The 205,532-nt window shown below is 37.4% G+C and overlaps 3 protein-coding genes, 1 long non-coding RNA gene and 2 pseudogenes across 6 annotated transcripts; 3 read left to right on the top strand and 3 right to left on the bottom strand.

Moving 5' to 3' along the window:
- Positions 1 to 5,697: 5,697 nt before the first annotated feature.
- Positions 5,698 to 7,762, top strand: LOC113917266 (annotated as a pseudogene).
- Positions 7,763 to 8,879: 1,117 nt separating this feature from the next.
- SLC35A3 (solute carrier family 35 member A3) lies at positions 8,880 to 64,498 on the bottom strand. 3 transcript variants are annotated; one of them, XM_027584695.2, is made up of 9 exons: positions 63,548 to 63,752; positions 35,806 to 36,010; positions 30,345 to 30,499; positions 30,145 to 30,267; positions 27,408 to 27,579; positions 21,045 to 21,163; positions 19,357 to 19,490; positions 15,143 to 15,194; positions 12,931 to 13,015 (listed from the first exon to the last, which is right to left on the bottom strand). In XM_027584695.2, exons 1-8 carry the CDS (start codon positions 63,746 to 63,748, stop codon positions 15,185 to 15,187), a joined length of 1,119 nt encoding a protein of 372 aa, XP_027440496.1. In that variant the 5' UTR covers positions 63,749 to 63,752; the 3' UTR covers positions 12,931 to 13,015; positions 15,143 to 15,184. The 3 variants fall into 3 exon arrangements, with proteins under 3 accessions (XP_027440408.1, XP_027440578.1, XP_027440496.1); XM_027584607.2 differs by lacking the exon at positions 15,143 to 15,194 and having other exon boundaries at positions 8,880 to 13,015; positions 63,548 to 63,749; XM_027584777.2 differs by lacking the exons at positions 15,143 to 15,194; positions 63,548 to 63,752 and adding an exon at positions 64,051 to 64,498 and having other exon boundaries at positions 12,071 to 13,015.
- LOC113917094 lies at positions 59,801 to 59,929 on the top strand (annotated as a pseudogene).
- A 10,352-nt stretch (positions 64,499 to 74,850) lies between the features above and the next one.
- On the top strand, positions 74,851 to 122,266 carry LOC113917338. Its single transcript, XR_003518213.1, has 3 exons — positions 74,851 to 74,972; positions 106,837 to 106,936; positions 122,166 to 122,266. It is a non-coding gene; the product is annotated as an uncharacterized LOC113917338 (long non-coding RNA).
- Positions 86,648 to 87,271, bottom strand: LOC113917201 (ubiquitin-conjugating enzyme E2 E3-like). The gene has a single exon (XM_035726993.1). The coding sequence runs from the start codon at positions 87,269 to 87,271 to the stop codon at positions 86,648 to 86,650; it is 624 nt and encodes a 207-aa protein (XP_035582886.1).
- AGL (amylo-alpha-1, 6-glucosidase, 4-alpha-glucanotransferase) lies at positions 94,558 to 171,853 on the bottom strand. Its single transcript, XM_027584480.2, has 34 exons — positions 171,519 to 171,853; positions 170,819 to 170,968; positions 157,008 to 157,218; positions 156,300 to 156,466; positions 155,261 to 155,464; positions 147,586 to 147,767; positions 147,308 to 147,419; positions 143,878 to 144,004; positions 143,430 to 143,532; positions 143,248 to 143,345; positions 142,453 to 142,592; positions 141,023 to 141,210; positions 139,364 to 139,487; positions 138,406 to 138,569; positions 137,508 to 137,609; positions 137,240 to 137,395; positions 136,993 to 137,143; positions 134,069 to 134,193; positions 133,869 to 133,981; positions 133,624 to 133,758; positions 132,218 to 132,348; positions 129,341 to 129,477; positions 128,782 to 128,915; positions 127,520 to 127,695; positions 124,296 to 124,398; positions 120,910 to 121,135; positions 119,605 to 119,716; positions 112,038 to 112,173; positions 110,289 to 110,401; positions 109,063 to 109,274; positions 107,815 to 107,912; positions 105,985 to 106,072; positions 105,740 to 105,873; positions 94,558 to 97,103 (listed from the first exon to the last, which is right to left on the bottom strand). Exons 2-34 carry the CDS (start codon positions 170,898 to 170,900, stop codon positions 96,986 to 96,988), a joined length of 4,602 nt encoding a protein of 1,533 aa, XP_027440281.2. The 5' UTR covers positions 170,901 to 170,968; positions 171,519 to 171,853; the 3' UTR covers positions 94,558 to 96,985.
- Positions 171,854 to 205,532: the final 33,679 nt, after the last annotated feature.

Raw genomic sequence — 205,532 nt, 5'->3', positions numbered from 1 at the left:
GAAGAAATGGAAGTTTCTAAGAGTTACCTGCTCGTGGAAATACGGCTGATAAATGGTTGCCCTGGAAATCTGACCAGGCCTCCTCAACTATTAGCGCTATCTCCAACGGTGTTCTAAGCAAGACGGGAATCGAAAGGAACAGTTGAAATCGTTTTCCAGAAATAGTGGGTAAGGATAAACTGATTTTTCAGAAACAGTGTTTTGTCTTCGTGCCCAGCCCCTACTCCTACCCACCCCCGGCTCCTCGGCTCAACTGGAGCATGGTTTCCAGCAGCTCCCTAGTCCCGGAACCTTTTATTTCCTGCCAATAAAAACGTACATAACCTATGTTAGACTTTGTAACCAACTACTTGTTTTACCGTATTGCTTAAAAATCAGCTTAATGGGGGTAAAATTCTAGAAATGACAGTTGACACAAGTGAAATACAGCTACAGATTACAGTATCACAATATTAAGTCTGATTGTTTTAACTGTACTGTTAGATAAGAGACTATCCCTTTTCTTAATACACTGAAGTCAAGGAGTGAAGGGATGTGATACACGCTACCTGCTTTCAAATAGGAGATAACATGTTTGTAAATGTGAGGAGGGGGTGAGAGTGACAAAAAGGCAAGTTGTTAAAAATAGTGTTTTTGAGTATGGGGATTTTTAAGATATGTTTACCAATTCAGTGATATACTTTGGAAGAGATGGGGTCTAATTCTCCCCTTCAGTGTGGGACTGGGCTGAGTGACTCTTTTCTGTCTAATAGGATATAGCAGAACTGACAGCACTGACTTCAGCGGGTAGGTCATAAAAGGCATGGCATCTTCCTGCTAGGTCTTTTTCATTCATTCTGGGCTCAAGTCTGGGGAAGCCAGCTGCCATGTTATGACACTCAAGCAGCCTATACCCAGGTCTAGGTGTCCAGGAACTGAAGCCTCCTACCAACAGCTATGTGAGTAGTCTTGGAAGCAGATCCTCCAGTACTGGTTAAACCTTTAGGTGACTACAACCCCTGCCGACATCCTGACTCCAATTTCAGGAAATCCTGAGCTAGGGCCACCTAGATTAGCCACTCTGGGTTCCCTGACTCTCAGAAACTGTAAGATAAAAAGTACTTATTTTAAGCCACTAAGTTTTGGGGTAATTTATAATATAGCTGTAGATAGCTAATACACAGGGTAAAGGGAATGTGTTCTTTGTACTATTGTTGCAACTTTTTTTTTTTTTTTTAAAGTAGGCTCCACACTGGGCTCAAACTCAAGACCCTAATATCAAGACCTGAACTGAAATCAAGAGTTGGGGCCCCTAACCAGCTGAGCCACCCAGGCACCCCTATTGTTGCAACTTTTATGTAAGTTTGAGATTATTTCAAAATAAAATATTAAAAAATAAGTTTGAATTTTCTGTTCCTTCTATTTCTATATAGAAGAACATTTGACTAGAAATGGAAAACAAAGGCAATTTACCTTGATGGATAGTTGAAGTTACATTTTCCCATCAATAAGTAAACTCATCATTTGTTTATTATTATTATTTTTTTTAATAGGCTCCACATCCAAGGTGGGGCTTGAACTCAAGATCAGGTGTGGCATGGTCTACGGACTGAGCCCTCATCATCTGTTTAAAAATATTCTATTACTGAAACATTTAATTGAGCCCCAACATGAAGCTCCTTAGAGAAAGTCATGACAAGATTTCATAACTAAATTCCCAGGAGTTTGTTTTGGATGGACATAGAGGGCTGGTTAAGATCATTTATTGTGGGGGGCACCTGGGTGGCTTGGTCCATTAAGCATCTGCCTTCGGCTCAGGTCATGATCCCAGGGTCCTGGGATCGAGCCCCACATCGGGCTCCCTGCTCAGCGGGAAACCTGCTTCTCCCTCTCCCTCTCCCCCTGCTTGTGATCCCTCTCTTGCTGTCTCTCTGTCAAAAATAAATAAATCTTAAAAAAATGATCATTTATTATGTGGTTACTCTGACTTTTCATAGCCCCTCAGAATGATACTTCATCGAGCTATACCAATTTTACCATCCTACAGAACTGATTATTATTCAAAAAATATTTTTGAGTACCTATGTTTGTCAATGGTTTACTAGACACTGAGGATACACTCATACATGAAGCTTAATTATACTGGGGGACAAAATTATGAAACAAACACAAAAGGAAGATAATTGCAGACTGTGGCAAGTGCTGTTGGAAATAATAGAGAGAAATTTAACACATTGAATGTCCAGAATGTCCCAGGCTTTGTGCTAGAAGAGCTGTAATAGTAAACAAGAGAGATCAGTCCTGTTCTAACAAACCTGTTGTGTATGTATTTGTGGCTTTTATATGATTTGGGGTTGTGAAGATGCACCAACTTTACATTAAGTGGTTAGTATGTCAGGATTCTTCGGTTACAGTCAACAAACTAACATTGGCCAGCATAAGCAAAAGGTAATGATTCTGAAGGATATTGGGAGTCCCCCATAATGATGAGAAGGCCAGAAATCAGGCTTGAAAACAAGTAAGAACCAAGGTGGAAAGTTTGTAAGAACACTTCATGAGGCACCTTGGGAAGTACAGGGATCCCTTAGAAGAGCAAGTGGCTGAAGCTCAATATTCCTAAAGAAACTAAGATTGTATCACAGAATCCAAGCCTCAAAATGCACCATTTATTAAAGAAACTGCACTTCACTATATTAACAGAAGAGGGCTTTCTTTAACTATAAAACTGAGTCACCCATATCCCTTCACCCCTCCCTTCCATAGAACTACCTTTCCTTGCTGATCCAGGAAAACCCAGAACATCTTATCGGGACAGAAAAAGCTTCCAAAAACCCGTACAAGGCAACTATTAAAACAGAAAGCCTTTCAATTAAAAGAAAGTACTACCCTCTAGGAAATATGAAGCAGAGGAACTACATACAACACTCTAATATGAATTAAATATCATTAAATATACAACCACAGATGTGAAAGGATGCAACATATACAAGGTTTAAAACCCAGTAGGAAGATGTGAGAGTTGATCAAACTCAGGCAATATACTGAAAAAATAAAATCATCTAAAAAATGTATACTAGGGGCGCCTGGGTGGCTCAATTGTTAAGCATCTGCCTTCGGCTCAGGTCATGGTCCCAGGGTCCTGGGATCGAGCCCTGCATCGGGCTCCCTGCTTGGCGGGAAGCCTACTTCTCCCTCTCCCACTTCCCCTGCTTGTGTTCCCTCTCTCGCTGTGTCTCTCTCTGTCAAATAAATAAATCTTTAAAAAAAAATAAATGTATACTATATTACAGGGTTCCTAAGAAAGACATAATGAAGGTAAGAAACATGGAGGAGAAGCATAAATCAGTTATGAGAACAAGAAAAGAAAGAAAAAGGGTCAGAGAGAAGATGACGTCGAAAAATTATCTGGGCCTCCAGACAAAAGCCAACAACAAACAAAATTAACATTTCCCAAAAAGAAAAATATCAAGTGGTGCCAGAATGACAATAAAACCAAGCAACACAATGGTGGAGCAACATTGTCCAAAAAATTCAAGAAATTTTGAGTCAAGGATTTTATATCTAGTCAAGCTGTACTTAAAAGTATCTAGATTCTAGGGGCACCTGCGTGGCTCAGTCCATGAAGCATCTGCCTTTGACTCAGGTCGTTATCTCAGGGTCCTAGGATCAGGCTCCCTGCTTCACTCTCACTCTGCTCCAACCCCCAACTTGTGTTCCCTTTCTCCCTCTCTGTCAAAAAAAAAAAAAAAAAAAAAAAATTAAAGTGTCTAGATTCTAGAAAAAATTTTCAATATTGCCAGAACTTGAGGAACAGTGTCCTTAGAAACTTTCCTTATATACTTTACTGGAAGAGCTCTATCCAGCCATTAGTTGATTGGGAAGGATTCAGCTAAAGTACTAGTGGAGGGTATTAAGTATATTTAAAATATATTTAATTTCTAACAAAAGCAGGCACTACAGTGAGAAAATAGTGTGTAAATGTTATATATGCTCTAATCAAATAGAAGTAAGGGAACTAAAAAATATGAAAATTAGAGGAAGGAGTAGAATAAGTTCATTGGTTGTCACGGCAATTAGATGGGAATCAGCATTTAAATATGACAAGCTAAATAGAAGCCTAGACAAGCAAAAACGGGGGCTCTAAGAGCATTATATAAAATGTTAACAGTATAAACGTAACCACTAGAACATACAAAGCTTTCTAAACATAAGAAAATTTAAAAGCAGAGAACACACTCCAAAGGGAAAAGAAACAATAAATATAGCAATATACATGACTGTTTCTTTTTCAAAAAGAAACACAGGAAATACAAACTAGAAGCTATTGAAAATACTACCTTTGGGGGTGGTCAAGAATGGGGTGGAAGGATAGCCACGACAGCTAGACTTCTCTGAGTATACTATAAATAGCTTTAACTTTGAACCATGTAAATCCTTTACATACTCAAAAACAGAATAAAAATCTTACATACTCAAAAACAATAAAAATCTTAAAGAAAAAAAAAACATCAAAAACCCGATGCGGGGCTGGATCCCAGGACCCTGGGATCATGACCTGAGCCGAAGGCAGATGCTTAACGACTGAGCCACCCAGGCACCCCTTAAAATTAAAAAATTTTAAATCACCATTTTGCACCTCAGTGTAATGTAATAAATGATTCAGCTAAGAATCATCAATTGATGCTAAAGTTATTGAAGGCTGTTAGAAAAAGAATATTCCCATGGTGCCAAAACATTGCCTTAGAGATTACTAATTACTAAGCAGGAAAAAAAAAATTACCTTTACAATGGGAAGATCTCGTAGTCAACACCTTGACCAAATGATTATCGTCTTCAATAGTGAGATAACCTAGAATTATGTGTTTTCAGTATGGTAAAATATAAAATCTACAAGATCACCTATGAAATATTCTTTACGAAAACATTTAAGCTGAAGCTAATCAAACCTACAGACTCCACTTCCAGTTCAATGGAAATACAAAGAATAAAGGGAACAAGTCAAAGGATACAGACAGATCAAGGATAGGAGCAAAGTGATTTAGATTCTTTAAAAAGTCACATCATGGGGGGAAAAAAACCAAGGGGATGAAGGGAGGGATCTTCTAAACTAGCAAGAGAATCAAATACTGGGGCGCCTGGGTGGCTCAGTCGTTAAGCGTCTGCCTTCGGCTCAGGTCATGATCCCAGGGTCCTGGGATCGAGCCCCACATCGGGCTCCCTGCTCAGCAGGGAGCCTGCTTCTCCCTCTCCCACTCCCCCTGCTTGTGTTCCCTCTCTCGCTGTGTCTCTCTCTGTCAAATAAATCAATAAAATCTTAAAAAAAAAAAGACAATCAAATACAAAGTATGAACCTCAACTGCATCCTGGTTCAAAAACAAAAAAAAATGTAAAGTCATTTTTAAGACAATTGGAAGTATCTGAATATGAACTTAGATGATAACAATCAAGATAATTTAAATTCCCTTAAGTATGATAAATGGTATTGAGTTAAATAGGAAAATGTCCTTATTTTTAGGATATGCATGAAGTATTTAGGAATAAAGTGTCCTGATAAAGCTAGTATGGCAAAATGTGACGTTGTATTTAGGTGAAGAGTAAATAAGTATACCATTCTTTCAACTTTTATGTATGTTTAAATTTTTTCAAAATGAAAAGCTGAAGAAATTTAAACTGAAAAAAGAGTCTTTAGCAATGATTACTTTGTGAATGCATGGAGATAACACATGAATTTTTCAAACCTAATCTGGCAAAATCTGTCATAGCATGATTGAAGCCATTAAAATGACAATTAATATTATAAAAATAAAATATTCAAAACAAAAACAAACCTGCCCTATAAAGTAAATGAAGACAAATAACATTAAGTAATGGAATTTTGGAGCATTATGCACATAATATCCAAAGTGGACTTCAGCTTTTAAAACTCTAAAATTCACAGCAATATTTTCAAAGTCATAAATTGAAACATGGACTCATCTCCTGTCATGATTTTCTATAACTCTCTATCACCCAACAAATATAACTCTACTTTGGCTATAATATTTAGAAAACCTATTGAAGGAGCTTGCATATATTAGAAAAAGCTCTTAGTATCACAATTTTTAATTGCTGTATTTACTACCCACACAGAATAGCACACAATAAAACTTTAGCCTGAAGGAGAAAATGTAAACCCTCAATTATTAGAAATCATGCTTTTTACATGCAGTGTCAATTAAGAGAACAAACACATAAAAACAAGCACATTCACAGATTTTGTTAAAAATACAGAAGTCTAATTTAGCAAATTTAAACCCCTTAAATACTTTACATTTCAAGCACATTTTAACAAGAGAGTATTTTCAGATGATTTCTCCCAAACACTATAACAATGTCCATTGTTCTTTTAAATCTTCAGTGAGGTCTACTTAAAAAAGGATGAAAGTGTATTTCTCTGATAGACTATTTCCAAAGGAATAATATGTTGTTTGTTTTAAAGAAGTTATTTTTATATATTAGAAATCCTAAGCAAATAAATGTAAATGAACTCATAAATGAAAAATTGGTTAGATCCAATGGAGGGCTGATGCTTAACCCTAGCAAAGGATTACTAGAAATGTGGACCTATCAACAGTGAAGCCCTACTGTCAAGCCAAAGGAACAACTGGTATCAATCAGTTTTATTCTGTTAACTTTTTCTTATAATAGTGATGATTAATGGTAATTTAAAATCAGCTTAAAATTGACTTGGTGCGGAAGTGACTGAACTGCCAGGAGGGGCCTGAGTGTGCCTGAAGGACCCAAGATTATCTAAAGGCACAGGGAAAATGGTGGAAAATTCATCACCACCACTGCCAGAGAGAGTGATTTATGGCTTGTTCTTTACTTAAGCTCTCATTTTGGCTTCATAGTATATATCTTGTGGGCTTTTATTCCTGAATCTTCGCTAAATTCCTTAGGCTTAACCTATTGGTCTCAAAAATATTGGGCGGTTGCACTGCCCACCTACCTTGTCATTACTATAGTAACTGGTTATGTACCCTTATTTGGAATAAACATGAATACTTCATTCAACTCCATCCATACAATCATAGATAACTATGCTAAAAATCAAGAGCAGAAGACATACTAAGAAAAGGCCATACCAGCATTAAGAGATACTCCTATTAGTGAAGTAAACCAAATGTTCTTTCTTACAGTCAAAGAACTTTATGCCAAAAACTGAATTCTATATAGACTAAAACCAAGCATTTATTATGTTTTTGACGTTAATAATTTTGACCATAACTATTTTGACTATCTCTTATTTATACCCAGTACTGGAATGTCATCAAAAAAAGCAAGTTGAACTTCTTCTAAATTCTATTAATATATAAATGTTCTCAAATATTAGTTATTAATGGACAGAATAAAATACTGTATTACCATTAAGACTTTTAAAAAAATAAGTATCAGTTAAAGCAAGAAGTCCCTCCAGAGAGACATTCATGTTGTAATTTTCAAATGGCAAAATATAAAATAATAAATAAGCTCAAATTGTATATTAATATACAGTATAATTTATTGTTCTTAAAAAATAGCTCAGCATTCATAAAGTCATTTAATATCAGAACTGAAAACTAAATGAATACTGTATGTGCGACTTAGCACTGCATCTGATTATAAACGTTTTTCTACCCTCAAGTCATACGTTCAAAATCATTTGACAACACTTCTGAAATTAAAATCATAAAGTGTAAAAGTCATTGCTTGTGTCATCCTCATCAATTCAGAAGAATGTGTATAGACACAAATGGTCACTGTGTAATAAGGAATTTGGCTTTACCCAAAGAAAGTTCTGGCCTACATCTTTAGGACCTCATACCTGATAATTTATGCTAACAAGCTGACTCAGGATGAACCCCTGTAACTTGATGTCAGCCAGTTTTCCAGGGAGGGGCAGGGCTGGAGAGTTCAACCCTGTGGGCAAAGAATCAATCATGCCAAATAATAAAGCTTCAATAAAAAGTTGGACACCAAAGCATGAGTGAGCTTTCCTGATTGGCAATATTGTGTGTATACTGTGGCCAGGAATAAGTAACACTGTCCAGGACCCCACAGGGAGTAGACAAATGGAAAGGACAACTGGAATATGAACCCCTCCTAGATTCTACCCTATATGCCTCTCCTTCGGCTGGTTCAAATTTGCATCCTTTCTTGGTAATAAATGTGATTGTGAGTGTAATAGCTTTCAGTAAGTTCTGTCTTTCTAGTGAATTATTGAACCTGAAGGTAAATTTGGGAAACGCATGAACTTGCAGTCACCAAGACACTCTCTACTATAGTAGAATTTCATATCTTTGGCGTTTGAAGCCAAGTTATTTACTCTTTGCTATTTTTTTTTCTGGAACATATATGTAATAATCAATCCTGCTTTGAAGGAATTCAGAACTTTTAAGAACCGTAAGAAAGACCATTTACTAATGCTGGTCACTATATGACTCTGTTGAATGGTAGTAATTATAAGATTTGAATTATGAGGTGTATTTGCATAGCACTGAGATTCAAGGATTGTGACATACTTCCAACAAAAGAAGTATTCCAATTCCGAAAAGATGAAAAGATTTTCAGTTAATTCTTTTCACAAGAAGAAACCAAAGTATCCATTTTTAAAATGCTGATATTCTTAAATAAATAAATAAAATGCTGATAGTCTTTAGTGATCTTTTAAAACAAAGCATTTTGTACAAGGTTATTTCACTAATAGAGGTGGAAATGAAATCCTTTATATTGCTTATCATTTGATTTCTATGCACTGAACTGATAGTCATGATAGAAGCAATTATATTCAACGATTTATGAAGAAAATATATACCAATTACTGTAATTACTTAACCTTGAGGCTAGCAAAGAGATAATTTATTTAAAACAAGAACAAAAAAATTAGGCTATTATCACACAGAGCGGTTCTAACTAGTTTAAGTAAAACCCAGTCTTCCATGCTAGAGCATAGGCTAGAAAAAAGGAAGGAAGATCACACATGATAAAGGTAACTAGAGAGATATGGAAAGGATCAGGGAGTCATTCCGATGTACGGTAAGGAGTCTAATTCAGTTAAGTCAAACACGGATGAAAAGGGAAACAAGGAAATATAGGAAGAAATTTATATGGTTAATTACGAAAATCTTTTTCATTAATCTACTCAATAGATAACTGGGTACCAAAAAATGACAAAGAGAAATTGATCCATTAAAAAGCCATTTAACAAAAGAAGAATTTATACATTCCTCTAAATTATGTCCATAAAAAATTTAAATATACAAATCACATTCCCAAACTCAAAGGATTTCTAAACAAATGAAATACATAAACATATAAACAAATTCAGAATTCAAATCATTAAAAAAATATTTTAAAAATCACAGTAAATTATATCTCATAATAAGAAATAAAACAACCAAATGACAGCTATATACATTTGTTGAAGTTTCAAAAGCTCAATGATGGAGCAATGGTGCATAATTTATTTAAATAAGTACTGTTTACTAATGTTTATATAATATACCTATTTTAATATTCTGTTAGATAATGGATTTAAAGAGCAAATGTTGAAACATCCAAAAAATTGAATTATATTATTCGTAAAACGTCAATTTCCCCATGTGTCCAAAGTAGTGAATTACAGTAATATCCTCCAGAAAAGTCAGGTATTTGGTAAAGCAAGGCACGTAGGACCAGATTTTGATAAAGGTGCTTTTTCTTTGGTCCTGTAATTACTTTAAATATGCTACATATCTGGGAGATTCTTAAGATGACTTTCAATATAGCATAAATAATTTATAAACCTTTTCTTATGTAAAGCATACATCCACATGTAATTAAATAACAATGAAAGTGTAAATAAAATAAGTGATGCTAAACCCTATTTTTAAAAACAAAACTCAGTTGAATGACTATACAATGACATTTTAAAAGTCCAATAATTTGATATGTAGGAAAAGTGTATCAATTCTTAAGAATAATCAATATTACTCAGTCTACTGGGCACAAAGTCAATTAGTTTCTTTTCAGATTCTTGTCTCCTTAGAATCTAGTTTTAATATTAAACTACCTTTCCTTCTATGAAATTGTGACATTCAATATAAGTTGATGTAAACATTTAAGTTTTGCATCTCTAAACTACAGTTTCTGCCATAAAGGTAGCCTACAACTCCCCTAAAAACACTTGCTAAAGAAGTGGTGATATTACTGTGTTGAAACATCTACATATTGAATTTCAAACTTTTCTTCCCAAATACCATATTCTTATTTATTTTTTATTATTTTATTTTTTTTATTTATTTTTTAATAGAACTATCAACTGGCACTTTTCTCCCATGAATTAGGGCATTTTTATAATGAACAAAGTAGTTGAGAGATAACAAGTAAACTTTAAAAAGTAAGAATTTAAATAATCAAGAAGTCATCATTATATAAGATTGATACAATAAGGCTTTTGGAGGTCATCAAAACACACACCACACAGACATATGAAAATGGCATTATCTGTATAAATGACATGATCTAGGATACAGGCCCCCCTTCTCAAATACGATTCTTTCTCTATGAATTAAAAATTATAAGCTACACAACCCAATCTCTAATAACATCTTTAAGCCTACTAGAAAAGCAAAGTATAAATTAAGCTTGTCTAATAAAAGTTTGGTTTGAAAATATGCTTTAGACTACTTTGTCCTTTCTCACAACTCTTGATTATATTTTTATAAACTTTAGTGGGAATCTTAAAATTGTGTTATTTTGGACACCAGAAAATATATTATGGTAACTAACATGTCTTGATATCCAATATTTGCTTTCATCATTTTTTGAAGGGACACTCAGCCCGAAATAACAATTAGTTGTAAATGTACACTGATTTAATACATACTAGTACCTAACTAGTACTTCCATGTGGGCTGAACATAAATCTTTATATGTACTCTTGAATTCTTTGCATTTGTAGGGCTTAGATTTCACTCAGCAGTAGATAATAAGATGTCTGAATGCTGTTACAATCTAAAAACACCACGCTCAGAATGTGGTAAAGTTATTAAACAAATACTCTAAAAGATGGTCACTGAAAATCATAGGGCTAAATCAATCAGGCTTCCAGAATGTTTAGTTAGTTCCAATTTGGAATCACCAGCAAACTGATTTAAGATATTTTGTAATTTTAATCACTTTTAAACTCAGAATGGAACAGATTAGGCCTGTGTCCTGCAGAGACATGGTTTGCATAAGTAAAGGAACACAGCCAGTCCTAATAAGCCAAAAGTACCCAAAAGTTTGTAACACAGAATTTTTGAGCCAAATTCTATTTAACAAAATCCATTATAACTCTATAAAAATATTTATTTTTTTTACAGTTTTTATACTGTTAGATTGGGAAACTTTTAAAAATATATAAAGCATGAATGAAAAAATAAAGTAAAATACTTCTTATACATAATAGGTAATTCTATCTATAGTCAATAATTAAATTAAATCCATACTCCAATTTTAGAAAGTATTCTTGCCCAACAATTCACTTTACCATTTTTGCTATATTTTCTCTCCCCCTTGAGCCAATTTATTAAATAACTCATGTAATTTACAACCTCAACTCCAGTGCTAATCAAAATGGAAAAGAAACCACTATCTTAAATCTAAGTGGTGGCTCCTTCCCAGCAGCTTTTACAGGGCCACAGAAAGGGAGCTCAGAATTCGCTACCTCTCCCAGACATGTGACCAGAGTATTCCTGGGATGGTGGGTTTATGAGAGGCCAAAAAGTTCTGAGCAGCCTTGAGTTTACAGCTACAGTGCCATTTAAAATAATATAATATCATGGCAATCCGGAATGTCTCTAAGAAAGGTCATTTTGGTCTCAATTAGTTGAAATCTATACTATTATTATTTTGGTTGTTGTTTTTAACAGTTGTAGATTAAAGGAAGTTTTTACAGATCAATGACCAAAATGTTCATTTAAAAACATTTTAGTTGTGTACAGAATATGCTTTGATAGTTCAAAATTCTCCAAGTGGAGATATTAGACAATAATAATTATTTTAAATTATTAAATGACTAATCCTTTTAAATTCATTTTGAAATTTTAATGGAAACTACCACATATAGAAGTTTAATTTAAAGAAATATTAAGGATTTATCTGATTTACAGAAAAGAAATACAATTAGAAGATTAAGGACAAAACTCCATTAGTGCAATAGTCTCTGGCTACTATCTAGCCCAGGAGCAACTGGATTGCTTTCAGCAGTTTCAAAGCACGAAAAGATCTTAAAATGTAGATGGAGAAATAGATGTGTGTATTTCCCTACACTAAATTTAAATACGAATTTTATTCTCTCACAAATTAGACCCAGGATGTAACTTTATCGATTTTTATGTAGTTGAACAAATGACATTTAGCAATCCTTTCTTTAGTTATCTTTTGTATAAATATAAAAATCTCAGATACATGAAAATGTTTTTCAAATCATACTTCTATTTCTTCACAGCTTTATAGGCAATTATAATTATAATTTTCAAACTTTGAATATTCCATGTGATTTGATATTTCTGTACAGAAAAAGATAAAAAAAATTTAATAAGATTAAATAGATAATTTGCAAAAATTGGTATCTGACACTTGTGGGCTCTTGCAAAGAGTGCATAGGGCATTTCTGCAGCAATCAAAAGGTCAAATCTTTTTAAACCCAGATTTCAAGTTTTCTCCAATAATTAATCCAATCCCTGGAAATAGTTCCAAGCTTTGATTTCTAGATGTAATTGGTATTTCGTTAACATATACACATATTTTTTATCCTTAAACTTTTATATTTTCAAACCATTTGAACAATATGAGATTCAGCATGATGATGTCTTCTTAGAATCTGTAGAAGTCCTCTATGCAAGATTAATGTTGACATTCCTAGTGCACCATTGTGAAAAACCAGTTAAAGATAGTATACGACTATGCTTTAGTAGGATTGCCTGTAGGTTTGGGATCATAACCATATAGGAAAGTAGCTGTTATTACAAGGATGGCTCCAAGGAAAAAGACACTAAATAGATGAAGAAAAAATGAAAAAGAGACAATCAGATTAAAAGCAAAACAACTTCTATTTCTTCTCTTATAAAAACAATTATAACTTGGGAAAAAATGTTCCAGTAATACAGCTAACAAATACTACATTCTAGGTATTCAAGCCAAGTGTTTTACATGCATCTCATTTCGTTCTTATAACCACCATATGAAGTATTAGTATTACCCTCATTTTTTTATATACGAGGAAACTGAGGGCTAGAGAGTTTAAGTAACTTGCTTAAAGTCCTACAACTTTAAGAGGAAGACAAGATTCAAAGCTAGGTATGTTTGACTCTAGAGCCCGTACTTTCATCCACTGCACTGTATTGTCTCCCAAAGCAAAGATGTTTTAAATGTATTTCCCCTTAATATGTCTTTTGCCTGCAATACACTGAATAATAAAAGATCTCAACTTAAGGGGCGCCTGGGTATCTACATCGTTAAGCATCTGCCTTCGGCTCAGGTCATGATCCCAGGGTCCTGGGATCGAGCCCTGAATCGGGCTCCCTGCTCCGTGGGAAGCCCGCTTCTCCCTCTCCCACTCCCCCTGCTTGTGTTCCCTCTCTCACTTTGTCTCTATCAAATAAATAAATAAAATCTTAAAAAAAAAGATCTCAACTTTTAAATATTTGAAAATATAAATGGAAAATGGCATTCTTTTGAGACCAAAGTTTTTTTTTTTTTTTTTTTAGTAAAAGTTCAGTTTAAAATCCAAGGTAGTAATAGGCAAAACTCGGGACCAATTTCATAGGATGCTTTACAAAATGAAATTCAATTAAATGCAGGAAGACTTGGTTTAGTCTTTATTTTATCTATCCAGGGATATAATATACCTTATTGTAAACTGGAAACGAATTTAAACTGGTACTGGAACTTAAAGTGGACATAAAGTGAATACCAATCTTAACTTTTAAGACGTATATTCTCCAAAGTACTATTACAGGGACATGAGTTAGTCTTGGTTTTAAAGCTTCTATTAACAGTTCAAAGTCACTCCCATGAGCTTTACAACAATAAACATTTGTTCTGTAAAGGAAAAAGATCACAACCCTTATTATAACATAGAGGGCCCTTCCTAATGTGGTCCCTCTGACCTCATCTCCCATATTCCATCCACCCAATCTATAATTCAGCCACTCCATTCAGTGAACGCAGTGTGCCTTTCAGGACAGTGTCCTTGTGGATGCTACTCCCTCTGCTTGCAATGCCTTTTCTCCCAAGAAAATTGATTATTCATAACTCAGGTCTAATGTCTCCAAGACTCATTCCCCTAGGCAGAGGTACTCCATGATCACATTTATTAAACCATATTAAATGATGCATTATTGACACGTCTGCACCCCTGCTTAACCACGTGCTCCTCATTTATCATTATACCCCAAGTGCCTAGGATATAGAGGGAGCTCAATAATTATCTGCTGTGATAAATATCTAGTGTTGGTTTTATGTAAATGGGCAACTTTTCAAAAGCCTTGGATGCAGGTACACATGTAAGTTTATGATAACATAAAACTTCCTACAATACCTCTTGAAGAAAATTACCACATAGGAATATTTCATAATTATTTAGGCTTTGGATAAGCTTCTGACTGAAAACTTTCTTTGTCAGGCATTCTGACCTTTGCCTAGCTTTCTGGACCTCTGGAATTACAGAGAATCACGAGCTCAACTGAAAAGTTGTCTGATCCAATTTTCTACCCACTGCAGGAATCTATTCTATGAAATTTCTTTTTCTTTCTTTCTTTCTTTCTTTCTTTCCTTCCTTCCTTTCTCTCTCTCTCTCTCTCTCTCTGTCTCTCTTTCTCTTTCTTTCTTTTTCTTTCTTTCTCTCTTTCTCTCTCTCTCTCTCTTTCTCTCTTTCTCTTTCTTTCTTTTTTTTAAGATTTTACTTATTTATTTGATGGAGAGAGACACAGCAAGAGAGGGAACACAAGCAGAGGGAGTGGGAGAGGGAGAAGCAGGCTTCCCACCGAGCAGGGAGCCTGATGAGGGGCTTGATCCCAGGACCCTGGGATCATGACCTGAGCCGAAGGCAGACACTTAATGACTGAGCCACCCAGGCACCCCAATTCTATGAAATTTCTAACAGAATCTACTAGAATACCTAATAATGTCAGGAAACCTCCACTTGTCAAGACAGCTATTTTTAGATGGTTCTGAAAGAAAAAATTTTGTTGGGAAAAAACTATCAGAATACAATGACTGTTTCAAGGATTTGAGCACCTGATTTCCAACAGAATTGTATATATACTTCATTGATGCACTGATCATAAAATTCTCATTTATTCACATGTCTACCTCTCTAATCACTGTGACCTCCTTGAGGAGAGGAAATCCTATCTCATTCATACATTCCTGTTTGTCCAGGATCTGGCAGAATGAAAGGAAGACACACAGTGAATTTTTGATGGAAGAATGAACAAGCCTAAATGCAAGGATGGTTAATACCAATAAGCAAAATAATCAACACAAGAAAAGTAAGTTAGGAAAGGGAATACTGGTGATATATCAATAGAGATGTTTAGCAGTCAGCTGAAAATAGGGATCTAGAGTGGAAGTGAAGTTGGGACTTATCTTCACAGAGAAGACAAACAAGACATGGCAGTGAATGAGATGAATGAAAGAGTAAGGATTGATAGGGTACTAAAGGAGCAGTCAGAAAGGGAGTACAGGGGAATCACTTCTGAGAAAACAACAAACAAAATAAAACAAAAAACAGTTTTAGGAAGTGAAATGGGGATAACAAAGGAAAATACATTAATACATTTGGAATAGAGGTCACTGGATTTATTGCTTAAGAGATGTTCTTCACAACAATAAGAATACATAAAGATAGAGGGTCTAGTTATACTATAAGAAAAATAATCCATCTCCTTCATGACTCAGTGTCAAAACATTCATTCATTCGTTCATTCAATAATAACAGAATCATTGTCTTTTCTCTTTTTATCTTCATCCCAACATACCTTACACAGTCCCTCAGAAACATGGATTTACATGCAGGTATATATCTTATTGACAAATTACTTCTCTTTTGTCCCTCTACTGATTTACCTTTTCATTTACTTGTTTATTGTTTATTCCCTGCATGATTCAAAGATTTAAAAGTTAACACCCTGAGTCAGCCTTATATGAGATGTTTTTTTTTAAAGGTATGCCTTTTTCAATGTACCCTAAAAATCTACAGTTCCAAAACATCTAAAATAAAGTTCCAAACATACTCAAATAATACACCAGCACATAATTTCCCCATTTAATGAATAGAAGCTAAAGCATCATTAAGATATAGGTCCTAATTGTTAGGCTGGTCTCACTAGCTAAGCAATTCATTCCCATACCAAACTGGAAACAGAAATACTTTAAAATTCATGCCCCAGAGAAATTATGCATTTCAACATGCCTGTCCCAGACCTATTATCCAGGTTGCTAGAAGAATGAAACCATAAATGTTCAATATAGAAATATAAAGAGCATATTATGTTTTGTTGCTGCCACATTCCATCCATAATCTTATCTCACTCTCAATAACACAAATGAATTTTACTAGCTGTATTAAAATTTTAAGATCTTGAACATTCATTCAAACACACAGCGTACCTATTATAGGCCAAACTCTGGCCTTGCTGACTTATAAAATGGTAATAAATCTGAAGAAAGGAGGAAAGAATGTTAGAATGGAGGGGGGGGTGCTCCTTTATTTAGGGAGGTCTCCTGATAAAGTAAATTTGAGCCAAGACCTGAGGATGTGAGGGAGTTTGTCATGTGGAATATATAGGGGATGAGTATTTAAAGATGACTGAAGGGCAAGTCAAAGCCTATGGCAAAGAGGTTATTGTAAATTAAAAAAAAAGAAAGAAATGAAAGAAGGAAGGAAGGAGAGGAAGGAAAGAAGGAGTGAACAAGAGGAAAGTAATATCAGATGAGGACAGAAAGGTAGCTGAGGGCCATATCAAATAGGCCATTAATAATGACAACTTTTAGGTAACATGGAAAGCAAAAGGTTTCTGAGCAGAGTGGTGATACCTAATTTACATTGAAAATAGTCAGTCTGTTTGCTGAATGGAGAACATTATAGGGGTACAGAGCAAGAAAAGAAGCAAGGAGATATATCAAGAGACTATTTCCTTAATGATAAATGAGTATGCCTTGTACCAGGGTGGTAGCAATGGAAGTTATAAGAAATGGTTGACTCTGGAGATATTAAAAAGGAAGAGGCGACAGGCTTTATTTCTACATTAGAATGATGTGTGAGCGAAGGGTAAAGAGAAGTTGATGACCTTACTTCTTACTTCACTCAACAGATAAAGAACTTCCATATATTTTAACTTTCTAAGTCTGTCTACATTCATCTCTACAGACCTTCTCTTAGGTTACTGTGGATGAACTGTTCCTGTTTAAGTCAAGGAGAATTTTGGCATAAGCAACTGGAAGAATGGAGGTCCTGCTATTTACTAAATTGGGAAACCCTTATAAGGATAGGGAATGAATTATGCAGTAGACAGTCAAGTGAAAATATCAAATAGGCAATTAAATATACAAGCCTAGAATTCAAATTAAAATGTGAAAGTTGAAAGAAAGAAAAAGAGAGAGAGAGAGAGAAAGAAAGAAAGGAAGGGAAGGTTATCAGCATATAGATGGTATTTAAAGCCTTGGGAATACAGATCACCCAAGGGAGTGAGTGTAAATAAGAGGTTCAAGGACAGATCCTTCGGAGACTCCAAAGTTTAGAGGTTGAGAAGATGAGGAGGGGAGTGAAGTTAGAGGAAAACCAAGACTAGTAACCCGGAATCCACTAAAATATAATCTCATTACTTGGGGATTATAAATTAGTAATTACAAAAAAATAATAGGACCTTCAATACCAGCTGTAATGGGTATTAATCACACTTCATTCTTCCTGACTCCGTCTCCTCCCCTGGCATCCATGACACCACATATCCAGGGTCTCCTGCCTCACCCATCATTCCTTTTGCAATTCTCTTCCCAACCACTCTTCTTCCTGCCACCACCTAAGAGTTTTCTCATGCATCACATTCTCTACATAAACTATCCTCTTTAAGAATGTTATCTACATGGGGCGCTGGGTGGCTCAGATGGTTAAGCGTCCGCTTTCGGCTCAGGTCATGATCTCGGGGTCTTGGGATCGAGCCCCGCGTCGGGCTCCCTGCTCAGCGGGAAGCCTGCTTCTCTCTCTCCCTCTACTACTCCTCCCTGCTTGTACTCTCTCACTCTGTCGAATAAATAAATAAAATCTTTAAAAAAAAAAAAAAAGAATGTTATCTACTCTCCTGGGTTTACCTATATCAATTCTGCACATAAAAATGCCATTATATGACTTATTTTATGACTTTATATGACTTATGAACTTTTTTATATGACATTTTACTTTGGGAAAAAAGGTTTGGAAAAAATTTTCCAATCTATTGGGAAAATTCTGGCTAGACAAATTTGTATAAAAAACTTTCTAGTGGAAGATTTTCTTTTATGCATTTAGTTTGAAATCTGTTTTAGAAGACAGTTAAATGATAGGAAAGGAAACAGACTGAGGGTTGCTGGAGAGGAGGAGGTGGAGGGATGGGGTAACTGGGTGATGGACATTAAGGAGGGCATGTGATGTAATGAGCACTGGGTATTATATAAGATTGATGAATCATAGGCCTGTACCTCTGAAATCAATAATACATTATATGTTAATTAATTGAATTTAAATTTAAAAATGTTAAAAAAAAAAGATAAAAACAGAGAGGGAGGTGAACCATAGTCTCTTAACCCTAGGAAACAAACTGAGGGTTGCTGGAGGGGAGATGGGTAGGGGATGGGGTAACTGGGTCTAGGGCATTAAGGAGGGTACGTGATTTAATGAGCACTGGGTGTTATATGCAACTGATGAATCACTAAATTCTCCCCCTGGGGGCGCCTAGGTGGCTCAGTCGTTAAGCGTCTGCCTTTGGCTCAGGTCATGATCCCAGGGTCCCAGGATTGAGCCCCGCATCAGGCTCCCTGCTCGATGGGAAGCCTGCTTCTCCCTCTCCCACTCCCCCTGCTTGTGTTCCCTCTCTGGCTGTGTCTCTCTCTGTCAAATGAATAAGTAAAATCTTAAAAAAATAAATAAATAAATTCTCCCCCTGAAACTAATAATACATTATATGTTAACTAAATTGAATTTAAATAATTTTTTAAAAATAAAAAAAAGACCACTAAATGGATTTTTTACTATATTTCCTTGATCCTTCAAAAGTTGTAATAAAACAAAATTTTCATACCAGATCTTATTAAGATTCTTAATAAGAGACAAAGAAAAAGAAAAGAATGTATTACCTGGTTGGCACAAAATCTTGTAGCCAAAAATAGGATATCAGTGTTGATAATATTATGGATAAAGAGGTTGCAAATCCTTTTAAAATATTATCTGCATATTTAATAACAGCAGCTATTACAAGGCCTCCAAGTGCCTGCAAAAGTTTTAAAAAAATTATTTTAAACAAACAAATAAAACTGCTTTTCAAAACAATCTCATTACTCAATGAAGCTCTAAGCTTTTGTTCTATAAATTTAATCCCATTATAATAAGTGATTTTTATTAAATATATCCTATAACCAATACACTTCCAGGTTTTGTTCAACAGCCCTTTTATTTCAAAAGTTACCTGATGAAGTAACTACCAGTGTAATCTGCAGTTTGTTATAATATAGTTTGACTATACTGTGAATAAAACATCTATCCTCAACCAATTTAGTAATTAAACACCACTTGTTCAGACAAATGTGGAAAGACTGGTCACTTGAATCAGTGAAATGTTTTTACTTTTGAGGTAAAAATAAAGTGTAACTTGAAATTTATTTTATCTGGCTTTCTTCCTCCAGCTTGTCACCGTTCAATCTACCTTTTATTACTGTCAGATTACTCTTCCTGAAAAAACTCTGAAAGAACTTTCTACCAAATCCCTCTCAAATTCCAAATTGTGCCTACTTAAATAATGAGGTTTTACCATACTACATAGTTTTGTTTTCTGCCAAACTCTACTTATAAATCCTAAATCTGGATTACCCATGCTAACAGCTTCCACTGTACCTCTTCATATGACAGAAGCTTATTATTACTGAAAGTCACAAACTATGCCCATTGAGCTCACTACAAATTGATGTCCTATTACCTCCTGGCAATGTACGCATTCATCTATTTAGTCCCTGATGAATCCCTCATATCGACCGTACCAAACCTTCTTTATCTTACTCAAGTCCCACAGAAAGAGGGCTTCCCTCTGCTAGGACAAAAGCCATCATACAAACTCTCTTGACTTACCTATCTCTGATTCAAATTTCCTCTGAATTTTCACTTATCCTTGTCTCCTTTTCTCCTACCTTACAAATAGAAGTATCCTTTCTGCTTTCAAAACACAACTATCCTTTGCTATCTTCACCCAACTTCTATAAGAGATCTTGCTTCTTACAGCTTCAAATACCTCTAAAGAAAGGCTTTGTGAGGGCAGTGACTTGTATCTTCACTTTTATATTCTCCAGAGTAATCAAGTATACTTTTGATGATGAAATTATTCAACCCTTGAACAATCTCAAATTATCAACTGAGGTAATTTGACAGGAATATTTTAATATATAACTATAATATATGGCTATAAACTGTTACAGATTTAAATATCTAGATCTGCTTTTGAGCCTTAATGGGCTGATCACAGACTTCCTATACAATAAGAATTATAAAAAAATCCAAAGTTACATTTGCTTTCAGCTTCAACTCTTTTATTCTTAAACTTGATTTTAATGATGTCAAATTTAAATGTCATAAAGTTCATTTATGATCTTTTCAAAGTAAGTTTTCATTATGGCATTAAGACCAGTTCTATTTTAACGTCCCTGAATAAACTAGATATAATGAGAACACCAACAGGAGGGGTCTTTTTCCCTCACATAGTACATTAGGAGCTATGTGATTATCTACATTAAAATAAAGTTTATTAGCATTAAATATAAGACTTTAAATGCTTTACCTGAAGAATAACAACTATCCAAGTCAGTCGGTTATATCCCTGAAAAAATCCATTCTTTGACACCAATTCTCCATCATAAATGTATACACCCATTAATCCAAATATACTCCCAAAGAAACCTAAAAAAAAAAGTAAAGTTTATGTCATGTGTCACTTAGTTTGTCTGGAGGAATATTTTTCCATTGACATTCCAAAAAAATTTTTTTTAAGATTTTATTTATTTGTTTTACAGAGAGAGTGAGAAACAGAGACAGAGCATGAGTAGGGGGAGGAGGAGAAGCAGACTCCCTGCCAAGCAGGGAGCCCCATGTGGGACTCAATCCCAGGACCCTGGGATCATGACCTGAGCTGAAGGCAGACGCTTAACCGACAGAGTCACCCATGCACCCCTCGAAATAATTTTGTATTTAGCTTTTCCTTGTTGATAAAATTTGACTACTTAAAAAATATTTTACTTGGGGGGCACCTGGGTGGCTCAGTCGGTTAAGCATCTGCCTTCAGCTCGAGTCATAATCCTGGGGTCCTGAGGTCCTGAGATGAGCCCTGAATCGGGCTCCCTGCTCAGCGTGGAGTCTGCTTCTCCCTCTTCCCCTGCCCCTCCCCCTTCTTTCTCTCTCTCAAATAATAAATCTATAAAAAAAATAAATAAAATTTAAACAAAAATCTTTTACTTGGATATTTATATAAACCTAACAAAATTATACTTAGTACTATATTATGACAGTAAGACAAAGACAGGAAAATATAGAAAAGAGCAGAGATTACCAACTTTGGAACACTAAAAAATACAATGCTTCGGGCACTGGGGTGGCTCAATCAGTTTAGCAGCCAACTCTTGCTTTCAGCTCAGGTCATGATCTTGCAGTTGTGAGATTGAGCCCCTCAACAGGCTCCGCACTCAGTCCAGAGTTTGCTTCAGATTCTCTCCCTCTCCTTTCCCCTCTTCTCCCCCTGGGCTCTCATACTCTCTCTCTCTCAAATAAATAAATAAAATCTTTAAAAAAATATATATATAGGGTGCCTGGGTGGCTCAGTTGGTTAAGCAACTGCCTTCGGCTCAGGTCATGATCCTGGAGTCCCTGGATCGAGTCCCGCATCAGGCTCCCTGCTCGGCAGGGAGTCTGCTTCTCCCTCTGACCCTCCCCCCTCTCATGTGCTCTCTCTCTCAAATAAATAAAAAATCTTTAAAAATATATATATATAATGCTTACATTACATGACTACATCGCTGTCTCATTCAAATATTTGAAAAATGGTCACTTTCGGCATATTCATTGTCTCATACCTTCCTATTGCTAGCTCTAGACTTTCATATCTACATATTTATATATGTAGATATAAAAGCTCAAGTATGTGGCATAGCATTTTTCCTTATTAAGAAGTTCTGAGGGGCACCTGGGTGGCTCAGTCGGTTAAGTGACTGCCTTCGGCTCAGGTCATGATCCCAGGGTCCTGGGATCGAGCCCCGCATCAGGCTCCCTGCTCAGCAGAGAGCCTGCTTCTCCCTTTCCCTCTGCCTGCCTCTCTGCCTACCTGTGCTCTCTATCTGTCAAATAAATAAATAAAAAATATTTTAAAAAAAGAAGTTCTGAAAGTACATTAAGTAGTATTCAAAAATTGAAAGCTAAGAAATAGGCAACATCAGAAGCTGTCATTACTAAAGTCTCACTGTTAAGGAAAGCCAGTTCAGTGAGAGGAGAAACTGTCTTATTCACTCCTGCATTCCTTAGTTGTACCACAGAGTTTATCACATGACTACTGGATCTACGAGATTTCCAGGAGCAATCATAAGCTATAAAGAAAGAAATGAATGCCTACAAGGGCCACCTGTTAGGAGTAGTTTCTGATAATATTTGTAATCAAAGAGTGCAGGGTGAAGCAACTTTTTTTATAAAGTCATAACTACTTGAAGATTCCATGATGGAAACAAACTAAAAGGGATATGAAATGTTCTTTTAATTTTATTTATGCCAACTCAATCATTTTTAATTAAGTTTTTTATTTTAATTCTAGTACAGTTAACATACAGTGTTATATCGGTTTCAGGTATACATCAATCGTTTTAAGATGTCTAATTTTGAACATACAAACTTACAAAACTAGAAAAATAAAAAATACAAAAAGAAACACTTACGACGGTATCAGTTTTCTATGTTTTAATTGTAAAAAATAACACTTGAGAGGCGCCTGGGTGGCTCAGCTGGTTAAGCAGCTGACTCTTGGTTGTGGCTCAGGTCATGATCTGAGTCATGGGATCAAGCCCCATGTTGGGCTCTGTGCTCTGTGGGCTGTGGGCTCTGTGCTCTGTGTGTAATCTGCTTGAGATTCTCTCCCCCTCACTCTCTGCCCCTCCCCCAACTGGCGCCCTAAATAAATAAATAAATCTTTTAAAAAATAAATAAATAAAAATAACTCTTGATAATACACTTGATCTTAGCCAAAAGGCGAAGAAGCGATTAACTCTTGATAATGATAAAAGGTATATAGTATAGAAGGTTACATACATGTCAGTATGTACAGATCTACTTCATTCTATTGTTGTATAATATCTCATTGTATGGATAATAATATGAAATACATACATAGCATCATGTGCCACAAGTTGTTCTAAGTGCTTTATGTATGTTAACTCACAACAACCCTATTAGGTAGATATTCTTATGCCCATTTCATAGATGAAGAAACTGATACACAGAGAAGTTAAGTAAACGTGTCTGAGTTCACACTGCTGGTAAGTGATGGACTCTGGATGTGAACCCAGGCAGTGTGGCTCTGGACTCCATGATCTTAACCACTGCACTATTTAATCATATCGATAATTTCTTTGAGCAATCTTCTACATGTTTTCTATTTTTTACAATTATAACCAATTCTAAAATAAATAACCTTGAACATCTATCTTTATGCTCTTGTGTAAGTATATCTGTAGGATAAATTCTTATCCAGAAGAATTTTTTCATCAAAACATTTATTTAAAATTTTGTTAAACATTCCTGGGGCACCTGAGTGGCTTAGTCGGTTAAGCGTCTGCCTTCGGCTCGGGTCATGATCCCAGGGTCCTGGGATGGAGCCCCGTATCAGGCTCCCTGCTTGGCTGGGAGCCTGCTTCTCCCTCTCCCTCTGTCCACCCCCTGCTTGTGATCTCTCTCTCTCTCTGACAAATAAGTAAATAAAATCTTTAAAAAAAATAAAAATAAATAAATAAAATTTTGTTAAACATTCCCAATTTGAGATCCAATAAGGTTATATTAATCTACACTCCTGACAATCCTAGATAATAAGAGTTCCTGTTTCTCCACTCTCTGGCTAACACTGGATCTTATCAATTTGCTAATCTTTGACAGTTTGATACTTGACAAATGCGATTAAAATGTTTTAATTTGGGGACACCTGGGTGGCTCAGTTGGTTAAGCGTTTGACGTTGGTTCAGGTCCTGGTATATAATCAGCTCTACGCTCAGCAGGGAATCTGCTTCTCCCTCTCCCTCTGCCCCTACCCCTGCTAGTGCATGCATGTGGGTGTGCACACTCTTGCTCTGTCTCTCTCAAATAAATAAAATCTTTAAAAAATAATGTTTTATTTTCTGTTTTTGTAATCTCAAGTTATCTACAACTAATTTATGTATCCTTTTCGAAACTTTGAGTTAGCTTACCATTCACTAGATTGTGTTATGAGGTCAAATTAAAGAATAAGAAACCCATGATGTACCACAGAATCATGAATTCTGACTTTTCGTTTTTATCTTATAATTCAAGAAAATTTGGGGCAATCACACAATGTTTTAATATTTCATTCTTTCCTGATATTTGCATATTTATATAAATAGCTGACGTTAGTGCTTACTATGCAAGGCACTTTATTCTAAACACTTTACAAGTATTAACTCATTTAATCCTCATAGCAACATATGGAGTTAGTACTATAATTAAGTACATTTTATCAATAAGGAAAGTGAAGCAGAGAAAGATTAAGTAACATCCCTAAGGCCACAAAGGTGGTTAAGTGATGAAATCAGGATTTGAGTTGGTCTGACTACAAAATCAAGTGTTCTTATCCACTATACTAAAGATACACTGTTTCTGAAATGGTGAATTAAGTTGGTTGGTGCTTTTTAAGCCTCTGTACTTGCCTTGGAGACAAACGAACAAAAAGAAGCTAATTTAATCTTTAAAAGTATTTACTTCGAATATTCTCTAAAAAAAAAACAAACCCAACTTGATACATTTCTACAGAGTTTGCACAGAAACTAAAATAAATCCTGTGATAAAAATGAAGGTTTAGTTTGTTATCACATTATTTGAAAACAGCTGGAAAAATGGACTAATCAAATTTGGAAGGTTTGTTTGGGATGGTTTTACTTAAAATATAGGCCATTAGGAGTATAGACATTCACTGTGGAGGGCCTGACTGCTACCAAGGCAGACATGGTATACCTATTAAATTGATGTAGACAGGGCGCCTGGGTGGCTCAGTTGGTTAAGCGACTGCCTTCGGCTCAGGTCATGATCCTGGAGTCCCGGGATCGAGTCCCGCATCGGGCTCCCTGCTCGGCAGGGAGTCTGCTTCTCCCTCTGACCCTCTTCCCTCTCGTGCTTTCTATCTCTCATTCTCTCTCTCTCTCTCTCAAACAAATAAATAAAATCTTAAAAAAAAAAATTGATGTAGACAGAAAAAAATAATGTTTTCAAAGATGAGCTCCAAAATCACAAGGACAGAGGCTTAAGACAAAATAGTTGATTTACAACTGAGCTGTCTCTCACATGCAGTATTTTCCAGAATGAATATATACCAGGAATACTAAATGCTGGAATCTTTGTATGAGGAATTAAAGGCTATAATACTGCATATAAATAGCTTAAATATTTGTTCAGGGGCACCTGGGTGGCTCAGTCAGTTGGTTGTCTGCCTTCAGCTCAGGTCATGATTCTGGGGTCCTGGGATCGAGCCCCAGGGAGTCTGCTTCTCCCTCTCCCTCTGCCCCTCTCCCACCACTCGTTTTCTCTTTCGCTCGCTCTGCTCTCTCTCTCTCTCTCTCTCAAATAAATAAAAAATTTAAAAAAAAATTTGTTCAGGAGCACCTGGGTGGCTCAGTCGTTAAACGTCTGCCTTCGGCTCAGGTCATGATCCCAGGCTCCTGGGATCAAGCCCCGCATCAGGCTCCCTGCTCAGTGGGAAGCCTGCTTCTCCCTCTCCCACTCCCCCTGCTTGTGTTCCTTCTCTCGCTGTGTCTCTCTCTGTCAAATAAATAAATAAAATCTTAAAAAAATAAAAAAAATTTGTTCAAAGGCAATCCTTCAATATGTGAGGTGTGTTTGTTTTAAATTATTTACCTTCAGTCAGAAAAATGACACAGTATTTAAAAGCTAAAACATAACATTTTGAAATAAAAAAGGTATTAAGATTTTAAAACAAAGATGAAAATTGCATCATTTCAAACTTTATCCATTTATGTATCTTTTTTTTTTCTCTTTTTCAGCTTTACTGATGTAAAACTGACAAAACTGCAAGATATTTAAAGAGTACATTGTGGGTATTTGATATACAACATGGTGATAACAGTTAATAACATGTATTATATAACTGAAATGTGCCAAGTATTTTAATCTTCTTTTCCAGGAGGAAAATAGGTCATTTGTAACATCTTGTCCAAGAATTGTAGCAACCAAGAATAAAGTTCCTAAGTCTCCAGATAGTGAGGACCGAAACAGGCCACATACACCCTTATGTCACAGACCTAAAATTCCATTTCTTGAATAAAAGGCATTCATTTAAAATACAATGTTTGAAAGGCGAAAACTCTGCCAGATATTTGAATCCCAATGGCAGATTCTATGGGAGGCTTATTTATTTATTTATTTTTAAATATTTTATTTATTTATTTGAGAGAATGAGATAGAGAGAGAGAGCATGAGAGGGGGGAGGTTCAGGGGGAGAAGCAGACTCCCCGCTGAGCGGGGAGCCCGATGCGGGACTCGATCCCCGGACTCCAGGATCATGACCTAAGCCGAAGGCAGCTGCTCAACCAACTGAGCCACCCAGGCACCCAGAGGCTTATTTATTTAAAGATATATAGTAATCTGGGGTGCCTGGGTGGCTCAGTCGTTGAGCGTCTGCCTTCGGCTCAGGTCATGATCCCAGGGTCCCGGGATCCAGCCCCGCATCGGGCTCCCTGCTCAGCGGGGAGCCTGCTTCTCCTTCTCCCACTCCCCCTGCTTGTGTTCCCTCTCTTGCTGTGTCTCTCTCTGTCAAATAAATAAAATCTTGAAAAAAAAATAAAAGAAAAATAAAGATATATGGTAATCTTTAAAACTAACAATATAATCATTAAAAAAAATATTAGAAAGCACTTAAAACTTATCTTACCAAGCTGAATATTTCTTATCCACACTGATTGTTTGGTTTCTTTTAAGATTTTCTCAAAGTAAACCCCAGCAAAGCCACTTGAAAAACATGCTGTGAGAACTGCCATGAGGCCTACAAACTGAGAACCAGCTGAAAGTTCCTTAGAATCAAGCTCTTGAGAATCTGAAGGCCACTGAACAAAAAGAAAAACAAAACTGGAGTTTAGTCCTTATGATATTTTACAAAGTGCATATTTAGAGCCCACTCTCAGACCTTAAGATAAAAATGTAACCAATACCATCCTTGGGGATTTGCAGAGGAGAGCTTTTGAAAGAAAAACTTAGAATCATTTTATTTTTTTCCCATTGTGATATTACCATTACAACTTACAATTTCAAAAAATTCCCTAAAAAAGAGAAAGAATGAGTAAATGCACAGATGCACAAAACAACTTCTATAAATTGTAGAAGTTCAGAGCGTGAACTGTCGGAGCAGCAAAAATGAGAACAGAGCTGTTGGTAATTATGGAAGGTCCATGTTAACCATTATGGGCTTTATCCTACAGATCAGTGTTCCAGAAATTATCATCTTCATGGTTTTTGTCAAATCTGTGTTCCACCTGAACTATTTATTACTTGATATTTTAATTTAAAACAACTCACTTTTTAAAATGTAATACTTATTTTAACTTATCCTTAGCAATATCTATGAAAATATGGGTTTGAAATGACAGTTAAATTTTTTTAATACCCATTTAAAAATAACTATTAGAAATATTTATTCAAGGGGTGCCTAGGTGGCTCAGTTGGTAGAGCATGCAACTCTTGTTCTCGGGTTTTTGTAAGTTTGAGCCCCACATTTGGTGTAGAGATGACTTAAAAATAAAATCTTAAAAAAAAATGCTTGCATTGTTTAAAAATAAAATATTTATTCAAGATAGACATACCACACTCTGGGGAAAGTGACAGACATACCACACTCTGGATGGCAGGAAACTGACATGATTGGATTTGTTTTTAGATAAACCATAGTGGGGACGCCTGGGTGGCTCAGTCAGTAAGGTGTCTACCTTCAGCTCAGGTCATGATCCCAGGGTCCTGGGATCAAGCCATGTGTGGGGCTCCCTGCTTAGTGGGGAGTCTGCTTCTCCTTCTGCCTGCCACTCCCCCTTCTTGTGCATGCTCTAACAAATAAATAAAATCTTAGATAAACCATAGTGGTGACTACGTGGAGTTTGAGTTTTGAGGGATGTGTAAGAATGAAGTAAAAAAAAAAAATCAGGAGGTAAATGATCATGTGAGAAACAAAAAACACATGAACTGGGGAAGTGATGATAAAGACAGATAAGGACAGAATCAAGAAGCATTAGAAAGCAGAATCAGGGGGCGCCTGGGTGGCTCAGTCAGTTAAACATCTGCCTTCATCTCAGGTCATGATCCTGGGGTCCTGGGATCGAGTCCTGTGTCAGGCTCCCTGCTCAGTCGGGAGCCTACTTTCCCCTCTGCCCCTCCCCCCTGCACGCCCTTTCTCTCTCAAATAAATAAATAAAATCCTAAAAAAAAAACAAAACAGAATCAGCAAAATCTTAGTGACTGATTAGATGCACAGTCATTAAGGAAGAGTTTAGGCCAACTCCCAGGCAGAGTAAATAATGAGGAAAAAATAGAAACAAGAACAGGTTTGGTGGAAGAAAAGGTAAAGTTTTGGATATGCTCAGTTTATAAGGTCTACTGAATAACCAAGCTAAGATGTCCAACAGATTTTTAGATATACAAATCTCAAATTACAGTGATGACATAGACCAAGGAACCATGGACATTTAAGGGTTAATAAAAACCTACAGAATAGATGATGTCTCCAAAAATAAAGACATAATTTAAGGAAAAGAACAAGCCTACCAACAACCCCAATATCAAGTATCAAGGAAGAGGATCCCAAGAAGGAACCCAACAAGGAATCATTAGAAAGATAAGAAAAACCAGGAAAGAATGGTATCAGGGAAGCTGATAGACAATAAGAAGGAAGTGATTAATAATCTCAAATGCTCAGACATCCAGTAAAAATCAGATTTGTTTTATATGCAGTATCTTATTTTCCTAGATTGTTTATCTCTTCATGTCAGATAATTTATTTTTATTTATTTTAATTTTAAAATTTTCTTCCTTCCTTCCTTTCAATCATTCATTTCCTTGTTTAAATTCCAATATAGTTAACATACAGTACTATATTAGTTTCAGGTGTACGATATAGTAATTTAACAATTCCGTATATTACTCAGGGCTCAAGGTAAGTGGACTCTTAATCGCTATCACCTATTTCCCCTATCTCCCCACCTACCTCCTCTCTGGTAACCATCAGTTTGCTCTGTATAGTTAAGAGTCTGTTTTTTGGTTTATCTCTTTTTTTCTTTGTTCGTTTGTTTCTTAAATGCCATATATGAGTAAAATCATATGGTGTGTATATATATATATACAGTAGAATATTACTCAAGCATAAAAAAAGATTGAAATCTTGCCATTTGTAACAACATAGATGGATGTAGAGAGTATAAGCTAAGTGAAATCAGTCAGATTCTTATTTTTTTATCAGTTGCAGCCCCAATATAGTATTGCTCAAAGGAACCTTCAAAAAATATGTCAGTTGTAAGAATAAGCATTTATTTGCTTCAACGATTAATAGAACTATATTCTCCATACACAGTAACTAAAGTTCTGAAACTGTGATAAAAATGAAAGGTATACTTATCTTGAATAGTTACCTGTACAAAAGCAACTCCTGTCATCAAAATTATTAGCGAGAGCCACTGGTACACACCTAATTTTTTACCAAGCATAGACACGGAAAATAATGCTGTTGTAAGAATTTTCAACTGATATGTGACCTGAAAAAGAAAACAGTTAATATTATTGTTTGTTTGTTTGTTTCTTAAAAGAACTACTAGAAATATGTTTTAAGTACCTGATAAGTAGCTGCATCCAGATTTGACAGGGCCACATAGAGTAAATTATTCTGAAGAGTATATATCCCTGATGGAATAGCAAGTTTAAGCGTTTCCATAGGTTTATTAAGTATTTCATCATGTAGTATTCGATTCAGTGTTCTTAGACTACATTCTAGTAAAAACATGAAATGGGAAAAATCATTAAGTAACTCTGAATAATTTACATACACTCTCTCAAGGCCTGTTTTCTCACCCATAAAAAAACAGAAATAGTCCTACATGTTAAGATACCTTTAGGTCTAAAGTATACCTTTAATGATACTAATTTTTCAAAGTTAAATATTATAATATAGCACTTTAAGAAGCATTCTCCTTATATTCTTTCATTAGGGAACACAAGCAAATTGATTATATATGTACACACACACACACACACACACACACACACACACACACACACACACACACACACATATTTATGATAACCAAAAGCTCAGAGCAAGTATTAATTTTTCAGCTGAGTATTCTTACTCTATAGTAGCAACATTAAAAAAACTTGTATTTTGTGCATTCCATTTTATCATCAGCTGAACTTCAAAGGGATCTGTCTCTTCCCCACAGGTCCAGGTCCAGGTCTAAAGCTGCTACAGCAGCTCGGCGATGATATCAGGACCTAAGCTCTCTCTCCATATATACTGGCTTTTTACCTTCATGCTTTTCATCTATTGTCTACATGATTATTGCAAAAAAGTCACCAAATGAGTCCTGCACTTCTGTCTGGTTCCTGTGTTTAGGCAACAAGAAAGAACAGGAGGACACAGTGACCTAGTGGGCATTGCTCTCATAGACCAGGATAATGTTGCAGCTACCCATTACAATAAGGGAGCTGGGAGCTGGGCAATGTAGTTTTTTTCTTTCATATTCTTCATATTAGAAACAACAAAGGGAGAAAGGGGCTGGGAATGGACTTTGAGCTAGCCAACATACAGTATTAGTCACAAAAAGTGTCCAAAGAAGGTTACCAACACATAAACCCAGGGCACTTGGCTGGCTCAGTTGGTGGAACATGTGACTCTCCATCTCATGGTCCTGAGTTCAAGCCCCACATCGGGCATGGAGCCTACTTAAAATAAAAAAAACTAAAAAATAAAAGATACATAAACCCGCAAAGACAGGAGAAATCTAAGGAATTCTACTACTTTGCCAACAATGATACTTCATAGATGATTTTCTCTCCCAACATAAAACGTGAAAAGTTTCATTATGAAAACTTTTTAAAAATGAAAATACTATTTAAAGATTAATATCTGATATTTATCCCTTCCTCACGCTAAAATAATAATAGTAAAATAAGATGTAACTAAAAGTTACGAAAAGATATTTTTCTTAGATTTAGTAGAAAAAAAACCTAAAATATTAGCTCATTTAAACATTTTTAAAATTAGAGGCACCTGGGTGGCTCAGTTGGTGAAGCATCAGCCTTCAGCTCAGTTCATGATCCCAGGGTCCTGAGATCGAGTCCCACATCAGGCTCCCTGCTTGTCCAGGAGCCTGCTTCTCCCTCTCCCTCTGCCTGCAGCTTCCCCTGCTTGTGCTCTCTCACTCTGACAAATAAATAAAATCTTTAAAAATTTTTTAATTATAAATTAAACTTTTAAATAATTAATGCTATCACATATTTTTCTCACCAGCAGTTTAGGGAAGGTCTTGTTCCATGTTCCTTCCAATTCCTGTTATTGTTAGGCTTTTTATTTTCGTCAATCTGAAGGTAGTGAAATTGAGTCTGTGGCTCTAATTTGATTTCTCTGATTGCTAGTTAGGTTGATCTATATTTATATATTTTTATATATTTATATAAACATATTTTAAATATTTGTCTTTTTAAAATCTTTTATTTTTTTAAGATTTTATTTATTTGAGAGAGAGAGAGCACAAGCAGGGGGAGGGGCAGAAGAGAGGGAGAAGCAGGCTCCCTGCTGAGCAGCAAGCCCTCCCTGGGGCTGATCCCAAGACCCCAGGATCATGACCTGAGCTGAAGGCAGATACTTAACCCACTGAGCCATCCAGGTGCCCCACATTTATGTGAATTTTATTCTACCTTACTGGTGACTCAGTCTTCTTTTTTTTAAACCACCAGATCTAGACCATTTTACAGGTGAAATTCTTTTTTTTTTTTAAGATTTATTTATTTATTTACTTTGGGGTTCGGTGTAAGGAGTGGAGGGAGAGGGACAAGCAGACTCCACACTTAGAGCAGAGCCGGATGCTGGGCTTGATTTCACAACCCCTGAGATCATGATCTGAGCCAAAATCAAAAGACGGATGTTTAACCAACTGAGCCACCGAGGCGCCCCTGACTCAGTCTTTTTTTGCTGGTTCTTCTTCTCAATCTGACCTCTAAATGTTAGGAATGCTACAGAGCTTAGTCTTTGGCCTTCTCTTCTCAGTATATACTAAATTACTTCATCCAATCCTTGACTTTAAAGCAATATATAAGATGACAAATCCTTGAGCTCCATATTCATATATCATACTATTTAACATTTCCATTTGAATGCCTTATGGGCATCTCAAATTTAACATGGCCCAAGAGAAACCTTAATTACCCCTTAACTTATCTTCCATATATCATTCACTGCAGTACCCACTCACCCAGTAATTTAACCTAAAAACCTAGGAATTATTTCTCAGACTGGATTCCCCACTTCTTTGACCATCATACACCTAATCTACTAGCAAGTCATGTGAGCTGTAGCTTAAAAAGACATCTTTTTAAGAGATGTTGATTTGTGAACCAAATCAATGCCATCTTGGACAACTCTGCTGATGACCCTTCTGTGATATGAAGCATTCTGGAGCATAGATTTCACCCCCCCCCCACCCAAACACACACACACACACACACACACACACACACACACACACACACACACACACTCTTTCCTTTTGTTTAACCACATCCTTAAGTACACCCTTGGGATATAACATCCATGATCTGTCTTGGAGATATGACTGACGCACACCTTTTCTTAAACATTTTCCTCTTGGGGGCGCCTGGGTGGCTCAGTCGGTAAAGCGTCTGCCTTCGGCTCAGGTCATGATCTCAGGGTCCTGGGATCGAGCCCTGCATCACATCAGGCTCCCTGCTCAGCAGGGTGTCTGCTTCGCCCTCTGCCTCTGCTGCTCCCCCTGCTGGTACACTCTCTCTCTCTCTCTCTCAAATTAATAAAATCTTAAAACAAAACAAAACAAAACATTTTCCTCTTGGATGGTCCCTCAACATGTACTCTCCACCTCTAGGGACTATAAAAGCAGGTCTTAATGGAGGTGGTATTGCAGAGATCTACTCCTCTTGCAGCCACTCACAACACCCTTGTCAAGCTGCATTTGTCAGCCTTTTTCTTTAGTCTCAGAGCTCCTTCAGCTTTGGAAGTTGTTTTGCATATACCTCCCATTCACAACATCTCATAAACCTCATCTCTTCTCTAGCAATGTGATCGAAGACACTATCATCTTCTTGCCTGGACTAGTGCAACAGCTTCCAAACATGACTTTCTGAACCTATCCTTTGCTCTGCTCCTCTGCTGTCAATACGGTTACTGCATTGGTCTTTCCATGTGTAAAATGGGACATATTTTAAACATTTCAATTGTTTCTTTTCATTTTTATGGTGAAATCTGTAGCCTACAAAGCTATCTTACATTGTCTTTTTACTGAATGCCAATTCAATTTCTCTTTGTTCCATTTTCCTCCCAGACCAATATGCTACAGACACACTGGCCACCATGATACTTTCAAAAGTATATCAAATTTACAAACAACTTAATTAAAAAATAGGCAGCAGACTTGAACAGATATTTCTCTAAAGACACACCAATGGTCAATAAGCACATAGAAAGATGCTCAACATCATTAATCATTAGGGAAAATCAAATCAAAACCACAATAAGATAGCACACTACTAGAATTGGCTATACAATTTTTTTTAAATGGAAAATAACAAGTGTTGGTGAGGATGTGCTATAATTTAAAAAAACAAACAAAATAACAAGTGTTGGTGAAGATGTAGAGAAATCTGAATCCTTGGACAGTGCTGGTGGGAATATAAAATGGTGCAGTTGCTGTGGAAAAGTCTGGTGGCTCTTCAAAAAGTCAAACGCGGAATTATCATGTGACCAAGCAATTCCACTCCAAAGTATATACTCAAAACTTATCAAAGCAGGGAGTTAAGCAGAGACATACCTCTATTGCAGTATTATTCAGTGTTCATTACAGCATTATTCACGATAACCAAAAGGTAGAAAAAAACTAAAGTGCCCATGAATACATTAATGACTAAAATGTTATATATACACACACATACATTTACATACAATGAAATATTATTTATTCATAAAAAGGAATAAAGTTCTGATACATGTTACAATGTGGATAAACCTTGAAAACATTAAGTTAAATAAGCCAGACATAGAAGGAGAAACACTGTACGATTCTACTTAGATGGACTATTTAGAAGAGGCCAATTCATAGAGACAGAAAGTAGATTAGAGGTTTCCAAGTGCTGAAGGTAAAGGAGAATGGGAGTTATTGCTTAATGGTTATAGAGTTTCTGTTTGGTGTGATGAAGTTTTAGAAATAGATAGTACTGATGGTTGCACAACACTGTGGATATAATTAATGCCAATGAATTATATGTAAAAATGGTTAAGTTTATACAATTTATGATATACGTGTATGTGTAAAAGTATATTTTACTACAACTTCAAACAATTAATAATGTAAAATACCCAAAAAACACAGAATTGTACACTTCAAAATCTGACTTGTATGGTACATGAATTATATCTCAATAAAACTGTTCAAAAAAAACTATATCAAATTAGTCACTGCTGGACTAATCAATGCAGCAAATAAAATAAAAAGCATTGACTTTAATTATGACTTCTCTAAATTTCTAAAAGTTATAGATTATAGAATTACTCTTAATCTCAATTATAAATGCAAGAAACTACATTTCACAGTTCTAGCATTAGCCAGAAGACATGAATCATGATATAGATCAGAATAAAATATGTTTGTTACTAGACTAAAACCATCCTAAGAAAATGAAAACTATAGGGGGCACCTGGGTGGTTTAGCCGGTTATGCAGCTGCCTTTGGCTCAGGTCATGATCTCAAGGTCCTGGGATCAAAACCCACATGGGGCTCCCTGCTCAAGGAGGAGTCTGCTTCCTCTCCCTCTGCCCCTCCCTATCCCCGCTTGTGCATATGCACTCACACTCTCTCTCTCAAATATATAAAATCTTAAAAAAAAGAAAATGAAGAATATTGAAATGTTTTTAGTACTCCATTAGATAATAAAGCAATAGTGTTTAAATATGTAGTTACCAATATACATTTATGTATGTATCATATGTAAATAACACAAAAACAATCGAAAAAATTGCAATGACTTAAACAGAAAACCAAAAAACTTACTGCTGTCTTTGTAGACTAATAAAATGCAGGCCATTATTTTCAAAAGTTCAGCAACAACCACTGCTGTAGAAGATAGATAACGAGGTCCCTCCTCTTTTAAAGTCCTAGAATAACGCATCGTTAGAACCAAACTGGTAGTCTGAAAGACTAAAATTCCCAAGGAAAGGTATTTTAGGTTGGCAGACATTGTTTTATCTTCATTTGCCTGAAAAATAAATAAGCAGGGCAAATAAAATTAGAAAACACAGAAACATATTAAAAATCAGTATGAGACTTCTCATTCCAGACAAGATAGTTAAGTGCATTCCACCCTTTTCTTCCTGCTAATTACAACTATAAACCCTGGACTAGAGAAAAAAGCTAACTACTATAAGACTCTGGAAGTTGAACAAAATAAGACAAACTGGCTAGAGACCCCAGATCCTGAGTGATAACCCAATAGTAAATTCCTTGGAGACTTCTGCCACCTATGTATCTCAGCCTGGCTGCCATAACAATTCACAACCTGGAACCACAACAAGTGGAAAGCAACAACAAACAGAAGTCCTGCGAAAAACCCATTGTCTCCAACCAAAGGAATAGGAAGACAGCAGCTCTGCAGAATGGAGCCCTACTAACTGGATGCTATGTAATGTGTGGAACAGAGACTCGCTGACCATCTCCACCCTGCATTAATGAGGGCGGAGACAGTGGCCCTCTTCCCTACCACCCGGGGCGACAGCTACAAAGACTGTTGAGGCTGAGGCCTATGAACCACTCCGGCCCTAAGCAAGGTGACTGTGAGCAAAGAGGCAGCACCCTCCCTCCATACTAATAAAGAAGATTTAAGTAGGAACCAAGGTCTCATAATACCCAAAATGTCCTCGATACAATCCAAAAGGAGTATATTCCTCACACCAAAAAACAACAACAACAAAACCCAGGCAAAATCTCAACTAGGATGAGAAAGGACAATCAACAAACAACAATACAGAGTTGACACAGATGTCGGAATTACCAGAATTTTAACTTTTTGTTGTTTTTGTTTTTTGTTGTTCTTGTTTTTTCAAGGGAGAGGTGGGAAGGAGCAGAGGAAAAGGGAAGGAGAATCTTAAACAGTCTCCATGTCCAGTGTGGGGCTTGATCTCACAACCCTGAGATCCTGACATGAACTGAAATCAAGAGTTGGATGCTTGGGCGCCTGGGTGGCTCAGTTGGTTAAGCCACTGCCTTCGGCTCAGGTCATGATCCTGGAGTCCCGGGATCGAGTCCCGCATCGGGCTCCCTGCTGAGCAGGGAGTCTGCTTCTCCCTCTGACCCTCCCCCCACTCATGTGCTTTCTCTCTCTCATTCTTTCTCTCAAATAAATAAATAAAATCTTAAAAAAAAAAAAAAAAGAGTTGGATGCTTAACCCACTGAGCCACCCAGGCACCCCACTGACCTCCAAACAAGAATTTATTTATTTTTTAATTTTATTTATTTAAGAGAGAGAGAGCACGAGCAGAGGGGAAGGGCAGAGGCAGAAGCAGACTCCCCACTAAGCAGGGAGCCCAACGTGGGGCTCAATTCCCAGGACCCTGGGATCATGACCTGAGCTGAAGGCAGACGCTTAACCGACTAAGCCACCCAGGTGCCCCCAGACAAGAATTTAAAAGAAGCTACTGTAACAATGCATGAACAACAAGCAATTATAAACACTCCTGAAATAATTTTAGATTCACATAGAATAAAAATAGTACAAGAGTTCTTGTGTACTCTTCACCCAGCTTTCCCCAAAGGTAAGAGTTGCAAAGTTCCTATATTTTCCCTAAAGTAATTCAGAATTGACTCTAAGAAGCTCACTTTAAATATGAAGATACAAATACGTTAAAAAGTAAAAGAATGGAAAAAGATATGCCATGAGAGCAATAACTATGAGAAAGCTGGAGAGGCCAAATTAATATCAGGAAAAATAAATTATATAAGAATTATTTCTAGAATAAAGGACACTTCATAATGATAAAAGTCAATACATCGGTAAGATATAACCAGTATAGATGAATATTGTGCTTAATAACTAGCTTCAAAATACATGAAGCAAAACCTAACAGAATTAAAAGGAAAAAGCAAGTAAATCCATAAGTTATAATGTGAGATTTTAACCCACTTTTCTCAGTAATTACAAGAATATACACACATATACACCAAACCCCCCAGTATGAATACAGAAGATCTGAACAACACTATCAACCGCTATAACTGTCAAAAACAGGGAGATGCTCCACTAAGAGCCTATTTCAAGGAAGGACTTAATGCAGTGTGTGTGGTCAATTAACTGCCTTTCCACCCAAGGTCACATCCTTTGCTTCCAACTGATCTAAAGATTCAATTCAATCTCAAGCAAAATCCCTACATGCTTTTTTGGTAGAAACTGATAAGCTGACTTTAAAATTTATATGGAAATACAAAGGACATAGAAAACCAAAACAATTTTGAAAAGGAAAAACAGTGTTAAGTAAGTTAAACTCCCGGGGCACCTGGGCGGCTCAGTCGTTAAGCGTCTGCCTTCGGCTCAGCAAGATCCCAGAGTCCTGGGGTCGAGCCCCGCATCGGGCTCCCTGCTTAGCGGGAAGCCTGCTTCTCCCTCTCCCACTCCCCCTGCTTGTGTTCCCTCTCTCACTGTCTCTCTCTGTCAAATAAATAAAATCTTAAAAAAAAATAAGTTAAACTCTTGAGGGGTGGCTGGGTGGCTCAGTGGTTAAGTGTCTGACTCTTGATTTCGGCTCAGGTCATGATCTCAGGGTCGTGAGACGGAGCCGGCTTTGGGCTCCAAGCTCAGTGGGAGTCTACTTGAGATTCTCTTTCTCCTGCTGCCTCTGCCCCTACAGCCCCGCTCATGTGCAGGCATGCTCTCCCTCTCTCTCAAATAATAAACCTCTAAAAAAAAAAAAAAAGTTAAACTCCTGAAATTCCATACTTACTATAAAGCTCTAGTAATTAAAACTGCTACTGACATAGGACAGAAGCATAGATCAATGGAACAGAAGACAGTCCAGAAGTAAATCCATTCATATTTGGTCAAATGACTTTGACAATGGTAACAAAAAAATAATTCTAGAACAAGACATCTGCAATTTTTTTAAGTGAACCTCTACCCTTATCTACCTCACACCAAATATTTAACTAGAAAAGGATCACAGATCTGTCATAAAAGCTAAAGCTATAAATATTCAGGAAGAAAACAGGAGAAAAATATAGTCATGTAGGGATAGGCAAAGATTTCTCTTTTGTATTTTAAAGATTTATTTATTGGGGTGCCTGGGTGGCTCATTCATTTAAACCTCCAACTCTTGGTTTCAGCTCAGGTCATGATCTCAGGGTAGTGAGGATGAGCCCCACGTGGGGCTCTGCTTGAGATTCTCTCTCTCCATCTCCTTTTTGAGATTCTTTCTCCATCTCCTTCTGCCCCTTCCCCCATTCTCTCTCTCTCTCAAATAAATGAAACTTATTTATTTGACAGAGAGAGAGAGCACAAGGAGGGAGAGGGACAGAGGGAGATGGAAAGGAGAGAAGCAGACTCCAGGCTCAACCTCAGTACCCTGAGATTATGACCTGAGCTGAAACCAAGAGTCAAAAGCTTAACCGACTGAGCCACCCAGAAGGGACATGCAAAGATTTCTTAGACAGGATACATAAACCTCAAACCATAAAAGAAAAATATGGATAAATTGGATATCATCAAAATTTAAAACTGTTCATCCCAAGATACTATAAAAATAATAAAAGGCAAACCACATCAGGGGAGAAAATATTCTCAATACGTGTATCTGACAATGGCTTTGTATCCAGAATATATATAGAACTCTTACAACATAATAAATACAGGACAATCCATGAGTAAAAGATCTCAATAGACATTTCACCAAAAAAGACAAACGAATAGCTAATAGGCACATGAAAAGACATAACATCATAGTCATTAGAGATACAAATTAAAACCACAATGAGATACCATTATATACCTATTAGAATGGCTAAAATTGTAAAAATTGATGCTACCAAGCGATGGAGAAGATTTTGAGCAAATAGAGCTCTTAACATTGTTAGTGGGAATATTAAGTGATACAATCCCTTTAAGTAACAGTTTGATAGTTTATTTTAAAAAATAATAATAATCTTTTCATATAACCTAAAAATTCTACTCTTAGGTGTATACCCAAAAGATCTGAAAGCATTTATCCATAATACTTGTGTATGATTATTCATGGAAGTTTTATTTGTAACAGCCAGAAACTGGAAATAACCCAAACGCCCATTAACAGGTAAATTACTAAACATACAGTGGTACATCCTTATGATGGAATACTACTTAGCAATAAAAAGAAATGAAATGCTGATACATGTTAAAACATCAATGCAAACATTTTGCAACAGCAAAAAAGTTCACAGACAAAACAGTATATACTATATGATCCATTAATATGAAATTCTAAAAAGGGCAAAAGTAATTTGCAATAATGCAAATTTATGGTTGACTGTGGCCAGGGGTTGAGGTTGGGGATTGACTGCAAAGGGATAGCAAGAAATTTTTGGTGGTGATGGAAATATTCTGTATCTTGATTATGTGATGGTTATACAATTGTATTCACTTATTGTAACTCACTGAACTAAACATATAAAATGGGTACATCTTATTGTGTGTAAACTACAGCTTAACAAAGTTGATTAAAGATAGAGGACATACTAAGCAGTAGCATTCCTCAGCAGGCTTTCCTCATAGCTTTGATTCTGGCTGCAATTTCTTTGGATTAATACCAATGGTGTTCTGTTAGTCTGTTCTTCAGCCCAACTCTATCCTTTCCATGATTCCATCTTCCATCCTAAGTTTTGTTAATATGGACCCTCTTTATTGTATATCTCTTTATAGCTCTCACAACCAAGCCACCATTTACAGTTTTAGATATATGATCCTCTATCTTCCCTTACCTCATAATTATTAAAATAGCATGTAATATATTCAAACATTTAACAGTCATTATTTGGTGCCTATACTAGACCAAGTACCATGGTTACAGTGACAGCCTATCCTTGAAGGCACAAAGTCTAGCTCATTAAATTTAGCAATTCTCTGACTGAATATGCTCCAAAATCAAACAATGTAACACCATCAATATGAGGATAAAATTTTTAGTGACGAAAAAGAATGATTGAAAAAAATTACCTTAAGTACTTCATCTGAATTTCAGAGAGAAAATCTGAATAATATATGTCTTTTTTGTCACACATAAAGGATCAAGCTTAGAGGAAAGAATACATCGATTTATGTATCAACCATCTCACTTTTGTAAATCTGCATTAGCAAGAGTCCTAATGTGAAATAAAATTACAGCATTTTAGAGGTAGAAGATGCTTTAGAAATCATCTAGTATAAATATCTTCATTTTTAAATGAAGAAAATAGGGGCGCCTGGGTGGCCCAGTCGTTAAGTGTCTGCCTTCGGCTCAGGTCATGATCTCAGGGTCCTGGGATCGAGCCTCTCACATCGGGCTCCCTGCTCAGCGGGGAGCCTGCTTCTCCCTCTCCCTCTGCTGCTCCCCCTGCTTGTGCTCTCTCTGTGTCTGTCTCCGTCAAATAAATAAATATATAATCTTTAAAAAAATAAAAGAAAATGAAGAAAATAGTAAACAGAGAAGTTAGATTACTTGTTCAAGGTCATTTAACTAACTAATTGGAAATATATAGTTAAATATCAGATTCGCTAGCTCTCACGACACGCTACTGTAGAATTCCAGAGGACATCCTGGTAGCCATTATCTCTGTATGGAAGGAGAGCAAGTTGCCAGCAATCTACATTTGGCATAGGCACCTGATTCTCCTGGAAAATCTATTCAAGGAAGTCTTTTGTTTATTCTGTACAGCTAAGACCATAATGTACCTGTCGTAACAGCAAAGCTCTTTCTTTTCAAATGAAATTTTAAAGGTCAGATTCTAAACCAGGATATACTATTTTTACTATTTTGCTTTTCCATTTCCAAGCATATACAACATCAACACATTCACCGTGATAATTCAATTCTTAATTATTAATACAGTTAACAGTCTCTTACAATGCATTTTTTTAAAGTATGTGAGATAATAGAAAAAATATATATTGGTCTCTGCCCTACCTCCTGACACAGGGATCCTGAAACCCTTGTAATTTCCTAAGTGATAAGAGCACTAGGAGCATCTTTTGTTCTAATATTTGATCTTGGGCCCCCGTTCCTGACACAGGGCTCCTGAAACCCTTGTAATTTCCTGGGTGATCAATTGATCATGCCTCTACGATGAGAATTCCATAAAAATTCCACTAGTATGAGGTTCAGAGAGCTTTCAGGATAACAAGCTATACACACCATGAGAATAACACATCCCAACTCCACAGGGACAGAAGCTCCTGCACTCAGGACCTTCCCGGGCCCTGTGCTTATATAGCTCTTCATCTAATTGTTCATTTGTATCCTTCAGCATATCCATTAATAAACTGGTTTAAGAAAGCGTTTTTCTGAGTTCTATGAGGCATTCTAGGGAATTAATCCAACTTGTGGAGGAGATGGTGGGAACCTCTGATTTGTAGCCAAACTGGACAGAGTTGTGGGTAATTTGGTGACCTACTACTTGCAACTGGATCTTAAATAGGGTGGGAGCATTCTTATAGGACTGAGTCCCTAATCCGTGGGATCTGACACTATCTGAAGGTATATAGTGTCCTAATTGAGTTAAATTGTAGGATACCCAGCTGATGTCACAGAGAATTGCTTGGTGTGAGGAAACCATACCTTCTCCCCAACATTTGGTGACCTAAAATGTTAGAAGTGAAGTGTTCTGTATAAGGAGTAAAGGAGACACACAGGAAGAAAGAACTGGATTGTTTTTCTAATATAAAGTTGAAAAGTAAAATATATACAAACAAATGATCATTTGTACAGATCAACTGTAAAGAATTACAATTTAATTCACAATTCTGCCTAAGGAAAGTAAAAATATGAGTATTTCTAAGATTATATAAATACATAACTTGGTTTTGGAATATAATACAGGTAAAATTAAATATGTTCATTTAATACAGACCATAAATTCATAGCAAATCCATAAATATGAAATCTATCAAAACAAAGACTATACTCCACTTCTATAATTTATAAGATTAATATTGTTTCTTCATTTTAAAGTATACAATATTTTCTCATTACCATTGAACACAAACTCTAAACAATCTTATGTTTAAGATTGAATTTTAGTCCTCCCTACATTTTCTTCTCTTGCCACCTAATTCCCCCTTTTTTTTATCCTTTCAGGTAGTGCTAATCCTCTAGTTTCCATATTATTCTTTGTTTCATTAAAATTTCCTCTCTAAGAAACTTACAAACCAATAATCAATAAGAAACTGTGTTAAATTCTCTCAAAAATGTAACTTTTTTTCTTTTTTTAAAAGATTTTATTAATTTATTTGACACAGAGAGACACAGCCAGAGAGGGAACACAAGCAGGGGGAGTGGGAGAGGGAGAAGCAGGCTTCCCGCAGAGCAGGGAGCCCGATGCGGGACTCGATCCCAAGACCCTGGGATCATGATCTGAGCTGAAGGCAGACGCTTAACGACTGAGCCACCCAGGTGCCCAAAAAAATGTAGCTTTTTTCGATTTACTACCAAAAGCCTTACAAACCAGTCAACAAATTACTGCCCATGTTTTTTTAAGGTCCCTGGTTACTAAGCTCCCTGAACTCACTTTGGGTTCAGTGAGGCTCTCAGATTTATAGCAGGATCAGAGGAGCAAGGATGCTTAGATATTCCACTTTTACTTAATAGCTAAAACCTGAAAAATGCACTCTTGTTGATTACTAAAGGACACTATTTCATTCTGATGGCTCTTCTTTGTCTTATTCTGTTTTTTAAAAATAGCATTTATTACTTTATTTTAAAAAGCAGTATATTCTTAGAAAAATGCAGAAAACTTATTTTAATTGGTAAAAATTTGAACCATAATCAACTATCCAAAAACATCTAATGATATTTGATATAGATTTTGTCAATAATTTTTATTTCAGTTTTTTGGAAATCCCTAAACCCCAGGACTTTAGTGGCAAAGGTGAAATAAAGTACCTAGACCATTTCATATTTCCACTTAAGAGTTTTCAACAACCTTTTGGGTTTCTTAGTTACACGGAAAACAGAGTCTTGTAATCACAAAGTTCCACCTTTTCCTAATAGATAGATCTTTCTTGAGGGGAAAAAAATGGAATTTTAAAATTCAGTGAAGTACCAAGACCATAACAAACATCCATGATTCCATCACCCAGAACTGATGTCTCAATTTTGTTACATTTGTTTACCTTTCCTTTTGTAAAGGAATAAAATATTACAACTAAAGTCAAAGTCCCCTTTAAGCCACCACTCTAAGTCCTATTCCCTTCCCCTTCCCCAGTAGGAACCTATTACAGGTTTAAAGTATATATTTCTAGTCTATTACCAAATTTTTTCCGTACATATATAATATAATCATAAGCCATAATTACAGTAACATGGCATCAAACTGTATCCATTATTTGGCATTCTCCTTATTCTATTCAGTATTGTTTTGCCATCTATGTTGATATACAGACCTAGCTCATTGCTTTTAACAATTCTAAAGTTCCATCAAATGAGTGAACCTTTTATTTACCGAATCTCCTACTGATAAACATTTAGCATCATTTTCCTTTTAAAAATTTAAAAATTTCTTGGGTTGCCTGGGTGGCTCAGTCAGTTAAGTGTCTGCCTTCAGCTCAGGTCATGATCCCCGGGTCCTGGGATCGAGCCCCACGTTGGGCTTCCTACTTAATGGGGAGTCTGCTTCTGCCTCTCCCCCTCCCCTCTGCTTGTGCTCTCTCTCTCTCTCTAATAAATAAAATCTTAAAAAAAAAAGTAGCTTCCAAAGATTCTTGCTTTACAATGTCAATTCTGAGTCTAAAGGCTTAAATATTTTAAAGGCTTAAAATGTTTAAAAAATATACATTACATGAAGTATATGTATCATTAATGTACACTACTGCTACCCCCTCTACACCCAAATTAATCGGGGTTAGTGAGAAATGAGTTGTGTATAACACATCTAAGTGCATTAGATATGCACTAACTAAATTTTGAAATATTAAAAACATTATATACTAATAATTTTTACTCATCTTTTCAGACACAGATAGGTCCTTGTAGGTAAATCTGTAGTATCAGTCTGGTTACAGACTTGTTCCAATAGCTTATCAAAGTATATGCATAATCTTCAGGACTATATATGAAGCCCATTATTTCTACTGAAACAAGACTATCTGTACTTCACTGATATGTCTCCAGCTACTAAAAGTCCCAAAAGACCAAATGTTTAGTCAATGTTTTTAAACTGTAAGAAAATTTACACAGATTCTTAAAGACTACTAAGTACCTAAGAAATTCTGCATATCACTTTTCCTTCAATTGTAAAAATAAAAGTCTAAATTTCTTAACTTATGGTTTTTAGAGTAAGCTATATTTATATTTTCTAAACACTAGTTCTGAAATATACTCCCTAAGTACAATATAATAATCTACTAAAGGTCAATGACATAGCAGAGTACACATGAAAACACACAAATTATAAAGTGCTAGGCAAATATCAGTTCACATTATATGCTATTCAGAAACAGTTACTGGTAAAAACAGATCTTTTAAGATTTTCCCAAGTAAATGAACAGAAAAAGTAAATAAATACATACAAAAATACTGACCTCAGTTGCAATTTTTTGTCCACTGTCTTCCATGATGCCAAACTTTAAAACTGCAACCTATAACTGTATGCTAAATAATGACAAATAAAATTCATCACAACTGCCTTTACTTCTGACACTGGCATTTATATACCTTCCTTTCAAACTACCTCAGAAGTAGCCACAGCATTTCCTTAAAGTAGCAAAAATATGTCATACTTGAAATCCATTAATAATCTTGTGGAAAATCAAAAAATTTTATTTTTTATAAAAGTGAAAGAAAAATGAGTCAAAGATAATTTATACTATCTGTATAATCAATTGTTTCTATGATAGAAATAATAACTTCCACTAACTTGGTTCACTTTTAAGTGCAAAGCACAATCCTGCTCAGTAACACTTTAATAATCAGCTCTTTACTATCTAAGGTTCCTCTTACATTCTAAGTAAAACAACTTTTCATTGCTTCTCCTTTCCTTTCTTCCTCAATGTGTCAGGTGTCTGTTTACATAAGGCAAATATCACCTGTATGTAAATTACAGTACTGCCAATTTTTAACTTGTTCTTTCACTCCTGCAGAATTTCCATTCTTACATTCAGTTAAATCGATAATACTCAAATATTTCTTCAACTATACAAATATAAAACCTATTTGCATTCTAATCTTTAGATTAAAAATTGTTCAGTATTATTGTACTCTTTATATAATGTTGGTAATTTGGAAAACATAATGATCTAATAAGTATGGCTCTAAGATCCCCTTTGAATGTGTTGTGCTTCAATCTCCCATTTCTCCACCTCTGTGCTATTCTGCTCTACCACTTTCTGCTATGGCCATTTCCTCCACTTACAGCTAAAGGCAGAAGTTAAAGATATTCTTAAAAAAAAAATAAAGCTATTCTAAAAAGAATAGCTTTTATTAATGTAAAAGCCAGGTAGGGTCCACAGGCACTAACCATTAGTAAATGTTCAAGACCAAGGAGACTGGGGGCAGAAGTGAAAAATAAAGGTATCCTACAACTCTCCACAACTTGCCATCAATATTTTTTTTTTAAAGATTTTATTTATTTATTGGACAGAGAGAGACAGCGAGAGCAGGAACACAAGCAGGGGGAGTGGGAGAGGGAGAAGCAGGCTTCCTGCTGAGCAGGGAGCCCGATGTGGGACTCGATCCCAGGACCCTGGGATCATGACCTGAGCCGAAGGCAGACGCTTAACGACTGAGCCACCCAGGAGCCCTGCCATCAATATTTAATACATACGATGCTCAGCCATTAGGTACACAATGATGAACAAGACAAATATAGTCTGTTTCTTCATGAAGTTTATCCTCTAGCTTGGAAGATACATTACTCAAACAACTCAAAAAATAGTATTAAGTATGTAAACTCCCATAACATAGGGTGCAAGAGAAAAATATCATAGGAAAATGATGATATCTTATGTCAACTTAGTTAAACTCAAACATATTTCCCAAAGTCCCTTTCTCTGTATGGTGCGAGGTTAGAACTGGCTAAACACAAAGTCTGCACAAAACTTGGGAGACAGAGGGCACCTGGGTGGCTCAGTGGGTTAAGCGACTGCCTTCGGCTGAGGTCATGATCCTGGAGTCCTGGGATCGAGTCCCGCATCGGGCTCCCTACTTGGCAGGGAGTCTGCTTCGTCCTCTGACCCTCCCCCCTCTCATGTGCTCTCGCTCTCTCATTCTGTCTCTCAAATAAATAAAATCTTAAAAAAAAAAAAAAAAAAAAAACCTGGGAGACAGGGTGACACAAGAGCATTACTCACAAAAAATACTCAGGGTTAAATGTGGTAAAACAGAAACATAATTAGGTTCTAGTTATCCTCACTCTTCCCTGCGCTAGGTCAGCTCTTCCTCACAACTGCTGATGCTACTGCACAAAAGTGGGCTCATGCTCTCCACCAGACTCTTGACTGTGGACAGAAAAAGACAGCTACACAGAGAGGACAGCTTTCTATACACCTTTCCATCAGCTCGATTACATGATCCTGTTCTGGCTTATAGGACATGCCTCGCTCCCTAGATTCCTTTGAAAGCTCTGACTTGTGTACCCACACCAGTGTTTCAGGAGGGCTGCTTTTAGCGACTTTTCAGTAATCCTCCAACACTATTTTTCCCCCAACACTCTCTTTTTAGACCTTTACTTCCCCTGCTTTTCCCATAATTGCGAAAGGTCTTATTCCTACCACAAATCCCTTATTCTATAATAGTGAAGGGTTCTGTTTCTCTATTGAACCCTGATACAGTGTTTGGTACCAAATGTGGTTCTAGGGTAACAGAACCACAATGATAGTAATTTGGAATCAGTTTTCTGATGAGACTAGATTTAAGGCCATTAAGGACCCTATTACCAGTGGTAAAGGAGACAGTTGTAGTTGTTCAGCATGCCAATGCAAAAATTACTTAAACTATCATCTCAAAATACCTATAATCAACATTAGATTTTGGGTGATCAAGTAGTTGCTGCCACAAACATTTTACTGGAAATTGGCATATAATGGTGTTCATTTCTTGCTTCTAAAATAACTAGAAAACTTGGAGAAAGAAAATAATGAACTTGAGACCCTATATTCACAGCCCATGGTCCAGGTAAGGTATCAGAAAGCTTCTATCACAGCCCTAAAACAACTTATCTCTTTTAGCTACAAAGTCAGTATTTCTGAAAAACAAATCCAAAGTCTGATCCTGTCTGGGCTTGAAATAAAAAGCAAACTGAAGGGTGCCTACATGGCTCAGTTGGTTAACTGTCTGCCTTTGGTTCAAGTCATGATCCCGGTGTCCCGGGATTGAGCCCTGCATTGGGCTCCCCGCTCAGCGAAGAGTCTGCTTCTCCCTCTGCCTCTCCTCCTGCTCATGCTCTCTCATATAAATGAATAAAATCTTAAAAAAAAAAAAAAAGCAAATTGAGTTTACAATTTCATAGGGTCCCAGGATCCTATGCTCTACACATTTTTATAATCTCTATATCCTAGCACATGTCCAGACATTACAATATGCCTGAGGATTGTAGTAGGCTGAATAATGGCCCCCAAATTAAGGATCCTGAGATGGGAAAATTACCTTGGATTAGCTAAATGAGCCGTAAACACCAACACAAATGTCCTTATAAAAGACAGAAAAGGAGAACACAAATACTCAAGAGGAGAAGACAGTGTGAAGATGGATCCAGAGAGATTAACATAACAATAAAAAATTAAAAAAAAAAAAGATGGATCCAGAGAGAGATTTGAAGATGCTGGCCTTGCAGACTAGTGATACAGCCACAAACCAAGGAAGACTGGAAACCAGCAGAGGCTGCACGAGAAAAGAATGGACTTTTCCTTAGAGCCTCCAGAGGGAGCATAGGTAGTCCTGCTGACACTATGGTTATCAGCCTAGTGATACTGATTTTGGATTTCTGGCCTCCAGAACTCCGGGAGAATATATTTCTCTTTAATTTAAGCAACCCATCTGGGATAATTTGTTACAGCAGCCACAGGAAATCAATACAAGTATCTGTATTTTTAAAACTTAATTGTTCTCCATTCTATGTCTACTTAGGCAGAAACCATTCCTAGGAGGAAGACAGTTAAAATTAAGTTTTCAGTACTCAAAAGAATTTTTTTTAAAGATTTTATTTATTTATTTGAGAGGGCGAGAATGAGAGAGAGAGAGAGAGAGAGAGAACACATGAGAGGGGGGAGGGTCAGAGGGAGAAGCAGACTCCCTGCTTAGCAGGGAGCCCGATGTGGGACTCGATCCCGGGACTCCAGGATCATGACCTGAGCTGAAGGCAGTCGCTTAACCAACTGAGCCACCCAGGCACCCTCAGTACTCAAAAGAATTAATCAGTTACCAGGAATACTGGCTTACACTGAAGAGTGCATACAACAGTTGCTCTCACACAGCTTAATAAATATTATTTAAAATAAATGCCAGACTCAGTAAAAAAATCAAGGATACCAAATAACTGAGATATTACTCTAGTGATGTTCTGTCATGGAAAATGTAAAGCCCATCCACTTAGTTCACAAAACTAAATGGTTAATAATAACATTTCTAGAGGGAAGGGAAGGACTTGACCAATGTTACAAAGTAATTCTAATGCTTACTTCAGACAACATCAATTTCTTTGCTATTTTAAAGGACATAAAAGGTAAAAGAAAGTACAGATCATCACTATTTTTATTCATGTCTTTGTTTTTATAACCTAAAATGGTAATAGCAGTAATCAGAGTTTATAATCTAGAAAACAATTTCCAATTTTAAATTTTCTGTTCACACTAGACTATTCTCAAATTGACTCCTTTATTTTATAAGATTTTATTTATTCACTTGACAGAGAGAGAGAGAGAGAGCATGTACAAGCAGGAGGAGTGTCAGGCAGAAGGAGAGGGATAAGCAGGCTCCCCACAGAGCAGACAGCCCGACCCAGGACCCTGGGATCATGACCTGAGCTGAAGGGAGACGTTTAACTGGCTGAGCAACCCAGGCACCCCAAATTAAATCCTTTAAACATGACTTATTGCCCAGTTTGAAGTACACTATGTGTGTCAAAACATGCCATCTAAAATATACCTATCTATATGCAGGAAGTCAAACATAATATAATCATTCTATAGGATAGTGTTGTTCCCCAAGTACTAACCTTAATAACAAGGTTCTAGCATTTTTTCAAATGTTTAAGAATTAAAGTATACCAGGATAATTAAAAATAATGTTTAGCTATTTATTTAATTCAGCCTGAAGATAAACCTGAAAGATCAGGGGCTTTAAGATGTTTTTCTTTTTCTTTTTTTTTAAAGATTTTATTTATTTGAAGGAGAGAGAATGAGAGAGAGCACGAGAGGGACGAGGGTCAGAGGGAGAAGCAGACTCCCCGCTGAGCAAGGAGCCCGATGCTGGACTCAATCCCAGGACTCTGGGATCATGACCTGAGCAGAAGGCAGACACTCAATTGACTGAGCCACCCAGGAGTCCCAAGATGTTTTTCTTTGTAGCACTCACAAATGGTAAAAATTTTAGAAAAATGTTAAAATAATTTAACTGAAACTTAATAGAACATATGGAATTAGCTGGTATTTATGAATTTATGGTTTGACACGTTGTCAAGGACAAAAAATTTTTTACTCTAGCTATTAACTGTGCTTGGGTAATTAATGGAAGAATACCACCCTCCCCTAAGGACAAAATTCCACTATTAGAATTCAAATGCTGTGTGGTGGTGGTGGTGGTGGTGGTGGTGGTGGTGGTTTTTAACCAATACCCTTTCTAAACAGGAAATTGCCACCACTCCCAGGTAAACCTACAGTCTTAGGAGTTTATATATACCATGGGTTTAAAACTATTGAGTACATTTCAATTATGCCTGTTCAGTATTTACTGTCCAAGTCGCATGTCACTCTGCCTCCCAACTGATGGGACAGCCTTCAGACTCTCACAACTCCAATCTCCATATAGCTGATACCTTACTAAAATGTTGATCTGATCACATTTCTTCTCTTTTTGTAAAGTTTAACTAACTCCCTGCCAATAGAAGATACAGTTCAAACTCACACAAAACAGTCTCTCACAATCTGGCCCCAACTTAAATTCTCTGCCATAAACTATGACCGGTCTCAAACACTTTTTCTTCATGCATTCTTTGAATAAATATCCCTTTTTAAAAAATACACTTTCCTTGGGACACCTTGGTAGCTGTTGGTTAAACATCCAACTCTTGATCTCAGCTCAGGTCTTGATCTCAGAGTGATGAGTTCAAGCTCCGCACTGGGCTTGGAGCCTACTTTAAAAAAAATTTTTTTAATTATAAATTTTCTTTCCTCTTCTTTATCTATTTCTCATCTTGTATCAAAATACAAATCTACTCTCAGTGAAGTTTTCCTAAGTTTCAAGCAGACTAAAGCCTCCCCTCTACTATATTCCAATATGATTTTATATTTATATTTTGTAATACCACTTATAAATTTTATCAATCTAATTTGTTGACATATATGCATATCTGTGTTTTATTCATCATTGTATTTCCTGCATCTCCTCATGAGGATATGTGTTGAATTTATAAAAGAATAAATAAACTCTACAATATGTAAATTCTCAGAAAGGAAAAATGATCCTTGAAAATTAAGTCTCTCTGTATAATACATAAAAGATACAGGCACCCATGCCAAAACTGGTTCTCATTAAATGTTTCCCAATAATTGTAACTTCACAAGTTAAATTAATAAAAGAACATTTACTGAGCACCTACAGCATATCAGACATTGTGCTAGGTGCTTTATAGGTATTATCCCATTTAATCTGTAAAAGAAGGAATCACTCATTTTACAGATTTAAAAAATCTGTAGGTTCTGAGATATTAAGTATATAATTTGCCTTGCATAACATGTCAGAGCTCAGATATAAAGCAAGATTTCTCTCAGTCAAAGCTATCAATTCATGGCTTATGAATTTTTGCAGTAAGTCTTTTGCATGGTCTTTGCAGTAAAGGCTAAGTGTTTAAAAATGTCTACGTTTTAGATGGACAGTCAACATAGTATATTAGAGTATGCCTTTGGACTCAGACCGCCTAATTTCACTTTCTGTCCCCACCACTTGATAAATAATGCATATTATTTAATCTCCCTGTCCCCCCTTTCCCTCATCTATAATGGGAGGGAGGGAAGGGGGGAAGAGTATGTACCTCACACAATGGTTATGAGGATTAAAAGATATCAGTCAGAAGAAGTGGTTATAATACTACAGTGCTTTATTTGAATATTCACTGAATACCTTTACAAGACTTACTCATGTTAGAAAATGCTACTAGAAATGTTGTTTGTTTTTTAACGATTTTATTTATTTATTATTTGACAGAGAGAGACACAGCAAGAGAGGGAACACAAGCAGGAGGAGTGGGAGAGGGAGAAGCAGGCTTCCTGCGGAGCAGGGAGCCTGATATGGGGCTCAATCCCAGGACCCTGAGATCATGATCTGAGCCCAAGGCAGACGCTTAACGACTGAGCAACCCAGGCGCCCCTAGAAATGTTGTTTAAATGTGGCTTTAAAGAACATATGAATTTTAAAAAAAAAACTTCATATCCAACTTTTACAGAAAAAGTAAGCAGAGCAAATATAATGTTGTATTTAGACACTCTCTTACTGGAATGATCTTTTTTAGCATTTTACCTGTTGTGACCTAAGAGTTTCAACTTCATCTTAACTCTAATTTCTACTGTATTTCCTGATCTAGCATACTTTTTCAACCAAAACACTTATCTCCAGACAGCAACTGGTTCTTTGGTTTTTGAGTGTATCTCCAATATGAATGACAAACTAGTAAGAATTCCAGGCAGCCAATTTAGATAGAGAAGCTGAGTAACATTCAAGCTTATAAAGTAAAAACTCTCATATTTATATACCAAACACTCTCAAAATCTACATAGAAGACATTTAAAAATTCATTAAAAATATATAACCACAGCACTACACTCCTTCATTAAAGCAGACAATTAAGTTGAATGTACTTAGGATTGACTTGCTTTTTAGAGGGTCAACATCTAATGTTTAGCTACCAATTCATATTGATCTGAACTTTAATAATAAATTCATACACATGAATAACGATATTAACTGCTGGTTTAGTGATGTTCAAATGATGGTGTTCAATGACATTATTAACTGCTGGTTTGATTTCAGTTACTGATAGGTCTACAATTTACTATGAATTTTTCTGCAGTTTCATACACACACACACAAATTCCACAGCAGATTAATATCAAATAGAAAGTTCCCTCTCTAAAACTTTCAGGAGAAGGAAAAAGGCTCAAAAGTTATACTTCACAGGGGCACCTGGGTGGCTCAGTCGGTTAAGCGGCTGCCTTCGGCTCAGGTCATGATCCCAGGGTCCTGGGATCGAGCCCCATGTCCGGCTCCCTGCTCAGCAGAGAGCCTGCTTCTCCCTCTCCCTCTGCCTGCCACTCTGCCTACTTGTTTTTTTTTTTTTAAAGATTTTATTTATTTATTTGAGAGAGGGAGAGAATGAGAGATAGAAAGCACGAGAGGGAAGAGCGTCGGAGGGAGAAGCAGACTCCCCGCTGAGCAGGGAGCCCGATGCGGGACTCGATCCCGGGACTCCAGGATCATGACCTGAGCCGAAGGCAGTCGCTTAACCAACTGAGCCACCCAGGCGCCCTCTGCCTACTTGTGCTCTCAAGTTATCTCATCTCTCTGTCAAATAAATAAATAAAATCTTTAAAAAAAAAAAAGTTATACTTCACAGTTACTGAATGATAAGACTGGGCTTTAAGTGAGGTTATTTCAGTTGATTCTAATATGTATCAAGTCATTCATTCATCATATTGAGTTCCTACTATGTGAAAGACACATCTGCGGCTGTCAGTTAAGCATCTGCCTTCAGCTCAGGTCATGATCTCCAGGTCCTGGGATTGAGCCCTGCATCAGGCTCCTTGCTCAATGAGGAGTCCACTTCTTCCTCTCCCTCTGCATCTTGATGCCCCCCCCAACTCGTGCTCTCTCTCTCAAATAAATAAATAAAACCTTAAAAAAAAAAAAGACACATCTAAGGATACAAATTATATCCATATCAAATATAACTGAAGCAGCGTAAAGAGTGTTTGCAGAACCTAGGGCCAGTTATTTGACCTGCATGACATTTAATATTCTCACCTATAAAATGGGGGTGAAAGGAAATAGAATATGCTACCCATAAAATATGCCACTTTAGCATATTGGTTATTTTGAGCTGTAGGTACCTAAAAAACAGCAAATGCAGGGAGGCTTTCCCCAAACCTCCCTGTTCTGCCTAAAAACAAATCCTCTACAAGGAACTCAGTTGTCATAAATCCCCTCCCCAAAGGAGTTTCATCAACCAGGGAGGACTGACTCACTACAGAAGAGAAGATTAACAGTTAACACTATACCCAGACAAACCTTGCCACAAACTATCTTACCTCTTACCTATTCTTCTAAGGGTCCATTCATCTTTCCTAAAAATTGCTTACTTTCCCCTAAGAGGCCTACATCTCCCTTCCCTTTTCCCTCTCAGAATGGTATTTAATCCTGAATTCTAAAGCTACTCCTTTGAGTTACTCATTTTCCCTGAGTGTATACCTTGTATACATAGAGAATATATGTTAATAAGCCTCTGTTTTTCTCTTGTTAATCTGTCTTTTACTATAAGGGTCTTGGCTAGGAACTCAGAAGATCAGAAAGAAAATTATTTTCTTGGGGCGCCTGGGTGGCTCAGTTGTTAAGCGTCTGCCTTCAGCTCAGGTCATGGTCCCAGGGTCCCAGGATCAAGCCCAGCATCGGGCTCCCTGCTCGGCAGGAAGCCTGCTTCTCCCTCTCCCACTCCCCCTGCTTGTGTTCCCTCTCTCACTGCCTCTCTCTCTGTCAAATAAATAAATAAAATATTTTTAAAAAAAGAAAAGAAAATTATTTTCTTCTCCTACAGTTCCTGGTGACAAAGGATGGGATTGCTGAAATACCTACGTAGAACTCACAGATGGGACCCCAGAGCTCACAGATGGGACCCTGGAAGAACTGGCAGAAGCCAGAGATGGGTAAGAATTCTTACCAAATCAGCTCTCCTTGATCTGTCTGTAACGCCCAGTCAGTCAAGAGAACATGGTAAAATTTCATACGGTCCCTTCCTTTCCAAAATCAGATTAGCAGAAGAAAAACATTTGTAAATATTAGTTCTCTGAATTAAGATTCTTGGTAATTTGGTTTTGGGGTACCCGCTGGTTACTGATCCTTGCCTCCCAAAGTGCAGCTACTACTTCCCTATTTGTCTCATTTTGTGCCTTAAATATTTGGCTTGGCTTTCTGCTTGCCTGGGGCATGCAGGTTATTGGTTCTTGGGTGTGCAAGTGGCTCAACCATCAGGTTAGGAGTCATAAGAATATATAAGAGTAAGAAAATATAAGAATACAGAATATAGAACAGGAGCTGGACAGAAATGTGGGTTGCACCCCATTGGAAGCTAGCATCCTACTGACTGTTGCCAGTTGGGGCGTGGGGATGAAATGGGGACATGTTGTCTCTTTCTTTTGGCTATCTTTAGTAGTGGTTCTAGACCTTGGGAGGGCTGCATTTTTTTACCTTCTCTGGGGATGTCTCTTGCATCACGGTTAAGTCATAAAAGGCTTATTGGTTTTGGTTTTGGTTTTGAGTCACTTGATAGGTTTACCTTTGGTTTAAAAAAAAACATTTTTTGGAAAAAAATATTTTTAAAAAGGAGTTCAGTACTGCCAGGAATATTAACTGTTTGTCCCAACTGAAACCTGATAATAAGGTGTCTGAAAGGATTTTTTAAAGGAACTCTGTGGTCAAGTTAGTCTAATTGGAAGCTGGTATTTGGAGAGCTATTTGTTAAGGCCTCTCTGTTCTACTTCATCCTATTCTTCCCATGAGAACTTTTCAGTCCACCGAAGTCCTCTTCCTGAACCCCTGCTGGCTATATGCTCCGCCAACTCTGTCTACCTCCTTCTTATTGGCATGATTTTGCTGAGAATAAGCTGGGCCTGCACTGGTTTCTTTGGGAAACCTAAGATCTTCCCAAACTGGCTCCTCGAAGACCTCTGTCCCTTCCCATTGCTTCTGTTCCTTCTTCCTCCTTTAGCCAACTTCAATCTTCCATTCAGTTCCCTCGAATCCTTCAGGCCCCATCTCCTCCATCCCTCTATCCACCCCTGCAAGACTCCTTCCTTCCCACTTTAGCCCTCAGATGCCTACAGTCACTTGAACTTTAAGCCCCCTATCCTCCATCAGGTGCTCTAAGAGAGTTAGAGACAACTACCCTGATGCTGAAAAGGGAAAGGGAGCTATTTGGATACTGGGCAAATGAACAATCTTAAAAAGTCTTCTCAGGGCACCTGGCTGGCTCAGTCAGAGAAGTGTGTGACTCTTGATCTCAGGGTCATGAGCTCAAGGCCCACATTGGGTGGAGATTACTTAAATAAATAAACTTAGGGGGAAAAAAAGTCTTTTCAACAAATATTAGTAAAAAACTTCAGCCATCTGAACAGGTAACTTTATCTTATTCCATCTGCCAGAAACACAATTTGGATCCAACTGTTCTTTTATATAAACTAGTGAGTTTTCGGGGCGCCTGGGTGGCTCAGTCGTTAAGCGTCTGCCTTCGGCTCAGGTCATGATCTCAGGGTCCTGGGACTGAGCCCCGCATCCGGCTCCCTGCTCTGCGGGAAGCCTGCTTCTCCCTCTCCCACTCCCCCTGCTTGTGTTCCCTCTCTCGCTGTGTCTCTCTCTGTCAAATAAATAAATAAAATCTTAAAAAAGAAAAAACAACAACTAGTGAGTTTTCTATTATTGTACCTGACATATGGCTAAGAATTTAAAAGAAAAGCTGTAAGATCTCATTTCTGTTTGTCTACATGTTTTAGATGTGTGATATTTTTCTACCTCTAGATGGTCTTGCCAAAAGTAGTTTGTAAAAGAGCTCAATTTAAATTATGGAAAAAGGAGTACTATATTAATTTAAAATTCTCTGAGAGGAATACAGAAACTAACACAAATGTTTTTAAGTTCACATGACTCCAGTAATCTTTGGCAAATAAGAATATTGTTGGTTTAGCTGAAACAACAACAATAATAAAAACAAACAAACAAAATGGATATATCCCAAAGTTGTCAGCATTAAATATAATGCAGACATACTGCTTTTCTACCTGGGTTTACGAGTCAAATAAGCACACGTTATCGCTATGTTACAAAATCTGTCAGCAAGAAAAAATAGTAAGCTGCTTAATGTCTCATGAAATTTTCATGAGTAACTGAAACGTATTTGTTTGAATACGTTTATTCAAACAAGTGAATTAAATAAATGTAAAAGTTTAAATGTAAAAAAATTTAAAAATATAAAAATTCATAAATGAACTTTTCAACAATAATTATTTTTTATAGTATGTCTGCTTGAAATAGTTTCCCAAATTTTTTTGGTAACTTATGTCTTTAGAGTTTTGCGAAGTCAAGTTAAATGATGGATATTCAGTGAATAGGTAAAAAAAAGGGGGGGGTTGTAGTGCACGTCCTGAGGTAACCAGAATGTCGGTGTATGAAAACATTCCAAAATTACTTACTTCCTAGTTTTCACTAGAAATAAGGGTTCTAAGAGTTAAGAATTCTAATTAATATATGTAATTAAAATACTAGAAATAAGAGGGGGAACTCTGTATACAAGGAAAGTAAATGTGTTTTGGTATGAAAAACTAGGGGATATGGAGATATGTTTTTGTCAAGGGGAAAAAAAAAAAGAGTAATTTTGTCCTAAAGTAGAATAATTGGTTGTTCCAGAATGAGAAAGAGCAAAATAAAAGACAAAACAAATAGACATAGAAAGCTGGGAAGAGAGAGAGAAATTTATTTTGAGTGGTCAAGTAGCTAAAATTGAATGCATGAATTATAAGGGTTATAAAAACAAGCATTAATATCAAAAGTACATTGATGTAAAACTAGAATTGAGTCTTTTTTTCAAAAAGATTTTATTTATTTATTTGACACAGAGAGAGAGAGAAGCAGAGGGAGAGGGAGAAGCAGACTCCCCGCTGAGCAAGGAGCCTGACACTGGACTCAGTCCCAGGACCCGAGGATCATGACCTCCCTGGAAGGCAGACGCTTAACTGACTGAGTCACCCAGGCGCCCTAGAATTGAGTCTTGTTTCTCCTTAAAGAACAAAGTTTTCAGGGTGCCTGGGTGGCTCAGATGATTGGGCATCTGCCTTCAGCTCAGGTCATGATCCCAGAGTCCTGGGATCGAGCCCCAGATCCGGTTCCTGGCTCGGCAGGGAGCCTGCTTCTCCCTCTCCCTCTGCCTCTCCCCCTGCTCATGGTCTGTCTCTCTCTGTGTCTCGAATGAATAAATAAAATCTTAAAAAAAAAAAAAACAAAGTTTTCTTGGACTATGGATCTACTCTTGATAAGATTGTGAAAGGTTTTCCTTTACCTTTTAAGTAACCTGCTTAGAAAACAAAGATCCTGTGTTTCATCAAAATAACTTCTTCCTGTGCTTCCCATTTTCTTTATCAGGTCTTTGATTACTTAAAAAAACAGAGTCTTCTCTATTAAAAGAGCTAAAGTTATATATATATGTGTATATATATATATATAGGAACTCTATGGTCAAGTTAGTCTAACTGGAAGCTGACATTTATATATCATATATATATATATATATATATATATATATATATATATATATAAAACTATGTAACTTTCAGTATTTGCCTTCAATGTTTTTGTCACCTTAAAGGGATTGTTTCACAGGACCTATGATCCTATTTAATCATGTGTTTTAAACCCTATTAATATGTTTGGCAAAATTCCCCAAAATCAAATCCTAAATGAAGTCTTTTGGACCTGGAACTTTGATTTGTTCCAGAGGGTCCCTGAAACATCTCAAAAGATTTGTTCTCTCTCCTTATTAAAAAAAGAGATGTCAAACTAATGAGGTTTATTTGATATGTCAGATTATATAGAAAGCCTTGCTAAATAAGAAGTGATGTTTAACCTTCTTAGGTTATATTTGTATGGATGGATGTTATTAATGTGTGTTCCAGAAATTGTATAAAATTTCTTAAAATCTGATATAGCTGGTATAATGTCATCAGTCATAATTCCAGTTATCATCTTAAAGTATGTGTCACAGAAATAACCAAATATCCTTGTCAACTGCATTAGAAATGAACTCTCAGATCTTTTTTTTTTTTTTAAAGATTTAATTTATTTATTCATGAGAGAGAGAGAGAGAAGCAGAGGGAGAAGCAGGCTTCCCCACTGAGCAGGGAGCCTGATGCGGGACTTGATCCCAGGAGCCTGGGATCATGACCTGAGCCAAAGGCAGACAGACACTTAACCATCTGAGCCACCCAGGCGCCCATGAACTCTCAGATCTTTAACCATGGCCATTTTAAGTCTTTTGTCATTTACAGTAGTTATTTTTTTATGCTGATGTTTTCATGAAAGCTTTTCCAAGCTGCTATGATCCAAAAATGCTTGTCTTCAAAAAGATTCATGGAAATAATTCTGACAAGTACTCTAGAAAACAGGTTTCTGACAACTTTTTAAGATCATACCATTGAACTAAGAATTTTCAGAATTCCATAGAAAAAAAACTGAAGGATTCATAAAACTACAATCCAAGATCAAGCAAAACAAGAATTAAACGGGACTGAATAAACTGATGAGGATGATTATAATTTCTGAGTTTTTGTTTCAAACACTGCTGGTTCTTTAACATTTTGTTTAAAAGATTTAAGGAAGCTTTGCACAGTGGCAGTATCGTAGCCAATGAGGTTTATCTGAGGCGTGATTATTGCTAATTAAACGATTTAAGGAAGGGGCGCCTGGGTGGCTCAGTCAGTTAAGCATCTGCCTTCAGCTCAGGTCGTGATCTCGGGGTCCTGGGATCGAGCCCCAAGTCAGGCTTCCCGCTCAACCGGGAGCCTGCTTCCTCCTCTTCCCCGCCCCTGCTCCTGCTCTCTCTGTGTCAAATAAATACATAAAATCTTTTTTAAAATTTTGTTTTTAATTAAAGATTAAAGGAAACCTTTTCTCTTAAGCTTTCTTTAACTTACAATTTGGTAAAGGGTACCTTCGTAAACAGAATTGAAACATTTATCTTTTTCTCCTTACCTAATTCCTCCAGAATTCAGAAACCCTTAGTATTTTTAGTTTCATGGCAATGTAGTTATTTGTACAAGTTCAATATGAATCTGTTCTCCCTGTAACAAGACACAACTGGAAATACTGGCTATACTGCCTAAGTTTTGACTGGAATGTCACATTTGAGAAGGATGGGTATAATATCAGATATGACCAGACAACTTTAAGAAACAAAGATTGACTTTATAGAGCCAATAAAGCCCCTCCAAAAAAAACCCAACTGGTATCTTTCAGCGTTCTCAGTCTTAATCAGGGAGGTAAGGAAGGTCAATTCCCGGCAGGCCCAAGAAACCCAGGATCTCTTAGGGACCTCTAGAAGAGAGAAGAGAGGAATTCACCCAAATCTAAAGGTATTGCAGGGGGTTCCTGGGTGGCTCAGTTGGTTAAGCGGCTGCCTTCAGCTGGGATCATGATCCCAGGCTCCTGGGATGGAGCCCCTTATCATTATCAGGCTCTCTGCTTGGCGAGTAGCCTGCTTCTTCCTCTCCCACTCCCACTCCCCCTGCTTGTGTTCCCTCTCTCAGGGTCTCTCTCTCTGTCAAATAAATAAATAAAATCTTGAAAAAAAGAAATTAAAAGTATTGCAGGCAAAGTCTGATGGTGAATCCTCGGCTTGGTTTCCTAGCCTTGAGGAGCTTTTAAAAGTCCACCTGGAGATTCCTTCTCAAAAGTTCCAGCAAGGCAGACTTTAAAAGATCCTATATGGTTAATCACTATTCTTACATAAGTAATCAAACCAAGTTTAATGAAACTAGACTGATTTTATTTATTTTATTTTTTTAAAAGATTTTTATTTTTTTAAAGATTTTATTTATTTATTTGAGAGAGAGAATGAGAGATAGAGAGCACGAGAGGGAAGAGGGTCAGAGGGAGAAGCAGACTCCCTGCTGAGCAGGTAGTCCGATGTGGGACTCCATCCAGGGACTCCAGGATCATGACCTGAGCCGAAGGCAGTCGCTTAACCAACTGAGCCACCCAGGCGCCCAAACTAGACTGATTTTACACACAAGTTAGTCATACTCTGTTTATCTTTGGTAGAAATGGAGATGACTGTAGAGAAAAAAAATTATGTTTCAGTAGCACACTACTGTGGATATCAGATTCTAGACCTGTTATTGTCTTTGGGGTTTTGTTATCTACCGATAAACCGGACTGGATCCTGAATTCCTCTAGTTTCCTCCAATATCTCACTATGACTGTCCAAACTAACATTCCCAACTTTCTCCCACCCTTCCGACTTGGAATCACTAAGAACAAAAACTGCCCTTTTGCTAAAGCCCTGTAAGCTGAAGCTGGACAACTGGATACGAGTTGTGATACAAGTGATTCTGGAGACAAAGATTAATTCTTGTGTGGTGGTGTAACCTTATTTCAGATTTTTATTAATAATCTTATATTTGAATTTGCCTTTCTGGTCCATGTTTGATCCTAGTAATAAATCTTTGAGGTAGTATAAATTCCTCAAATAACCATAATAAAATGCAAATTAACAAATATTATAAAATTATAGGGCTCAGCACACAAGAGGAAAAAAGAGTATTTTGGACTAATGGTAGACTTCAGAAAGCTTTGTAAGGTGTCAACTTCTAGTTATAAATAAAATAAGTCCTAGGGATACTGTATAGCATGGTGACTATAGTTAATAATACCATATTATATATTTGAAGTTGCTAAGAGAGTAGATCTTAAAAGTTCTTATCAGAAAAAAAAAGTAGGGCACCTGGGTGGCTCAGTCGTTAAGCGTCTGCCTTCGGCTCAGGTCATGATCCCAGGGTCCTGGGATCGAGTCCCGCATCGGGCTCCCTGCTCTGCGGGGAGCCTACTTCTCCCTCTCCTACTCCCCCTGCTTGTGTTCCTGCTCTCGCTATCTCTCTGTCAAATAAATAAATAAAATCTTAAAAAAAAAGAAGAAAAAAAGTATATTAACTATGCGTGGTGATGAACTTTAACTAGACTTATTGTGGTGATCATTCTGCAATATATACAAATACCGAAACATTATGTTGTACACGTGAAACTCATATGATGTCATATGTCAATTATATCTTAAGAAATATTTTTAAAAAGAAGGTGCCATTTAAGGCATTAAAGAATAAGTAGAATCGGGGCGCCTGGGTGGCTCAGATGGTTAAACATCTGCCTTTGACTCAGGCCATGATCCCGGGGGTCCTGAGATGGAGCCCCATGTAGGACTCCTTGCTCAGTGGGGAGCCTGCTTCTCCCTCTCCCTCTGCCTGCTGCTCTCCCTGCTTGTGTGCCCTCTCTTGATCTCTCTCTCTCTCCCCCATCTCTGTCTCTGTCAAATAAATAAAATCTTAAAAAAAAAAAAAAACTAAGTAGAATCTCTACAAAGATGGTAAGGAAAATCCTTGTAGAAGAAAGGATGCAAGCAAAGACCAAGGCAGGTAGGCATAAAGCACGTTCAGAAATAACACTTCCAAATAACTACTGCAGTTTAGCTAAAAAAAAAAAAACAAAAACAAAAACAAAAAACCAGGATTATGTGAGATAAAGTTAATTTTAAAAAATGAAAGGGACATATTGATCTGATTGGAGCTATGGAGAGCTGCAATTTTGAAAGGTTTTGAATACCACCCTAAATAATTTTAAATGTATTTTGGATCCAATAGAGGGTCACTGAGTGTTTCTGAGGGAAGAGTAACCAGGGACTGCATAAGCTCTCTAACTCTAAGAAGCAGTATGGAGGGGAGTGACTGGAAGGGGGACAAATTGAGGGAAGCAAGTCCAGTTTGGAAGCCATTGCTATATTGCAAATAAGAGAAGAGAAACACCACATTTAGCACGGATGTAGAGGGAAAGAAAAAGGGGAGAAGTAAACTGAGACGCTGAAAAAGCAGACTCTACTTAGGAGGAAGTGTTAGGTAGGAAATGTTAGGACCATTAACATAAACTTAAAACTCATTCCCTTAAAGGAAACAACCGGAGTTTACCAATGAACCTAAGAGCACCAAGTGAGAAACTGTACCATATTTCATCTTTAACTATCAAAGTTGAATGTTGACTGAAAACCCAAAACTCTGATTCCATTTTCAAATACTGCGTGTAATAAAACATAATAAAAGATTCAGTCTTTCTACTAAAGTAATGAAACGTAGGTGGTTGGCTAAGCAAGGCCCATTTCAACGTTCAATATCATTCTTCATAGTTCATTTGAACCAGCGTTCCTGAAAGGTGGTTAGTTGGTTAAATAAATGCTATTAAAATCCTCCCTTCCTCAACACTCAGAACCCTCCCCCAGCATACACGCGCGCGCGCACACACACCTGTTCTGATAGGAATCTCACCTAGCTTCGGACAGCCCCTGCCCGTGTACTAGCCTTACCAAGGACAGCCCTTCCATCTCTTGAAGTCCCTGCGGCTTCTTGAGCGCAGGGTCCTCGTCTGGTGGATCGGCGCCTACAACAGGGCTACACTCGGAGCGGGAGCTCAAGGGACGCTCCCCGAAGGAACGACGGCCAGCCCGGCCCACCGGCCACCGGGCTCCGCACGCCCCAGGCTCTGAGGCACACAGTGCCGTTTTCATTCGCTTGACACACCCCTTTCCTCGGGCCCTTTTCCTCCTCCACCCAGCACATTCCGCACGTCGTCCCTCGGAGGTACAACGTGTCACTTCATCCCCTCCCACCCGTGCTTAGCTGAACTCCGTCCCCTTCACTCTGACGGACTTTCCCTCAGGCTCCCGCACACCTTTTCCTCCGCCTCCGCCTCCGCCTCCTCCTCCCGGAGCTGCGCCGGACCCCCCAGTAGCCTCTCGCGCTCCGGCCGGCTGCTGCAGCAGCCTGCTGCCCTACGCCCGCCTCCCCCCCCCCGCCCCGCTCCGCTCACCTTCCGCGCAGCTCGACAGGCTGCCTGCACCCCGGGCGGCGCCTCAGCTCCGCCCGGCACCCCAGGCTGTCCAGCCGGCTGGGTCCCCCGCGACCCCTGGACGCGCTGAGCCGCCGGCTCCAGCCGCCTTAGCCGCCGCAAGCCTGGTGCGGCCCAGGCGTTTCCGGGTTCCCGCGGTCCCGTCCCCCAAATGCTCCGGCTTCCGCCTCGGCCCGGGCAACCGCCGTTCCCGGCTCGGCTGTGGCGGCCCCAGCTTGGCGTTTGCCAGCTCTGTCCCGAAGGCGAGGCACCTAGGGGGCTCGGCCGGCAGCCCCCGGTGTAGGCTCCACCGTCGCGTCGCCGCCCGGGGCACTTGCCTCCTGCTAGATGTGTCCGGGGTGGAAGAGTTAGATGGAGTGGCTCCGACCCGGGCTTCTGCGGGGTTGTCCGGTTGTGCAGGGTGCCAGGGCGTCCGACTGCGAAAGGAAAGGCAAGTCCTTTGGGGCAAAGGACCCTCAGAGGGAGTGAAGAGGCGGATCCAGGAAACAAACAACCCCACTGCTAGAAATAGCTGTTACTGTCCCTGAAAACAGCGAGATTAGCCCTGGCGTGGTCTGCCACCCAGGAGTCCAGAAGAAGGCTTGTTGAGTTGGAAATGACCACTTCTCCCATCCTGGCCGAGACCTTGAGTTTGAGGAGAGCCCAAAGCTCTCTTAGTGCTATTAACCAGGAGAGGGGAAGAAACAACAACAGAAAGAAAAAAAAAAAATGGGGCTAGAGGATCCCAGAGTCCTAAGAGACTAACCCCTTCCTGGCTTCATGGATCCCTTACACAATACTACTTTTTTTTTTTTTTAAGATTTTATTTATTTGACAGAGAGAGACACAGCGAGAAAGGGAACACAAGCAGGGGGAGTGGGAGAGGGAGAAGCAGGCTTCCCTTGGAGCAGGGAGCCCGATATGGGGCTCGATCCCTCATGACCTGAGCCACCCAGGCGCCCCACAACACTACCTTTTGAAGGCCTTCTGATATCTTTGTTGGAAACCCTCCAACCACGGCAGTCCATTCTGATGGTGGACAAGCTAAAATTAATGTTCTAGGTCCAGTTTGATCATCAAATTGTAGAGCAGGAATATCCCTTTCCTCTTTTTTTAAGGTTTTATTTATTTATTTGACAGAGGGATAAAGAGAGGGCACAAGTAGGCAGAGCAGCAGGCAGAGGGAGAGGGAGAAGCAGGCTCTCCACTGAGCAGGGAGCCGGATGCGGGGCTCGATGCCAGGACCCGGGGATCATGACCCGAGCCCAAGGCAGCTGCTTAACCAACTAAGCCACCCAGGCGCCCCTATCGCTTTCCTCTTAACACAATGCCTCTGTAAATGAAGCCTACATCTGTTTATATTGCACATGATTAAAACTACCTCCGTAGAGACAGAGCAGGAAAATAAAATTAAACTGTGTTAGAAAAATAACTGGCTTTAAAATTTTCTGTATTATGACCTTGAGAAAATCCCTGGATGTGGAACTTTATATTAGATCTTAATGTTTGTCCAAATATTCTGGAAACAAAATATGGCTGGTACAAAATAGTAATAGCTAGGCACTATTCTAACATATCTATCTATTTATATTTTTTAATTCAAAAAATGGTACTCAGTAAATATGTGTGGTTGTAAGGGGAAAGAGATATAAATGTTTTAAAAATACACCAGCGGAGGTCAATTGGTTAAGCGACTGCCTTCGGCTCAGGTCATGATCCTGGAGTCCCTGGATCAAGTCCCGCATCGGGCTCCCTGCTCAGCAGGGAGTCTGCTTCTCCCTCTGACCCTCCCCCCATCTCATGTGCTTTCTCTCTCATTCTCTCTGTCTCTCAAATAAATAAATAAAATCTTTAAAAAAATAAAATAAAAAATAAAGAAAGACCTTTCAGTTAGCTCAGAAAGCTTTACAATGAGAAAAATGAGAAGTGGAAGCAGTTATAATTATGAAACAGTAACATGTATTTTGACATCTGGGACAGGCATGAAATTGAAAATGACCAAAACTTTATACAAACAAAAGGGATGATGAAAATAGAGGGCCAATTTTTTTTTTAAGGAAATAGAGGGCCAAATATATGAAACCTACAACTGCTGTAAAGTTATACGCCCTAGCACTGATGACCAAAAGAAAGTAATACTTTCATTAGCCTTTCCTGGCTTTACAATTTATATTCATAAACCTACTGAACTGCTTTGAGTTTCCCTGTATATACCATCCATAGGAACTTTTCCTATTTCTCATGCTGTTCACTAAGTGTAGAATATGTTTCCACTGCTCCTGCATATTTTTTATAGCTAGCCCATTCCACTTTTAATTCTCTGCCCAGATGTTATCACAAACTTGAAGCCTTTTCTAGCCTCCTTCCTCCCAGGGGTCTGATCTCCTTCTCTGGTCTCATAGTGTTGTGAGGCACCCTGTGCCTACCTAGATAATTTTACTTCATTGTATTGTGATCTGTTTCATATCAATTCTTTCTAACACTTTCCTTGAGATCAGTGCTATCTCATTTATCTCTGGATCTTCAGCATTTAGCACCCTGGTTAGCACATGGTAGAAACTCAGTACGTATTTCCTGAACTGAGCTGTTGGTAATGATGTCAAAGACAAGACAGACAGTACAAAAGCTTGCCAGGGAAGAATGTGAGCAGAGCCTGAACTGCAAGTCTAGGCACCTAACACATTCAAAGAAGTTAAGTCAGTACCCAACATCTGAAACTCTTCTAATAACATAAATTTAATAAGGATTGTCCCTTTGAGTAGCTTGCCTATATCATCTCATCTAACCTTCAGAACAGCCGTGTAAAGTAGGCATTAGTGTCTGTGTTTTACAGAAAGAGAAACGGAGGCTTAGTGACATTCAATAATTTACTGAAGTTCCCAGACTTACTGAAAGATAAACTGGGATTCAAATCCCAATTTGTCTGCTTTTAAAGTCCATGCTCTAAAACACTACATTTAGCTAACGTATAGAAAGAAAAAATGGCTGTGGCGCCTGGGTGGCTCAGTTGTTAAGTGTCTGTCTTCTGCTCAGGTCATGATCCCAGCGTCCTGGGATGGAGCCCCGCATCAGGCTCCCCGCTCTGCGGGAAGCCTGCTTCTCCCTCTCCCACTCCCCCTGCTTGTGTTTGCTCTCTCACTGTGTCTCTCTCTGGCAATTAAATAAACAAAATCTTAGAAAGGAAGGAAGGAAGGAAGGAAGGAAGGAAGGAAGGAAGGAAGAAAGGAAGAAAGGAAAGAAAGGAAAGAAAGGAAAGAAAAGAAAGAAAGAAAGAAAGAAAGAAAGAAAGAAAGAAAGAAAGAAAGAAAGAAAGAAAGAAAGAAAGAAAGAAAGAAAGAAAAAATGGCATAGGAAAAGAATGAGCCAGAATAGAAAAAATGTGGCAGACAGCAAAAGTGGCAATAGAGTTAAGAAGTGTTAGTGAAGGGACACCAGGGTGGCTCAGTCGGTTAAGTGTCTGCCTTCAGCTCAGGTCATGATCCCGGCATCCTGGGATGGAGTCCCATATCAGGCTCCTTGCTTAGTAGGGAGCCTGCTTTCCCCTCTGCCTCTCTCTCTCCCTCTCTCTGACAAATAAATAAAAATATTAGAAAAAAAAGTGTCAGTGAAGAACAGAGATAGCCATGAAGGAAGGGAGAAAAACAGCAATCTGGGAATACTGGGGTGGAGGACTAGCTTTGGCATCCCTATAATAACAGCTCTGAGAGGCAAAATTTTGGCTACTTGAAGACAGATAAAGTTGAACAACATATGGGCCTGAGGATAGGCAGGGTCAAACAAGACTAAGTATCTCAACAGGACTTGATTAGAGTTGCCAAATAAAATACAGGACATGTCTGTCATTCAGGGCCATAGCACTGAACTGCCAATTTGTGACCTTCCAAAACCTTCTTTCTCTCAGCTTTGGGTCTGGCAATGTTCATTTCATCAGTCTGCATCCTACAATGAGTAGATGAAAAGTGAAAGCCCCAGCAACCTGCAGTAGACCCAGAGCATACACAAGAAATAAATCTTTGTTATTATATTAAGATTATATATTATATTATATTATATTATATTATATTATATTATATTATATTATATTATATTATATTATTAAGATTTCAACAAAACCTAGCATACATTGATTGATACAGATATTGTTGCCCAGAGATGGAGTGTTGCATATGTTAACAAAAACCAGACTTTTGCAACATTGGCTTAGGGGTGAAATAAGCTTATTTTAGAAGCCAGAGGAATGACAATATTTGCTATGCCCTGGAATATTTGATAAAAGTGTCACCTACAATAACTTGTTAGGTAAATAATGAACCTTGCATGCTTATAGCTCTGGAAGAAACTAGAAAACAAATGTTAATAGCATGTGTTGGTTAATGTTGGCGGCGTTTGACAACATACTTCATGAAAGATAAGTACTCAAAAAATAATTGATTAATTTATAAGCAGAAATGGAAAGGAATAGGGGCACCTGGGTGGCTCAGTCATTAAGCGTCTGCCTTCAGCTCAAGTCGTGACCCCAGGTTCCTGGGATCAAGCCCCGCATCGGGCTCCCTGCTCAGCGGGAAGACTGCTTCTCCCTCTCCCACTCCCCCTGCTTGTGTTCTCTCTCTCGCTGTGTCTCTCTCTGTGAAAGAAAGAAAGAAAGAAAGAGAGAGAGAGAGAGAGAGGAAAGAAAGAAAGAAAGAAAGAAAGAAAGAAAGAAAGAAAGAAAGAAAGAAAGAAAGAAAGAAAGAGAAAGAAAAGAAAGAAAGAAAGAAAGAAAGAAAGAAAGAAAGAAAGAAAGAAAGAAAGAAAGAAAGAAAGAAAGAAAGAAAGAAAGAAAGAAAGAAAGAAAGAAAGAAAGAAAGAAAGAAAGAAAGAAAGAAAGAAAGAAAAAGAAAGAAAGAAAGAAAATGGAAAGGAATAAAGAGAACACAAACATTCGGGAACTTGCTGTGTTGGGAGTGGTAAATGTCTTTCATCTCCAACTGGTGAACTATAAAATTGAGTAGGCTTTTTTTTTTTAAAGATTTTATTTACTTATTTGTCAGAGAGAGGGAGAGAGAGAGAGAGAGGAGAGAGCACAAGTAGGGGGAGTGGCAGGTAGAGGGAGAAGCAGGCTCCCCAGGGAGCCCTAGGGAGGACTTGATTCCAGGACCCTGAGATCATGACCTGAGCCAAAGGCAGACACCCAACCAACTGAGCCACCCAGGTGTTCCTTGAGTAGGCTTTTAAACAACAACAACAAAAGCCATCAAAACTAGGCCTATAGTCAAGGATAAAAGTAAGCATATCTCTGTCATACCCATCTTTAAAATTTCTGAATGGATTGGAGTGTCACTCAGTACATCCTTTCAATGGGTGACATGGCTGAGGAAGAAGGGAATAAAGGTGTTGCTCTCCCACTAAACTTGATGGGTACAAAGAACCTAGAATTAAATAGATAAACAAATGGAGATGTGTCAAGAAAAAAACTGTGGGTATGACTATTAGCAAAAGAAACACAGGAATCAAGTAGAAAAGAAGCCAGTTATGTTGAAGAAATAATTGTGCTGCCAAAGCAACCAAGAGCCTGGACAAGACTTAAAATACCTCTTTGGGTGGGAGAGGTGCCTGGGTGGCTCAGTCGGTTAAGCGTCTGACTCTTGATACTGGCTCAGGTCATGATCTCAAGGCCATGAGATGGATCCTGCTTCAGCTCCCCACTCAGGGGGGGGATCTACTTGAGATTCTCTCTTTCTCTCCCTCTGCCCTTCCCCCTGCTCTCTAAAATGAATAAATAAATCTTTAAGAAAAAAAAAAAAAAAACTCTTTGGCCTCCAACCTTCTATAGAAAAGAAATGAGTTCAAAACACTGCTCAGCCTCCAAAGAGTGCATGCTCTCTAAAGACTACTTCAGATACAACCAAGGAAGATATGTCCCGTATGTCAAGGGACATAGAAAACAATGAATTAGACAGCCATTCTTAGCAGAATTAGCACCAATTCAAGAAATATTCCCTATGCCCATAGTGGCAGGACTTCACAACATTCTTGCCATGGACCAGTGTCAGCTCTATATTTCCATTGGCCCTCCTCCCCATCTCTTTTTTTTCTAATAACTCTCTATCCTCCCCACCCTGCCCCCACTCCTAAGGTACTTTCTGTTCTCTATAAATTTGCCTATTCTAGATACTTCAAAAAATGTTATACAATATTTGTCCTTTTTTATTTGGCTTATTTCACTTAGCATGATGTTTTCAAAGGTCATCTATGTTGTAGTATCCATAAGAACTTCATTTCTTTTTATTTTATTTATCCATTCATCCATTAAAAGACATTTGGGTTATTTCTACCTTTTGGCTATTGCGAATAACGCTGATGTGAACATTCATGTACAAGTATCTGAGTCTCTGTTCTCAATTCTTTTGAGTAGATACCTAGCAGTGAAATTGCTGGATCATATGGTAATACTATGTTTAACTTCCCGAGGAACTGACAAACTGTTACCAAAATAGCCGCACCATTTTACATTCTTACCAGCAATGTAGAAGAGTTGCAATTTCTGCACATCCTTATCTCACTTTTTTTCTGTTATTTATTATAGCCATTCTACTAGGTGGGAAGTGGTATCTCATTAGGCTTTGGATTTGCATTTCCCTAATGACTAATGATTTTGAGCATCCTTTCATGTGTTCATTGGACATTTGTATATCTTCTTGGAAGAAATGTCCTTTGCCCATTCTCTCTCTCTTTTTTTTAAGATTTTATTTATTTGTTTGAGATAGAGAGAGAGAGCATAAGTGGGTGCGGGAGGCAGGTAGAGGGGAGAGGGAGAAACAGCCTCCCTCTGAGTAGGGAGCCCGATGAGGGGCTTGATCCCAGGACCCCAGGATCATGACCTGAGATGAAGGCAGACATTTAACTGACTAAGCCACCCAGGAGCCTCAAGGCTACACAGTTTTTAATAAGACTTGTAAGAATGAAATTGCCTGTTAACACAAAAGATACTTACTTTCAAATTAGGTAAATTCTGATTCAAATATGTTTATAGGAATACAGCCTGTGGAACACAAAACTTGTGGAAGTATGTCTCAATAGGTTACACCAACATATCAAAGTTTCTTGAACTATTACAAAAGGTATAGTGTCCAGCTCTGGTTAAATGGCATAAGCGTACTCTACCCTACTTCTTCTTTCAATAAAAACTCTGGAGAGTATATGTAAAGCAACCAACTGAAGACCCTGAAAAATAAATAACAGTGGACAAATATGGGAGGAAATCAATACTCAAAGACCAACAAATAGTGAGTCTCATATTTTTTTCCTTCTATCATTCCTTGGTTTAGTCTCAAGGCATCCCAAATTCTGGAACATTGCAATGGGCACAGCCAAGAGGAAATCTGTCTAATAAGAGGAAGGAGAAGAGGTAGCCCCGAAGAACACAGAGAATGGGGGAAATATCTTGTTTCTATTTTCCTCCTGGCTTTGCAGGGCTCCAGTTCCAAAGCTGCACTCTGTGAGCAGTTGGCCGCATCAGCAGCTGAGCTTCCTGACGTGCCTTGAAGGGAAATCCAGTTGTGGGAGACATCTGACAGCATAGGAAGACCGAAAGCCAGGCATTCTTGGCAGGAGGATCAGGAAAAGGAACACTGGGAGCCAGAGAATGTTGTGGAGATTTTGGATGGGAGAGAGCTCAAGAAGGGAATTTTATAGATTTGTGTTTGAAGTGCTAGGATCACCCTGAGGCACTCATGTGTGAAACTAACCTGACATAGAAGACCAAAGGTTTTGAACACTACTCTATGGTGTAGACCACCACCCAGGCCCCTTTAGCTTCTGAGAAAACACACATAGACCAGATCCAAACAGTACTGCCAGGGTCTGAAAACTGAAATTATATATATATAGGAACCCATGGCCCACCGAAGGCAGGCTAAGACTTTTTGCCTGAACTTAACTGGGACAACTAGCTGCTAAAACAAAACAAAGAAAAACCTAACATTCTTCAGTGGATTTTGACAGGGCTGAGTCATAGCAATTAACATAGCAATTTAACATAACAATTACAACATCCAGGATACAGGGGCATCTGGCTGGTTTAGTCTGTAGAGCACGTGACTCTTGATGTCCGGTTGTTAAGTTTAAGCCTCAGGTTGGGTGTAGAGATTACTTAAAAACAAAATCTTAAAAAAAAAGTAAAATCACAAGTAAGATACCAGTATGTACCTATGAGAATGGTAAACAAACAAACAGAAAATAACTAGTGCTGACAAGGACACAAAGCAGCAAACTATATGTTGTTGGTAGGAATACAATATCATAGAGCTACTCTGGAAAATAGTTTTGCAGTTTCTTATAAAGTTAAACATACGCTTATACAACCCAGCAATCCGGCTCCTAGGTATTTATTTACTCAAGAGAATTGAAAGATTATATTCACACAAAATCCTGTGCATGAATGTTTACAGCAACATGATTCATAATTGCTCAAAACTAGAAATGATCCAAATGTTTTTGAAAGGGTACATCCATATGATGGAATACTGTATGACCCTGTTATATGACATCCAGGAAAAGGCAAAATTATAGGGACCAAGTAGTAGGAACTAGTGGTTGTCAAATGTTAGAGGTGGGGAGAATTTTTTTTGACAGATTTCTTTGGTTTTATTTAAATTCAAGATAGTTAACATATAGTGTATTATTAATTTCCGAGTAGAATTTAGTGATTTATCATTTGCATAGAACACTCAGTGTTCATCACAAATGCCCTCCTTTTATTTTTAATTTTATTTAAATTCAATTAATTAACATATAGTGTATTATTAGTTTCAGAGGTAGTTCAGAAATTCATCAGTTTCATATAACACCCAGTGCTCATTACATTATGTGCCCTCCTTAATGCCCATCACCCAGTTACCCCATCCCCCCACCCCTGTCCCCTCCAGCAACCCTCAGTTTGTTTTCTATAGTTAAGAGTCTCTTATGGTTTGCCTCACTCTCTGTTTTTTTCTTATTTTATTTTTTCCTTCCCTTCACCTATGTTCATCAGTTTTGTTTCTTAAATTCTAATTATGAGTGAAATCATGGTATTTGTCTTTCTCTGACTGACTTATTTCACTTAACACAATATACTAGAGTATATAGTTCCATCCATGTCTTTGAAAATGGTAAGATTTCATTCTTTTTGATGGCTGAATAATATTCAGTTGTATATATGAACCACATCTTCTTTATCCATTTATCCATTGATAGATACTTGGGCCCTTTCCATAGTTTGACTATGGTGGACATTGGTGCTATAAACATTGGGGCACATGTGCCCCTTCGATTCACTATTTTTGTACCCTTTGGATAAATACCTAGTAGTGTATTTGCTTGGTCCTAGGGTTGTTCTATTTTTAACTTTTTGAGGAAACTCCATACTGTTTTTCAGAGTGGCTGTACCAATTTTCATTTGGGTGGGGAGAAATTTTGACTACAAAGGAGTGGCATAAGGAAATTTTGAGGGAAGCTGGAGTTGGTCTGTGTCCTAATTGCAATGGTAATTACACAAATCTATACATTTGTTAAAATGAACAGAAGAGAACACCTTTTTTTTAAGGAATGAGTTTTATTGTCTCTTTATTTCCCACAATAGTCACCTCCAACCTTCACAAATCTCTACCTCCCCCCTCTGTCAACCCTTCCCTTCACACACACACCTGAAAGAGAAAACTGAAGTTATTAGAGAACTTTCTCAGCACCTTTGTCAGCTTCTTGCACTACCCCTGTGGTAAGCAGAATTCTAAGAGGGCCCCCATGATCTCCACCCCTGGTGTCATGCCCATGATTAGGTTATGTTATATAGCAACAACATCAAACTTTACTTAAACCTGGAAAATAGTGATGCTTAAGAAATCCCCCAACCTTCTGTTTTCCAAAATTCCTTTACCCTTTTATGTTCTGAGAAATAGTTTCCCATAGAGAACCACTTTTTCCGACTTAAATAAGATATGCTGTCCAACTTGTTCATGGTTCTCTTAAGACTCACAGATGTCTCCATTGTTTATCTCTAACAAGCCCCTTTTTACATGAACCTGATGATGTGGGCAGACTCAGAACATCTAATTTCCATTCTCTGTCTCATGGTTGATTAGCTGAGATTAGAAGTATTTGTCTGCCTGAAACTAGCTGTCCACAGAGAAAAACATTTTCTGTTCAGTTAAGCAAGTGAGACCTCCCCCTGCTTGCAAAACAACTCCAACTATAAAGCACTCCATGTGCTACTTGTTTAAACTTAAATAACCAAAATACCATAGCCTGGGTGGCTTATAAACAAGAGAAATTTATTACTCACAGTTCTGGAGGCTGGGAAGTACAAGGTCAAAGAGCTGGCAGATTTGGTGTCTTTTGAGAGCCTGCTTTTTGATTCATAGATTGCAGCTTCTAGCTCTATCCTCATGTGGCAAGTCTTTTTTTAAGAGTCTTTTTTGGTAAGAGCCCTCATCCCATGCATGTGGACTCAATTCTCATGACCTAAGCACCTTCCAAAGGCCCCACCTCAATATCATCACATTGGACATTAGGATTTCAACATATGAATTTGGGGGGGGGTGACACAAACATTCAGGGATAGCACCTCTCTGTGAAACTTTAAGCCAAAACCACCTCCTCAGATACTCTGATCTTTGGATCTTCAAGGTTCTTCCTAATAGTCTCCCTCATTTTATTTTCCTTGAATAAAATCAATATCCTTACCTGTCCAGTGTTTGATTTCGATGGGGGTGGTGCAATGAATCAGATAGGATTGGGCCTCACCTTCAATCCCTCTTTGCTCCACCCAGGCAAGGAGGACTCCTCAAGCCATTTGTGATCACTCCACTCTTGACCGGCAGTCCAGGGATCCGACAGCAAGTCCAACTCTTGGTCCCGTGTTGCAGACCCCTGTCCTTCAGGGTGGCACAGTAAGGATTTGATGTGTATTCTTTTTGAATACTGACTTGATTTCTGGTGCAGGCTACTTTTGGTTTTATGGTCTGATCTTTTGATGAGCTCTATAAGTGATTTAAATGATTTATGGAAATCTCACCTCTGTGGGTGAAAAATAGCAGAGAATCTGGTTTATTACACTTTTCCGTATCTATTTTGTCTATTTTAAACTCAAATCAGTTAAGGATTTGTGCCCAATGGGAACAGAACCCCTCTTTTTCATGAGCCAGTGAGTTTTGTCTTTCTGCTTAGCTGAAATACAAAAATGGATGCATTTAAAAAAATTTTTTATTTATTTATTTGAGAGAGAGAGAGCATGTGCATGAGCAGGGTGAGGGGCAGAAGGAATCTCAAGCACACTCTGTGCCCAGCATGGAACCAGACATGGGGCCCAATATGGGGGGTCTGACAGGGGCCAGCCCCAGGACCCTGGGATCATGACTTGAGCCCAAATCAAGAGTTGGATGCCCAACCAGGTGAGCCACCCAGTTGCCCCTGGATGCAATTTTTATTTTTAATTTTTTTTTAAATTTTAACTTTTTAAATTTTTTAAAGAGTTTTTATTTATTTATTTTGACAGAGAGACATCGAGAGAGGGAACACAAGCAGAGGGAGTGGGAGAGGGAAGCAGGCTTCCTGCCGAGCAGGAAGCCTCACGCGGGGCTCCATCCCAGGACCCTGGGACCATGACCTGAGCCTAAGGCAGACGCCCAACAACTGAGTCACCCAGGTGCCCCTGGATGCAATTTTTAAATTGAAACTACAACCTCTCTATTTGGGTCTGTATGTATATTTATGTGTCTGTGAGTGTGTAATATTTTCTTTCCTTCATGGTATTACCAAATTAGATTATAAAATTCCTAAGAAGAGTGCTTTTTGGATTGATTTAGAGGTAAGTAAGCCTTATATAATTTTTAGAATTCCCAGAAATTAAGGAAATTGATCCTTTAATAATTTCAATGTAGTATATACTAACTCAAATGGTTTAAAAATTCGAGTTCAGGGGCGCCTGGGTGGCTCAGTTGGTTAAGTGACTGACTTTGGCTCAGGTCATGATCCTGGAGTCCCGGGATCAAGTCACGCATCAGGCTCTCTGCTCGGCGGGGAGTCTGCTTCACCCTCTGACCCTCTTCCATCTCGTGCTCTCTATCTCTCATTCTCTCTCTCTCAAATAAATAAGTAAAAAAAATCTTTAAAAAAAAATTCGAGTTCATATTACTTAGGTAAATTTTTGGCAAATGAGACTAGTATAGTATTGTTGCTTTAATAAAAACACCTATATCTTTTGAGTTGTTAGCATTGAGTATAAGACAAGCATATACTTTTATTCTAATTGGGTATGCTTTTCCTAGACTTGTGCAGGTTTACTGATCAAATAAGCTAGCATTATATCTGTTAGATGTTTAAGACCATAAAAAATGCTAATTGTGTTTAACCAAATAGAGTCACCATTCTGAGACACTTTATTTCAACAGTATTAAGGTTTGTAGTATGTCAGCTTGAAAATAATTTCCAAGATCTTTAGGTAACTTAAACTCTTGGACTGATGCTAAATTGAGATAATGGATATTCATTAGATGCCTAGATCATTTCTAAGTAGGATAGGATACTGAAACATTCATTGCAAAGCATAATTTTTAGCTTATGTGATTTTTATGTACTTTTTGCCTCTCATTTTTATATGACACAGAGAGGCCATATATTTGGATCTGCTAATGAGTGTGTTCATTTTTGCAGCTTTGGGATGTGTATGGCTATAAAAGGTTATGAGATGGATATTCATAAGCTCTGTTGGGCCTGTTAAAAATGCTAATGTATTCCAGTCAAAATTATCTAACCTCTTTGTTTTCTCTGTAAAATAGAAGTGACTGTGGTTTAAAGTTATAATCAATATATGTGAATGAGTCTGTTCAGCAATAGTGACAGAGAAGAACAACTTTGTAGGTAAGGCTTGCAGGATGGGTTTTTGTTAAGCAAAAAGAGAGTAGTTTTGTGCCAACGTAATATGACTGTACCATAATGAGAAGGAAGAAAGTGTAGGAAAAAATCTGAATGAATATAGAAAGTTGTAGAAGGTTCTCTGAAAGGAAGTTTTAATTGTGGTGGTCAAACCTGGATAAAGCTTAACAGCTTTATTTACAAGATTATCAGGGGCACCTGGGTGGCTCAGTCGATTGGGTGTCTGACTTCAGCTTAGGTCGTGATCTCAGGGTCCTGGGACCGAGCCCCGAGTTGAGCCCATGTGGAGTGCAGTGTCGCAGGGAGTCTGCTTCTCCCTCTGCCCCTTCCCCTGCTTGTGCTGTCTCTGTCTCTCTCAAACAAATAAATAAAATCTTAAAAAAAAGATCATCTAAGAGTTTTGGTAACAAATATACTGATGTAAAACTAGAAGTTGGTTTTCTGTGTTGAAATGACAGTCTTCTTGTATTATTTGCCTGATTTATTTAGTAAGAGATTGTAAGAGATTTTTCTTTACTTTCTGAGTACTTTGCCTATATAACAAAGATTCTATATCTTATTAGAATTTTTTCCTCTGTTGTATGTTGATTTTAACATGTTCTTAATTATTTAAGAGAACAGGGTGCCTGAGTGGCTCAGTCAGTTAAGCGGCTGCCTTCAGCTTAGGTCATGATCCCAGGGTCCTGGAATCGAATTCCGCATCGGGCTCCCTGCACAGCGGGAAGACTGCTTCTCCCCTGCTTCCCTCTCTGTCTCTCTCTGTCTCTCTGTCTCTCATGAATAAATAAATAAAATATTTTTTAAAAAATTATTTAAGAACAAAGTCCTCCCACTTTTGAAAGTGCTAGGGTTTGTTACAATCATAATTATCTCCTGTGGATATTTTAAAAAATCTTTTATTGCCCTTTTGGTTAGATAGGTAGCCAAGCATTTCCCAGTAATGTATGATCCTATTTAAACAAGTGTTAAAAGCTCCTGACAACTTTTGATATTTTTGCCTTCCCAACATCAAATCCTTTTTTTTTTAAGATTTTTGTTTATTTATTTGTCAGAGAGAGAGCACAGCAGGGGGAGTGGCAGGCAGAGCAGGAAGAGGGAGAAGCAGATTCCCCAGTGAGCAGGGAGCCCTATGCGGGACTCCATCCCAGGACCCTGGAATCATGACCTGAGCCGAAGGCAGCCACTTAACGACTGAGCCACCCAGGTGCCCCTGGTCCAGAAGTTTTAATCTGGGGATTCATATCACTTACCTATGGAGTTTTATGATTATATAAATGTTTAGGACTTACTGCATTCTTACTATATTTCTTTACTTGACAAACTTGATATATTCTTGGTATATACTAATTATATACTTGGTATGTATAGTCTAACTATATACTTGGTTATAGGGTGTCTCAGGATTATTATGTTAAATCTGAAGAATTTTTTTCTCCATAAAGATTATTTTCATTCATTTTCCTAAAGTAAATGTAATACTCACTTTTTTTAAGGTTATTTATTTATTTTTTAGGTAATCTCTATATCCAATATGGGGCTTAAACTCATGACCCTGAGATCAAGAGTCCTATGCTCTTCCAACTGAGCCAGCCAGGTGCCCCACACTGTTCTTGAAAATGAAATTAATCATCATGCTTATAGATATTTTGTCTAAACGGTTTTTGTTTTTTTATTTTTATTTTTTCAGATTTTATTTATTTATTTGACAGAGTGATAGAGCACAAAGAGGGGGAGCAGGAGAAGGAGATGGAGAAGCAGCCTCCCCACTGAGCAAGGAGCCCGATGCGGAGCTCGATCCTAGACCCTGGAACCATGACCTGAGCTGAAAGCAGACACTAAACTGATTGAGCCCCCCCAACCCCGACACCCCGAAACCTTTTTTGGGTTGACTTTATGTTGTTTTGCGTGTCACAGAAACAACCTTCTTTGCCAGTTTCATTATTCTTATAACGAGCTCGTCAGATCTTTTCCTTCTGAAAACTATCAGTAATAAGTTAACTGTAGCCATTTATAATCTTTTGTTATCTATCTATGATGTAGGAAACAAAGGCAGAAGAAAAATGATTAAATTTCCTTACTACCTTCAGCCCACTAATGAGTCCTTGAAACAGGCAGAATGACATTCCTCTAGGGACTCAGCTGCCTGGATGTTGATACTTTGCTAAGGGCAAAAGGTAATCTTAGCTTAACATTATCCAGACCCAGGATCCTGTAAGTTGTCTCTAACATATAAAAATTCCTTTGGAAACTTCCTTTATCTCTACCCGCTAAGATACATGTTGGGGGCGCCTGGGTGACTCAGGTCGTGATCCCAGGATCCTGGGATAGAGCCCCGCATCGGGCTCCCTGCTCAGCGGGAAGCCTGCTTCTCCCTCTCCCACTCCCCCTGCTTGTACTTTCTCTCTCTGCCTCTCTCTGTCAAATAAATAAATTAATTAAATCTTAAAAAAAAGATACATATTGGTAATCATCCTCTAAGCATATACACCTGAAGGGTCTCATGACTAAGGGTTTACTAAACAATAATAAATGACCTTTCCCAACAATAGCTAGCCCCCTCAGGATCCTGGAAACCTTGTTTCCAAAATACCTAGGAGGCTTTCATCATCCCTAACCCTCTCCCAACTGGAAAGTATATAATGGGCCACTCAGGACCCCAGTGCAACTCTTCCTGCCCACGGGTCCTGTCCCCATGCTTTAATAAGACCACTTTTTGCACTAATGATGTCTCAAGAATACTTCATTGGCCGTCAGCTTCGAACCCTAACGTCTTTCCTACATCAATCTATAGATAGTTTTTTGTTTTGCTCTGATGCTTCCCATGCCACGGGCCAGAGTGCATCACCAAAGATGGACAGTCTCAGAGCTCTCTGCCCAGGTACTCTTGGGACAGGCTTCTAATGGGTTTGCTTAAACATGAGTCCATACCAGTGGGTTGAGTTAGGATTTCCAGAACTCCAGCCCAGAAACAGGGGCGTTCCTGAGACTGTTAACCCAAGATGGAGGGGTACAAGAATTAATTATATGGGACTGAATAAACTAATGAAGGGTAATTGTGGGTTTTGTTTGGATTATTGTTGATATTAATGTTATATTTTCTGGGTATAATGAACCCTTTTCTCTTTCCTCTTAAGCTATCTGTAACTCAAAATAACTTAGTAAACCCTGCTTTTGTAAACAGAAACATTCATCTTTTTCTCCCTGCCTGACCCCTCCAGAATTTGAAAACTCTTTTTATGTATCCTTATTTTCATGACAATATAGTATTTGCACAATTTCAATAAGACTTTGTCCTCTTCGTTAATAGGACTTAATGGAAAACATTGGTGATGCAACCAAGGCCTTGTCTGGAATGTCCTATTTGAGAATAATGCACATTTAATCAGCTATGACCCCTTTTAAGGAACTATGGTTAATTTTATGACACTAATGCTTAAAAAGCATGCTTAGGAAAACTAGACTGGTATTACAGGGTGAGTAATGAATGTCACTTCCTTGCAGGCTTAGGAACATTAGGATATTTTAGGGATTCTGAGACGTTTACCTGAATTTACAGTTACCACAGATGAAATCTGATGGTGAGTTCTTGGCTTGGCTCAAGAGGCTTTTATTTATTTTTTTAAAAGATTTTAAAAAATTTTTATTTATTTATTTTTGAGAGAGGGAGGGAGAGAGAGCCCAAGGAGCAGGGGGAGGGGCAGAGGGAGAGCTGGAGAAGCAGACTCCCCACTGAGCAGGAAGCCCCATGTGGGACTCTATCCCAAGACCCTGGGATCATGACCTGAGCCGAAGGCAGATGCTTAACTGACTGAGCCATCCAGGTGCCCCTCTTTGTGATTATCTTTGATTAAAAGGAGAGTGACTGTAGAGAGAAATTTTGTGTCAGTGGAAAACTATAGCACACACTTCCAACTCTAATCCCGAGTTAGCAATAGTTGGAGTTATCCGACTCTAGCCCTGTTCATTGTCTTTACACTGTTGGCACACTTTGTAAACTGCAGGTAATTGATAGATATGAAGATTGTCTTCTCTGGTGGAGATTTAAACGAATTCTCTCTGCTTATGGAAAAACGATTTTGGGTACCTACCTGCAATTTGGATTGGATGGATCCTGTTTGCACAGAGATGATTAACTTACCAGACTTCCTTCAATATCTGGCTAAAACTCTCTAAACAAAGTTTTCAAAATTTTATGCCTCCGGCCTGACTCAGTGTATTCAAAACTAAAACCTGACCGCCCATACCCCTTTTGTGTGCTGCAAAGGCCTTTCCCTCCAGGATCCGAAGAAGCCCTATGAGCTGAAGCCCAAGTGACTTCCTTTAAACCTTGAAGGGCTCAAGGGCTTATCACCATAATAGACCATGTAGGGTTGCATTTTTCCCTGGACAAGCCACTGTCTGGGCCAATAAGGAAGCTTGGCAAGATACTGAGTTATGCCTGCCCTTACATGAGAGGTTATCAAAACTGTGGACAACATCATCACGATTATCAACACCTTAGGAACTCACTAAGTGGTGCTCCACCAACTTCTCAGAATCCACTGGACTGGTCTACCCTTGGGTCTAACTCCTGAGGCTATTTACTTTAGTACAGACTTTCACATTAATGTTTCCTTTTTCATTCCAGGCATTCCTCTTTTAAAAGATATCTGAGGTCCAGGACTTTAAAACAACTGACCTTTTCCATGACCTCTCCATTGATGGTTCAACTGATTTTATAGAAACAGTACCAAATAGAGATTTTAAGAGATCATTTCTTGGATGCTACTTGGCTCCACTTAGTAATTTCTTCACACTTCTGAGTTGTTGAGCAAAAACTGATATTCATTCATCTCGAACAAAAGACTGAATTTCACCTGAGCCTTGTGCCCTTAGAGAACAGCAAAGAGTTTAGACCACCCTTCCTCCCTCACACCAATCTTTGGTGTTCCAGGAAAGGGCTATGGCAAAGAAATACCCTTTTCCATATGACTTAGATAAGACTCACTGTCCATACTTTCTCAAGACCCCTATAAGACTTGAGTACAACTCGATTCTTTATCTGTGACAAGGCCAAATTCATACCTTTCCCTTTTTTTTTCATGAACCTGCTGAGAAAGCCAAACTAGACCTTCCTATCTCTTGTTGTCTCATGCTTGATTAGCTGAGATTTGAATTGTTTTCCCCTGAAACTAGCTGTGCTGGTGAATTTCAGGTGTCACCCTGACTGGGGCTGAAATGCTCAGATAGCTGGTCAAACATTTCTGTTTATCTGTGAGAGTGGTTCCAGAAAAATCAGCGTTTGAACTGGTGAACTGAGTAAAACAGTGGGTGGGCTGGGTCGGTGGGAGTCACCTAGTCCTTTGAAGGCACAATAGAACGAAAAGGAGAAGGAAGAGTGAATTAGCTCTCTGCTTGAGTTGAGAGATCCAGCTCCTTCTCTCCTCAGACCTCCGCAACTCCTGATTCTCACAGGCTTTTGGACTCAGGTCAGTTTTTACATCATCTCCTTGGTTCGAAAATCTTTGGACTCAGACTGAATTATATCACCAGCTTTCCTGGTTCTTCAGATTTGCCGATGGCAGACCGTGGGTCTTCTTGGCCTCCAGAACTGTGTGAGCCAATTCCTTTTTTTTTTTTTAAGATTTTATTTACTTGACAGAGAGAGCGAGAGAGCACAAACAGGGGGAGCAGCAGAGGGAGATAGAGAAGCAGGCTCCCTGCTGAGTAGGGAGCCCGATGCTGATGCTGCGGGGCTCCATCCCAGGACCCTGGGATCATGACCTGAGCCGAAGGCAGACGCTTAACGACTGAGCCACTCAGGCGCCCCGGTGTGAGCCAATTCCTATAATGAACCGCCTCTTACCCTCTTATTTCTCTCTCTTTCTCCCTCCCTCTCTCTCTCTCTATATATATATATATGTATGTGGTATTGGTTCTGTTTTTCTGGAGAGCACTGAATAATACACTAGCGCTCACAGGGAAATAAAATATCCCGTTCAGCTATCCGACTGAGACTTTCCCTGATTGCAAGACAAGTTTAACCATAAATCACTCCATCTACAACTTGTTTACTCTTCTTTATTAAACTCTAAGGCAGGGGCGCCTGGGTGGCTCAGTCTGTTAAGTGTCTGCCTTCGACTCAGGTTCTAATCTTAGGGTCCTGGGATCGAGCCTCGAATCCGGCTCCCTACTCAGCGGGTAGCCTGCTTCTTCTGCTGCTCCCTCTGCCTGTGCTCTCTCTCTCTCTGTCAAATAAATAAATAAAATCTTAAAAAAAAAAAAAGAAAAACTCTAAAGGCAAAACCACCTGCTGAAATACTCTGATCTTTGGATCTGGAATGCTCTCTCTATTGCAATAGCCTGAATAACATTAATGTCCTTCCCTGTCCAGTTTTTGTCTTTGACAATAGCAAAAGAGATTTTGTAGATATATTTAGGGTCTCTAATCAGTTGATGTTAAGACAGGGAGATTATTGGGGCACCTGAGTGGCTCAGTCAGTGGAGCATCTGACTCTTGATCTCAGGTCTTTATCTCAGGGTCATGAGTTCAAGCCCCATGTTGGGCATGGAGGCTACTTAAAAAAAAGAAAAAAAAAAAAAAGACAGGGAGATTATCCTTGGTGGGCCTAACCTAATCAGGGGAGACCTTGAAAAGCAGAACATTTTCTCTGGCCAGTCACAGAAGGGGAGATCAGAGAGATGCTCCATCTGGTCTGCAAGAAAGCAAGTATCTCATGTCACAAACTGCCTATGGGTCCCATATGGCATGGAACCGCAGGAGGCCTCTAGTTGCTGAGAGTAGCTCCAGCTGATACCCAGCCAGAGAGTGGGGACTTCAGGCCTTCAACTGCTAGGAACTGAATTGTGCCGACAAAGTGATAGTCTTGGAAAAGTTCCTCAAGCCCCAGATGAGAACTGCAATCTTGCTGACACCGTAATATCACCCTGGAGGCTGACCAGAGATCCAAACCACATCATGTCGGACTTCTGACCTACAGAATTGTGAGCGAATAAATGTGTGTTGTTTTAAGCTGCTACATTTGTGGTAATTTATTACATAGCAATAGAAAACAAATACAACCCCTTATAAACCGCTCTTCATCTTCACCGATCTGCCCCTTTTTTCCTTTCTCTGTGGTTAGTACCTCTATGCTACAATCGCTTCCCTTTCTGCACCCTCAATGTCAGACATCTTGCTCTATGATTGCTTATGTTGTTACTCTTTCTCTATGGTTCATTCCCCTCAACATATAAATATGCTTAAATCTCTCCTGTAAAAAAAAAAAATCCCTCATTTGACCTTATCCTATACTGATCTCTTCTTTTTTTGTTTTTTTTTAAGACTTCATTTATTTGAGAGAGAGAGCATGAGTGGGTGGCAGAGGAGAGGGAGAAGCAGGCTCCCTTCTGAGCAGGGAGCCCGACGCGGGGCTCGATCCTAGAACCCCGGGATCATGACCTGAGCCAAAGGCAGAGGCTTAACTGACTGAGCCACCCAGGAGCCCCTGATCTCTTCCCTTAGCTATCAACTCTTTGAAAGAATAGTAATCTACACTAAATGTTTCTACTTCCTTATTTCTTATTTACCACTTAGTGACCTCAATTTTGTTAAATTCAGTAGATGCTTATCACATTTGGTCTCTCTTTAAAAAAATTTGTTTTAAAGATTTTATTTATTTATTCATGAGAGACAGACAGAGAGAGAGAGACAGGCAGAGGGAGAAGCAGGATCCCCAAGGAGAAGGGAGCCCAATGCAGGACCTGAGCCGAAGGCAGACATGTAACGACTGAGCCACCCAGGCACCCCTTTTTTCTTTTTTTAATAAAGATTTTATTTATTTATTACAGAGAGAGAGAGAGAGTGAGCACAAGCAGGGGGAGTGGCAGGCAGAGGGAGAAGCAGGCTCCCCACTGAGCAGGGAGCCCAATGAAGGGCTGGATCCCATTACCCTGGGATCATGATCTGAGTCGAAGGCAGACGCTTAACCGACTGAGCCATCCAGTCGTCCTCTCTTCTTTTTCCTTTTGTGGGGGGCGGGGTTGGGTCTCAAGCAGGGGCCCAGAAGCCGTCCGCTGAGTCAGCTCCAGGCTCAGAACATGGCCTTGCCCAGGGTCCTTCAGGTGGACAGGCAGTTGGAAACCCACCCCAGGGAGCTTGTGCTGTCGAGCCTGGGCCAGTGCAGGCTGAATCAGGCTGGTTCTGGGGCTGAGGTGTCCACCGGCCTTTCTCCTCTACACCTCTCACTCTTTTGCCGAGACCCCCTCCTTTCCGAGCCCCCAGGCAGCTCAGTGTGGGCATACCGGGGGAACGCAGGTGGGATGGATGCAAGAGATTATTAGTCTAAACCTGCACTAGCCAATATGAGCCACTACTCGTATGCCGCTATTTAGATTAACCTTAAATCAAATTAGAAATCCACTCTCCTTAGTTACCCTAGCCACACTGCAAGGGCTCAACGGCCCCTCGTAGCTGGTGGCTCTCATTGGACAGCACAGTCTAGGGCATGTCCATCCCTGCTGAGAGTTCTTTTCCCTTATTTCTCTGATGGTTCCTTTGCTCCTTCTCAGTCGCCTTTATGGGGGTTCTCTTCCACCCACCCACTCCGTGTCTTAACAGTGATAGCTCAGGTTTTTAGGGGTTTTGCACTCCCTTGCGACTGCAAGCTCTGCAGAAAGCTCTGCACCTCACACACATTTGTGCCTGCATGCCCCCCTGCACACACATACCTCCACCCTTGGTTTTGCTGGCATTCATTTCTCATGAACAAGTTCAATTCACTGGCTGCTGCCATGGATGCTAAGTGATCTCCTTCCTGCTCATGCTCTCAATTGTACGTTAACCTCGCAGGGTGGCTGTCCGGGCTCTGCAAACACCACACGCTCTTCCAGTGCTGCTACTGGCTGTCAGCAGGTAGAAACAGAATCCGGGAGCTCCAGGTCCTCCACCTCCTCTTGGTTTTTTTTTTAATGCCTTCAGGAGCATGTTTATTGTGTTTGAGATGATACATCAGGTGCTCTCTGAGCTACAAAGGACAAAAGGAAATCCTCTCATTACAAACCGACAAAAGTAAAAGGTAAAACATTTTTCACGACAGCATGAACCACATACTCAAAAATAGATCTGGGTTTAATACAAATGACATAATTCCTAGTCATCTATGGCTACTTTTATAACTTCATACAGATAATGATTTAGGCTAAAATGCACTATAATATTTGGTAGACTTCAGGACCAGTATACTTAGTAGATCACAAAATACATTTTGGGGGCACCTGGGTGGCTCAGTCGTTAAGTGTCTGCCTTCGGCTCAGGTAATGATCCCAGGGTTGTGGGATCGAGCCCCGCATCGGGCTCCCTACTCCACGGGAAGCCTGCTTCTCCCTCTCCCACTCCCCTTGCTTGTGTTCCCTCTCTCACTGTGTCTCTCTCTGTCAAATAAATAAATAAAATCTTTAAAAAAATACATTTTGATATCCCAAAGAAGCAAGACCTGCAAGTAGGCATTTTAAACATAACTAATCTACAGCTACAAAGTTCTACTCTTGATAGCATTTACCTTTTTGGGGAGCCTCCCAGTCTCCAAAGGATAAAAAAGAGAGAGTAGAATCAGTATAACATACACAAAGTCAGTATTGTAAAGGCTATAAAGATTTGCAGCACAGTGAGAAGGGGCTTTCTGCTCCTTCACATGCATACAAATTCTGTGAATTATGTGGCGTATCTCTTGGTCCACTGTCTGGCTATCCTGTCATGTTCTGCTCTGTTGGTCAAATATTGAGTGACTATGCTTCCAACCAGAGGATTCGCAGGGTTGCAATCTGTCAAAAGAGAACAAATCGACAGCAAAACCTTTGAAATAGTCAAAGCAGGACTACAGTTGTCTTTAAAGATGTCCAGACAGATGACTCCCTGACTGTTGATGTTGCAGTGATAGATTCTGGTGTGAAGAGTAATCTCTGGTGGCTTAAATGGATAATCAGATGAAAAAGTAATATCCAGAAAAAACACACCACCTTTATATACAGAACCTGGTGGACCAAGTATAGTGGATCTCCATTCATAGATGTTATCTCCTTTAGGCCCAGCACTGCAGTTAGGAGGAGGATTGAGAGTTATTTCAGCTAGCTCCTTCTGAATTCTTTTAGCACTAGTGGATAACTTAGCAGTGGTTTTGCTTAGGAGTTTGGTGTTTTTCTTCTGCTGGGTGGCAGAAGGTTTTCTTTCTTCCTGTTCTTCAGGCTCTGGAGCGGCTGAGTGTCGCTGGTCTGCATCTGAACTACCACTGCTGGTGCTGGGGCTCTCATCAACGGACTTTTGCCTATCTCTGGACATCTTGGTGAAGTAATTTATTGGAAAACTCAGCCGCCCGCCCCGCCTGCTCCCGCGCCGCTAGGGTGTAGGGGAGGGAGAGAGAGAAAAAAAAAAACTTTCTTAAGGAAATAGAGGCAGCTGGGGCGGGGAGGGGGCGAGGGGGAGGGAAAAAAAAAAAAAAGCCGAGGAGATTCTGGCCAGGAAGCGTGGAACATTGAAGGTCGGACCGGATTGTGCAGTGCCGCCTCCCGCGGAGGGTGGAGCCGCCCAGCGCCTTCGGAAAAAGCGGGAGGGGGGCGTAGGAGCTCGGCTGGGAGAGGGTCACGGGAGACCCCCGCTTGGTTGTTTTTAATTTTTAATTAATTACTTAATTTGTTTTTTGTTTTTTTAAATATTTTATTTATTTGACAGAGAGAGACACAGCGAGAGAGGGAACACGGGCAGGGGGAGTGGGAGGGGGAGAGGCAGGCTCCCCGCTGAGCGGGGAGCCCGATGGGGCTTGATCCCAGGACCCTGAGATCATGACCTGAGCCAAAGGCAGATGCTTAACGACTGAGCCACCCAGGCACCCCATACGGTTTGTTCCCCTACACTGGTTTGTGGAGCATTTTGAGTAGCCCTGGTCTGTGGAGAGAAGGAAGGCCAAGGTGCAAATGTTGTCTGCCATCTTTTTTTTTAATTCATTTTTTTATTGTGTTGTTAGTCGCCATACAGTACATCATTAGTTTTTGATGTAGTGTTCCATGATTCATTGTTTGCATATAACACCCAGTGCTCATTACAACACATGCCCTCCTTAATATCCATCACCCGGCTACCCCCTTCCCCCACTCCCTCCCCTCTAGAACCCTCAGTTTGTTTCTCCGAGTCCATAGTCTCTCATGGTTCATCTCTCCCTCCGATCTCCCCCCCTTCAGTTTCCCTTCCTTCTCCTAATGTCCTCCGTGCTATTCCTTATGTTCTACAAATAAGTGAAACCATATGATAATTGACTTTCTCTGCTTGACTTATTTCACTTAGCATAATCTCCTCCAGCCCCATCCATGTCGATGCAAATGGTGGGTATTCATCCTTTCTGATGGCTGAGTAATATTCCATTGTATATATGGACCACATCTTCTTTATCCATTCATCTATTGAAGGGCACCTCAGCTCCTTCCACAGTTTGGCTATTGCGGACACTGCTGCTATGAATATTGGGGTGCATGTGCCCCTTCTTTTCACTACATCTGTATGTTTGGGGTAAATACCCAGTGTTGTCTGCCATCTGTATCCTGGTTACTGTTTCCCAGGATTTATTTTTTCTTCCAGCTTCTGGTGACCTGGGAAAATGATTACCATCTTTCCTTCATTTGAACTCTTGGCTCTGTGTGTGTGTGCCAGACTTTCTACTTTCTGAATTATTTTTTGACCATAAACATTCCTTGAAGTCTCCTCTCTTTAGTTGATTGCTCCTTGGTAATGTTAACATCTCCTCCAGAGAGTGTGAGAGGTATTTTGCAGGGAGTTAAACTGAATTGTCAGCCTTTTTTATAGCAGCACTTGCTAGAAGTTAGGGTTAAACACGAGTTTGGACGTGACTTATGAATTTCATTTCCCTTTAAAAAATATTACTGTATACTTGATTTGAAGGAACATCCTTCAGAGCAAGACTCAGTTGACAGAAATAGTTACCTAAGCAGGTAACAGATGTTGGGTGGGTGGGCACTGGACCCTACATCACCCTTTTCATCGGCTTTCCAAAGGTTCTCTTTCCTTTCCCAATTTTCTCCAACCCTTTATTGTGTAGATCAGCTTAGCCTCCAGAGCTTCTCTTTTTTCCACTTCCTGGATTTTGAATCATAATGAGCTGAGACCCCAATTCAGAAGAAATTAGGAGGAGGGAATTGTCTGGATAAGCCAAGCTGTATTCACAATCGTTTTCTTTTACATATGAATTTCTGGGTCATGAATATGAAAGTAATGCTAGACCTGAAGCTTCTTCACTTTTATTATTCAAAAACACTAACCTTGACTAGAAAATAGGACCCTCAAGAGGGATTTGTAATCATTTTGAGGAGAAAACAAACAAATCAACAAAACCCCTTCAAACACATCCAGGATCTTTTTCTTTCCTTCCAATACCAAACAGAAATGGATGGTATCCTAATTCTCCCTTTACAACTTGTTTGAAGAGGTTTAAACATGCCAGTTTTAAGAATGCTTCCAGGAAAGAAAGGACCAAGGTTATGGATCTCTCTTCTTAATAATGAACTGTCATATTTTAAGTATGGTCATGTCTCGTATTTAAAAAAAAAATTCTAGACACTTACTTGTGCCCTGAAAGTCTCTGAGTTTAGTAGGAGAGGCTTCATCCAAAATTGGCTGAGAACAAAATAGGACATGATTGAGTTACGTTGTTAACTACAGGGAAAAGATTAAACTTACAAAAAGTCATCAAGATGCTGAGACATTTTATAGTCTAGAGAAAACAGAGCTTGCCTCTAACCTCTTCAAATACTTTGCAATGAGGAAATGGCTCCGACATCTCTACTGTTTCCTATCCACTCCTCATTATGGGAAATAATTGGAAGGCAATGGGAATCTCATCTTCCTGACCCAAATTGGCTACACAGAAATACCTTACCTCTTAATACTGTAGTAGATATTGTTATCCAAAGAGCCTTTCCGCAAAGTTGTTTCTTGTTTCTCCCATACTATTACTAAAGTGAAATTAAAATCTCTTTACTGGTTGAAAAAAAAAAACAAAACTTCAATTTTCTCATGAATTAAAACTTCAACCTATCTATTGTTAAAATAATATGTATTTAATTTTGGGTTTGGGGCCTCGGTTTCATTTTTCCCCCCAGCTTTATTCTGATATAATTGACATATAACATTGTGTAAGCTTAAGGTGGACAGTGTGATGATTTGCTATACATATATATTGAGAAATGATTATCCCAATAAGGGATTTCTTTTCTATAAAAATGCACTAATGAATTTACTGATAAAGAGATGATACAATTGGAGAAATTACCATGACACTATGAAAGTAAATGTGAAGAATTTGTAATTTCAGAGCTTTCATAATTGGCACTGTCTCTTACTGAGTGATTTGTTGAAAAGTCACCGCATTGCCTTTAGAATCAGTTACCTCCTTTCAGGGGTAATGTCACCAATCGCAATAGGGGAGTGTGATTGGGAGTATTTGGAAAGCCTGATGTAAAGAGTGACAAGGGAGAGCGGAAATAATTACGCTCACTATTGATCCAAAAAGGAAAGCGAAGTTTCATTTATGACAGAAAAAAAGTCCATATCTTATAATTTTATATTAAACTTACTATAAAGTTAGATTTATTATGAACTTTAAAGAAAGGATATATACCCTGATTTCGGCGGGCAAGGGTCCGAGTTAGGGTAAAAGGGGTGGTTGCTCCAGCTGGAGAGAAGTGAGACTTCCCAATGCTATCCGGGTGAGTCGGGTCGGGAGCTGAGCACACACTGCCCTCTGGTGGCGCTTGCTCGAACTTGCCCAGCCTCCGGAGCCGCCCTCAGCAGTCGGCTGCAGTGACGGGCGCAGTTCTGCCTCGTGTACAATATTCCTGGCTCTTCAGTGAGCTTGCAGAATGGCTCTCGGAAGCCCCTCTTTTTAGAGTTAAACATAAGTTTAAGAATCTAACAAAAATTAAAAAAATAAATAAATAAAAAAGGGGGAGGCACCGGGGTAGCTCAGTCGGTTTGGTGTCTGTCTTCAGCTCAGGTCATTAATCTCTGCTCAGTGGGGAGCCTGCTTCTCCCTCTGCCTGCCGCTCCCCCTGCTTGTGCTCTCTCGATGACAAATAAATAAATAAAATTAAAAAAAAACAAAATATAAGTGATTATTGTACACCTCTGCTCACATCTAGGAGATAATGAGCTCACATTAAAAAAATTATACCTGGGAAGTGATAAGAATATTCTTTGTCCATTAGTTGCTACCTTGGTTCCTGATGACCATGAACCAGTTTATCAGCCTTGGATTGCACACCTCTGCACCTCAATCTCACTTAGACCACTGTTATTTGGGTTCTGTTACATGCCATCAAACTTAATCCTGATAAACTATGGGTTACCTTCATGAACATTTACTGCCCTGCAGTGTAGGTATTACCATCATTCTTGTTTTTACAGTTGAAGAAACAGGCTCAGAGAGTAAAGGAATCAGCTTTGGAAAAAGCAAAGTGTCATCGTACCAAGACTGGAGAGAGAAGGGGCCAGATTATAGAGGATCCCAAGTGTCCTCTGAGCAGTGATGGGATAGAAGCCGTGTTCAATAGAGGTTTTCCTCATAGTTCTATGAGGGATGAAGTAAGTTGTGACCAACTAAGAAATCATTTTATTAGTCTAAGGACAAGACAAGAGTGCAAACAGAAAGAGGGGAATAGGTGAGAAGCTAGTCAGGTAAAAGTGAGACTTTGTGATCTATCAAATGTGATGTGGTAGTCAAGATAAATCGTTGTGTGTGTGTGTGTGTGTGTGTGTGTGTGTGTGTGTGTTATGATTATAAGGTGTCTAAGAAGAACTTAGTGCTTAGTTTTGCACTTTCAAAATATGTCAGTTACAATAAATGTTAACAGTAAACATTCGCAGAATGAAGTGCCATATGTTAGTGAACTTCCACAGACATAAATTGCTTCCTTTGGTATTCTCCATGCCTGGGGGTGAATGTTCTTTTTTTATTTGTTTTTTGAATCTTAACTTCTTACCAAAATTCTCATGTAGGAATTTTGATAGCTGGCCATCTTTTAACATTTTTTTTAAAGATTTTATTTATTCATGAGAGAGAGAGCGTGAGCGAGAGAGAGCACAAGCAGGAGGAGGGGCAGAGGGAGAGGGAGAAGCAGTCTCCCTGAGGAGCAGGGAGCTCAATAGGGGCTCTATCCCAGGACCTTCGGAGGATCATGACCTGAGGTGAAGGCAGACAACCAACCAACCCAGGTCCTCCTCTCTTAACCATTCTTATCCTTATTGTCTCTGACTTTTTTCTGCCTCAACTTGATGGAGGACACTTATATTTGCAAATGTATTCAAGTTGTGTAAACTAACCCATGCTTGGTACTTGGGGTCTGAATATTTAGCCGAGAATTAGTTACCTTATTAAGGCAGATGGCTGCAGACGTAGCATTTTGACCAGGTGATATGCTTAGACCCAAGCAGACACAGCATTTTGACCAGGGATTATGCTTAAACCCAAGAAGAACAAGATTTAATGCTTTCTGTAATCAGATGGCAGCTGGTAACAGCCATGCTTGACTTATGGATGGATGATGGCAAGAACTGTGAAGACAAGGACAGAAAACTGCAATTTTGAGATTCTTTGAGAGGGGATTTGTAGTAAAAAGACGGGGTTGAGTCTTGGTTCTGTGATTTATGTGTTGTGTGACTTAGGGCAAGACACTTTAGCAATATTCTTATTTATAAAATGGGTATAAAATATTTAGTATAAAATTGACTATTACATGGTAGGGGCTCATAAATGTTTATTAAGTCTGAATTTTTTATTCCAACTAATTGGCTATTAAGTTGAGCCAAAATGGATCACATACATAATAGCAACCAAAACCGTAAGAATTAGGAAGAATTTCAGCAAGCTAAAAATTGTTTTGAATAAATGGAGACAGCCTATGTTCCTAGATGAGAGTAAATACAGTTAATGTCAGTTCTTATCACATTAACTTACAGTGTGAGTATAAGTAGTAAAAACAGTAAGGGAATACTTTTTGGATATGTAAAAGTACTTAAGAAGAACAAAGAGGGGTATATAAAACAGGATTCCAAAGAAGGAGAGTAGGAGATTGGTAAGAAATAGCTCTAAAAATATTAAAACAAAATATTATAAGTTAAATGAGTAAATAGGCACAAATAACTTCAACAGGATATCCCAGAAATTAAATAATTGAAAAATGGAATCACTATAAGTCATATTCAGTTCATGAGTTTGGAATGTTACAGTTGAGAAAAAACCTAAATAATGTCTCACCTCATTGCTGGATATTGCTATAAAACACAGATATTAAATCAGAAGAAAAAGTTTATTAAATTATTGAATGAGGTTGACTAAATTTTGGAGAGATAGAAGAGATAAACATGAGGAGATGTGATTGAAGAAAAATTAAAAGCTTTTGTAAGTTAAACAAAAAAAACCTCTAACCAAAATAACAAGGCAAACATTAGGGAAAAAATTTGTAGCCAAAATGATATAGTATCAGTATTAATAATTCAAGGCCTGTACAAATGGAAAACACAAACTAAACAACTTGCCTGAGTTCATTATTTTAGCATATTGAGGATCTATATAAATAAGTTTGTCAAGTTTGACAAATTCATTCATAAAAACTTTCGAAGTTTGGATTTCTAGGTAATTACTTTTTATCTGAAGATAGAGATAATTATCTGCAGTAAAAATGAACCAACAGTAATTAAAGGCAAAGACTAAATGGATCAACTTGGTCATTTGATATTATTTTATTCTATATTATAATTAAAAACAAAACAAAACAAAAGTAGAAATGGGGCACCTGGGTGGCTCATTCAGTTAAGCATACAGCTCAGGTCATGATCTCAGAGTCCTGGGATGGAGCCCTGCTTTGGGCCCCAGGCTCAGCGGGGAGTCTACTTGAATTCTCTCTTCCTCTCCCTCTCTTTTGCCCTTACCCCAGCTCACTCACTCTCAAATACATACATCCTCTTAAAAAAAAAAAGACATGTGAAACAATCTTTATGGCCACTTTTGGGAGGCACACATCTACATTATATCCGTTCTGGCCTATAGTATTTGCCTTTAGTAAGTGGATGAAAGGTAAATAAAAAATTCATGGTAGAGTAAAAGGTTTCAAGAAATACCAGGGGGGGAGGGGTGCTGGGTGGCTTGGGTGCCTGGGTGGCTCATTCAGTTAAGCATCCAGCTCAGGTCATGATCTCAGGGTCCTGGAATCAAACCCCACATCAGGTTCCCTGCTCCGTGGGAAGCCTGCTTCTCCCTCTCCCACTCCCCCTGCTTGTGTTCCTTCTCTCTCTGTCAAAAAATAAAATCTTAAAAAAAAAAAAAAAAAGAAATACCAGGGGAGTATATAGTTGCTAACAGATCTAATTATATATCAAAAGTTTATTTTGCTCCTAATTTCAGTATGGCTATTAAATAAATTACCAGTCTAAAATTCTTCCTCTTCTTTTTGCCCTCCCACATCCAGCAAAAAAAATAAGTACCTAAAATAAGCAAGCCCTGAATAAATGGTAGTAGTCAACAGATTAATTGGTAAATAATGGAATGAAATAAAATATGGTCCTTGAGAAAAGATTTTTATTTTCTTGGCACACAGACATAAAAATGACATTTTTTAAACTAGATATAGCAGTTGAAGACATATTGGAAATGGATCACAATTCACTAGGTTATAATGTCCACAGATACGATGACAGGCCTCATGCTTCTTCAACTATCTTTGAAACTTAGCTAATTATCACAGCATTCTGGTTATACTGGCAAACTTACTTCTCTTGTTAAAGAGTAAGATTGATCTGGATTAGTGAAGAACCAAGGCACAGAACCATCATCAAAATGTGATATAATGGTACCTCATCCAACATCACTCAGGAATGAAGCATTTTATTTAAATGTTCTTCAAATGACATTTATCCGTCTAAAGTCTAAAACTGTTATTTTAACTACCTTTAGTGAAATAATGTCTAACATGCCTTCTTAAACTTTAAAATAGACCATGCAGATAATCACAATGTTCTTTCCCTAATATTCCTTATTGGAATATTAACCAATTAATTTTCTAGCACAACATGATATCCTTAAAAATTGCTGAGGTGGGTAATTGCCCTACATCCCAATATGGCTATGTTTTAGAAATTATCAACTTTTTATCTATCTATCTATCTATCTATCTATCTATCTATCTATCTATCTATCCATTCGTCCATCCATCCCATTTAACTATCAGCTATTACTTGATTTCATTAAATACACTGGTTTTCAGTTATTTTTCTTACCACCTTTAATATAAGAAGTTAAGGTACAGCAACATAACTGCAAAAAACCTTTGATGACTAATGGTTCACTCTCTCAAGGAAGGTCATTCCTTGTAACTGCAAAGTTTAGAGAAATTTATACATTGAGCAATGAAGAAGGAAGGGACATTTGGAAACCAATGAGTTTATAGATAGTGATCAGATGACTATCATAACTGTCCTAAAACTTGTAGGATTTAATCTGCTTTAGGTTGGGAAACCAAAAAAGTAAGCTAGTTAAAACTATTTCTAAAGTAGGGTCAGCTTTGAAGAAGGTTGTGCAGGACACAGTAAGTTGCAAGAGCTTTTGAATGTGGGAATTTGACATCTTTAAGTATTCATATGTTTTTGCTACCCAGAAGTTTTAGTTTACTTTTATTTTTATTTCTTAGTCATACTTAAGATGGTTGGGTATGTGACCTTTATGCAAGAAAAGTGTTACTGTACCATTATTTTATTAACTATAAATATACCACTGAAAAATATTAAATAGTAATGAAAGGATCTCTGCAACCATTTTCTTTCAACTAAAAGTATAATGATCTTATTTAAGTGTTTTCTTGAGACAAAAACAGTAAAATGATAAAAAAAATCCATCTAGACAATAAGTATTATTCAAAAATATTAACTCATATCAATGTTAAAAATCTTTTTCCTTTTATGACTTTTCAGAATTGAGGTCATGAAAAACTTTTTAAATGATTCTACTGAATTCAAGATAACTACTAAATTCATATATTTTTATTACATTAAGGTTGTTCTCAATGCTAAGCTTGTCAATGTAGGTTTTAGTTAATAGGAAACTAGCATCTACTATGACCCATCAATATCTTTTACACACAAACTAAAAATAATAAAGTTTTAGAAAAATTAATTTAGCATGTTTTTCTTCAAAGTTCTCATAAGTATGACCAACAATGTGCATTTTGAGAATGTAAACCATCTCACAGTAGGAAATAGGAACTCAAGATTAATTCTACAAAACTGTTTGTAGGAAATAAATTCTTAAATTCTTGTTTTTTTCATACATCCTATGTATGCATAATATAGCAAATTATGGCATTCATTATATTAAAAACATATTAATATATTAGTGAAATAAAAGCACACAGTGAACACCTGTGCTCCATTTCTGAACATAACATTGTAGATAGATACTTCCATGATTCAATATTTAGTTAGCATTTATCGAATGCAGTTTGGAAGGTGCTAGGAATAATACAGTAAAAGGTGAGAACAGTAGTTAACTATAGCATATTCAGTATGTATTATTATTAAAGAAAATATAATACCACAATTTAAAAATACCTTTCCATTTCTTTCATTATTACATTCTCATATTTTGTTTTTACTTATGTACAGTAGATTACATGATTTTTCTTTTTCAAACTCTGGATCAAACTCTTTATTTCTAGGCATTTCAAGAATACTTCCTGAATTCAAAAGAAAAACATCCTATTGGTTATGATAGTTTTTCTTTCTGATTCACATCAAAAGCTACCTGTGTACATTAAAAAAACAAAACAAAACAAAAGAAAGATCAATGCTTTTAAAGTCTTACCTAACTGGGCATCAATATCCTATGAATAAGATTTTTAAAATGACTCAAGCCTGTGCATATAAAACATTTACATTATATTTTGACCTTGCATTCCATAATACAAGTGATTGCATACTTAATACATATCCATGAATCAACTATAAGTCATAGAGTGTTTCAAGAATAGTAGCGATTGACCAGGCTTGTGTTTCACAGCTGAAAGGACAGTATTGGCCATTCTCATTGGTCAGTTCAGGAAGTCCTTTCCAAGGGGATCTTAAAAAAAGAAAAGATATTTTATGAGATATAACACATATCTTATTTGGATTAGCAAAATAGGCAATACATTTGGTGCTTTTCCTTCTAGTATAGAAAACTAATCATATATAGTCATTTGCTACAAAATAAAACAGGATATCCTTACGATCTATGTATAAAGAATTTAGATTGAAATTATTATTTGAGGGGCACCTGGGTGGCTCAGTTGTTTAAGCATCTGCCTTAAATATCTGATCCCAGGGTCCTGGGATTGAGCTCTGCATCTGGCTCCCTGCTCCGCAAGGAGTCTGCTTCTCTTCTCCCTTGGCCCTCCCCCAATTCATGTTCAAGCACGCTATTTCTCTCAAGTAAATAAGTAAAATCTTAAAAGTAAATATTTATTTACTTAAAAGTAAATAAATAAAATCTTAAAAAAAAAAAAAGAACCTAGGAGAGAGGGCTGGGAGAGATCCTTCCCTAGGATCTTCAGAGGGAGCATGGCCCTGCCAACACCTTGATTTAAAATTTCTGGTCTTTATAACTGTGAGACAATAAGAAAATATTTAAACTACTCAGTTTGTAGTGCTCTGTTATGGCAGCTCTAGCAAACTAATATAGTACTGAAGTTAAGAGACAAACTTACAGAACCAGTGACATGCTGCTCATAATTATATGTGGAACTAGAACATGGAACATATCCATACTGGTAAAAGAATTCTTCTTTCCCTTCCTTTCTGAAAAATTCATTCAAGTCATTAGGTGGGACAAAGGTCGGTGATCTGAGTTGGGGAGGAGAGGAAAGAAGGGTAGCAGGGATAGCACAGGGTGGGATGCCACAGGCTGAGGTGTATGAAGAGAGTTCACACCAAGGGTGGGGGTGCCCTAGAACCCAAGTGGTGCAAGGAGGGCATCCACACATAAGTGTGGCCTAGTGTGGGGTTGTCAGGCCCATGAAGGAAGAGGTATACCAAGAGCCAGAAAAGGGTGAGCTGAATCCATTTGGTAGTGATAGCAGAGAATGGGGAGTAGCTTACTCACTGTTGTTAAAGGGAATTACAAATATGATAAGGGAGAAAACAAGATTAAACACTGAGTGGAACTGGTGTGAATGTAGGTTTTCAATATATAGAGATAGATAAATACACAGAGATAGAGATCTGCCTATCTATCTATCTATCTATCTATCTATCTATCTATCTATCTATCATCTATCTATCATCTATCTATCTATCTATCTATCTATCTATCTATCTATCTATCTATCTATCTATCTATCTATCTATCTATATCATTTCCTAGCTCTATCTACTGGAAGGCACAATAACAATTCCTCAAGAGCACGAATACACCAAGTATTTAGCTCTGGGCTTTTATTTTTTTTAATGTATGTATGCATGTACGTATTTATTTTTTTTTAAAGATTTTATTTATTTGACAGAGAGAGAGACAGCGAGAAAGGAAACACAAGCAGAGGGAGTGTGAGAGGGAGAAGCAGGCTTCCCGCGGAGCAGGGAACCTGATGTGGGGCTCGATCCCAGGACTCTGGGATCATGACCTGAGCCGAAGGCAGACGCTTAACGACTGAGCCACCCAGGCACCCTGTATTTAGTTATTTTTAAATAATTTATTTTTTTGGATGCCTGGGTGGCTTGGTTGAGCGGCTGCCTTAGGCTCAGGTCATGATCCCAGGGTCCTGGAATCGAGTCCCGAATTGGGCTCCTTGCTCAGCAGGGAGCCTGCTTCTCCCTCTGCCTCTGCCTGCCACTCCCCCTGCTTGTGCTCTCTCTCTAGCTATCTCTCTGTGTCAAATAAATAAAATTAAAAAAAAAATTATTTTTTTAAAGTAATCTCGACACCAAATGTGGGGCTTAGACTCATAACCCCAAGATCAAGAGTCACATGCTCTATCGATTGAGCCAGCCAAGTGCCCCCGGATCTGGGCTTTTAAATAACATTCTTCACAAACACAAAAAACAAATAAGCTAGTAAACAAACCAGGGATAGAGAATTGCCCACCTAGGCTGGGGCAGGGAAAGTAAAAGATAAGCTTAAAACATTTGACTGGGCCAGAAAGCAAAGGTCTTCCACTTCTGACAAACATGGAACAGCACAGACAATATTCCTCTCCTGCCTAAAACAAAGTTCTGGACAAGGAATATGAAGCAATAATCTTCAAGATACTGGATATTAGGCAACAAAGAACAGTGATCCCTAAGAAATGAGAATAAAATGAAGGAAGCCCTAGGACTACTTACTGCCTGGAGGGAGTTTCCAGGATTTGGCACAGGGAAGGGAACACAGGTAGAGCCTGGCAGATTCCTTAAGTTGAAGAAATGGAACTGACAGTCTAGGAAGAACAAGGCAGCTAGAATTTTCAGGACAGAGTACTAAAAAAGAGAGAACTCTGGAGATATGCAGAGGGTCCCACTCAAGTATTCACCTACCGATCAGTCAACACACAACAGGAAACTAATGAAAGATGGGGAAAGAACCACCTGAAAGAATTAAAGTAGTACCTGATGACATTTAAAAAGGGTCAGGAACAGTGCTTATTTCCACCAGCCAGGTTTGAAAACTTCAGAATTTTAGGGATATGGGATAGAGAACTCAGGTGGGCCATGACTCATTAGTGGAGAATAATTAGCCCTAGACTAAATGCTGCTCTGGCCAGGCCCAACAAAGCTTAAAATCAGGAGTGCCTGGGTGGCTCAGTCAGTTAAGTGTCTGCCTTCGGCTCAGGTCATGATCCCAGGGTCCTGGGATTGAGACCCGCATCAGGCGCCCTGCTCAGCAGAGAGAGGCTCCCTCCTCTCCCTCCCTGCTGCCCCTGCTTGTGTGCCCTCTTAATCTCCCTCTATCAAATAAATAAAATTAAAAAATTAAAAAAAAAACCTTAAAATCAAAACCTGAAAGGATCAAACTGTTCCCAAATAATTTAACTGCATTCCAAAACAAAGTTCGAGAATATTTATAGAAATACAAAAAAAATCTAATACCAAGCAAGGTAAAATTCATAGCTGGCATCCAATAAAACACTAGCAGGTCAAGAGTAGGCTAATACAACCCATAAGAAGAGAATAATCATATGTGAAACCAACCCAGATATAAATTAGCAGACAAAGACATTAAAATAGTTACTGTAACTGTATTCTATATGTTCAAAATATTAAGCAGAGACATGGAAGATAGAAAAAAGACCGAAATCAAACTTCAAGAGATGAAAACTATAATGTATAAAATGAAAAATATACTTAATGGAAATAGTGGCAGATTAGATATAAGGATGAGAGCAGATTTCCTGTCAAAACAAGGTAACACTTCAATGCACTGAAAGAAAAAACTTGTCAACCTTTAATTCTATGCATAACAAAAATATCTTTCAAAAATAAAGGCAAAATAAAAACTTTTCTGACAATTTAAGAGCTTAAAGAATTTATCATGAGCAGGCTTGCACTATAAGACATGACAGAGGAATTTCTTAGGCAAAAGAAAATTGTACCAGATGGAAACAGAGATATTCACAAACAGATCAACACCGGAAATGGCAACTATGTGAGTGGTTATACAAGACTTTTTTCTGTATTATTTAAATACCTTTAAAAAATAACTGATGGCATAAACAAAAAGTAATAACAATGTTGTGGGGGGAATTATAACATATGCAAAGCAAAATAGATGATGATAATAGCACAAAAGCCTGGAAGGGAGGAATAGAACTATACTATTTTAAGATTCTTATACTATACTTGAAGGTAAACTATGATAAATTAAAGATGTATATATAAACCTAAAGCAACCACTTAAAAAAAGTAGCTAATTAGCCAGCAAAGAAGATAAAATGGAATAAATATATTTTGAATAATAAATATCCAGTCCAAAAGCAGAAAAAGAGGAAAAGAATAAACAGAAAAAAATATTTATACTTAACCATATAAATAATCACATTAAGTGTAAATAGCCTAAATTTTCCAAATAAAAGTCAGAGATTATCAAGCTGCACAAAAAAGCAAGACTGCCATTATATGCTGTTATGTACATGTATAAGAAACCTACCCTAAACATAAAGACACAAATAGGTTAAAAGTAAAGGATGAAAAAATATATACTATGGTAACAATCAAAATAAATCTGAAGTGCTTATATTAATATCAAACAAAGTAAATTCTGAAGCAAAGATATACTGCCAGTGATAAAGAAGGTCATTTCATAATGATAAGAGGGTCAATTCATGAAAAGAACAAAATAATCCTAAACACGCATCTAATAATAAGTTTTCAAAATACATGAAGCAAAATCTGATATAGCTACAAGGAGAAAAAGACATCCATAATTATAAGAGGAGATATCAATGCTCTTCTCTAGGTAATTCATAGAACAAGTAGACAGAAACTTGTAAGTACTTTGTACAACACTATCAATCAACTTGACCTAGTTGACATTTATAGAACATTCCACCCAAGGACAGCAGAATACACATTTCCCCCTGCCACTGGAAAACAAATTAGTAACCTAGACAGAACATATTCTGGGCCTTAAAACAAGTATCAATAAGTTTAGAAGGATTAGAGTCATATAAAGTATATTCTCTGACTACAATGGAATTAACTTTGAAAACAGTAACAGAAACACCTCTGGAAAATTCCTCAATATTTGAAAGCTAAATAACACCTTTCTAAATGACTGATGGGTCAAAGAAGAATCAGAGGGGAAAGCAGAAAGTATTTTCAACTGAATGAAAATAAAAACACAACAAGCCAGAATTTGTGGGATACTGTTGATTTAGTATTTAATGGGAAATTTACAGCATTAAGCCCCTTATTAGATAAGAAGAAAGGTCTTTAAGTCAATGACCTCAACTTCTACCTTAAACTAGACAAGGACAAACAAATTAAACCTAAACTAAGCAGAAGAGAATAATAAAGAGCAGGATAGAAATCAATAAAACAAAAACCAGAAAAACAACAGAAAAAATCAATAAAGCAAGAAACTGGTACTTTAAGATCAATAAAATGGATAAACTTTCTAGTCAGGCAGAACAGGGAAAAAAAGAGAATACAACTTATCAATATCAAGAATGAGAATGTTGACATTGCTACAGATTCCATAGATAACAAAAAGAGTAATAATTCACTTAACATAAAACCATTTCTCGAATTGTGACAAGTATTTTTGAACTATCTTTTCATTTAATCTTGGCAGCAAATAATGAGATATTACCATAATACAGAGGAAGAAATGTATTTCAGAGAGGTTAAGTAATTTGCTCAAAGTCACACGTAAAGGAAGTAACAAGGACAAAATCTGAAATCCAATCTGGACCCAAAGCTCACACCCGAAGCTACTGTGTTATCAAAAGTAGCTATTAGGAAATGGTAAGAAATAAAAAAGGAAAGAGTTTGAGAAAAAACTGTGGAAAGTAAGGAATTTGGATGTCATTTTGTATGCAATGGGGAATTACCCAAGGTTTTTAAATATAAGACTAAAATTGTGAGAGTTATATTTCAGCCAAATTAATCTTATTTGAGGTAATATGACAAGATGGAGAAAGGGGAGACTGAAGTATGGAGGCTATTGCCTAGGTCAGAGAAAAGGTTCTGAGTTACAAGTTAGGCAGCGGCAAGAGCAAAGAAGATGGGCTGTTAGAAGGCAGTATACAGCAGAATCTCTTGACGACTATCTGGATGTTCTGGAGAAGTAATGAGGTAAAAAAGCAAAAAGTACCTGGGATGTTTGAGCTTGCAGAGCATGCATAATGGTAACACCATAACAGCAGTGGGAAGAAAATTGTGTATGTGGGAGATGAGTGATGGCAGGAAGACCTCCAAGGTAAGAAGTGTATTAGACAGCTGAAAAGTAATAGTGGAGCTTATAAGAGAATTCAAAATTTGCTAAAGAATGAAGACATGAGATGAAATATAACAGGAGAAAATGTAGATTAAAAAAAAAAAGGAAGATTAAGGACCGATTTTTGGAGAGTGAACATAGGTGCCAGGAAGAAAAGCCAGAAAAGCAGTAAACTGAGACAACAGTGTAGTAGTTAAGAGCACAGCCTGTGGAGCAGGCTGCTTGGAGTTTAGTAACAGCTTAGTAACAGCTCTAGCAGATGACTTGCCATTTGACTTTGTAGAAATTACTTAACTTTCTTAGCTTAATTTATAAAATGGAGATAACTAATCATAGCTCAAAGCTGAGTTAGTGTCTTGTCCATATGACATGTACTAACATATCCATCCTCAAAACAACCCCAGTACATCCATTATACAGATGAGGAATCAGGCCCAGAGAAGTCAAGTGACCTGCCCCCGGTGACATTCCTAGAGAGTGGAGAAGTGAATAATAACAATAATAGGATAATCATAATAATAGCTATTTTATATAGTTTTTTTTTTTTTTTTGGACTAAATGAGTAATGTCATATAAACGCATTTAGAACCATGCCTGGAACACAGTAAGAACTCAATAAATATTACTTCCTATTATTATAATTGTTACTAGCATGAGGTAAACAAGGGAAACCTAATACTGTGGATGGCATAAAGTTTTTTATGAAAAGAAGAAAGCAACAATATCAAATACTATAGGCAGGTCAAAGAAGAGAACCGAAAGGAAGTCATGGGATCTGGGAACAAGAAAGGATCTTGTTGAAGGGGTGCCTGCATGGCTCAGTCGGTTAAGCATCTAACTCTTGGTTTTGGTTCAGGTCAAGATATCAGGGATGTGAGATTGAGCCCTGCCTCGAGTTCAGTGTGGAGTCTGCTTGTCCCTCCCTCCACCCCCCACCCACCCCTCCTCTACCTAAAATAAATAAAATCTTAAAAAGAAAAGAAAAAAGAAAGGATCTTGTTGAGTTGGCTTCACCAGAGTGGTGAGGGCAAAACAAAAGCCAGACCGTGGGTGGTAATGACTAAGGTGGTCAGAAAGCAAAAGGAATGAGGCTATTCCTATAGGAAGTGTGCTGAGAAGAAAACAGAACAACAGGACACAGCTAGAGGTACGAACAGTATGAACGGACTTTATTTTAGGATGTGCTGACAAATTTCTTTCTAGCTTAAGAAGGAAGAATCAAGTGGAATACCAAGAAAGGATAATTAGTAGAGCAAAGTCGAGGAACAGGTGGGAGGGATGGGATCACAGGTAAAGTGGAACAGTGATTCCTGCGGTGCAAGATGTTCTTACTTCTCATGGACAAAAGAAATAAAGAAAATAAATGCAAACAATGATAAATACTGTGGAGCAATAAAGGATAGAATATAAGAATGTTCACATCATACACAATCAGACTCAGTTTCTAGATGAGGTACAAGAACTATGGCAGGGTTGGGTTTTCTGTGACTACATTCAAGCAAATAAAAACAAATTTTGAAAAAAACCCCACAATATTCATGGTGATAGATGGAAGCCCTTCCTGTTCATACAATAAAGGAGATAAAATTTATGCTGTTTATGCATAATTATTCTGAGCAATAAGCTGTACATATACAGGCATACCTTGTTTTACTGTGCTTTGCTTTACTGCACTTCTCAGACACTGCGTTTTTTTACAAACTGAAGGTTTGTGGCAACCCAGTGTCAAGCAAGTCTATTATAGGCACCGTTTTTCCAACAGCATTTGCTCACTTTGTGTAACATCTTGGTATTTCTCACAATTTTTCAAACTTCATTATTTTATTTGTTATGGTGATCTGTGGTCAGTGATTATGACTTGCTGAAAGCTCGGATGCTTTTTAGCAATAAGATACTTTTTAATTAAGGTATGTACATTGGTTTTTTTAGATACAATGCTATTGCATATTAAATAGACTACTGTATGATGTAAATGTAATTTTGACATGAACTGGGAAACCAAATAATTTATTTGATTTGCTTTATTGTGATTTTTGCTTTATTGAAGTGGTCTGGACCTGAACCCACACTATCTCCAAGGCATGCCTATATTTAGGTTTAATCTAGAATTTGGGAAATTTATATCATCTTATAAAGACACATAATTCTGACACTATCTCTAATAATTATGACAAAGGAGGTGACAAATGGGTTTGAAATATAGTCAAAAGACCAACCCTGATATTTTAATTATAATAAAGCATTTCTGAAAACTATTTATCGATATATCTTTATTTATAATTTATTTTTAAAGTATTCTAAATTAAAAAAATGAACATACAGTATTATATTAGTTTCAGCTATACAATATAATGATCCAGCAATTCTATACATTATTCAGTGCTTATTAAGGTAAGTGTATTTCTAATCCTTTTCATCTATTTCAGTCATCCTTCCCCCCCCATCTCCCCTCTGGCAACCACATATGTCTTTAAATCAATTAACTCAAAAGGACCGACCTGAGTACTTTTAGTTTTTATATTTATTCTGTTTTGGCCATACCCCAAAATATCCACTGTATTTAAAAAATTAGACTATTCCACATGTATAAATCATGCAATATTAAGTCTTCAAATAACAACCTAAAGTAATTAAAGAAAGGTGAAAATTGTATCATTGAACTTGTCATGTTAAATAAGAGTAAAGCTTTCAAATTTCACTGGGATACCTAGAGTATACAGAAATGAATTTTAAGGAGCTGTTATTTACCTAATACCTAATAAACTGATTAAACACTAGTTCTGGAAATTACACGCCCCCTGACGACTTACCTCTCAAGATGAACGTAATGTCGGGAAAGAATGTTTTTAACCAAAAATACAGTCTTGGCATTAGCCTCTGGACCCATCAATTTGGAAAAATATAATTTCGCACGAAGAAAATACCCAACGGGCCACAGCCACTCCTAAAAAAAGATGATTTAAAGGTAAAGAAAAAAAAGAGCTTTGAATACCTATAAAGTTATTTGAAAAATAACTTCAACTGAAAACTCTGAAAAGAGAAATGAAGTTCTTACAGGTCCTTGGTGATAATTGAAACCTTTAGCAAGATTGTAGTTGTCATTGTCTAAGGCATTGTCATAAATTCCACAGTAAACCATATCACTGCAAAATGATTGAAATTTAGGTTAGAAAAAGATCAGACATTACATAAGAAGCATTAGAAAGATTTTTCAATAGCAAAAGTAAGAGAAATAATCCAATTATTTTGTCTTCCAAATCTATAAGCTCATCATCTATCTAACCTCAAATTAGCATATACTGGGTTCAGGATACTTTGTTTTTTTTTTTTTACAACCCATCTTAAAAATTAATTAGTGAATTCACTCATTTATAAGTAAGCTCTACGCCCAATGTGGGGCTTGAACTCATGACCCTGAGATCAAGAGTCACATGCTCTACTGACTGTGCCAGCCAGGCACCTCCAGAATACTTTTAACAATGTATTAGGGAATGATTAACAAATAGTTACTGGCTAATAAAAAAAAAAAGTCAAGTATTCAGGTATCTTGCCTTCAAGGAGTGAGTCTGACACTAAATATTGGTTAAAGTCAACTATTTCACTAAGCTTCTAAGATACTGATGATGACTAAAATATACACAAAATAATTTGAATTAGTAAACATTAAAGATATAGTTTTATTAATTATTACATATTATAAAGGTTGTTTTTTAAACTTCTCCATGAAGTTATTTTAAAATTAAGTAAAATTGGTACTTATCAGATTACAAATAGCAACGAAATAGACATAGAAAATTTATACACACTTATAAACTAAAACTATTACAAACTTATTGTAATGGATAATACAAGACAGTTATCTATACTCAGTTTAATTAAATTATTACTTTTCTTTTTTTTCTTTTAGTGAGAGAATTTGCTACATGAGTAAGCTTTAACTGTGGGTTTTAGTTTTGACCAGTGGTTCCTAACACCTCTGAAAATGTGGAGAACACCTCAGAATGCAGGTAAGTATACACACAAAAAGGCTGCATCTTAAGATTGAAATAAGTACACAGTAAATTGGGAAAATTCTACAAAGGTGAGGATACTATATAGAAAAGGGGTTCTGTCATACATTGATATAGAAAGCAAACTAATGTTGGGCTGGGGCATCAAGCTTTAAAGGAAAACAGCAGAAGACAGGAACATCATTAGAAACTCAAGAAAAAACAAAAGTTGGAAAAGAAAAATATAAAATGGCATAAACATAATCATAAAATAAAAACAAAGTCAGTTATTGGTTTAAATAAAAACAGTCGGGTAATAATATAGAAAGGATGGAAATGGTTGGTGGTAAGGTGAGGAGAGAGTTACATCTTCATCTGTCATCACAGGAAGTAACCAAATAATGTCTAATATTAAAAAAAAAAACAACTCAAGAAACAGCTGCACACACATAGTATTTAGAAATATGGAGGGAACTACTAGGAGTTAACAACTTGAAAAAGACTGTCTCTGAAGAGACAGTATGTCTGTACTTCCAATATCCATAATAATCATGTATTTTACAATCAGAAAAAAATAGGCATTAGGAAATATTCATAACATATTAGTTTTATAAGCTTAAAACTTATTATTAAATATAGGACAAGCATTATGAACACATATTTAATGAAGATACAGCTGGTATTTTTAAAAACTCAGTTTGAACGCAATTTTAGAGAGTTTACTGACAAGCAAAAAAATTATGGCTGGTGCAATATAATATCAACAACATTCTTAACACTTATATTTCAACTTACTCTGGGTCAAAAGTTTTCATGCCAAGATTAAATATAATTAAATATAATTATCTTTTAAATACCATATGAACAACATTCTTAATACTTATATTCTAACTTACTCTGGATCCAAAGTTTTCATGCCAAGGGGCCCAAGCAGTTTTTTTTCTGCAATCTCCAGAGCTTTCCATGCTTTTTCTGCAGTAAAGAGCTCAGGGGCCTAATGAATGTCAAAAACGAATATTCAAACTTTTGAAGATCACAAAAGAATTAGTTTTCACCCATAGTGTAACATAAACTAGTCATAAACTTGGAAATGAAACCTGTTTAAAAATACAGTGTGTCAGTATTCATTTTGAGCGCAGATGCCTAACCTGATCTAATGTTAATGGACATGACTTAGAAGCACTGTTCTTGGCCTTAGAAATTAGGAAAGCTGCTAAGAGGTGATTATTTCCTTGTGTCATTTTAAGAAAGCATACGAGCTCCCGAAGGAAGCTGCCACAGCTACAGTGAAGGCAGAGCGCACTTAAACTTTGCTTTTGGGGTCATAGCGAAATACAGAATGACTTGCACTCTAACAGCATGAGTATATTTACTTGTGATATGGAGAAGGAGAGAAAGCACTGATGGCTAAGAACCTGCATTAATTTTAATGGTTAAATGAAATCAAATGCGTACAGAACAGAAGATAACTTTACGTACCTTTGGATTTTTTATCCTAATAATTTATAGTGCCATATTTAGTACTCTTTTCGACAAGGTAGAAACAGCTAAGCAGGCAAGGAAGGGCACATACCTTCTCTATTTTACTGTCCTTATAGTTTATTTTTAGACTAGAGATAAAATAAAGAGAGTCTAGAATTCTTGGCTAGATAGAATGCATTACAGCAACACAATGAAGGAAACAGAATATGAGTTGAAGCTACTCACATTAGTTCACCAGTCTAGATCTTTCCAACTAGTATGTTGAGGTACTGGTCATAGCACAGGAGTGCTGAAATACCCAGGCCTTCAGCTTTCAAGGCAGTGGGGCGGGCCTGGGGCTAACTGAAGCAGTTGGATCTGGCACAACCAACCTAATCCATTTTGCCCAGTGTGCTGTACAAATACCATTATTTTCTATGTGTGCTATCATATGAAAACACTGGGAAGCACTTCATTAGTTGTCATCTATTATTTTCTGTTTTTTGATACCAAAGTTAAGGGTGGTATGCATAATGCTTTATTAATTTAGAAAGACTATATCGAACTAGCTAGTAAACAATATACTTTTTGGCAAGTAAATGAATTTGAAAACAAATGGGAATAAAGAACTAAATATACTCCATCACAACATTTTTGAAATTTGAAAGTAACAATTCACTTACTACAACCATTGCTATGGTAAAATTAGGCCTGAGCTGATAGTCACACCAAGGGCTTGAAGCTCCATAACTATCTTTGTATATGCCACGTTTGTGAACCAGATTAGGATGCTTTTCGTTAGAATCTGAAGGGTCTTCTGACACATGAAATAGCTTTTCGAAGTTATCTTGTATTTTTCTGTTCCATTCATCATATGAAACTGTCACAACCTTTCCTGAAACATGATAAAAGACTTGGCAGTTTTAAGCATTCAAAGAAAGCCATATATTTAGTTACAGCCAAAAAGTAATATTTAGGAAATAAATTATCCACTTCTTGAAAGTGTCAGGGTCTTTTGAAGGACACTAGCCTGAAATTAAAAATTATCTTTCATTGTATTACCAGAAAGGATTAGAATTCCTGATTTTTCTTTGTATCACTCTCACATGTTTGATAAAGTTACGTATAGTATTGTGCACTTGAAATGAGGCTAGTCTGAATTGAGAAGTGCCAGAAGTGTAAAATATATACTGAATTTCAAAGAAAATACTCCTCCCACAAAAGAATGTAAAATAGCTCATGAATAATTTCATGTTGATTACATGAAGAAATAACATTTAGCATATACTGAGTTAATAAAATATATCATAATTTCACCTATTTCTTTTTTTTCCTTAAATTTTTATTGTTATGTTAATCACCATACATCACATCATTAGTTTTTGATGTAGTGTTCCATGATTCATTGTTTGCATATAACACCCAGTGCTCCACGCAGAACGTGCCCTCTTTAATACCCATCACCAGGCTAACCCATTCCCCCACCCCCCTTGCCCTATTTCTTTTTACTTTTTTTAATGTGAGTACTAGAAAATTTAAAATTATATATGTGGCTGAAAAAAATTATTTATGTGGCTCAAATTATATTTCTATCAGACAGCAGAGTTCTAGTAAAAGATGTAAAGATTTTATAAGTGTTCACAAAAATGTAACTTGCTCACAGTCACATTAAGGACAAAAAAAAGCACAAGGCAATAACTATGATGTTTTTCATGTCTTAGTTCAAAGTTGCTGCAAAAATATGGTTAGTAACCAGGTTTGTTACAATTTTATACTAGTAAATTAGTGCTTTTTTCTTTCTTAATTGTAAGGGTTTTCTATTATTAGTTCCTGGAGTCAAATGATTACATAGATTATGAGTATAGACAGTATATTCAAAGTTTCTGTTTAAATAAAATGGACAGCTTACCATGTTTTTTTACTGTGACTTCATGATACGGGAAAATTCTTTTTTTGGATAATTCTAGCAACCAACGGACAGCAGACTTACTCAGGCCCACAATTTCCACAGCAGACCCATCTCTAAAATTAAAATAAATTTTATTCTGTGAGTTGGAGTCATTTAAGCACTACTTAAAGGGCATTCAATAAACAATTTTGATGAACTATATATTATAAAAGCAACTACCTATAAAAAAACCCCTCACTTTACTGAAATGTATACTGCATATATAAGAAACCTCTCCTCTTACTATTTTGCCATTGCTTACCTTCTTAACAATTAAAAACAGTTCTACAGAGTTTAATGGTGATTATGGAGTTAGAGGGGATGGCAGCTGGAAAAGGTAGGAGTAAGGAATCAGAGAAAACTGAAATAGGGTACCAGAGAAAAGAGAGCAAACATGGGATATAGGACTGGAGAAAGCCAGGGAAGATACACATAATAATTTGAAAACCCATTTTTTTTTAAAGATTTTTATTTATTTGACAGAGAGAGAGTGAAAGAGGGAACCCAAGCAGGGGGAGTGGGAGAGGGAGAAGCAGGCTTCCCGTGGAGCAGGGAGCCCGATGCAGGGCTCGATCCCAGGACCCTGGGATCATGACCTGAGCCGAAGGCAGATGCTTAACGACTGAGCCACCCAGGTGCCCCTGAGAGCCCATTTTTAAAGAAAATGAAAGGGAAGTACAAAAGGTCTAATAATGTACCAAAATAAACATGTTTTAAAAAGAAATTTGCAAAGCATGTAACAACAGCTGCGATTAAATGATTTTTTTCACGATTCTGACTGAAGATAGAATTTAGGATAAGAAAATAGTTTCTCACACTTGATACTATTTTTTTTAGTTAATTAATTAATTCTTTTTTTTTTTTAAGTAGGCTCTACACCCAGCGTGGAGCCCAACACAGGGCTTGAACTCAAGACCTTAGCTGACATCAAGAGTCAAATTCTTAACCAACTGAGCCACCCAGGCACTCCTAGACTTGTGATGTAGTATTAAGCATTTGAAACCATAAAAAGAAATGATGAGATAAAAGATAAAAAAATTAGGTGGGAAAAAAGGTTCAGAAATTAAAAGTATTTCATAAAGAACAGGATAATTGGGTATTTTCTATATTTATAAAAGATGGGCATAATGAAATGCTTACAATGAAAACATTCAGGTTAAGAAAAGATCTTAACGACAGGGATAATGAATCATAAAATTTTCCTTTGAGGTGCTTGTAGAGAAGCACCCCATGAGAACTTCCAGAAAAGAACAGCTTTACTTGATTACTTGGTAACAAGAGAGCTGAGTATGTGCATGTTGTGGGAGAGGAAGGAGTGAGTGGAAGAGGAAGGAGGAGGGAAGGAGGAAGATTTTGACTGATTTTTTAAAAAGATTATTTATTTATTTGGGAGAGAGAAAGGGGTGGGGAGAGCGAGCACATACTCGTGTGTGAGCCGGTGGGTGGTGGGGGACAGACAGAATCTCAAGCAGACTCCACATTGAGCACAGGGCCCAGGGTGGGGGCCAAATGCAGGGGTCAATCTCACCACCCATGAGATCATAACCTGAGCCAAAACCAAGAGCTGGACACTTAACTGACTGAACCACCCAGGTATCCCAGATTTTGACGGATTTAATAAGACTTCATGGTTAAGAGAATAAAAGACTCCATAAGTATGTGGTTTTAAAAAGAGTATTATTATATAAGCACTATACAAATAAATTCTACCTTGGAGTGGCTGGGATTCCTCTGTTTCTAGCTCTGTCACTTTCTCCCATTTTATCCATCCACGTGCCACAATTTAAGCGATTTCCTCCATAAACAAATCCTGTTTCTTCGTCAACCCCTGCAGTTATATTAAAGCCTAAAAAAGCAAAATAAAACATATATAAAATCTGAAAGGGATATAAATAAACTAGGACAACTACTCTGGAGAGCAATGTGGTAAAAAAGTTGAAGATGTGCATATTCTACCACATAGTAATTTCATTTCTAGATACATACTTTTGAGAACTCCTTACCCATGTGCATATGAAGATATGTACAAGGATATTCAATGCAACACTGTTTGTATTAGCAAGAAAATAATGCTGAGCAGAGGAGTGAATAAACACTCGTTTATTCATACAGTGGAAAACTCACTATACCATTTAAAATTAATGAACTGGATTTATAATGCATCATAATAGACAAAACCGCAAAACAAAATGATTGAGCAAACAAGTTGCAAAAGGAAATGCATGATAAGATACCTTTTCTTAAAAGTTTAAAATATAGATAATACTAATATATACAACCATGTATGTCTATATGACTATGTAATATAATACTTGATAAAATTCAAAAACATAAAAGTTGTACGTATATATTATAGTGTATTCCATAATATACTGACTACATACTATATAATATACTGAATATATACTACATAATATAAATCATATGTAATTTACACATACTCAAACACAAACTCATAAAGTACAAAAACATACATGGAAAAAAACCCTGATTATAGCACAGTCGTTAATTCTAGAGGGGGAGGGAAGGGAGAGAGATAAAGATGAAGCTTTAGATACATCTGTAATGGTTTATTTCTTTACAAAACAAAAAAGAAAGATCTGAAGAAAATACAACCAAATGTTAAATATCTGTCTAATTTTATTTCTAGGCTTAAAGATGTAATTTATATTATTTTCTCTTACTGAAATGTTTCACAATTAAATCTAAAAACTATAATAATTTAGAGATATCCCAAAAATGTTCTTTTAAATATAAAATCTACTTCTATTTAGTTCTCTAAGTGAAGGATAAAAAAAGTATCAGTGATCTTACCAGTTCAATCATGTATACAATTTGTATGTTACCACTATAAACACAAAATTAACTAAAGGAGGTCTAACTACTGTTTAAAATATAATTTAGAATGTGTAAGAAGGAATTTAAGTTTTTTTAAAAGATTTTATTTATTTGAGAGAGAGAGAGTGAGAGAGAGCACGAGTGGGGGGGGCGGAGAGGGAGAAGCAGGCTACCCGCTGAGCAGGGAGCCCAATGCAGGGCTCAATCCCAGGACCCCAGGATCATGACCTGAGCTGAAGGCAGATGCTTAACTGACTGAGTGACCCAGGCACCCCAGAATTTGAAGTTCTTGAGTCTACATCAAAATTTGCCACTGAGTTAGTCATCTGAAATATCTGAAATAGATCACTTAAAAAGATTATCATTTTACATTAAAAACAATAGTGTTTAAAAAAAAACAAGAGTCCACAATCCTATTACCCTAACAAAACTATTACATTTATGTATTCCTTTCTAGTCTTTTCACATATTTTCATAAATATTTCATATCCAACTATTTTTCATGTATTAGATTCAACACCCATAAGTCCTTAATATTTGTCTTTAATATTTACATTATCTTAATACTATACAAATTATAAAAATTATGATTTGTAGGAATTACAGAATTTTTCATTCAAGTCAATGTAAACATTTCCTGTTAAACATAAGGATTGTTTCGTTCTTTTATGTGATTATAAGCACTGTTATGATCAATATCATGTAATATGACTTTTTTGTGTATTTTAGATTACTTCACAGACTAGAGTCCCAGGAGTGGAATAAATTCATGAACAAAAACATGAATATTTTATATCTCATAAAACATATTTGGATATCTATCAATCAATCTATCTATCTATCTATCTATCTATCTATCTATCTATCTATCTATCTATTTATCATCTATCTATCATCTCCAAGTTGCTTTCCAAGAAGAATGGGTCAATTTACAATGCCATCAGTAGTATCTGAACACATCTCAAAACTAAAAACAGTTATTTGTTACTGTTTGTTATGGATTGAATTGTGTAAACACCCAAATTCATATGCTGAAGTCCTAACCCCAGTACATCAGAAAGTGACCTTATTTGGAGATAGTAATTTAAAAAGTTAATTGCATTAAAATAAGGTCATTAGCCTGGGCTCTAATCCAATTCCACTGGTATCCTTATAAGATGAGGAAATCTGGGCACAGAAGGAAGCTGATGTGACGATATAGGAGAACACCATGTAAACATGAACATGGCCATCTACAAGCCTAGGAGAGGGGCCTAGAAGAGATCTTTCTCTCACAGCCCCAAGGTCGAGTCAAACCTGCCAACACTTTAATTTTGGATTCCTCACCTCCAAAACTGACAGACAATATGTTTCTGTCATTTAAGCCACCCAGTGTGTGGTACTTTGTTATGGCAGTCCCAGCAAACGAATACATTGTTTTTCCTAATAATAAATAGTAGAGTTACAGCACTATGTGCCATGCACTATTCTTTTTTTTTAAAGATTTTATTTATTTTGACAGAGAGAGAGAGACAGCGAGAGAGGGAACACAAGCAGGGGGAGTGGGAGAGGGAGAAGCAGGGCCCCCGCTGTGCAGGGAGCCTGATGTGGGGCTCGATCCCAGGATCCTGGGATCATGACCTGAGCCGAAGGCAGACGCTTAACGACTGAGCCACCCAGGCACCCCGGGCCATGCACTATTCTAAGTGCTTTAACATACATATTTCATTGAATCCTCACATCAACCTTAGGAGGTAGGTGCTTTTATTATCTTTCTTTTACCAAAGTAGACAAGAGAGGCAAAGAGAAGTTAAAACTTATCCAAGGGAACACAGCTAGAAAAGGAGTAGAGGGGAATTTTAAGACAGCAGGTCTGCTTCTAGCATTGGTGCTTTCCTTTATGCTACGCTGTCTCTTACAGTAATTTAGTAGGGAAAAATGGTGACCCACTTTAATTTTAATTTGTTTGAGTACTGGTAAGACTGAATGCTTCTCTCGTGTTTATTAATGTACTATGTATGCATCTCCTTAGGCAAACTACTTTTACCTCCTGTTCCTATTTCCTGTACTGTGAGCTAGGGATAGAAGGACTAGCCTCCAGAAAATGTTTGCAAAGTAATACAGAAAGGCAAGGAAGTTTATAATTTATTTGATATTAAATATATGACAATAATTGGACAATCAATGTTTAGTGGTTTCCCTCTCAGAGATTTAGTGGAGAGCAACAGAAACACACACAAAAAGGTACAAGGTTAAAATAACTATAAAAGGATAGGTTGCTTCAAATACACAAAAAAGTATGAAGAAATCCAATTTTTGTAGTTCCTGATGAAATGGCAAAGTATCCCAGGCTACTGGCTCTCATCCCAAAATCAACCCTGGAGAAACTACAGAAGTAAGTGCGAGGTATTGATTTGAAGAATTCAAATAATTTTTGGGAGAAACTGATGAAAACAAGTGGAATCTGACCAGTCACTCTTGGGTTTTTCATTCTACCTTGGCTTTTAAGGTTGTTGTATTATAAGCTAAGGAGATTGCCTCTTTTCAGTGCTGTATGGAGTAACTAATAATCAAGGGAACATAAGCTTATTGAGAAAAAGAAAACATTAGCTACCAGAGGAGTCTTAAGTACTATAAAAGAGAAAGAAGCTGAACAACATATCCCACATAAAGCAGAATTACTGGAACAGATGGACAATAATATAAAATAAGCAAAATAAATATCCTCAAAGACATAATAATATTCTTGAAGACATTATTAATATAAGAACAAAAAGTCATTAAAAATGACCACGTGGAGATGTTAGGTCTAAAATTTTTAGTAGCTGAAATAAAGAAAACAATAAAGGGACTAAATAGATGCATATGACTGAAGAATGAATTAGTGAGATGGAAGATCAGATTGAAAATCTTCCAGAGGCAGCAGGAATGGGTAAGAAAAAAAGATAAAATATAAGAAAAGAGCTAAAAGCTGTGTGGGTAGAAATAAACAAGAAGGTATCCAAATAATAGTACTCCCAGAAAGCAGAAAAGAGGAGAGGAAATAGCTGAAGAAATAAAATGATAAATATTCCAGAATTAAGATCTCAGGTTGAAAGGGCTCATAAAATGCTAAATGAAACAGCTAAGAAAAGTCAGAATAAAATCCTGAATGAAAACAAAGAGATGGTTCTAAAAGCTTCAAGAAAGAAAGAGTAGATCACCACTAATGGAACAAGATGTAGGTCAACAGACCTCCAACAGAAATATTGGAAGCAAGGCAATGGAATAATATTTTTTTAAAATACTGAAGGAAAAGAACTTGAACTAGAATTTTATGTGAATTATGTCATTTAAATGTGAGAACATAATAAAAAAATTTCCAGTACTTAAAAACACTCTTGAAGATAGTGCTTACATCACAACAATAAAAACAACTATAGCAACTTATAGATCACATACTTTTTTATTGGGCACAGTTCTGAGGTTTCATAAGTAATAAATGAGATTAATTCATTGAATTAACTCAAGTAAATAAATCTTGGAGGATGTTGTAAGAGATATGGAAAGAAAAGATGATGAAAGTACACATTAAAGTTTATTGCTGCCTAGAAAAGGCAATAACCAAAGAAAAGAGAAAGAAAAAGTGAGTCAAAACAATTCATTAAAATAGAGATGGGGCACATGCTAAATTACTTGCTTTGTTAGGGATCAGTCGGGATTTTAATAAGTTAAAGAAACTAACATAGAGATAAGTTATATAGATATAGGTCTTAAGAACAAGAACCATAAGGACAAGATGAAGGGATTAAAATGGAAAGAATTGTTTCTTTTCTATTTGTAAAAGGCAAGCCTACAAAGTTAATAAAAGTAAATGTAAGACATTATCTTTGTGACATGAGGGTGGGGTAGGATTTCTGAAATAAACTATGGTGAAGGACATCATAGACAAGGTTAATTTGGCTTTTAGTGGAAATATAGACTAGTGTAATCATTATGGAAAGAAATTTGGTAGTATTTAATCAAAGAGCATAAGAGTACAGTACATGCAGCTCTGATACAGTAATACTAAGTGAAATAAGCCAAACACAAAGGACAAATACTGTATGATTCCATGTATATGAGGTACATAGTATAGTTAAATGTATAGAGGCAGAAAATAGAATAGTGGTTACTAGGGTTAGGGGAGGAGAGAATGGGAGTTATTGTTTACTGGGTACAGAATTTTAGTGTGGGATGAGGAAAAATTCTGGAGATGGATAGTAATGATGGTTATGCAACAATGTACTTAAAGCCCCTGTGTACTTAAAACAGTTAAAATGATGTATTTTATGGTAAAATGGTAAATATGTGTATTTTGCCTCACACACAAAAAACTTCAATAGTAAAAAAAACCCAATAATCCAATTAAAAAACGGGCAAAAGACACAAACATTTCATCAAAAAGAGATACAGATGATGAATAAGCACATGAACAGATGTTCAATACCGTTAGTCATTAGGGAAATGCAAATTAAAACCACAATGTGTAGTGTACCCAACCACCAGAAGAGCTTTAAAAAAATGATTAACATCAAATGCTCCTGTGAATGTGGAGGAATTGGATCTCCAGTTTACTGGTGGGAATGTAAAATGGTACAACCACTTTGGAAAACAGTTCAGCAGTTTCTTATAAAACAAAATCCATACTTACCATATCACCAAATCACATTCTTGGGCATTTATCCCAGAGAAATAAAAATTTTTGTTCACACAAACACCTGTATATAAATGTTTATATTAGCTTTATTTATTAACCAAAAAATGGAAAAAACCAAAATGTCCTTCAACAGATGAATGTTATGTCATGAAAGAGAATACCACTGAGCCATACAATGGAATAAACTATTGATATATACAACAGCTTGGATGGATCTCAAAGGGAATTATGCTTAGTGAAAGAATCAATCTCAAAAGGTTACATACTATATGATTCCATCTATATATATTCTTAAAATGATAAAACTATAGAGATGCTGAACAGAGTAGTAGTTGCCGGAGACCAGGGATTGTTGGTGTGACTCTAAAGGGGTAGCACAAGGAAGATCTTTGTGGTGATGGAACAGTTCAGTATCTTGATTGTGGTGGTGGTTACATAAAGCTATACATGGGCAAAATTACACAGAACCACACACACATACGTTCACACACAAATGAGTTAATGTAAAAATAGTTAGAACTGAATATGGTCTATAGTCTAGTTAACAGTATTAAACTAATGTCAGTTTCCTGATTTTGATATTGTACTACAGTAAGATATAGATATAATAAGGTAAGATATCCTTACCCTGGGGAAGCTGGATGAAGGCTTCAGGATACTCTTATGTATCATTTTTGCAACTTTTTTTTTTTTTTTTAGTAGGCTCCACACTCAGCCCAGAGCCCAAACTCAACCCTGAAATCAAGACCTGAGCTGAGATCAAGAGTAGGGCACTTAGGGGCGCCTGGGTGGCTCAGTCGTTAAGCGCCTGCCTTCGGCTCAGGTCATGATCCCAGGGTCCTGGGATCGAGCCCCGCATCGGGCTCCCTGCTCTGCAAGAAGTCTGCTTCTCCCTCTCCCGCTCCCCCTGCTTGTGTTCCCTCTCTCACTGTGTCTCTCTCTGTCAAATAAATAAAATCTTTAAAAAAAAAAAAAAAAAAAGAGTAGGGCACTTAACTGACTGAGCCACCCAGGCGACCCATTTTTGCAACTTTCTATCAGTTTCCAATTCTTTCAACATTAAGAAGTTAAAAAAAATCTACATGCACATAAAACAGTATATGTTTTACAGAACATAAATAAATACACAGAAATGCCCTGCATATGTCTTTACATCACTTCTTGTATGTAAAGTCTCTAAAGGGTAATAAAATTATCATTAGCCTTGCATTGGCTGCTGATGATAGTATGCCATAAAAATAGGAATATGATGAAGTTCTAAGAGGTTAGAAAAGTAAATCTATTTTAACTCTGTAGATGAAACTTTTTACAAAAAGAATTTTGTAGGAGTCCAAGTTAAAGAGACAGATTGTAAATGAAATCTTAGTTCTGCCACTTAGTAGCTCTGTGACCTCTCTCAGAGGCAAGCTACTCTGCTTCAGTCATCTTATCAGTACAAATGGGAACAATACAACTCATTCCCAATGTTCTTGGGAGTGTAAATGGGAATAACATGGGTAGATTAGTTAGCATAATGCCTAGCACATAGTAAGCACTTATTTGTTATTATAATTATAAATGCAACCACCAAAATTACCTCTCAAATTGGCTGACAAAATACATAAAATTTTATCTTTCCTCTAGAAACTCAAACTAAACCGGTAAGATCAGGAACTGTGTTAAACTTTCTCATTGTTATAGTATGAAGTTTTACACACAAATAAAATATTTGTCAAATACATGAACAATTACAGGGCTTAATTCCACCTCATCAGTAAATCTTCACTATGTAAAGTTATGTACCTTCATCCTTCATGTTTCGATCTATCTGTGGACCAGCATTCCTTTCTCGGAATTTTATGCCCTGCATGTGTCTTTGCATTACTTCCTGTATTACTTCAAACAATGGTTGATCCTGTTTAAGACATAATGGGTATTATTTGTTAGAAATGACATTTTTCTTACCTTCTCTAAAATCCCACAACTGAGATTTTGTGAAACAAATATTGTCCTTTGGGGAAGAAATGGGGATCAGAGACTGGGGAAAGAAGGAGCTCCTATACACTGAATCGTACAGTCAGCCTTTGGCATACGAATGTTTAACATATTGTAGTTTTGACTATTCATGTCTGTGACATGAAATAGTTTGTAATTTTGCTGACATGTGAAAATGATTCTTGTGAAAATTCTTGTGTATAATTTCTATTAGAGTGAATTATGCAGCTAATAAATGTATCTATCTTAAACAGAGATCTAAACTTTAAACTGGCACCGCTGTTCTTACTCATCCACATATATAGTAATGGGGATAAATTACATACTGAAGTGATACTTTAGGTAAAAACATTTTTTGAGAAATGTTCTTTGAATATTTCATAATAAAAACATCATGGGGACACAGATCTCTGCTAACTCTAAGGTGGTTTAGAAGTCTTCCACAGTCACATACCAAACAAACTATAATGTAAAGGTAGGCAAAAGTACAGTATCATTGTGCATTACTGACTGGGAAGAAAACCACTCAAAATGTTTATTTATTCTGCACTGTTCACAGGATAAACTCTGGACTACCTGGATTGGTGATCAGGCTCTCCACAACCTGGTTCACCCTTTCCCACCTACTCTTACTACCCTGCAGGTACCCTCCACAAAAAGCCAAACTAGACTAAGCAGTATTTCCTAAACTGTGCTTCAATCCACCCTGCACTTTATTTTTCCTTTCACCTCTAAGGTCTTCCCACAACTTCCCTCATCTCTGCTGAAATCCTACTCACCTTTAAGGTTCAGTTTAGGTGAAATTTTAGTTACTTTATGAAGTCCTCCCTGAGAACCACCTACCAGATTATATCTCTCCCTTCTATGCACAGCATTTCCCATACACCTCCCTTTACAATGGCCATATTATGTACATATCATCTCTTCTATCATGTTGCAAGTTCTGTAAGCAAGAAGCAAGTCTTAGCTCTGCAACTGCTCATAGAACTAGCAGGTGCTAAACATATACCAATGCTTGAATTTTTCAGATTTGGATTCTTTATTACATACATTTTTATATTAGAAGCTAAAAGTTATTTTTCAGGAAAAAAATTGTTTGAAGAGGATTTTTACCAGTGTGCCGGCAGACAAAGGAACAGAATCATCTGTAGGATACATTCTGGAAACTGGGCACTTGAGAATGTCTAGGCCATTTGGAACCATTTTACAGTAATCCTGAATACACTGTAGCCACCACCACACAGCATCCCGGCAATTGTATCTGGCATAAGTTCCTTCACCCAGGAGATTAGGAATGAGACCGTGTCTTAGGGTACCAGCAAATGCTAAAATAATATTCCTAAAACAACAGAATTAAATGGATCATTTGACATGAAAACAATCACTTAAAAGATTTAAGTCCCTTTTTGTGACTATTATTTCAGATGAATTTTTTCTCTTGTCCCTATTTTTTGAATTTTCTTGTAGAAAGTGGTCATAATATGAGAGATTAAGCACTGAATTAAAATCTTGAAACCTTAATCCTAGTCTTGGCTTTTTCTCTGACAATCTGTGTGGCTTACCCTCTTTGGGACAGTTTTTCATCTGTGGATTTAGGTATTGGACTGGCTTTTTAGGGTCCCTTCTAGCTCTAGATTCTACTTTTGAAATCTGTGGTATGTCAAAATCTAAGTAAATACGACATGAACTTTATTATTTTAAATACCAAAGCAAATACGTAAGAAAAGGGCAAAAGGTGACCTTGAAAATCATGATTTATTTTCAAAAACTGGTAGAGAACACTTAGTCTTTTAAGTATTATTGTACTATAATATACCAAATGACAACTTCATAAGATGGGATGGCATTTCTAAAAGGGGCATGAAACTAAGACTGGGGTTTAAAACCTCGCATTGCCATCTGTATGATCTAGGAAAAGTCATTTAAAATGTCTAGGCCTCAGTGCTTTTTGGCTAAACCATTTAGAAATTTAATTAATTTTGTATCTCAGTTTAATGCCCATCCCTTAAAAAACAGTGCAATAAAAGCCTTTCTTGTATTCTGCAGTACAAGTGTTAGTATGGATAGTGACACTTCCAATTAATAAAAGGTCAGAATGTGGCAATCAGTTACCATCCAGAACAATGTCATACACTTGAAACTTGAATAGACCTCTGTCCATGAATATCTCTGCAGAAGGAGGAAGGAGAACTCTCTGTGGTACAGATAGCCACGTGCCCACCAAAATGGCTTTCCTACATGCCTCAACCTACTTTTTAGCTGGCTGTGGCCAGATTACTGGATTCTAAGGCAAGAAGGTGAATGGAACTGATGTATGTTAAGTGCATGGAATAGGTGTATTTTCCTCACACTCTTTCCCTCCCTGCCAGCTGAGTGGAGAGTAGTACTCAGAGGCCCTAGAAGATGGTTGATTCTCAAGATGAAGGAGCCTATATCCCTGAATCACTATGTGGAGAGCTGCCTCCTGAACACCCATTTTGGATGAGAAGCAAGAAATAAATTTCATTTGTGAAAAACCATTGAAATGTAAGAATTTATAATTTATAACAGCTAGAAGTACCTTAACAAATACATTATCCTCTCGGAATCATCTAAATCGGGGTTGGCAAACTTTTTCTGCAAAGGACCAGACAGTAAATATTTTAGGCCTTATTGGCCATATATATGGTCCCAGTCATGTATTCTTCTTTTTAAATGACTGTTTAAAATAGTAAAAACTATTCTTTGCTCCCAGGTCATATAAAACAGGTGATAGGCCATATTTCTCTGACCCCTGATCTAGATAGTCATATGTAAAATTAAGAAGCACAAATTGTTGATAGCATATAAAAGTGATAATTGGGAGACCAGATAACAAGGAAAATAATAATAATGATTTTAAAAACTAACATTTATGTAATGCTTAGCATGTGACAGACACTTCTAGACATTCATTTAATCCTCACTAGGGGTGCCTGGCTGACTCAGCTGGTGGAGCATGTGACTCTTGATCTTAGAGTCGTAGGTTTGAGCCCCACGTTGGGTGAAGAGATTACTTAAATAAATAAAATCTTTTAAAAAAAAGATTTTATTTTTTTTATGTGAAAGAGAGAGCACACGCACGCGTGTGAGTGAGCATGAACAGGGGGAGGGGCAGAGGGACAAGAAAACTCCCTGCTGAGCATGAAGCCCTACACAGGGCTTGATCCCAGACACTGAGATCGTGACCTGAGCCAAAGCCAGATGCTTAACGGACTGAGCCACCCAGGCACCCTCAAAAAATAAAATCTTAAAAAGAAATCCTTAGAAAAACCCTGTAAGTACTATCACCATTTTAGAGTACAAAGAGGATAAATAATGTATCAGTTGGTAGTTTGGAACCAGGATTAGAACCTGGCAGTCTGGCCCAAACTCAAGTACTTAACCACTACACTGCGCTGAATCCTGATGTTCCATTTCCTACTTCTTAATCACAGTCATTTAGGAACATTTAAGGAAGAAGCAAACAGCCTTCCAAATTTCTACAGTGTCACAATGGTCTCTTAAGTGAGTAAGAAAAGGTCTTATTATATTGTAATAGGGAAGAATGTAATACATTTCAGATGCCCACTTAGAAATCTTCAATTTAAAAAAGAAATTTTCAATTTTAAAAAGACCAAAACCAGAACTTTTGTCATTTGAAGAGGCAAACTTCAGTTTTTTTGAATGACATCAAAACAAAGTATCACATAACTGCTTTTTCTGCTTAAAGTTTTAACTTGCAGAGCAGTGCTGTCAAATGGTAGCCTTGGGCTGCTGAAGATGACCTGGAGCCCTTGTGGAAACACAGATTTCCATCTGCTACTCTACCCTCTCCAAACCCAGAGGTCCAGCAGAAGGACCAAGAATTTGCATTTCTAGCAAGTTCTAAGGTGATGGTGACACCGCTGATCTGTGGTACTGATCTGTGTTGATTTGAGTGGCACTGCTGTACAGCTTCTCTTTTCTACTGTTGACAATTTCATTCATATTATTGTGACATAAGAAAACATTATTTTAAGACTAAAAGACACAACTGGAGGTTACAAGGCCTCACAACACTTAGAGGAAAACCTGATACTATAATTCTTTCTACAGGACTCAGTCTTCATTATAGAAGGAAAAAAATGACAGAATTCAAATTTTACCTAAAAGTTCATCTGAGTTCTTAAACTTAATTTGGGCATAGAAATTTTACTCTTTAGTGAGTGATGTTAGTAACATGGTTACACATTTTTTATTTTTACTGAGATCAATTAGCAAACGTTGAAGATAATCTGACTCGTAACATGAAGGACTAGAATATAATAACTTCGAAGATATTCACTCCTTTGAAATTCTATGATCTTACTAAATGAACATGTAAAAAAAAAAAAAACAAAACACTTAAGGAAAACATACCTCCCAAATGTTACGAGTAGATGGTAAGAAGGAAAGTTTGAAGAGCATGTGAAAAACATTTAGATATAAACTTGCATCGCAACTTTTTAGAGATCTCTTACCTGGCCTCTAAACAGCGACCAGTAATCAGCAGTAGACCTCTCAGTGCAATAAAAGTATCTCTTCCCCAGCAGCGGAATATACCAGAAGAAAAATGAGGTAAGCCTAACAGAAAACAACAAAGTAATATGTTAATCTTAATAATACACACAAGCCTATGAACTTCATTACTATAGGCCAGTTCCTCTAAGTCAAGGGGACAAGAATGGAGGAGTCTGCAAACCCTCTAAAATTGTCTCCAAAATGTGTGACTATACCTGTCAACATTTCTGTGATGAGGTTCCATATTCTTTTTTTTTTTTTAAGATTTTATTTATTTTTGAGAGAGAGAGAGAGAGAGCACAGAAAGACGGGAGGGGCAGAGGGACAAACAGGCTCTCTGGTGAGTAGGGGGCCAGAGGCAGGGCTCGATCCCAGGGACCAGGACCTGAGCAAAAGGCAGACGCTTAACCGACTGAGACACCCAGGCTCCCAGAGGTTCCATACTCTTATTTTTTTTTTTTAAAGATTTTATTTATTTATTTGACAGAGAGAGAGAGACAGAGAGAGCACAAGCAGGGGGAACAGCAGAGGGAGAGGGAGAAGCAGGCTCCCCACTGAGCAGAGAGTCTGACGTGGTGCTCGATCCCAGGACCCTAGGATCATGACCTGAGCTGAAGGCAGACGCTTAACCAACTGAGCCACCCAGGTGTCCCTCCTTTTTTTCTTTTTATTCTTACTACATTCTTGAGGGAATCTGTGACCTCAAAGTGATTAAGAATCAGGGCTAGAGAGGGATTCTTATCTAAATTGATTAGAAGGCGAGTCTTTAAACATAGATAACTTTCTTTTGATAAATTAAGGGTTGAAATCAGAGATCTAATATTTAACATAGAAACAAACAATATAATATTAATGATATATATATTTTTAGTAACACAAGTGGGAAAGTTTACTAAAGTATAAAGTACACTCTCCAGATATGAGAGTAGACGAGCTCAAGAAAGAGAGACCTGTGCCATATAATACTAATGATATATTTGAAAAGATTCTACCTGCAATTAGAGGCAACAAATTAAATATGAAATGATTATATTAATGATACATAACTGAACATGTTTATTAATGTATCAGTCTAGAGTCTTTAATACCAAATTTTCCATTAACTCAAAACAACTTAAAAGTGTTATAGGGGTGCCTGGGTGGCTCATTCTGTTAAGCATCTGCCTTTGGCTCGGGTCATAATCCTGGGGTCCTGGGATTGGGCCCCGCATCAGACTCCCTACCCAGCAGGGCATCTGTTTCTCCTTCTCCCTCTGCCCCTCCCCCTACTTGTGCTCACACTCTCTCCCTCTCTCTCAAATAAATAAAAAAAAAAAAAGTGTTACAGTTTGTTGGCCAGTTTTTACAAAAGAAAATAAGGATTTCAGGTGCCAAATGACTTGAACATTCTACGTAATTGTAGCCTTTAGGCACGAGATAAAATAGGGTGATTGATGGATAAAATCTAAAATTTTACTTCTAGACTGAGTTTAGTTTCTTATAAAACATGTCAAGAATACACTGTTATCCTTATTTGTACTAAAAACAATAATCAGTAGGAAAGTAAAGGAAATTAGCATTCTACTCAAAAAAGAAATATGCTAAAGCAAAAATATAACACATATTTCAGGAAGGGAAAACTAAGGACTTAAATAAAATGTACACAGTATTCATTCATAACTATCTTCTAAGCATTTAACGCTATCTAACAAAGTATAGAACTGTACTCATATTTGCAGACAGGTTTTGGGGGGTTCATTTTAAAATGAATACCAAGGCCTTTGGTGATAGTAGGACAAAAAAAATTATAATTGTAAACTTGTTAGTGTGGAGGGGCGCCTGGGTGGCTCAGTTGGTTAAGCGACTGCCTTCGGCTCAGGTCATGATCCTGGAGTCCCGGGATCGAGTCCCGCATCGGGCTCCCTGCTCAGCAGGGAGTCTGCTTCTCCCTCTGACCCTCCCCCCTCTCATGTGCTCTCTCTCTCTCTCATTCTCATTCTCTCAAACTTGTTAGTGTGGAATGTACAGAACACTTCCTTGGGATACTGGAAGAAAATATCAAATCTTCTATTTATATTTCTCAATTTATAGTTTCTATTTTTGTTTTATACTGTACCTGATTATAAGTATATTGAGTATCATAACTTCTATCAATATAGCATTTATAATATCAGTATATCAGTATATTTATTTTGGGAGTGCTTAACAATAGCAGTGAATAATCAAAAATGTTGAGATCACTATTTTGTGTAATAGGCTCCAAAGCAGTAGGCTTTAAAACCAAATTCTGCACATCAATTTTTTTTCCACAATGACCTAGTTCAGTTTCATGAGCATCTGTATGGATTCACAGGGGAAATATTAGTAGCAGGAGAAGATGAAATAGTTGAATGAAAATCTAAAACATGATTATGTAATTAAAGCATATAATCATTCTAAATGAAAAGTTAATTTCTTTTTTAGTTGTCAGGTCTTACTAAGTCTTTTTTCTTGGTCTGAGGTAGATGCAAAGTTAAGGGTAAACAGAGTAAATCACATAAATACTATTACTTTCATCCTGCAGTTTGGGAATTTTCAGTTGAGTTTGGAAAGTTCTAAATTCAGTGGCCTTAAATGTTAAGCACTTTCTATAAATAGCTTGAAGTACATTAAAAAGAAAATACAAGCCTGTTCTTAGATTTGTTACTTAATTCAGGTTTTAATACTACTTTCAGGAAAGGATGCCAAAAAATATGGCTGAAAGCATTTGAATGCAGTAAGACATATAATAAAAAAAATATTTAACATTTGTTTTGTGTTTTGTAACTTGTAGAGGATCTTTCCATTATCTCTTGGTAATTTACAAGATTGAGTTAATTTTTTAAATTGGGAAAAAAGTATAATACAAAAAGGTAGTAAAACAAATCTGATAAAAAAATAAAAATGTCAATAGTCGGAAAAAAACAGAAACATGCAGAAGGATTAACCAGCCACAATGAAAAACACACATAAATAAATGCCTGTTGCACAGTATTAATTAAATAATAAGCACAAATATTAGTTCTACAAGTGAATATAAAATTTTACTAAGCAGTCACATAAAATCTTGGATAACATCATGAGTCTTTTTTTAAAAAATAGTGATTTCCCCATAACTTTTCCTCCTTGAATAATACTGACACATTTTAACCTTTTTTTAACATTTAACATTTATGGAATTTCTTACCTGCAGCTAGAGACACACAACACTGCTCCTTTTCTTTTGTGATCTCATTTAGCCTGTACGGTACATCCATAAGTGAAGGTGAAAGAAGTGGCAGAGAAGGGCACTTTCCTACTCCACACATCTGTACTGATCCCAGTGAAAGGTGTTTCACAAAGGTAGACCCATTCTGAACAAAGCTGTAACAAAGTGACTGGGTTTAAAATATTATTTGTAGAACTACAAAAATTTTATTACTTATTTATTTACTTAAAAAGTTTTATTGTGGTAAGAACGCTTAACTTGAAATCTACTCTCTTAACAGATTTCTAACTGTACAAAGCAATAATACTGTTATTTACAGGCACAGTGTTACACAGCAGATCTCTAGAACTTACTCAGCTTGCATAACCATTGTTTCAAAAATTTTTAGCAGTATCATTTTAATTGGTTTCTTTCCTTCAACTAGGCTTTCTACCAGATGTGTAATAATGGTAATACTGGCTGAAAACATTTTCAATTTGGTTAGATTTCAGAGCTGCTTTCATTTCACCCAATATTATGGCTGACTTTAAGTCCAAGGCCTGTTGTGCAACAAATGGAAGGGCTGAAGTTTTGTTCTTTTTTTTTTTTTCCAAAGATTTTATTTATTTATTTGAGAGAGAGAGAGAACATGAGCTGGGTGAGGGGCAGAGGGAGAAGCAGACTCCCTGCCAAACAGGGAACCTGATGCGGGGCTTGATCCTGGGACTCGGGGATCATGACCTGAGCCAAAGGCAGATGCTTAACTGACCGAGCCACCCAGGCACCCCTGAAGTTTTGTTCTTTCTGAAATTATTCCCAAATCAATTTGGTGGCTCTTCAGTGGTACATTCTGATCTGTAATTTCATTTTAGGGAAATTCATCACTAAAGGCAAATTTCATTCATAATAATTGTGGAATAATTTTTCTCTTAATGAAAAATTAGAAAAAGAACTGTGTATTCATATTTTAAAAATTGTATCTGTTAACAAGTCAAGGAATAAATAGAAGCAAATAATATGAAACAATTAAATTTTCCCATGAACATGTGTTTTTAGCTTTACTGAACAGATTTTAATACCTATGTTTGTTTTTGTATGCTCCAGATAAAATGATACATATACATTTACTCTCCACTTACAACTTTTTCAAATCGATGAATCTATGATAATTCCTTATGTTTTGGTCTTTCAAGAGTATATAAACTGACTGCATATAGTTTCTACACAAACATGCCTATTTACTCAAGCTTTGTTGGCTATACCTTGACATCTGCTTCCATGCTATATCCAGAAGAGTGGTGTATGCACCAATTAATATAGCATCGAAGTAACATGGGATAAGATAACGTGGGATCTGCTTCAGGTAGAAGAACATAGCTTGCAACCATTTACCAACCTGTTATAAAAATAATTTTAAAAGTTAATTTGGTGTGTTTATAGGCTAGGTGCATTTTAAGAGGTAAATCCAAGCATGCAGCTCTACTATCTAGTAATCTATCAACCAGATTTCCATTTAGTAGAATGGGAAGATGATGAAGAAGGGAGGAACGTATTTTAGGTTAGAAAACTGTTAATTTTATTTAAAAACTTTATTTATTTATTTGCAGAGAGCAGGAACACCAGCAGGGGGAATGGGAGAGGGAAAGCAGGGGGCCTGATGTGGGGCTCGATCCCAGACCCTGGGATCATGACCTGAGCTGAAGGCAGACGCTTAATGACTAAGCCACCCAGGCGCCCAAAAACTGTTAATTTTATATATACCATAGTAATATAGTTTTTATTGTTTCCTTGTTTTGTGAACTAGAATAGAGTTTTACTTACTTCAGCAATAGTTCCGGATCGTGAAATAAGTCGGTTACTGACATAGTCAATCATCCAATCTCCAGATCTCAAATTATCACAAAAGGGATGCCCCAAGTCATTCTTTGGTCTTATTTCTGCCAAGACGGACATTAATCCTGAAAATTCATAGAAATATCATGCTGTTATTGGCAGAGGCAATTTGTTCCCATAGCCTGGGCTACTGCTGTCTCTAAAGATGTGGGGTGAACACATATAGAGGTAGACAAAAGGACTGCAGAGACCACAGTGGCACTTCCCATGGTTGGAAATAACTGTGGCAACACTGGCTTGACCTGATATACAAAGACATACTGAAGGAGACTACTGTCGCAGGAGCTATGCAGAGCTTTCCAAGATTCCTAACTTCTGAGACTTGTCTTGTTCTACTGAATTTTAATATTATAATATTCAAAGGCAACTAACTGGCATAGTTTCCCTGCCCTAAGGCATTGGGGGGAAAATTGATAAGTCTGTATCTTCTCATGTTGAAAAGTGGCAGAATCATTAATATTCAGGCAATCACAGGACTGGTTTCAGAGAGAGCAAGAGCATCTCTGGTGATAATAATAATAAGGCCTGCTTTGGAAAGGATCTTTGAAATGTAATAAGAGGGATTTGGAACTAAAACTACCAAGGTGAGGTATATGAGCATATCCTTAAGTAATACTCAAACAGAAACATTACAATTTCTATGCATACATAGTAGTTTCTGTTATTTCAATGACAGAACAACAGTACTTCTTTCATTACCCAATAATGTAATAATTTCCACCTTAAAAATATTATATTAATAGCCTCACCAAGTTCATTTTGACTTTATTTATATATTTAGGATTTAATTTTACTGTGTATATAGCATGTCTTGAGAATAAAAAAATAAATATGTAAATTTAAGATGTAGTTCTTTCTCTTAAGAGGCTTACATCCTTCTTTGGGAAACAAAGCTTAAGACATAAAAAAAAAAACTAGGAAACAAGACAGTATAAAATAATGCTCTACTTTTGCTCTAGCATTTTCAGGGGAGGCTAATATAACTCAGTAAACGTAAGTTTCACTTGTTGAATAATGGTGACATGATGAAGCAGCATTTTAGGAAAAGAGATCTGATCAATGGGATAGAATGTTGTGTGGAAGAGGTAACAAGAAGTTGGAAAACTGATTCCTGGATTTTGCAGACAGGACTTAGTCTTTGAATAGGGTGTTAACTACGAAAATAAAAGGATATAGTATACCACAGAGAAAACAGAAAAAAATCCAGGCACAATTACTGATTGAGTACCGAAGATAAAAGGACAGAAGCAACAACACATTCCTGGATTCCAGCATGATTGAATGTGTATTATTATAAGAAGTAGGGAAGAAGAGAAGGGGTATTGTTTAGAGGAGAGAAAGCTGATCAAGTCAAGTCTGACTTAACTGGATGTTGCTATTAAGAGCCTGCTAGAAATATCCAGTGGAATGCTGGAAATACGAAACTGTCAGAGAAAAAGGGGTTGATATAAAGTAAAAAGTAAATCAGGAGAGAGTTAGTGAAGAACTAGAACTTAACTTTAAGAAAGACAAAGGCCAGAAAAGTTCAGAAAAGTGTGGTCTTTTCAGTCAGGGAGCAGAAGGAATTCAACAGCTCAGGGTGAAAATGGAGTAAACAGCTGTCTATGACTGGTAACACACACATTTCTCTATTTCTCACAGCACAAAACATTTTGTGTTGAAAACTAGACTCTTTTAGGAAAAAAATGTCAAAAGTACAAAAGTCTAGAAGAAATTTATTGAGATCAGCTTCTTGTGTACTTGGTTTTGTAGAAAGTACAAAAGCTAAAAAAACAAGAATGCAAAAAAGGCAAACCTTCTTTCTGAAGGTACAATCTACTTAGTGGAGTTTCAAAGCTAACAATTATAAAGTACTAACTATGAACTAAGTGTTATTTAAGTGCTTTACATGTATTAAGTCATTTAATCCTTATAGTAGGTACTATTATTGTTTCCATTTTACAGATGAGAAAACTGGGCCATGGAGAGTTTACTCCAAGGTTATAATGCCAGTGAGTGTAACCCAGGGAGTCTAGAGCCCATTTTTACCACAAGAATAAAGCTTCGCAAAACACTGTACTAATTAATAAAATAAGGCACTATCTTCCAAGTAAGGCAGTGTAGCAAATAAGAGGTATAGTAAATTAATGCAATGGTATCCAGGGGACTAAGATATTACCATGAAAAATAATAGTTAAGGAATACTTTGTGGAAGATGTAAGAATTGAACTCATTCTTAAAGATGGGTTAGGTGGACAAAGAAAATAAGGAGTTGCAAAGGAGGCATAACATGTGGAATACTATATGAACTAGGAACACATGTGTGATAAACCAAATTTCCCAGATAAAAATCCAAGAAAATATTTCCAACCAGATGGGTTAAACTGATAATTAAATATTTAGATCCTATGTCCTGCCTTACAACTACTCTAACTGCATATGTTTTATTGTAAGTTCTCTTTGTAGGATAAAACAAATATGCAATGAGACAAAGTTTCTGATTAGATGAAAAAGGAAGATGAATGTATTATATTTATAACCTAGTCCCACTTGGTCCCAAATAAATTTTCTCATTTAGTTTTCCAAAAAGCCTATGAAAGAGACAGTATTATTCACATTTTATAGAGGCAGAAATTGGGGCACAGAGAAGTTACTTGTTGGAGGTCAATGAATGAGTAGGTGGCAGAGCCACAATTTGAACCCAAGCAGTTGAATTCTGAGCCCATACTTTAATTCTATAAAGAAGATACCAAATGACCCTAAAAAAAAAAAAAAAAAAAAAAAAAAAAAGAACCCAAAAGCTTAACTATCCTTGTATTTGCTTACCTTGAAGCCCTGCATATTTAAGAGATGACCAGTTTGGTATGTCATAACAGCCTCCACCATCTTCTTGTTCTTCTGCTTCACATCGGTAAAGTACCTGATTCAGCTCGGCCAAAGTTAATTTTGAGGCAATGCTAAGAAGTAGAAAATAAAAAGAACTGGTTAAATACAGTAAGATTTCACTTGCTGTCAACAAATAAGAAAATCTGAATCATAACCATAAAATGTCTTAGCAATGTATGTTTTAGTAACTCAGCATTATAATATACATGTAATATATGTTATAAATAATAATTAAAGGATAAAACATGCTAAAAATTCAGTTGGAAAGTAACATTTCTTTCAAGCCAAGAAAATAATCAATTGCCAAATTTTATTACTTAGAAGTATGCTGGAAAAATCTTTTGATTGCTACAACCTTTTTCTCACAAATTTGCTTTTTCAATCTTTCCAGATGGGCTTGGTTTTTTTTCCCTTCTTTATATTCTCCTAAGGAGGACATCAATAACTTTTTATGCTAATTATCTTAAAATCAAAATACTTGTCCAAGGACCAGCAAAGGGATAATCAAAAGTCACAGTTAACCACCTTAGAAATCACATAGTATTTCTCTTCTTTCCCTTCTCTCCTCTCCTAAGGTGGCACTGCCCGTTAGCTGTGTTATTCAAGAAACCAAGATTTTCTTATATAAAGATGCTTCTTGATAACAGTCAGAAGGAGGTGTCTATCAGGGCCTTGGTTTCCCCTTTGTCCAGGTAGCAGTGAGACTGTATAACTGACCATACTTGAATACAATGAAAACCCTACTTTTTTACAATTCTAGCTGTTCAGGTCATTTCATTCTACAGAACTGAACACATAGCCTCTTGAATGTACTTCCTTCTTTCTCTTTTAGTTCTGTCTCAAGTGAGAAAATTATAGTTGGCTGTGCTGAACAAAAACAAAAAATTTAGCTTAGGGGCACCTGGCTGGCTCAGTGCAAAGAACATGTGACTCTTGACCTCAAGAGTCATGAGTTTAGGCCCCAGGTTGCATGTGGAGCCTACTTCAAAAAAATAAATACTTAAAAAAATGATGTGGAAGGAATATAGTGTATGCAACTTAGTCTCGGATAGTTCAGAAAAATTGTGTGCATGTGTGTGTGTATAGAGATGTATGTGTGTGTTTGCCTGTATCTATAGCTACATATAGAGAGTGCATGAGTGTGAGAGAGCACACATGCAAGCACACCTGCAAATGATAAAGCAATAGGACAAAATTTTAACAGATGATGCTGATATGACTATTGGTCCTTGGACCACCATCTGAGTAGCAAGGATACAGAGGAACCTTAAAACTGCTTAAATCAGGCTTGTGGTAACTTATCAATTATTAAAGTGGCACATCTCCATAAACTAAGGCATACTTACAAAGCAAAAGGAATTTTTAATATAGGATCTGAGTTGTCAACAGCAAGGCTCCCAGATTTAAAGTGAGGACTGAACTGTGTCAGATGATTTCGAAGAATTCCAACAGCGACTTGTGCATGTGGATCAAGACTAACTCTGAAAATGTTAATTAAAAAATGGTTACTTTATAGGAATGATTTAGTCAAAATTAACAGAATATGTAATCTATTTTACAAGCAAAGTCAACAGTTTGAACTCCAACATACCTGAATATAATAACACTTCCTGGAGACAAGTTTTCAAATTCTATTTCTTGAATATACTCATTCGGTCCTTTTGTGGCAACTCCAGCTTGTTTAACAATTTTACTTTCACTAAGCTTGAAAAAAATTGTATAAAACCATTCAATCAATAATTCTAATGTCCTTAAGATGTTAAACAGTAGTAAGATGAGAGTCCCAAATACCTGAATATGTTCTCTAATTTCTACTGTGATATTTGGCATTCCATTGATTGAATTCTCATCCTTCTCATAAGGTTTTGTATTTCTCTCAATAGTTCTAGCTTCAAGAACTACTTCTTCAATTTTGCCTAGGAATACATAAAAATTATTAACCAAATTTCATATTAGACCACCTGAAATTAGGAATTGCTAATTCAACTTAATTAACCTTAAAGTTGAATATGAAATATCAGTCTGAGTAGATGATTCTACCCAAGATGCATTTTTCACGCAAATGCTTTTGTTTTTAAAATCATAAATTAACATCTATTTGAAAAAAGATTTTTTTATTGTCTTTATTTTTAAAGATTTTATTTATTTATTCATGAGAGACAGAGAGAGAGAGAGAGAGAGAGAGAGAAAGAGAGAGGGAGGCTGAGGGAGAAGCAGGCTCCCCAAGGGGCAGGGAGCCCGATGCGGGACTCGATCCCAGGACCCTGGGATCATGACCCGAGCCGAAGGCAGACGCTCAACCACCTGAGCCACCCAGGTGCCCCTGATAAAAGATCTTATCAAGTAATAATGGCTTAGCTCTTAGGAACAATATATATATAACCTTCCTAATTTTAAGCAGAGTAAATAAATCACTTGAAAGACTTACAAAAAAAAATGAAAAATTTCAGAAATACAAAAAGTAGGGAAAAATTTTAAAAAGCCAGATCCGATTTTCCAGCTAAGGAAAACATTACAAATGTGTACCCTTTCTTCCCCTTCAGAGGTAACCATTACCTGCAGTTTGGTGTTCATAGATCCTGTGCCTTTTTACTACATACGTCTGTTTCTCAAAACAACATATATTATTTTCCATATTTCCAAGTTTTATTAAAGTGGATTCAAATTATATATATATATAATTTCTGCAACTTGCTTCCTATTAAACAACACTGTATTTTTTAGATTTGTTCACGTTGCTACATAAGCTACAGCTTATTTGTTTCAAATGCCAAATAATATTCCATTGTATGAATATACCAGATATATTGTTGTGCCTGTCTTCTAATGAAACATATGAGAGTTTCTCAGAGATACACCTAGGAGCAGAATTGCTGAGTCAAAGGATAATATAAAACTTGAATTTTATTATTTATTTACAAAGCCATTAATCTGACAATAAGTAACAGTACCTTTTGATCCAGAAATTCTACTTCCTTGAAATAATTACTAAGAAATTGTTCAAAAGAAAAGAATTATTCCTAATGTATATTCACTGTTAAATATACTAAATAATAAATGTTTTTTAAAGATTTTATTTATTTGACAGAGAGACACAGCCAGAGAGGGAACACAAGCAGGGGTAGTGGGTGAGGGAGAAGCAGGCTTCCCAAGGAGCAGGGAGCCCAATGTGGGGCTCGATCCCAGGACCCTGGGATCATGACCTGAGCTGAAGGCAGACGCTTAACGACTGAGCTACCCAGGCGCCCCAAACATACTAAGGAATATTAAAGATGGAATACTAACATAATAAAATATGAAATATTTAACATAATGAAAATCATAATTTTGTGACAAAATGGAAATGTTTTAATAATGACCAATGACCAAAACAAAACCTGAGATATATTGTTCACACTGATTGCAACCATGTGAAATTGTGTATGTACATTAGCAACAATCAGACAAGATTACTGACTATACACTTGCAAGCAGTTAAAAATAACTAATGAACATTTAACCTTAAAACTATTCAGTTGATAATCTTTAAAAACTGGAGTTATACATATTTAATAACTAGCAGCCAAATAGAATATGACGATTTTTATGGGAATCTTCATCCCCTTAATTAATTGCCAGACTTGGACAGTTGCTATATGCACAGAAGAATGTTTTACTATAATATATATAACAATAAGGAAGGAAAGAAAATACACACATCTAGAAAAAAAATCTAGCAATAATAAGGATATGATTTAGGGACGTGTTTTTATTTATTTATTTTAAAGATTTTATTTATTTATTTGGGAGAGAGACAGAGATAATGAGAGAGCATGAGTGGAGAGAAGAGGGAGAAGCAGGCTCCCCACTGAGCAGGGAGCCTGAGACAGGGCTCAATCCCAGGACCATGGGAAATTAATTTGGGGTAACTTACGTTTTTACTACTTGGAACAATTCCTGTTATGGAAATATTCTCAAATATTAACATTTTTTGAGTGGTAAAGTAGCTTTATTTTCCTCTTAATTCATTCCCTATTTTCTACTTTGCATAAAACAAGTATGTATTTCTTTTATACCCAGGAAATATATATGTATATTCATGTGTTTATATATGTGTATACACATGTATATTTGCAGTGTGTCTAAGTGTGGATTTGTGTATGTGCATGTACATACATAAACACATATATAAACCAAGTGGAAAATAGTTTAATATTTAAGGCTTTTCATAATCCATTCTCAATTACCTTCCTAGCCTTCTGTCACTCCACTATTTCAACCAAATAGATATTTTCACTGGTCCCCAAATAGTCTTACTAACACGTATTAATATGAATTTTTTTTTTACGTCTTTCAAGAACTAAAGTTCCGTCTCCCTTGAGAAGCCTTTTCTAAATACTCAGTAATTTCTCTCTTTTGTGAACATATAGCAATTACAATGTCTCCATAGCTCTTTGACAATTATAAAAACACATCCCGGAGTGCCTGGTTGAGTGTCTGCCTTTGGCTCAGGTCGTGATCAGTCTTAATTCTTTCTTTCTTCCTTTCTATAAAGTAAGCTCTACACCCAACATGGGGCTTGAACTCATAACTCTGAGATCAAGAGTCGCATGCTCTACCAACTGAGTCAGCCACGTGCCCTGAGTAGTGCAAAATTTCGAATTCTTTTTCTCAACTACAGCCACACTTGCACTGTGTTAAAATATAATCACAATAACATTTTTAAGTTGCATTACCAGGGATGCACATTTGAGGCACTTCCTTGCTGTAAAATGAAGTCTTAGGATTCCTGAAAGCAGTTCTAGACACAGACACAACAGACTGATGAATGCTGGGTGAATGTCTTGTTACTGCCACTATGTCTTCATCAACCTGATCCACATAAACCTGGGAAAGAGAAAGAGAAAACACGTTAGCACTCAAACTGCAAAGACTTACTCTGAAATTGAACCTTAAAAAACTTACAAAAATTTAGTTTCTTGCCTGAATGAAACCCTTGGCCCCAAGTTCTTGATGAAGTTTATTGATAGCACATCTGGCTGCAATAATTCCACTTTGGAAATTAACTTCACCTGTATTTGATGGCGATGCTCCAGGATTCCACTTAGTATAAAACCGTTCTTCAGAAACCACTGAAATCTGAACAAAGTGAATGTATACGTTTTAATTATAATAAGAACTTTTAGTAAAAATGCTCAAAGTCATTGGCCATGTGGATTAAAAGAAAACAAAAAACAACACAAAGACATACCTGATGAGGTACTAATTCATCATAGCCTTTAGTACTTCCACTAGCACAACATGCCATAGAAACAATCGTGGTACTTGGGAGAGCATCATATTCTGACCTATGCTAGAAAACAATAAAAAAACCCCCAAGGTTTATTTTCTTTCAAATGCAAAGTGCCATCCTATAGCATAATGAAGTAAAAGGATAGTTACATAGTTATACACTGTAAGACATTAATTGGCTTTATTTTTTGACATTAATTTGCTTTAAAACTAACAAAACATTTGAAAACAATGTACCACAATGACACAAATCTAAGACATGATTTTGAAGTATATGGATATTGCCATTAAATATCAGATCAAAACATTATTTATTTTTTCCTTTTCCAAGTATTTATTTATTTATTTATTTATTAAAAGATTTTATTCATTTACTTGACAGAGAGAGAGAGAGCACAAGTAGGGGAGCGGCAGCAGAGGGAGAGGGAGAAGCAGGCTCCCCGCCGAGCAGGGAGTCCGATGTGGGACTCAATCCCAGGACCCTGGAACCATGACCTGAGCCAAAGGCAGACGCTTAACGACTGAGCCACCCAGGCGCCCCCCAAGTTTTTATTTAAATTCCAGTCAGTTAACATAGAGTGTAATATTAGTTTTGGGTGTTGTAGAATTGAGTGATTCATCACTTACATACCACACCCAGTGCTCACCAACAAGTGCCCTCCTTAATCCCCATCCCCCATTTAGCCCATCCCCCACCCACCTCCCTCCATCAATGCTTAAGTTTGTTCTCTTCAGTTGAGTCTGTTTTATTGTTTGCCTCTCTCTTTTTCCCCACTATGTTCATCTGTTATGTTTCTTAAATTCCACATATGAGTTTAGCAAAACAAGTAAATACAAGAAACAGATTAGATGCTTACCATAATAGGACACTCATTATCGTGGGTAATATCCATAAACAGGGCATGTGCAATGGCCGGCATTAATGGCCTCAAACAGGGCTGAACGAAAGACCCCACAGGTTCTCCTCCGTATCTATAAACCAATCTGCCCTCTTCATGGCTATTATACGCACTCATTGCCTCTGCAAAGCATTACAGAATATTTTAACAATCTTCATTGTTATTGTTCTAGAAGAGGTTAGCTTTCTTATCATGACTAAGTTTCCAAAAAAAGACCACATAAAAATTATCAAAAATAAAACTGCTTTAAACATTTAAACAAATGTCTATTAGTTTAAGTGACAAAAAAGTCTTCTCTATAATTGGCCAGAGAAATGGCTCATGTAGGTAAAAGGGAACATATATTGTTTATTAGGATGTTGGTTATATAAGATCTATGGAAAGAAATCTAAGATTATATCATCTATCCAAGTAAGAGATGACACCAGATTTGTATATTTTCAAAAACAAAAAAATGCTTTGTTCATGAGTCATCAATTCATCCTACTGGTCTTTCAATTTATTTATTTATTTATTTAAAAGATTTTATTTATTTATTTGAGAGAGAGAGAGAGAGAGAGCATGAGAGGGGGGAGGGTCAGAGGGAGAAGCAGACTCCCTGCTGAGCAGGTAGTCCGATGTGGGACTTGATCCCGGGACTCCAGGATCATGACCTGAGCCGAAGGCAGTCGCTTAACCAACTGAGCCACCCAGGCGCCCTGGTCTTTCAATTTAAAATGAGATATTTTACCCCAAAGTGGAAATTTTTCCTGATTAAAAACAGACTGAGTTAGAGAAAAGTTTGTGTAGAGTACTTAAAAGAACATTAACTATGTTGAGAACTATTAAACTTTGTATATAATGGTATTAAATGCCTTTTAATCTACTTAAACAAAAACTAAAGTTTTAGATGGGAAATACACTTCAGCAAGCCTACCTCTTATTAGGGAACTAATGCCCAGTCTAGTAACAAAGATATTGTCCAGGTCTTCACTTCCTGTGAACAGTTCAGCTACTACATACAAATTGGGTTGCAGTTTCCTAGCAGCATCCAACATGTACTGCAAAAAGCACAGTCACAAATGTAACACAAAGAGAAAAGCAAGTGGGGGGAAGGAAAGGAGACAAGACTAGGCATGGATTTGACATAGGAAAATGTCATAGAACAAGACAAAATGGAAATCCAAGAAGAATTTCCAAATAAATTTAATTGTGCATATGTAAGAAAACACAAAACACACCAATACACAGGAAACAAGAGAATTTATAAAGAGATTAAAACAGTTAAAAAGATAAGATTTTGCAAAGATAAAAAGACACAAAGAGGAAAAAAAGGAAGAAGAAAAATGTTAGTGTCACATTAAAAAAATGTAAACCATAACACTGTGATTCTGCTAGGCTTTCACCCTGTTTTATGTGGTTTTGTTTTTAATACCTCTAACCAGACTAATAATTTGCAGGCTTTGACTAGGCCATTATTGGTAAATTCCCTGCTGGCGAATCATTTAGCTATTGCAAAGATTAGGTCTGACTATACTAAAGCCAGCTTTTTCTACAAATGGCAATCAATTCTTATTCAGAAATCAAATTTGTTCTGATTTTTTTAACGTAATGTTTGCACAAAGGTTAATAAAAGAATTGAAATTCTATCAGCTAACAAGTAGGGTCCTAGAAAATTTTGTAACTTAAAATCAAGCAAATTGAGTTTTAATTTTCTGTTTTGCCATAATGTTATAATAACCTTAGAATTATATATATATTTTGCTGTTGCTAAGAGCACAATAAGGAAAAACTTCTGCTAGTTTTTGGAGCTAAAAAATGGTCTACCACCTTAACTAATGTTCACTAAATTCTTCCATATCAAGTCAATCTTTCATCATAGGACTTGAAACATATTCATTATAATACTGCCTTAATATAACAAATAGATATTTTCCAGATAAGTATACATTCCCAAAGAACACTAAGTTGTCACTAGGATGCTATCAAAGATCTTATAAACAGGATGAAAAGTGTATTTATAAAGTGGTGTTAGAAGATAATGCTATAAATTTTGGCACTGCCCCGGTTTCTGTAAAAAGCCCAAAGAGGGATAAACAGCCTTTATGTTTACACTTACATTTTTATAAATAATCAATAAAAATGGAATCAACGCTTAAATAATATCATATGTAACAAGTGACTTCAGTGTCTATTACTATATTAAAACCAACCAACCAGAAAATAACAAGACTAAGATAGATATTTGCATATTATTAAAATATTAACCCTTTAAAAGTTAATAAGAAAATATTAGCAATATTTTAATAATATACATGGCAATATGGTTATGTATATATTATCAGAGACAATATGATCTACTTCCCTAAACTGAAATAAAAATATTAACTCGTTAAACATTTTATAGCCCAGTATTCCATAACAATCGCATCAAAAGGTTTTGTTAGAATTGAGAAGTTATGCCCAAGTGTTAAATACTACCACCAAATCAATGCTGGTGTCTAACTAGCAAGAGGAAACATGTACTTGCATATTTTATTTGAGGAAAGCAAGGAAAGAATACTACATTTCTTTGCTTAACGTAGATGAATTGTACCTCGGCTACATGAAGAGGTGTTGAGTGGCAGTTATCAAGACGCACTCCCTGGAAATAAGTTGCAGTTATTTCAGTGTATTTTTTCATGTGTGCCCAGAGAAAAGGACAGTCTTCTGGTTTATTGCCATAGCGTAATTTAACGCTGTCTCCCCAGCAAATAAGTTCTCTCCTTAGATAAACTTCTGAGCCTGTTAAGAAAGGAGGTTGCTTTCAACGGTTCAAGAAATAACACGAAAACATTTACTTCAAGGAAACATTGTTGTTTTTAAATCACATTGACTATTTCTACCACAAACCATATTTTGGTTAAAATTATGTCTAAAATGGTATGGGTATCTAAATCTATAAAGCTTAAAAATTAATATTAATTTATATCTCATATCTATTTTGCTAAAATTCAACCTGGAGTCTCTTAGAAATGTGTACTTAGTGTAAAAAAAAATCAAGTTCCTTCTTTTAAAGGAAATCAGTTATAGTAATATCACAGGCCCTTTGAAGACAGCGTTCTACCAAAAACATTTCTTCTTTAAAGATTTATTTATTTATTTACTTATTTATTTATTTGAGAGAGAGAGATAGAGAGCATGAGCGGGAGAGGGAGAAAGAGAGTCTCAAGCAGACTCCCTGCTGAGTGTGGAGCCTGATGTGGGGCTCAATCCCACAACCATGAGATCATGACCCAAGCCAAAATCAAGAGTTGGATACCTAACCAACTGAGCCACCGAGGTGCCCCTCTGTCCAAAACATTTAAAACCGTGTTTCCACCTCATTACTCATTTTGGCACTAGTTACATTAAATCCACAGCATACAGTAGAATGCCTTTTTTCATTTAGAATGACTAGAAAGGAAAAGGCAGAGATACTTAAACCCAAAGTACATTCTTTAAAAAAAATAGATTTTTGAATTAAATTTAAAGTCATTCAAAAAGACTTCTAAATGTTGAAAAACATATTGATGGGTCCCCAGCAAAATTCTTTCTGGCAAAGAAACAGCTGTAGAAAAATAAAATGCTAGGAGTGAGAGGGGGAACCTCAAATTAGTTTCTAGTGTAACTGCTATTCAAAACCTTAATACTGCTCTGGCTAATGAATGAAAATATCTCTTATGGCAATATAATTGTAATAGCAGTGGTTTTAAATGTATTTTAAAAATGCAATAGATTAAATTTTTAACCATAAAAAATCTTATGCAGAACCATAATATAAAATAGATAAAAGCCATTCTAGTTGAGCGTATAAGGACTAGGAGGGGAAAGGAAAAGATGAATCCCATCCTTCTCTTCTCTCTTGAACTGTATGCACCTCTGTGATAAAATAGTTTAAGAACTATTAGATTAGTGGGGAAAAAAGTCAACGAAACAGTTTATATTTTGAGCTTGCTGTAAACTTTTCTTTCCCTATCCACAGAGAAGTTAACAAAAATGATGTACCAGGTTCAGCAAAGTTTCGAAGGGGATCATCTCCCATTACCCATCCATTATGCGCCATCAGAAAACAAGCTTTATTTGGGTTATGAATCATAGATTCTTCTGCGGAGAGGGTCATTTCTTCAAATGGGTATGTAAAATATCTATGGAGATGCAATTAAATATTAAATCCATATAGAGAGATTCTTTGGAGAGAATTTAAATTAGTCCTATTAAAATTAAACCTCCTCCCTCATAAAGAGAATAAAGATTAGTTTTACACTACAGGAAATAAACTTTGTTATAGGTCAAAAATCTCCAGAAGACTTTCTGAGTAAATCTACTAAGATTTGAGAAATGGAAAGTCAGCATTATCGCATTATCTGGTTAACATTTTAAATAATAAATTTAAAAATCTCATAAAATTACTAAGAAAATCATTGAAGTATTGATGTTACTTTGCAAAAGCTTTTACTACACTTCAGTTGCCTAATCTATGCTGCACATTACCTACAAGATGAGGAGCTAAATGCTGGCTCAATTTATTTAACTTTGGAATTTACTAGTAAGTATGTAGTCCTCCAGAAACATTAATGTAATCATTGTAAATTGATTCATACTGATGATAGCTTCTTTAAGGACTGGCCTAACAAAATTAATTAAATTAACCCTAGTTACCAAATCAAAACTTCTATTTCAATTTAAAAATGTACTGAAGTCACACATTGAAGGAAACACTCAGATTAATTAAAAAAGTTAAATGCAATTTTTAATTTTTAACCTTTAATAAGAAATGAGAAGAAAACAAAAATGGAATACCTGGTAACTAAAGGATGTTTTCTAGTGACAGGTCCTAATTTAGGGCCATGGCCAGCCAGACGTTCATAAAACACATTTCCCAAAAGGCAATTAACTGCCTGGAACACATTAAATTATATAGGTCAGTGAAAACAACAACATTAAGACTCAAAGAAAAACAGCAGTTCAAAAGTAGGTGAAACCTGTTCCTGATGATAGTTCATGAGTTGATGCTTCTCTGAATTTAACTCCTCAATTCTCTTATGGAACCAATTACAGCATTCATCAATTGCAGCTGGGCCCTTGCTAGAGCAAAGAGAACGATACACACTGAATATTTAATGGTTTTAAAATTCTACATTTAAAAATTTTCTAACAAGGGTCATAGAAACTTTATTTATTTGAAACTTTAAACATATTCATCAGGATCTTAATTAATGCTTGAAGATGTTTTTCAACTGTAAAAAATTTTATATACACATATAGGACCATGGTCCACCACACCGAAAAAAGAGGAGAACATCATTCATTTGAACTAGTAGAATTATGGTGAATTACTTTATTTGATTTTTTATTCAGGATTTTACTACTAGCCATAAAGGTTTGTAAGTAATATTATCCTTTATTTCATAGGAAAAATACATAACATACTCATGTGGTATGAAAGTTGCTAGTGCAATGTTCATATCTACAGTACAGCCAAGCCTTTTGTATTCAGGATCCTGAATAATCTTAAGGTGTTCCTTTGGATCAGGTTTGGTTGTTATTTTCCTATTTTCTGAAAGAAAGAAAGATGATATCTTAAGTGCAAATATCCACAAGGAGATTATAACTGTTACTGATAACCAAATTTTTAGTTTACAATTTTTTCACAGAAAAATAACACGTTTTTTTACAAGCATCCTTCCTACCTGCCCCCCCATCTTCCTGCACACCACCTAACACACACACACACACACACACACACACACACACACACACACAGAAGGAGGGGGAGAGAGAGATCGGAAAGAAGAACATTATAGAAGAAAAACACAGGGATTCTTATCAGTTCATGCCCTGCACCACTTTTCTGCCTTAGTCAGCATTCTCTTACTACAATTTTTAGGGCATTAAGATGTTGGTGGTACAATTTTCCTTCTAGGTGTTACCAAATACACTAATATTAGGAGTTCTTTTTCTTCAAACATCATTTTCTATTCAAAAGTCTTATTAACTAATTGACTTTCTTTGCATTCTCTGAAAGAAACACAAAAGCTTGTTTTTATACTTTTTTCCTTTTTACCAAGAAGTATATTCCTTATATAATAATAAAAAATGAAAAAGTAAATAAATGTTTTGTGGAAAGAATTTTCGTCCCTTTTCTGGAGTGCAGACTGCCTCCACTGGGCTTGATTTTATTAATTTTTTATTAATTATTCTTTTTTAAATTTAAAATCAATTAATTGACATATAGTGTATTATTAGTTTCACAGTAGAGTTTAGTGATTCATCAGTTGCATATAACGCCCAGTGCTTATTACATCAAGTACGCTCCTTAATTGGGCTTGCTTTTATATTAACTAATTAATATCTGGCTTATTCTAAAGAGACCTTGGAGTGGCTTATAAAAGCACAAACAAAATAAGATAAAATATAGATTCTTAAAATTTAGTTTCTGAGGTTCATTTGGAAGAGTAAATATATTAAATCTGCCAATGGGGCATCTGAGTTGCTCAGTGGGTTAAGTGTGTCTGCCTTTAGCACAGGTCATGATCCCTGGGTCCTGGGACTGAGCCCTGCATTGGGCTCCCTGCTCTGTAGGGACTCTGCTTCTCCCTCTCCCTCTGCTGCCCTCCCCCCACTGCTCATTCTCTCTCTCAAACAAATAAATAAAATCGTAAAAAAAAAAAGAAGAAAAGAAAAACCTGCCAGGAAGTGTTTGAAAAAAAGAAAAGCTTATACAATTAGTGTAAATGATAAAACAGTCTTTAGTACTGACAGAATGAATAAAAGGTTACTGGAATAGTATACATAACAAATCCACGTACATTTAGTATATGACTACACTATGACGTCTTAATGGTGTACAACAAATCAGTATAAAAGGATGGATTATCAACTCAATACCATTTTTTGATTAAAAATAAATACTTTATATAACACACAAAAATAAATCCCAGGTGTATTGGACATTTATTTATTATTTTTTTAAAAGATTTTATTTATTTATTTGAGAGAGAGAGAATGAGAGATAGAGAGCACGAGAGGGAAGAGGGTCAGAGGCAGAAGCAGACTCCCCGCTGAGCAGGGAGCCCGATGTGGGACTTGATCCCGGGACTCCAGGATCATGACCTGAGCCGAAGGCAGTCGCTTAACCCACTGAGCCACCCAGGCGCCCTATTTATTTATTTTTAAAGATTTATTTATTTATTTGAGAGAGAGAGAGTGTGTGTGTGATGTAGGGAGGGGCAGATGGAGAGGGAGAGAAAGAATCCCAAGCAGACTCCCTGCTGAGCGTGGAGCCTGATGTGGGGCTCGATCCCATGACCCTGAGATTATGACCTGACCCAAAATCAAGAATCAGAGGCTTAATTGACCGAGCTACATGCCCCTTGAACATTTAAATGTAAAAAATAAATAAGATTATTAGAAGAAAACAGAATTTTTTTAAAGAAAACAATGTTGATGGAAGGTTTTTTCTAAGCATGATGTGAAATTGGAAGCCATAAAAACTGACAAATTTGACTACACTGAAAAAAAAAAAAATACCATAGTCAAGAGTTAAGAGATCAATAGCAAACTAGGAGGACATATTTGAGGCCAGTATAATAAGGAATCACCAATATTAATAAGTCAATGTGAAAAAGTCAAACAGCCCAATAGAAAAATAGGGAAAGAACATTAATAGACAATTAATGGAAGATCTATAAATGGCAAAGTAACACGTGAAAATGTACTTCACTAATGAGCAAAGAACTACAAATTAAAATAAGGAATGTTTTGCCTGATTGACAAACATTATAAGGATTAATGGTATCTAATGCTAGTGAGGGTTTAGTTAATGATAATGTAAACTGGTACAATTTGTGTTGAAAAGCAACTGGACATATCTATTGTAAATTTATCACTAAATTTGTATACTCTTTGACCCAGAAATTTTATGTCTAACAATTTATCCTGCAGATTTACTCACATAAGTAAAGATAACACATACAAGGATATATTTTCTATAATACTGCTTATAAGGATATAAGTTCTACAAAAGTAAGGGCTTGCTATGTTCACCACTGAATCCCCATGCCTGGAAGAATGCCTAGTACATACTAGGTGGTTCAAAAGATATGTATTGAATGAATGATGAAAAAACTGGAAATAATCTATCAAAAAGGCTAAAGACTGGCTCGGTAATAGAGCATGTGACTCTTGATCTTGGGTTTGTGAGTTTGAGTCCCACCCTGAGTACAGATTACTTAAAAATAAAATCTTAAAAAAAAAAGGTTAAGGCCACCTGGGTGGCTCAGTCAGTTGAACATCCATCTGACTCTTGATTTCTGCTCGAGTCATGATCTCTGGGTCGTGGGATCAAGCCCCACATTGGGCTCTGCATTCAACAGGGAGTCTGCTTGAGATTCTCTCTCTCTCCCTCTCCCTTTCCCTGTGCCTCTCCCCCCACCCTGATGCTCTCCCCCTCTCTCTTAAAATAAATAAATAAATCTTAAAAAAAAATAAAAACAGGGTATTGCTATCTAGAGGTTAAAAGCTACCTTTGGCAGATGCAGTAATCTGCTCTACTTACCTCTCATTCATGCACTTAACAAACACATATTGAGCTCTACTATATTCTGAGTATTGTGCTAAGAAACCAATAGTAAGAAACAGTCCCCAAGGGAAATAATTATGTTATGTATTATTATGACATGCACTTTAGATATCTCTGCTAATTCTCAGATAGCTTCTAGGACGACAGTTTATAGTAACACAAATATATAATAATAACAGATTTAATAATGTCTTAACCAGAGAAAAGAAGGGTTATCCCTTTAAGAGTAAGAATAAACTTCTTAAAATTGCTAGGAACGTTTTAATGTATATCCTTTACCTTGTGTAAGAAGTCCTCTAAATTGCTCAACTGCTTTGTAAACGTCTACTTGGAAAAATTCCCAGAGTTGAATCTTTGGAAAAATATCCTCCCAAATTATTTTTCGAATGCACTGAAAAATTTCAATAGTTAAAAAAATACACATTTAAAATCTTTTCACTAAATATTATTTATCAAATTTAAGATAGACTCTAAATAATTTTCAACCATACATTTACTTTGTACTTTAGAAATTTTGTTAATCTGTTTTAGTGTGGTAATCCTCTATACATACTGACATTCATTTGATGATCATTTTCAATCAAAGCAGGTACTCCTTTTTCTTTGTATTTCCCTTCTGCAACGTCACAGGATAAACGCCACAGTGCTCTGTCTAAGACCCAGGCAGGTTTTAAGTGTGGAGAATTTACAAGGTTATATGCACTTTCTGGATGTTCCTGGATCCATCTACTATTAGCAGCTTAAATAAAAAGGAAACATAAAGGAATATCTTGTAATTAAAGTGAAGTTAGTATCTATGTTAAGTTTAAAGATGAAACAAAATATCAACATCCACCACTCATTTTCTTATATATTAGACATCAATACTTAAATATTATATTATAGAAACTATATATTATGTATTCATGTTGTATTTTATATTAAATATTTGATATTAATTTAAAATATTTATCATAATTTATGATACTGTAATGTGAAAAACATTTCTTGGTTGTGGTGTCCTGTCATCCACTTCACCATACATTTTTCTTTTCTGTTGTAGGAATTTTTAATTGTTGTAAGATGCAACACTGACTTATTAACACCCCTGTAATGACATGTTTACTATTGTGAGAGTTAAGAAGGGCCTTGTCCTTGGTCCATTTTGACAGTCAACTACAGTTTGGAACATTCCTTCTAAGCCTGAAAAACATCTTTCCTGCAAGCCAGACAGGGCTTCTGCCCAACCTTCAGAACTCAGAATGTCATTTACATCTTTTTTCCTAATCATTTCTTCCTATATTTTTGGGGGGCAGAAGGGGTAGGGAGGTGAGTTTCCTTCCCCTGGATCTTTAAATATGATTGTATCTCCCTAAGGCTACGAACACAAATAAATACATATCCTACTCAAGCACAATTATTTCTCTGACTTCTGTAGTCTATTAGTATCAAGACCAAATGTCTAGAAAATCCAACCTGAATCTGCTGCTTCCACTTTGTCCCCACAGTCTTGTTCCTTTTCCCACTGCGATCTGCTGCAGCGTCTAGCACTCCACTGACATTACTCTAAGCCTCCGAATCATGAGATTTAGTGCTACTTTCTCAACTTTATCTGTTTAACCTCTGTAACGTTTGCCATTACTGATTATTCCTTCATTGATTTATAAAATACTTCTTTGATTTACAAAAGGTATCCTTATTTTGGTGGTTTTTTTATTTTTCCTTCTCTCTTTTGGTCCTTCTCATTTCTGCTAAACCTCTGAGGGAGGTTTGCTACATCTTAGTCCTTCTCTTTCTTTGAACATGTCCTTCCTCATCTCACCCACTCTTCTTAGTACTCACATCTCAAACCAGTCCCAGCTCCAGCCAAGGCCCAGGCACATCTACCCAAGTATTTGATGGGTAGCACTGCCTGAGGACAGCATGTTAACTCAAAATCCATTCATATGTTTGCATCACTCAGAATGTGATCTGTCCCAGGCACTATTCTGGGAGATGGATATTCTGCAGCAAAAGTGAGCAAGGCTCCTGTCCTCATGGAGCTTTTTCATTCTAGAGAGGTGGGTTTGTTTGTTTGTTTGTTTGTTTGTTTTATTTTATTGTGCTTAGATAATTCTGATGGAAGAAAACTCAGTTCTCTCACAGGCAACCTCTTTGTATAGCTAATCTTGAATAGTTAATAAGATACATTATTTTAGTAAGACTGATAAAAGTGAGGTTGAGAAATTGCTAAAAGAAACATACTTAAAGAACAAGGGTGTAGCTTACATCTTATTATGCATTTGTATCAGTAAGTTCAGAATCAGAATCAGAGGAGTTCTGCCAGGTATTCCAAGTATTTACAACATTAAAGAATATTTGTTTTAATTTTTAAGTAAAAAATTAAAGCTATACATATTCTGTTTCATCTTTAAGATAGAGTAACGCCCCTGAATTTATACTGAGGAGCCTGAGTGGTCAATATACATGGAACGAAAAGTAATAACAACTGTTGAATACCTACCATATACCAGTTAAATATATTAATTTATTAATCCTCATGTCCTACCACATTGTGTAGGACATACTATTGTGTTTCTTTAACAGATAAGGAATTGAGGCACAGAGAGATAAGTAACTCAGACAAAGTCACACAGGCAGGAATGAATTTGGGCAAGTTTCTTCAGAACTTGCAGTCTTAACCAGATGAATGTGTTCATGCCTCATTCACTCAGCTGAGCACCATTACAATCCTTACAGAGTTTAAAAATCATGATTATTTTAGTTTCAGTAATTTATTTAGTAAATAATGTAGTATATAATTTATTTATATCTATAATGAACACTTGGATGAAGACAGGATACATAAGAAACAGAGATGTTGTAATAACAGTTAAATTAATAATTCTCCAAATCCAGATCAAGCTGGGTTTTCCCTAGATTCATCATCATAGTTATTAGAATTCAAGATGTAAGAGAAAAATGTAATGATGATTATATCCAGTTTGGATTTTCATTTATTAAGAATACTAAGGCTACCCTAATTTTTTAAATGGTAAAATCCTGAAAGTTTGTTATTTTATTTTTTTGAAATAATCAAGTGTAAAATGAAGGAATTCTAAACATTAGCTAATAAAGTATTTTTTTCTAATTCTACATGAATGAGAAGTCAAACCAAACTACATCTTAATATATATGGATTTCTAAAGTGGTGCAGTGAGGAACTTAGCAGACATTCTCCCCAGCAGAACTGTAATTTAAATAGCAAAAATTATAAAATATAATCATTTAAAGTCTCTGGAAATTGTCCTAAGGGCATTCAACATATGGACAAACATTTATTCAAGAAAATCTAACTCTCGTCAAGAATGGCAAGTGTCTGTGGCATTTGAACTACGATCTGCTCCCTTAACCCTCCCAACCAGCTATGGGTTAATGGAAGCTCTATGCCAGGTAGGCATGGCCAACATGGAGCCTCCCTCTTCCCACCACTCCCAGTCCGGGGTTACAGTTTCATGCTGGGAGAGGCAGGCTGCCTATGTTTCTCACTTCCTCCAGCCCCATTTTGTAGAAGCTCTATTCCAAGTAGGCAGGCAAAGATAATCTCGGCTCCTTTCCTCCACCTAGTCACCACCCCACCTTGTAGGGTGGATGTCCCTTGCAGGGAGGCCAAGAATACTGGGACTCCAATTGCCTCTGAGAGCTGGAGCTTACTTGTAGGGTGAAGATTCCGCATGGGAAGGGCAAATGAGAAGACCAGGGATTGCTACCTCCTGCCTTGAGTGCCCCAGAATGAGATGGTACTTGGAGAAAAGTGGTCTCATCCCCAGCTCTGGAGCAGTGGCACAGGCGTTCTGCTCAGGGAGAAAGGCCATGAGGATAAAGGGCTCTGCTTCAAAGGACTGAATTTGTTTGGAACAGTGAGTGAAGAATTCCATGTGTAAAGGTGTCATTGAAAATAATGAAGACCCTGGTGGGGAGCAGTTAAGAGAATGCTGGTAGTTCCACGATGTAAGAAAAACATCAGAGCAAAACAAACAGAAGCTTAATAGAGAGAACCAGGGAAAGAGAAAGCAGAAGACAGCCTTCCTGGGGCTGCACCCACTCAGAAGCAATTCTAACAGGACATGGGAAAGACTTGAAAACATTCCTCATATCCCATACAGACCCAACAACATAGGATAACTCACTGGCAAAGGGACTTAAACACAACTTCTACCCAAACATGGAGTGAACACTAACTTACTCTGACCCAGGGCGAATCCTAGGAAGCCAGGCTTAAAAATAAAATCACATTCACCTCTGGCAGTCTGGGAGACCATATATATATGCCCAAAGCTGTGTTGTCTCCAAAGCAACCAGAGAGGGAACCTCCAAGCTGCCAATCCTTGATAAATTTTTATCCATCCTTTTACTGTCAACCTGTTTGTATCTTTGTATCTAAAGTGTGTTGCCTGTAGACAGCATATCCTTGGATCTTGTTTTTTCAACTAACTCTGACAGCCTCTGCCTTTCAAGATATAGGCACACCTTGGAAATATTGTGGATTTGGATCCAGACCATTGCAATAAAATGAAAATTGCAACAAAGCAAGTCAAACAAATTTTTTTGGTTTCCTAGTGTATAAAAATGTTATGTCTATACTATTTTGTAGTCTATTAAGTATGCAATAGCATTATATCTAAAAAAGCAATGTACATACCTTAAATAAAAAATACTTTAATGCTAAAAAATGCTAACTATTATCTGAGCTCTCAGCAAGTCATAATCACAAATCACTGACCACCATAACAAATATAATGATGAAAAAGTTTGAATTATGAAAAGTTTGGTAAAAATTACCAAAATGTGACACAGAGACTTGAGGTGAGCAAATGCGTTAGAAAAATGGCATCATTAGACTTGTTTGACGCAGGTTGCCACAAACCTTCAATTTGTAATTAAAAAAAAAAAAGCAAGCAAACAGTAACTGAGAAGGGCAATAAAATGAAGCATAATTAAACAAGGTTTGCATTACTTTAAAAATTCCCTAGATCTCTGGCTTACAAATTTTTTACTATGCTGAGTGTGGCTATCTTTGTTATATTATCTAAAGTACACTGAGCTTTAGGATGTGTAGATTAATTTTTTTAAATCAAATTTTAAAGGTTGGGAAGTTTTCAGCCATTACTTCTTCAAGTGTTTTCTCTGTTCTTTTCTTTCCTCTCCTTCAGGTATTTCCATGATGCATGTTGGTGTGGTTCAAGATGTCCCACCTTTTACTGGAACTCTGTTCATTTTTATCTTCTTTCTTCTGATCTTCAAAATGTATAATCTCTGTTCACTGATCCTTTATTCTGTCAACTCAGATATAGTGCTGAATACCTCTAGTGAATTTTTAATTTTGGTTATTTACTTTTCAGCTCCAGAATTCCCATTTGGTTACTTTTAAAAATTTCCATTTACTGATACTCTTTATTTGATGAGGATATCATCATCATATCCTCCCCTTTACTGCTTATAACCTGGTTTCTTTTAATTCTTTAAATATATTTATAATAGTTGCTTTGAAGTCTATGTTGGCTAAGCATGACATCTAGGACTTATTAAAGGCAATTTCTGTTGCCTGCTTTTTTCTTGTGTATGGGTCACACTTGCTGTTTCTTTGCATTTCTCAATTTTTTGTTGCAAATTGGGCAATTTAGATAACGTACTGTAGCAACTCTGGATATTGAGCCCATTCCTTCCAGGTTTTGTTAGCTGTCTGTTTGTAACTTGGCTAGACTATTTCAGTGAAGTCTATTTCCACTACAGCGTGCAGCCATTGATGTTGCCACTCAGAGGGTGCAGCCATGGCCACGGGCAGTCAGTCTGGGATGACAGTGGTTTTTAGCAGGGTTCTCTTAACTGTCTCCTTCCCTGAACTTTGTTAAACTGCTTGCCTCTGCTGGAATCACACTTAGCTATTACTCTCTTGTGCTATTATTTTTTGATAATAGGCTGGAGCATAAATTACTCCACAATCTGATCCAATTAAATTTGGACTCCTTGGCAGGGATAATCTCTGATGCCAGTCTTTGAGACTTGTCTGACCCCAGGAGGGCTGTTCTTAGCTATCTCTTTCCCTGGTTTTTTCAGTTAAACTACTAGCTAGCCTATGATTTTATATGTTGCTCATGGTGATACCAGCCTCCTCTTGTTTACCACCAAAGTCTCCATTGTTTCTAACAGCGTCCCATGCTATGTACCAAACAAAGTCAATTTCATTCTAACTCTGTTCTGACTGCACATCTCCTCCCCTGCGCAGAACACCTGTGTCACTGCTGCACAGCTGGTTGCAGGAACTGTAACCTCTGCGTTTTTTGGCTTACCTCTCCAGGTATGGAACCTCCACCCCACAAGCAAGCTGGAGCAAGGGCAACTGGGGCCCAGTATTCTTGCCCTGCCATGCATGGGGTAAAGCTTTTCCTCTATGAGTGGGGTTGGACGAAGGAAGGGAGCCCAAGACCTCTCAGCTGTTCTTGCCCAGAAGAGAGTTTCTGCAACAGAGTGCCGGAGTTGGGAGGGGCATGAGAAATGTTGGAAGCCTGACCATTTCAACTGTAGCCCTATAGTGGGAGCTGAGGAGAAAAGGAGCCTTGTGTTCCCAGCTGCCCCTGCCAGGTCATCATTCTGAGCTGGGGCAGGGAGAAGAAGGTCCTGGTTCAAATGTCACAGACTGTCACTACTCTTACTGAGAGTTAGTAGATTTCCTTATGTGCTTCTCCATATGCTGAATCCCCTTAGAACAATTTACAAAGAGTTTAAACAGTTTTTTAAAAAATAATTTTTACCATTTGTTTTGCTGGGTAGAGGGTCTGTGAAGCCCTCACACTGCCAATCTGGAAGTTGACTCCCCCTGGATAGTAACTTTATAATGAAAACCCGTTTCACAGAAAGGACATTATGATTTGTAGCACTTTCCAATTTAAGGCTGAAGCAAAATTTACTTTTTTATATTGCTTAGAATCTCTCAAATGCCTCAGAAATATAGTCTCTCATAGAGACTACTACTGTACCCCAATTTTTTTCTCCCTTTGTTCCTTTAGTAACAGAATTCCCAAGGTTCAGCTGTACATATGGCTGACAGGCCATACTGCAAGACTCCTTTACAGCTAGGTGTACAAGAGAAAAAAATCCTATCTCATAAAATGTGAGAATACACACACACACACACACACACACACACACAACCAGATCATGCCCTTAAAAAGCATGACTTCCCTTCCTCATTTCCAGTGGTAGAAGGTGATACTGAGAACTGGAGCGGCCATATTTGATTAAGAATTGGAAGCAAAGTGTTGGGAGTTAGAGCAGCATGAGCAAGAACCTCCTTCTCTATTGCCACTGAGCTACTATAGTAGTCTGGGGATGTGTATCTCATCTTTTATAAGAAATACAGTTTCAGTCTTACATCACTACATTTTTGTCTCTTTGTTACAGCTGCCTATCCCATATCCTAACTCATATAATGTCATTATGTAGTTTGATAAATTTGATGGGAATGATATTATAGATGTTAAAGTAATTATCAATAATGTCAAATTTTCAAGTAAAGAATACTGAGTTCCTAGATATTAGGAAGTTTTCACTGTGGCTTACAGAGAAGATAATATTTGCAAGGCACACTGGGTTAAATTGAAAGCTGATCATGGCCAGAGGCTTCTCCAGGCCCAGCTGTTCTGACAGGTGATTGGAGCAATCACCTCCCTGAGGATCACCAGTTGGGAAGTTCTTACACATTTAATAGAATTGTATATTGGTGAAGAATCTTGAGATCCAAATGGGTTAACTTTAATAAGCCCTTCTAGTATGTAAGGGGTATAATTTTTAGATTTAACTTTTAAGAGTTTACCAGTAACTTTCTGTTTAAATAACAGTCATTCAGTTTTTTCAAATATATACTATAGTACCAGAGCTGTTGCTATATGGGATTCACATGTTGGTCTGCAAAGTATTAATACTGCAAGTTGAAATATGTGATATGTCTCTTCTATGATCACTCTCTTGTTTTTATAATCATCACATTACTTACATCATCACATTACTTGAAATTACTTACAAGCTGATTTTATCTTCAACCAACACTGTTTTCTTTGAAAGGAAAAAAGTGGTACTATATAAAGTGATTTTTAAATTGAAAGACACCTATGCATCATTTGTGTTTTTAAAATTTATGTTATATAAAATAGCAAGAAATAGAATAATCAGAATATTTTCACCAAAATTAATGGAAGTAGTTAATAAAGCTCATACCAGTATGGTTGTAGACAACATCAGTAATACAAAGAATATTCCATTCCTTTTTCAGTTTTTCCATTAGCTGTCCAACATCATTCCAGGTATACTTTTTATTAGGTCTTGAAAAATCAGGATTTAATTCTAACTGGTTGGCAAGGGAGTAGCACGATCTAGACAGTCCAAGAGTTTGTAATGGGGTAAAATGAATCATGTTGTAACCTGCAACACAAGAAAATAAAGACCAATGTAAGGAAAAAAAACAAACTAAAACTAAGCAAAATACAAGTTTAAACTTAAGTAATTTTAAATAGCAAGGCAACCATGCAACTAGAAAAGGAGTCAAAGACTAGCTGTACCCCAAGTGACTTCAAGCAAGTCTACTTAAATTTTTCAGAATATCAGTGTCCTCATATATAAGACAGATATAATGAGACAATGCATTTGAAAAAATCATTGTACACAGTGCCTAGTTATTATTTGGGGTTCAATTTATATTTGTTGGATATAAATTATATATATGTACTTATGTATATACACAAGTATATCAGCATGTCTTCTTTTACTTTAATGCTCCACTGTACTTGTGTTCTGTTTCAATTATGTCAGTAAACTTATCTCTTTCTTCATATTATATTCAACTTGAAAGTAGAAAATTAATATTATCCATTGCATATACTTTTTGTATATAGGGCAGCACACACCTTCCGTATGGAAGACAGTTACTCAATGTTGAATTAAAGTTATATACAATAATAATACATTTTCCAAAACATTTTAATAGTTTACTACTAATTTTTATATGTGAAAGTAAAAGTCTTGGAGATAATAATGATCTCGTTTTATTATTGGAGTTCCTTAATTTACTGAGTTGAACCATATAATTTGCTATTTTTATAGATTAAAAATGGTTAAGTCTTAACTTTATATGATTCTATTTATATTACTAAATATACTAAGAAACAAAATTAAAAGGAGAATCAAAGCTTTTGAAATCTGTATCACAGAGGATAATTACATTTATTTTAAAAAAGAAAAGAAAGATAGCTGACATTACCTGATTCTTTTGCAACCCTAAGTCTGCTTTCCCATTCATCAAAGGGCCCCAGACATTTGGCTAAAAATGTCTGGAGAGTAACACAGTCCAAGGGTAACACGTGATTATCAGCACCAACATGTAAAATAGGATCCACAACTATGTAACCCCCACCACTTTTCTCATTTCTAAGGAAAAAAACAAAACAAAAACTTTTCAATTAATGATAGAAAAAAAAATCCTCATCTGATAGTCTGACTCTTTAATGGGAAGTTGAATTATCCCACTTAAAAATATATTTCTAAGCACATAAAAGCATTTACAAAGTTGCAATGAAATTCAATGGAAAAGCCTCATTTTATCCTTTTCTAATCTCTACATAATGACATAATACATATAACATCTAATAATGTTGCTTTAAGGAAAAATAAGTGTACTAAAATCTGTCAGTAATAACAAGGGCACTCAAGCAAATAGCATCTTATAATGAAGTTGTATGAAAAGACTTGAATATTCAAGCATTTACTTAAAAAAAATACTTTGAATCTGCAACGAGTCTTACAGTTACTTCCTAGGAACAAAAGAACCATATTCTATTTGTATCTCAAAGAATCCTGTAAAAATTGCACTGTGATGGTTTATATAATAACTTTTTACAAGCTATATAATTTAACTGGATAGAATAAATTAACTCCCCCCCACCCACCACATATAGAACACCTGACTTACCCTTGAAGGAAGTAATACTGAAATGATCCAGCTTGCTGAAGATTAAGTTTACAGTATTTATCAGAATCATCTTCTCTTTCTGTTGGATTTTCCCATTCCAGGGAACGGAATTTTTCTCGATTAAATGTTTCTCCAGGAAATGGGTAATTTGTATACACAGTAACTGCTTTTCCCTGTAAAGTGGGGCCTAACCGGAACTGTAGTTCAAACCCTAAACAAAAAGCACATTTCAATAAACTCATTGTAGGAACTTAAATTACCACATTAAAAAACAGATGTTTTATTTAAAGTATTACATAAACTATGGTTTTTCAACTATGTTTAAAATAACTCCTAGGGATGCCTGTGTGGCTCAGTCAGTTAAGTGTCTGCCGTCGGCTCAGGTCATGATCCTGGGATTCTGGGATTGAGTTCCATATCGGGCTCTCTGCTTCTCCCTCTGCCTGCTGCACTCTCTCTCTCTGACAAATAAATAAAATTTTAAATAAAATAAAATAACTCCTAATAAATAATGCTGGCTTTGGAACTACTCTGCATTCTAATTTAGCTGAATTTTATATTTTAACAAACACTTAACATCATAGAACTGCCTGCTCTGTACTGTCTCTCTCTTCTCCTCCTGGAAACTGATTCCTATTTGCATGGCTACTTTGGAATATGCAAATTCTTTTTTTTTTCTTTAATAATATGTCTTCAAGTTTATTGAGAGTACTTTTAGAAACTAGGATAGCACTAAAGCAAAAGAACAAAATGAAATTTTACTGAACTTGAAATCTTTCTTTCTCTTTAATTTTAATTCCAGTATAACTAATATATAGTGTTATATTATTTCCAGGTGTACAATACAGTGTTCAATAATTCTATACATTACTCAATGTTCATCATGATAAGTGTACTCTTAATCCCTCTCACCTATTTCACCCATCCCCCAACCCTTCTCCCCTCTGGTAACTATTTGTTCTCTACAGTTAAAGTCTGTTTTTTGGTTTATCTTTTTTTCTTTGTTTTGTTTCATAAACGCCACATATGAGTGAAATCATATGGTATTTGTCTTTCTCTGACTTATTTAATTTCGGATTTATTCTCCAGATCCATCCACGTTGTAAATGGCAAAATTTTGTTCTTTTTTGTGGTTAATACCACATCTTCCTTATCAATTCATCTATTGATGGACACTTGGGCTGCTTCCATAAATTGGCTATTGTAAATAATGCTGCAATGAACATATGAGTGCCTATTTTCAAATTAGTGTTTTGATATTCTTTGGGTAAATACGCAGTAGAGGAATTACTGGATCACATGGTAGTTCTATTTCTAATTTTTTGAGGAATCTCCATACTGTCTTCCGCAGTGGCTACACTAGTTTACATTCCCACCAACAGTACACATGGGTTCCTTTTTCTCCAAGATGTGCAAGTTCTTATATTACCCCATTTCCCATGATCCCACAACACTTTCCAACCCCCCAGCCCCCACTTCTGAATTGATTGCCCAGAGGTGGGCATCTAAGTACTTAGAGATGTTTGCTAGTATTTTTCAAACAGCAACAGAAAAAGTGAGTTTCTCTGTGGTGTCAGAGTATGTGATAGTATGTAAAACTTGGGAGGTATCATGGAGCAACTATCTCACCATAAAAAGAAAGCCAGTCTTCCTGAGAGAAGACAACCTCTAGAGAGGCAGTTTTCAGATTTCTAATAGAAGCTCCAGAGGCATTTGAGCCCCTGATGTCTGTTCTTGATGTCTGCTCAAATCCAGCGGTGTGGTAATAGTTAACAAGTGGCTGTGTAAGGCTGGGGTTGGGGGTTGGGAGTGCTGAGCCCTGACTGAGCAGTGTTTGCTGACTTCCTGGGGGAAACAATCTTACTGTGTTCAACCTTAAGCTACCAACGTGATCTCACTGAACATGGAACTGGGAAGAGATATGCACAGTCTGCTCTCGTGAGTCAACACAAGTGATTCCAGCAAACTATTGCCTCTATCCCTATTTCTCATGGTTTAGTATTTAATATTTAAGCCTTTCTCGGAATTCTGAGGGCCAAAACATTCCAGCTTTTACCAAAGTTAGGCTATTTCTACTAAAATATATCCGAGACTTCTATAATGCGTTACAAGTATTTTGCCATGAAAAAAAAATCAACACATTATAGTTATACTTTTACTGTGAAATAAAATTGTGGTTGGTTCACGGCAGATTTTAAATCTTGACTATAATTATTAGAATGTGAAAATTCTGACTATAGTAAAGTCTATTAGAAATATAAGGCATGTAAGAGAATACTTAACATGATGAGCACTGAGTAACATATAGAATTGTTGAATCACTATATGTATACCTGAGACTAATATAAGACTGTATGTTAACTATACTGGAATTAAAATAAAAAACGTAATAAAAAAAGAAATATAACACTTATAAATTTTAATCATGAATGTAATATTTCAATAAAGGGTCATAACCAATGAAGGCAGGAAAATTTAGTTTTGCTGATTATAATCTTTAAGCTTAAGGAAATCTTTTAAAAAATATTTTATTTATTTTTTTGTCAGACAGAGAGCATGCAAGCGCTTAACCGACTGAGCCACCCAGGCATCCCAAGCTTAAGGAAATTTTAAAAATTTATTTATTTTTTTACTATTGAAGCATAGTTGACATACAATGTTGTATTACTTTTGGGTGTATAACATAGTGATTCAACAACTGTACACATCACATAATGCTCGCCACAATAAGTGTAGTCATCATACAATGTTATTACAATATTATTGACTATATTCCCTATGCTGTACTTCTCATCTCTGGGACTTATTTATTGTATAACTGGAAATGTTTACCTCTTAAGAAACTTTTTGAAAAGAAAGAAACATACTAATATCAATACTTTTAATGCTCAATTTATTAAGCATCTAACAAAGTATAGAAAATTATGTAATGAGTGTAGACCATGTATAGGAAACAAAATAGACAATGATCTCTGCCCTTGTGGAACTTGAGTTCTAAAGGGGGGAAGGCAGCCATTAAACAATGAACATGACAAATAAGTAAGAAAAAACACTATGTCAGGGAGGGATAAATGCTATGAGAAAAAAGAAAAATCAGAGCAGTGTAAGGAAAATGGGGGAAAAGAAGAGATGGTGGGGAGATGGTAGCAATTTTATTAATAAGTTGAAAAGCTTGAGAGAAGTGAGGGAGTTAGCCACATGGCTATTCATGGCCATCTATGGAAAGTACTCACCAAGCAAAGGAAACAGAGAGGACTTAGGATGGAAGCATGCCTGGTGGTTCCAGAAATAAGTTCAGTATGTATGGATTGGAATAAACTGGGAGAGAAGTAGTAGGGTATAAGGAAAGAAAGGTAACAGGGAAGTCAGATCATGATTTTGTAGGCCATTGTAAGTATTTTGGCTTCTTCTCTGACTGAAATGAGGAACCAATGAACAGTTTTAAGCAGAGAAGTCACATGACCTAACTTGTGTATTAAATCACTTTGCATGATATATCACTCTGAATATGTCTGCTTCTGGCCATAATGGAGTAACTGCCGTTAGATTTGCCCTCTGCTGAAAAACTAGAAGAAATATATGAGACAACTGTTTTCAGAAATAAGTAGTAAAGGACTGTGATGCCTGAGAGAAGGGTGATTCCTATGAACTCTAGCTTTTAGACTGGGGAAACTTTCTGGGCTGTGACACAGGGAGCAGGAACAGTAGTAGTCTGAGTTGAGAAGACAGAGATTTGAGTTTGGGGAGGGTGAAGAAACTGCAATTTTCAGGGCAGAGTATGGCACAGAAGAAAGCTATGCAAAGAAAGAGCTCTAGAAAATTACCTAGGGTCTTCTTCAATCTGCCTGAATACCGGGCTGACATGGGCAGTATTTGACTCCAGGAGGCTGGGCAAAGAATAACTACTAGGAACTATCAATTGACCAATTCCCAGAGCTCACTCAGGCCTGGGAGACATTACAATTTTCAAGCAGCCAGAGTGAAGAGACGTTTTTGAACACCTGTTGTATTCAAAAGAATCGTGTCTTATGTAGTAGGGTTAACATAGCCCTAGAGTAAAAACTACTATAAACCTATCCTGTCAAAGCTTAAAATAGCCTCAAAAGGATAAGCTGACCCACAGATAATGTGTATGGCTGCTAAAATAAAAGGCATCACTCCCTTAAAGGAAGACAAAAAAATCCAGAGATACAAGAACAGAACATTCACAATGTCCAGCATCCAATAAAAAAACCGCTAAACAGAAAGAGGAGGTGAGAGCGTCAATGACACAGATATCTGGGGTAGGGCACTCCACACAGAGGAAACAGAAGATGTAAAGGACCTCAGACTTCTGCTTCTGGCAAAGATGTAATGAATAACAGGGATTGGATTTACGTTCTTCCTTGAAACTTAAAAGAAACCAGGAAAAACCAGATAAAATTTATGAAATGATAGTTTTTAAGCCTGGACACCAGGCAACTAAGAGACAGAAAATAAGCAATGCGAACCTTAAAACTGCCCCTTCTTACTACCTTGGAAGAATTTCCAGGTTGAGGCAGAAAAAGGAGAACCAGGCAGAGCTCAACTAACTTTCTGAGCTGAGAAGATGGAGCTAAGAATCTGTCGAGACCAAAGCAGCTAGTTTGCAGATGAGAACAGTTAGTGAGGAGGAGAAAGCTGCACAGAGACAGAACTCCAGAGATTTGCAGAAGGTCTCCCTTGAGTATTCAGCAGAATATTGATTAGTGCATGTCTGAGACCAGGAATAGTGGTTGTTCTCACCAGCCAGATTGGAAAAATTCATAATTCATGAGGCAATGGGGAGAAAGTTCAGAGGATCTTGTTTCAGGAGTGGAGAGAAATGAGTCCTAAACCGGGCATAGACTAGACTAGCTTCACAAATCAAAAGTATTAAAATATTTCTAAGTAACTTAACTTCATTCCAAAAACAAAGACAAAAAACATTTATAAGAATCCAAAAATACCCAGCATTCAACAAGGTAAAATTTATGTCTGGCATCCAAATGAAGATTATAAGACATACAAAGAAGCAAGAACACACAACCCTTAACAAGGAAAATAATCACTTAATGAAAACTGACCCAGGAATGACACAGATGTTGAACTAGCAGATAAGGAAGGATTATCATAAGTGTATTCCGTATGTCCAAAGAGTTATTTCAAGACATGGAAAATACTAAAAAACAAAACAGAACAAAAGATCGAAATAAAACTTTTTAAAAATGAAAACTATAAGGTCTGAGATGAAAAATCTGCAACATGGAATTAATGGATGATGAGACATGGCAGAAAAAAAATTAGTGACTTTCAAGACACAGCAATAGAAATACCCAAAATGAAACAAAGAGAGAAAAAAGAATCTAAAAAATTGAAAAAGCATCAGTGATCTGTGGAAAAATTCAAGTGGCCTAATATACAGGTAATTAAAGTCCTCAAAGAAGAGTAAAGAGAGGGGGGATATCAAGTATTTAAAGAAATAATGGGTAGAAGAATCCCCAAATTTGATAAAAACAACAAATTTATAGATCAAAGAAGTTCAATAAATCCCCAGTCACGAAACATGAAGGAAATCACACCAAGAAACATTAAAATCAAATTGCTCAAAACCATTGATAAAGAAAATATCTTACAAGTAGCCAGAGGGGGGAAAATGTCATAGTAAGTTCAGAGGAACAATGATAAGGATGACAGATTTCTCATGGGAAACAATAAAAGCAAGAAGACAGTGGAGCAGTATCTTTAAAGGTACAGTAGATTCTTGGACAATACGGGTTTGAACTGTGCAGGTCCACTTACACATTGTTGTTTTTTTTTTCACAGTACAGTACTGTAAATGTATTTTCTTTTTCCTCATAATTTTTTTTTAAGATTTTATTTATTTTAGAGAGAGAGAGAATGAGCAGTGGGGAGGGGCAGAGGGAGAGGGAGAAGCAGACTCCCCACAGATCAGGGAGCTCTACGTGGGGCTCAATTCTAGGACCTGGAGATCACGACCCCTGCTGAAGCCAGAGGCTAACTGACTGAGCCACCCAGGCGCCCCTCCTTATGATTTTCTTAATAACATTCTCTTTTCTCTAGCTTACTTACTGTTAGATTACAGCATATAATACATATAACAGACAAAATGTGTGTTATCTGTAAGGCTTCTGCTCAACAATAGGCTATTAGGTTAAGTTCTGGGGGAGTCTAAAGTTATACCTGGATTTTTGGCTGCATGGGGAGGGGGGTCAGTGCCCCTAACCTCTGCATTGTTTAAGGGTCAACTGTACTTGAAGATTAAAACTGTCAGCCTAGAATTCCATACTTGGTGAAAATATCTTTCAAAAATAAAGGTGATTTTTCAATGTCAGAGAAAGATGTTACAAAGAAGCAAGGCTGAAGCTACAATGAACCCTACTGTGGTGGATATGAATCAGAGATATCAGTATCTGCTGATATATATATATATATATACACACACATATATGTATACATACTATACATATATATCTGCTAATACACACACACACATATATATATATATATATATATAATGTCAGTGTGATTCAAATCAAATCCTGAAATGCAGAACATGTAGATGTTTCAGTCATGTTTAAAACTGCTCTTTGGTAGCAGTAAATCCCTCCCAATGATATTTGACAGATGGTAAATTCTACATCACAACATTAAATACCAAAGCTATTCTTTGTGAACAGGAGATTGGTAAGCTATTCTTTATGAACAGGAGATTTCAATAAAAGATATTAAAGAGAATGCTGGACTCTTTCAATTTACTGTAATCCAATCAAATACCCCTACCTTTGCCTAGAGAAATACAAATACTCTGTTTTGCATACTGCAGATAATGTGAAGAATGGAAGTTCTAGGCATTCCTTGAAAAAATTATAATTTAGTGATAAGTACTGCTAACCACATTCTTGGATTGTACTAAATTATGAATATAATTTTTTTCCATAGCAAATGGCTTTAGCACGTAAGAAACAAATTATCCAAATGTCATTAACTGCAAAAATTTAGGGACTCACTTCTACTTCTCACATTGTACAGTGAAACTTATAATTTTTTTTCTAAGTAGCTATATACATAAATTTTTCTATACATTATTTGGCATAAATATACTAAGTGTTAATAAGGCTTATGTTTGGCCCAATAATTTCATATACACATATGTTTTCTGAGGAATTAATCAATGATGTAAACATAGAGTATATTCATAACAGCTTCATTTATTATAATTAAATAAACTGACAACAAACTATCTAAAGATTGGGAATGATTAAATAAATTATGGTACAAATTATGGTATTATCCAAGCTAGAATATTATAAGCCATTATAAGTCATGTTATTTAAAGATATTTAATAACATGGCTACTTTTATTCCATTTTGTTCATTTTATGCATCTATAAAGATCTTTTGAAATCCTTTCTGGAAAAAAGCATGGCTGAAATGTGGCAGTAAGCTAGGAGGTGGAATTCACCCACCATTATGCTATATCAGGTTTCAACCTGCTTGGATAGTATAAACCCAATTTTGTTTTGAAACAAAGAGCACAGAACAAAGGCTTTTTATACACTTCCATAATTTTATAATTGGGAAAACATCATTTTAAAGTTAGAGATACAATTATGAAGAGATAGTTTGAGAAATAATTGCCCAAAGATTTAAACACGGAATTTTAAAACTCAGTGACTGAGAACCATAAATATCTACATCTTTACAATAATGATTAAATTTATTATAGAAGAAGTGGTATTATTTTCAACAGGTACAAACATCAGAGATTAGCTGTCTGAGCATATTTAAACAACCTGTCCCCTGTTCAGTTTATACAAATATTGTTTTTAGCATTACCCAAGGATTCAGAGAACTTGTAGTACAAAGGTTAAAACTCATCCAAAATCTCAAAACAGTATTTAGATCAGTGGTATACACTCAGAAAAAAACTGACAAGCATTCTCTAAATATGAATATTTATTTATAGAATACACATGTATGATTTAATAGATTATATAAATTGTAAAACATAAAAATGGGATAGATGTAAATAAAATAAACAATATTTTAAATAACTAATTTATTAATGGATGGAAAAAATCTTTTAGCTCTCACTAAAATTCAGTATTGATAATATCTGTCAGTGACAGCAATGTGATTAAATAAATTTCATTAATTTTAAGTCTTGGTTTAATATTTTATGATAAAGTAATTTAAAGATTCCAACTTCTGTTTATTGATACTTGATTTAGCGGCCTCAGACTTGGAAAAAAAAAACACACAAAGATACCCAAATTCAAATGGAAGAAGCTCTTGGTGGCTGTGTTTACTAATCCATGACATTAATTTTTCAATCCCATTCACCAATTATGTAAAGATTTTTGTTGAAATGTGGTAGTAAAGATATATTTTCCTGCCATCATCAATTGTTTTTATAAGCTAATAAGATGTTCCATATTTATATATTAAACAGATGATTTGAAAACCAACAGAAATCCTTTATTTGGAAGATTTTAAACAGATTAAAAAATTTTGTTATCAATTTTTTAAAGAGGGCAGATATTCATTATATGGCTAAAATCATATGATGGAAGGGTTACTAAAATACATATTCAAAATGTTCTTGCTATAGCAAGGGTCAGCAAACTATATCCAGTCTACTATCTGTTTCTATAAATAAAGTTTTATTGGAACACAGCCATACCCATTCATTTATGTGTTGTTTATGGTTGCTTTCATGATACAATGGCAGAGTTGAGTAGCTGCAACAGAAAGTATATGGCCTGCAAAGTTGAAATATTTGCTATCTGAACCTTTACAGGAAAAATGTGCTCAACTCTGCTCTATACTATCAATTTTCATCAAAAAGCAGTTAACTTTCTCACTCAGGTTTACCTCACAGTTAAATTGTGTTTAGTTTTTCAGAAAAATTTTTTTCAGAAAATATTTTCTAAGAAAGCTACATGTCATTCCTGCAAAGGACAAATTTCAAACAGCAAATACCAAACACTTTCTAACTCATCTTTAAGTTTGACAACCTCTTGAGGTAAAAGAGGCATTTATGGTTATTCTACCTTTTTTGGCAAAGTATTGTACAGACTCTACTATTTAAGATAATATAACTTGTATATGTACTTAACCTAGATTAGCTAAAAATGTAACCCGTGGCAACATACTGCAAGCAAACCAGATATGGTGTGACTGTCAACCCCTTCCAGACCTCCAACCTCCACTCTTTTCTCAGAACATGTCCTTCTTGTTTATAACTCATGTGACACACAAACTGAAAGCATCAATGTCAATTTATGCATTAGCAAAAATGTAACTGCTTTTTTAAAAATCTTTTTAAAAAACTGATTGATTGATTTTTAGTGATCTCTATACCCAACGTGGGGCTCAAACTCACGACTCTGAGATCAAGAGTCGCATGCTCTGACTGAGCCAGCCAGGTGCCCCCAAATTTAATAACTTTTTTAAAAACAAAAACAGATGAAAGAAAAAAGGGAAAAGAAAGGAAAATCCTGTACTTTTTTACTATATTCCAATAGACAGATCAGTGCCTACCCTTAAGGGTACATAGCCACTCTGTAGACCTCTAATACAACTCACGGAAACTAAAATTTTTATATACAGTAAATGAAACATTAGAATGCCTAGAGTATGTCAGATTCCATAATTACTCACTCGGTTTGCTAAAATTAGCTTAGGTCATAGCAGTACATGGTGTGGCTATCTTATTCCTCATAGAACACTAGGAATACTTTACTCAGATTAGCCATTCCCTCCTGCAGGCAACTAGTAAAGTGAGTGCTTAAACTATTAATATAAACTAAATTTTTCCACCTTGTTCCCCTCCACTAAATTTATATAAGCTCCAGATCCTAATCAAGAAACCTTTATAAGTATTTTTTTTAAAGACTTTATTTATTCATTTGATAGAGAGAGACAGGGAGAGAGGGAACACAAGCAGGGGGAGTGGGAGAGGGAGAAGCAGGCTTCCTGCGGAGCTGGGAGCCTGACGCGGGGCTCGATCCCAGGACCCTGGGATCATGACCTGAGCTGAAGGCAGATGCTTAACGACTGAGCAACCCAGGCGCCCCTTTAAATATTTTCTTTTTTTAAAAATTTATTTATTTTTATTCATTTGAGACACAGAGATACAGAGAGAAAGAGAGCATGAGCAGGGGGAGAGGTAGAGGGAGAGGGAGAAGCAGGCTCCCTGCTCTGCGGGGCTCGATCCCAGGACCCTGGGATCATGACCTGAGCCAAAGGCAGATGCTTAATCATCTGAAACACCCAGGAGCCTAAGTATTTTCTTTAAAAAAAAGTGTAAGTTGAAATTTGACCAACCAATATAAAAATGGAAGAATTCCAGGTTTGGGGAAAACTGATTTTTGTTCATTGTTCTGCCACTGAATGAAATAGGAAATATAGAAGGCTATGATTTGGCTAGAAAAAAATAATTATTTGGTCTTGTACTCGTTGAATTAGAAGAATCTATAGAGATACTAGCCTTGAAAATGAGGAGGAATCCTTTCTTAGGGAAAAGTGAAAAGAAAAGAAAAACGAAGAAGGATGTGGTGACCAATTAAATATGAAAGAACCAGGGTGCCTGGGTGGCTCAGATGGTTAAGCGTCTGCCTTCGGCTCAGGTCATGATCCCAGCGTCCTGGGATCGAGTCCCGCATCGGGCTCCCTGCTCTTTGGGAGCCTGCTTCTCCCTCTGCCTCTCTCTCTCTCTCTCTCTCTCTGTCTCTCATGAATAAAAAAAGAGCCAAAACCTGCCAGAGTTTTTCTTCACACCTAATTGGTCGCCAAGTCCTATGAATTTTAAAATATCTCATACTCTATTCCCTTTTTTCTGACTCTGATGTAGTTAAACCCTTATCTTTAAACAGACATATTTTCAAAATAGACTTCTTGAGGACTTCTTGTCTCCAATGTCTCTTCATCTTTCACATTATAATTATCTTCTATAACAATATGATCACCTCATTACTGCACACAAAAAACTGACATGTTCCCATTTTTATCATTTGGTTGAGTTTACTGGTTTTAACTAGAGTTACAGACTGAACCACATCATTCTTATTTTACAAACCCTTCATAGTTCCCTCTTCAACTAGCTTGGCTGATTTTACACTTTTTGCTAGCTTTAACTCATGTTTTAGTAATCAATCAGCAGGGATTCATTGACTGTTGTACATTGTACTAGGTTTATAATACTTGCCCTACCCTCACAGATCTTAAACTCTAGTTGGACACTGTAAGACCAATAAGCTTTTAGAAACTGCTACATTGTTCAGGTCTTAATAGTTCTGTGACTATTGTGTGATGGAAATCAAAGAAAGGAGATAACAAAAAATTAAGGAAAGACCTCAAGGAGGAGGTGGAATTTTAGCTGAAAGTTGAGAGGTAGGAGACACACAGAATGATAGGAAAGGGATTTAATAAATATAGAGGAATCTGACAAAAGTAAAAGTGTCGGGAGAGCTATGAGAAAAGCCAGTGGGGGGCGCCTAGGTGGCTCAGTTGTTAAGCATCTGCCTTCGGCTCAGGTCATGATCCCAGGGTCCTGGGATCGAGCCCCACATCAGGTTCCCTGCTCCGCGGGAAGCCTGCTTCTCCCTCTCACACTCCCCTGCTTGTGTTCCCTCTCTCGAAGTCTCTCACTCTGTCAAATAAATAAATAAAATCTTTAAAAAAAAGGGGAAAAGCCAGTTGGGAGGGAATTAACAGGGGAACTGTAAAGATGTAGGACACTAGTAATGGGGAACAATGAGGTAACAACCTTGGCTAAGGAAGGTGGATTTTATTATAGAATGTCTTGGAAGCCAGCCAGAGGCATTTAAATTTGACTATATATATAAACACCAATTAATGAAAAGGGAAGAGATGGCATAAGATTATCTTTTTTTTGAGATTTTATTTATTTATTGGTCGGAGAGAGAGAGCACGTGCACAAGCAGGGGGAGGGGAAGGCAGAAGGAGAAGCAGGCTCCCCGCTGAGCAAGGAGCCAGATGCGGGGCTCGATCCCTGGACTCTGGGATCATGACCTGGGCAGAAAGCAGCCGCTTAACCGACTGATAGCCACCCAGGCGTCCCAAGAAATTATTCTAGCATACATATTCAGCCATATGAAAGAGAGAGACAGGCAAACAGAGACATTTGGAAAGAAATTATAAGGCTTAAAGAGACTACAGTTAAAGAGAAGAAATTGTCAAAGAAGAGTACAAAGTTTCAAAGGCCTTAAAACTATGAAAATGGAGATATCACTAGAATAAACAGGATGTAAAATGAAGAGTAAAATGAAGAAGGTTTGAGAATGGGGAGGACATGGTTTTGGATATGTTAGACTTAAGCATCTCCAAGTGGAGCTATCCTGAGTCTATTCTATAGTGTCATACCTGGATGAAGTCAAGAAACCAGGGTGAAATAAACAGGTACAGTGATCTATCAATGCCTTATACCCATTTAGTCTTTAAAACCATATATTATTAATTTTGAGCTTCAAAATCCATGAAGGTAGAAGAGCAGAAATTAACATCTTCACTTCACAAATAAATTAATGTTAATAATTCATGTGACTTTCCCAAAGTCAAAAAAAGTTGTTAGCAGCAGAGCCAAGAAAATTCTAGTTTCTTACTCTTGCCATTATACTTCCGGCTTTCAAGAAGCAAGCAAAATTCAAGGCTCTTCTTCCAAAAAGGGCCGTCAGCAGAGAAGCAACAAATGAGGCTATGAGAATGTGTAATTCTTTGAGGGCAGAGGAAGAGAAAAAGAAAGGATTTCTTGCAGATAGACAGAATTAATTAAAATGTGGAAGGAAGAGAGCTCAGCAAGAGACACCACCAAGTTGACAAGAGTACTCAAGAGAGTAGGGAAAAAATCAAAACCAGGAAAGTACAGAGTCAAGAAAGCCAAAAATGGAGTAAGTACTCAGTGATCTTAAATGCCAAAGTTGGAAGAAGGTGATTTGGCATGGAGGTAACACATTTGATGGTTGAATTTTTTTTTTCTTTCAAAAATTTAACTCGAGATATTGGGGGAAAAAATCCTTCAATGTTTACTTTCAACATCTATCTGTTACACTATGCACTTTATATTTCATACATAAATCTTCTACTTCACAAGTTATATTAACATAAATGAGTGTGGAATGTTTTTCAATCTTGAAAAATTATAAAGTCTAAAAAAAAAGCTCAAATATATTTCAACATTACCTGATCAGTTTTTTCACTTTGTATTTGGCAAAAAATAGTTTCAGCTTTATCGTCTCCATATTTGAGGGGCTTTAGAAAAACATAAATAATAGTTTGCTTTTTGCTGTGATCTATTTTACTAAATCAAAGTCCCAGTAAAGGAGAAGAATGAGGGCTGTAAAAAAGCAAAACTAAAAAAAAAAAAACAAAAAAAAAGAAGGAAAACCATATATACACTCCAAGTAAAATTACAGATGAAGTAATTTGCTAAGTTTTTTATAATAATTGTTAATAGAAATAATATGGTCAATGTCTTGATCCTATATACACCTTCTGTCTTAAGTGGAAGTTACCATGGAAAGAAGAGTGAGCTACTTTAGCCTTGTTCTAACATGACAAATAAACATATTTTCAACTTTATAACTAAAATTAACTTTCATTAGTGATATTTTTAGAATACAGCACCATCTTTGCACTGATCAAGTTTAGAAAGGTCCTTGGAAATTGTATTTAAAAGTTTAAAAAAATTAATGACATTTAATTAAAAATTTAAAAGACATAAAGAAAATTTAAAAGACACAGAGCCAACTAAACAACTTGCTACTGACCTTGTTCAAGTCTGAAGAGGGTCTTTTCCAGCTTTTCCATTTCGTTCAGAAGTAAAATTCTAATCTGTTTACTGTGTCCCATTTTGGCTTCTAGAAGACTTGAAATCTTTCAGAAGAATTAAAAGAACTCCAAAATCGAATGAGTTACCCCTATGAAACAAAAAGGAATTAAGATAAAGAAAATAACTATTATCTTAAATTCTTTAAGGCTGACAGCCGCACTTACATGTTCTAAATGTGTTTTAACCCTAGCAGAGCAAAGAGAATGAATTTTATAAATAAGACCTGAGAAGGCAAATTAATAGTTTCCTCCTTTCGAGCACAATAGGACCAAAGCAAAACTATTGTGTTACAGATTCTTAAAATTAAAACAAAAAACAAAACTAAATTATTCTCAGAGAAAAGCAATACGTTTTGGAAAGACTGGATTTGGGCTGGGGGGAAAATTCCCGGTCCCAAGCCAAAAAGCTTTGAAGACTACAAATGGCACTTCTGCTTACAAGAGATCAGTCTGCTCCAAGATTAACAGGTGGGAGAGCTCCCCATTCCCAAATTCGGGTTGGAAGCCACCAATGGGGAGATGAGAACACAGGGAAGCAGTTGTCGCCCCTGGAATAGCTGCTGCAGACATAGGATGTACAGACAGAGCTATAGATAGAACGCATTTCCCAGAGAGGCCAGCGGCATTCCTAGCACTTACACTGAGCAAGTTATACGTGCGGCTTCTGGTACACCGCAGGACCCGCGACTCCGGGGTTGGAGTCGGGGGAGGAGACGTGAAGGAAAGCAAAAGGGGAAAGACAAGCTGCCCAGGCGCAAAAAGCAGCTCCAGACAAGGAGGGCCGGGCGCCGTGAAGGGCAAGGGGCGGGGCGGCGGCAGCGGGGCCAGGGCCAAGGCCGCCGTGTGAATGGCAGAGAGCTTCTCCGTGACTCCGCCTCGCGCTGGTCCCCGAGGAGACCCTCGACCCCCACCCGGCCTCGAGTGCGCACGCCAGCGTGGGAGCTGTCAGGTCCCCTCGCCTACTTCCGGGAGGCTCCGCGCCGGCTCGCCGCGACCACTAGTCTCGCGAGACTGTGGTCAGCGGGGCCGGGCCCGGGAGGCGGCAGAGGCCGGTCGGAGCTGGGAGCTTCTTTTTTTTTTCTCGCCGCTAGGGAGGTGCGAAGTCCGGGTTGTGCACCTCCTCTATCAGCCCGTGAGCTCATATTTGCACATTAGAATGCTGCGGTAGAAGGCTGCCACTAAGTTAAGCTGCACAACAAGGTCGTTTTGTGGAACGGCTGAATGGTGGGAGGCAAGCGACCTGGCTTCTAGTGCTGCTTCTACCACGAGGTGTTTTGTGTCTTTGTTTTGATTTTTAAGAAATTTAAAATATCTATTTATTATTATATTTTTTCATGTGGCTTAAGTTTGCTTGGCCCCAGTTCTCTGAATCTTGATTTCCCCATGTCTAAAATAAGGGGCCTGTGTACAATCTCTGACATTCCATCCTTCGTGTGTCTACCAATTCTAGTCCTAACACGGCACATCTTGAATGCAGAGATGGAACTACTAGGTAGGTGAAGTGTGGCCAGTTTACGAACAATTGAGGGTGCAAATACCACTTGTACAACATCTGGTTGTATCTCATGTACACTGCATAGACCTGAAGGTTGTATGGGGTTAAGGATAAGGAGGGCCCCTGTGGAGATGAGCCCTGGGTGTTATACTCAACTAATGAATAGTTGAACACTACATCAAAAACTAATGATGTACTATATGCTGGCTAATTGAACACAAGTAAAAAATAAGACAGAAGAACACTTGTTTTACAGTATGGGCTCAATAAATATAACTACAATTCCTTAAAAAAAAAAAGGATCTACAGATCTGTACCCCTGAAACAAATAATACATTATATGTTTTTTAAAAAAGGATCTATACTGGCTATTACTGTACATATTTTAGGCCAGAACTTTAGGATGTGGTGCTGTACATATTTTAGGCCAGAACTTTAGGATGTGGTACAGATGCCTATGGAGATTTAATGCCTGGGGAAAAGAAAACCCCTCTTGTAGAGCACTTTGAAGACACCTAAGGATCATGAGAAAACGGATAAAAGATGTGGAGTGTGGTGAAAAATCTTGCTTCCCTTATTGTGGAAATACTGTAGGTCCAAAAACAATAATGGTTTAAAAACTGAAGATCCTGAAATGTTTGTTTCAGTAGATTTCTGAGAATGGCTAGTTGCAAGTGGTCCAAAACTGAGTTTGGGAATCTGTAGTTCACTTATTCATTCAACTAGTATTTATTGAGCACCTAGGATTTGCCAAGCATGGAAGTGAAACAAATTCACTGCCCTCGTGGAACTCCTACATTTTATTTGTGGGAGACAGATAAACAAATTATATAAGCAAATTATATAAGATAATGAAAGGTTGTAAGAAAAAGAAGAGTGAGAAGTGGAAGTGTGGAAGAGTCAGGAGAGGGATGTTTGCAACTGTAAATATAATAGTCAGTAAAGGACTTGCTGGTAAATTGACATTTGATCCCAATCAGAGTAAGAGGAGGGAGGATCTCCAGGGTAGAGGGTTACACACAGAGGTACAGGAGTGGAAAGGCCATGAGGTAGGAGCATATTTGGTGGATTCCAGGAGGCCACCATAACTGAGAAGAGAGTGGTAAGAAATTAGGACAGATAATGGAGTGGGGTTGGCAGCCAGATCTTATAAGGCTTTGTAGGCTATGGCAAGGATTTGGGCTTTTAATCAGGGCAAAAGAGACATTGGAGGATTTTGAACAGAGGAGTGACATAATCTGGTAGACCTTCTAAAAGGATTACTCTGCAACTTTATAGCTGAGACATGCTAGAAGTGTAAAATAGCTAAATAAACTGGAGGGTGTGGTGGGGAAGGAAGCAAGATCAGTTATTTCAGTTAACCAAGAGATACTGGGGTGTCTGTGTGTGTGAGACAGAGAGAGAAAGAGAAAAAAAGAGGGTATAGTAGTAAAGGTGGTAAGAAGTTTTGAATTATGGATCTATTTTGAAAGTAGAGCTTATACTGATGGATAGAAAGGAGTCATGGATGATTCTAAGATTTTTAGCCTGAGCAACCAGAAGATTACTGTCCAATAGAAATATATGGAAAAAAAAAGAAATATGTGCTACATAGGTAAAAAAATCTTTCAAGTAGCATCAAAAAAGTAAAAAGAAACAGGTGAAATTAATTTTAAAGATTTTATTTATTTATTTGACAGAAAGAGACATAGCAAGAGAGCACAAGCAAGGGGAATGAGAAAGGGAGAAGCAGGCTTCCTGCTGAGCAGGGCGCCCGATGCAGGGCTTGATCCCAGGCCCCTGGGATCATGACCTGAGCCGAAGGCACCCCAGGTGAAATTAATTTTAATAATATATTTGATTTAACTCAGTATATCTTGGGGCGCCTGGGTGGCTCAGTCGTTAAGCCTCTGCCTTCGGCTCAGTTCATGATCCCAGGGTCCTGGGATCGAGCCCCGCATCGGGCTCCCTGCTCCTTGGGAAGCCTGCTTCTCCCTCTGCCTGCTGCTCCCCCTGCTTGTGTTCCCTCTCTCGCTGTGTCTCTCTGTCAAATAAATAAATAAAATTTAAAAAAAGTTTAACTCAGTATATCTTAAACATCATTTAAACATGCAATCAATATAAAATGTTATTGATGAGATATTTTAGGTTCTTTTTTCCTGCTAAGTCTTCAAAATTTGGTGTGTATTTTACACTTCTAGCATGTCTCAATTATGATAGATACATTTCAAGCACTCCATAGCTTTGTGGCTAGTGGCTAGTGGCTACCATATGGACAGTGCAGAAGAAGCTACCATTTAATGAGAGAGGAAGGAAAGGGAAGGAGCAGAATTGGAGGATGAAATTCAGGAGTTTGGTTGTAGACTATCAGTAACCAAATGAAGATAACTATTCATTTGTTTGACATGACTGTCAAATATCCAAGTGGAGATACTGAATGATCACTTGTAGCCCTGGCCTCTACAGTAGTGTTTTTCAAATTGTAAGTCATAACCCATTGAGGGTTGTAAAAGTAATTTATTAGTTGCAACCAATGATTTTTATTTTTTAAAGATTTTTATTTATTTCTTTGTCAGAGAGAGAGAGAGAGAGAGAGAGAGAGTGTGTGGCAACGCAAGCCCAAGCAGGGGGAGCAGCAGGCAGAGGGAGAAGCAGGCTCCTTGCTCAGCAGAGGGCCTAATGGTGGGACTTGATCCCAGGACCCTGGGATCACAACCTGAGCCAAAGGCAGACGCTTAACCGACTGAGCTACCCAGGCGTCCCCGCAACCAACGATTTTTAAAATAAAATAGGAAAGAGCTGAATGCACTGTACCTGGTAAGACTATTATTTTAAAAAACTTCTGTTTCTATTATTTTTTGTTGTACTGGGTCATGTAATCCTCCAAGGGGTCATGGTCAGAAATATGTTTGAGAGCCACTGCTCTAGGGTGTATGCTGTAGAAAAGCATAATAATCCATGATTATGAAATGTGCCTGGGTTTTCAACCCAGCTCTGCCCCTAACTCGCTGTGAAGCTTTGGAAAATACTCAACCTTTTTGTGCTTTGGTTTTTACAACTGTAAAATAGGGATAAACATAGAAGCTACTATTAATTTCTTTTATTTTTTTAAGATTTTATTTATTCATTTGACAGAGAGAGAGAGAGAGGGAACACAAGCAGGGGAAATGGAAGAGGGAGAAGCAGGCTTCCTGCAGATCAGGGAGCCCGATGCGGGGCTCGATCCCAGGATCCTGGGATCATGACCTGAGCCGAAGGCAGACTCTTAATAACTGAGCCACCCAGGTGCCCCTAGAAGCTACTATTAATTGCATGGGGACTTAGAACTGTGCCTGAGACGTACTAAGTACTGTGGAAGTACAAATATTAGAGTGGGACCCTAACTGATGTGAAACACAGTTCATGTTCATGTTTGTCCTCAGGCTCTCCTACCCATACCCGCTTCCACTTTTAGTCTGTCCTATGACCCTATCGTTGCACTGCCCTCCTGTTCGTCACTCTTCTCCAGAGCTCCAAAATTAGCCTTTCTTGCTGTCCCTCCACCAGCAAAACTGTCACATTAGTGCCCAATATTTCAGCTAGAAATAAGGAGTAAAACTGACGAAATGAATTCCTTTAGTGGGGAATTATTCTTATACAAATGCTTGAATTTTAAAAGATCTGTCAATCCAAATGATCTTAATTTTGGAAATTTCATATTGTGAAAGAAAGTGAGGAATGTTAAGTAATGAAAACATCATGATTCAATGTGATGTGTCTCCAAGATTACATTTACATTACATTTACAAGCCACATAGTGCCCTTTTAAAAAAGGAAAGTCACACTAGTGTGCTATTTGTGACGTTCTTGGAATGCCAGTGAATTTGCTGTCTAGGGCTACAGTGGTGCCATGTGCTGTCTTCATTTTGGCAAACATTTGTCATGAGCCTGTCCTGTGCATAACAGTGAACTATATATACACAATAATCTCATGCTGGAGTTGTCAGGAGAAGAATCTCCTTGAGGAACATCTGATGGATAATCTCAGCTATTTGGCAGTGACTCTAGTGTTTTCTAAAACATTGATATTAATGTATTTGGGGAGTGGGAGAAGGGCTGTAGTCAGAAGGGTCAGAAAACACTACAGTGTTTCTTAAGGTCTGTGTATGTGTGTGTCTGTTTTTGGAAAGGAAAGGAGTTATTTGGGGGTATTATGTATAGTTCAGTCCCAATCCTGGGATAATTTGGGTCTGAAGTGGACAACTCTGCCTCATTTAGTTTTTAAATCCATCAGCATTTTTTGGTGTATTTTATTTTGTAGCAATAATATACTGACATTGTTAATAATATTATTTTGTAAAATTTGGAATTGTGTTTCCAAAATCTCTTCTAAATTGAACAATTTATTCTGCACTTTTTTGAAATATCCAGATTTAGCCAGTGAAGAGAAGAAGGGGAGATAGGAAAGGAAATAGAGTTGACATCAGACTAGTAGAAGGACCTAATATAATGAGAGAGATATGGAAACCCGAGGAGATTTTTTGAAAAGGGGGTCATACAATATAAAGAAAACGGACTTTTGAAACAAACCAGGGATTAGTTTTAATCTCTCTGAATTACAGTTGGTTCATCTGTAAAATGGAGAGAATAACGCTTCACTTGGAGGATCGTTATGAAGATTAGATGAAATAATGAAAGCATCTATCAAAAATCAGGTTTTTAATAAATGATAGTCTAAAAAGAGAAGGGCTGATGGCTAGTTGTTTTTGCTGGGTGAGGATGGCAGTTAGACAAAGCAGATGACGAAGAGGCTCCCAGAGCATGGGAATCAAAAGACATAATCAAAAGGTATCTTACTCAGTGAAGAGGGAGTATAAAAGTGAATTCATAGAGTGAAGTCAGAGCCCAGGGTTTTAGCCTAAATTATAGAAAACAGAGGAAGGACATTAAGAATGAAGTAAGGTTTAGTTGCTGTGCAATTAATATTTGTTAGAAAAATTATTGAGATGTACATATATAGAGGTAAAGATAGTTGTCTTTTATTTTTATTTTTTATTTATTTTTTTAAAAGAGATTACATACAACGCTTTTTTTTAAGATTTTATTTATTTATTTATCAGAGAGAGAGAGCACAAGCAGGGGAGTGGTAGGCAGAGGGAGAAGCAGGCTCTCCACTGAGCAAGGAGCCCTACGCGGGACTCAATCCCAGGACCCTGGGATGGTGACCTGAGCCTAAGGCAGACACTTAACCGATTGAGCCACAACTGAGCCCTGATGTTTTTATTAAAAAACAAAAAAATAACAGTCAAAACTTGGGCTCTTAGAGCTTGCATAGGAAAAATCATTTAAAAAGTCCTGAGCATCAGGGCACCTGGGTGACTCAGTCGGTTAAGTGTCTCCCTTTGGTTCAGGTCATGATTCCAGGGTCCTGGGATGGAGCCTAGCATGGGCCTCCGTGCTCAGCAGGGGGTCTGCTTCCCCCCGCCTCCCTTCCGCCCCTCCCCTCTCTCTCTCGCTCTCACATAAATAAATAAAGTCTTTAAAAAAAAGTCCTAAGCATTGATATAACAAATAAACCAAAAACAGTGTATGGAATGCTTGGAAACCATGATAGAAGGAAACTTGAGATGGTTTTTTAATGGTGATATTTTCTTTTCTCTAATGATAGGTCTTATAAAATGTTCTTTGGCCCCAAATTTAAAGCTAAATCATTTTACCCTTGCAAATAAATTTAACTTCCTGTTGAAATCCTGACTCCAGAGTTTCCCTGTAGAAAGGTTTAGAGTTGGCAGTCTGGTTGGGGAGAAAGGACAAGAGGAGGGCTTGAGCTGATTTTCTATATTTGTAAGGACTGCTTCAGCTGCATATGACAGAAAAAAACCAAACCAAAACAAAACAAAGTAAGAGTGGCTTAAACAAGAGATAACTTTGTTTATCACATAAAACTTTAGAGGTGAGCAATTCAAAGCTGGTGTGGCAGCTCTGTGAAGTCATCAGGAAGCCAGGCTCTCTCCAGCTCACAGCTTCCTCCCTCTTATTTTGTGGTCCTTGTCATAGTACAAGAAGGCTACCAGAGCTCTAGCTATCACATCCAAGTTCGGGCCACATGATGGAGGAGGAGGAAAAGAAGGATGCACCTCCTCCCTTTAAGTATTCCTGGAAATACCAGACAGCATTTCTGCTTCGATCTCATTCACCAAAACTTGGTCAGCTGCATCTAGGCAGCAGTGAGACTAGTCCAAACCCAGGTTTTGTTATTAAGGAAAGAGAGAATGAATAAGTAGTGTCTGTTACAGTTTGCATGGTACTTTATTTTTTATTCTAATTGTTTTCAAAGTGATACAGTTTGGAGCAGGAGGATGGAAGGCTCAGGGGGAATGTCTCCAAGAAAAAAATTGGGGAGGGGGGCACCTGTCTGGCTCAGTTGGTAGAGTGTGTAACCCTTGATCTCGGGGTTGTGAGTTTTTTTTTTTTTTTAAGATTTTATTTATTCATTTGAGACACAGAGATTCACACAGAGAAAGAGAGTGCCTGAACAGGGGGAGAGGCAGAGAGAGAGGGAGAAGCAGGCTCCCTACTGAGTCAGGAGCCCAATGTGGGGCTTGATTCCAGGACCCTGGGATCATGACCTGAGCAGAAGGCAGACACTTAACCATCTCAGCCACCCAGGCACCCCGTGGTTGTGAGTTTGAGCCCCACATGTGGCGTAGAGATTGCTTAAAAAAAGAAAAGAAAAGGGCAGAGAAAAGAAAAAAGATGGAACTGATTGTTTAGTGTGCTTGGCCACACTGAGAGATGTTTCACAAAAACCTTAGTTTTCTGTCAGAAAACTTGGGGGTGATGAAGCAAACAAACTTGCCAAAAAAATTTAAAAAGTCCAGTTGGAGACTGCAGTTATAGATCTGTCAGCCAAATGAGCTTGCTACAACCAAACTCCAGAACCAGCCAACTTACTCTCCCCATCACAGACGGTTTGGGGAAATCATGCTCCCTGCATGTTTATTCCCCAGAAAGAAGGACAGAGGTGAGCCAAGCTGAAGAGTTATTTTTCCCAAATTTACCAACTAGGTAAATCACTCCCCCTCCCCAGGAGTGGAGTGAGTTAACTAGAGTAAAGAGAAGCCAAAGGTTTTTTTAGGGAAGCTCTTTCTTCAAAAAAATAGAATTAGGGAAAAACATTCATCTTCAGACACTGTGCAAGTCCCTTAACCTCTTTTGTGCTCTACTTCCTAAGCTGTAATTTATTTTTCAAGTATATGTAAAAGTAAAATGTCAGAAATGTTTCAAAAATTAATATATACGCTATAAATAGTTAATAACAGTTAATATTTAATGAACATCGAAGAGGTGCCAGGCACTGTTCTAAGCACATTATGCGTACTAACTCAATTCCCAAAACAACATTATTATTACCCCTAATTTAAAGATATGGAAACTGAATGCCCAAGCTTAAGTAACTTGTTTAAGGTCACATAGCGGTCAAGGGGAGGAATGTGATTTCAACTGCATTCTCAGTGATTCTGTTCAGTAAACTCTAAATCTGAGGGCACTGATGTTATCCCCATGGTGTGGAAATCAATAAAGGTTTTATAAATTGAATTTGGATGTTGCTGACTTTATATATGGCTGTGTCAACAGTGAGTTTGTTTTCTTTTAGGAATATTCTGGCTAATCCAGTAGTCATCTCAGGACAGCTCCTTCAGGAAATCTTTCCCACCTTGCCCTTCCCACCATGGGTCTGGGTTAGGTGTGCCTCCTTCATGTCCTCTACTGTATGATATATGATATCATGTTAAATGAGGACTGTCTTTTTCTTTTTTTTTTTTTAAAGATTTTATTTATTTATTTGACAGAGAGAGACAATGTGAGAGAAGGAATGCAGGGGGTGTGGGAGAAGGAGAAGCAGGCTTTCCGCTGAGTGGGGAGTCCAATGCGGGGCTCGATCCCAGGACTCTGGGATCATGACCTGAGCCGAAGGCAGACGCGCTTAACGCCTGAGCCACCCAGGCACCCCGATGACTGTCTTTTTCTTTTCTCCCTTTCCCACTAGAATTTTTGAGGCAGGGATTGTGTTTTCTGTCTCTGGACGGTAGGGTTGTAAAATTATTTGCACTTCTTAGATAATACTAAGAAAACTATACTTTCTTCTTTCAAAATAATTTAAATAAGCCCTCTATTTTAGAATAGTTTTAGAGTTAAAAAATAGTTGCAAGAGGGTATAGAGAGATCCCCATTTCTTCAAGCCCAGGTTCCCCTATTGTTAACATCTTACAGTAATAGTATGATGTATTTGTTACAATTAGTGAACTGATATTGACACATTATTATAGTCCATAGTTTATTCAGACTTCCTCAGTTTTTACCTACTATCCTTTTTCTATTCTGGGTTCCCATCAGGATACCACATTATTTTATTTTTTTAAAGTTTTATTTATTTTTTAACAGAGAGAGAGACAGTGAGAGAGGGAACACAAGCAGGGAGAGTGGGAGAGGGAGAAGTAGGCTTCCCGCCAAGCAGGGAGCCCAGTGTGGGACTCGATCCCAGGACCCTGGGATCATGACCTGAGCCGAAGGCAGACGCTTAACTGCTGAGCCACCCAGGCGCCCACCACATTACTTTTAGTTGTCATGTTTCCTTAAACTGCTTTTGGCTGTGACAGTTTCTTAGACTTTCCTTTTTTATTTTTATTTAATTAATTAATTTTTAGATTTTTTTATATATTTATTTGAGAGAGAGAGAGAGCATGAGTGGAGGGGAATAGGGGCAGAGGGAGAGGGAGAAGCAGACTCCCCACTGAGCAGGGAGCCCGACGTGGGGCTCGATCCCAGGACCCTGGGATCATGACCTAAGCCGAAGGCAAACGCTTAACCGACTGAACAACCCAGGCGCCCCAGACTTTCCTTTAAAAAAAAAAAAAAGTAGTTTTATTGTTATGTAATTGATATATACCATTGTGTAAGTCCAAGATGTACAGTGTGTTGATTTGATACATTTATATATTGCAAATATGGTTACCACTGTAGAGTTAGCTAACACTCTGCCACATCACATAATTATTTCTTTTTGGGATGAAAACCTTAAGACCTAGTCTCTTAGCAGGACCTAGTCTCTTTGAAGTTTATAACACAGTACTGTTGTCTATAACCACTGTGCTGTACATTAGATCTCCAGGATTTATTTATCTACCGGTTATAAGTTTGTAACCTTAAACAACATCTCCCTAGTTCCCCCACCCCCAGCCCCAATACATACTATATCTTCTTTATCCATTCATCCACTGATGGACACTTAGGTTGTTGCATATATATTTTATTCTTAAAAACTGCTCTCATCTCCTTTACTGCTCCTCAACTGCTAGATAGGCATGGGAAAGCAAAAGTAATTTTAGTCTAGTCTATTTTAAAACTAAATCTAGGGCCACCTGGGTGGCTCAGTCGTTAAGCATCTGCCTTTGGCTCAGGTCATGGTGGGATCGAGCCCCGCATCGGGCTCCCTGCTAAGCGGGAAGCCTGCTTCTTCCTCTCCCACTCCCTCGGCTTGTGTTCCCTCTCTCGCTGTGTCTGTCTGTCAAATAAATATATAAAACAAACAAACAAAAAAAGAACTAAATCTGGTCCAATTATTTAAATAGTCTCTTTAGGGAAGCCTGGGTGGCTCAGTCGTTAAGCGTCTTTCGGCTCAGGTCATGATCCTGGAGTCCTGGGATTGAGCCCCACATTGGGCTCCCTGCTCAGCGGGGAGCCTGCTTCTCCCTCTGCTTCTCTCTCTCTCTCTCTCTCTCTCTGTCATGAATAAATAAATAAAATCTTAAAAAAAAAAGAGTAAAAAAAAAGAAATAACCTCTTTAACTCTGTTTCTATGAAATAATTGTTCTATTGTTTCCATCTCCCCCATTCCTCTCCCTACTTCTAAATTGTGTCTGGCACACAGAATAGGGTCTTACATGAAATCATTGCATTGGAGGAGTTGAGCTCTGTGACCCTGAACTGGGCGTTGTGCAGGGGCTGATGTTACCTAAAGTACATCTGTATAATCCTGTTCCTGGTTAGCCTGTTGACAAAGGCTACCCCTGTCTATAGCTGAGAACTTCCTGGTTATTCTTTCTTGGCTTGGTCAGAGCCTAGAAGCCCTCCCTGCTGCCTCAGACTTCCTTGATGTCCTACTTTCCCTGCAGACCCCTCTGACCATCTGAAGTGTTCTCAGCCTGGTCCAAGGCACAAGACATCCATTTCATAAGACTTTGCTGGAGCCACCTCACCTCTGCCATGATGGATCCATGTAATATGTGCTGGGGATGAAAACTAGGTCCTGTCTGTAATGGATGTCCTTGCTTTACCGTCCTAATCATGCAGGAACTCCCCTTTTTGGACCTCTGCCCTACTTTTTTTTTTTTTTTTTTTTTGCCTAGCATAGCACTCTTCACCCAGAGTTCAAAACAGAGCAGAACAAAAAGTCCTCTATGCATTTGACAAATACTGTACCTATTGTGTGCTAAGCACTGTTCTAGACACTGGAGGTACAGTAATGAACAAAGCAGACATGAATCCTTGACCATCTGGAGTTTATTTTCTAAAAATGCCCTGAACCTCTCTGACTTGTTCCCATTAGGACACATCAAACTGTTTCTCTCACCTCCCTGTGGTCTCATTTTCACAGTTACCAAACCCAGAAGGAATGGATTTCCCTTTTTTTTCCTGCTAGGAGCTACCTCTTTAGTCCCCATCTCTAATATGTTAAATGAGAGATAAAAGAACTTAGAGGGACTCCTGGGTGGCTCAGTCAGTTAAGCGTCTGCCTTCGGCTCAGGTCCTGATCCCAGGGTCCTGGGATCAAGCTCCACATCAGGCTCCTTGCTCAATGGGGAGCCTGCTTCTCCCACTGCCTGCCTCTCCCCCTGCTTGTGCTCTCTCTCTCTGTCTCTGATAAATAAATCTTTAAAAAAGAACTTAGAGAATTTTTCGGCTCAGGTCCTGATCCCAGGGTCCTGGGATCATATTTTGAATGTCAGGTATTTAATATTAGCTTGTCTTTTTCTTTGCATTAATTCTTTAACAATCCAAGTCCCCTACTGAGGCAGATGGGTGTCTTAGGCCTAATGGCAGAAAGTCTTGTATGTTGCAAAGGCAAATGAGAAAGGCACACTGGATCAAATTAATTAATTAATTTTTAATTAATTCAAAATGGATCAAAGACTTAAAATGTAAAACTAAATGACTATAAATATGTATATATATAATCTATAAATATCATTTATAGGGCTATAAACTACAGAACTATAAAAGTCTTAGAAGGAAACATAGGGCAAAAGTCACGATACTGGATTTGGAAATGATTTCTTGGATATGACATAAAATGCATGGACAATAAAAGAAAAAATAAGCATATTGCACTTCATGAAAATTAAAAACTCTTGTGCAAGAAAGGACATAATCAAGAGAATGAAAATTCAGCTCATGGAATGGGAGAAAATCCTTGCATATCCGTATCCAATAAAGGATTAATATACAGAATATATGGGGGAACTCAACAACAAAAAAACAAACAAATCAATTCAAAAATTGGCAAAGGACTTGAATAGACAATTCTTCAAAGAAGATATACAAATGGTCAAGAAGCACATGAAAAGATGTTCAATATCACTAATCATTAGGAAAATGCAAATCAAAACCACTGTGAGATACCACCTCATACCCACAGATGGCTACTGTAAGAAAGAAAGAAAGGCTTTCTACCGTAAGATAATGTAATCTGTGAACAGAGATAATTTTACTTCCTTTTAAATTTGGATGCCCTTTCTTTCTTTTTTTTTTTTTTCATAATTGCTCTGGCTAGGACTCCTAGTACTATATATATATTTTTTTTAAATTTTATTTATTCATTTAAGACACAGAGATACAGAAAGAGAGAGAAAGAGCATGAGCAGGGGGAGCAGCAGAGGGAGAGGGCGAAGCAGGCTCCCCTTGAGTCAGGAGCCCTGTGTGGGGCTCGATTCCAGGACCCTGGGATCAGGACCTGAGCCAAAAGCAGACGCTTAACTATCTGAGCCACCCAGGTGCCCTCTAGTAATATATTTAATAAAAGTGGTGAAAATGGGCACTTTGCCTGTTCTTCATCTTAGAGGAAAAACTTTCAGGCTTTCACCATTGAGCATAATGTTTGCTGTGGATTTTCCCAAACAAAGCTTTTATTTGTTAAGGTAGTTTCTTTATTTTTTTAATTTAATTTAATTTAATTTAAATTCAGTTAATTAACATATAATGTATTATTAGTTTCAGAGGTAGAGTTGAGTGATTCATTAGTCGTATATAACACCCAGTGCTCATTACATCACGTGCCTTCCTTAATGCCCATCACTCAGTTACCCCGTCCCCCAACCCGACTCCCCTCCAGCAACCCTGTTTGTTTCCCATAGTTAAGAGTCTCTTATGGTTTGTCTCCCTCTCTGATTTTGTCTTATTTTACTCTCCCCTCTCTTCCCCTATGATTCCCTGTTTTATTTCTTAAATTCCACATACGAGTGTTGAGTGTTTTTTCATAAAAGGGGGTTAAGTTTTGCCAAATGCTTTTTTCTGCACCTATTGAGATGATATTTTATTTCTTTTTAAAAACATGCATCCCCCCAAAAAAATAAAAACATGCATTTCCATTTCCTCTTGAAATGTCACAGGGTTTGAATTTGTTGTATCTCATATGATAAGCCCATAGCTAGCATGGAGCTAACAATGTTGCATTTAATGTCTTTTCAAAAGTAGTACCCTTCTTATTAATTTTGATTAGGTTTTTCAGTTTTCTCGGACATAAATAGGAGTTTACTTGATAGCTGGTTTTGTGGGTCTTTTGCTCAACTCAAAAGGGTGGAAAACAAACAAACCTCTTAAAGCTTTCAAAAATGGAAGAATACATACATTATCCTGACAATAACAGTTATAGGTCCATCTCTCCTACCAGAGGGGAGAGTGGAAAGTATCTTTTCTCCTAACTCTCAGTGCCTAGAACTGGAGATTGTTACCTGTGGTATATAGCAAACTCTTCATAAAATATCCTGGGAGGGAATCAAAGAACAATGGTGTATCCCTTGCTCTTTCTCCCAGAGAGATTGTGTCAAACTCAGTACTTTCATGTAGTTAATCTACTGTGAAGTATAAGTATGAAAGTATCCAAGTTCTGCAAATAGTGCAAAAGTGAGCAGTCGTGCCATTTGAGTCAGTATTGTTAAACTGAAATATTTAGATTTGGTATTAAGAGAGAACTATACTCTTTTTGTCATATCATTATTGATTGCCTTCTTATTTTAAAGCTATATAGACTCATGTATTATTCAGTTCTCAAAAGTTAAGTTGATAGGCTATCTAAGGGTAGATGGCCCAACAGCAATATAAAGTCAGAGCTGGAAAATAGAGGCACTTTGACTAACCCCTCAAAGTAGGTCTTTATTAAATACAGAGCATCACATTAGTACACTGGGTAAAAAATAAAATTAGGTGAAGTATAATCTATAAGTGATACCTGCTATATAGATTCTCAGTTTGATGACCAACACAAGTGCATTGACCAGAACAGTTGACTGAAGTCATTCACTGCCAATCAAGTAAACTCAGAGGAAAGGTCAACAGTATAAGACAAAGGGCAGTCTATTTTTACTGCCTAAGGGTTTAAAAAAAGCCCTCTTCTCGATTTACAGTGACTGTGGGAATCATTTTCCTGCTTACACAGTGATTAAAGGGGTTGTATATCATGAATGCAGCACAGTGGATAATCAGCAAAACTAAGTTTAAATTAAATTAATCAGCACTTTGGAAAGTTTATTACATGGGCATGGATTACATGTCCTGTTGAGACAAATGATCGCTTCTTTGAAAAATACTAATGAGCTTTCATTTTCTTTTTTTTAAAAAAGTATTTTATTGGGAAGAATTTATTTAGAGATTCAAACATAGTAAAGTTATGTTTTAAAAATATATTCAACAATAATAGTATTTTTGAAGTATAAATATATGTAATGTGTACTAAATTTAGAACAGATTCAGTACGTTAGTCTGAACTGATTTTGCAAATCATGACATATTCATTTAATATATTCTCTTGGCATCTCTTTCTTTCCTTCCTAGGGCTTATTGATTCTTTGATATTTTAAAATAAATTTTTAAAAAGTAATGAAAACTTGAGGTGATTTCTAATTCCTTCATTTTATATCTTAATAGTGATCTTAAAATCAAGATGTCAAACAACATTCTTACGTTCATAATTCTGGACTGTTTAAGAGGCAAGATGACATAAAAGGTGATTTGTAAGCATATTCAAGTTGGAGAAGCGCCAGTCATACCTTTGTGCTTCAAGTTCATGCCTTCCTAACCACCATTTTTAAGGACACTCTACCCTCTACTCTTCTGAAATCTGCAAGCCATCAACTAGCCAATTTAACTGGATGAGCTTGGACCAAAATGGAATTTCTCAGCAATACTGAGAAATACTTAGAGAAATAATGGATGATTTTCTGTGTGAATATTATGGAATCAATGTATACTTTTTATTTGTATTTTTTTTTAAAGATTCATTCATTTATTTGAGAGAAAGAGAGAGAGAGCATGCAGGGGGTGGGGAGAGGGAGAGAGAGTCAGACTGCGCTGAGCATGGAGCTCGACTCAGGGCTTGATCCCATGACCCCAAGACCACGACCTGAGCTGAAACCAGGAATCTGATGCTTAACTGACTGCACCACTCAGGCACCCCTTTTATTTATATTTTAAAAATTTGCTATATTGGAAAATGAATATAGACTCTATGAATAATTTATACTCAGTTTTACCATATGTCGCATCATCTCTGGGTTGATAAAGCTCTTTGGCACTTTATTTAGTATAATATGTGTTGCGTACCTACAAAGCACTGTTGTGCAATATATTGATCTAATTGGTTTATAATATCAAAAATAGAAAAAAATCAAAATTACACAAGTATAGAATTAGTTTTCCTACAAAGAATAAATGAACCACAGAATGTTGTGACAACAAGCTCAGTAGTCAGGTTTTGTTAGCTAGTGCTTAGAGGAGTACTTAAACCTATGCAAGTTAGTTGCATTTTATTTGGTAGCATAACCACAGATAAAGTTGTCTGCTTAATCCCTGAGGTTACTTTAAGAGGCAGAATGTAATGTTACCTGTCACTTCATTACTCTAGGCTTAGAGAATTTGCTTCTAAAAGTAGTTTATTCATCTGCTAAACTAAACTTACAATATCAGTGATAATATTTGCTTATGTAGTACTTTACAGATTTCCAAAGTGTTGCAATATTCAGAATCCCATTTAATCTTCACAGCAATTTTGTGAAGAAGACAAGATAGTTACTAACTCCACATCTCTGTGTTATAGATAGGAAAAATGAGGTCCTGGACTATAAAGTGATTTCAGTAATATAATCTGGCTAGTCAGTGGTGTCTACGTTTTTTTTTGTTTGTTTGTTTCTAAGTGTGGCCACAAGGTATTAGGGGTTACACAGAGACAAAGTAAACAGATTAGTCATACAAGTAATTTGGTGTCTTTTCTTTTCATTTTTGTTTTTTGTAAAATAAAACAGCACAGTTTCAGAACTGGCATGGATCCTATCCAGGCTGGTATAAGTAGGAAAGGATTGAATCAGACTGGGTGAAATATGGTAACAATCATTTCATTAATACTTTTAGTCAAATAACAATATCTTCCTTCTTGGGAATGGAATTGGACCCAGGACATAGAGGACTACAGGGACCAAACATAGTATCAGGGCTCCGGAAGCCATACTGTCTAGGATTCTTGGCCAGGCTCCAGTCTTAGTTGAACAAGTGGAACATAAATCAGGACAGGGTAGCTGCTCAGTCTAAGAGAATGGGGAAACACAATGAGAATTGGGCGAGGAGTTTGGGGAGGAGGCTGCTGCTAATTAACCGGCTGGAGAATGTCACCCCGGAAGTGAAACATAAGGAAAACAGGCTAATGCTAGACCTTTTGACATTTTCCAGGCCTAGTTCTCACTGGCAAGGCTCAGTCTGCTGATGAGGTGTCATTAGTCCTCTCTGCTGGGTGGAGCACAAGTGGGCAGGGGAAAGAAGCGCTGCTCTTTTGGCACTTGAGCACATAGTTCAACTTCTAGGGCATGTGCTTTATCTGAGGGTTACATGAGGTGCTCTGCTCATCAAAGTCCACAGATTTACACCTTGGAAGTTTCCATACATCACCTGTATAAAATGGGTGCCACTGCAATTTTGTAGTAATCCCCATGTGTATTTTCATGGAATGTTGCCAGGTGAGCGTATACTGCTGTATCAGTGCTTCTGGAACTATCTGAAAAATAGCACAGGTATTTATTTTTAAGATTTACTTATTTATTTGAGAGAGAGAGAGAGCAGAGGGAAGGGCAGAGGGAGAGAGAGAGAAATCTTAAGCAGACTCCCTGCTGAGTGGGGGGCTGGACACAGGGCCTGATCTCATGACCCCAAGATCATGACCTGAGCCAAAACCAAGAGTCGGATACATAACCGACTGAGCCACCCAGACACCCCAGCACAAGTATTTTTGTGATAGAGTTATGTTCATAAGTTTGATTAGTATAAAGCAAAAATTAATTCAGTGACTCATAGGTAAAGGGAATAAACCGTTTCCCCATGCCACCAATTTCCTAATCTTGTGATTAGGCCAACACAAAAGGACCTATCTCTGTACATTTCTATGACTGAATGAATATTTGGGGAATTTTTATTTGGGTTTTCTGGATGCTATGTTAAGTTGGGAGTCATTAGTACTTTGCCGTTCAGAGTGTAAGTCCAGGACCAGCAGTGAATTCACATCACTTGGGAGCTTATTAGAAATGCACTATCCCAGGCTGAATACCAGACCAACTATATTAGAGTGTATTTTAACAAGTTCTCCAGGTAATTTGTAAGCACATTCAGGTTTGAGAAGCACCAGTTATGCCTTTGTGTCTTAAGTGCATACTTTGGGCGCCTGGGTGGCTCAGTTGGTTAAGCGACTGCCTTCGGCTCAGGTCATGATCCTGGAGTCCCGGGGTCGAGTCCCGCATCGGGCTCCCTGCTCAGCGGGGAGTCTGCTTCTCCCTCTGACCCTCTTCCCTCTCATGCTCTCTATCTCTCATTCTCTCTCTCTCAAATAAATAAATAAAATCTTTAAGTGCATACTTTCCCAAACCTCCATTATTAACTTTTCTGAAATGTGCAAGCCATCAGGTAGTCAATTCAGTTGGATGCTTTTTAAATTCTAAAACCTGTAACTTTGTGTGCTCTAAGTTGTTCTTCCCTTATTTGTCAGAAAAGGGGGACATTTTTCTTTTGCATTCTTAACATTTTTTACTTCTTTCCTCTTGATTATTTTTGCTTTTGGAGGCAAAGCATCACCTCTGGCTTTCAGGACACATTTTCTCCCTGATCAACCTGAAGATTTTTGTCCATGGCATTTCCCTCAACAACACTGAGGTACTGAGTTTCTGTTTAATGTGGAATTTTATCAGAAAGGTGAGCTGCCATGAATTCCAATATTGTATATTTCTAAGTAGGTTTAGAGTACCTTTAAAAATAAAACTGCCAAAAGAACTACTTGGTGGCTTTCTCTGCCATGTTCAACTTTTTTTTTTTTTTTTGCCTTTTCACCACATTATAGAGTCTTTTATGATCCAATAATTCCACTATTAGGTATTTACCCAGGGAAAGTGAAAACACTAACTCAAAATGCCATATGTACCCCTATGTTTTTTGCAGCATTATTTATAATAGCCAAGACATGGAAGCAACCTAAGTGTCCATCAATAGATGAATGGATAAGGAAAGTGTGGGGGATATCTATATCTATATCATGGAACATTACACAGCTATAAAAAAGTTGAGATCGTGCCATTTGAGACAGCATGGATGGACCTAGAAGGTATTATGCTGAGTGAAATAAGTCAGACTGAAAAAAACAAATACCATATGATTCCACTCATAAATGGAATCTAAAAAATGAATAAACAAAAAACAGAATCAGAACTATAAATACACAGAAAAAACTGATGGTTGCCAGTGGGGAGTTGGGCAAAATCAGTGAAGGCGAGAGGCAGATACAAACCTCCAGTTATGGAATTAGTAGGGAATAAAAAACAGAGCATAAGGAATACAGACAGTGGTATTGTAATAGTGATGCAATGGGACAAATGGTAGGTGTACTTGTGGTGAACATAGCATAATGTAAAAACTTGTTAAATCACTAAGTTGTACACCTGAAACTAGTAACATTGTGTGCCACATATACTCAAAAAAAGAAAGAAAAAGAAAAATCTTGGGCCTGATAAATTTCATCTCTCCCAGTGGTAGCTATATTTTCTGTATCTTAGCTGTAAGTCTACTATTATTTTATCCCAGAACTCTGAACCAATTAAGGAAAATTTTTATTCAGCATTTTCTCCTCTCTGATCTCTTAGCTTTGTTTTCTTTTTCTCCCCATCTTTGTTTTTTTTTTAATTTTTTAAAAGATTTTATTTATTTATTTGACACAGAGAGAGAGAGCACAAGCAGGGGGAGCAGAAGAGGGAGAGGGAGAAGCAGACTCCCTGCCGAGCAGGGAGCCCAATGTGGGGCTCGATCCCAGGACCCTGGGATCACAACCGGAGCCGAAGGCAGACGCTTAACAACTGAGCCACCTAGGCGCCCCTCTCCATCTTTGTTATAAAAGGAAAAAAAAAATCCTCATGAGACATGTTGCCATTTTGAAGTTTAGGTATGTATGTGTATACTATTTTTGTGTGTGTATCGGAAGTCACATTTAGAAATATTCTCTGTAAGTTACACTTAAACCATTTTAGTTGGTAAATGCCAACAACATCATGGTTTGTTTCATAAGACCTCTCTTTACTTTGAAACCATGTCCTCTGTTTCTTCATTTTCTCTAAAAACCACACAGGATGATGAAGAAATAAAGTGAGAAAAGTATGCTGAATTACACATACAACAAACTATGCTAAATATCATTTATTAAATGATATATAGAATTTCATGATACAAGGCGTAGGATCATCTGAAATTGACCCTGACAGCTCAATCCTGGTCACCTGAACCACTGGGCCATTTGGAACCAGGAATACCTTTCAATCAGTGGGAGAAGCCACACTTGAACCCAGTGTTTATAAGGCTATGGTGTTATCTTACCCTCTTGCAAGAACTACAACTTTGTATGGTCTCCACTGTCATTGGATGCTGGGCAGCTAGCATTCACAGTCACTTCCTCTAAATAGATAGCATGCAATCCAGACTGCCTAGCATTTAAGTCGTCTGCTTATGTCTTCTGAGAAGTTTGCTATCATGCTTGCCCTATAAGAAAGAAGAGCAACAGTGGGGAGGGGTCTTTTTCCTGGAATACTGGACTGAGTGTCCTTCAGATGGCCTGGGCCCCTGCATATTTCTTCATGGGAAAAATGGTAGGATCGAAGGACCTGTGACTTTTGTTGCTGATTGCTTGAGTTTTCTCAGTAAAACCTATTTTTTTTTTAACGCTTACAGTATGATATTGTAAAATTTACCCTGAGCTCTGGTGAACCTCAGGTGGCCACCACAAAAGGACCCATCTTGCGCAGCACATCAAAGCTTTGCTCTGCATACCTTGCTTTGGGCAGTTTGTATCTCAGTTTGCATATTTGTATCAGGGATTGAAGTCACTGGTCACGGTCATATTTTGCCTTGGACAAAATGTCCTCCTATTTGTGTCTGTTAACTCGCGCATTTTCTTCTCAGCCATCTATCTCCCTTATTCACATATCTCCCTGCCCAGCTAAGATGCCATGGTGTATTTGTTCAATAATACTTCTGCTAGTTCCCTACACTCCCTTCCCCTTCTGTCTTCTTTGTGGCATCTGCCAAGGCTGCAATCACCGATAAACCAACTGCTTTCTCTACGTCTATGCCTGAGCAGCCAAGTGCTGCTGGAGAGAGTTACACAATAGGGCATGTTGATTTTACAGAAAATTAATTAGAATAACTTCAAACTGTATACCAACCCTGAAATGATTCTCAGTCAGTCTCCCTCCCATTTTCCATAAGGATTATTTCAAGCCTCCTCAAACCTTCCTCTCATCTGCTATGATTATCAGAAGGTGATCTTGACTGTCATTTTATAGAGACGATAGAAGCTGTTAAATGGGAACTCCATCACCTGTCCCATTTCCAGCACGCCCGAACTGCATCTCTAGCCATACTATTCCATTTCCCTTCTGTTACAGTATGGGTATAATTATTTCTCCTCAGGCTAAATCCTCCTCTACTGCTTTTATTTTACCTCCTCTCACCTTCTAAGGTACCTGAAGTTATGGATTATCTTTTCTCTAATCTGAATATTCATACTCTTTCTCAGTTGAAGCTTTTAAAAAGGCTCAAGTTTTTTCCCCGACTAAGAGAAAGAAAGAGATAAAGAGAAGAAAGAAAATCCTCTATTGATGCCTTCATTCTCTTTTAGCTACTGCCCTAGTTCCTCTTTACAGACAAATTTTTGAAAAATTGTCTCTATGTACTATTTCTATTTCTTTCCCACTAGCAATCTCTAAACCATCTTCAAGCTAATTTTGTCCTATATTACTCTACCTCAGGATTTCTTAACCTTGGCATTATTGGCATTTTAGGCTGAATCAGTCCTTTATGTATGTGGTACCATCCTGTATATTTAGGATGTGTAGGTAGCAGCATTCCTGTCTTCATTCACTAGATGCCAGAAGCAGCCTTCTCCCTCCAGCTGTGACAACCAAAAATGTCTTTAGACATCGTCAAATGACTTCTGTGAGGCAAAATTCCCTCTGGTTAGGAATCATTACTCTATCCCCATGGTGCCTGTTAAGGTTACCGATTACTTTCATGATGCTAAATTTCATTTTTTATCTGACTTGAAATCACAGTGGCATCTGACATTGTTAACCTCTCCCTTCCTGAGACAACATTTTCTCTCACCTCCAATGACTTAATATTTTCTTGATTTTCTCAAATTGTTCATTTGTTTCTTTCTCTTTCTTCCTCTCTTTCTCTTTCTTTCTCTCTCTCCCTCCCCCCCCCCTTCTCTCTCTCTTTCTTTAAATCTCCTTTGCAGGTTCATCCTTTGCCCAATGGATAATTAAATGTTGGCATTCTCTTCTTACTCAGCTCTCTTTCTGGGAACTCTCATCCCCATCCAAGGCTTTAGTTTCCATATTTATACTTCTGTTTCCAGCTACAAGGAACTAGCTTCAGTATGGTGAACAGGCCAACCTCCCCACCAACAGCAACGAAAAAGCTGGAGACAATAGTTTATCCATAGCTTGTGAGTCTTATCTCTGTGTGGTAGCCTTGTCCTTTAGAGAAAAAAGGAATCTCCTAGTTTTACCTTTTGAAAGGTAAGAAAATTAGTTCTTTTCTTAAAAAAGATTTTATTTATTTACTTATTTGAGAGAGTGAGAGAGAGAGAGAGAGAAAGGGAGAGAGAGAAAAAAGGGAAGGGGAGAAGCAGAATCTCGCTGAGCAGAGAACCCAACGTGGGGCTCGATCCCAGGACTCCAAGATCACGACCTGAGCCGAAGGCAGGTACTTAACCAACTGAGCCATCCAGGAACCCCAGAACATTAGTTCTTAATGAGAATAATACAGATAAAGATGGAAATGATGTTTCTTAAATTGGCCTAGAAGGGCCTGCATAATCTGCCTCCACCCCTGCCTCTCACCCCTGTACCTTCCCTAACCTCATCCTCCATCACCATCCCTCTTGTATTCCTACTCAAGCAGCTGGCTGTGGTTCAGTCCTTTGCTCAGGCTCCACCACAGGATTCTTTTGCCTAGAATGCTCCTCTTGCTCACCTCTACCTACTTAACTCATCCTTCGGGTCTTACCTCAAGCAGACTTCCTCAGGCAGCCTTCCCTGACGTTCCTGACCAGTGCCAATCCCCCATTATGGAGGCCTTTAATGGTCCCCAAACATCTCCTTATGGCATGGCACAGGAGCAGTTTTCCATCTACTTGTGCGGTTAATGAGGCAGCAGAATACAGTTGAGTGGTTAAGAGCAGGGATTTTGGAGCCAAGAGTTTGCTCATCTTTAAAATGGGGATAGTAATAGAACCTACCTGTAAGGGTTGTTGTGAGTCTTGAATGATTAGTGTATGTACAATGCTTAGAATGGTGCCTGGAAGATAGTAAGCATGTGTAAATGTCTGCCGTAGTTTTAAAAAAATTAATTATCATCTGTCTCTCCCACTATTTTTGCTCATCATTTTTTACTCATTGCCAACACAGTTTATGACACATGGCAAGCATGTGGTAACTGCCAGAGTAATGTATAAATTAAAGTGTGTGGAAAAAGAAATGCTGTATAAATGCAAAGCACATTTGTATAGATGAAAAAATAGAGATTCTGCATTTTGTTTTTAAAATGATTCTACTATAGTCATTCACTGTTTTCATTTGCACAATCTAAGCTAAGAGGAAAATAGGTGATTTCTTAATTTTAGGAGAATTTAAATAATATTTTATGCTGGTTGAGTTCATTATAAAAAAATCACTGAAGTCAGAGTCGTTGAGTTAAAATACTATAAATTTGATGGGGCACCTAGGTGGCTCAGTCAGTTAAACGTCCAATTCTTGATTTTGGCTCAGATCATGATCTCAGGCCCCATATTGGGCTCTGTGAGGAGCGTTGAGTTTCTCTCTCTCTCTCTCTCTCTCTCTCCCTCTGCCCCTCCCCCCACTCACATACACACTCTCTCTCTCTCAAAAAAAAACTAAAAAAAATTATAAATTTGAAATTTATATCCAAATTCAAATTCCTATATTAAATACATAAGAAGTAGATATAACTTTCCATAACAGACAATGAAAACAAACATCTTAGTCTTGGAGGTTAAGGCTTACATAACAATGAATTATTTTAGCTTTTAAATGATCACACAAGATTTCGTAAACAAATTTTCACACTCAATTTTTTTGATGACAAGATATTAAATAAATATAAATCTGACAAGAAAACTTGCTCTGTAAGCATGCAGATGAGATTATGTATTTGGCACAGAGGTCACTGGATTCTTTGAATCATTATGAATTATTAGATTAATAATTTGAGAAATAACCATGTTACATGAACAATGATAATTCAATGCAAAAAATCTAAAGCCATGAAGAGATATTTATAAAGTAGTATATTACCATCTGTAATAGTGAACTCAGGCTGCCATAACAAAATACTACAGATTGGGTGGCTTAAACAACAGAAATATATTTCTCTCAGTTTCTGGAGGCTGGGAAGTCCAAGATCAAGATGCCAACCGATTTTATTCCTGGTGAGAGCTCTTCTCCTGGTTGGTAGGCAGCTACCTCTCAACTGTGTCATCACATGGTAGAGGAGAGAGAGAGAGCTCAGGGCTCTCTTCTTATAATGGTACCAGTCCCATCAGATTAGGGCCCTACCCTTATGACCTCATTTAACTTTTATCACCTCCTCACAGGCCTTATCCCTAGATACAGTCACATTGGGGGTCAGGGCTCAGCATATGAATTTTGAGGGGACATAAACATTTAGTCCATAACTCCATTCAAAAGAAGGAGAGAATATGATTTGGGTGAATATGCCAAAAATCTTTAGAGGAAGAGGCTTTTAGGATTGACTTCACAGAGTTTGGGCTTGCAGAGTTGGAAGGGAAATTATGCCATGATCTAAATATTATATGTGTAAAGCAGAAGGAATATAGGATTTGTGTGGGTCTAGTGAGAATTTGATTGGTCTCCTAGTATGTGAGAGGGAAATGAATGGAAAGTAGGTGAATTTTAAGTCATTGAATAATTCAAATGATGAGATGTGGAGTTTGTACTTTATTTCATGAGCAATAGGAACCCATACTTTTAAAAAGGAGCGATATGATCAGAGCTGTCCTCACAGAATATTAATCTGAGAGAGACTTTTTAAGGAGCTAAAATTGGTAGCTTAGTGCTGGTCTGGTAAGGAGGTTGTATTAATAGTCAGGAAAGAGGTAATGAGAGCCGAATTCATCATAGTGGTATCAGGTACTTACCTATGAGTCAAACATTGACTCTTCCTCAATAAGACAGATTTCTAGTGGGGAAACATACAAATAAACTAATAATTACAATATAGTGGGATAAGGGCTAGGATAAGATTCAATTCACTAGTAATATTTAATAATTCTAAACTTGTATATACCTAATTAAAATACTCAATAATTACAAAGCAAAAATGGATAGAACTACGGGGAGAGGTTGACAAATCCTCAATCACAGTGGAATATTTCAACTCATATCTCAAAATTAATGATAGGCTAAGAAGACAAAATAGTAATAAAGATATAGAAACTTTGAATAATGCCAAGTAACTGTATTGATGTTGGCTCAAATCAGAAAACAGTATAGGCCCAGAGAATAATGTATGCAACAACTAGAGAATATGCCTTGACGTTGTTTCTCCTTTCCGCAAATTCTCTTTCACCATCACAATTTTTCCACTTTTCAAAAGAAAGGAATACCTCTTCTCCATCCCAGATTTCCCATGATGCATCATCTCGGGGCATACACACTTCAGAGGTCCAATACTGGCATCAGAGAATCCTCTCTTAATCATAAACCTTGGGCCCCTGGGTGGCTCAGTTGGTTAAGTGGCTGCCTTTGGCTCAGGTCATGATCCTGGAGTCTTGGGCTGGAGTCCTACATCAGGCTCCCTGCTCGGCGGGGAATCTGCTTCTCCCTCTGACCCTTCCCCATCTTGTGTGTGTTCTTTCTCTCTCTCTCTCAAATAAATAAATAAAATCTTTAAAAAAAATCATAAACCTTCCATAGGTCATTGTCTTTTCCTGTCTTATATGAATGTCTGTTAAGGGTGAGTCATGACATTAGGAAAGCGGTGATTTGACCGGTGTTGGGATATTCCAAATTCAGTAATATGGCACAGTGGGACGGATGACAGTTTTTGTTCAACTGCCTCACCTCTTTCATATTCATATTTTGTCAAATAATGAGTTACTGCTGAGGGAGTCACACACACTAGCTCCGGTGGGTCAGAGAGGCAGGCAGCAAGACCAGGGGTGCTGTGGCCCCCATGCTGTGCCTGTTGCCTGGCCAGTCAGAGGGCTGGCGTTGCCAAGGGCTTCCCCTGGTGAGAAGCGCCTCCTGAGTAAGAAACTGGGAGGAAATGATAGATACGGTTTCACCAATAATTACCAATCATGATTGAAACAGAAAGAAGCTTTTCTTAACTATTAATAATAAAAAGAAAATGTATCAACTATGTTGAAGAAAGGTCTCGGTTTTCTATTTTCCCCAGAGAAAATGATATAAAAAGGCATTGCCATTTGAAGGGGTGATTAAAAGTATCAGCCCAAAACTGTAGAAGAAGTGTTATAGATATATGTTAAGAAGGATATTTTCTGTTCTTCTAGGTCATATGATGTTTGTGGACTTTATTATCCTTTTAAAATTTATAATTTGTTGTGATTTTATTCTTGTATTATAAAAATATTTACTTTTATACCTATTCTTTGAAGTAATAATATTGTATTCTTTTTTTAAAGAGGTCTGCACCTCAAGCTATATTTGAACAAAACCTAAATGCCTCCCCAGACCTGATATTTTTCTCTATCTTTCTCTTTCTGTCTTTTTTCTCTCATCATTGCTTTTCATGTTCTTAAAAGCAGGACCTATACTAATATATATGGGATGTAGAGCAAAGTATTCCAAAAATATCACCTAGGATATAGTGCCCTAAATTTTAGAAAAATGGCTTTATTAAGTTAAGATTAAGTCCTCCCTCTCCAATGTTACTATGTTGTCTCAATTATTAGATGCAAAATAAATACTTAATATATTTTAAGTTTTGCAAACAGAACTTCTCATCTACTTGTGTATAAGAACAAGATTTTTTTTAAGTACGAGAGGTGCAGATAAAAAATAGGAATAGCTAAATCCTGACTTATTCTAGCAATAAAGTAATATTAACCCATGGATAAATAAACCTTCAAACATATTTAAAAATATTAGGTGGTCAACTTAAACATCTGTGGAGGATACACAGCTTTTCACATTACCTTTAAAGGCAAGCAAGCACAAACATTTGGAGACAACTGATCTGGACAAATAACTATGGAAGGCTATATAAATCAATCATGCAACTCCTTGAAGGGAGCCACCATCTATTTTTAACTGTACTGTTGGCAGATTTCAGCAGACAGCTGTCATCAGACGGGGAGAGGCTGCCAGACAGTGTGGAAGGACACTGTGTTGGCCCACTTATTTTCAGTTTGTGAAACCTTCTTTTCAAATCCTAATATTTAGAAGATGCAATTGAGACTAACATTTGTTATAGTTTGGGGTGGAAATAACTCTCATTAGTGCTACATATTAGGTAGCATGGGGATCTACGGGCCTCTACTGACAGCAGTTCTGGTCCATATTCCTTAAGGCCCTCTCTCTTTTTACCTGTCCAGGAATCCTGTGTACTTACTATTATCAGTAATTAGGGGCAAGTGACCATGAGGGTGGATTGATCCAGATCGCTCTGAAGCTGTGTTGTTGACAAGTCCACAGTGGAGGTTGGTTTTCGGTTCAGAATTTTCCCTGGATAACTGGGGTTAAGTCTCCAGCTTCGGGGTGCCCTGGGGGGCTGGAGCAAGCAAGAGCTGACTTTTGAGGATAGGCAATCTCACTTCCCTCGTGTTATTCTTAGAGAAAAAGGGTCCATGCAAACTGACCATCACTCCAGAACCATGGCTCTTTTCATTTCTTCCCCAACCACTTTCCCAGGGTTTAAATCTATCAGATCTCTCCAAGAGAGCAGGTTCAGTATGAATTCTAGAGCCTGCTACTTCATGGACTTTCTGTTGCAGTAAGCCTGGGTCCCTCATATTAGACTTCAGTAACAAAATCTTTGAAATACACACAGTCATGTCTCGTGAGTGCGTATGTGCCCCCAGGTGGGCTGGATTAGGGCATAGACTGCCTCATGGACTAAAGAAAATAATCATCATTTTCCCTTTCTTGGCTCCGTTTTGGGGGCTCAGAGCTCGGCATTGGCTGTTCCTTTATGCTTTTATGATAACTTTATTTCATAAAACTCATAGAGTTTATCTGTGACTGGCTTGAATCCATACAATCCAAGTTCCCTATCTCAGGGAAAAGGCAGTAGGTACAGGTATCCCTTGTTTATCAAAAGTTCACATTATACCACTTTGCTTTTACAGAAGACCTGCATTCATATCTGTTTTTGATAACTGGGAGGAATTCAAAGAGAATTTTTGCTTTTATGAAAGAAAGTGAAAAATGAAAATAGCGTTTGGTGTTTGTTTTGCAGTGAACGGTTATGCAGAGGCAGCATGCCCACCAAGCAGTGAGTGGCCCCCACCGACCTCCTTCCCTGGGAACTTAAGTCAGCATCTCAACGTCAAGCGGCCAGAGCTTTGAACTGTGTGAGCATCTGGGCTTTATCTCGATTTATTTTGCACACTCATTAGCAAGATATGTCCTAAGGTATCAGAAAAGCCTAAGAGAAATTATTTTTGGGTCGGGGAATACTTAAAACATTTTCCACATAAATGAATGGTAATTGCTTCTTTGCTCTATGTCATTCTGGCTTACAAAAGGTTTCATAGGAACACTTGGCTTTTGAATAGCAGAGGAAGCCTGTAGAAGGTCTCAAGTTACCCTAAGCAGAATTTCCCTCCCTATGGCTTTGCTAAGAGGATGAATTCTCACACACCTGTTGTCCAAAGCTGAGGGTGTGTTGGCCTTATAGGTGCATAAGTAAAAGGGGATATTTAATTGACTTTGCAGAACAAAACCAACCATCCCCTCCAAAAAAATTCCAGTTATGTTCTATTCTCTCTTATTCTGGGATCATAGGGTAGTCAAAATAATAATGCTAGTAGTAATAAAACTGAGCTGTAGCAGAGCACTCTCTAATCCACATAAAACTGGAAACACTCTGAAGGGGGAATGAAAGGCTTGAGTTCCACCTGCGTGTTTGGCCTCTCCCTTTTCTTACCAAAGCCCCCTTCCTCCCAGTCATACCCAACTGATGGCAGATTTCTTCTTGAAAGTTTGTAGAGTCGGTTTGAAACATATAATGTATTTATCCGCCCCCCCAAATATGCTGCATCATATTCAACAAACTTATCCTGAAATAATTCCAGCACCTCACCTGTCACCATTTTGTTCCCAAAGACCTCCCTCCTAGAACTCTCTTTCCTCTATTCCCTTCAGGACTGATCACTCTCTAGGCTCCTCATGGGAGTCATGGTCATGGGGGGTAATGGGGATCTTCACCTGCCTAGTCTCCTAGAGGGTTTAAATTCAGTGTGACAGGATTTCTGGTGTAACAAGATGTTAAGTGAGATTTTTTTCCCCCTCTTGTCCCAGAATTATAAAGTACAGTTGTGAGGAGCAGAGACATTTATTTCTCCACATTCCAAAGAGAGCCACCAATAAGCCTCATACCTGCTTTCCAGGGCTTGAAGGAAGACTGGAGAGGTAGAATTTTGTCAAAGACAAAAATCCATCTGAGATAATGGTACATTTGAATGAGCTAGTGACAGTAGAAGTGGTGAGAAGGGGTCAAATCCTGGTTATATTTTGAAGGGAGAGTCAATTGGATTGAATGTGGGAAAGAGAGGAATCAAGCATGACTTCATATTTCTAGACTATTGAAAATTGAAATTGAAAGTGTGAAGTTGTTGTCATTAAATGAAGTGAGAAAAGTTATGGATGAAGCATGTTTGGAGAGGAAGACTGGGAGTTTAGTTTTGGACTTGTTGAATTTGAAATCTATATTTGAAATCCAAGTGGGAATGTCAAAAGAGTGTTGGATATAAGAATCTGGTGTTCAGTGTGGAGGTCAGGGGCACTGCTGTCAACTTGGGAGCCCTGATTTTATAAATGGTGGTAAAATCCATGAGATTGGGTGTGAGCTCCACTGAAATGCAGGTAGAAAAGAGAAAAGGTTCATAATGTCAGCCCTGGGGGCACCGTGACATTGAGAGGTGGGGATTAAAAAACCAAAACAAAACAGGAGAAGGGAACTGAGATGGAACAACCAGGGCAGAGTTTGGTGGAAAAACAGGAGAGCAGGGCATGCTGGATGAGAAGTGAAGGAAGGGTTTCTGGGAGGGGAGTGAGGGAGGTGCTGCTGATGGGTCCACAAGAACGGAGATGTAATTGGTGATCCAATGAACCCAGTTCGTGGGGTTGAGTATCTGATAGGTGGAGGAAGAAAGGAACCAAGGATGCCGGTAAGACAGCCCTTTCAAGGAGGTTTGCCCTAAGAAGGAGCAGAGAAAAGATGTGGTAGCTGGAAGAGGAGTGTGCTGTTAGGACCCGATTCTTTGTTTTTAATATCAGAGGAAGAACAGCGTGTCTATTTACCATCAATGGGACTCAGTGGAGAGATAAAAAGTGATGATGTAGGAGAGAAAAGGGGAATGTATCAGTCTAGATCAGGGCAAAAAGCAGATGGTGGGCACAAGTTGGATAATTTGGAGTTTTAAAAGGGATTATTTATTATACAAAATTATGGTCAGAGAATAAGGAAAACCAAGGGATAGTGCAGTACCCTGGGGTAAGTTACAGATTGGTATTAACACCAATTAGGGGAGGGGGAAAAGTTACCAGAATCCGGAAAAGGGGAGCTGTATAGACAGACCTACGTGTGCCATTTGGTGGATGGACTAAGCCAGCTCATAGAAAGCTGGAAAAATAAATGCCCCTCTCTCCACTTTCCTCCCTCCTGTACATCCCAAGTCCTTTCCTGGGCACCCCCATCCTTCTCACTGGACAGAAAAGTCTGGAAACTGGAGGGCAGGGGAACCTGTTGATTCAGGGCAGACTCTCTGGCAGAAAGTGGGACAAGGGGAGGAAAATGGATCTGAAGGGGCAAACAGAAAATTCTGCACAGGAAGAATGGCAGAATTGAAATGTGACCTTGAGTGAGAGAAGAAGAACCTGCTGTACAAGTGGAGGGATTAGCCATAGAGTGGGAACACCTGTGGTTCATGCTCAGGCTGGGCAAGAAGGCAGAGGGCCAGGGTGCAAATGCTGGTTGTATGATGTGATGGTAGGAGGTTAGAAATGGTCTCTGAACTTGATTGTAAAATCACCTATGGCAGGAATAATTTCCTTTTTGTTATCCTCCCACAGTGATGAGTACAGACTTGTAACAATTGCTCATTGAATAGTTATTATACCCAGATCCTACTCAGAACCTGCAGCAAATGTGTGGTTTCCATGTTGGCAGTGAGTTTAGTATAATATTTGTTTTTTAGCTATATAATCCAAATGAAATTGGGATGACCACTTGAAAGGGAAAAAAAATGTCTTCCAATGGCATTTTTTTATTTAAATAAGAAATTATAGCTGAATATGAACCAGATGCATTTGCTCAACACAATATAATTATTGCAGAAAAATAGTTTGAGTTTGTTATAATCTTGTAAACCAGAGATTCTCAATCCTGGTTGTACTGGTTGGTACCTGAAGGCACTAGAAATTGAGCGGCTGGAGCAAACACGGCAAGCTTAAGAGACATTTGACTAAGTATGGATCCTGTCCTGAGTATGGCTTCCCTTTTTGCTAACTCCAGTGCAATTAGTCACCACGTTCTGGTTCTAGGTTCTGAAATGACTCTTAATCTCTGGGCATCTGACATTTAACCTGTCCCCAAACCAAACCTTCATATTCTCCCTAACACACTGCACTCTCTTCCATCTTCTTACACCTTGAAATAATTCAGGATTCCGTCTCCCATCTGTACACTCAATCCATCCAATTCTGTCAGCTCAACCTTCAAAATACATTGTCATTCAGACCCCATCATTTGTCCTGCTATCATGCTATTCCAGCCCTCTGGATAAATATGAATCATGGATTTCATATATATTATATATAACTGTTAGAATATGTCTTAGAGCAATCATTTAACACCATGAATCATGAATTGTGTTGTTTCCCTGCTCACAAGCCTCCACTGGCTTCCCATCACACCCAGAGTAAAATCCATAGCCCTCACCGGGGCCTACCTCACCGCCCGCCACTTTTCCCCTTTCCCATCGCACTCCAATTTTCCTTGAAAACACCAAGAGTGCTCTCGCTGCTTTCTCATCCTGGAGTAAGCTTTTCTCCATATTTCTGTGTGGCTCATCTTTTCAGTTAACTCACATCTTTGCTCACATTTATTAACCTCCTCAAACGATTGCATGTGACTGTGGTTTGTGTGGCATGTAGTTGGCAGAAGATAATATTAGCATTTATCATTCCTCCAAGATTAGCTAACTATTTGTCATCTCCATGACTGTTCAGGTTTCATAAGGCACTTTCAACTTTCTACCTCTTTGGCTGTTCTTTTAACACAAAGAAATTTCTGTACAGTATGTGTGTAAATATATGAATATGCTTGTGGGCATGTATATATAGCACTATTCTTTCTCCTTAACATCTCTCATTTGTAGAAAATAATATTCCCCATTTTATTTGATACTTTCTTCCCCTGGGATTTCTCAATAGTGTCAGTTCTGAGCTAGACTGGCTTTACATCAGACCAAGTATGATACATTTAATTAATGTTGTGCTGACTCGTTTGGTTGTTAGTACTTGAGAGGAGAAGTCTTTTTAAGTATGTGTTTCAGGACAACTTATTCCTTCTCCCTGAGACCCTTACCACTGTTCTAGGAATTATGGGAAGAATACAGTGAACTGTCTGGGTCCTCACTCTTCAGGGGTAGTGCTTTATTGATAGTGCTTTGAGGGTAGGTGGGTAGAAAGCTACTAGTTACCTTCCTCTCCTTCCAGTGATCAGACAGAAAGGAAAACATGGGTTGTCACTGAGGGAGATAAATGTGCTTTTCTGTACTCTCAGGTGCTCATAATACTTCACATTTCCTGACATCTACTGCCACCGTGTGGGTATTTACAATTACTGAATTCCAAACTTGAGTGTTTCCCTGTTTAAGCCTGGTCCTAAGCTGAAATACACAGAATGTTAAGTTTGTTTTAGTGTCCTTTGGCCTCAGATTGGCTCCTGCATCCCCTCCAGCTTCCCTGTACTCTCAGACTTACAGTTTCCATTATTACTTTTCTCTTCCCTTATGCTGCACTCTGTTAAAGCAGTGCTAAAGTCCTGCTGCTGATACCATAATGACTTTTAATTTTTGATACTGCAGTTTTAGCCAGAGAGATCCCAAGATGGTCTTCAAGGATCTCTGTTTCCTGATATTCATGCCTGTGTATCCCTTTCACCTTGAGTGTGCGTGGGACCCGTGACTAGCTTCTAACCAACAGAATATAGCAGAAGTGATGGGAATGACCCTTCCACAATGACATTACATGGCATTGCAACTTCCATATTGCTAGCAGACTCTCTAGATTGCCTTCTGGGATCGCATGCATGAAACAAGAAGCCATGTTGTGGGGGGCCCAGTGAAAAGGAACTGAGGGAGCAACTACTGGCTGTCAGCAGGCAAGAAACGGAGGCCCCAATCCAACAGGACATAGCCAGTTGAATCCTGCCAACGACCATGTGAACCTGGGAGCAGATGGGCTCTCCAGTGGAGCTTTTGGATGAGATGCTAGCCCTGGCTAACACCTTGATTGCAGCTTCAGGAGAGATCCTGAAGCAGAGGATGAGGTTAAGCTGTGCCCAGATTCTATGAGATAATAAATGTGTGTTGTTTTTAGTTCCTAAATGTGTGGCCATTTTTTTCTGCAGCAATAGCTAATTGACACACAGTTCTTTGGTTTTACTTATGTGACTCCCCTCCTTACAGGATTGCAATATAGGTCTTTAGAGACCATTTCTTGGAAATAAATGTAATTGACAAACACCATTCTGTGCTAGAATTGTCCGTCCCCTCCTACCAAGGGGCTGTTACTGAATCAGCTTGTTGTGCCTGATTCCTTTAAGAGAAGTTTCACTCAGGAAATATCTCAGCTATTCATACAGAGTTCTGTTGGAACTGCATATATAATTCCCCAAATAATCGTGGGCAGGCTTAAATCCAGCAGTGGACTCAACTTAGCCAAAAGTTGAGATCACATACCTTGTCAGATAATTTATCCCCTTCCAGATGCATTATACGATTGCAGCTATAGTGATATGACTGATACTAAACTTATTTTTAACTTTAAAAAATGCTTCATGTCAGGGCTTCATCATGAAACACTTGACTAAGAGTATGAAACACTTGACAGAGA

Source organism: Zalophus californianus, chromosome 4 (genome assembly GCF_009762305.2).
Source record: "Zalophus californianus isolate mZalCal1 chromosome 4, mZalCal1.pri.v2, whole genome shotgun sequence".
NCBI lineage: Eukaryota > Metazoa > Chordata > Mammalia > Carnivora > Otariidae > Zalophus > Zalophus californianus.
The sequence above is the reverse complement of the archived record's forward strand: the minus strand, read 5'-3'. Positions and strand labels throughout refer to the sequence as shown.

Bases quoted from the DNA above. Each gene is read 5' to 3' on its own strand.
- AGL (XM_027584480.2), bottom strand. From the start codon at position 170,900: ATGGGACACAGTAAACAGATTAGAATTTTACTTCTGAACGAAATGGAA. The intron at 142,593-143,247 runs GTATTCCATTTT...GCATCTCCATAG, and splicing joins AAACATCCTTTAGTTACCAG to ATATTTTACATACCCATTTG. The intron at 106,073-107,814 runs GTAAGTTAGAAT...ATCATTTTGCAG, and splicing joins ATGAAAACTTTGGATCCAGA to TGATATGGTTTACTGTGGAA.
- SLC35A3 (XM_027584607.2), bottom strand. From the start codon at position 63,748: ATGAAAACGGCACTGTGTGCCTCAGAGCCTGGGGCGTGCGGAGCCCGG. The intron at 21,164-27,407 runs GTAAGATAAGTT...TTTTTTTTTTAG, and splicing joins GATAAGAAATATTCAGCTTG to GTTTCTTTGGGAGTATATTT. The intron at 13,016-19,356 runs GTAATACATTCT...TCATCTATTTAG, and splicing joins CAAGATTTTGTGCCAACCAG to TGTCTTTTTCCTTGGAGCCA.
- LOC113917201 (XM_035726993.1), bottom strand. From the start codon at position 87,271: ATGTCCAGAGATAGGCAAAAGTCCGTTGATGAGAGCCCCAGCACCAGC.